The sequence below is a fragment of the Heterocephalus glaber genome, unplaced genomic scaffold (assembly GCF_053883595.1).
Source record: "Heterocephalus glaber isolate CG9 unplaced genomic scaffold, H.glaber_assembly_v1.0 deba00001504, whole genome shotgun sequence".
In the NCBI taxonomy this organism is placed as follows: domain Eukaryota; kingdom Metazoa; phylum Chordata; class Mammalia; order Rodentia; family Bathyergidae; genus Heterocephalus; species Heterocephalus glaber.
The window spans coordinates 4,156,791-4,390,765 of record NW_028258324.1 but is presented as its reverse complement, the minus strand read 5'-3'; the positions used below and the strand labels follow the sequence as shown (position 1 = coordinate 4,390,765).

The 233,975-nt window shown below is 52.6% G+C and overlaps 14 protein-coding genes across 50 annotated transcripts; 11 read left to right on the top strand and 3 right to left on the bottom strand.

The window, feature by feature from the left end:
- Positions 1-17,675: 17,675 nt before the first annotated feature.
- On the top strand, positions 17,676-152,683 carry Cacna2d2 (calcium voltage-gated channel auxiliary subunit alpha2delta 2). 7 transcript variants are annotated; one of them, XM_087186105.1, is made up of 39 exons: positions 17,676-18,149; positions 44,822-44,903; positions 87,164-87,280; positions 120,718-120,777; positions 128,713-128,757; positions 132,171-132,312; positions 135,173-135,304; positions 135,468-135,525; positions 136,161-136,211; positions 136,340-136,439; positions 136,575-136,733; positions 136,971-137,078; positions 137,176-137,254; positions 137,813-137,862; positions 138,057-138,146; positions 138,349-138,420; positions 138,608-138,682; positions 140,138-140,212; positions 140,290-140,361; positions 140,437-140,508; positions 140,611-140,672; positions 141,357-141,433; positions 142,657-142,677; positions 145,269-145,329; positions 147,447-147,544; positions 147,751-147,841; positions 147,949-148,011; positions 148,161-148,264; positions 148,537-148,635; positions 148,727-148,815; positions 149,022-149,069; positions 149,288-149,359; positions 149,457-149,609; positions 149,747-149,799; positions 149,910-149,965; positions 150,069-150,195; positions 150,421-150,531; positions 150,609-150,696; positions 150,782-152,683. In XM_087186105.1, exons 1-39 carry the CDS (start codon positions 17,965-17,967, stop codon positions 150,923-150,925), a joined length of 3,441 nt encoding a protein of 1,146 aa, XP_087042231.1. In that variant the 5' UTR covers positions 17,676-17,964; the 3' UTR covers positions 150,926-152,683. The 7 variants fall into 7 exon arrangements, with proteins under 7 accessions (XP_087042231.1, XP_087042230.1, XP_087042232.1 ...); XM_087186104.1 differs by having other exon boundaries at positions 149,019-149,069; XM_004834134.3 differs by having other exon boundaries at positions 17,950-18,149; positions 150,421-150,530; positions 150,614-150,696.
- A 1,984-nt stretch (positions 152,684-154,667) lies between these two features.
- On the top strand, positions 154,668-160,418 carry Tmem115 (transmembrane protein 115). The gene is made up of 2 exons (XM_004834132.4): positions 154,668-155,997; positions 159,615-160,418. The coding sequence occupies exons 1-2, from the start codon at positions 155,147-155,149 to the stop codon at positions 159,817-159,819; spliced, it is 1,056 nt and encodes a 351-aa protein (XP_004834189.1). The 5' UTR covers positions 154,668-155,146; the 3' UTR covers positions 159,820-160,418.
- A 737-nt stretch (positions 160,419-161,155) lies between these two features.
- Positions 161,156-203,413, bottom strand: Cyb561d2 (cytochrome b561 family member D2). 4 transcript variants are annotated; one of them, XM_021237392.2, is made up of 4 exons: positions 203,175-203,413; positions 163,030-163,181; positions 162,574-162,611; positions 161,156-161,997 (listed from the first exon to the last, which is right to left on the bottom strand). In XM_021237392.2, the coding sequence occupies exons 1-4, from the start codon at positions 203,411-203,413 to the stop codon at positions 161,494-161,496; spliced, it is 933 nt and encodes a 310-aa protein (XP_021093051.2). In that variant the 3' UTR covers positions 161,156-161,493. The 4 variants fall into 4 exon arrangements, with proteins under 4 accessions (XP_021093051.2, XP_004834169.1, XP_004834167.1 ...); XM_004834112.3 differs by lacking the exon at positions 203,175-203,413 and adding an exon at positions 189,521-189,590; XM_004834110.3 differs by lacking the exon at positions 203,175-203,413 and adding an exon at positions 173,825-175,351.
- On the top strand, positions 163,775-167,724 carry Nprl2 (NPR2 like, GATOR1 complex subunit). 3 transcript variants are annotated; one of them, XM_013070325.3, is made up of 11 exons: positions 163,775-164,003; positions 164,511-164,602; positions 164,690-164,858; positions 165,026-165,134; positions 166,149-166,285; positions 166,376-166,473; positions 166,592-166,628; positions 166,767-166,830; positions 166,905-167,022; positions 167,299-167,441; positions 167,525-167,724. In XM_013070325.3, the coding sequence occupies exons 1-11, from the start codon at positions 163,926-163,928 to the stop codon at positions 167,590-167,592; spliced, it is 1,113 nt and encodes a 370-aa protein (XP_012925779.1). In that variant the 5' UTR covers positions 163,775-163,925; the 3' UTR covers positions 167,593-167,724. The 3 variants fall into 3 exon arrangements, with proteins under 3 accessions (XP_012925779.1, XP_004834175.1, XP_012925781.1); XM_004834118.3 differs by having other exon boundaries at positions 166,737-166,830; XM_013070327.3 differs by lacking the exon at positions 165,026-165,134 and having other exon boundaries at positions 163,792-164,003; positions 166,175-166,285; positions 166,737-166,830.
- On the top strand, positions 168,920-173,186 carry Zmynd10 (zinc finger MYND-type containing 10). The gene is made up of 12 exons (XM_004834121.4): positions 168,920-169,122; positions 169,330-169,438; positions 170,451-170,567; positions 170,685-170,738; positions 170,850-170,987; positions 171,081-171,169; positions 171,266-171,366; positions 171,713-171,885; positions 172,144-172,269; positions 172,353-172,474; positions 172,567-172,692; positions 172,783-173,186. Exons 1-12 carry the CDS (start codon positions 169,031-169,033, stop codon positions 172,856-172,858), a joined length of 1,323 nt encoding a protein of 440 aa, XP_004834178.1. The 5' UTR covers positions 168,920-169,030; the 3' UTR covers positions 172,859-173,186.
- On the top strand, positions 173,436-182,373 carry Rassf1 (Ras association domain family member 1). Of its 9 annotated transcripts, none has more exons than XM_021236729.2 (6): positions 173,436-173,711; positions 175,345-175,451; positions 179,954-180,058; positions 180,370-180,571; positions 180,694-180,809; positions 181,399-182,373. In XM_021236729.2, the coding sequence occupies exons 1-6, from the start codon at positions 173,462-173,464 to the stop codon at positions 181,765-181,767; spliced, it is 1,149 nt and encodes a 382-aa protein (XP_021092388.1). In that variant the 5' UTR covers positions 173,436-173,461; the 3' UTR covers positions 181,768-182,373. The 9 variants fall into 9 exon arrangements, with proteins under 9 accessions (XP_021092388.1, XP_087042248.1, XP_004834185.1 ...); XM_087186122.1 differs by having other exon boundaries at positions 180,274-180,571; positions 180,694-180,803; positions 181,562-182,373; XM_004834128.4 differs by having other exon boundaries at positions 180,274-180,571; positions 181,562-182,373.
- Positions 183,517-186,540, top strand: Tusc2 (tumor suppressor 2, mitochondrial calcium regulator). The gene is made up of 3 exons (XM_004834129.4): positions 183,517-183,779; positions 185,060-185,180; positions 185,323-186,540. Exons 1-3 carry the CDS (start codon positions 183,634-183,636, stop codon positions 185,386-185,388), a joined length of 333 nt encoding a protein of 110 aa, XP_004834186.1. The 5' UTR covers positions 183,517-183,633; the 3' UTR covers positions 185,389-186,540.
- Positions 189,896-193,872, top strand: Hyal2 (hyaluronidase 2). The gene is made up of 4 exons (XM_004834130.4): positions 189,896-190,022; positions 190,839-191,802; positions 192,274-192,354; positions 193,139-193,872. The coding sequence occupies exons 2-4, from the start codon at positions 190,876-190,878 to the stop codon at positions 193,544-193,546; spliced, it is 1,416 nt and encodes a 471-aa protein (XP_004834187.1). The 5' UTR covers positions 189,896-190,022; positions 190,839-190,875; the 3' UTR covers positions 193,547-193,872.
- Positions 198,170-202,719, top strand: Hyal1 (hyaluronidase 1). Of its 2 annotated transcripts, XM_004834100.4 has the most exons (4): positions 198,372-198,550; positions 198,945-199,865; positions 201,649-201,738; positions 201,889-202,719. In XM_004834100.4, exons 1-4 carry the CDS (start codon positions 198,530-198,532, stop codon positions 202,201-202,203), a joined length of 1,347 nt encoding a protein of 448 aa, XP_004834157.2. In that variant the 5' UTR covers positions 198,372-198,529; the 3' UTR covers positions 202,204-202,719. The 2 variants fall into 2 exon arrangements, with proteins under 2 accessions (XP_021121992.2, XP_004834157.2); XM_021266333.2 differs by having other exon boundaries at positions 198,170-198,550; positions 201,649-202,719.
- Hyal3 (hyaluronidase 3) lies at positions 203,206-209,061 on the top strand. Of its 7 annotated transcripts, none has more exons than XM_087186115.1 (5): positions 203,225-203,366; positions 203,857-203,989; positions 206,934-207,844; positions 208,226-208,315; positions 208,440-209,061. In XM_087186115.1, the coding sequence occupies exons 3-5, from the start codon at positions 206,951-206,953 to the stop codon at positions 208,713-208,715; spliced, it is 1,260 nt and encodes a 419-aa protein (XP_087042241.1). In that variant the 5' UTR covers positions 203,225-203,366; positions 203,857-203,989; positions 206,934-206,950; the 3' UTR covers positions 208,716-209,061. The 7 variants fall into 7 exon arrangements, with proteins under 7 accessions (XP_087042239.1, XP_087042243.1, XP_087042241.1 ...); XM_004834101.4 differs by lacking the exon at positions 203,857-203,989 and adding an exon at positions 203,567-203,640 and having other exon boundaries at positions 203,258-203,366; XM_087186114.1 differs by lacking the exon at positions 203,225-203,366 and adding an exon at positions 203,490-203,640.
- Naa80 (N-alpha-acetyltransferase 80, NatH catalytic subunit) lies at positions 203,994-206,203 on the top strand. Its single transcript, XM_013070288.3, is given in 1 exon segment — positions 203,994-206,203. A coding segment is annotated over 1 exon segment (942 nt). The 5' UTR covers positions 203,994-205,058; the 3' UTR covers positions 206,001-206,203.
- Positions 209,062-209,224: 163 nt separating the features above from the next.
- Ifrd2 (interferon related developmental regulator 2) lies at positions 209,225-214,936 on the top strand. 4 transcript variants are annotated; one of them, XM_004834094.3, is made up of 12 exons: positions 209,225-209,664; positions 212,017-212,136; positions 212,212-212,296; positions 212,404-212,528; positions 212,612-212,769; positions 212,932-212,982; positions 213,070-213,248; positions 213,335-213,440; positions 213,758-213,895; positions 213,982-214,110; positions 214,189-214,284; positions 214,421-214,936. In XM_004834094.3, the coding sequence occupies exons 1-12, from the start codon at positions 209,607-209,609 to the stop codon at positions 214,499-214,501; spliced, it is 1,326 nt and encodes a 441-aa protein (XP_004834151.1). In that variant the 5' UTR covers positions 209,225-209,606; the 3' UTR covers positions 214,502-214,936. The 4 variants fall into 4 exon arrangements, with proteins under 4 accessions (XP_004834151.1, XP_087042245.1, XP_004834152.1 ...); XM_087186119.1 differs by lacking the exon at positions 212,017-212,136; XM_004834095.3 differs by lacking the exon at positions 212,932-212,982.
- Positions 214,937-215,070: 134 nt separating this feature from the next.
- On the bottom strand, positions 215,071-221,517 carry Lsmem2 (leucine rich single-pass membrane protein 2). Of its 2 annotated transcripts, XM_004835141.4 has the most exons (4): positions 218,890-219,233; positions 216,024-216,134; positions 215,761-215,946; positions 215,071-215,581 (listed from the first exon to the last, which is right to left on the bottom strand). In XM_004835141.4, the coding sequence occupies exons 1-4, from the start codon at positions 218,909-218,911 to the stop codon at positions 215,448-215,450; spliced, it is 453 nt and encodes a 150-aa protein (XP_004835198.3). In that variant the 5' UTR covers positions 218,912-219,233; the 3' UTR covers positions 215,071-215,447. The 2 variants fall into 2 exon arrangements, with proteins under 2 accessions (XP_004835198.3, XP_012925747.2); XM_013070293.3 differs by having other exon boundaries at positions 215,071-215,946; positions 218,890-221,517.
- A 181-nt stretch (positions 221,518-221,698) lies between these two features.
- On the bottom strand, positions 221,699-232,659 carry Sema3b (semaphorin 3B). Of its 7 annotated transcripts, XM_087186109.1 has the most exons (20): positions 232,528-232,651; positions 230,493-230,566; positions 230,068-230,176; positions 228,484-228,670; positions 227,590-227,747; positions 227,362-227,424; positions 226,832-226,951; positions 226,665-226,758; positions 226,357-226,476; positions 225,356-225,501; positions 225,151-225,262; positions 224,967-225,036; positions 224,741-224,885; positions 224,210-224,429; positions 223,877-223,968; positions 223,754-223,795; positions 223,360-223,517; positions 223,204-223,259; positions 222,977-223,116; positions 221,699-222,552 (listed from the first exon to the last, which is right to left on the bottom strand). In XM_087186109.1, the coding sequence occupies exons 4-20, from the start codon at positions 228,590-228,592 to the stop codon at positions 222,142-222,144; spliced, it is 2,256 nt and encodes a 751-aa protein (XP_087042235.1). In that variant the 5' UTR covers positions 228,593-228,670; positions 230,068-230,176; positions 230,493-230,566; positions 232,528-232,651; the 3' UTR covers positions 221,699-222,141. The 7 variants fall into 7 exon arrangements, with proteins under 7 accessions (XP_087042235.1, XP_021121828.1, XP_021121795.1 ...); XM_021266169.2 differs by having other exon boundaries at positions 223,360-223,541; positions 224,741-224,882; positions 228,484-230,625; positions 232,528-232,659; XM_021266136.2 differs by having other exon boundaries at positions 223,360-223,541; positions 228,484-230,625; positions 232,528-232,657.
- Between the last annotated feature and the right edge of the window lie 1,316 nt (positions 232,660-233,975).

Sequence of the window (233,975 nt, the reverse complement as noted above, 5' to 3'; positions counted from 1 at the left end):
ATACAGCAAATTATTTCCTATGAGTGGCTTCATCCTGCCACCTTGCTGTCCCTTTGAGCTCAGACCCTGGAGGGCAAGACAGATGGATTGGCATAGGTGGGGTAGGTGAGGGTACAGGTTCACTGCCTAGGGTCCATTTTAACTTGAAAAGACCCCTCAGATAGAGCTAAGCTCTGGAATGAGACACACCTAGGGCTTCCTCCTGCTTCCAGACACCCCTCACCCCCACACAACCTGACTTAGCAGATTAGTCCAGGCCCCCCTCCCACCTCCGCGGCCTTAATGACTTTTTAATAAATTGAAAAATTGTTTCAATACCAAATACAATCCTGGGACATTGTTCGTGACTGTATTGAGCTTAAGTCAAATGCTTTGCATCCCCAAATCCAACTGATTAATAATTACAAGGAGCAAGACTGTCTTTACTGTAATGTGTTTAGGAAAACTGATGGATTTAATTTTTTTATCGGCCAAAGTAAGAAAATGTAATCTTTCTGAGAGTATCTAATACAACAATGCACCATAATTAGTTTCTCTGGAAACAGGCATAATGGAATAGAATAATAAATCACTTCTCCTTTCGTCCCTTCCCTCTGATGGAGAGAGATTTCCCCTCTGCAGGGCTGGGAATAGGACAGGAAGCAGAACTTGGGGGGATGAGGTGGCCACAGCTGTGCAGCTCTGGTTCCTCTCAGCTGACTCAGCAGAGCCTGCCCTGCCCTCCAAGGGGCACAGGGCACAGCTCCCCCATTGTCAGGCAAGACCTTGGGCATCTTTCAGGAGCTGGGACCAGGGTTCCAAGGTGGTGGTCACTCCTGCCTTCCTTAGCAGCCAGACCCACACCCACTGCCTATGACAACACACCTGCCTGAGCATCGAGATGATGGGACTTTGAGGAGCAGTCCTAACAAAGTATTATTTTGGCTCAGTGTTTAGGGATCCTGAGATAGGGGTGTTTGATGGGGGCCAGAAGAAAGTTCTTAACTTGTGGCTGGGACTGGTCACAGTTATGAGCTTCCCTGAAGTGTCCCCTTCCCCCAGTTTAGGCTGATAGGGAAGAAGGACACACCAAGAGGAGAGGAGAGTGGAAAGGGATTGGGCACAGACCACTAAGAGCCAACTCTCCCCAGCCAGGCGGGGACTGGCCAGCATCCCACTTTTTTTCTTGGTACAGAGGATTGAACTCTGGTCCATGTGCTTGTGGGGCAGGAAGCTCAGGTGGTGGAACCACTGAGCTAAATCCCCAGCCCATCCCCCCACTTTTTTAGGCAGCCCCCTAGGCAATGGCTTACCTGACAGCACTCAGCCTTCAGTCCAGCCTGGCAGCCTCAGTGGTCTTCATCCCCTGCGCTCCCTTCCTGGACCAGCCCCCCAGGTGGGAACTGTTTTCATCAGAGACTCCCTCACACCTGGGTGCTCCCTGTTCAGCAGCCAGCTGGCCACAGGCCTGCAATCAATAATGACAGGATAATTGTTTTATTGATCATCACCAGCCTTTGGTAGCTCAGTGATGGATGATGTCGGATGAGCCACACCCTCCCTGGCACAGGCACCATACAGGAGAATTAGCGATGGGCTCACCTGGGCCATCCCCATCCTGCCACCTCACTACCCCTCTCCCGACCCTGGCCTATGGTGATGGAGCACAAAATTGGGAAATTGGAGCCCTGGGGCTGAACCTTGGTATTCCAGACCTATTCTCCAGGGTTCTAGCCCCCCCTACCCACCCACCAATCTCTAGCCCCAGATCTGCTCCTACAGTCCAGCCCCTAGAAGCCCAGGCAACAGGGGATGCTCATCTAGGTTAGGAGTGTGGAGTAGTGTGTGGCCTGGGTGGCCCAAAGGGTGCCCTATAAATACCTACACAGACCATGAGGCCCACAGCCCAGAACTAGCTGGTCAGCGGTCACTCATTGCTACCAGAGGCCTCTCTGTGCCCACCTCATTCATACTTCTCTGTCTTGGCTCCCTCCCTCAGTTGACCCATTGTCTCCCATCATGGATCCTGAAAGACTCTCCCTGCTGGTCCCTGCCCCAGGGTCTCCTGTTGCAACCCTTATCACACCTGTGGCCAGAGCCTGTCTGAGCTCAGCTTGGACCCCAACTCCCTTCCCACAAGACTCCTCAGGAACACAGGTTTTCAGGTGCTGTTGGCTCACTACCCTCTTCCCAAGAGCATCCTCTGCTAGAATCCCCTGAGCCTCCCTCTCTGCCTCCCTGAGGGAATGCCCTCCAATATCTGGGAACAGGACCTCGAGTAGGAGACTTAGCCTGTAATCCCAGGAAGACCAAGGAAACCCATCTCAACCCTCACTGCTGATCCACTGAAGAACATGGGGATATGGGGCTGGGAGGTGGAGGAGGGCAAGAAGAAGAGGGAATCTGATGGCCTGTGTTTGTAACTGTTAAACTGGGTCCAATGCCTTGCTTCCAGGCTAAAGGAAGAATTGCACCTTCCTGCCCCCTGGTGGTCAGGTGGGGCTGTGTCATGAGTAGTGAGCAAAAGCTATACCTCTAGGCAGGCCAGGGGATTCAGGGGCCTGGAGTGTGGAGTGTGAGACTTTTAGGACCCTCTCTGCCTCTGTCGTAATGATGGTCAGTTGTCCAGGATTTGGCTGTGTGGTCAGCTGAGCCTCAGTGTGAGGATGATATGGAGCAGAGCCTTGGCTGACTCATGAGGAAAAGAAATAAAATAAACCTTTATTATTTTAAGCCAAAGATTCAGGTTGGGGTGGGGATGTAGCTCAGTGGCGCCGTGGCTGCCTGGCAAGTGCAAGTCCTGAGTTCAATCCCTGGTACCCCCCCCCCAAAATCTGGTTGTTGTTGTTGTAGCCTGAGCTCCTCCTAACTGATAGGAGGGAGGATAGGTCCCATAACTAGGTGGTACTGGGCAGGGCAGGAGAGTGTGGATGGTGGTAGTAAATTCTGGGAGGCCTGATTCTCACCCTGGTTTAGCCAACTGGACCTTTCCCTCTCTATGCTTCAGTCTCCCTTCCAGTGAGGTGCCTGTGTGTCTTTTGGGATGGTGAGGAGAATCAAATGAAAGAGACAGTATACAAGTCCTAGAGTCAGGCAGGAGTAAGGACAGAGAAGTGTGAATGGGGATGGGGGACTACTGTTAAAGTGACAGCAGTGGTGGTGGTGATGGTCATGGGGTCTGGAATGGTGTCTATGATGGTGACAGCAACACTGAACTATTGTCAGCTGTGTTGGTGATGGTGTTTGTGCCAGCGATGAGGACAATGACAGCAGCTGAGTCCATTCCCATCAGCCTGGCCCAGGCCCTGCTTTCCACCAGGGCACAGACAAGGCAGTGATCACAGCAGCCCAGACAGAAGGCCTGGAGCATTGATTAATTACCTTTGCTGGGGCTGGCTCAATTGTCTGCTGATCCCTGTTCCTCAAATACCCTGCCTGTCTGACCTGGGCAAGTCTTCAGAGCAGTACTGCTCAGTGTCAAGTCAGAGGTTCCCAGATATTCCAGTCCAAGGCCTCTTCACTTGCCTTAGGTATGCACCACCCATGGACCCAGCACAGGCTCCTTCTGAGGAGCTGGGTGCTGGGTCCTGTACTGGGCACCTGTGCAAGGCATCAGATGGTGTTTTCCCAAAACTTGATGGAAACAATATGGAGTCACCATATGCCAATGATGTGTACCAGATGCAGGCTGGAAGGGGGCTCAGGGACTTGGCCAATGGAGCCCACTCTTGGGCATTGCTTGCAGAAGTCAAGGAAGTAAGTAGCCTTGGTTCCATTAGCAAACATCTCTGCCCCTTCTGTGCAAGACCTTATACTGGCCTCTGGAGAAGTCAATAATGTGAAGTCAATAATGACTGCCCTGGTTTACCCTCAGGGAGTCCCACCTGATGTGCTGGACACATACACAGTATTTGGGTAAGGACTAGGGCAGAGCAGCTCTCTCACTGTAAGAACTCCCACCTCCAGAACATCTCCCTCCTGGTACAAATTGGCAAACTGAGGTCCCAGGCCGGTCCCAGGTCACACAGGGATCAGCTAGGTCAGAGTTACATTCTTACATCCTGGCCAGGGTTCTTCATACCGCACCCCAGCTCCTCGTTCTCAGCTGTTTCTGCTAGAAGGCACAGATGAAAATTTAAAAAAAAACAAAACCTCCCATTTTGTTTTTGCTGAATTGACACTTCTGTCATCCTAATCTGAGGGGCTTGGCTTGTCTGCTCTGAGGGGGAAAATGCCTCCATTTAAAAGCAGAACTAAAAGAAAAACATCCACAGGCCCCATTTCACTGAGCCAGACATGATGAGCAAACCATGGTCGTTAACATGATAAAAGTCACTTTGTCTGGGTGTAAAATTCATTTTTCCCCATTTAGCACATGGTGCATTTGCATCATATTGCAGTTCCTGGGCTGCAATCTCCTCCCAAGGTTGTCCCCAAATTGTTCCCATTCCCCCAGGGAGTGTGCCTAAGACCTGGGACTGGTGAGGCTGGGGCCACAGTTCCAGGAGTGGCTCACCATGGGCTGATTCCTGGGCCCTGAGGGTATTCCTCCCATAGTCCTGAGGGAAACCTTGCATCCCCACATTCTCTGGCCAGGCCTCCAGGCAACTTGGCAGGGTGGATGAGAGGGGGATCTAGGAACCACAGTGGGCCCCCATTTGGCCCAGTCCTTGCCTGATTCTGTCACAGAACATTCACAGGAGTCTGCCCTGTGCACCACTTGCCCCTCAGTCCCATCTGTGCCCTATCAGCCCGGGAGTCCTGTGCTCTGAGACAGAACCTCACCCAGTTCCTGAAAGAGAGGGAGGGAGTTGCCTGTAGTCACCTGAGCAACCAAGACAGGGCTCATTCAGCCCCATCACAGAGGGATGAGAGTTCAGATCCCGTCATCATGTGTGCTGGAACCCGAAAGGGTCAAATGCCTGGATTGAAGCTGACAGCTTGGGCCCTCTCCTATCTTAGAACATAGTCTTGGAGCCTCCTTGCACTTGGACTTAATTTCCTCAACTATACGATGATATGGGCCAGTCTCTGAAGTCCCTTCCAACTCTGTCCACCCCCTGAAAGTTGTTCAAATGTCACTAACTCTTCTGCTTGAGCTTTTAGGGGGATCAAACATCAGGGGACATCACAGGTGTGGGCCAGGGGGCAAGCAGACAATGGGGGCAGGGAGTCAGAGCCCTCTGTCCCTCTGCCTAGCAGGCCAAAGAGAACCCAGGACCTTCTCGAGGGCCCTACCTCCATCTCCTCCCCACAGAGACTATACTAATTTAAGGAAAGAAGTGACATTGGGCTATTGCTCAAAGCGTCCCAGGTGAGACTGGCAGCTGACACTGGTTTCGTAAATAGGATACAGCACCAGGGTTTTGGGAGATGGGAGTTGTTCCCTTTCTCTAGAGCTCTGCCAGCAGGGCAGAAAGGGAAAAAGGATAGACCTCCAGGACCTTGCCCTTCAACTCTGGCAGCTTGAATATAGTGAGTGGTAAAGCTACCTGCTGTGATAGGCAAGGTGTCTGAGACAGTGCCCCTTCTGGAGACAAGGAATAGCAGAGGGCCCTGGGGAGAGTGGAGAACTTTGAGAAGAGGCGATGGCAGTTGTTCCCAAGAAGGAGAAAGGAGAGAGCCCTCAGGTAGCACACTCACCTGGCCCTGAGGAGGCCCAGGCAGAGTGGACTCAGAAGATGGACAGTAGCTGGAACTAGGCTTACCAGGCCTTGCCCTGCCCTCTTGATGAGAGAGCTGGAGAGGCTGGGAAGGCCCAGGCAACCCATGGGAGTCCTGTCAACAATGGGGGACATGTGCAGCCACAGGGTCAACAGAGTTGCTGGAGGCCCTTTAGAGTTAACACTGGGGTCCCCACATGGGCTTTTCGATATAAGACAGGACTCCAGAAAGGCCATGGTCCAATTTCAGAGCAAGGTGTAAGCTGTCCCCATCTGTCTGGGACAAGAGGGCTCTGTGTCCTGTATCTCATGATTTATATCTTGCAACCTAGAAATGTCCCTGACCAGAGCACAGTTCTCAGGGACCGTGGAGCATCCCAGTTCCAGTTCAAGGAAGGAGGAGGCACAGCGTGCATGGCAGGTGGGGCCAGCAACAGCTGTTCACTTACTGAAGCTATTTTATAATATTGCTGGAGCTTTTAAAATAATCCCATTTCTGCAGAATATTCCCAGCTAATTGGAGCTGTCTCTTTCTTATTAAACAGAAAGGTTATAAAAATGTGTGTTGAGGGTTTAAGAGCAATACTTCTTGGCTGCTCTCATTGTTATGACAAGGATAACATACCGGAAGCCCATACTTGACGGGCTAGGTGGAGGAGGAGCTGGTATGTCTGGGCTGGGGTAGAGCAGGGGCAGAGGAAGGGGCAGGGGCTGGGGCAGGGGCTGGCTGGCTCTCTCTGTAGCAGCTTGCATAGCACAGGCTTGAGGAATGGCAGCCTTCCCCAGAACAATTGCTCTCTAAACACTTAGGCTGCTGTGACAGGGCTGTCCATCACTCAGGCCTCTGACTGGGGGAATTCGCATAATTTACTGAGCGGCAGAAGAAGTGTTGGGGGGCAGTGATTCCAATTAGCTGAGCCAGGGAGCAGATGAGCTGGCCAGGAACTCAGCTTTTCAGGAAGATGAATAAATAGCCCCCCTGCATGATGGGGCAGCCTGGGAGGTGGGGTCTCTGATCTACGCCTGTTCTGGCAACTGAGATACAGAATGGGCTGATGAATCAGGAGCTCCTCATTTTGCAAATAGGAGTGTGGAGCCCACAGCTGTAAAAGTTTGTCCCAGGGTCATTCTGGGAGGGTGGAAATGACAATTCAGACTCTGTTAAGAGCTAAGGCCTTCTACCAAGCACCCATCCCTCCCTGTACCCACCTATGGTGCAGGATGTGTACCCTGATTCTGTTCCAGGAGTCTCAGTGCCCCTTCACCACCCTCCATCAGAACAGCCACATTGTTATATATTGGGGATCAGCATCAAATTTACATTAAAAAGAATTACCTGTTACTTAAAAACCAGTATGAAATCCAGGGTCCTGGATGAGACAGACTTGCCTTCCATGGATCCCCTCCCTGCTGGCAGCTGCCCAATCTGCCCAATTTTTCAGGGGTAAATCTGTTCATCTCTGGAACACTCCCAGGCGCCTCACTAACAGAAGAAAAGACTGCAGAATGACCTGGGCCTCCTGTCCCTGTCCGTCACATTTCTCTCTGGGATACTGCTCCTCCCAACAGGCCACCCCACTCTTCCTATGCACCTGGGAAACAGGTAAGGAGGCCTCTCTCCATTGCTCCACTCTTGCCAACTGGTCACTGTGATGTGTGCTCCAATTTGGTCCTGCCCCTAGCTTGGGGCTTGGTTCCACACTGTCTGCCATGTGCCAGGCCTGCCTCCTCACCTTGCATAGGTACTTTATGCAGGGGCCAGGACACTACTCTTGCCCCACCTCCCTCCATAGGACACCATGGGTTCCTATGAGTGAGTGATTTATAACTCACAATGTCTCAGACCCCTATTGGCCTCCCAGCAGCTCTGAGGGGAAGATGAGGGGCCTGTTGAACCCATTTGATCTCCAAGGAGACTGAGATGTGGTTATATTAGACAACAAGTTCAAGGTCACTTGGGCCCAGTGGATGTGTGCTGCCTCTCCAGTCATGAATCAGCTATGGCACTAGGATGACTATCCTTTCCAACCTGTGCTCATGGGACATTTCTCCCATGATTTGTGGCCACGACTTGGATACAGTCCTGCCACCCACCTCCCAGCCTCCTGGCCTGCCTGCTCTAGTGCAGTGGGCTCCTTCATAGTGGAGAGACCTCGCTCCTCATGACAAAGCAGATCATAAACCCTTCACTGGCTTTCCCTGGAGCAGATCCTCCCTTGACATCTTTCACTAGTTCTCTGAAGTTCCCTTCATCGAAATGTCCTTCTAACTCCCACCTCCAAAGAGCCTTCCCATATTACAGCAGCAGAGAGCAATCCTTGTCCTTGTGTATCCCAGAATGCAAATGTTCCAGTCTGTCGTGCTGGGGTCCACAGGGGGGTGGGGGTGGGGAGAGGGCCCTCACCTCATCCATGGGATCCGATCACATGGGAACAAATCTGCAGCTTTCTCCTGCAAAGCCCTGCCTAGAGGTACCTTGGTAGGGCAGGCAAGAGCAGAGAGGCTTAGTAGAAGCAAGAGGGAGAGAGCCAGATTTTTGGATCATTGGTAAAACCCAAAGGCTGCACTGCCACCCTGGGAGCGGACAGGAAATACTAATTTGTATGCCATGTGCATAGTTTTGCATATTGAGATAAGATGGGCTTATTAAAAAAAGAAAAAGATTACAATATGCTCCTCTTGCATCGATCCAGGAGGAGCTGGATCGAGAGTCAGAGCCTGTCATTGCTATTTCCCAGCCACCCTTAAACAGAACACTCAGCTACGGGCTTCTCGGTTTACTCATCTGCCCAATGGGGCTAATGCTGTCTGCTTGGAAGGCTGTTTTGAGAATCAGAAATCCTTCTAGCCCAGTACCTGGTAGGTAATGAGGACAAAGAGTTGGAAGAGGGGGGAATAGTGATGGGAGTTATTATTCTCCTTCACTTTCAGAAGGAAGCGTTAAGAATTCTCACGTGGAAAGTCTTTGTGAATAGGGAGGGATGGAGGGGTTAAAGGGAGGGCAGGGGAAGGGGGAAAAAATAAGAACCAAGAGAGATTATGTAAAGGTGCAAATTTCCAATGATGAATGTCATTATATTGTGTACCTAAAAAGTACCAATAAAATAAAATTTAAAAAAAAGAATTCTCACTTGGAGAGCCGGGGATTTAGCTCAGTGCTACAGCGCCTGCCTCGCAAGCACAGGATCTGAGTTCAATCCCTGGTAGGGGTCGGGGTGGGGGGGGTGCTTAGGCATTTTGCATAAGAATTCTCACTTGAAAATCATAAGCCACAGTGGCTTGGGGCAGCTCCTTTTCTCTGTACAGTGAACACAGTACTGAGGGGAGGTCAGGAGTAGGGGCACTCCAGTGTGGAGTTGAACCCCTCAGTGCCACGCCTGCTCATGGGGAACTGAGGCAAGACTCAGTGAGCTTCCAATGGTCTTGAGAATCTGCCCCTGTCGTCAGGGCCAGGGACAGCAGAGCCTGTGGTAGGAAAACCTCAGTCATTTTGTCCAGCTTTCAGTAATTGGCAGGTAGGCCATGCTGAATGGGCAGCAAGTACCCTGCAGTGCCCAGGAGAAGAGCTGTAGTGCATCTGTGTGTGTGTGTGTGTGTGTTTTGTGTGTGTGTGTGTGTGTGTGCCTGTGTACCCATACCTGTGCATGTGTTGGGGGCACTGCTGCAAGGCTGGGGCTTACAAGGAAGTCTGAGTGCAATCAGAGCTGTGGCTGGGGAAGGACGCACAGGAGTCTGGGAGGCCGTTAGATGGAGTTCTGAAGGCAGAATCCTCACTCCCAGTATTTACTCATTCAGCCGTACTTGACAATGTCTTACCCTCCATATCTACCATCCCCCAGGGTGGCCCACTCTCACCTGTGTCTGACTCATTGTCAGTCCTCCCTGAACAGGGCCTGCTCCCAGCCACCCCATGGCAGCGGGGATGGATTTTCAGGCGAGACCTCAGTGGCTTGTTGCAAACTGCTGAGTCCACATTCTGATCCTCCCTGAGGTCTCTCTGTCTCTTTCAGTGAGTCTCTGCCTCCACCTCTCCCACCCTGAAGCTCCTTCTTGCTCCTGTAGAAATTAAGACCTCAGCAAGATGGTGCTCTGGAGCTGTCAGACAGGGCTCAGGTGGCCTCGGTTGTGATGTGTGTGGGAGGTGCCCTTCAGGGTAGAAGGAATAAGTATTTAGGACCTCTCTCATCTTCCCATCTTCCTACCCAAGTACAGCCTCCCAGCCAAGCCTTCCATCTGCCTGAAGTACAGTGAAGTTCTCTGATGGCCATACTCTGCAGGGACGAGACTGGGCTCTGTTTTAGGGACTCCCAACCTTCAGGGTCTCTCTCTAGGCCAGAGGGGCCCTCTGCATCTGTCCTGGTACCTGCATCGCTCTGCTGACCACAGTACTGACCTCTTATCGGCAAGTGGAAAACAAGATGGAGTCATGTGCCATCTCTGACCACCAGACAAAGCCATGGATGACCTCATGCAAGGAGCCAGGAGCCCTGAGTTCCAGTCTCTTTTTACTAGGTGATTTGAGACATTTCTGAGGCCAGTTTGCCCAACTATGAGATGAAGTGAGGGGTCCACAGAGATCCTGCTGTCTTTTAAAGGGGATTCTTGGGATCAGTCATCCCCAGAATGGCCAAGGTGTTTCCTATCTTTCCATATCCTGGACCAAGTTTTTGGGATGAGATCCAGAAACCTTTCAAGTCACAATTACTCTTGGACTCGTAACCTGAACACTTCCTCATCCTTGCTCCATACGTTCTGGACAGTGATGCCCTTCCTCAGCTAGCCCATCCAGGGGACAATAGTCCCAGGCCAGTTCCTGCCCTCTCTGTGCCCCCAGCTCCCATCCCTGCCCCTGTTTCCTGCCATATCTCACAGCCTGCATCTTCTATTCACATTGGATATTTCCTCGTTTGCCTAACTGGGCACTACTTCATGCTAGCAAAGGAGAGAAAGGAGCAATTTTCCACACAGGCTGGGGAAAGGGACATTTCTGCTGGCGTTGTCCCTTTGTGTGGCCTAAGGAACCAGAGCTCGTGGCCCTACTGCCTACCCTGCCTGGGGTGTGCCCCCCCCCACACAAGCCTCCACTGTGCCCTCAGGGAGAAGAGTCACCTCCACTCCACCACGATCTTCCTCTGTGATCCTCATGGCTTGGGCATTGCCCCAGCCCCCTGGCCCACCATTACTGAAGATTTCATGGGATGAGGGGCTGGAGAATGCTGAGGTGCTGAATCACAAGTGCAGTGGCAGTATATTTGAGGCTGATGGCTTCCTTCTAGAAGGATGAATTCATACTGTCAGGGCCTCCTTCTGTATCTATACCCCCAGCCCACTTCACCCATCTGGGGAGGAGCCTCATGCCTCCCCATCACCACCACCACCACCTTAGCCTAATAAGCCCCGGCCCCAGAGAGAACAGTGACAGCACAGGGACCATGATTCCATGTAGTGATCCATGCTACACTAACAGGATAGCTGGATTGAATATTATCTGGTAGTGTCTCTTCACCTCCCTCACAGTGTTTAAAGAACTCAGGGTGGGGGTTGTTCCTGAGGGCCAGCATCACTCCCCAGGAGGGAGAGGTCTCATGAAATGGAGCAGGAGTCCCTCTTGGGAGCCCTCTAGCTGCTCACAGTATGACGTTCCTACTGGCCCTGATGTTACCCCACACGGCCTTAACCTCTCTTCAGCACTTGGAATAGAATTCCCTGGGCTCATCCATCTTCCGTCCTCAACAAATGAAGTGCTAACTGCCCCTCACAGGAAAAGCAGCCATCAGTTAAATTAAATGATGATGGAGCCAGGTCCTGCCCTCCCCTCCTGCCTAGGGCAGGCTAATCTACTAAAGGATTGATGAGCAAAGCCAAGAGATTCTTCTAGCAGAAGTTTTGAGGACTTTTCTCAGGGCCTCTCCCCTATCTGTCCCTGGAGAGGCCACTTCCTTGAGTCCAGCGTTCATATCTCCTGTCATTTCATGTCCATCAGTACCTAAAGCAGTCACTCAAGTGCCATCTGTGTCACCGAGGGGAAGGTCACTGGTGTAACATGTGCTCCTGCACATAGACAGCCCCTCTCAGAAATGGGCCCCTCATTCCTGACACACTGGGCTCATTCAGGACATGTGTCTCTGGACTGCTGGTTTCATTGATAAAGTCACCAATGCCCTCTCAGCCTTCTTCTTTGCTAGGCAAAATGAGCCAATTAGGGACAAGTTGTCTCCAGAATTACTGAGGGCAAAGGAAAGGGCAGGGAACTGTCTACAAAGCTCTTTCCCACCTTTGGTGGGGGAGGCCAGTCCCTGCACCTTGCCCTCTTCTGACTGGCCTGGAGCGATGGAAGGATGGCTATCAGAGGAGGCAATTTGCCATGGCCATTCCACAGAGATGCTGTTGCGACATTAGGCAGTGATGGAGGGCTGCCTTCATCAGAGCCTGACTTAGCCACCACTGACACCCTTCACTTCCACCTGGAGGCAGAAAAACACGTCTTGTGGAGAGTTACAGCTGCTGTCAGTGCTGGCCGGGGGCTCTGAGGAGACTTTTATTTATTTGAAAGCCATTCAGACATCTAATGCTCTTCTGAGGGGAGAATTTCTCTTTTATTTGTCCTCATTTTCTCTTGCCAGAATGCGATGAAGATCTGAGAGGAGGAGGTAAGCCCAGCATCTAGGCCTTGATGCCACTGCCATGCGACACCCTTGGTGCCAGCCACCAGGCAGACATTTGAGTCAGATTCTGGGCGGGGGGGTTCAGAAGACTCTGAGGGCCCCAGTGTTTGTGAGGGGACACATGGGACAGAATCTAGACCTTAGTTTTGAGTCTAAATCTCTTTGCTCATTGTAACCCTGAAATAAGCCTTGCCCTTCCCTGTGGCCCAGTTTCCACATCTGTAAAATGAGCAGATTAGTTCATCCCTCCAAGAAAACCTCCAGACTACTCAGAACAGGTACAGGGGTAGATGAGGACTGTCACTGAGGCAGGGCTTCCAATGGGGGCAGTCTCTCCCACTGGGCAGCCACACCCATCTCTCCTCCACCTGAGCAGGAAAGACCCAAGTTTTGTGAGAGCAGCCAAGGCAGCAAAGGTGGCACTGCAATTCCCTGCACTCATAACCAATCATCACCTTATTTTTGCTCCTCTTCTCTAAGGATAAGCCTACCCAGGGTCCAAGAGTCCTGGGGGCAGGGACAAACAGGCTGTCTCGACATATGAGACATGTCATCTTCTCCTCTGAGCCCAGCCAAGCCCCATCCATCTCCTGCCTCTCCAGGAGCTCATTTAGTCACACACTCACAACCCTCAAGGAACTGTGCCCCATTCCAGGGAAGAGGGCCACCTACTCCTGTCTTAGGCCTTTTCTCAGATCCTCTGCCAGGGATGCTCCTTTCCCCTGCCTCTAGCCATTCATGCATCTGAGCCTTCCCTGCTCTTTTGTGCCAGTTTAGTGCCTCCAGCAAGCCTTCCTTGACCACTTGAGCTTCACAGTGCAACAGCATGGTTTATTTTACCTATATGCTGTAATTGTGCATGGTTTGAGGTATTCACCATGTTTTTCCTGTGTATCAAATCTCCCACTAAGTGAGGGAGCTCCCAAAGCCAAGGATCAAGCCTCTAACACCTGCCAAATCTCACCTGATTAACCAGCATCCTCACTTGGCCACATAATCTGAATTCAGTGACCCTCATGATAATGAAAGTCTAACCATGGAGCCACTACTGCAATACCAGAAGGCCTGGTTCCCCTATGAGCCCCATACTGGGATTCTTTCAGAGACCAAGATGGGGACATCAAAGCTATGGCCAGCCTCATTCTTCATCAAGTGGAGACAGATCTGGGAAGACAACCCCGGCTCCAGACTCGTAAGACCCACAACCTCACCTGTGCTAACCATTGGATGGTCTTGGGCAAGTCTTTTCCTTTCTCTGGGCCTCAGTTTCTCTTTCGGTTTAACAAGTAGTCCTACAGGGTTTGACAGTTGTAGCTTGGGAGTTGGCTCCAACTTTGATGTGCAGATGATGACAGTTTAGATTGTCTGGAGGGGTTAAACTCAAATCCCCTCCATTTACTAAAATAAACTGTACCAGATTGACAGTGGGTCCATATTGTACCAAGATTCTTTGATGTTTTTCTTTTGTTTTTATTTGTTTATTGTTTTTTGAGATAGGATTGCAGTATGTTGCCTAGGCTGGTCTCAAACTCATGGGCTCAAGTGGTCCTCCCACCTCAGCTTTCTGAGTAGCTGGAACTACAGACGTGCCACCACCTCTGGTCTGAAGTATTCTTAGTGGATTCACAGGTGGGGTCCTCTTCTGCTGGCATCTGGAGGTTACATGCACCCACATTATGCTTAAGCAGGGGCATTTTGGGGAGCACTGCATCCTTGGGTGTTCCCCAAGAACTGATGGGCAAGCCACAGCAACACTGGCAGGTGAAGTGTCGTCAGCAACCCATACATGAGTGTGTCCCAGCTGGGGGTGCTAGAGACAACCGAGTCCAGCCCTGAGGAGGGAGAGAATAAGTATGACTGAATAGGTTGGGTGAGGCAGGGATGCCAAGGCAGGGCTTGCTCTGATCCAGGTGAAGACCCAGGTAGAGACACAGCTGGGTCAATTTGGCTTGGAAGGCAGGTGCTGGCTTAAGACACGCTCAGGCTCTGGAGTTTCCCTTCACCCCGCCCCCACCAATAGGCCCACCCCATCTTGCTCACCTTGCAAGACTGAGCTGGAATCCCCTCCTTCTCTTCTAGGAAGCCTCTGGTCCCTACATGCATATAGGGCCTGCCCTTTCTGGGGATGCTTGAGTTTCTCCACCTCCTCTTCATTTAGCCCTTGCTGAGTGCCAAGTCATCCCCCCAGGATTCTATATGCTTTGGGTCTTCAGGCTACTCCTGCCAGATGGGGACCATGTGTGCTACTATATGGGTGAATAAACAGACTCAGAGAGGTTAAGTGACTTTCTTACACAACCTTTATTATCTGTTGCTAAAACAAACCCACCCTCTGTCCAGGGCAGACCAGCCTTCCTGGACATATTCCCAAGCACCTTCATCTGCTACCCAAATGATTCCTTATGTTAACACTTCCTGTGATCCCACTCCCTACCCCATAGCCAACACCTGTAGGAGCCCTAGAGCATGGTGTGACAGAGACTAGGGAACCTCTAGTCCAAGCTTGTCAAGGGTCCAAGATGCAGATGTCTTTTTGATCCTGAGGCAGAGGCTACTGCATGTGTGCGGCTGGGGAGGGGGCAGGAGAGATGAGATGAGATAGTGACTCAACCCATTGGAGAGAGGAAAGCTGGTCCAGGAAGGCTTCCTGGCATATCTGGTCTGATGAGTTCATGAACACCCTGGGTCCAAGTGGTAGAGATGAGAGATTCCAGGCAGAAGAAACTGCAGAAGTAAAGCCACAGGGCTGGAGTTTTCACTGAATAAGGAGGCTTGAGAGACTAAGGGGTGATAGGGAAAATGGCTGGAGGTGAGAATTCTGCCATCTCACATGTCCTGAACATTCCTGATGTGCTCCCTCTTCCCTGGAGTAGCATAGTAAAGCCTAGGAATTGCCTGGCATATAGTAGGCACTCAATAAAGCTCTCAGTCTCTGCAGAGCTCCCTAAGGCCTGCATGCAGAACTAGCACCTACCAAACCCCAGCCAAGGCTGGGCACTTCTCTTCTGACTGCAGCTTTACCTGCTCCGCTACACCACATCTTCCAGCATAGGCACCTTGGCCCAGTTAGATGACCTCAAACCCTTCCTACTGAACCTGTCAGTGTGGCTGCTCTGGGAGTCCTGTTCCCTGGGGAGGCATATTTTCTCCTCCTAATGCCTTAACCTCTGGCTGGAGCCAGTCACCACGAGGCCAAGGATATTGTGCACCTCCAAAGTTGGAATGTGTAAACTCTTACTACCCATTTACTCTTAATTACCTCCCCTCCTTATTTGTCTTCCTTTAACGGCCTGTCAACCAAAATCTCCCGCCTTTCCCTCTGTGCCAGCGGCCTCAATTAGGTGCACATCTGTGGAGGCTGAAACTGAAATATCCAGCCACCAATGTCCACCATTGTACCTAGATTGGCTCCAGGTGCCTGACAGCCTGGCACTCTCTGGAGATGGCAATGCCATCCTGGTGTCAAAAGGCAGGCAGGCTGCGCTGACATTTCTCAGGCCACTGCAAGTCTGCTTCTGGAAGGTTCCCACCACCCATGGGGCTTCCAGGAGGAGTTATATCTTTTGTGCTGATCCTCTGGAGCTATGAGCACAAGTATTTGTCCAGAAAACAAGTAGGGGAGGCCATCTCTGGACAGTCCCGCCTGGACCCGGCGCGGGAGGGCGTGGGGGGGGGGGAGAAATGCTGGAAACATATCAGGAGGAGGGGAATAGGAGGAGGCTGCTTATCCCAGGCTTGTTAGGTCTTCAGTGCAGGACCCTCTCATTCTGTCCCATCTGGTAGAGGGGGATGGGGAAATCTAGCACAGTCAGCCATCTGGCTCAGTGAGGACCCTGGCTATCTCATATAGCTGGCCTGATTTCGCCTCTCAAAGTCCACTGGGCCCTTCCTGTTCATTGGGCCCCAGGGTTAGAAGCCCAGGGTGTCTGGCCTCTGCCTTGCCTTCCTCTGATAATGTTTTTGGGGACCTCATGTTTTGGGGGCTATAGGTAAACCTCACTCTGGCCCCTGAAGGTCACTCAGGTCAGGGGAGTAGTGACCTCTAGGAAATGAAAAAAGCAGTCCTCTTTTCAAGGCCCAGCTTATAGGGATGGGACAAGGGTGAGGGAACCATAGCAGGATTGGGAAGCAAGTAAAAATTATATTGAGTCCCATTCCAGCCCTCATTACCACCTCTGTGACCCTCAATCCAGAGCCTACTGCTCTTTCTTCCTCTTTCTTCCTGTGACTCCTTGGGCTGATCTGTGAGTGGCTGAGGGGAAACCCACCCGGACATCAGAAGGCAGGGGCTTCTGGGCATTTCTGAGCTAAGTTTGCCCAGCAGCTTTTGTCCCTCACTCTTCATGTTAGGTAGAATCTGTGAGCAACTACTGCCAAGAGGGCTGGCCCTGTGCCAAGCTGGTGGGGAGCATTCTCCCATTCAATCTGCACCAAGGACGGAGCTGGGTTCCAGGGACAACTTCAGAAGGATCCCAGGATGCTCTTCCCTATCTATGTGCTTCTTTTTACCAAGCCATTCACTGCATTCTCACTTCATTCTGAAAATGGAAATGAGCGCCCACATAAACACTCACAGGGGAGGAAACTGAGGCCTCTCAAAGCTAAGTAGTTGGCACTGAAACAAGCTCCAGCCTTCTGGCAGCAGGGAAGAGCCAGGGTCCTCAAGGACAGAAATGACTGGGTTGTGCAGGGATGAATTCCCTGGCCCTAAAGGAGTTTGACTAGTGTGCCTATGCAGGTCGTGGGAGCTAGGGGTTGGGGGAGGGGCAGTTGGGGGGCTGGATTCTTCCCTGCACTAGGTGCCATCTCAGCCCAAGGCAGTGAAGCCAGGGATGGCTGCATTCTGTCATCCTCAGGCCCTGACAACTGAGCAGCTGCACCCAGAGTCCTGCTCAGAGGACCAGTAGATTTGGGCTTTTTCTTTCTGACAGTGGCTAGACATGTAAAAAAGAGAAATGTTGCGGTAGTTGGAGCCTCGGGGTAGGGATGGTGGTGGTGGTGACAGCACTGCTACCCTTTTCTCTGGTCTGCTGAAGCCTGCCATTCCATCATTAAACCTGTGACTCCAGGCCATAAGCCTGTTGAAGGTCGAGCCACCAGAAGGGTCACACACACACACCTGCCTAGGGTTCTCGGGAGGGAGGTTCTTTTCGGCGAGTGAGGCCAAGAGGAACCCCTGGGTCTGAGATGTGGGGGCAGAGCCGCACCCTGGGCTCTCGAGCCGCTGCCCGGGCGCAGGACGCGCGCGCCCAGACTCCACTCGGTTGCGCGGGCCAGTAGGGCAGTCTCGGGGCTGCGCCGGGACGAGGGCGCGCGGGCATAGGCGGGCGCGTGGCCGCGGCGGGGGCGCGCGGGGGCGGGCCGGCCAGGGAGGGAGTGGGGAAGTAAGGAGAAGGGAGGGCGGTGTCGGCAGGTTGGCTGCGGCCGCTATTTGAGCGCAGGTCCCGGACCGGGCGCTCAGAGCGCTAGGAGCGAGCGCGACGGGGACATCGTAACGCGCAGCCCGCAGAGGCGCTGCGGCCGGTGCAGCCCCGGAGGCCCCGCGTGGAGCAGGCGGCGGCGGAGCACAGGCCGGCTCTTCGCCCGCACCCCGCCGCCCGCGCCCCCTTGGCTCGCCGCACCCCCCCTCCCCGCGGCGCCGCGTCTTGAATGGAAACATGGCGGTGCCGGCTAGGACCTGCGGCGCCTCTCGGCCCGGCTCGGCGCGGACCGCGCGCCCCCGGCCCGGCCCCGGCCCCGGCCCCCGGCGCCCGGCGGCTGGGCCCATGCGTCCGCTGTTGCTACTGCTCCCGCTGCTCGCCGCTTCGGGCGCCTCCGCCTACAGCTTCCCCCAGCAGCACACGTAAGTGGTCTCGGCCGGCCCCGGGACCCCGCGGAGTCCCGCGCGCCCCTTAGCCCCTCAGTCTGCTCCTGGGCGGGGGCGCCCTGTCCCGGGCACACTGCGCCCGGGGATGGCGGCCCCAATCCCCAGGCTCTCAGTAGCTGTCCTGGCGCTTCTGGCTGCGTCGCGAAACTTCCCCGCGGTGCCCCCCCCCAGCACCCCAAAGGGGGCAGGGCAAGATCTCCAAGCCCCAGGTTGGGACCAGGGTCCGAGTCTGCCAGCTGGTTACTGTGCTGCTGTCCGGGTGAGCTGGAGGCCAGTACTTGGGTGAAGGGACGGCGAGCGACCCCTGCCCAGCAGAGTTGGAGGCGTGCATCAGCCTCACGTTTTCTCCCTGGTGGAAACCTGACGCTTTAAAGTCAAAGGTGGGGGACACCTCCACACCTATCTTTTGGGGCCTTTTTCTTTTGAGGGGGGCTGGATGCAGAGGATGTGAACACCTTGCTATGATCAGTGTTACCAGTTCTTGGCCACCCCCTCAAGGGTCCCTCAAAAAGCCCAATTGGGAAGTGAAGGAGCTTGGGGTCGTGACAGAGGTGAATGGTGGGGAGGACCCCTGCCAGCTTCTGCTGCTGCTCCCACTGCCACCAGGGTAATAGCATCTCCGGCTCTGCCAGCTTCTGCTGGTGCTTATGGTCCTTCCAAGCCTCCTCACCCTCCTCAGGAGCCTGCAAACTCACCCAGCTGTGTCCGGCCTAGGAGTGGGTATTCAATGCATGTGCCCCTTGGGATAGTATCTGTTTTCTGATACTATGCCCCAACTATATGTCAGTGCCGACACCCCTTGGGGGCATGGTGACCACCCTGCCTCTGCTTTCTGTCTCTGGGTCTGAGGAGCCACCCGTCCCTGTACTCTGTTATTGGTGTCCTGGCCTAGGGTTTGGGGCTTGAGGACTGGGGCTGCTGTGGCCAAGGGGAAGAGGCTGGGTTCAGAGGGGGAGCAGATGGCTGCGTCATTAGAGCAGTTCTACCCAAGGGTAAGAGCCCCTGGTTCTGCCACTGAACCGGTGGACTCCAGCTTGTACACTCTCCCAGATGAGGAAAAAAACAAAACTCGGGAGAGGTACTGCTCTGAGTCTGTCTCCGTCTTGTCATCTCTCTCCTTGCACAGCCTGGTTTTGCTCTGGCGGGTGATCAGTTGGCAAATTACAGGTGCCGCACGGACGTGTCCTCTATCAACCGTCTGGATTTTTTGTGTGTGTATGTGAGGGGTTTTCAGGGAGAAGAGAATCGTATGGAAGTTCAGGGCTAGTGGTCGCATTATTGTCTCTCATTTGCTGTGATGAAAATGGACTTAAACCACAGTGTTTAAACAAGAGCAAAAGCACTATTTTTTTGTTGTTCTTTTTTTCAAAGTCAAGCACAAGCCACAGTTATTTTTTTCCTAGCTGTTTCAGAGCTCCTTGAGTGAAGGTTTAGGTAGACGTCCCTTTCTGATCTCAGTCCCCTTCATTGCAACCTGCAGTTGTTCACATGGCTGCTGGACCTGCATGAGTCTCCCCTAGAAGGCCAATGTCAGATCCTGACCAGGGTGGACACCTGTCCCTCTGTTCTCAGCCTGAAGCTGGTGAGGCGGGTGTGACAGCAGCAGCATATTTACAGCTGGACGCTCTTCTCTTGCTGATATAGTTGGAGCTTATTCGAGGGTTTGGGACATGTCTTGCAAACCATAATTAGGGACTGGGAGTGGGGGATGGGGTGGGGGCTGTGGAGCTCTGAGGGTCCTGGGGAGGTGACCAATGGTATGACATCGCAGAGGATTTGCGGTGAGAGCCAAAACCCTTCAGCTGTCCTGCACTCACAGATGCGGATGCTTATTGATCCTTAGAGAAAGGAAGGGGAGGGAATCTTGAGGTTCCCTCTTCATGACCACAGCTGGTTGAACTGACATAAAAGGCTGAGGCTGACACTGGGGCCAGAGGGCTCTGTGGAACTGCTCAGGGTTGGGGGTGTTCTCCCTGAACTGTCTCCTGGATCAGTATGGCCAGGCCAGGATCACACTGATACAGGTGGCTTTCTAAGGTGAAAAGCAGGACCCTCACCCCCATAGCACTGGGGTAATCACCCCTCAGTGGGGAGGGGCCCTGATGGCCAAGTAATTTCCTTATTAGTGTCTGTCATCATGCATGGGCCTGCTGTGCGAGTGGCTGGATTTTAAGCAAGTGCAGGTTCGGGGTTTGGTGGCTGTTATTTCTGAATCGCTCTGGAAGCATGGCTCTCTGCCCACCAGGTGAAATAGACCAATGAAGTGCCCAGATTGAGAAGGGCAGAGGAGTTCCTGCTGGAGGAAGGACAGGACTTTGGTTTTAGGGAGAGGGTTTCCCTCACCCCTCCTGGGTCAGTGTTTCAAACACAGAGGAGGCCATGTATGTGTGGTGTGTATCTGTGTGTGTGTGCACTCGTGTGTTGGGAAAGGACTAAGTCAGAGCATACTTCATTCTACCTGCTTCCTCCTGTTTGCAGATCTGCCTACCCAGTGCTCAGGCCGGGTGATGCTGTGAAAGAGACCACCCTCTCCTGCTCTCCACCCTGTGTCTTTCCCTCTCCTGCCCCCTCTTCTTTAAGCCTGTCATCTCTTTTGTCCCAGCACCTTGTCTGTTCTTCTCATCAATCTGTGTCCACCCTGCTCTACCTGCCACTTTCTCCTCTCTGTTGGCTCTCCCTGTTCTCTGATGTCCCTGGGCTTCTCTGACCCCTATTCTTTGGAGTCCTGGCTGAATACAGGATGTAGCATGGGCTGAGCTGCCCACCTGGCCATTCCAGTAGTGAAGTAGGCCAGTGCCTCCCTTCCTCTGGGGGTAGTGGGGAGCAGTGAGGGGCAAATTAATGATGGCCAGGATGCATACATGCTCCTTCCCAAGTAGACACACAAGGAGCAGGGCCCATGACGGGGCATACGTCAGTCTAGCTATGGTTAATGGTGGATGATGACATGTGTCCGTCTGGGCTTTCAAGCCCCTTTCTCCACCTCCCCATGGCACTCCCTGTTGGAGGGAGATGATGACATTCTACATCTGGGTCCCCCGTCTTCCCAACAACCTGCCTCAGCTTTTACAGAAGGGAGGGGAGGCTTCTCGGCCTGCTGCTGCCACCACAGGAATGCAGTGCTTCTAGGTGCTCATATCCCTCCTGGCTTTGAGGATTTTTTGAGGAGACCCTTAGTTGCTGCCCCACTTTTAGTGGGCACCTCCTCCTGGCTAGCTATGTTAGGCTCATTTCTGAGAAGGGAGGAAGCCCATTTTAAGATGAGACCCCTAATAGTTTGAGGGTATCTCACTCCAGATTCCTTGTCACATTCATGTCCCCAAGGAGAGACTGACTCCAGAGTGAAGCTGGCTCTACAGTGGAGTGAGTCCTTCTGCAACCAGTGTTCCTTCTGTCCTCTGCCAGGGTGCAGGTAGGCACCACCAGCTCTTTGCACCTCAGATGTGTACAGGTAGACACTGCCAGCTCCTGGGAGGTGGCAGCTTGGGGACATGCAGAGTGTCAGGTGTAAACTTTGTGTGCTCAAATTTTGGCTTCTGGAACTGACCCTCTCCATTGGAATGACCTTGGCTTAGTTTCCCCAAGTGAGATACAAGAGTCATCTTAAAAGGTTGGTGGGAAGAATTAATGGAGGAGGGGTAGCCTCTGGTGTGCAGAGAGGGCTCCCTTGAACACCGGGACAGCCACCATTCACGTTAGTGTCAAGCCCAGATGCCATAGCCACAGGCCCTTGTTGCCAGTCTCCTTTCAACACTCCCACAAGCTAAATGCATTTTTGTCTCCTTGCTGTGTGCCACTGCCCATCACTGGTGCCTGCTTTTCTTTTACACACATCTTTTGAAGGCCTCTCTGCTCCCAGCTCTGGGTGTATCACCTGCTCAGGCTATTTCTAGCCCCACAAAATACCAGCTCCTTGAAGACAGTTGCTGGCCCCCTCTTTGCTCCCTCCCTCACCACAGCCCAGCTTAATGTGGTGAGGGACATTGCTGGGCTAGTGATGGCCTCCTGTCACTGAGCCCAGGCCAGGCCACTTACCCATGTTACTGCCTTGAGCTCAGAACCCCTGAATGTGCTCATCTCACAGATAAGCAGACTGAGACTCAGGAAGATAAAAGGACCTCTCCCAAGCCCACAACTATGGGAAGAAGGACTGGGAGAGGATTCTTCTGTCAGACATGTAGCTGCCCTGCCAGGGGGCTGGGGACATCTGGGCAGTGGGCCCAGGAAGGAATATGTGTGTGTGGCAGCCTAGAAATCTGAGTATTAAGTGTTTGGAGGAAAATGAAGAAGCCTAAGATGTGGGAGGTGGTCACTGGGGCCCAAACAAACCTCCCCACTGTAACCTTTCCCATTCTGTTCCCTATTCCTCCTTTGGCTCTGAGGCAGTACCACGGGCTGTCCTTCAACTGCCCCACCAGCCCTAGGGCTCCTCATGGAGCACCCCCAGCCCAGAGTTGTCTCTCTACCAAGGCATTAACCATGGGTCAGGCCTGCTAGGCAAGGCACTGAACCATGGAAGAGTGGAGGAGGCCTCTATCTCCAGATTCCAGTATGATGCTGGAACAAAAGGTCATGGAATAGGTTTCTGGGTCTGATTTTGAAAATATGGAGCTGGATCCTGTCTGCAGTTTTGCCAGGCCCAGGAACTTCAACCAACTTAGACCTTCTAGGTGCTTGAGGGTTGGTGTGGTTTGGACAGGACAGGTGGGGTTGCTTGGGAAGTGGGGGGTGAGCCAGGGTTCTTGAGGGCTCTTTGCTATTTATAGGGCAGCTGGTTTAAGAGTCCAGCAGGCAGGGCTGGGGATTTAGCTCAGTGGTTTCGCCACCTGCTGCACAAGCGCAAGGACCCGATTTTGATCCCCGGGACCAAAACAAAAAAAAAAGATTCTAGCAGGCAGGCCTAGACCCTGTTGGTGGGGTAGTGTTGCTGGCTAGGTGGGAGTGGTCTTTTCTTTGCCTTTGAGCTTGCTCTGTAGTCACTGCAAGGAGGGGCTTTATCTCACCACTGGCTCCAGCCCCCAGCTGACTGGGGAGATGGTCTTCATGTCAGATTTATTTTTTCTTGGTGCCTGCTATCTAAACAAGAAGCTACAGAATCAATATTCGTATTCCCAGAGGGAAGGGTATATGTAGTTTTTGCTTTTTTTCTTTTCTCTTCCTTTCTTGTCCTGTGTAACCTGAAGAGCCACCTGTGCTGCTATGTCAAGGGAGAGGAGGGGAGGTCAATACAGGTGACTACAGAGACTGAGATTCCCCTAGGGGTTTGTGGAGTCCCCACAGCAGTCTCCTGGGGCTCCCTAAAGGAGTCAAGTGTTCTGTCTTTCAAGTTTACACAATCTGAGCCTAACCTTATATGGGCAAGCCCTGCCCTGTCACTGTGGTAGGCCGTTGGCTTGCTGTCCCCACTCCTGGCCTGGGTCACTTCATCTTGGCCCTATGAGACTTTCTTTTTGGATCTGATCTAGTCTGGCCTCCCTGCCCCAAGTCATTGACTAGATGCTAGTGCTGATGCTGAGCCTGGTGATGATGTGAGGCCTCACAGACTAGGAAACCTTGCCTAGCTGGGATTAAGTGGGAGGGCTCTGCACATAGAGGCCCTGAGGGCTCCCACTTTGGATCAGGGGGCTCTGTCAAGGGCAAGCACAACCCAGCCTTCTCAGCTGGATAGTTGGGTTGGTGACCTTGGGCAGAACTCACCCTCCCCTGGGCCTAGTTTCCTGTTTCTGGGGTCCTCTGACTCTGGCATTGTAGGTCTCTGAGAAGGAAGGTCTTCTGCACTCTGCTCAAGTAGGGTGAGGCCTGACCTTACTCTCCAGGTGTGAGGGTGCCTGGCTTCCTATAAGGGTATACGCTGGCTATACTCTGGGTGCCTTGAAGCTGCTTTTCAGACTGACCCACTTTGAGCTCGGATTAGCCTACTTGTTAAGCAGAGAGGGAGGGGAACAAGAAATCTTTCGCACTGGTCATTAACCATCTCTCCCCACCTTGGAAATGATAGTCATTAAACAAAAGGGAAAGGATAGAGTGAGAACGGTGAGAAGTCACCCCCTCTTCCTGTCTCTTCAGAACCCTTTTAGAGTCTGGGCCCCTTGCTTCCACCTTGATGGCTTTCTTCCCAGCTGGCTGTTTCTCTCTAAGTGAGACCCTCTTGGTGGGCACTGATACTCTGCCACACCTCCCATCAGCTGCATTACTACATGACCTTGGGAACTTTCCCAGCCTCTCTGGGGCTTGGAGCCTTATCTGTAAAATCACGCTTTGGCTACTTCATAGGGTTGGGATGTGACAGGTCATGAGGAGCGACCTGGCCCCAGGGAGTGTGTGAGGAGGGCTTATGGGCACTGACAGGGTCTTAGAGGAAACGCCACACTTGTATACTATAGGAATAGGTGTGCATGTGTGTGTGCTAACACATTGCATGCATATGTGTAGTATGTATTTACACTCATGCTCATGTGTACACACATGTGCACGTGTGCATGTGAATTTGAATGTGGGCATGTGCTGGTTTATTGTGCATGCATATGTAGTGCAAGCATATGATAGTTTATCTCTGCAGCCAGAGCGTGCTTACAGTGCCACCTTCTGCACCTGCCTTTGATGTTAATGCCAGGGCTTGCTGGGCAAATGCTAGCAGTGGTAAATAAAGCCTCCTGGTTGTTAAGACCTGTGTTTTGCAAACTTTTATGTTAGGAACTGCCTGAGTTAAGGCTGAGCTACAAAGTTTGATCATCTACCAACTGGCGCAATGACAGCCTGCAAAGGAAACACAGAGGTTGTGTCCTTATCATTTAAATGTTTGCAAATTGAATGGCATTTAGATTTGCAGGAAGACTTGGAACTCAGAGAAGCTCTGAGTCCTTTGTGAAGTGAAGCATCTTTACAAAGTCTTTTGGGTAGAAAGGCTGAAGCATGAGCCTCAAGGTCAGGGCTCAGGCCGAGTGGAGGAGCCTTGCTGTATGACCTTGGGCTGATGGGTGCCCTTCTCAGAGTGGGTACCTCTCATGTACATGCTGAAGGGCAGGAGAATGACAGCCCTTGGAGCATCTACAGTGGGCTTGGGGTCCTTTCCCCTGCAAGACATCTGTATAGTCAGCAGGCATGATTTAGAGTGTCCAAGATTTCTGCTTAGTGATCCCTGCTTGTTCCTCTATTTATACCATCTCCAAGGAGGCTGCTTCCTTTCAAGAATGCATTTTTGGGGCCAGGGATTTAGCTCAGTGGCACCACACCTGCCTCATAAGTGCAAGGTCCTGAGTTCAATCCCAGGTAGCAAAAAGAAAAGAAAAGAAAGCATTATTGTCCTGAGTTTTCATGAACACAGGTGTCTGGGTGCCCTGTGTTGGGCTGACCCCTCAGGCTGTGCAGGTCCTGGTTGATGGACTCTGATATCTGAGAGAGTGTCACCAATGTGGGAATAGTCCCAAGGTCCTGGGCATTTAGGGTAGGGGCTTCTGTAAAGGGAGGGTAGAAGTGGCAGTGGGCTTAGGGGCCCATAGGCTAAGAGTGGTTCTTGCAGGAGCAGGAAACCTGGGCAGAACCATCTCCTTGGGCAGTAAGGGGTTTGTATAGAGAAAATCGTATCACAGTCACAGAAAATCCTGGGGCCCAAATGCCCTCATCACATAGACAGGGCAACAGAGGCCCCACACTTATGTGGCTGCCCACACTGTGTGAGCAGAGCCCAGACCCTAGCCCTAGAGCTCAGTACACACTGCTTGGAGGGTGATCCCCTATTTGGCCTCCCTCACATATGACATACAATTATTTCTCTTAAATAAAAATATCCAAGCACAAGGGAAGGGGGCAAGTTGAGGTTTCCCTGGGAAAACCTGCAGAGCAGTAGTATCTCAGTGTATGAGCCCCCAACTCCTGGGGTTTCTTAGGGTCATGTCCTTGTCCCTCTGCTTTTTCAGAGTCATCAAAGCTTTCTGAGATCCCTTGGGAAGGATCTTGTCATCCGGCAGGGTGGGCACAGATTGGCTGGTGTGTTTCTGAGACAAGCAGGGACCCCTGTTCTGCCTTGAGTTTCTAGCTTGATGTGGCATTTTAGTCTTGATAACTTCCTTCTGCAGCCCATGTTCTCCTCTCTCTGGCGCCGCCTGAAATGCTGCATTTGAAGCCTTAAAGGTCAGGCATGTGCCACCACCATTTCCAGCAAACAAATAGCAAAACAACCCACTCCAGCCCTGACCCTAGCTTCATTTGTTAGAAATGAGAGGGTGCCAGCAGAAAACTGCCTTGTGTGCTGAGGACCTTCACCAATGGATATTTCTCCTTTTCTCTATGAGCTAAGGCCAGTTAGTCTTTCCCTCTCTCTTTGCCCAACCCATTGTGTAGTGTCTCCCATTAAGAGTCAGCTGTGACCTTGTACCCCAGAAACCTTCTGTGGGCAGTACCTGCCCCACATTCAATCCCCTGCCTGGGACATCCTGGCCTATGGCCACTGGCCCTGGGAATATCCTGCCTCTAGCCAGGCTGAGCCACTTGCAGGTCCTGGTAGGCTCTCTGGCCTCCCCACTTCTGCCCTTCATTCACCAGGTCTCTACTAGACTGAGCTGTTCAGCCTGACTAGTAGGACAGAGAGGCTTCCTGAGCATGGCCACCACTAGTCCTCACCCCTGTGGGCCTCTCCTGCAACCCTGTCCCCGTGCTGCACCCCTGCACCCCACCCCCAGCTCTGTGCCATGTCATAGGAGCCCTCGAAGAGCAGGCATTAAGCTGACTGTCACCCCCTCAAAAATTGAGTACGCAGAATATATTTGGCTGCACGGAAGAGAGGTTCTTCTCTGCACACCTTGACAACCCCATGTGAAGGTTTTTCCCCACAGTTAGACCTTTTATCCCCTGAGAGGGAGCCAGAGATGGGTGAGTGTTGGCCTGTCAGTGAGGACCAAATTCTCCTGTGTTCTGCTTGGCTGGCCTCACTTTAGATGTGGTTCTTGACCTTGGCTGACTTCCCTTATGACAACAAGATGGCTGCCACAGCTCCAGGCATCATGTCAGACCCAGACATTAGGCGTGGGGGAGGTGTTTTCTCTGAGTTTCTCTTTAAGTGGGAAGAAAACCTTGCCCAGAAGCCCCCAGCCTAATTTTGCTCACACTTCATTCGCTAGCACTGGTTCACATGTCCATTCTAAACCAATCACCGGCAGTGGAGAAGGTACACTGTGATTGGCTTAGGCTACCAGGATTTACCCTTGAGTTTAGGATGGGGTCACCTTGGTGCTTGAGGTAGAGATTCTGCAGACTTGGGTTTTGTTAGCAAGAAGGTGAGAGTGATGGAGTATGAGGAGACAGTATCTGCCATAGAGTCAGACAAGAGGCCTGAAGTTGGGCATGGAGGCTGAGAAGAAAGCAGGAAAGGAGTCACAGGGGAGGGAGACGGTGGCCATGCTTGAAGAAACAAGGAAATACTTTTGTTTATCCAAAACATCATTACTTAGGGCTGGGCTCTGGGTGGTGTATTCCACACATGCTATCCAATAAAGTCAGGCCATTTGTGTGCCCATTTCACAGACAAAAAAAAAACACCAAGACTCAGCAAGGCTAAGTGATGCTAAAATTTCACAGATGGCCAGCACTAGAGGCAGGATTCCCACCCTGCACTGGGACCGGAGCACTCATCACTGTCCCACATAACCTTTCTTCTACAACCTAGCTCCTCCAGGCAGTCCCTGGCCACAAGACCCTTCAGTGTCCCCACACTCTCCAGTCATTCCATCATACATGTCCTACTGTAAGGATTACCCCCTCTGATGAAGTCCTTGGAGGGACTGTCACAGGGGCTGCTGGCTTTATCTCTGAGCCTGTGGCACCCCTTGGTCCCTGAGACACACATGAGGTTACTAGGAGGAAGAGGCTGTTGGCTCCCAGTCCCCTTCCCAGTAGATCCTGCCTTCACTTGTGGTATGGTATGGGTCAGTGGGAACTATTGGTCCTATTGGTCCAGTTTAACTCCTGTGTGTTACAGATGGAGAAACTGAGGCCCAAAGGGGAACACTGCCATGAACGAGGCACAGCCTAGACCCAAACCCAGGGGAAGGAGCACCCACTGCTTCAAGTTGCTGTGCTATGCCAATTGAGTTGATTAGTCAGAGGCCTGAAGGAGATCATTTTGGCCACCCCCTTCTCAGCCAGGCCCAAGGGCAGACTGTCCTGGGCAGCAGGAACCACTGGTTCAAATGTCTGAAGACAAGGCAGGACAAGTGGGTTAAGAGGACACTGACAACAGGCCATGTCCTGCTGCTGTGGAGCAGTGCAGCTGACCTGGCATAAGGGGCCACAGCCGAGGACATGACCGTGGGTATGGCTAGGGGGAAGACCCACACTTTTCTGGGTGTTCCTCATGAGACTTCTTGAGGGGAGTGCAGCTGCAGGGTTGGCTGCATAGTGGGGCAGTGTTTGTGTGTGCACATTACAGGGAGGACTGGGGTGTCATTGGTCAGCTCCCCTGATGGATATGATAAGATCCATGCTCTAATGTGGCCATATTACTGTGACCTGATTCCTGACCCTTCCTGTTACTCTCTGGGCTCTGTTCCCTGCACCAATCCTGGGTCTGAGCTGGGCAGTGTCCAGGAGTTGGTCAGCTAAGAGCAGCTATATCTTGGAGTAGATCCTGAGCTCTGTCTTGCTCCTGGGTTCAGATGCTCCTCTGGGTACTGTTCCCTACCTGTCATAAGAGGGGAAGGGACCCTCTGAGCCAATCTAGGGGCCAAGGGAGGAGCTTGTCCACTGGTCCCATCTTTGAGTCCTCCAAGACCAGGACACACGTCTGATTTGGGGCTACTTCCAAAGCTTTCTACAAATCTCCCCCTGGGAGCTGGTGGCACTGCCTGTCATGTGCACATAGAGTAGAGGGGAAGGGCAGCCTAGACTCATTCCCTATTCCCCACCTCTCCATCTTCACCCTCCTTTCTATCCTCACCACTCACTCCATTCCCCTCATGCCCTTGGCCTTGCCTGCCTACTCAGGCAGGGAATCTTGGAGGAAGGCAGTGTGTTGGATTATTTAAGTAGACTTTGGCCAATGTTTGCCCCCAGAAACCCCAGGAGTTTGTGCAGCAGGGCCGTGGGCCTCCCCCTGTCCCAGTCTCTTCCTATCTCACCCTAACCTCATCCCTGTCCAGCTCCCTGTGAGAGTCTAGGCAAGCCTCCTGCACCTTCCTCTGAGCTTCAGTGTCCTCATCATTCCCAACACTCTCCAGAGTGATGTCCTATAGCTAAGGGATGATGCTTCTGCCACCCATCTGTGTAGCTGTCGTCTCTGTTCTGCCTGTAAGCTGTTGCTTATGGTGCCTACAGCCCAAGAGACTGCTTCTGATAGGTGTATGGAGTGGCTGGAGAGTGGGCACATGAGCAGGTCTCTTCCTTCAGGACTGAGTGCCCACTAAGGAGCAACTATCTCCTTCCATGGGGACTTAAAGGCACCTATTATGCACATGGAGGAGGGTGGGCAGAGTTGGTTGGGTTACAGGGGGCCCAGCCACCTGCAAGAAGGACCCACCTGTGGTCTGACTGATCTCTGCTTGTCCCTTGGTGCTTGGCTGGGAGTCACTATCCCCTGAAACTCCCCTAATTCCCTGTGTAGGTAAGGGGCTCCTAGGCTGCTTCAAGGCTCTCTACTTCATTTTTGTCCTGCAGAAGCCCTTACTGCCTGGCCAGATGTTCACAGTGATGCCTCTTTCACACTGTGTGCCTGGGACAGAAGGGGACAGTGGCCATTGTCCTTGGCTGGAGCTCCTGGCTAGGACCTACCAAGTGCTCAGTAAATGTTTGCTGAGCAGGTAGCCCACGATCTGCTGAGTTGTCCACAAGGCTGAGTTGGTCACAGCTGTGTAAGCTGAAGCAGGCTTTTACATGGTTTGGAACAGGGTCCTGAATGGGGCTGGCATAGCTGCTGCCAGAGTGAAAAGGTCAACACCACACATCCTCTGTGGCTCCCTTGCCAGAGGTTGTCTCCAGAGTTGCCTTGGGGAGGGAACCCAGGGATTCATTGAGAGTATTATTTAATCAAGTGGAGGCAGGGCCCAGACATCACCATTTTTCTGAAGTCCTCCAGGTGAACCAAGATAGAGAACTATGGCCTTAGGGGGTAGATGGGAAGGTTAATACAGGAGCCCCACACTCTACCCAACAGTTGGGTGCTGACACCCAGAGAAGGGGGATGGAGAGCCTAAAGTACTGGCTCTGAGGAATACTGACTTGTGATACCTGGCCATGCTGTTTCCAGATGCCTGGCATGTGGCCAGTGGCCAACCCCTTCCAGGGAGATCTCCTGGCCTGCTGAAAAGGTTGCCCCCTCCTTCTGGACAATCCCTTTGCATTGATTGATGTTTGCTGATGCCCTGCCTCCCCTGCTGACCATTCCATGGCCTCCCATCTTTTAGGACCTGCCTCTTGACTGACCCTTCCTTACTCACACCAGTCCTCACACCTTAGCTGTGTGTTAGGCCTTGAGTGGAATTTGGGGAGCTGAGAGTCTGTAGGGGAGATAGGCAGTGACAAAGATGTGGAAATGAAGATGAATAAGTAACCATGTGTGGCCAGTGTTCTAAGCAGTATCTGAGGGATGCTGAGACCTCCTGCTCTAGGCTCCCCATTGCCCTGGCCAGTCTCATGGCCTTCAGCCTTTCCCTGTCAGGTTTGGAGAGGCCCTGGGGAGATCATATGGACCCACTTTCCCCTTTCCCCTGTTTTGGGGAGCAGACAGAGGGCAGAGGTAGGATCTGGAAGAGGCATGCCTTGTACCTCAATCCAGCCCAGGTTTCTGAAGCTCCTAGAAGCACCCTCCCCGCTTCTTACAGATGTGCTTCCCAACACTGTGGCACTTCTAGGCCCTGCCTTCTAGCACCCAAGATGCCTTGGGCACCTTGTGGCCCATAACCTGGAGTTCCTTGGCACAGAGCAGCTGGGGAGGGGGTGGAGGGGAACAATCCCAGAGGCCATTAAGCCAAGTGATTTACATGGTTCCTGAGGCAGTTCTGGAGGAAATATATTTCACAGGTGATTTCCAGATTGGTAGCGTATGGAGGAAGCCATTACTCTAAAATGAAGAAGGTTTGGGACTTCACGCAGCCATCTGGAGGGACCCAGAGCTATGGGCTTTGTTGTCCTCAATGTGTATATCTGCTGTGTGCTAGAAAGCTTGCACGAGGGAGGGGCCTGAGAAGGGAAGGAGCTGGGGATCACAAAGGCCCATATGTTACCTTGTATGAGTCATTTTGTGCCTCAGTTACCTCATCTTTAAAATGGGGTCCTATTTCCCATATTCTGTAGGTATGAAGATGGCATTCAGTAACCCAGCCAGCTTTTCTTGAGCACCTGCTGTGTACCAGGCCCTGTTCTCAGCAGATGTTCTAGTGATAGTAGTCAGGCAAGGTGGCTCCTCTCTGCCTGGCCACACCCCTGGGGATGCAGCCAAAGGTAAGGCCCCTGGGGTGTCTTTTAAAGTCCCTTCTATTGTAACAGTGGATCCCCCATAGCCCACAGTGGGGATTTGCATTGGTAAAAGATTGACTACCAGAAAGTAACAGAAAATACCAGGAAAGCGGCAAGTCCCTTGTGGGTACTCGGACAGGGTAGCAACAGGAGGGCCTGACAAGTGGAGTTCCTATCTATCAGTAGGAAGAGCTGGGGGCCAATAATATCCCCAAGCTCCATATAAGTCAAGCCAAGCCTCAGTGCTCTCTGCTGCCCCACCCCAGGGAATAAGGTGACAAGTTCCAGAGCACAAAGCAAAGTGTTGGGGTGCCCAGGCCAGGAGGCTCTGCAGCAGGGCCCAGGTGTGATGAGCACAGGTTAGTGTCTGCAGCATGAACGAATGACTGAATGCAGTCACTTCTGGCAATACAGAGCCCTTCCTTGCCAGTCTGTTCCCTTTCGTTTCACTGAGAGGGCCCAGCTTTCGAGGTGTGACCCTGCTTGTTCCTGTCTGGAGAGTCTCTGGAGAATACAAGTTATGGGTTAAACCCTACTTTCGACAAGGTAAGCAGTCAGGAACCCTGTGCTAAATAAATGTACAGAGAAGGGGCCAGGGATTTAGCTCAGTGGTTCTGCCGCCTGCCTGGCAAGCACAAGGTCCTGGGTTTGATCCCTGGTACCAAAAAACAAAAAACAAAAAACAACCAGAAAAATCTGCAGAGAAGATGGGGAGCTACTCTGAGCCTGCTTTTCTCATCTGAGAAATGAGGAGGCAGCCTGTCTTATTGCCTTTCTCATGGACTAAGCTTGAGAACATATGAACTGAGCTGATTAACACAGGGTAAAAGCCATGGCAGGGGTGGCTCAAGGGTAAATGGTGCCCCCCAGGGGCACAAGGGCCTGGAATGCGTTGTCCCTGGGCATGGGGGAAGTGGACAGCTCTGTGGGCTTGGTCATATAGTCTGTGCCCAGGGAAGTCCTAGTATCTCTAGAGGCTTCCACCAGCTCATTCCACAGCAGTCCAGGGAAGGAATAGATGCAGAGGACTTGCAGTGTTGGAAGGTGCTATGGAAAAGAGGCTGGGTAAATTGGAGGTAGGTTGCATTTTAACTGGGTGAATAGAGACAGAATGAGGATCACAAAAAAAAAGACATTGAGCAAAGCCTGGAAGGAGAGGAGAGTAGGAGCCACATGGGTATCTGGAAGAAGAGTCTTTTAAGTGAAGGAATAGCCAGCATAAATTATGGCCCTGAGGTGGGGACATAGTTAGAGTAGAAGGGAGAAGGGGGAGTGGCAGGAAAGGAGGTCAGAGAGCCACTCACTGTGTTTCTGGCTATTACTCTGAGTGGGAGTCCGAGGAGGAAAATAATCATGGTGGCCATGGAGCTAGTAAGAAATGCTAGTGGTTTGGTGTGAACTTTATTTGAGAGGAGGGGTGAACATTTGGAAAGACAAAGTTGTGGCCAGCTGAGCTACAGGAGGCTAGGAAACAGCAGGTCTGGGGACCACCAGGTTTTAGATACATTAAATTTGAGTTGACAGCTAGGTGCCAGCCTGGTGGTGTGTCTGAGCTGGCTGTGTGTCTCTGAGAGGTTGTACCTTCTCAGGCTGGGTGCAGGGACCTGAACAGACAGCCCTGCTCTGTGACCCCCAAGTTTACCACCCCTGCTTGTGCCCCGGGGACTCACCACCCTTACCAGCCAGCACACAGCATGCTCACTGTGTCTTGAGAGTTGCACTTCTGAAGGCCTTGCTGAGGGAGCAGCTTGCTTCTAGCCAGGTCAGGCTGCTTGCCCTGCTTGGCCCTCAAGGCTTGCTGGGCTTCTCTTCCCTGCACTTATCAGCCCTGATCAGGATCAGATGTCTGCCTGCTCTGCTTGAATTCCAAGCTGCCAAAGGCAGGCCTGCATCTGCCTTGTTCACCACTGAATCCCTCCCCAGTGCCCACAGTAGGTACTCAGAAACTGTCCAGATGGAGGATGAGTGAGTGAGTGAGCTAGGTGTGAGTTGCAGAAAGCTGAGAACACCTACAAACTATTTTTCCAGTAAGGAGCCTTGTTGGTTCAGCCACCCTAAGGACAGCACAGGCTCATCAAGCAGAGTGGCTCTTCTCTGCCTGGCCTCGCCTTGGGGATGCCAGAAGGAGGTAGGGCCACTAAGATGGCGCTTGAAGCTCCTTCCTTGATTTGGGTGTGCTGCCCTCCCAGCCTGTAGAGAGCATTTGGATTGTTAAGGATTCCCCACTTCACCATAGAGCACCCACATAGCAGGCTCAGTGTTAAGAGGGGTGAGCATTTGCATTCAGAAGTACCCTTGTTGGGCTCAGTCTGAGAAGCAGGCATCACAGAAAAGTAAATTTCAGAGGAAGTGAGCCTTCTTTCCCTTCCTGGCCCAGGCTCCCTGGCAGAGGTTATAAGGGAGTGGAACCAGATTCCCATTGCTTGAGGAGGCCATGGGGTTTCTGTGTAGGGTTAGGTTAGTTCCCTTCCCAAAGTTGAGAAAAGTCATAAATGAGGGGGAACCCTTACCTGCATCTTATTTTCTAAAGTTTGGCCATTGGAGTCCACCTTGAAAGTAGGAGGCCTATGGCCTGTGGGACAGGGCTAGGGGTCAGGAGGCAGATTTCACTAGGTACAAATCTGGTTCAGCACAGGCTGACTGTGTGATCTTGGGCAAGTTACTCCATTTCCCCAAGCTTCAAGGGTCCTTTGTAAAGTGAGCATGATTTGGGTTGCACCTGGCCAAGGGTATTGTGTGATTTCAGTGGAAATCACACAGAGAACACCCAGCACATAGTAGTGCTCTGCATCATTTCCTTTCTCTGGAGCCCAGCTGCCTGCTGAAATTGGAGCTCTTTCCCAGCCCTACCTTCCAGCCTCTCTCCTGCTGCAAGGAGAGGTGGTCAGGGCAGGAGCCACTGGAGGGTAGGATAGCGGGACTTTGGGGTAAATCTATCCCCAGGTATTTTCAGGAGACTCTTCTCTGCCAAGCTCAAAGCTAACCTCTGCAGGAAACCTGGTGATGGAATCACCCTACAGCTCCAACCTAAGGTGAGATTTAGTTAAATTGTAGGGAGGACTGTGCTTTGAGAAGGATGTGGGGCCGGGATTCAGGAAGGCTTCTTGGCAGAAGTGTCTTGGCCAGGTAAAGGAAGGACCATGTCAGAGAAAAAGCTGGCCTTGATGGGTTGGGTTCTGAAGTCTTAGCTTGGCTTCTTCTCAGTACCTGGCCCCTTTGGGCTTCCATAGAGGCCTCTTCTATGAGGGAGAACTAAGGACCCTGAGGGGCCCTCAAGGCAGAAAGCCACGTTGAGGACATGTACAGAGGACAGCTATTTGTGGATCACTGAGGATTTGACTCATGCTGGCGGGCGGGGAGGAGCTGTAGGAAGGGAGATGGGGATGTGTGAATCAGAGTCTGACCAGAGTGGTTAGTGAAATGTAGACAGAGTCTGTCCTGACACCTCTAATCAGGTTTCAGCTACTGTGTAGGCCAGAAACAAGAGGATGCAGCTCCTGGGTTCCCCCTTGACTTACCTGGTGACCTCCACAGGTGTGTCATCCTACTCTGTACCCCCTGAGACTGGCTGGGAAGTGGATTCTTTGACACAGCACCTGGCTGGGCACACAGGGCCTGTGGCCATGTGCCCACCTCCTGAGAGCTAATCTTGCAGAACCTCAGCTTACCCATTTGTGAAATTCCTATCGTGCCTGACTCTGGGGAATGTACTGGAGAGATGAGGTAGCACAGACCTTAAAATGCCCACGGTCTGTGTCAGTGGTGGAGTCAGGTGGCTCCAGGCGAATACCTATCCCAGTGGCCCTGGCCTGGATTCTCTGCTTTGCTCTCTGGCTTCAGGTGGTTCATGAGCTCCTCTTGCTTATTGCTGGGTCCCAACTCAAGACTATTGGGAAATCCACAAATAATGGCACTTTTCTGCTGGCCCTTCAGAGACTCATGAGGCTTGGCCACCAGGGAGATGCTGGCTCTATCTCAGATCTCAGGAAAGGGTTCTCCTACCACCTTTGTGCACTAATAGTCTGTGGCTGCCTGTCTCTGTGTATTAGGACTTTCTCATCAAATCAAAACACAGAGCTAAACTGGACACTGAGGGTGCACATAGAATTTTGGATGATCCTGCTGCCAGTGCAGTTTGAAAACTACCTCTGTGGCCCAACTTCATTACCCCACAGATAGGAAATCGAGACATAGACAGGAGTGGGTTAACTTGCACAGAGGCTATGGAATCTGGCCCCAGGAACCAATGTTTTAAGTGTTCAGGAGAAAGCACCATGGAGAAAAGGGTAGAGGCTCTGGATGGGCTACATTGGGGAGAGAGTGACAGAGATCGAGTCTAGCCCAGGTCTAGACCACTCCTTCTCTGCACTTTCTTCTTGTTTTCTGGAAGAAATGGCTGTGCCAGTATGTGGCCCTTCTGGGAGAGCAATGAATTATGCAGAGAAGCCACAGGCCTAGGCAGGCCCGTCATAAATGAGCCTTAATAATTTATACGGAGACTAGCCAGGGGAGGGGAGGGCTTCCTGGAACAGCACTGGGGAAGCCTTCATACTTCCAGCCTCTCTGAAGGCTCCCACTGCCCACCCCACCTGCTTGTTCCTGGGACTGGCCATACACAGGCTGGGGCAGTGTGACTGGGAGGTCAGTAGAGCCTGGAAAGGTGTATTCACTCAGCAAAAAGCCTGTTCCTCCAAGCTGATGAGGAGGATCCTCCTCCCTCTGGACTCACAGCTCAAGGCAGAGGCAACAGTAAAGGAAAAAGAGAAATGCTAATTAAAACAGTAACCCCAGAAAGGGCATGGAGATTAGTTTCTGCTGGGAGTGCAATTTTAAATGGGGTTCAAGGTGGACTTACTGAGCTGTTGATGTGTACAGAGACCTGAAGGAGGTGAGAGGAGGCTGGGGGACTGCTGAGGAGAGACTGCCCTGAACAGAAGGAGCAGTTCTGCGGGGGTACATCCAAGCCACACTGAGGAGGCCAGTGGGCTACTGGGTGTATGGCCATGGGGTGGACTTTGGCTTTTCCTCCAGTGCTGTGGAGCTACAGCTAGATGTTGCCAGGAGAAGCACCATTCCAAAAGGGCACCCTAGCTGTGTGTGGAGGTGGAGGGGAGAAGTGGGATGCCAGGGCAAAAGCTGGTACCCAGTGAGGTGGCAGTTGCTGGTCCACTACAGACAGTGGCCACCCAGGCCAAGTGGCGGGCCAGGAAGGTGGTAGGCAGTGGGTACATTGTGAAGCTGAAGCCAGTAAGACTCAGACAGGTTAGATGTGGATATGGGAAACAGTGGTTTCCAGGTCCCCCTGAGGCTTTTGACCTGAGCAGAGGGAGTGGCCTTCAGCTGGTGGGAGGTAAGTGATAGGTAGAGGCCAGAGAGTGGGCCCAGGGGGAGGTCAGGATCTGGAGTATGAACACATTCAGAGGCCTGATAGACTAGCCCAAATGGTCTTGCTACCCCAGCAGCTGGGATACAAGATTGGTACTCTTCTGGGCATAATGATCCATTGTGTAATCCCAGCACTCAGGAGGCTGAGGCAGGAGGATCACTGCAAGTGGGAGACCACCCTGGGGTACATAGTGAAACCCTATCTCAAAACAACAACAAAAGACTGGCATCCTGAGGAGTGGTCTGTGCCAGCCCAGTTGGCTTTCAGGGACCATGCAAGTTTAGGCACTTCACTCAATTGCTCTGTTCCTCAGTTTCCCCTTTTGAGGATTGAGGACAATGATGTGGCTACTCTGGAGATTAAATAAGAGAGTACAGTGCAATCCCTGGCAGGCCTCCAACAGGGAGGGTCCCAAGCAGACAGCCTTGAGACATGAATCTCCAGAAACCTGAGATTCGGAGAGGCCACACCACAGAGCAGGGTGTGGGCCACAGAGCAAGGCCTGATACATAGCAGAGGCTTGAGGAGAGCTGGCCCTTGGTTCCTCCCTGCTAGGCCGTTGCTGTAACCCTGCTGTCCCCAGGGTCTGGGGCCCCAGTGCTCTCTGTTCCCACCTCTCCACGGCAGCCCATACTTCCCTGCTCTGTACCTCCTGCCTGCTCCAGTGCTCCACAGGCTTTCTCCAGTCCATCTCTCAGTACTACACAGGCTGCTGGGCAGAATTTGTTCTCGTGGAAGCTGGAGCAGTCCACCGAAGGGGCCTCCTGCTGCTGAGAAACCCCAGGTTAGGCTTGGGGAGGGGGCAGCATAGTCCTGCCCAAGTACTGCTCAGAAGCTCTGTGGCTGTGGCAGTGACCATCCTGTACTGCTTTGTTCACTTTGTAGATGATTAACCTGAGGTCCAGGGTGGCAGAATAGCTGTTACCAAGGTCACATGGTAAAACCTAGCAGAAACAGAAGTCAGGGTCTGCCATCAGCATCCTCCTCACCACTGTTGAGAAATCTCTTTCCCTTTTCTCAGTCTCACATTTTTGGCTGAGGCCTTGCCTCATCCATGCAGTCCATTCTCACTGCTGGTCTCCCCTGAGTCCTAGCTCCTGCACTGATGTTGGTGCCATGGTCCTTTGTGGTGTGACCCTGGATACTTGCTATGCCTCTGAGAGCCAGTTGATGCCTCTCAGCCCCAAGTAATGCTGTTCCTTGGTTTGGGCCTTGCTTCTTCTCTTTCTCCATCCCTCCTCCAGCAAGGTATTAGAGTAAATACTGGGCTGGACCCTGTGCCCTAATTAAAGCCAGATGACTGTCTGAGGGGGGAGGCACAGGCTTGCTGCCTCCCAGCCAAGCACCAATTAGAAGAAAAAGTTCTTTCTCCGCAAAGAAAAGGAAGGGACAGCCCCGTAATTAATAACCTCATTAAGGAGCAGTATTTGGGCAGGGTCCCAAGACACACATAGTTGAGGCTGGTGGATTTGGGCTAATTCAAGCTTCAGCAGCAGTAGCCTCTCCCAACTCATCCAGATCCATATGACAACTGGGCTACCTTCTCCCATGTGCATGGAATGGGAGGATTTTGAGGGGGAATGGGTACTCTAAGCAGCTCTATGTTCCTCCCTCTAAAGATTCCCTGAGCTGGCCCAAGGATTTAGCTCAGTGGTGCTAAGTCCAGAAGAAGGTCCAGAGTTCGATCCCTGGTACCAAAAAAAGATTCCCTTAGCTGAAACATAAATGTATTGAAGATAGCTAGTACCCTTTGAGTCCTGTGCCTCAGTTTACCTACTTGTGAATTGGCAGGTGGCTAGCTGGGAAACCTTACACTCCCATGGGTCAGCTGAGCAAGTGTGCTTCCTTTTCATTCTGACCTGTTCCCCTCCAGGGTTTGGCAGTGCAAGGCTGGTGCTGACCTTATCAGCCTCCGTGGCTTGGCCCATTTTTGCCTCTGGGGAGTGGGTGACTTTGGCTAGGCTGTTATCCTCTGCCAGCCTTGTCATCCTTTGGAAGCTGTGATCAGATTGGGGTAGGAAACCCACCCTGGGCACTCAGCCCTGAGGGATGCCGAGACCTGAGTCTCCTCTGCTGAGTGCTTAAGGAGGAAAGATGCTCTGGAGAGAGAAGGCCCAGAAGTCCCAGGATAAGGTGCCCCATCAGGTATCCCCTGCATTGAGACCTCGAAGGCAGTGCAGAGGGCCACACCTCCCTGGAGGCCCAGTGTGAGGTGGGAGACTGGACGGTGGGGAGAGCAGCCCTGCAGCATGATGGTCCAGTGTGTGTGAGTATATGGGCCAGCCGTCCTTGCTAGCGTCCTTTACATGGGGCAGGGCTTCTTCTTGCCTCCTCTTTGGGTCCTGGCAGGGGGGTAGGGCAGTGAGCTTTATCTCCACTGAAGCCTGAGAGTACATGTCTGGTCCAAGGGCTTAGAAGAGCCAACTCTGCACCTGAGCATTCAGATACAGAGGGACATCTGCCCGAGTGGTCAGGGAAGATTTCTCAGGGGAAGTGGCCCTGGGGATGTCATGACTTCTTCGGGCAGCCTTGAGCTTTCTGCCATTTGCCAGGGCTGGCCATAGCTGCTCTCTGAACTTTGAGTGGCTATCCAGGAACAGCATGCCCTTTCCAGGTGCCGGGGGTAGTTGGCCCCATGCCCACCACCTGCTTGTCTTCCACTGGACTAGGTCAGCCTAGCCCAGGCTCTCAAGACGCTTCAGTCTGTCTCTATCAATCCTGCTCCACTCCTTCCTGCCCTGTCTTTCTTTCCTTTTCAGAAGACTACAAAGGCACCAAAGTAGGAGGTAGCAGGCCAGCTGAAATATAATCAGAATAACTAAATAGCAATAGCACTTTATTTTAAATCATTCCTCACCAAGAGCTGGGACAATAATTGGCTAGCCTCTGAAGAGAGAAGCAAGAGACCCGGGGCCCCCACCATTGCCAAGCTTGATTCACTGTGCCCTTGGCAGCAAGGGCCTTCTGCTGTGGCTGCCCCCTTACTCCCCTTGCCTGTCCCAGCCAGGTCTTGGCCTAGCACCCACCCTCCTGCTTCACCTGCCATCTCACCTTCAGTGTCCACCCCACCCCACACACAGTAGCTGTCCTAGTAAGCTCAGGGGAGAGTTGTAGGCCCCTGGAGGAACAGGGTATATCCAGACAAGCTGCCTGGTAGAGGCTGTAGAGCTTTGATGGCAAAAATGCTTCCATGTGTGGTGAGAACAGCCTGCCAGGCCCACCCTCTCCTGAACCTACCCCTGCCTACTCTAAACAGGCTCCTTTCCCTTTCCTCCTCGCCCCTCTGCTAGGTCCAGCCACCCACACCCATCCATGCCCTCTGAGGGTAAACCTGCAGTGTCACCTGTCTCTGGTTTTTCGATTTGTTTAATTATAGATGGGTTTTCTGCATAATTTATTCCAAAAGCCTGGATTATGCTGTACAATTAAATCACATTCTGATCAACAACTTCACATATAAAATTAACAACTGGCAACAGTTGAATCTATGCTGCCACATCTGCACATGGGCTCTTTCTCCTTCCCCTCCAGTCCTCTCCTTTCCCATCTTCTCCCTGCCCACCCCCTCCCTGGGTGAGCATTTGCAGCTGGCTGCCCCCACCTAAGTGCTCTGCAGTTCCACTCAGGATCTCCCCACCTTGTAGCTGGGGTCTCAGTGGTTCTGCCACTAGAAGGGTCCTCAGCCTCAGCAACTTGCCCCATAAGTGGGGGCGACTTTGCTCCCTTATCTGCAGGTACACCCCTCCCCGTCCCCATTCCCCTTGGTTCTGGAGACCAAGGCCTGGCATCCACAGCACATGATTTCATCTTCTTTCCTGCAGGGCTACCTCAGCCTGCCAGGCCTTCTCCGAAGCACCCCATCCCCCCCCCCCCAGGTATAGGAGTTTATCGACAATTTCCTGAGCACTCAGGGAGCCCTTGGATCTTGGAGGAACAAGGTTGTACTGGATGAGCTTCTAGTCCTCAGGCGACTCAATATCTGTCCATTACAGCTATTTAGCCATTCACCATTAATCCTGTTGACCCATGGGAAGACCAGGTTCCAAGGTCACACAGCTAGCAGAGGTGGCCTCTCCCCTGAGGTTTTCCCAAAGCTACACTCTCCTGGAAGGATGGGCTTGTAGGCCTGATGGAGCCAGGGAGATGGGTCTGGCTTTCCTCTATAGGACCCTGCACCCACCCTTGCCAGCTCAGGGTTCTGGTCTGTGAGATGGGCTGAAATGCCTTTTCCACCCTAGGTTTGGGCACACCGGAGGACTTGTCTCCAGCCTCTCACAGGCATACACCAGTTAGGAAACGCAGCTTGTATCCCCTGGCTGCACTGTCTTCTGCCAGGCACTCTCCCCTCACTGTCTTGCTAATTTGGCACTTAAAAGCACTTAGAGATAAGCAGTGTCATCTCTGCAGGAGAATGGAAAATCACTAGGATGAGGGTATCTAGCAGGTAGACCTCTCTGTTGAGAGCCTGACCCATGGACAGCACTGTCTGGCTGGGAGGCATTGGCAAAGCCAGGAACTTGGGCCCAACTCAGTAGGAGCCTGGGCAAGATTTGGTCAGTTTGGCTTTGACTCAGTGGGGCCACAAATCCTGATGTATCTCTCATTCTTCCAAAGCCACCATGCCTTTCTGTGGAAGTGAGCCTAGTTGTGCCTAGCTAGGTTGGACTTAGCTTGCAAGGTGCCTTCCTCAGTCTCAAGTCAGGAACACTGTGGAGGCATAGTTACTCCCTGGCCTCCTCAGTGCCCATGTGTCACTTTCTAGAGCCAACCCTGGGACACTGGCCAAACCCTAGAACCCACAAAATCATATTTCTGTGGCAGTGAAATCAATTCTCCAATTGTCTATCATATTCTTTTTAATTCTAGGACACACATATTGCCTTCTTAATTGGGTTTGATTTAGGCAGAGAATCAGAGTAACTTGTCTTCCCTGGCATTATGCTGATGGGCAGTGTGCCTATCAGGCCCAGGATGCCAGACTCAGCTAGGGCCACCCCTAGACCCTGGGATGGTATGTGTGTCACATTGAGTCCATTATATCCCACAGCGAGTCCAGAGTGGCTCAGCCTGGTTGAGAGTATAGAGACTTTATGTGTGTGTGTGTGTGTGTGTGTGTGTGTGTGTGTGAGAGAGAGAGAGAGAGAGAGAGAGAGAGAGAGAGAATGTATGTCTAGAGGAAGAACTTGACTTCATCCTGATATCCTAATAATTTTTAAAAATTATTTTAGTGTTGAAACAGCCTTTTTACATGAAATGATGGTGATTATATTAATAATGTGTTATCTGCACAAAATAAAAACTTGGCATCTGTGTCTGTTCTCACAATTAATTTCCTTGTACTTATCTGTGAAATCCCAGAAGTGGAGACCTATAGATATATAGAAGAGAGTTCATGGCCTGAGGTAGAATTAGTGTTCTGGTAAATGTCAGTTTGCTCTCAAGAGAGAAAAACCTGTGATTTTTAGCATTTACCAATTTTTTATTTTTTATTTTTTTATTTTTTGGTACCGGGGATCGAACTCGGGTCCTTGCACTTGTACAGCAGGCGGCGAAACCACTGAGCTAAATCCCCGGCCCCTGCATTTACCAATTTTTGAGATGTAAATGTTCCCACTGTGGTTAGCTTTATGCTCCCAAGATGATGGCACTGAATGCCAAGTTGAGACTAAGTACACTGGACAGCACGTGTATATCAGCCTTGTGACTCCAAGAACACTTCTGAGACAAGTCCTGTCAACCTTTTCCTGGACAGGTGATTCTTGGGCAGGTTAATTAAACTCTCTGTGCCTCAGTTTCCTTGCCTGTAAGTTGGGATGGTAATGTTTGCTATCTTTATGAGAGTTGATGTGAAAGAACATGTGATATACTGCCACTGTATTTTGTATGTAGTGGATGCCCTTGTATATTTTAGTCTAGGAAGGATTATGATTAATGCTTTGTCCTCTGGACTAGTGAATGGCCGAGGTCAGGGCCAGAGCAGAGCTAATGTTCCCTTTGGAGATCAGATCCTTGACCTTGCTTATTTGTCTGCCACCTGCCCAGCTGGACACAGGACTAGGTGGCAGTCCACCCTAATATTAGGCACTAGGGTTCTGCTGTTTCAGAATGACAAAAGATCCACCTGCCACATTGTCTTCCCACAGCCAGGACCAAGACATTGACTCCTGGTGGACAGTGGCCAGCTAAGGCAACTCTCTATTCTCTGGCTATGCCTTGCCCTCCCCAGGTTGGCAGCTGAAGCCTGATTGCCCTTTCTACTCCATCCTGCAGCCTGGCCTCCATCTGGACTCAGGGTTAGTCTCCCCTGTGGTGGGTAGCGGAGGTGGGAATCAGGCTGTGGCTCAGGCAGCAACAAGCCAAAGCTAATACCTCTATCTTTTGATGTTGATTTTTTTTCCCATCATGGTCCTGACATTCAGCTTGGCAAATTGCAATTAGTGATCCGCCTGCCTCCTGCTCTGAGTTCCCATGCCAACCGACCCAGGCACACACAATGGCATGTGCCCAGCCCCCCAGCCAATGGCATGAGGAGGGATGTGGAGCAGGGGGCCAGGGTGAATGCTTGTACACTTCTGACCCAGGTAGCCAGAAGACTGTCCTGGTCTCAAGTGACACTAAGGAAGATGGCAGGCCCAGGAAGGGCTGTTGGGGCCAGATGCAACCTTCTAAACATCATTTTGTCCCTGCTGTGCCCTGTGCCCTGTGCACTCTGCTCGACCTTTCATATATTTCAGTCTCTATGGCAATTCTCCTGCAGGCCCTCCCTAGAAAGGTCTTGGCCTGCAGAATAGTATGTCAGGGGAAGGGGAAGTTGAGGTACCTTTTCAGGCACACGAGGGCAGGGAGACTTGTTCACAACAGAGAGCATCTGACACTGTCTGAAGGAGAAGTTCACAGGTTTGAACCCAGTTAAGGGCTATCCCCAGATACCTTCCCTTTTCCTGGGTGTGGAGTGGAGAGTTCATAGCCATGTGGCCACCTGTCCATCCTGACCACTCACAAATATCCCTGAGCAGTACCCTTGAATTGCCTATTCTCATGTGTTCTTGTGATACCCTCAGAGGTGGCCCCAAATAAGCCTCTCATTCCCACCCACAGAAAAGGAAGCTGAGACACAGATGGATTAAAATGACCTTAGGATGGCACCAGGGAGACCTGCTTAGGTGTATGACTCAGATGAAGCATTTGTGAGGCTTGTTAAGCCCCCAGCAAGAGGCAGGATGGACCTGCACTGGACCTGTGGTTGGGTTTATACTGGGCCTCTAGCAATGGGCCTCAGATGAGCATCTATCTACCAGGATACTGTCAAGCAGAGGGCTTTGTGAGCCAGGAGCTCTCCATATCCACTGCTCAGATGAGGGCCAAAGAGGCAGAGACCTGTCCAGGCTTTTATCATAGCTTGGTGGTGACAGCCGAGTTCCCTTCCCTTCCCTAGGCCCCCCTGGCTCCATCCTGCCTTCTTCTTCCTTGGTGTCCAGAAGTCTCTGTGTTCGGAGCAGCTACATCAAGGGCTGGCTCTTCACAGTGAAAAGTAGCCTCCCTGCAGGCTTCTTGGAGCTGCTGAACTTCCTCAGCACATTCACAATACACTCCCCTCTCCTCTCTGGCTGGCCGACAGTACACAGTACGTGAGGAGAGGCCAGGCCCCCGGGGCTGGACTTCAAAGGAGAACCACAGGCACACTCTGGTTTCTTGCTTCTGTTTCTCCTCTAGTGAAAATTGAGTTGAATGAACGGCTGCCCTGGTCCCCCTTGGGTGGCAGGGGCTGGATTGTCCTAGCTTCAAGTGGACTTGACATCTCTTTCCTGTCTGCACACAGGATGCAGCACTGGGCCCGGCGCCTAGAACAGGAGATTGATGGTGTGATGCGGATCTTTGGAGGCGTTCAGCAGCTCCGTGAGGTAAGCCTGGTGTACCTGCTTTCCCCTGGGGACCCTCTTCCAAGTGGGTCAGGAGTGTGGAAGATTTGGCATTGTTGAGATCTTGGTCTGTGCTTTTTAAGGTAGCTGTTGGAGCAGTGACCCTCAGACACTCTTGTCTTTGGGAGGGTGTTGGGGCTTTCCAGGTTCCCTTGTGGATGGGGTCTGTGTTTGAGGCAGTGCTTGGGGTGGGACCCCAGGTCCTTGAGAGGCCAGTGGCTACAAGGTATGGGGAAGCCCAAGGGACTAAACCCAAAATGATAGGATAGCCAGGTTAGACAAGTCTGGGGAAATAAGCCTGGGATCTCGTAGCCTGTGAGGAGTGGCAAGCCTGCATTCTGCCTTGGGATGAGGGATCAAGGTGCAGGATGGGTGATTGATTAGACACCAGCAAGCACATTCATCCTGGGAGATTATGTTAATGTTTGAAATAGTGATGTGAAGAGCAAGCTATCTGTCACCCCCAGAAGGCTGCAAAATGTGTTGCTGTCAGGCCACAGGGTCCTGAGCTGTTGCTTTTATGTGGAAATGAGGAGGCTCAGAGATCTGAGCTCTTGGAGCACTGGGGGTGGGGCTCCTGGGGATCTCTTAGCTGGTGTGTGGGCTGGGAGGTGTTGGCCAGAACTGAGTAGGGGATTAGTGAGGTCTCCTGCTGATAGTGGCCTGGGAACAACTGAAAAGACAGTTACTATGGGAATTCTGTTGAGAGTCTGGCCCCAGGGTTCAGTGATTAGATGTCCCTCTGTGTTTCCGTCATCCCTCTTGGTCAGGGCTGGGATGGACAGATAATAACTTTTGGGGGACAGGGTCCGAAGGGGTAATTATCAGTCTTTTCTCCATACTTAGCTTCTATAGGTGCCCACAATATGGGGGTGGCAGTGTATTGACATTGCTTGTGGACGTAGGACCCCTGAACAAATAGGGCTTATCAGAGGTGGCTAATGAAGGGGTAACATGGTCCAGGTCTGGAGGTCTGAGCCACTAACCTGCTTGCTGTCCTTCCTGTTATGGTCCAGGGTCTCTGAACCTCCCTTTCCTGGTTGCTGGGCTCAAATTGCAGTAGTTGCATCCCACTCTTCCTGTGAACTCTGAATGACTCAGCTGTGGTTGGAAGCCAGCAGAACTTCCAGAGAAAGCACTGTAGGAAATGCTGTTCCAGAACTGGAGTCAATTTAGGCTCAGGAATAGCACTCAGCACTAACCAAGCTCTTAAGTGGGCACTGCCAAGTACAGCTGTATAGGTTAATAAAGGAATGATAGCTCCCTGAAACAAACATCATCCACTTTTCCAGGTTTTGTACAGATATTGGATGTAGCAGTTAAAACTCTTCCATGCTTTGAATCCTCAGCTCCAGGATGTTGTTTATTTTATGCTTGAGGTAACTCAGGCCCTGAACATTTGCCTGTGAGAAAATAGTGTGGACAATTTATGCCTGAGACTTGGGTCTGTCAGCTTCCTGGATGGTAAAGACCAAGATGGAGAGAGTGTAGGCTTGGGAGGCTGAGGCAGGAGGCTAGCTGGAGGTTCAAGTGAGTTTAACCCCAGCCCAGCCTACCGGCCTACACAGTGAGATCCAGTCTCCAAAAACAAAAGTAAACACGTAAACACCCTATGGGAGACCTGAGGAGAGAACCAGCAGAGGAGAGGTGAGGGCGAGATAAGAGATTGAGGTTGAGGGTGCCCTTTGTCTGAATGGCAGTCTGAAGGAGAAGGAGCTGCCAGCCCTGCAGAGTCAGGGACCAAGGGGGCTGCAGGCTGAGGAGGGAACAGCCGTGCAAAGGCCCTGAGGCAGCACGGGGGGGGGCTGCAGGAGGAGGCACTGCCTCAGGGCTCTGTGGGCAGGAGGCTGTTACTCAAGTGTGCCTCATTCTTGAGGGCGTGCTACTGAGCTTAACCTCCCTCAGGTGGCCCCCAGCACCCACAACCTCGCATCCACCCTCGAGGACAGACTTTCCAACCCTGCACAGCTAGCACTTCCGCAAAGGGGTTTGGGCTGAGGACACTTTTCCAAAGTAGCAGGCACTGGAGCTGGGGCTTCAGCAGATGAGTAAGAGTTAAACACTTCCACCCGGGGGCACCTGCCCAGGGTCACCAGGCATACAGCTCAGTGTGTGGTCAGGGGTATTAAGGATGTGGCCAGCAGGGGAGCCCCCCCCCCCAACAGTTCTGTGCTGGCCTCCAGACACTTAGAGTCCCATTCTTGGGCCCATGGCGTTTCCCACCCCACTTATGACCCTAGCACCTGCCTGAGAGCTTCCTGTCCCCATTGCTGCCACCCCTGCCCTGACAGGACCGACCAATTCAGGGTGGCAGAAGCTGGCTTGGCCTGGCCATCAGGACTCTGGACTTAGAAAACACCCTCTCCCTTTGCTCTTCTTTCTTTTCTTGTTTTGTTTCCTGTTGTTTGTTTGCTTGTTTTTTGAGACAGGATCTCATTATGTAGCCCAGGCTGGCCTCGAACTCATAGCGATCCTCCTGGCTCAGCTTCCCAAGTGCTGGGACTACAGCCGTGCACCACCACACCCAGCCAGTTGGGGATTTTGTTGTTGTTGTCGTTGTTGTTTATTTTTGGTACCAGGGATGGAACTCAGGACCTTGCTTGCTTGGCAGCTGCGATGCCACTGAGCTAAATCCCCGGCCCCCCGATGGGGATTTTAAGGGTAGCTAAAACCAAAATAAATTCCAGACAGACTTTCTTCTCCCAAAACGCCCCCAGGTGTGATGCCCAGGAGCACATAGGAGGCTGAGGCAGGAGGATCACCACGAGTTTGAGGCCAGCCTGGGCTATTTAGTGAGACCTTGTCTCAAAAACTAAACCAAAGCAAACCAAAGCAAAACAAAGATTTGTGGGTGCAGTGGTGCATATCTGTCATCCTAGCTACATGGGAGGCTGAGGCAGGAGGACTGCAGGTTCAAGGCCACCTGGGCAGCTTCTATCTCAAAATAAAAATGAAAAAGGGATGGGGATGGAGCTCAGTGTGAAGACCTTGGGTCCTATCCCCAGTACTGCAAGAAAAAAAGGAAAAAAAAAAAAAAAAAAAACCAAGATGGAATCCTTGCTCAGTGAACCTGTCTTTTTCCTCTAGGCGAGGCCTTGACCCACTGTGATCCTCCTTTTGACCCATAGCATGGCTGGCAAGTCTGATGGTAAAAATGGCAATGGATTTGAATTTCTCTTGTTAATCATTTTCACTCCTAAGTTGTGTTCTCTTCCCTTCAAATGGGACCGAAGTGGTCGGGGATTTAGCTCAGTGGTTCCACCGCCTGCATCACAAGAACAAGGTCCAGAGTTTGATCCCCAGTATCAAAAGGGACCGAAGTGATTTCAGGCCCTTTACCACCTTCACCCCCATGTACCCCGCAGTGACAAAGCTGTCACAGCTGGCTTGTGGCACAGCTGGGGCTTGGGCCTGAGCTCCTGACTCCTGTTCCAGGGTGCTGCTCCTGCTCCTCCTCAGGCTACGCTCCTCCTCCTGAGAGAGTAGACAGGACAAGCCTGGGGCAGTGGGGAGCTGGGCCAGAGCAGGGCTTTGCCCAGTGTGGCAGGCAGGCAGAGAAGTGCTGACCAGGCATCCTTTTGGCAGCCTCACTGCTGCCCAAGGCTGCCAGCTCTCCAGCAGCTCTGTCCTGATCCAGTTTTTCTCACCTGCTTCCTCAGCCTCTTACTTCCTGCTGACACTTCTTGGCACAGGGCATTCTAGAGAGGTGCACAGGTGGGGTGGCAGTGGGGTTAGGTGTAGAGTTCTAGAGAGAGGGCAGACCCTGGAGGAGCAGGAAGGAGCCAGCAGGGGGCTCCCCCTTCCATGGCCCACACCCAGTCCTGACCCTCACACCACTGCTCACCTTCAAATGCGCATGAGAGGACCCATGTTTCCAGTTCCATGCCTGGCTCTCACTGGTCAGGAGAATGCTTGGAGCAGAGCCCTGACCCTGCTGCCAATGCTGCCATGGACCTACCACTGTCAGGCTGACAGCCTTGGTCCCCACCGAAGCTACCCCTCCTCAGGCCTCCCTGAGCTGATTCTGAGCTGCCCCCAACACCTGCAGCTGGGGTGATCCTAGTGTTAAAGCCCTCTTCATAACTGCTCTCCCTGCCTGCTCCAGTCCTAGAGGCTGCCCTATCCCAAGTAGCTTGGAGCCTTGAGGGCTAGAAGCTAGAAGAGAGCAGAAACTGCAGACAGTGGCATTTGGGAACATTTTCCTTGCATTGGCATTATTCTTCTCCTGACCTTATCACAACCTAGGGGGGAACCACTGGGGGCAGACTGGTCCATTTATAAGTTGGAAACCTGGCCTTGGTGGGGTATGGGGCCTATCTGTGAAGACTCCATTATATTTCCTCATCTAACCTCCTGGGCCAGTGCCTAGCCTGAGCTCCTGACACAGGGTGCTCTGGTACTCATATGCTACCACCCTCAAACTTCAATCAGACCCACCTGAGCTACTCCCTCCTGGGTACCTCAGCCCTACCCACCCCTGGTCCACTCTTGCCCTCAGTAGACCACAGAAATGTGGACCCTGAGCAGTCTACACCTCCAATTCCCCTGGGGCTGAGTGAGGTCTCCTGAGCCCCTTCTCTGTCCTCCCCCACCAGCACCATATTGTCCCCATCCTGGGGGGAGAGCAGAGATCATATGCTTAGAGTTTGAGCTCATGTACATAATGAGGCTGATCAGGAACCATAATTCATCAGGTGCCTGAGGGTGTAGGGGGATGATGTAGAGATGGGAAGGTCTCCCCTCTGAAGCCCAGGTCACTTTGATGAGTATGGCCAGGGACCCACCCCTTCTGACTGAGTATCTAGGGTACAAGGGGAACAACTTGAGGACCTGTGGGAAAGCAAAGCAAGGAGGGATCATTGTGGGGCATGAGGAAGAAGTGTTTGGCTCATCAGGTGTACCAGCCCTAGGATGGGTTTCTGACCTGGTAAGACACCTTTCTTGGAGGGGAAAAGACCCTCTCCTGTGGTGGGAGTGAGGGGAGGCTGCCTAGCCAAAGCTGGCCTGGGAAAGGGACCTGGGATGGCCATATCTGAGAGCCACAGGGTACCCTCTGGAAAGGCTCAACCCAAATCTGGTCCCATAGGAGGAGCCTTTCCCTGTTCATATCAACCCCCAGTACTTCACCTGTCAGTCAGGGCAGAATTGGCATGTATTGCCTTACTCACATCCCAAGCTGCCCATGCCCCATGGTCGGCTTTAGCCCAGCAGCATGCTACTGATTATTCCTGTGCCAATGTCATACAGGTGGGAAAACCAGCCTGCTCTCTCCACCCATCCTGGAGCCTGTCAGGCCAGCCCTGAGTGGGGGCAGAGGGGTAGAGGTGTCAAGGCAGAGGAGCAGCTCTTGGATAGCACCTCCCTTGGACTGCTGAGCAGCCTTCACACAGCTGGACCCCAGTACTCAGTGATCCCCAGCCCCAAGTCTTCTGCTGTCCTTCCCCCTGCTGTGCCTCTATGGGCAGTTGTGGTGATTCAAGCCTGTTGTGTCCATGGGCTCTCACCCTGTACAAGGGCACACCAAGAATGACATTTCTGAACCAGTGATAGTGCCATAGTCCTCCTCCAGCTTGTCTTCCCCTGACCATCCCTATACCCTGTCTGCTTGGTGCTCCCAGGAATGTGCAATTAATATTTGCAGAATGCCATATCTGGAGCTGGCCCCCGCCATAGGCTAGAAATTGGCCATGTCCAGGGCCCTTTTACTGTGGGGCTCAAGGTGGCAGGACAAGGCCCCTCTGCAGGTGTCTTTGCGACAGGCCTCTCCATGCCTCCTCCTCTCCTCCCCACCTGGCATCTCTGCACACTCATACAAGGTCTCCAGGGCGCTGGCTGAGACTGTAGGGGAGCATGCTCTCTCTGAGCATTCGAACATCCTGGGTGAGGATTAATAGTGCCCGTGAGTGCCAGGGAACCTCAGAAACATAGAAGAGCTAGAGAAGAAAAGGAGCAAGGAAGCTGGGGCAGGGCAAGGTGCTAGGGGACAGAAGCAGTCCCAGGGGGGTCAGGGAAGGGGAGCACAGAGGTTGTGACCCCAGGCCCCACAGTTGATTTTTCCATTAGACTGCTGTGATTTTATGTGCCCCTGAGAGGCGAGCAGCTTCTTAGCCAGGCAGACCCCACCTATGCAGGACTGACACAGGCTGCCCCAGCTGTTGTACTGAGAGTCAGCTGGGGATTAGGATGAGGCAGACCTCTCCTCTCCCCTCCCCAGGGTCTTCCAGCCTCAGAACTGTAATCCTATGGGCTCTGTACTTGCTCCTTGTACAGCCTGAAACTCCATCCAGCCACCTCCTGGGGAGGCTTACTGGTGTCCTCCTCTCTCCTGGCACAGATGATCAGGATGTGGGGTGCATCAGGGTGTATGTGGGGGGGTCGAGTGTAAAATATGCCACTGGGTAGGGATTGCTGTCGCTTGCCTCCCTAAAAACCTACATATATTATTCTTTAATGGAAAGTTAATTGTCTTATTATTCCCTCCATATGGTCCTCTTGCTCGGCACCCAGCGGGGATGCATGGGGCTGGGGGAGGGCTCCCAGGAGGGCGTCTGAAACGTGATGAGGCCGATGCTCAAGCATAATTAGTTATAGAGAGGCGGGTGCATAGGAGCCTGGCCAAACCCTATCTAGATCCTCTCTTTTCTCCCTAGCCCAGCTGCTTCTCACCTCTTTCCTTCCTGGATCCTGCCCTGTGGGTGGCCTCTCTGGCAGCCTCTCCCACTGAATGCTCTCTCTCCTATGTAAGGAGACACAGAGTTGGGTGAAAATGGTCCTGCTGCCCCACCCCTAACCGATCCAAACTGCATGTTCTCCATTGGGGCTAAGGGGACAATGTCCATCTTTGAGGGATTTTTCTAAAGCCATTTCATCCAGGGAAGAAACTCTTCTCTGAGGCAGATTAGATTTAGGCCTTCCTACCCTTCTACACATCCCCCAACTCCAGAGAGCCATGCATGGAGGGGGGTGGGTGCCCCAGGACACTTGTCCTAGGGCCCCTGGCTCAGGGTGGCCACCTTTTCCTTGGCACCAGCCATCTGAAAGATCCCATACCCCAATGGCTCCTCCAAGGCTGCTGAGGTTGGGCTGAGGACTGGTATTCTTCTCAATCCCCTGCGCCTCCATTCCTGCTGCCTAGGACTATGAGGATATTGTGTCAGAGTATCTGCAGCAGGGCCAGGGATGTAGCTCAGTGGCACCGAACCTAGCAAGCACAACGTCCTGAGTTCGATCCCCAGTACTGAAAGAAAAAGAAAAAAAAAAGAATATTTGCAGCAGGAGCATCATACACAGGAAGACCCCCCAGGTGCCCTGGATATGAGGAAGAAGTTAACCCTTCCTCCTGAAGTCATGGCAGGAAAGGCTGGGGAGGAAGCCTGCTGGGAGGTCTAGGCTTCTAGATAATTTCAGCAAGGAGGCAGTATCCAGGTCTCTGTGGAGTTGGTGGGTATGGAAGGGATGAAGTCTGGTGGTGAACCTCTAAGGTAGGATCAGCTGATGATACTGGTGTGAGGAGAGGGACCTCCAGTTTCCAGCTTGGGCCAAGATGTCACTGTGAAGGTACATCCAAGGTCAGTTCCCAGGGGCTGGGGACAGCTTGGAGAGGGGGAGAAGCATTTGGGGCAAGCTGTGACGCCTGAGGACAGGACGTGCCTGTCGTCCTGCAGGTGAGGCAGAGCTGGAATTGAACTTAGGGGCTGTGCCATGGGCAGCAACTGAATGGCGGGTGGTGGTGGAAATGGGAATAGCAGGTCTGGGCTTTTGCATTCTGTGAGACTTGGAACATGTTGTCCTGCCCCTCTGGACCTCTCTTCTCTCACCTGTGAAATGAGGATCCAATCAGTCCTGTCCTCATGAGAGGTGTGAGTATCTCAGGAGAGCAAGAACAAGAAAAATCTGCAGAGCCCTCAAATGTGGGGGTGCCTTTGTGACTCCCAGTACCAATAGCCTGTCCTTTCAGGGCTTGGTCATGGTTTTAGAAAGTTTAGATGCCCAAGGTGATCTTCCTGCTTGGCTTAGCCTAGGAGTTGGAAATGAGTTCTCCTTTCCCAGGTGATCATGACATCTTTTGCTGACATCTTACTGCAAGAAACCAAAGACTACTAAGCTGGGATGGGGCTTGAAGAAATAGGGCCTGTGAGCCAGGGAAGGGTAGTGGTTTCTTTGGCCAGAAATCCAGGGAACCTGCTGTGAGGCACCTATGAAGAGGAGGCCAGAGAGGTGAAAGAAAGGGCCCCAACACCCCAGAAGGCCCTGAGTTGTTTTCTCCAGTCAGTTCACAAGTCAGCAACTTGTCTCTCACACCCTGTGAGAGGAGGATGGGAGCTTCCTAGTAGTGGACTGGGAGGGGATGAGGTACAAAGCCACTGAGCTCTGGGCTGTCCCCAGATGTTGTCCTAGGAATGGAGAGGTTGATGGGTCAGAAAGTGGCATGACTGAAGCCAGGACTAAGGTTCAGGAGATCTTGAGGGTGGCAGCCCCAGAGATCTCTGAAGGTTCTCTGAGTCTCAGAGGCTGTGACCAGAACCTGCTGTGACCAGAACTGGGAAGACAGCACGACTCCTTGAGGAGGGCTACTTGGAAACCCTGGGCTTTGCTGCAGGATGCATCCCCCTGAATGATTCTGTCTTGGGAATCTGGGAGGTTTGTCTATCCAGCTTTCCTAAAATAAGACCCTGCCCTTCCCTACATACATAGGAAGTATTCTGGTGACCACCTGGCTCTCCTCTGGGATCCCCAGAGAAGCTGGCATTGCTGTGGGACAGCAGGATTCTGCTCCCAGAAGGACCTGGCCATTGTAGCTTGTGGAGCTGGCCCAGGTCTGCTCCCCTTCCCCAGCCTCACACCTGTCTCTGTTTTTTGGTTTTGGGGGGTTTTTTTTGGTACCGGGGATTGAACTTGGGACCTTGCACGCACTTGCGAGGCAGGCAGCAGAACCACTAAGCTAAATCCCTGGCCCTCACATCTGTCTCCGAAGAGTAACAAAGTGGCTGTGTCCGGAGTCAGGAGTTAGTCTGGACAATCCAGGGTGGGAGATGGGGAATGGGGTTGGAGTGCCCAGTGGGTTTCCATACTGGGCCTGGAGGGATGGTTGACCCAATCTGCATTCCTACCCCCTCCTCCACACCCATCCATTGCTGGATCAGTAGCAGCCACAGGGACACTGGCCTCAGATTCATGGAGCCTCAAGCACTTGGCTGAGGCAGAGAAGTAACTGGTTTTGACAAACCACAGCCAGCCCCAGGGGCAGGATGAGCAGCATTTACCATGACAAGGTAGGAAATGGAGGCTCAGCGTGGCCTCCCTCCACCTTCTCTTGAGTACAGCTGCCCTCTCCTGTGAGCAGAGATTTCATGCTCAAAGAAAGTTACAGAGCCACCAACTTTCTGTCCTTTCTATTCCTTTCTCTCAGCCCTGGAGCCTGGCAGCTCACAAAGAGGGCCTGGTCTGCTCTGTGCAGAGGGGGGAGACTGAGGCAGAAGTGGATCCTGAGCAGACCTTTCAGTCCCATCCTTGTTACTTTGGTTTCTCATGAACCAGAGAACCAAATGACTGACTCTCTGGGCCTGAGTGCCTGGCCTCAGTATGCCCTTTGGCACGACAGGGTGTGAAGTCCAGGTGGAGAAGCAGGACCAGTGCACACATATGCATATAGGTGCCTGAAAGGCTGGCACAGGGTAGGCTCAGCTGGTTGGCATCTGAGACTGAGAAGGGAACAACTGGGGCTCTGACTCTGTCCCACAAGGCCTAGGGCACCATCTAGCCCACATGGGGAAACTAAGACCAGTATATCAGGGCTGAGTCTTGGTGCCAGATGGCTTAGAAGAAGCAGGCTTGCATTGGGTTGACAGGACCCAGTCCCACATTGATGACCCTTTGACTGTTTGGGAGAAAACAGCACGGGCTTCGGAGAGGAGCCCTGGAAAAGAGCTGGCTGCAGCTTGATGCCAGGCTGAGGCTGGGGAGACTGAGTTGTTCTCAGAGTGACTTGAAGGTTTGGCCAGGTGTGCAGCTGTGGGCAGGAGTAGTAGGGAGTCTTTCTTAGACCTCTGAGTCTCCCATCTGCCCTTCTGTCCTCCTACCCCCACCATCACTAGATTTCTCCTCTTCCTCCTCCCTCTTTTTATCAGTACTGGGGAGTCAACCCACTGTCTTGGTACTGAGCTACAACTCCAGCCCTTTTTATTTTTCAGTTTGAGACAGGATCTCATTAAGTTGCTAGGTTGCTCAGGCTAGGCTCAAACTTGCAATTCTCCTGTCTCAGCCTCCTGGTTTGCTGGAACTAAATGTGTGCACCACTATACCCAGCTAGACTTATTCTACTTGCTCCTCCCCTCACTCACCCCCACCTTCCCCAGACCTCTCCCCAGCTTTAAACCCAGACCACAGCTGTTCTTCTCCTGGAAACCCCCCAGATTAATACCGAGGCCAGTGGTGTCCTTGGCTCCTCACTCTTTGCAGCTCTTACACCCTTTGGGTACACGTAGGCTGCCAGGAACCCCTAACAGACCCAGACTGGTGATCTCAGCATATGGAGATGGTGGCCAGAGGGTAGGGGCAGGTCCAGGCCTTTCAAGAGTCCACCTGAACATGGGGAGTCAGGCCTGGAAGGCAGCCAGCCCTGGCAATTCTTGGTCTCATGACTCACTGAGAGACATAGTGCCTGACCTGCTGAGGTTTGTGTACAGTGGATGTGGGCTGACCACTCTGTGTGGAAAACCATATGAGAGATGGGGGATGGAAGAATGTAGATGAGAACATGTGAACTCATGCAACAAGGTACACAGAAGGGAGTAGTCATGCTTGCATGTGTGCCACATGTGTTGGTGTGACTGGGTGAGCATGTGCATGTGGATGGATGTGTGGTTTTGAATGGTGCCTATGGAGGTGTACACAGGCACGTGTAGGGTAGGGCGGGACTGGGGAAGGCAGATACTGGGAGCTCTGTGTCACTCAAGCAGGTGAGAACTACTTAACTGATTATTAGTGAAGCTGAGAAGTTTCAGTTGTGGGTGAGAAGCATATATTCATGCACACATGGTTTCCCTATTCCCAAGTCACCACCAAACACTGCTCAGCTGCCCTGCGATAAGGCAGGATGTCAGTTGGTTGTGCGTCCACTTCCTGAGATAGGGGCTGGACCAAGCAGTCCCACTGTGGAGGCTATGATGAAGCCACCCAGGACCTTTCCCCCAAAGTTTCACAGAGGTAGAACTGTGGCTGATAAGGGGGCACTGGGCAGAAGCCTTATTCCCAAGCTCTAGGCCTCCTGGTGCAGGGAGCATCCACGTTCTTCTTGAGTAGGCTCTGGTAGTCCATCCTGCCCTGGCCTGGGATCCACCAGAGTTACCTTCTGAATGTGTGGAACAGTCTGGATGCCTGTGGCAAAGCTGGAGTCTCCTTCAGGAAGGAACTCTCTACTGCCAGGAAAGCCACTCTCACTTACAACACCCAAATGCTTCTCATCAGCCATTTTCCTCTGTGTTCCCTGCAGGCAGGTGGGGAGAGGGTGACTGATCCCCTAGAAGCCTACATAATGCCTACTTTCTGCTGTTCTGTGAAAGTGAGGGTCCCCCACTTCCCACAGCCCTGTGTTCCTCCCTACCAGCATGGATCGCTCTGATTGCAGCTATCCCTGTTCTGACCCTTTGCTCAAGCCTAGCTTCCAAGGCATTGATGGGGTCTGTGGCACCTGTCCCCTGGTCCTAGAGTCTGACCTCCATGCTAACCCTTGGCAGACAGGCTTGCTGCCCACTCATGCTGCCCCTCAAAGCCTTGCTGCTACACTGCAGCTTTTTAAAAAAATTTTATTTTATTGGTACATTTTAAGTATACGATATAATGACATTCATCATTGGAAATTTGCAACTTTACATAATCTCTCTTGGTTCTTATTTTTGCCCTCTTCCCCTGCCCTCCCTTCAACCCCTCCATCCCTCCCTATTTACAAAGACTTTGTTTCCATTTTTTCATTTTCTCTTATTAATTCCATTCCCTTCTTTCCTTTCCCCTACCCCTCCCACTTCCCCTTCCCCTTTGCCCCTTTTCTTCCTATTTCACATGATCTATTATACCTTTTAGTTCTTATTTACACTTTCAGTTTCTCACACTAGAGAAACTATTCAGTATTTACACGTGTGTCCTGTTTATTTCACTTAAGAGTATCACCTCAATGTGCATCCATTTAGCTATATATAGCTCTAATTTCTCGTTTTTTATGACAGGGTAGTACTCCATTTTATTTTAAAAAACCACATTTTCGGGGCCGGAGATTTAGCTCAGTGGTTTCACCACCTGCTGTGCAAGCGCAAGGACCTGAGTTTGATCCCCAGTACGAAAAAACAAAACAAAACCACATTTTCTTTATCCAGTCTCCAGTTGATGGGCATTTGGGCTCCTTCTAAGTTTTAGCTATTACAAACTGTGCTGCTATGAACATGGGTGCACATATATCACTGTGGTATGATTCTTTTAATTCTTTGGGGAAGATACCCAGCAGGGGAATAGCTGGGTCAAATGGGACTTCCAGTCCTAGTTCTTTGAGGTATCTCCATACTGGTTTCCAGAGTGGTTGCACCAGTCTACACTCCCACCAGCAGTGGAGCAGGGTTCCTCTTTTCCCACAGCCCCGCCAGCATTTGTTATTGGTTGATTTCATGATAGCAGCCATTCTTTCTGAGGTGAGGTAGAATCTCAGCATTGTTTTCATTTGCATCTCTTGAATGACCAGTGATGTTCAACATTTTTTCATACGTTTATTTGCTATTTCTACTTCTTTGTCTGAGAAATGTCTGTTCATTTCAGATGCCCATTTTTGGATTGGGTCTTTAAATTTGGGAGGTCTGATTTTTTAAAGTTCTTTATAGATTCTAGATAGTAGACCTTTGTCTGAGGAACAGCAGGTGAAAATTTTTTCCCACATTGTGGGTTGTTTCTTCACTCTGTTGGTGGTTTCTTTTGCTGTGCAGAAGCAGAGATCCCACTTGTTGATTGTTTGTGCTAGTTCATGGGCAACTGAGGTTTTGTTCATAAAATCTTCTCCTACACCAATGTCTTCAAGAGTTCTACCTAACCTCTCTTCCAGCCGGTTCAGCATTTCTGTTTTAATATTTAGATTTTTAATCCATTTTGATTTTAGTCTAGTGCATGGTGAGAGATATAGGTCTAGTTTTAATCTTTGGCAAGTTGAAGCCCAATTTTTCCAGCACCATTTATTTAAGAGGCTGTCTTTCCTCCAGTGAGGGGGTTTGGCTCCTTTGTCAAAGATGAGGTAGCTGAGTGTGTCTGGCGTTGTTTCTGCATCTTCTAATCTGTTCCACTGGTCCTCAGGTCTGTTTCTTTGCCAGTAGCATGCTGTTTTTATCACAGTACCTTTGTTGCACTGCAGCTTCTTGGAGGGAGACCGGAAGCTGGTTGGAGTGGAAGCCACTTGCCTCTTGATCAGGTGTTGATGCAGGAGTCTTCATTATGCTCCATCTATAGACGTAGAATAAATTGGTATGCAGTGAATTTATTCTTTTTAAAGAGGGACTTTCACACTGGGGAGAACTTTTAAAAGAACATTTTATATAAAAAGCAATTACCATGCCAGTAATTTTTATGTATTCTCCCCCTGCCATTCCTGCCTTTGTATTTGAATGTGACCACCTCCCAGGCAGCTGCAGCCTGGCTCCATGGTTCCCAGCCTCTCGGCTGGAACTTCCTGCCTGCTACAGTGACCTCCTCCTTCCAGAAGGATCAGGATGCAGGGCCCAGGCCAGCGGTGTAGACTTCAGGAGCACAGCTAGGTGGATTTGTGATCCATACTTGGGTGTTCTGAAAATTTCCTCCTTCATGCAGATCTGTCCTGTGGCTGCCCTAGTTCTAGTCCTAGGCCTGGCACATCCTTTCTAGGTTCTTCTTGGCAGCAGCTGAGCACTTAAAGGCTCTGCTTCCCAGCAACCTCATAGCCCGGCTCAATACAGGAGGAGACAGTGGTGTGAGAGCAGGTATTTTCCCTTCTGAGGAGCCACAAGAGGAGCCACTAATGGGCACCCTGCTTCCCCAGCCATTATTGCTCTCACACACAATGCATTATGTAAATTGTCTCCATTGCTAAGTGGTGGAGGAGCTGCTCAGGGGAAACAAGGCAGTGCTGTCTGGAGCCTTATGGAGGGAAGACGGGAGAATGGGCCCTGAAAACTCACTGTTCTGCATCAAAGAGGATGTAGCAGCTTCTACCCTCAGACTAGGACCCCTGAGGCTTGCACAGTTTATCCCTCAGACCACAACTTTGTGAAGGTAGCAGCTGGACCCCTACAGCAGCCTAGGCGCTCCCAGGAGGCTGGGTCGGTTCCCTCATCAGATGGGGCCATCAGATTGGGGCTTTGCCTCCCATCTCAGACTGGCTGCAGGGCAGGACATAGCCCCACACTCACCCACAGAGCCTCTTTAGAAACACTTAACAGAGTTAGAAAAGGTCACATCCAGCAATGGAGCTGGATGACCTGCCCTCTTCCAGACCTTGGATGCTTCTGTGACCTTGGACCCCTTCTGAAGTGAATGCCTAGTGAACATATGATGTAGAAGGGTGAATATTGGTAATAGCCCACATCCTGGAATGCCAGCGGGTTTTTGGGTCTCTGAAAGGGCTGTGGTCTTGCAGAAGGATATGAGAGAAGGCAAGTTCATGGGCCTAGTCAAGGCCTGGGTAAGGAAGGAACCTGCCTGGCTTGCCATCTTTCCTTTTGAACACATGATCTGCTGGGGGAGCTGAACCCACTTAGCATGTTTGGATTCAGTACCTCACTGTTAGAGAAGCCAAGCACTCTGGGTTTCTTCCAAACTGCACTGGACTTCTGTCATCCTGGCTTGCACTTGGCATGTGGCCCACCAGTGCAGGCCACACACTGGTCCTCCCCCAGGACTGAGTTGCCCCCTTATCCTCATCTCCTATTCTACCTCTTGGATAGGAGGCTGCTTGGATTGAGAGTCACAAGTTTGTGAATTTCCTGGAAGTTACACAGAATTTAGGATTCCAGGAAGGGATGAGAGTTGGCAAAGAAAACATTTACAGCCTACTCAGCCCCACTTCCTGCATAGCCACCTCCTTCCTGGTCTCTTCTCAGGCAGGGCTCCCTGTAAGGCCAGGTGAGATGGACAACCTGACCCTGGCACAGGTTTAAACAGTAGCTGGTAGCCAGGAGTGGTGTAATCCCACAATTTGGGAGGCTAATGCAGGACAATTGCTGCGAGTTCGAGGCCAGCCTGAACTACACACCAAGACCCTATCTCAGAAACAAAACAAACAAACAAAAAACACAGTGCTTGGTGCCACAGCTGTGAGTTCATGCCACATGGACATTGTGGGTGATTTGAGGCATCTTCCTCCACATGTGGTACTGTCCCCTTAGCCCCTCGATGAGTGGCATTATCTCTCAAACCCCTGTGGCTGCTGTCCCTCAGTTTGCTTTCTGAATATTTCCAGCTTGGGGGAAATGTTGGGAAGGGATCCTGGACCAGGGGGACCAACACCAAATCAGTGTTTGTTCTAAAGAGCCTGATCTATACTCAGCAGGTCAGGGAATTGAAACCAGGCTGGGTCCCCGGCCCCCAACTCCTCTGTCTACAGAATTTTCTTAGTCTCTCTTCTTCCTTCCTTCCTCTCCTTGCCTCTCTCCCTCCACCTCCCTCTCTCCCTTCCTCCCTCTCCCTCTGCCTCTCCCTCCCCTCCCCCCTCTCCCTCTCTCTCCTGACTCCCTCTCCCTCCCCCTCTCCCTCCCTCTTCCTTCCCCCCTCCTCCCCCTCCCCTCTCCCTCCCCCTCTCCCTCCCTCTCCCTCTCCCCCTCTCCCTCTCCCTTTCTCTCCCCCCTCCCTCTCTCTCCTCCCTCCCTCTTCCTTCCTCCCTCCTCCCCCTCCCCTCCCCCTCCCCTCCCCCTCCCCTCCCCCTCCCCCTCTCCCTCTCTCTTCTTTATTTCTAGCTGGATTTTTAAATTTAGGGGTACCTGGTGTAAAGGTTTCACCAAGCAGACTATGTTAGGAGCATGACAGCAGCCCCCTCCTCTACATTTCCAGCTCCTCAGAGGCTGGCACTTCTAATCTCTGAGCTCCATATCTTGAAATGGCATACTTAAATTGCTGTTGTGTGTTTGTTTACTTTCAGGCATTATCCACAGACATCCCACTGTGGGAAAGAACTGTGCTCCTCCTCTTCCCTTGCACAGCCCTTTCCTTGGCCTTGCAGTGTCATTATGTGATGTTGTTAGGTCAGGACTCACTGTTGACATTGTTCTGACATGGCAAATGTTATTGAGAACCATACCTCATAGTACACACAATTTTTTTTTTGTACTGGGGCTCAAACTCGGGACCTTGTGCCTGTGAGCCAGGCAGGCAGTGGCACCACAGAGCTAAACCCCCTGCCCAAAGTACACACAATTTTAAAATTGTTTTCTGCAGGTCATGACTGTCTGGGTTTTGGTTTTTTGTTTATTTGCTCAGTTTTCTGTGAATCTATACTCATTCTGCCCCATACTTGCTGCCATTTTATCAGCCCTCATGTCAGACATCCAGATGCATCTGAATTCTGTCAGATTTACCACCCAAAGGAAGTCTTGACTGCAGCCTCCCAGCTTGCTCCAGTGAAGCCTGGCTGCACTTCCAGCCTACTCGAATGTCTCCCTGGGATTTCCTTCCCCTCTACCTGAGATGAGTCTCCTCCTTTCTGGATCCTGTGGCCTCCTCCTCCTCAGTTTCTGGATTTCTCCCTGCATTTGGCAGAGAATATTTGTAGTTGGCTTCCTGAGAAAGGGCCATGGGAGCCAGACTTCTGAAACTTTCATATCTCAGAAACCCTTCTGCTCCCCCACACTTTATAGAAATTTGAGATGGGTTGGCAGTCCAGGCTGGAAGCCATTCGGCTCAGATTCTGTAAGGCAGCAGCATTCATTCCTTCCAGCCTCCTGAGCTGTGAACAGGACCCGTGGTGTTCAGATTCCCCATCCATTATACATGATTTGCTTTCCTTTCATTTTGTTTTTTTGTTGTGGGGTTTTTTTTTTGGTACCGGGAATCGAACTCGGGACCTTGTGCTTTTGAGGCAGGCGCCAGAACCACTGAGCTAAATTCCTGGCCCTCATTTTGGTGTTTGTTTGTTTGTTTGTTTGTTTTTTGGTACCAGGGATCAAACTCAGGTCCTTGGGCTTGCGCAGCAGGTGGCAAAACCACTGAGCTAAATCCCTGGCCCTCATTTTGGTTTTTTGATATCAGAAATTTGCAGATTTTTCTCCCTCTACCTAGTGTTCACATTTCATGGTGGTGTTTATTTTTATTACTTACCACTCAGGGGACACTTTCAGACTAGACACTACTGTCTTCTAGTTCTGGGAAGTTTTCTTGAATGATTTCTTTACTTCTGTCTTCTCTTTTCTCTATCCTCTTTCAAGAGCCCTTAATTTAGACCTTCCCCCAGCCCCTCTCTGCTCTCCAATTTTCCATCTCTGTGCTTTTTTGTCAGGAGATTTCTCAGTTTTATCTCCCAATCTTTCTACCAAGCTTTACATTTTACAGACATTATTTTCAACTTGCAGTATCTCTTTGCTTACACCTTTAAAAAAATAACATCTTGTTATTGTTTTACTGTTGCCGCAATGACTGTTAGCTCTCTGAGAATAGTATTATAACTTTTTAAGAAAACCTTTTTATTTTGAAATAATTTGACTTATGAAATAGTTACAAAAATAGTTGGGGGCCGGGGATTTAGCTCAGTGGTTTCACCACCTGCTGTGCAAGCGCAAGGACCCGAGTTGATCCCCGGTACCAAAAAAAAAAAAAAATAGTACAGAAATTCCCCCACCCTTTACCCAGTTTCTTATCATCTTGCAGAGCTATAATATAAATATCAAACTAAGAATTTGACTTTGGTACCATACTTCTAACCAAAGAGAGAACATTATTTGGATTTTACCAGTCTTTACACTCATGTTCTTTTTCTTTTCTTTTTTTTTGGTACCAGGGATCGAACTTGGGACTTTGCGCTTGTGGGGCAGGCAGTGGAACCACTGAGCTAAATCCCCAGCCCACTCATGTTCTTTTTCTATTCTGTAATCAAATTCAAGATACTCTTGGTCATATTCTTTAGTCTTCTCTAATCGGTAACAGTTTCTGTCTTTCCTTGTCTCTAATGACCTTGACATTTCTCAAAAAGTACTGGCCAGTTATTTTGTTACATACTCGCTGTTTGGGTTTTTTTGATGTTTTCCTGTGAATGACTGAGGATATGCATTTTTAGGAAGAACACCTTAACCATCATATGTCCTCAATGTATCACATTAAGACTTACATGAGGTCATTGTGTCTGGTTATTGATGTTTACCTTGATCACTTGGTTAAGGTGGTGTCTGCTTCATTCCTCCATTGTAAGGTTGCTATTTTTCTATTTTTAATAAATAAATTTCTTGGGGGAGATACTTTGAGGCTGTGCAAATATCCTATTTCTCCTTAAATTTTTGCTCATCAATTTTAGCATACATTGGTGAAACTTGCCCACAACCGTTATTATTGCAGTATTTGAATGGGGCTTTTCTATTTCCCTTATTCCTTCAGCACTTATTAACTATAATTCTTCTGTGAGGAACAATGGTCTCTTTTCCCCCACTTACTTATTTTTTCAATTATTTATCTCATGAATGCTTACTGTCTGTAGGTATAATTCGGTAGTATCAGTATTAGTTTTCTTACTCATGTTGTTCCATCTCTGGCCATTAGGAACTCTTTCAGGTTGGCTCCTGTACCCTTATGACATACCTGCATCCTTTTTTGGCCCTTCTTTTACTTTCTGTTACCACAAAAGGGTCTAAGGTCATTTCATATTTTCCCTATCTCATCCTTGGAATCAGCCACTTCTCCAGGGAGTTCTGGGTTGTATTTATTACAAAATATATAGAGGTCAAGCTCTAGCTTCCAAGTGTGCTTATTGGTACTGGGCTTTACCACATCTAGACCCTCTCATGATCAGGAGTAGAAGATATATGTTTGCATACGAATTCGTGTATGCATAGTAGCCATAATCACATCCATATCTATCCCTGTGTATATGGTTTTTTTGTTTGTTTGGTTGGTTTTGGTTTTTGAGACAAAGTCTTGCTATGTAGCCCAGGCTAACCTTGAACTCACTGTGTAGCACAGGCTGGCCTCAAATTTGCAGCAGTCCTCCTGCCTCAGCCTCCCAAGTGCTGGCATTACAAACATGCACCACCACGCCCAGCAACTGTGTATATTTTTTTCTTTTTTGGGGGTACCTGGGATCAAACTTGGGTCCTTGCACTTGCAAGGCAGGCAGCGTAACCACTGAGCTAAATCCCCGGCCCAACTGTATATATTTTTAAACCATGAGTCCATAATGATGCCTGATCCTGCACTCCAGGACTTATTCAGGTCTCCCTCCTTTCTTGTTGATGACTTCCTTCTCCAAGATCCCAGTTCTCATTATCTAAAGATGTACTTCTTAGTTCAACCATAGTGTACATGCATTATAGCATATTTTACATGTTCTCCCTGGCAGCCCAGTTTCTGTCAAGTTCTGTTTGTTTGTTGTGACCTCTGGTTCCCAGGAGCCTGTCCCAACAGTGTTTGGAGCTCCATATGCACTGTGGATCTGTAAGCAGACAGAGAAGATCGTGTGATAGGAGCTGAGGTGTGGTATTAACACAACCCCTTGGACTTCCAGTGCAAACATCACCTCGGAGTGGGGCCCGAGTGTGGGATGCAGACTTAATATGGTGGGGGACTTGTAGACCACAGGACTCTATGTATGATGAAAGCCAAGCTGCCTTCCTAGGCTGCAGGTTCCCCAGAGAAAGTTCTTTTAGTCTCCTATTTGGGACTTCAGGCCTTAGCTTTGGGGTTCCCCAGCCTTAACCCTCTGCTGGCAGAACTCAGCTTTCCAGGACCTATTCAGTCAGTCACCAAGGTTCATATGTTTCCAGCTTCCAAAATGTTTTTCCTGGTCTCCTCTTCATTTTCATTATCCCTCTGAATTTTTACCATTTTCTGTAGTCCTTTCCTGCTGGTTCAAGGAGTTTGGGGGAAAGTGAAAGTTCCCTTGGTACCAGTGTGTTCACTGCACTTGTAGCAGCTGAGCCCTTAAAGTCTAGTTAAATGATGTTGGTGCAGGCCATCGGTGCAGGTTAAATGACACTGGCCCTCACCAGTGGATGAATGGAGAGGAAGTTCTCTGGCTGAGGGGTATGGCGAGCCTGGGCTAGCCTCCTGTCCTCCCTCTCACTACCCTGACCCTCCACACAACCTTAGTGGCCCCTGTCTGCTACCTAGGGCTCCAGGAAAACAATTGGAGAGCTGTTGCCCTGTGCCTGGGAGCAAGTTGAGCCCAGGGCTTAGTTTGGAATTAGCAGCAGGGGCTTCTGGGAACAAAGAAGGCAGTTTGGAGAGGAGACAGAGAGGCAGTGGACACAACCAGCCTCACAGGGACACTTGAGCAGCCTAGTTCTCTCCTGCGTTCAGGCACCCCTTATACCAAGTCTCAGGGCCCCGACCTGTGCAGCCGGAAGCCTTGGCAAGCCTGTCTTTTGCAGTCAGCAGTAAGGAAGATCTTTGCTGATAAAGCAAGTTCTGCCTTGGTTGACATCATGCCAGCTATTCCCTGGCTGGCTCCCCTGCCCAACACCTCTGTGCCCATAATACAGCAGGAAGGTTTACAGGGTTCCCATGGTCAGAGCAGAGCATTGCCCTGAACCTGGCAGATGGCTGAGGCCCATCCATTTGGGGCAGTTCCTGAAGCCTCAGCAGGTTCAGAGTGGGGACAGGTCCTCTCCAGGGCAGTCCCAGGTCTCTGAGCCTCCTCCCCAAGGCTGTGCCCTTTCCCTAACTGTGGTGTCCTCCTGAGATGCCTTTCCAAGCCCCACCTCTACCTACTGAAATTGAGCTCCTCCTAAAGCTGAGGGAGTAGGGCCTGAGTAGGGTCTTGAATGCAATTGGCCAAAAAAAAAGCCCCTCAAAAATCACATGATTCAGGGGTCACTTTTCTTATCTTTAAAAGGGGGAGGTATCTTTGCCCTCAGGGCCATGTTGAGATGATGAAGGATGTGAAGTGGTTCCAGGTGAGGGAACCAAGCCCTATGTGTATTGAGGCACACAGAAGGGCAGGAGGTTCCAAGGGCAACTGCTGGACCTGGGGCCCCAGTGAACTGTAGCACCAGGGGCCCAGGGTGGAGAGTTCCAAGAGCTGAGGGGAGACATTCCTCACCCTACAGACAGATCTGGGCAGGACAGATGAGGCCACAGGCTATTTCTGAAAGGCTCAGAGCCAAGGTTATAGAGTGACTTTTTGTAGGCAGCTGCTGGCTAGAAAGAAAAATACTTAGTAGGATAGGAAACAAACGTCGTTGCCTGCTTCCCTGATGACATTTCAAGCGGCTAGGCAAATGGACCACCCGTCACAGCCCAGTGTATTATTTTATGTCCTGGCTTCATTCTGTGAAGGATAAGGGAGGGGTAGAAGGTACTTTAAAACTATAAAGAGACAGTAATGTTCTTGGAGAGGCCATAAAGAGTATCATACAAAGTATGACTGGGATGGAATCCTGGGTCCTGGTCTGCTATGTCTGCTCTGACCTCTCTGGGGTGACTCCAGGGTGACCTTCTCCAGGGTACCTGACCTTTGACTCCCCGTTTTTTAATTTTCCCCTATAAAACCAGGTGATGGCGCAGGACCTGCCACCATGCTTCATGCATCTAGTGGGGGTGGCAGTTGGGCACAGAGGAAGGGCAGATAGAGGCCAGGAGGTGGGACTGAGTGAGGAGGGGCAGAGAGCACAAGGGTAGGCCTAGGATAACAGCAGGGATCCTGGCAAGGAATGCCAGTGGAGAACTGTCCCTCAGATCACTTTGGCCAATCTCTAGGCAGATTGAGGCAAGTGAGAACGGGAACAGACCCCCAGACACACAGCATGCTGGGCCCAGAACACCCAGACTCCTGGGTGATAATAGGGAAGTTAAAATGTCATTTCTACTGCAGTGGGCAGGACACATCTGTGTGACAGGCACACTCAGCTGTGAAGAGAGCTGACCTATCCTTGAAAGTGAGTCTCTCTCCTCCCCCACCCTACCAGCCCTTGCCCTTTCTAGCCCTGGCACCTTTTGTTTTTACCATGGAGACTTCAGTCAGAGGCTAATTAAAAACTATCAGCCTCTTGGGCCAGGGATTTAGCTCAGTGGTTCTGCCGCCTGCATCCCAAGCACAAGGTCCCAAGTTCAACCCCCAGTACCAAAAAAAAAGAAAAAAACCTATCAGCCTCTTGTCTGCAAAGGTTGAGTCTTTCCATTTGCACATAGCCCTTCTTGATCATTTCTCGTCTTGGGCAAATGACTACTTCCTTCTGTCTCGGTTTCTTCATCTATAAAGCAAGGCTAATGCTTCCTATCTTGCTTCCCTCCTAGGGTGAAACAAGGCTTAAAGGAGACATATCTTGCGAGTCCTGGAGGACTCCTAAATGGTGGTTGGAAGACCACCTCCTGGGGGTGTTCGGGGACACTGCTCTAGGGTCTGCCAGAAGTTGACAGCACTCAGAACAAGGGACAGGCCCAACTGAATGGAGCTGAGCATAGAGAGGAGAGGGGGTATGCAAGCCTGAGTGTCTGTTTTGCTGATTGCTCCTTTTGCTTTCAAGGAGATTAAACTATTTTTAGTCTGCGCTACTGCTGGTGAGACGCCGGAGGAAGCCTTTCCATCGCTGAGATTTTCTGGAAGCTGCCAAGTGTGGTCTTCAGCTCAATTCTGGGAGCCTCCCAGAGCAGGTGGGAGGGGATAGGAGGGGACGTCACCATCTGGGGACTGCAGGGACAGGCTGGTGTGTGGTTGCTCCCTGAGGTCCTGCTGTGCTGGCCTTGTGAACCGTGCGGCCCTGGCCTGTGAAAAGCAGTAATCTGATGCACCCGATGTTTGTAACGCTGGGTTTAAAAAAAGTAATTTATTTTCTAATTATTCCTTGTCTTGCATAACTGTGCATCACCAGAGTGTTGCTATTTAAAATATTTATCTCTCCACGCCACAGGAGCAGCTCTGGAGCATGGAGGGGGAAGAAATAAAAGTCTGTGTGCTGGTCGCAGGCATATTACAACTCGTCCTGGCAGCTTTGACGTCTCCCTGTAAATACATTTATTTTTTGTTAGAACGTTTCTGAGCTTGTGGCCCCTGGAGAGTGGAGTGATTACACTGTTCATCTCCAAGAGATGTGGTAGAGAGGTGCTTGCAGAATGAGTACCACCCCCAACCCCCAAGCACATCTGCACTCTCGGGCTAAGGTCCCAGTTTGTAGTTTGGGGGATGTGTGTACAGAGGGTGTGCAGTGCTCAGCTGCATGTGTGCCAGGTGGGCATGTGGCCAGGGACATTGAATGTTTGGTTTGATGGAGAAACTGAGGGCCAGAGAGGGTCTGCTTTGGAATAGAATCAGCATCACTGGCAAAGTGGGCAGCAGGCTAGTGACCTGTCTTATTTATCCCTGGTGCCAAAGCCTTTCTGCACATCTGGGAAGGCTTGGCAGTTGGCATCAGGAAATCCTGGATAGCTTCAGGAGAGAGACACACATCCAGAGCTTGAGCAGAAGACCTATGGGTGCTGCAAGTGGAGGCTGGGCATGCAGGTCAGTGACCCGACTCTTGCCCTTTTCTGCCCCTGGAGGCTGGAGGTTTGGTGCTGGTCAAGGGCTGGGACAGTACCCCTCCTCTAGCCACCGATGGAGCAGAGACTAGATCTGGCTCCTCCCTCACTAACAGTTTCTTTTCCAGTTGAAAAAAAAAATTTTTTTTTAGCTCACTGAGTCTAAGAGAGAGTTTTATGCTGAATTTTAAAATACCTTATTTTTTCCAGTCTCTAAACTGCTAATCTCCCAGGCTGAGGGATTCTGGGACAAAGGCAAGGCCTCGAAGTGGAAATCTGTAAAATTAGCTTCCACGGTATTAGTGTTTGCAGTTGGAGATTGAAAAATTGCTTTCCCAGGGCCTGATTGGAGGCTCTGTTCTCCTCAGGGACGAGGCAAGGACTCCATACAGAGAGCCGAGGAACAAATGCTGGGAGATGGCTGCAGGGTCTGTGAGCCAGGCTGTTTCATGGTCAACTCCAGAGGATGCGCGTGTCCCGTCTGAGTCATACCTAGCAGCCAACTTTTCTAGTTCTCTAGGTACACAGCAGGTGCCAAGTAAATTCTGTGGAGCTCAGATGGGTACTTCCTTTTCTTTTTCTGAGGCCTCCTAGACTTGGTTCCCCTGACCCCCACCCCAGTGCTCAGATACAAGAGAGTGGGGGAAGCTTCCAGAGCCTGACAGAGGGGCCAGCTCTGGTGCCTATGGGAGCGTCTGTGTGGCCCATCAGGCCTCTTGTATACTTGATTGCCTCTGATTGGCTGCAGCTGAATTCAGCAAAAGCTATTATTTGCCCTTGATGAGCCAATCAGATGGCCTCATTGGCCATTCAGAGCAGGCACCGGAACTGGGTGGGGGGGCAGACAGATGCAAGACCCAAGCCTGGTCTCCGTCCACTGTAACCTTCACACAGATCACACCTCCTTTCCCTGACTCATCACCCCAAACCAGAGCTCTTCACTCCCCCATCTCCTCCCTCCTAGCCTTTGCCCTCTTCCAACACCACCTTGCCATGTACCTCTACCTGTCCATACCCCTCAATTGGTCAATTTAGTGACTTAGTGAGAACCTATCCCAAAACACACACACACACACACACACACACACACACACACACACACACACACACACACACACCATCCCTCCTTGAAGAGAATGGAGCCTGAATTTGAGAGTTGAGAAGGTCTGGAGGTTCAGCACCCCCCATGGCAGGCCTCCCTGAGCCTCTTGCAGTGATCCCAGCATATGGGCTTGGGTGGTCCAATGGCTCTCCCTATTCAAAGTACATTCAGATACACAGAGACCATACACAGGAAGCATGTTGTAGACTGTATGATGTGTGTGCACTATAAATAGAGAAGCTATGGAAACCCAGTGGGACAGATCAGAATCCCAGTGGTTTAGGGAATGCTCTGGAGGAAGCTGGGGGCAAAGAGGCAAGCATTTTTGGTGAAGCATGGACAAAGCCCTGGGGGTGGGGAAGAGGAGAGGCTGGCATTGGGACCTCAGTGATGTGAAAGCAGGTCATAGAGAGAAAATTAAGCCTCTATTGTGGGTCGTGTTCCCAGGAAACAAACCCAGATTTGCACCCGGGAAGCCTCTGCATCAAGTTCCAGAAAGGGGTGTCTCAGCTTCCAACAGGGATGAGGACCCTTTCTGCAAGCTTAGAAAGCTTAGTGGGTTTGGGGTTTCAAGGTTGTCAAGTGCAGTGACCCAGATGTCCCTGTCTGTTACTCAGGCCCCACTTCTTCCTTTTTAGGGTCATGGCCTTGTGTCGCTAACCTGCTGGGATGGAGACTATAAGCCCCTCAGGATCTTTGGCTCTTCTAATTAAGTCCTGTACCTGACCCTCAGCTTTTCTCCCTCTGGCTGCAGGAAATGAGACTCTTTTTATGTCCTGCCAAGGGGGCTTCTGACTTTCACATTTCACCTTAAATTCATTATTAATCTCATTCGGTCTTTCATTGTCTCTTCAAAGCATTGATAGCCCCCAGCAACAGCCATCTCATTCCATAGTCTTTATAATTATACTTCCCTGAACACCTCAACCACTTGAAATATGGCACCCAATCATAAGGATTTGATCTCTGTTCATGATGGTAAACATCTGATCAGTTGTACCAGTCACACACCAGGACTGTCAGTACCCCACCTGCCTCCACACTGAGGCCCTCATTGTCGGCAGGATCGTGCCCACTTTAAAGTTGGTTTCCTGGGACCTATCCCACTACCAGCTGTGGTGGACCCATTCCATGGAGTCAGAGTCTGTGCTCCCTTCGGCGGCACATATACCATGGAGTCAGACTCAGAGAGGAAGGTTGTGTCCAGGTGTTTATTGAGGACCACATCTAGGAGGCAAGATTGCGCAGCAGGAGAAGTTTGGCCTTAGCAAATTTCACAGAAAATTGGGCTGGTCCCTCAAAACTGTCCCCAGTTGAGGCCAGGGATCCAGGCCTTTGTACTCCCCCATCTCACCTGTGTCACCCAGAGGATGGTGAGGCAGCTCCCTTCTGCAAAGGGCATGACCTAGGAAGGGACTCAAATGAGAGCAGTCAGCCTCATCACCCTTAGCAGCCTGCAGGATTCAAACCTTGTCCTGAAAAGGGAATCTGCCCCAACTCAGATCCAGGTTCTGGTTGTGCCTTTTATCTACCCTTGGACCTCAGGCAAGTCCAACAGCTCTCTCAGGCCATTGTCCCACCCATAAAACAGCGTATTACCAAGGATCCACCTTCAGGATGGTATGAGATCTGAGTGGCTCTGAGGCACAGTGTGAGCTCTGGGCTGTATACATGGGGGGCAAGACCAAGGTCCAGTCACTATCAAGGATGAGGCTTCCTGTCCTCTCACTGTAGAAGTGAACCAAGGCCTGGGCCATCCCAAGTCTGAAGAAAAAGGTGACATGGAAAACATCAAAATTGTTTAAATGCTTGGTTGAAGGGTCAAGGATGGAAATATAGTTGCCTAGAGGGACCAGCAGTTAAAGGTAAACTGGGTGCAGTGGACTGGACTCCAGGAAGACTGATGGTGTTTATTCAACAAAGTGACCAAAGAGGGTAGGTGCAATTAGGCAGCCAGGGCACAAGCCTTAGAAGCAGCTCCTGGTCAGTGGATAAAAGTGACCATGGAGCAATTATAGGCAGGTGGCTGCCCATGGTAGGGATACTGGGGACCATTGGGGGTAGACAGGAGCTCCTACAGAGGCCATGGGCAGGTCCCTTTTGTTGCAGCCTCTGTGGACAAGGTGGTTTCAGGCACACCATGAATGGCTCCTCATTTGCAAGGGCCCTGCGAAGTGGGGAGATGGCTGATAGGCAGCTCCATGCCCAGGATCGCCACCAGTTCAGAGGCCAGGAATACTCTCGGTATCAGCCTGTATGGCTGATGTGGAGGAGCACAAATGTGGGGGCCAGCACCTTGTGGGTATGACTATGGACAAGAAGACTATCCACAGGAGAGGAAGGAAAGGCTCAGAGCAGGGCATGCGCATGGCAGGCCTGCCTGTTAAAAACCATCATCAGCCTTAGTGTTCCAACAGCCTCTTTTACTTTATAAAAGCCTTTTCTTTCGAAAAATAAAAGAAGATTGGAGGCAAGTACAATATTTGGCTGTCGTGGCTGTTAATTTGGCAGTGAATGTCACCTCCGCCTTTCTCTTCTCCGATGCCAAGTGCGCCTTTCCTGGATCTGGGTGGGCGGGTGGGGTGATGGGGGTTCAGGGTGGGCTCCCCAAGCCTCTTAAGATTCGAGATTCATTTCCTTAAACACACATTGTCTCACTCCAATTTCACGTCCGAGCAGTTCTAGCGAGGAATTAGCAGCCCCTGGGAGTGAGGGGGCGGGTTCTGTTTACACCGGGCAGGGCGGGGCAGGAGGGGATGCAGGCAGCCAGGGGGTTGGGATGGTTCCCACTGAGAGCCGGCAGAATTCCTGGGTCCCAGATCACCTTGTCTGGCCAGAGGCTCTCAAAGGGAACCAGGCTAGCCCCTGTCACGAAAAATGTATAATCCTGCCCTTTTTCAGGTGTTCCACGGCATAAAGGACTCTATAATGATTTAGGGGACAGATAGAGGATATTGAGATCTCAACTCAGAAGTGACCTCCCCACCAACTCCCACCAAAGAGGACTGCTGAGACTAGAGAGGGTCACCTTCTGCTTAATCCCTTTCTGTGACTGGGCTCACTGGCTGCTGGTTCCTTGAGTCAGGTTCCCAGGACCCCTCTGGCACAAGGGGCTGTACTTCCAATTGTGTGTCCCCTCCAGCACCCATGTGCATTTGGGAGGCTACAGTTCTGTTGTGTAGGAGAAGCAGATTCAGTCTGTGGGTGGTTCCATGACCCAGTCTCAGGCCTCTCCCCATCCTCATCCATCCCTGAGGTCCAGTGGTCCTGTGGGGAGTGGGATGGGCATTCCTCAGGGCACAGCCTCCCATGCTCGCTGCCACTCTCTTCAAAGTCTTAAGACCACCATGTGCAATAGAGATAGTCCAAGGGGGTATGGGGAAGTCCATGTTTTAACTTGCTCTTTAAGGGTGACCTTTCAGACACCAGGATGGCAGCCATGAATTAGGCCTTCATAGCTGGACTTGCTCTTGAATGTCTGATCTCTGAGGGCAGGCATGCCCTTTTATGCCTTCTCTGCCCTCCCCCTGCCCATAGTCCACTGTCACCCCTAGATCCCACCCCACCCCCACCCCTAGGCCACTCAGCTGGGCACCCCAGAGAGGCAACGCAGGGCTGAGCCTAAGAAGTACTGTGAGGGAGCTGACCCATCCTCCAGTTCTCTTGGGCAGCTGCTCATTCATCCCCTTTTAGAGGGGAGACCTCCTAATTTGTCAGTCCATTAGCTGACATGAGCAGCATATGGACCTGATTCCTGCTGCCCTCTTCCTGCCCGCCTCAGATAGCATCATCTGGGCTCACTGTGTGGTCCTAGTCTGAGGTCCAGGCTTGGATCACAAGTGGAGTGGGGAAAGGCACGGGGGTGGGGGGTACACCATCTTACCCTGACAATGAGTCCCTTGGTGAGGCAGCCAAGGCTTAAAAAGTACACTCTTGGCTTCAGTGCCTCTATGTTTGGAGTTAAGTGTCTCAGGTTCTCTAAGAAATGGGCTAGGGAGGGCCTTGTTATTGGGAAACTGGGTCTTATTTCTGGTGTTCATAGCAAGGTGGTTTTCTCTTATCCCTGTCAGAGAGGGGAGGTCAGTCATTCCAAAGCTGTTCCTGGTTGCTCTTGACTGGAGGGGCAAGGGTGGGCAGTAGGGATGCTTTGTGTGATATTGTCTCCCCCTAACACACACAGGAGGGAATTTGTGTGCTGGAACTGTCTGTTGCATCCTGGCATCCTTGGTGCCTGTGGCCTGGGTCTGGATGTGTGACCAGTGCAGGGCTATAGCCTCTCTGAGTTGGTGGGAGAGAGACAGGGCACTGGGTCTGCTTGAGGATACTGGGCCTGTGCACACACACCTAGTTGTTCACTAAGACCTACTGTGTAACTAGACTTGAGCAGAGAACACAGAAGACTCAGTTCTGTGCTCTGGGAAGGAGATATCCTACCCTGTTCACTGCAGGAGACTCAGGACTGTGCTCTGGGAAGGAGATATCCTACCCTGTTCACTGCAGGAGACTCAGGACTGTGCTCTGGAAAGGAGATATCCTACCCTGTTCACTGCAGGCTTTCCTCCAACATGTACATGTGGACCTGGACATGTGTACACCAGGGCACATGTGGACACGGACACATATGTTCTTGGATACACATGTGCCCAGGGACACACATTCACTGGGATATGTGTTTGGCATAAATTCTCCATTGGAATGCCATCACCCTTCCCATGTGCATGCTGGTAAATGTTTGTGTATGCACATCCAGCTATGGACTACTTACGTGTACATGCCTGCCAACATACGTGTACACTCAGGCATACACACTGGCACCTGGGTCATTTGGATTTGTGGCCAGAGATAAATCTGTAGTTTAGAAATCCTAAACCAGCTAGCACTATAAACTCAAAGAATCGGATATCCAGACTTCACTGAGCTTTGGCAGCTCCACAAAGCATGCACTGTATAGGCAGCCTTCCTAGCTTGCTTTGTAGTACAGGCCTTCCAAGAAGATATATACACAGGTGGCCTTTGCAGAGACTGCCTAGACTATGCTGGGGAGGGGCCAGGAGTCAGGGCCATAGTCACTACCTTGAAGTCTCAACCTGGGATGTTTCCAGTGCTCCCCAGAGGACCTAGGTTGACGGGAGGTGACCACAGCTCAGGAGAGGAGGCAAGGCAGTCTGGAGACCATCCTGAGGCCATGACTAATCTGTTAGCCTGGTTCTAGTGCCTCAAGGGTAGGGATGCTTCCTGCTTAGACTCCTGCAGAGACTTGGAGAAAAGTGGACTTGGGCATATTCCAGTGGGGGTGTTGCAAGGCAGAGTCCACAGTTGGATATTAGAGTCACTCAGAGTTTTATGATGGCTGGGGCAGGGGAGAGGCTTGGAACATGGAGTTTTAGACAAGCAGACAAGGAGGCTGCTGAGCCCAAGGTACCAGCAGGAAACTAGAGAGACTAGTGTGTGCTCCAAGACACTCAAGGAGCACTGATTAGGCAGAACTAACCCAGGCCTCTTGCTCAGGTCCTGCTGGTTGCCCCCAAGAGAGTAGCCAATTGGGGCCCAGTCCCAGGGACCTTCCCTAGCACCCCTGGGAGACCTGGCCCCACAGATCCTTCTTGGGGAACTTCTGACTGAGCCTCCTTTGAAGGGTCTCCCAGCAGGCCCAGTGGGACGGGGTAAGGAACACAACTGCTCAGTTCTCTCTGTGCTAAGAAGAAAATAGGGCCACCTTACATAATTGGGGCAATTTGTTCTTCTCTTGTCCTCCTGGTGTCATTGCCCTCACCGCCTCCTTGCTCAGGGAGTCCTTGAGAGAGCTAGAAGCTCAGGTCTCCCTCCCTCCCTCCTGCTGGAGGTTGCTGAATAGAGGAAGTGGGAACCTGGGATACCATTACCACTAAGACCCAACAGGCATCTAAACCATGGGAAAGTGATGGCAGGGGATACATGTGTGGTGACCCAGACTCCTAGCCACCAGGTCCTGGCCTTCCAGACAGCGTACAGGTTTTCAAAAGATCCCCCCCCAAAAAAAATTACAGCGAGGAGTGGAGAACTAAGATGTTTTTCCCAACCCTGGACCCCTTCCCAGAGCAGCTTAGGTCTGTCCTTGTCTTTCTCTCCTCCAACAATCTCTCTGGGCAATCAAGTTCAGGGAATCAGTCTCTAGGGTCTGTTAAGCCCCATGGATGGAACCACTGGCACAGTGAGGATTCAGTTGGCACCCAGAGTAGATCTCAGGAACTGCCTCAGGCAAGTGAGTGAGGGGCTTGTAATCTGGAAGGCTGGATCCCAGACAGCTTTCCATGGACACTAAAAACAGTATAGCATTTGGAAACACAGGACTCAGCTGACCCTCCTGACTTTCTAGCCCTCAAGGGATATGGCTGAGGAGCAGCCAGAGTGACCTCCTAAAGGAGGGAGTCTAGAGCACGGTTGGGCCTGAAAAGGATCACAGGAGCTGGAGACCAGTTCCTGGGGAGATGGGGGTAGGTTCCTGAACAGGGTCTGTGTCCATGTGCATGGTTAGTCCACACAGGAATTGAATCATAGCTCTGGCAGTTACTGTCTGTGCCTCAGTTGTCTTCTCTGTGCCTCACTTGCCTTAACTGGGATAGTAACGGGCTTGTAAGGGTTTTGGGCAGGCGTGACTTGGATGGAGGACAGTACTGGCAGCTATTCCTTAGTAATCGTCACCCTATTCAGCAGCTCCCAGAGCTGGGTGGTGAGGAGGTAGCATCCACAAGGAGGGGGGGGGGCCTAGGCATAGCATCTGCCTCCCACAAACATAGCATACTTACTTAGAAGTTCATGGCTGTTCAGGCTCAGAGCCCTGCTGATGTTTGCTGGTATGGCAGCCATCAGTCCTGTTTGCACAGTTTGTTTGCATGGCAAACACTGCACATATTCAGGGAAGGTAAGTGCTGTCCTGTAGCCACTCAGGTTCTTGTGTTCATGGAGAAAAGAACCATGAGCCTCAGATGCTAGGGACTGTCCCTCTACCAGCAGGGAAAGAAGGGAAGTTGGGAATACAGAGAGGAGTGGCCTAGCTTCGAAGGAGCACCCATCAGGAGCTGGGGGCAAGCTTGCCTGCCCAGCTCTGGGAAGCCTTGGGTGTGGCCACCTTTCCTTTTCCAGGTCCAAAGTCGGGGGTTTCCTAGGAGGGCCCAGAAAAGGTTGTAAATAATTCAAGAGTGAGCAGGTGCCCTTTGAGTGTGTGTTTCAAGTGTGTGTGTGTGTGTGTCCTCAATGTGTGCACATCCCTAGTATATTCGTATCCTCAGTATATCCTTGGTATGTGCAAAGCCCCAGAGTCTTGGTCCTACTTATTTATTTATGCTTCCAACTTGTTCTATGGAAGATTTAAAGGCACTTACAAGAATACATAAAATTCAAGAAGTGCTATAAATTGGAAGTAGGAAAAAAGAAAACCTAGGAGAGGGAGTAAGATGGATCTGGGAGGTGCTGACAGAGGAGGTAAGCAAGAGGACCAGGCGTGGGTGTCCTCAATTGTATCTCACCCCCTCACTGTGGGCAGCTCCAGCCTGCCTCCAAAGCCCACTGCCTTATTGCTACCTGACACTCAGGCCTTGTGATCACACTATATCAAGCACTCAGAGCAGGGAGCCTGATCTCTCCTGGAGCCCTGGTTCAGAGGCCACTACTGGTCAGGTCATGTCCTTGCCCCACCAGGGCCACTGCATTGTTAGAAACGTTTCTAGTGGTGTGTTCAGCATGAAGAGTTAAGACTGTGACCTTCAGGTAGCCCCAGCCATCTGGAGCCAGCAAAGTCCCAGTGCTTAAAACATTTCACATGGCTTCAAACCACCTTGTAAGGAATGGAGGAGGCTCACAGAGCCTCACCCAGGCCTGAGGCTGCCAAGCATCCAGTGCCTGGACAGTGGTGCTTTTTCTGTGAGCCTAAATGTGAGATATGAGCAGGATCTGCAAGTGGTTACCTAGGTGCTGGTGTGGATATGGTGAGATGGATGTGTGTGACCTGCTAGGCCAGGTCAAGCATGTGTGCATGGTGCTGCATGCATGGAGGGGTATGGGGCAGGAAGGACCCTGAAATGACTTTGCTTCAACAGGGGCCCTTAATACCATAGGAGGCTGCAGTCAACTCCAGGCTTACATCCATCTCAGATTTTCTGCTCCGTGCCTTTCATGTCAAGAATCTCATGTTTTCACAAGAGCAGGAAGCCCCTCTTGTGATCAAGGTTGTCATTAGTGCTATTGTTATTTGATGACATCTTCAGCAGCAAAGGGTAAACTCCCAGCCTGTAAGGCTGGAAAGGTGGTCCCTGCAAGACAGAGTGGGACTGGAAAGATGTTTAGGGCCTTGGGAGCAGCTCTAAAAGTTGACCCCATAAGAAGCCAGTAGCACTCCACATTTGACCTTCACTTTTGAGGAATATCCCAGGCAACCTAGCCAAGGTAGCTCAAGAATGTATGGACTGAGGGAGAACGCTCATGCCAAGCCATCCAGCTGGTAGAAGGCAAGGCCAGAATTCAAACGCGTGGCCTTTCAGAAAGTCTTGAGGATGTGTGCAGGAGAACAGGGGGTTTCCCTTTTGGACAGATTCTGACCCTTGTGCTGCCCCAATTTCCTCATCTGTAAGATGCTGCATACCGTCTGGGTACTATTGTGTCACTGGCCATGGAGAAAACTGAATAAGGAACAGTTAGGTATATTCCCACCCCAGGAGACCTCACTGGGGACTCTTGGGGCAAGGTAAGTTTCTGGGGGACTTGTCCCAGGCTCTGAAGAGGGTTGCTACCCTGAGCCATCAATGCTGTGCTGTGCAGGGTGGATAGAAGTCATGTACACAGAGGAAGGAAACATATCTTGTCCTTTGTTCCAGAACCATGCCTCAGGTCATGTTATGAGGGAATTTATAGAGGCAAATTTCTGCCAGGTCTACGCTACAAGAGATAGTTATCTTGGATGAGCTTTCCATAGCCAGGTCTCTTGAGGTAATGAACTGGGGATACAGGACAGACCAGATTTGTGTGAGTAGCAGGCAAATAAAGATGGCCTGGCACTGGTGACAGGTCTGAGAAGTCCAGCACTCCAGGCACCTCCACTCCCGGCCTGTACAGTCTCTAGCCAGTTTCTCTATCTCCCAGCACCTGAGGACTCAGTTGTGAGGACTCAGGGGATTCTGTGCTGAGCCCTGTCTGGCGACACAGAGGGTCCTGTCAACACTGTATGAGTCCTGGGGGAAGTAATGCAGGCCAACTGGGTGGAAAGGCAGCAGGAGAGAGCAGAGCCAGGGTTGGTGGCAAGGGGGCTCAGATGCTGACACAAACAATCTGTTTCCCATAAACATGGGCACCCACACCAGCCAGCCGCCACCCGGCAACTTCTGTGAGTTGGGAAAGTGTGAGTATGTTTACTCACACTCCCCCATGCCAGCTGGTATGCTGGGCACAGCTTCCCTCCCAGCTGCCTCAACAGCCGGTAGCTCCTAGCTCAGGGAGGGGGTCCAGCAGGGACCCCTAGATCTCGCCTGCAGTTTGGTTCATGTCGGGCTCAAATCACCTACCCTTGATGCTGGCACAGGCCAGATCCAGAGGACAGAAGGTGCTGAGAGTCTCCATGGCTGTGCCCATATGTCTGGGCTATGCTAGAGCTGTCTTTCTTGCCTCCAAATTGCAACTGTTCAGGGTCTTTGTCTTGAGTTTAGACAACAGGTGCTCCTCTAGTGGGCCTACACTCCCTCCCTCCACACTCCAGTTGCCACCTTGGCCTCTCAGCACACCCAAAACTGATTGGTAGTGCCATTATAGATGGGTGCAGTTGAGGTATCCTACTGCCTTCCCTGTGGCCCTGGGATGCTAGGGTTCCATACCCAGCTTTTCTGTTCTGTAAACACCTTGTCTGAGCTGGGTAATGGAAGCAGCAGGTCACATACGTTAGCCAGGAGGTCAGGGAAGATTCTTGACTGTGAAGATGCCTCCATGGCACCTTATCACACATCTCTAGGCCAGGATAGATCATTTGAGATCAGAATGGTAAAAGTAGGATGCAACAGCTTAGGGAAGCTACTTAGGGCTTCTTAGGCATGAAGTGGCCTATGCTGGAGCTTTGCTTTGTGACTTTGGAGATGGGTCATGGGTAGCTTTGGCCCTGTAGCATTTGGTTTTGAGGTACACAGAAAGGTGCCCTATGCTGACCTAAGTGGATAGGGACACTGGAATGTGCCCCCTCCTAGCTCCCGTGGGCTGGGCCATTTGGGGTTGTCATCTGTAAAAGGGAGACACATTCCTCATTAGATTCCATTGTCATCCTCTGCTTATCCCCAGAGCATCTTTTTGACTCCCCAGAGAGCCAGAACTTAGGGATGATGAGCTTCACGTAGGCATAAGGCCCTGGAATACTGTTATCTAACAATGGCAGCCTGGAGTCCAGCCACCATGCTGGGTGACTATGGATGATCCCTTGTCGGTACCCTTGACAGCTAGGCTTGCACACTCCCTGCTACAGGGTACTCACTACTCATCTAGACAATGCTTCTAGAGTTTGGAACCCCAGAGTGTGAAAACGTTCCTCATTTCCCTGCACTAGAATATGCCTTTTTGTTCACCGTAGCCATCAGAAACCTCAGAGGAAGGATCTCTCATTTCCAAGTTAGATGGAGGTTATACCTCTCCAGGACTGTTGTCCTGTGAGATATGTGGGGCTCCACACTGAAGCTGTCACTCTAAGCCAGGCCTGGAATAGATGGATAATCAGGATTGCCAAAGTTTTTTTTTTGGATTGAACTCCAGTCCTTGCTCTTGAGCAGCAGGTGGTGAAACCACTGAGGTAAATCCCCAGCCCTGGATTGCCAAAGTTTGAAAATCCTCATCAGTTTCTGAAGAGCAAAGACAGTTCCCCCAAAAGTGGTCCTGTTGCTCTTGCTCTCCTTTCCTCAGGTCACCCTGAGAGGTTCCTTGGGTTGCAGGCCTCAGGGGGAGAGAGGTCTTCCTGGGGCCACCATGGGGAGGTTGGCACATCCTGGCCCCAGCTTGGCTGGGAGGATTTGGTTTATTGTTTTGTGTTAGGTTTTGTGTCTTTTGAAAAACAAGAGATTGAGCCTTTTTATGACATGGATTTTACAGCATAATGAGGCAGCGTAATTTCCCATTCTCAGCAGCAAGTGCACTTTTTACACTAATTGCATAATTAGACATAATGTACTAATTGCGGTAATGGATGACAGTCAACTAAACTTTAACTTTAAAAACAGGGAGGCGTTGCTGGGGGTGATGACAGGGGCTTCATGTCCCTATGAGTTTTGTGAAGGGGAAACTTGGCAGCAAAAGCGCCCAGAAGTTGTCTCTTGTGGGCAAGAGATCAGGGAGTCACTGAGCCCTTCTCTGCTGGCCCAGGCTCAAGAGGACCCCAACAGGAGCCTGTGGCATGAATGTGGAGTACTCCCCTGGGAATGTAAGGATATGGGATGACATGGGCTGGGGAAAATAGAGTTATTAATGGGCCATGTCCTCACCAGTTCCAGGAAGCCAGACCAGGAGCCTGCTCCCACTCTCACACTACCTGTGTGCCCTTCCCTGTGACCTGTGCAGGGCCAAATTGTAAAGACTAGGTTACAAGACTAGGTTACCTGTCTGTATGTGATCCCCTCTAGACAAAGCATGCATCCCAGGCAATCCCTACTTGATGTGAAGGTAATTATTTACATTGTGACAACCAATGTCACAGTGTACAAACGTGATTGTGACAGGACACCATATATAGCTGACCATAGAGCCAACCCACCACAAGATGGTGGCAGTGTGGCCACGTGGGAGCCTCATGTGGCAGCTGGTGAATGTCAGCAGCTGATGAAGTCCATAGCTAGCTGTGCTCTGCAGGATCCATGGGCCCCTTGCCCTTGTACTCCTGTAAGACACGTCCCCAGGAAGTGAGGCTGCCTGGGAGGCTCTCAGTCACACACTATCCAGAGCCTGGTATTGCCCCAGAGCAGCTGGGTTAGGGTTTTAGTGCACCCAGTGTAGGACACCCTCTCAGGGCCGTCAGTGTATAGCCTATTGTGGATCTGTCCAGAGTACTTTCAGTGGGAAAGGAACACCAGGTGCCTGGCTATCCCATCGATCCTCCCATCTTCAAATGTGATTAGTGGTTATGTCAATAGCCTTGATGAAGACAGGAGGCTAGGTAAGCAGCCCAGTCGGGGTGAGGCCAGGGGCCTAGCGCTGGCTCTGTGCTGCCTGGCTACAGTCCTGAATTGGTCACTGCCCATCCTCCTAACTCCTTCCTGCCCCAGCTCAGGGTCCCTGAACTGGCGTGAACCCCCCCCAACCCAAAACTGCCCTGATCCCTGACATAGCCCAGTTTGGCAGGTACCCCTGCTCAGACCTCTTCAGGATGTTGTCTCCCCAGTGTGTGCCCACATGCACAGGACCAGGGAGGCCTAGCCTACCATCTGTAGTCCACTGACTGTACCCCTTTTTAGGGGCCTGTTGGGCTGAGGAGCTGGGCAGTTTGGATGCCCACTTGGCTGCTCCTCATGGGAACAAGAAGCAGACACCAGGAGATGTGGTAAGAGGAAATATGGAGAACAGTGCATCAGCCAGGGGTCAGAATGGGGGCTGAGCCCCAGACTGAACCTGAGCCTGAGCCTTTGAGGAGACAAGGTTGAGCCTGTGTCAAATTTTTCTCATTCTGTTTTCTGATTTAATTTTCCAGAGATTAGGGCCCATTCACCTTCACTGCAGAGAGAGCCTCTCATGTGTGCCTGCTTTCACAACCAGGGCTGGGTGGGGTTAGTGGATCAGGCTGCTTCTGCCAGGCCTCTACCTCCTCACCTGCAAAATACCTCATCTGCCACCTGTCCTTTAGCATCAGCCCTTTCAGGCCAGCTAAACCCTAGTTCATAAATGCAGGGGACAGAACTCCTGAGTGTGCCCTAAGGCAAGGGCTTGGATCAGATAGGCCCCGTTTGGATTCCAACCCTGCCCTGGGACTTCACCTCTCTAGCCTTCAATGTCCTGCCTGCTAAACGGTGATGACCAGAATGGACCCTCTTCAAGAGTTGTCAGGGATCAGTGAGATGAAGTGTGTAAAGACAGGGTGGCCAGAGCCAACATTCCACTCCACAATAAATGGGTCATTTGGTCCTTTGGCCTCTGTGGTCTGTATTACTCTCTCCCCACCACTCCCCCTCTTCCCTGTCAGTGGGCAGCTGAGTGCAAGTTCAGGTACAGACCCCACTGCTGCTGGCTTTCTAGGTCTTTGGAAACTGCCCTCTGATTGGGGTCTGTCATGTCACTTGTTTTGAGGTCTTTTGTCTTTTAGGGTGTCTGTCTCTGTGATCCTGGCATCTGCAGGCTGAAAGATGCTTTATTTCCCCACCCCCACCCCATTAGAACTTTTGGGAGCTGTGGTAACAAGGCAGGATCCTTCTGCCCTACAGGTCTCCAGACTTCCTGTCCAAGATCACAGTTCCTCCAAGCATCCTCCAGGCTCACCTCTCATTTATATGGAGCCACCAGGAAAGAAAGAGGCTAGGAAGAGAGTTTGGGCCCCCTGAGGAGCCTTCAGCCACCACAGGGTCTACAGACCCCTAGGCCAGGATTCTGGCTGCACATGCCGCTTAACAGGAGTTGTCAGAGCTGAAAGAGGGATCAGGTGGGAGCTAGCAGTGGGAAAAGGGGAGAGATGGAGGGCCTTTTCTCCATAACTTGCAGGGTGGGGTGCCTTCAAGGGTGAGTAAAGACCGTAAGTACATGGTACAAGGTGGAGGACCTGGGACTCCTGGGAACAAAGGGCTCCAGACAGCTTCCCAAGTGTCCCTCTGCTACCCCTGTACTCCCTGTTCCTTAGCCCCTCTGCCCCCATCTCCTGGACACTCCCACATGCCCCCCTGGCTCTATCCACTGCCCTGTCCCACCACCATCCTTCCACCCCATATTCTCTCCCCAATAGCAACTGGCTTGGAGCAACAGACTGTCAGCCCCATTGCTCTCTCTGGCCAGCTGTCTGGGTAGAGGTGGGGCCTTCTCAAGCTGCGCTGCTGTGGGAACTGTTAGATTTTTTCCAATTAACTCCCTGGGCCAAGACATGTGGTCCCACATGGTTGCAGAGGGCCTGCACTGCTATTCCCTGGCCTTTCTGCCACTTTCCAGCTGCCCCCTGGGGCCAGAGCTGGGCCCTGAGCTCCAGGAGAACTAGCCCTAGGTAGAGTCCAAGCTCTGGAGTTACCCTGAGCCCTCCTGGGCTCCCTGAAGGAAGCACTTCCCTGGACCACATCAATGTGGAGATGACCTGTCTCCTGGGGTGGGGCCATCTGCTGGGGTCTGTTGATTGGATCTCCCTGGGGCTCAGGGCTCAGCTCAGGGCCTACATTGAGGAATAGAAGAGAATGCCTTTAGAGGGCCAAGGTTGTGGCTCAGTGGCACTGCACCTGCCTGGCAAGTGCAAGGTCCTCAGTTAGATCCCCGGTACCAGGGTGGGGGAGTGCCTTTAGATAGCTGAGACAGCTGGACAGGTCCAGGGGAAAGTAGAGGAAAGGGTGAGGCACTAGGGCCCTGCTATTCAAGGACTTTTGCACCTCAGACTTGGCTGACAGTTTGATGAGCCAGTGCCATTCTGAAATTCTGCCCTTGTCTCCACAGAAACCCCTTTCAGCATATTTCCCTGCCCTCACTCTAGAGAGGATTTACATGGGCAAGGAAAGGTGGAAAGGAAACAGGAATGGCATGAGCAAAGGTGTGGCAGTGGGAATAGCATGGGCTGGGGACCCAAGGCTTGCAGGAATATGATAGTTCAGTGGCCAGAGAGGTACCAGGTGCCAACAGAAGGGCACCATGGTGAGTCCTAGGGTAGAAGTGGAACAGGAAGAAAGTATGGCTGAGGCATCCCTGGGCTCCAAGGGCTCACAGATGCAGGCAGAAGAGAGGAATCAGATCTGGGCTCCAGAGCTCTGCTCTTAAATGTGAAATTAGGCAGATGCCTCTACTGAGTGTCCATTGCATACTGACATGGTGCTTGAGGAGAGATGGGAAGGAGCTGGCCACAGCTGTGCCTAAGCAGTGGCGTCCTGATGTCTGGGCTTCCCTGTTATCACCCCTGAGGCTGAGGTGTTGGGGACAAGGACCACATGGCTAGGGGAGGGATCAGAGAGGAGAGTCTGGGGCTGGATGCAAGCAGACCCCAGGAGAGTGAGGCTGCCAACTTAGAAATGGAAGCAGATTCCTTTAGACAGCTCTAAGCGTGCAGATCTAGCAGGGAGAGAGGGTGGGCAGGGAGGGGACTGTGATTCCTTCCAAAGAATTATAGTCATCCTGAACAGTAGCAGTAGCAACAATAGTACAGGGTTCTCAAGGCATGAATCAAATTGTCCTTGGCTGAAGAAGTGAGGATTGCCATCCTCTTCTAATGTATTTGACACTGAGGGTTCAGAGATGGGTGACTTTTGGCAAAATCTCAACTTCCAAAACTTTGTGTCACCTGTCTGGGGGCCCTGAGATGTGGCTCTTAGACCTGGAGATCTACTCTTTCTCCAGGCCCCAAGCCCCAGCCCAGTCATCAAGCCAGGCTGCAAGGGGCATCTTAGCCCTGGGAGAAATATCAGGAGACCCACATGGTCCACCTTGGATTCTGGGAATAACCTTGACAGGGCAGCCTAAAGTATAAGAACTTCTTCCCCCTCCCTGAGGAAGCCAGGCAGCCGCACCCCCTGCTGGCACAAGAAGGGTAGGGTGCTCCTCTGCAGGATGGCCAGAGCTCATTCAAGGGGCTATGGTTGAAGGCAGAGGAAGGGGATTATTTCTAATGTCCCCAAATCCAAGAAAGATCGTTCAGGGTACATGGGGCTTTGCCACTCGTTCAGTGACCTTGACCTGTCCTCTCCCTAAGCCTCAGTTTCCTCAATATAAGGCACAGATTCCCTGCATTTTTCTACCATCCCCAGCTTCCAACCTCTTCTCTCCCTCTCTCCATCACTGACCTCATTCTGAGGGCCTCTGGATTGAGTCAGGGCCTGGGCCCTGGGGAATAGCCTGCCCGAGTGTCCACTCAGGGTTCCATCCTTGGCCGTGGAGCCAGGCCTGCAACTTGCCCCGATTGCCACTCCTCTGCAGGAAGGAACAACTTCACCACAAATTATTTTGTTCTAAGAGAAGGACAAAAAAGAAAAGAAAAACTGGGAGGGGTGGGGGTGGTGGAAAGAGAAGATTGCCAGAGCCGGCTTTGTGCAGTGCTTTAACCCTTGGACTGCCAGGTGCTGGGTGGAGGCAGAGCAGGGGCTTTGGCAGCATCAGCCCCAGCCCATCCCCCTGTCAAATGAGAGAAGCTTTATCTCCACCATCTTCTGTCACTCTGCTGACCTTATCTCTCCCTGCCTGTCTCTCATCAGCTGCCTCTGTCACCTCCTTGTCTCTGCTCATAATCTCTTCTCTGTCTCCATATCCCTCCAGTTCAACAGCAGCCTGGCTCAGCCTGGTAGCATGGCTCTGTAGTGGCAGCCCAGACTGTGACCTCTGGTGGTGCCCCACCTTGGGGCACAGACTCCTGAGGTCACTTGAATGGATACACAGACTTGGTCCAGCCTGGAGACATACATAGGGGTGTACAATGCATATACACACACGTGCACATGTGCATGCGCACGTGCGCGCGCACACACACACACAGGCCTCAGCTATAAACAAAGACAACTGAAGAATCTGCTCTCAACTCCCCGGCTGTGTCTAAAGGACCTAACCCCACCCCATCCCCTAGGCACTCACATGTGCACACAGATGGCTGTGTTGAGTGGTATAACAAACACACACCCCATCAGATTTATACTGCCACATGTGCATGCACACAGACCCACCCACTTAGGAGGGGGGATTGGCAGATTCATTCCCCACCACTCACTCCCTCTTCCCCCTTCCCTACCCCCATATTTTATGCCATGAATGACAGAGGAGCCCCCAGGACACTCAGAACTCAGATACAGTTTGTGCAGTGCCCTGGAGCAGCACCAGCAAATGGGGTATAGATGCCTGAGGCTATGTAGAGAGGTGGCTATGTGAGCATGCCTGTGTGGGTGTGTAAGCATGTGTACTTGCACGGGTGTCAGAGCATCCTCATGTTGGGATGTGGCTGTGTGGTGTGTGCTTATTGGCTCTACCTCCCCCCAGTGCCCTGCCTCTTGCCTCCCATCCAGCTCACCCTTATTCCCTACTATTCTCAGCCACTTTAAATGACTCAGTAGGTGCTGCTTATGGTCCCTGAAAGGAGGACCCTGACACCCAAAGAAGTTGGTGACAGTGTAGATCATCAACAACAACTGCTGACAACCAACAGATCAATACTGAACCCTCATGCCGTGCCCCAGCGTTGCCTTTCCCATAGCCAACTACAAGGCCACTGGACCCTGTGCTCTCTGAGCCAGGGGAAGGGGATGAAGGCTGAGCCAAGTTGAGCTGTGCAGAGAGAGTAAGTTGAACCCTAGCATGGGAATGTGGGAACCCTCTGGCTTCACCTCCAACCTCTGCTTCCTTCTAGATCTACAAGGACAACCGGAACCTGTTTGAGGTGCAGGAGAATGAGCCTCAGAAGCTGGTGGAGAAGGTGGCAGGGGACATTGAGAGCCTATTGGACAGAAAGGTGCAGGCCCTGAAGGTAGGCTGGTGTATTGGCAGGAGGGCCATTAAGGGAGGGCAAATGGAGTATCCTTGACTATGAGTAGGGCAGTGTCTCAATCCTTTCATTGCACAGTCCTTAGCCCTCTGAATTTAGGTGGGGCAGTCATCAGCAGGGATGCACTCATGGATACTATGGGCAGCTGTGACAGGAGCAGGACAGTTTTTATCAGGAGTCTGCTGCATGAAGGAAGACCTAGAGTCTCAGACCTAGGCAGCTGTGCCCCTCTGTCCTGTCAGGCCTGGGGTCCTTCCACTCCTCTGGGTATCCTGATCTATTTGTGGGTTGTGCTCTGGCCAGGACAGTGCCCTGTTGATGGTGGAATCTCTGCCAATAGGGCAGGCTGCAGGCTGTGATGGGGAGGGACCTTGGGTGCCCCACAGAGAAGGCCATGGCTGTATAAGGCTGGAGTCTGCAACCCCTGCTCCACCAACTCTGGGCCTCAGTCTCTCCATCTATACTCAGAGAGGTTGTATCTGTTGTAATTGTTAGCCCCAAGGCCCAGGAGTTCTGTGGGGTGCAGGACCTGCTGGGCTATCCTGACAAAGCAGGCACACCTTTGCTACTCAGCCCACCCCTCCTCCCCAGAGAGCTGGAGGGGTGGGGCCGCTGGAGCTGGGTCAAGCATAAATAAGCAAGAAGTCTTAAAGCTGCTCCGGATCAGAGGCACACCTGCAACTGCCCCAGCCTGTGTCAAAGCTGTGCCCCTTTACCCAAGCTAAGTCTAAGTAAAAAAACAAAGACTTGATAATTCTATAACATAAATGACTCAGAAGCATTGTACCAAGTGAAAGAAGCCAGTGGTAAAAGGCCACGTACCATGTGATCCCATTTCTGTAAAATGTCCAGAACAAGCAAATCCACAAAATGGAAAGTAGATTTGTGGTTGCCCAGGGCTGGAGGGGAGGGGATGAGGGGATTTTTACATATGGGTACAGGATTTCTTTGGGGGTGATGAAAATATTATAAAATTAGATTGTGATGGTGGTTGTACAAGTCTGAATACACTAGCAGTCACTGAATTGTATGCTTTATGTGAGTGAATTTGCTGGTATATGAATTATATCTTAATAAATCCATTTTTTAATAAATGAGCAAGTCCATGCATGCCAGAGCCAGGCCCAGGTCAGAGTTTAGGCCGGGTCAAGTCATGCTGCCATCCCATTCCAGGCCATATCCAGGCTCCAAGAGACAACTAGAGTCCCCTTCTCCAGGAAGCTGGGCCCTGCTGTCCCTCATGGGCCCTCATGTCCCTCATGTCCCTGCCTGTCCCTGTGTGAGCTGGGATCATGGAAGGGGAGAGGCTGGCCTCCTAGGGCCAGGAATCCAGAGAAGGTGGACTCTGAGGGCCTCCTACCAATATGGACCCAGAGGTTCCAGCCCTGCCTGGCCCTCAGGATCTCCTGGGAATAGGTGTGGGGAGATAGTTGGGGAAACAAACTGCCCTGGGAGGAAACAAAGGCAAGTCTGACAGCCCCACCTAGGCAGCACATTACCCCATATTGCCACATACCTCCTTTCTCTTATTCTCTATCTCCCTGTCTCCCCCTGATTTGTATGCTGCTTCCTAGCTTTGCTGCCCTATGCCATTTGGAGAGTACAGTATCCCCAGAGCAAATGGGTTGAAAGCCAAGGGATATGCAGGAAGGAGCATCCTTTAGGCCATGGGTCTGCTGCTTCTGAGCTTTAGGACTGGTTGTTCTGGCAGAGGGCTGCTGAGTGATTGCAGTGACAAATTACCATCCCTGCATACAGGGAGCCCAGGGCCCAGCCTCCTGCAATCCTCTTTAGGAACCATGTGCTGGAGTCTTTCCCTAGCCCCTTAACCCAACCCTGGAGGAATAATCAACCCTGGTAATTTGGTATGGAGGGCCAGGTGCAGCCAGAGGCCTGAAGCCCAGTCTTAACCCTCTCCCATACCCTGCAAGGCAGGACAGATGTCTGTCTCCTTTCCATGCATCTGTACCCCACCCATGGCCTGGTACATGGTCAGCACTTAATGGTGTTTGATGGGAAAATGATGGATAAAGGCACACTGCTATGAGGGGGAGGACCTGCTCACTCATTTCACAGAGGGGGAAACAGACTTAGAGATGCCATGTGTTAAGACAGGATAAGGCAGAGCTAGGATTTGAATCCAGGTCTGTCTGACCCTGACCCAGGCCCTGACTGCCCACCTTACTCCAGAGATGTGCACTGAGCCACAGCTGTAGCCCTCCCAGCACCCTCCTTTCCATTGACTCCTCATGCTGCAGCATCCCCTGGCTCCTGGCCCATAAAACTGTCCTCCCCATTTCCTCAGAGGAAGGGAGAACCCCCCTCCCCCTTCGTGGGCCTAATTGTTCACAGTGAGCTTTGATCTTCATTATGTTTTAAATTTGCTTTTTATCAAGTTCTGGTCCCTTTCTTCTTTTCCATGTGTGTTTGCAGCCTAAGTGCACAAAGAGGGAGGGGTGTTAGGGGGCTGAAGCCCCATCCCCCACTCCATTGTTCCTTTCTCCCTGGACCCCATCCAGTAATCCAATTTAAATCCCTTATTCTGGTCTGGAATTTTAATTTGGGGCTTGCAAAGAGGGAGCTAAGCAACACAGGGCAAAAGTTCATTGTCTCCTCTAATCGAGGACAATCAGATGTTTCTCCAGGCTGCTCAGGGCAGTTTCCAGAGCCAAGAGTCAGGTAGAAGCAGGCCAGATCAGCACCTTGCAACACAGACAAGCACCATCCCTAGGCCCAGCAAGCCTGCTTAGCCCTCAGCTTTGGCCATACGGAGGGGAACTGTCTTGGCACTTCCCCTACCCAAGGAGGTAGGCCTCTGAGCCAGGGCCTGCTCTCATAGGGTCTTGAGTCCCAGGAGAATAAGAAGATGCTGAAATTCTGTGGCACACTGTGGGCAGAGATGGACCCAAATCAGCACGTTCCAGTCCACCCAGCTAGAGTCTTGGCACATGGCCCCTTTCTCAGAAAGGTCATCTCTTCATTGTTGTGTTCCTCCCTCCATCTATTCCCCAACATTCACTATTGGCCTACTGTGGGACAGGCACTGTGCTAGCGTGCAGTGGGGAAGAGCACCCTTGTTCCTGCCTCCATGGAGCTCCCATACCAGTCCCTTCCCAGGCCCCAGTTTTACCTATGTAAAAGAGAGACACAAAAGCCAGATACAGTGGCATATGCACGTCATTCTAGCTACTCAACAGGCTGTGAGACAGGAGGACCACTTGAGCCCAAAGAGAGTTAACCCAGCAAAACCTCATCTCAAAAAGTAAAATAAAATACACACACACACACACACACACACACACACACACACACACACAGAGCACCCTCTCTGCCAGGGTCCATCATTCATGAAGGCCATAGTGTGTACAGTGTCCTTGAAGGTCGTACCACCTGCAGCATTATCTCTAGCACCTTTGCTGTGTGGCTCAGATCCATGTGCCATGGGAGTGGGCATGGCCTTGAAGCAGGTAAAGGCAGCCCCTGGGAGGAGTTCTCAGCCTTCTCTTTGGGTCAAGACCAAGGGTGTTGTGGCTCAACAAGCTTATTTCCCAGAGAATGGGAAACTCAGGACAAGGGTGGCCAGGCTAGAGCAGGTCCCTGAGAACATCAGTGAGGGGGCTGGAATCCTGCTCCCAGGAAGTCTTTTTCTCTTCCAACCCCCCACAAATAGAGACAGTGGAGAGGCCTGGCTGGGACTCCAGGACCTCCAGCCATGTTTGCATCAGGTCCCACCCATAGTCCGAGGGGCCAAGACCTCTCCAGATACTTTGTCTTTGCCCCTTTGCCATGTTTTTTAGCCCTGGTTGTAGTTGGAACCAGCTGGGGAGCTTTTAAAAGCTCCACCTCAGACCCAGTACTTCAGATTCTCCAGAGGTGCCGCAGGGCATCAGTATTTTTCAGTGCTCCACAGATGATTCTTTGTAGACTCAGTTTTCCCTTAAAATGGCAGAAATAATGAGTGCCCACCAAGTGCCAGGCCTAAGATGAACCTGAACACTTGGGATTGCCCACAAATCACTGGGTTACTTCTTTTACTTCTATTTTCCATGTAAGGAACTGAGCCTTAGGAGAGGTCTTGCAGTAAAACCAGACTGTAGATTCAGGCTGCTCCCAGCCATACAAACTTTTCCCTGATACTTCCCCTTCCTCTTTGCTAAGATCAGTGGCCACATGGTGTTTGCTGTCCACAGGAGATAGGGCTGAGGAAAGAGGATATGGGCACTGGTCTCCTTAGACATGGGGCTGGTGTTGGATGACCCTAGTGACCTTGGTCAAGTCCCTGTTCCCTCAGTTTCTTTCTTGGACAGCAAGCAGCCCTTCCACAGTGCCAATAGGCTCACATGGATGGGGCAAGGGAAGGTGCTGCCCTGGCCTTGGTGCTTGGGGCTCCAATGGGCAGCATTCCCACCACCCATGGCTTCTCTGGGGAATGAGCATCATTTAAAAAGTAAAATTAAAAACCTTCTTCTGTACACAGCCGCCCTGCTTTTGCTGCTAATGGCCACCTAACCCAATTAAACTGATGCATTGTTGGCAGTGTGGCTGGGTCTGTTCAGGAATCGGCTCCAGGCTGGGTGATCAGAGGAATAGGAGGCTCGTGCCACGGGCTGTGGGATGGGCTGCTCCCTGGGTCAGGAGGGAGAACTGTTCACAGTTCTGGCCCACTCACTGCTCCCTCTAAAGCTTTGTCAGCACAGGGTTTCTTGGCCTTAGCATCATAGACGCTTTGAGCTGGATAAATCCTAGTTGTGGGGACCTGCTCTGTGCACTGCAGGGCGTTGGCAGCATCCTTGCTTCTACCCACTAGATGCCAGTAGCACACCAAAAATGTCTCCAGGTGTTGCCAGATGTTCCTTGGGAGGCAGAGTTGCCCCAGTTGAGAACCACTGCTCTAATGACACAGAGAGATGCAACCATGGTGAATAGACATCCCAAAAGCAGGGACTGCGGTGAGGTGCAAATGGGATAGGACAGCCTTAGCAGGAGGAAGATCCCTTCAGTCCAAAGACACAATCTGGAAGTCTGCCAGAGAGTGGCAAGGGGCATAAGTTAGGCGCTGAGGCAGCTGGAGGCCAGGTCAGCTGGGTCTAGTGGTGCATTCATTGATTGGCCCCAGGAGTACCAGGCCACATGTGTCACCTACTGCTAATGCTTGAGCTGGAGTAGAAGCCTTGTCAACATTTATCAAACAGATGCCAGCACCATGGCCCCTGGTTCTGGTGGAGCCCTGCCTCTAGGTCTGACTGTAGCCTTGGAAAGCTCTGAAAGGTACAGTAATGATGGGCTGACAGACAGGGGATCCTGTAGCACACGATGCCTCCACCCACCCTTCTCTGAGCAATTAAAAGGTGTTTATGTGGGGCTAGCAATGGCTTCTGCCTCCCTTCCATTATGAACATTAAGAGATTTTGACCCTTCCACTTTCCCTCTCTTGAAAGGAGCTGCAGACACGTGGAGTCAATTAGGCGCACGCATGGGCGCCAAGGGCCCAAGCAGCCTTTTCTCCCTGATTGCAGCGTTTATGGCTGATTATTCTCCCCTCACCCAAACAGTGTGGCTGCTTCCTGGCAAGGTGCCACCCAGAGGAGCTGGCTGGGGGGTGGGGAAGCAGAGTCGAAGAAGCATTGGATTAGTAAATGGGCACCCATTGAACACCTACTGTGTGGGAGTCCTCCACAGGGAGAGCTTCTCAGAGGGAAGTAAGGACTGGGACATCAGTGGTGAGTGCCCAGGAGAGGCAGGGAGTGTGAGGTGGCAGAGAACCACCATCTATGAATGGATGTCAAAGAGGGCTCTGCAGAGGAGCTGGCCTGAATATCTCTGAATGGAAGGTAAACTGCTTGGCACTCTCCACACACCCAGCAGTCCTTGGCACCAGTGGACATGAGTCTTGGACAAAGACATACTGCCCCAGCAACTGGTGGGCATACGTGTAGGGACAGCCTCCCCTGCCTGCATCTCTGTCAGGTGGCTAGGGATCCCTTGAAGGCCTCCAGGCTGGGCTGGCAGAATTAGAGCCAGCCCCCTGGGGACTGGGAAGGAGACAGTGCAGGTAAGATACGGCTAAGGCAGAGCCAAAGGTCCACAGAGGAAATACTAGCCCCTCATCTTCACCCACCTCCCGAACTAGTGGTCATCAGACCAGGGCCTGGCTCAAGCCTGCCAGGCCCAGGAAGGGTGAGGTTCTGGATTGGGCCGGGACCCTCACTTGGGACCTCTTCCAAGATGCAGGACCCCTGGGAGGGCTCAGAAGAGCTGTGGTATTCCTCAGTGTCTGTTAGCCAAAGGAAGGGTCTGGGGGAAATTTCTCTGAGGCCCACAGATACACACACTTGCTGATGAGTTCTCCCCAGTAGCTGAACAGCAGAGGAAAAGGACTGAATGCAGATAAGTGCCAGGGTCAGACTGATAGAAGAGACCATCCCCGGATCCCCTCCGAAGAGAAGACCTGCACCAAAGGGAGCCCCCGTGCTTTGCCCACCTCTCTGAGAGTCCTAGCTGGCACAAAGGAGACAGATACTAGGAGGAGAAGGCAAAGGGCCTGCAGGTGCCACAGGGACAAACCAGATTAATTTAGGATCAGAGAATTAAGAAAGCTAATTGAGTTTTAATAGTGTCTGGCCCTTTGTTCTGAACTTCTCCTGTGTGAGGGGTGGGGGAGGGTGGGTGTGCTGGCCAGGCTGAGCCCTCCTTCCAGGGTCCCAGACTTCAAGGAGATGGACAGCAGGCTATGGGGTGCTGGTATGCAGAGAGCAGCTAACATGGAGCAGGCAAGGCTAAGAAGCCAGCCTACAGGAGATGGCATGTGAGCTAAGCCTTAGGAGGCAGGTAGAATTTTCAAAGGTAGAGAAAAGGAGAAAGAAGGCATCTTTCTCAGCAGTTCCCAACTGAGCTCTGGTCAGCATGAGAGTGAGTCTGCTGAGATGATCAGTGGGAATTGGGAGGGAGGCCCGGAAGGTGCAGCCTGTGCTTCAGTTTCTACTGCAGGGGAGAGGGGAGGTGGAGGTGAAGAAGGCAGGGGGCAGGGTTCACTGCCCGAGTTCTGGAGTCCTTAAGGATTGTGGGTCTTTAAGCATGGACCCCTCGAAGCATGGCTCTGGGAGCAGTCAGTTGCCTCTCTTGCCCAATTTTCTGTGCTTTAAAATACTAACGTAGCAAACAGAGCCACCCCTGCCTGTGGCAGTGGGCACTCATGGGAGAAGGGAGCCAAGCTCAAGTATGCTGTTGCAGAAGTGATTATCACAGACCTAGCAGGCACAGCAGTGGTGAGAGAGCCCTCAGGCCCCACAGGGATCCCCCCATTGTCTTCCCCAAGTTTGGACTGGCTCAACTGCCCAGCAGAGGTTTCCTGGAATCAGTTGACTGGCTCATCTGGTCATGAGATACCTGGTGCCTCAGGGACCCTTGCTTCCACCTCTGTTTAGTCAGCATTGAACACTTACTGTATGCAGGCAGCAAACTAGGTTACCAGAGACCGTAGGAATAGACCTGCAGGTCCTTTCCCTTGAGGAATGCAGCCTGCTCAGGGTGACAGTGATGTGATCCATGCCACAAAGCATGGATCCAGGGGGTAAGCCTAGGAAACCTGGGGGAGGATTTAGCCTGGCAGTGGGGAGGGAGCAGCAAAGCGCAGAGGCCAGAGGCAGAGATGTGGGGCAGCAAAGGTGGGCAGTTGCATGTCTGAAGTGGTAGGTCTTGCCTGCTGGCCTGACTCTGCAGAATGCAGGCATAGGTGCACTGTGAGGAGATTCTTGAGGTAGAGCCATATATGGGACTCCTTGGTTCTGAGACCTTGCCCAGTGACCACATCCTATACAGTCTCCAAAAAGAACCTGTGGCCATGAGTCCTGCTCAGATAAGGGCATCATGGCAAACAGTTCTTGTGACTGGGCCCTTGATCTCACCTATCTCATGCTGCAGCCCCTGCTCAAACTTGAGCAGCCTCATGCTTTCTGAGCCTGTTTCCCTACCTGTATAGTGGGAACAAGTGTAGCCTTACAGATCTGTCATCAGAGTTGGTACCTGGGCTTGGTGCCTCTGATTGAGGAAGGATTGCTCCTGGGAAATCCCCTGACATAGGCTGACCCATGCCTTGCCAGCCCTGGCCCTCTGTGGGCCACACCATCCTGGCTGTTCTGTGTTCTTGCTCCTGGCAGTCTTGGGGTTCTTGTTTGAGAGCCTGGTCATGGTTTCCTGCATTCTGTTGCAGCCTGCTTGTGTTTGCCCACTCTATTCCTACCCGAATGGGAGTCACATCATGTTTGCTATGTCAACACCAGCTGTAGCCCAGTTAGAACGATAGCTAAAGGCATGATTCCCCATGCTCCAGCAGCCCCTCCCCCAGCAAGATCAGAGTCAATGGGCAAATGGGCACCTCCTCACCTCTGACCTATTCACCCCCAGGACTGCCAAGTGTGGGCTTCACAGTGTCCAGAACCTGCAAGGGTAGTCCCAGGCTGGGAGCAGGATAGAAAGGATCAGCAAGAAAGGTAGTCTCCCCTAGGCACAGCCCAAGGACTTCTGGCAGAGGCATCCTTCAAGCCTTTGAAGGCAAAGTGTAGGGCTTCCTCAGCCCTCTGTCAGGATCCCTTTGACCCCTCCCTTGCATCCCTAGCCTGTGTCCGGCAGGGTCTCAGGAGAGGAAGACTAAGCAGTCAGATGGGTGGCCAGATGAATAGACAAGTAGGGACCAAGGTAGGGGCAGGGTGGAGGATGGGAACTCCAGAAGAGAACTTGATGAGGCCATGAACCAGGTGAGCTGACACCCACACAGGTACAGGCCACAGAGAGCCCTAGGGAGGTTGCTGAGTATGGTGGCAGAGACAGGTGAGGAAACAGAGGACCAGAGAGGAGGTCCACCTGCTTTAAGAGTAGGTTTCCAGAAGTGAGCCTTTGAGGATACTTGCCCAGGACAGGGGCAACCAGAACAAGAGACAACAGTCACAACTACAGCACCAGCACATCAGAGGCATGGCCTTCACTGGTGACTTCCTTTCTCACCTCAGTTTTCTCACCTGCAAGATGGGTGATAGGAGTCCACCTAGTGGGATTACTGAGGGTCCCCCCTGAGCTGACACTGCAGCTTGCAGGTGTGTATGTGCCCTGAGGAGAGACTGGAGCTTTCCTGAGTTTGCATCTTGGACTGCTGTCTCCAGGAGGGGACTTACCAGAGAAGATCCCCTCGCTTACCCCACTTGGGTATTCCATGGAAAGGTGTCCCAGTTGTTTGGAAACACAGCAAAGTGGCACTGAGGCCAAGGCTAGAGGAAGAGGTAGTTTGCCCCTCAGAAAGTGGAAAAAAGCATTCTGAAAGAGGGAACAGCATAGGAGGAGTGGGAGATCCAGTAGAGTCCAGAGTGGCTACAACCTCATTGGCACAGGGGGGCAGGGCTAAATTCCCAGAACTTTTAATTGGGGGGCACAGAAACTGGGGTGTTCAAAGTGAAAGCCATCATGGTTGTCAGAAAAAGCAGTGAAGTAAGGAGTATCAGGATAAGGGAGTCACTGCAGAGGATAAGGGAGGGGAGTCCATGGCAGCTGGTGCTGAAGAGTGTGGATGAAGGTGGCACATGGGGCAGGGGATCTTGGGCAGGCACAGGCTAAGAAGGCCAAGGAATGTGGTCGATAAGTGGGTAGCACTTCCCACCTGCCTTCCTCAGAGGTTTGCTGGCCCTCCCTAGGAGGCAAGGCAGTAAAATAAGCTTACAGGGTGGGGCAGGGGAAAGTACACAGTCTCAGGGATGGGAGCACATGGTCTTTCATGTGGACTCACATCCCAATGTCCCGTGCAAGCTTAGCATCACCTACATGTTCCTGCCCAGAGTTCTGGGCAGCCTGTGCTTTTCTGAGCTTCCATAAACTCTTGGCTGCCAGCCCTGGGGGCCTCAGGGTCCGTCTTGGGTCTGGTTTTTAGATGGGCTTTGGGGTCCCAGATCATCATCTTGTGCACCTATAGTGCTAAGTCCCAAGGGGTTGGGGAGGAAGGTGCTGTGAAGTGAGAGGAACATCCTGAGCTGATATGTTTCCAAACCCAGCCATGTTGGGGTGGGGATAGCCCTGTCCCCAGGACCAGCAAGTGAGTAACAAGCACTTGAAGAGAATAAAAGTGCATCTCTTGCTCAGCCTATGGACAAAATGACAGCCCATCTTTGTGACTTTGACCTAAGTAGGGGCACTGCTTCCCCCTCTCCCCAAGGCCCAGTCAGGAGTGCCAGGGGATCCACAATCTCCCAGTGATGATTCTGACCTTTCTCTACTACCCATGTGCATACCTGGGCCTCCTTTTATCAAATATTCTTCTATTAATCTCCTCTTCCTGTGTGACTATTATGTAATCAGGTCATCTTACAAAATATTATATCTGTCATATTTTCTCCTCACTTTTTTCCTATTCCCAAGAAAGGGTAGGAGAAGGTGAGGGAGAGGATTTCTGGATATGGGACCATCCCATAGGTCTGCTCTGGCACACAGAACCCAGAGGCACTGACACGCCTCCTCAAAACAGGTCCCACCCCCAGCTTGGTGTATAGATGAAGGCAGTGGGTTAGCCCTGATGGTGTCAGAGCCCTCCCAATACCAATAAGCCCTAGCCCAGGTGCCTATGCTCCAAGCTCACACATAGGGACTGTTCAGACCAAAGCTGGGTGCAGACTAATGCAGTACTTAGTGATGTTGCTAACTTACAGCCTGACACATGGTGGGCATATGTGTAGTGGACAGTCTGGGCACAAGTAGGCAGAGGTGAGAGACAGGATGCCAGGATTGCCTCTGTAGTTCAGCTGTCGGGCAGGGGCAGTGGACTGTGGATAGGGTACATGTAGAGCCCTCCAGCAAGTTAACATGTGGCCCAGGCCTTGGGCAAGCATGGCATCCAGTCAGGGGGCACCAGGCCTCACCTTCCTTATTTGGAGCCAGAACATCTGCCCTTTCCACTCCCAGACATGGAGCCAGGCAAAAGGAAGAGTGCCCCTGTTTAAGCTTCGGTGCTGCCCTGACCCTGCCCATCTGACCACCATTCTCCAAATGGAGATCCAGAGGCTGCACCCAGGCCTCACCTGCACAGGGACCCTGCAACGTGCAGAGCCTATTGTGATGATACACCTGGCTAGGCGTCTGGAAGATGGTGCAGAGCCCTCCACTGGTGTAACCTACTTTCCTGCTCTCCCTACAACTGTCTCCCCGCCTTTTCTTGCTGAGACTCCCTTGGGATGTGAATTCGCTTAAACTTTTAATTAAAAACATTCTCCTTTCTCCCCCTAAGGTTTGCTTCCCTGTGATTTGCCCCTTAGATGGAAAGATGGGGGAAGGGGTGGCAGGTGAGGAGTGGAGCTCAGGCCTCCTTGGGTCTCAGTGGTGGACCTGGAGTATCAGGGCCTGGCCCTAGGGGAGGCCACCAGCCACCTTCTGCCCCAGGCCACCCTCTGTGGCTTCCCAGCTTGCCAGCAGAGGCCTTTCCGAGAATTTCCATTCTGCATATCTTACTAGAGGTTGGGAATGGCACCAGCTCCTGAGGGCCCTTGTGCATCATCATCACATCCCAAGTAGTCACTCAAGAACACAGCACATGCCTAATAAATAAGCCAGGGCTACCCTGAGTGGAAGGGGTCCCCTGCTATTAACTCTAGTGGCCTCGGGGTCACACCTGAGCCCAGTGATTCCAGGTGGGGGAAATACCCACAGGGTTATGCTTCAGATGGGGTGCAACCTATAGCTGGTGTCTTGGGCCTCAAGGTCAAGACACCAAACTGGGTCACTAAAGTTTCATATTGTAGAATTCCCAACTCACAGCTCACGGGCATAATGTCAGGTTCTGGCTCACAAGATCAGGGCCCCAGGGATGCTGGGGACTTAGGTCTTTGACATCAGGAGACAAGAACAGCATCTCTAATCATAGGGCTGGAGGAGGCTGCCTATCCCTGTCTCCTAAGAAGTGGCCATTAGCCTATCCCTGACTCTAAAGGGAGATGCCACAATGTCCTGATGTCCCATTTTTGGAGTTGGAGCCTACTGTGGTAAATATCTGGAAGTTCTTCCTTGTGTCAGATCACGAGCCCTCCTGTGGAGGCCTAAGCTTGGCCCTACCTCTAGACAACTTCAGTGTAGGCTCCCTCTTCCATAGTGACCCCTGGCCTAGGAGATGGGATTGGATCACCACTGGCCATATTCTTGTCACCTCCTCCATACCTCCACAGGATGAAAACCTCACTTGAAAGCTTCCAGGCCCAGCCCCCAAAGCTCTCCCCCAAACTCAAACTCATCTAACAGGTTGCTCCTCCCCCACCCTCAGAGCAAAGGTCAGGCCCCCCTCCCTGCCTCCAAATGCTCAAGGACTCAGGACTCCAGCAAGACCCAGCTAAGAGAGAGGAAGAGGGCACCACCCCTCCCCCTCATTCTCCCTCACCAGCCTACAACAGCAGCTATGGACACACCCAGGAGGCCCCAGAAAAGGCTCTAGGATGGAAGCGTCAACCCTGGAAGCCTGTACCTAGAGGCCCCACACTTGCTCTCCAGGCTGCCCTTGATGCCTCTCCTGAGATTCCTCGCATGTGCCCTGTTTCACAGACCCTGCAGCCACTCCAAGCTGGCCTTGAGAGTTCTCAGAGACACGTCTCTACTGAGGTGGATGGGGCTGTGGTAGGATTTGGGAGTGGGTGAAATTAGAATTGCCTGGGAGGAATGGCAGTCAGGCCACACAAGGGACTTAGTGGAGTGGGGACAGTATAGGACCGAGAAGGTAGAAAAAGAAGTGGGGACCTTGAATGCCAGACATAGGGTTTGGCACTAAAAGCCCTAGCAACCTCTCAAGTAAGGCAAAGGTGTTACTGGTTCATTTTTCAGACACTTTGGGTACCTCTGCTGGTACATGTGTCCTGGGCTGCCCACTGCCAGGTAGTACCTACCTCCTCTATAGGTACTCTGTGGCTCTGAGAATGACAGGGTGGGTTGATTGTAGGAGAAAAGCCTGTGTATCCCCCACTGGATGGGGGATGAAGGCCCCTCTGGCCAATAGGACCAAGTATGGTCCTGCCTCTCCCAGCACTACCATCCCTCCTGGCTGCTCTTCTGTGGGCCAATGAATTCCCAAACCTGCTAAAGGCAGGGATGGGGGGGCTCTTCCTCCCTCTGCAGCACATCTTGGCCCTTCCTGCACCTCATCATGCCAGCCTCTACTCACCCATTCATTCCCTAAGTACACACTAAATATCTACTGTGTGGTGGACCCTGTGCTTATTGCTGTGGACTCCACAATGACAGAGACAGACCTGGTCCTGTTGGGAAGCAGAGTACATCAGTAATGTAAGACTGTGTCATGGTGTGTCAGAAGGGTTTCAGAGGACAAAGACAGCAGATGAAAAGAGGGTGTCAGCACTCCTGTCCCATATCCCCGAGTGCAAACCTAGCAGGGGTGAAGGCAGTGAGGAGGAGGAGCTTCCTGAGGATCTATGAGGTCTCCTCCCTCCCTACTGCCCAACCCTGCTCCTGCCAGAAGCCCAAGTGACCAGCAGCCAACAAGCTCTGCAGGAATCTGTCCCATGCCCAGCAGGACATACCAAGGGATGCCTGTGAGCAAGTGGTAAGAAGTGCAGGGTGGGCACAGAAGGCTGCCTGGATCTCCCTGGGTTCCCCAGCTGTAGGCTACCCTGAGCAACTACTAGTGTCAGCAAAAGAAATTCTAAGTGGCCTTCAGAGTTCATGGGAGGCTGTCGTGTGGCTGGGACATGTAGAAGTAGAGTCAGACATGGTGCTGGCTAGATATGCACGGGCTCTTACCAGGCTTCTATGGCCAGCCCCAATGTTTCTCCTGCCTTCCTGTGAATCTCTGTTCACATTCCGCATTCCTCTGGCCCTGCCTCCTGTCTCTTCTTTCCTCTTTCCAATTCCTTTTGTCCTCCAAGACTGTTTCAATAGCATTTCCAACTGGCAAGCTCCGAAAGGTAAGCCATGCCCTAAGCCCCCCATAGGCCCAGCCTTCACCCAAGGAAGGACAGAGAGGACTCAGGCCCCAAATGAGCTCAAGAAAACCTGGAGCAGAGTGGGAAGCCTTGTAAACCAGCCTGGCCTCTCCCCCTTGTAACCATGGCTGTGATGGCTAGGCAGAACAGGGAGACTAACCTGGAAGAGGCCCAGACAGAAGGGCTGGAGCTGGACATTGGGCAGTGAGAAGCAGGGAACAATTGCCTGGGGAGAGGGAGAACACCATTCTGAGTAGAAGGAATGGTATATGCAAAAGCATGGAACTGTGAGAGTGTATCATAATAATTCAACATTTACTGAGCCCATTTTATGCATGAGACTGTCTGTATAGCCATGGTCCTTAACATTCACTCATTCTGTCACCAAATAACTACCAAGTGTTGGGCACAGGGGCTGCCAGGATGGAATAAACAACATTGTCCCTGCCTCTGAGAGTGTGCAGCCCATTGGGAAATTGCAGGACAAAGTAGTGAAGTTTTTGAAAAGGAAATAGGCACTATAAGACTCTAAAAGAGGGACATGATGGATTCATATAGGCCCTGCAGGATCCCTAAGGGGGGTTATGATGGAAGAAATAAGAGCGCTGTGAAAACCTCAAGGAGGAGTCTGGCCAGAACTGGGGCTTGTTTTTCACAGTTTTTCTTTCATTTATCAGTATTTGATACCTGATCTTCAGTGGTCCTCATAACTAGAGGGCCCTTGGCAACCCAAGTCTGTGTCCTTCCGTATTCAGACAGTGAGTCTGCAGCCCTGGAGCTTGAGTCTCCAGAATTCCTGTTTCAGGAGTATAATGTATTTGTAAGGCTCATCCATAGCCAAACTATACCCTGGACTCACACAGAACTCAGGCCTTTCTGCACACTGCCTCCTACAAACCAGAGGTAGAATCTCAGGCCCAGAAGGCTCCTTTCTGGGCAGAGCCAGCCTGGCTGGACTCCCTCAGAGCTAAGCCTGTGTCCTTCTCAGGGCAGCAGGAACAACTGGGGCCCTTGTGCATTTGGTTGGTCCTCTGTCCCACCAGAATGGCAACATAATTCCTAGCTTGTCCACCACCCCGCTGGTTGTGAAAATGAAGAGTGTCAGCTCCCTGATCTATGTTCTTCAGGAGGCCTTTCTGTGGGGGGGATTGTGCACAGCAGCAGGGCCAATGGCTGCCTTTCCCCCCTCTTTGGTGACCCTGAAGCCATCCGTCGCTTAAAATCTCTTCATTTCTAAATAAAATGATTTGTTAATTTGAGTGAGTGATGGCCACTCGTCCGAGCCTCTTTGCAGGCCCAGGAACAGCTTGTGGGCTCCCGGAGCCCCGTGCCGCAGGCCTGGCGCAGACTTGGAGGGGTTGTTTTCGATTTAAATGTGAATTGAATGAGGAGAAAAATGTTTCTCTTGGCAATTCCATAGGAACTCACTCTTCTGACAGATGTTGGAGTTTATTATCCCATTGGGCCGGCGTTTTGTCGAGCAGAATTGCTAATTATTTCAGAGGCCCAGCCATAGCTGAGGAAGGAAGGGAGGTGGCAGGCACAGCTTACGGTGGCATTTGTGGATGAGTGAGTGCTGGGACAAGAGGCCCAGGCTGCCGCCCCTTCAGGACTCCCAAAATCTGCATGCTTTTTGGAGCTGGGGCCGTCCCGCCCCTTGGTTTCTGTGTGGTGCAATACTCAGAGGCAGCAAGGTCTGTTCTTGTCAGCACTGTTTTGACCTCATGGGAGGACTCCGGGAAGTCATGTTTGGGGTGTTGAATTGCTTGTGTGTTTGATGGACCCATGCGTGGAGGATGGGGAGACTCCAGAGAGAACCCAGTGTGTTTTTCCATGTGCAAGGCCAATGTCAACTGTTAAGGACCTCACCTGGGCATGCTTTTGTGGCTGGGTGTCTTTGTAACCATAGACTCTGTGCAGGTCTACAGGTGTTCTGGATGAACATCTGCAGTGTTCACAAGTCACAGGGCACCCAGTGTGGCTCTGATGAGATGTCCATAGCTGCACTGCATGGGCCTTCAAGGTATGCTTCTATCTCATTTACGTCACCCACTGGAAGGTGAAGGAGGCATTGGCAGAGAGATAGAGGGGGAACTGGACTTCAGTGGGATGCACCCAGGCACAGGGGGTGGGGGGCTGGGGCTCAGGTTCCCAGGGCTCCAAGATGAATCAGCTGAGGAGTTGGCTTCATGGTGGAGATGTGGACCTGGCAGGGGAGCCTCTCCACCGACCCAGGCATCTTCTTGACTCCATATAGCACATATCTGACTCCAGGTAATTGTCTTTAACCAAAGGAGAGCAAGAGTGTGGCAGTTCCTCACCCCCAGCAGTATCCTCTGAGAGCCAACCATCCCCTCCTCTGCCCCTGTCTTCTCCCCCACCTCACCAACCTGAGCCTTCAGACAAGGAACTGGATGCCCTGACTGCCCCATCCTGCCAGCTCCCATTTCAGCCCTGTCCCCTCCCTCTCTCATCCCTCATAACCCCTCATCCCCAGCTTCAGGCCAACTGAAACTTAGCTTTCTAGGTTTAACACAAAAGCTACAGCAGCAGCTGGGCAGGATTTTATAACCCTAATTAACACCAGATTCCCTGGGGTCCCAGCTCTAGAATTCTGATGCAGGCTGAGACCAGCTGAGCACAAAGCGAGGAGGGTCCATCCTGGTGCTAGGTGAAAGATGTTTAGTCTCTCCCTGCCCCATGACCAGGGCCCTGGCAGCCACCCTAATATGGGGCACTGGGAAATGGGGAGCCACCTCCAAACTGAGATTGTGCCCAGGATCTCTATTGACCACGTGTCCCTGAGAACCAGGCCCTCTCTCCTCTGGATAAAACTCCACCTTGACATGCTTCCATTAAATAGGGCATGTTCAGAAGAGAAAATTGCTACTATTTTCCCCTTTTACTTCACTGTCATCAAAATTTGATCCCATATCGCATCCTTATTTCAAAGAATGAGCTAAAAGAACTAAAATAAAAATCCCCACTCCTCAAGGCAGCAGCTGCATCAAGCTTCCCAATCCCCCCACCCCTACATTTGTCCCACCCCCCAAAAAAGAAAGAGAGACAAAGAAAAGAAAACTTGACCATTGAGGGAGGGCCTCTGCTGGCCTGGCTGAAGCTGTTTAGCAGCCATGGCTTAGGGATGCACGTGAGGAAGGCTGGGTGCTTTACTGAAGCAGGAGTTTTGATATGGTCAGGGCCGGAGATTTAGCTCAGTGGTTCCACCACCTGCCTCAAAAGCACAAGGACCCGAGTTTGATCCCCAGTACCAAAAAAAAAAAAAAAAAAAAAAAAGTCCCTTGATCTGGTGAAATATGGTAAAGAATGGTGTGATTGGAGCCAGGGATTTAGCTCAGTGTCAGTGGTTCCACCACCTGCCTCACAAGTGCAAGGTCCCGAGTTTGATCCCCGGTACCAAAAAAATAAATAAATAAAAAGAATGGGGTAATTGGGCAGGTTAATTTGGGTCTAAATGGAGTAATTCGTTATCTCAATAAGAAGCTCTTGTTTTCTAGGGAGACAGCTGCACCTGCCGTATCCTGGCCTGCCTGTCACTGGGTGGTGGCTTGGAGGCAGGTCCCACAGTCAGTCTAGCTCACCTGAGTAATCCTCCCTGGCAAACTGGTGGGGGAAGAGTACGATTTACTTGGGTTTACTCCCTAATTTATTTGGCAATATATTGAATAGCTTTTTACATCAAAAATGAGTAATAGGGTTAGGGCAGAGGGCCAGGCTCTTGGTCTGGAGACTACATCAGAGCCTCTTTGAAGCCAAAAAAAAAAGGGAGAACCAAGGTTTTGTGTTACCACCAGAGGAAACAAGTCATAATTTAGATCAGCTGCCCATAGAAACATAGCCCAGCTTCCTATAGAATGGTACCTTGGGGCACTTTCAGAGTAGTGCACCTCCACCCCACCTCCCTTTGCTAAGAGAAGGGTCTGGGAGCTGGCATCAGGGCTCTAGTGTGACCCTGGGAACAGGTCCCTCCACTCCAGAACTCGAAGACCCATCTGTTTCTCCCTGGGGCTGCAGGCAGAGGCTGCAGGCAGTGCCAGGATCTCTGGTCACACAGGTGCAGCTTCCACGTTTGGAAGTGCTGCAGGCCAGGCATAGCAGTAGAACAGACAGGTTTGGGTCCTGGCTCCTTTTGCCACCTTTGTGGACTCAGAATACTCACTACATTGTCCTGAGCTTCCTTCTGGAACTGACCAGTTGTACCCACCCTATCCTTGTTGTGATCACACGTGGACAGATGGGTTCCCAGAGTCACCTGGCTAGGGCTAGTACACAAGATTTCCTTGGTCCAAGTGGTGTCCAGCCTGGGCTGAGGTGAGGGAGGGAAGCATGGAGACAAGTGGAAGCCCCTCTCCTGCACTGTGAACTCGGAGAGGCTAGAGCCAGAGCTGACTCATCGTGTGTCTCCAGCACCCAGCATAGGCCGCAGATATATTAGTTCAAAAAAGAAAGAGGGCCCATGGGGTCACCTTTTCATTTTTTTCCACATTGTAGCATTAGTTGCAGTAACACAAAACAGTGATTGCAGGCTGGAATGAAGGGTGGAAAGGAGATGAAGAAAAGGACAAACTGAGGGCATACTGGAAGAGGGGACCCTTGGGCAGGAACCAGGCAGATCATAGCCAGGAAGATCCATTTGGCCAAGTCTGAGGGTGCAAGTGGTGGGGCCTATGGATCCAGGAGCTGCCTCACTCACCAGCCCCAGCAAAAAGCAGCACTGCCCCACCTGCGCCCTAGGAGTACACTTTGGGACATGAAGATAGTGGTTTGGCCAAAGATGTGGATCCAGTCATCATGTGCCCAAGTACATATTGACGTGCATGCTTGTGCACATGCATGCGTGTGCCCCCATTCTCACATTTACATGTTCACATGCATGCACATGTCCCTGTGGGTCTGTACACATGAACATGTATACACATGTACACACATACTTCCTCCTTCTCTGTCCCCCAGATTGCAAAATCAGGTGGAGGGGACTTCCAGACTTTTGACTCCCCCTGCTTACACACCTCCCTTAGTAGATGGCTGAGGGGCACCAGTCATAGGAGTTCCACTTACCCCTTTTCTAGTGGAAGTGACCTTGGGAACAGAGGAGCAACATAGCTTTTCAGATGCCAGGGAGGTTCTAACTCTAGAGTAGAGATGGGCCAGCAAGCCTGGCCTAGGCAGAGCATTAGGGTAGGAATCAGGTGGCCTAAAGGCCTAGAATACTTTTTGTGGACTAAGGCTGTGCTGACACAGACCACCCAGCTCTGTGGGAAAGGGAGCCAGACCCGAGGGGCAAGTTCTGTACTCAGCCTTAATGCTCACCCCTCACTCTAGAGGAGTCCTACATTTTGCTGAGCCTTGGTTTTTCCACCTGTGAAACAGGATGAGGATGGCTCTTGGAAGAACTTTAGTAAGTCCTTGTTGGGTATCCTGGGCCTACCCAGCCAGCTTAGAACTCAGCCTGGTCCATTCGGGGGTAGACTTGGCTTTCTCCTTTGGGAAGCCCCTAGGTCCACACTCTCCTGTGCCAGGAAACTAACTCAGTTCTTCTTCATAAGATCTACCACTGCCTCTATATTTCTTGCACTTCAGTGTTACCCTGTGTTTTCTCATTAAAGTTGCCAGGCTCCCTGGGTGGATGGTGCTGTTTACCCATTTTTTACAGGGAGGAAGACTGAGGCCAAGAAAATGAAGTCTCTCAATTAGGACAGATCTCAGTCCAGTGTGGTCCCTTCACTGGAAGGATCTTTCCCACACAAAGTTCAATCCAAAAGGTTGGGAAGATGATGTCCCTTTGCTGGGAGATGGCATGGTACAGAACTGACTCCCAGTCCCTCATCCCAGAGGAGAGAAACTGCAACCTGGAGGTAGAGATGGCACAGGTCCCCTAAAAAGACAGGCATGTGCCACACAGCTGCCACTCCTCCCTCTTCAGCTTGTGCCGTAGCTCTGTGGCCGTTGCTAGGCATCCGTAAGGCCCAGATGGGCCCTGCCTGTCGTGAAGCAGCCACGCAGTGTGGGGTAGGCACGAGGCCCAGGCAGGAGCAAGGCCACCTCCGCCTGCCCTCCCTCCTCTCACTTGGCAGCAGCGTGCAGAAGCCATTAGTGCCTGGCAGTCCGTGTCCCACGGCTCTGACAAACACCTTAAATGTTGTCGCCATGGCTCCAGCTGTCCCGCCGGCCGCCTTTACTCCTCATAATAACCAAGTGTCGAGGCTGATTGCAGCAGCGGGATGCAGCCTGTATTCAGAGCAGCTTTTACACTGGGCGTTTCCACCTGGCAGCCAGGCTGTACCCACCCTGCCCTCCACCTCCAGCTTTTGTCTGCCTGTCACCACTGCCTGGGCCCTAGCATCACCCCCAGGTCAGTTAGTCCCCCTTTGTGTCCAGGATAGTCCCTGCTGTCACCAGACCTGGTGGACAGCAATGGGGTTGGTCTCAGGCATCCACACCCAGCACAGAGACAGCTCTGCTAAAGAGATTGGGCTCCACTTCCCATTTGTCTGGGCAACCTCTGCAGAGTCCCAACTCCTTCCAGCCTTATCTCATGGCTTTGTGGTTTAGAGAAGTCAAAGTCTTTTTTTTTTTTGGTACCTGGGCTTGAACTCACGACCTTGCACTTGAGAAGCAGGTGGCGGAACCACTGAGCTAAATCCCCGGCCCATCAAACTCAAATTCTGGTGTGGTTGAAGCTGGATTCTAGTCTGACATTCGATCACTGTGTAGTCTTAGGCAAGTGACTCGCCCTCTCTGAGCCAGTGTCAGTGGAATGAGAATAATGATTGGAGGGCCAGGGATTTAGCTCAGTGGTGCTGCCACTGGCTTCTCAAGCGCAAGGTCCTGAGTTCGATCCCTGGTACTGAAAAAAGCAGAAAACAAAAATAATGATTGGACTTCATGAGGCTTAGAAGAAACATTGTGTGAAGCAAGGGATGAATAATGAAATGATGATGTCTGAAACAGTCTTGGCCATGCTGGTTGGCACAAATACCTTTACATAATCTTAGGAGGTTGGACTCTTAGAAGCCCCATTTTAAAGATGAAGTCATCAAGATTCAGAGAGTAGCATCAGCCATCCATGTCACACACATGGCTCCTGGCTCTGCCCCATGTCACATTCTAGTTGCTGATCTCTCATCCCAGCCCCAGATTTTGCCGAAACAAAGGAAGTGAACTAAGCCCACCCTCTCCAAGGCCTCTTCCAGAGTAGATAGGCGCTGCACCCCACCCTGGCCTTGAAGCCTTCCTTTCTGAGGGGCCTAGGTACAAGCAAAGTATCTGGGACCAATTTGGGTTGATTATGAGATCTCTGGTCACTGAACTATTTGTTTACAAGTTTCCTAACTCTCTGACAGTGTTGGAGTGTGATGGACATAGAAGGACGAAGAGTGAGTGGTCACTGGTTGTTCTTCAGACTTTTCTCAGGTGAGGGTTAGGGCAGGGACAGTAATGGTGGTAATCACCAGGAGACATGAGGCACTAGCAGAGATGGCTAAGGGGGGTGTAGTGGTGGCAACAATGAAGATAATGGTTCCAGTAAAGGTGGTGATGAAGGTAATGTTGGTTGTGGAGTCTGTGGTAAGGGAGATGGTGACACTGATGATGGAGATGATGACCATGATAATAAGGATGAAGTCATTGATGGTGATGGTGATGAGAGTAACACTGACAATGATGACAAAAGTGATGTTGGCAGTGTTGACAGAGGTAATATCAACAGTGAACGTGGAAATGATGTTGACATTAGATAAGGGGGAAGGACAGTGATGACAGGCTGATGGAGAGAGTAACATTCTAGTGGTAGCAGGGGGTAATGTTGGTGGCAGTGGGAGTGATCAGGCTCCCTATGAGTGTACTTCTTGGGGCAGTCCACTAAGTAGTCCTGACCCACATGTGGGTTGTGGCCTCGCTTAAGGCAGGATGCAATGGGGCTTACTTGGTTCTCTTTTTCTTTTAACCTCTAGTGAGCACAGCCTTCTGGGTAATGAGATGCAAATTGACAGAAAAGACAGTGAGCCAGCCTGAGGCCGGTGGGGCAGCTTTTAGAGTCAGACTGATTGCCTCCATGCCAATTTGCATGACATTAGCTGTGCATGTCTTCTCCATTGGGCTTGTGCATTTCATCAGAGGTCACCCAAATGGTTGCATCCTATAAGAGGCAACAACCTGTGATCCCAGACCAGAGTCAGGATCACCCCAACCCTGACCTGAACTGGGCTCCAAGATGTGTTCCAAGAAGTCTGGGCATGTGGAGAAGTGCAGTGAATTGAGGGGGTTCATGATCAGCTAAGGTCAGGAACGGGCCATTGGTCAGGCTCCATGAGGGAAAGCCAAGGAGGTCTTGATCCTCACCATATTTCCACCTGAGTGTGATAGAAAGGCCTCAGGCAGGACAAAAACCTGGCCCTGGCCTAGGATGCCTTACGATAGGTCCAGGCTCTGTCTCTAACTGGCACTGTGACCTGGGAAATCCCTCTAGGCCTTGGTTCCCCCATTTGCAGTGAAGCCCGCAGGCCCCTGACCTCATGGTCTCCACATTGAAGGTGATGATTACAGGTCCTGCCTGTGGCATGCCCAACAAGACTGGCCCAGGTCCAGTTCTCCATGCCCAAGGTCATACACTGCAGCCCTCTGAGCAGCCCAGTCTGTTACTGCCACCATCACTCAAGGCTATGCCCAGAGTCATTCCTGGAATGTGACCCAGGAAGGCCTAGTCAGTGTAGGACCCAGGTCATTTTCCAAACCCAAGCCCTCTTGGCCACCCTGCCAGTCCCTCCCATCTCTGTGCATGGTGCTGAAAGTTTTGACCCACCCTGCCCTGGATCTCTGCTGCCAAGGTGGGTTGTGGCCCCTCTCCTGCTGCACTTGCTCTCCGACCCAATGAAACCCATGAATCCACATCCCTTCCTAAGAACAGACAACAATATGGCTGAGGTTCCTCTCTGCCTTCCACCCGCTCCCTGGCCAGCGCCCCTCAGGCACATCCCAGTGCCCACCCCACCCCGCCTCCCTCTTCACTGTCCCACTCCTTCTCCTGAGGTTGGGCCTAATCAGAGCTAATCAGAAAATTATGAGCTACCTGATTACTGATTAGATTCCTAATGTTAATAGAGTCAAGAAGGGCCTGCTCAGGCTGTGTTTTAGGGAAAAGTATAAAAATAACATCATGGGAAGGGAGCATGGCAGCCGGGCAGGGGCTCAGACTGTGGTTGGGATGGGGTCTCAGATTCAGCTTTCTAATGGGAATTTATTTCATAGCAAAGGGGCTTCCTGGCACTCCAAGCAGCTCTTGCTGCAAGTTAGCAAGCAGTTAAGAACAGTGGACTGAATTCTAATGGGAAGAAATTAGGTGGGATATAGAGAACTTACTGATGGTCTACCACATAGCAGCAAGGCCACATGTGTTCTGCTTAGTGACCTGCTTGTGCCCAACACAGGCCAGGCACACAAGTCCTTGTTAAGCATTTGTTGACATGAAGGAACCCCTCCCACAGGAACTGCCACCCTCCTCTGTCCTGTCGCTAAGCCATGGTAAAGCACAGGGATATCTGAGAAGGTATCTTAGAGGAGGATGTTGGGGCATGTCTGGAGAATGCGTTGCTCTTGGGCCAGGGCAGTAGATACCTGGTTCCTGGGGACTCAACTGGCTTCCCTGGCCAGATGAGGTACACATGTTCACCACCCCCACCTTTTCATTCCAGCAGAGCCCATTTCATCACCAACTTGGCAGCAGTTGGACAGGGTTGGTTGGTGACATTGTCACAAGGCCAGAGTGGGGTTGGGGTCTTGAAGAGTAGATGTCAGCAGTTCAGACTTTAAAGGCAGTCCCATGGGCTGGGGATTTAGCTCAGTGGTTCCAGCGCCTGCCTCGAAACTCAAGGACCTGAGTTCGATCCCCGATACCAAAAAAAAAAAAAGGCAGTCCCATGGGCCCCACTGCCTTGGTACCAGTGACACCTATGTGTAGACTCTGCCTTACCCTATCCACTCCTTTCCTTAACCATCTTATATCCCTGTTCTCTGTCATCACCACTGCTTCTGGCCTGATCTCAGTCCCAGGGAGCCCACAGCCTCCAAGCCAGCAGACTCCTGATGACACCTCCTGATCCACCCCTGCCCCATTCCCATGATGGGAACCTGGGGCCACTTAGCACTTCTGTGCTGAGCTGACCTGTGTCCAGCTCTGGGGCTACATAGATCCATGAATCAAGTCCCTGCCATGAGGTACAACATCTGGGATTGAGTCAGATGCACCTGCAGTGGAGGAACCCCACAGGGGATTCTGGAACCCAGCCTGGCAGGCACCAGGCTTCCTAAAGGGGGTTGCTGAGCACAAATTGCAAAGGATGATGAGGAGCAGGAGAAGTGAAGGAAGAGGAAGAGCAGTCCAGGCTCAGGGCCCAGCACAGACAAGGGTACAGAGCCTGAGCATGGCAGGCAGACCAGAGTTACAGGTTAGCCTGGAAGGATAGTGATGAGGTTGACAGGGCCCTATAAGGATGTCAACCAGAAGAAGGTGTAGTCAGGACACCCAGCAATCATCAGCAAAGCACAGGAACCAGGGTGGGGGCACAGGGTCCTGTGGAGGCCTGGGGAGATGAACTCATACCAGACAGGTTGGGTGTGTGGATCTAAGGTTAGACTGGGGTGCACTGGAGAGGTCTGTTGAGGAAAGGGAGAAAGTGTCATGGGAACAGCGGGCTTCAGAGGGGAGATGTCTGAGAAGTGATGGTCCAGCATGAGTAGGGTTGGATGAGTACACTCCAGTAGGCCCTGATCCTTACTGGGCAGAACTAGGCTGGGTGCTGGGGGCCACTGGACACCAGCTTCTCCCAGAAAAAGTGGTGCTGAGGAGAGGGACAGCCTATTAGCACAAGCTTCAGAAGAAATCAGGTCAAGCCAAGGTCAGCAGGCCCAAGTAGATTGGGGTGGAGTAGAGGAAGCAGTCAAGGGACTGCTTGGGGTGCAGCAAGAGAAGGGGAAACCCAAGTCCTGGTGTTATATCTGCAAAGAGAATCTACATCCTGCCCTCTATACATGCCTGCTCTCTGCCTGTTTGTCCACAGCCCTGTGGATGAGGGGGAGGCAGGGTTCTGGTTCCCATTATACAAGCAAGAAATCAAAGCCCAGAGAACCAAAGGCAGTGTCCACCAAATTACTCATGGGGTCAGTAGTGGAGCCTCAGGAACCCAAGCCTCTCAGCTCTGTGGCAGGGAAGGGAATATTGTCACACATTAGCACATACACCATGCCCACACATGTGGCTTGATGAGTAGACAGGAGGCAGTTATGTGCTCTGAGGTGTACTCAGATAATCCTTGTCACCCTGATACCTTCAACCAGTGCTATCTGTGTGTCTTTTCAAAGAAGGAGAGAAACTGATGGATTATCCTGGGTCCTAATTCAAAGGGAAGGAAATTGCTAAAACTAGCAAAGTTGTGAGAAATTCCACCTGATTCACCTGCAGAGATGCATGGATTTCATGCTGGGGTTTGAGCAGGAGTACTGAGCTAGGTTGGTACCCCCGGATTGAGCTGGAGAACTTTAGGTCAACCCCTACAGTCTTGTGCACACATGGCGCAGCTTCTGCTTGGGGCTCCTTAGGGCGAGGTGTCTCTACACAGCTGGGCGCAGTCACAAGCCCAAGCTTGGCACAGGGACACACACCTGTAATCCAAGTGTGTTAGGAGGGTAAAGTGGGAAGATTAAAAGTGTAAGTCAAGTGCAACCTGGGCAACTTAACAATTTAGCAAGATCCTGTCTCAAAAATTTTTAAAAGGGCTACAGATGTAGCTCAGTGTGAAGGCCCTGGATTCAATCCCCAGTACCACATACACGCATACACACACATGAACACGCGGCACACATACATTCAAAAAGCCACAGCTCAAATGCAGACCTGAGGATGATTGTTAGATGTATTTATTTCTCAGCAGTGCACCTAGGAGCAGCAATATGACCAGGCAGGCAGGGACATGCAACCCCCAGAATGTGGCTGCCCAGCTCCACACACCTTCCTGATGTGACCGGCTGCCAGAGTTGAACCCTCCCCAGGACAGACTTCCCTGAAGTCCTTGAAAAATGGTCTGTAAATGTAGGATGGCCCTGTGAATGCTGTGCCCAGTCACAGAGGCCCCTTTCCTCACCCCTCAGCCTGTTGGCTCCTGTCCTGTGACACACCCAACCCACTCTTTCTATATGGACCGAGGTCCCAGTACGAAGTTAAGCAATGAAGCAGTATAATCGATCCCCTCCTCTGTGTGTTCCCTTTGGCTTCTTTGCTTCCCTGAAAAGGAGTATCTGAGATCATGGCCTTCTCCTCAAAGTGCCCACCCATGGTGACATCCCAGTTCAGAGAATATGGGTTTTTGTAAGTGTTCTTCTTTGGCAAAATACAACATAGCATCTGTTCTTAGGGACCCAGGATCTTCTGGGAAACTTTCTGTTCTGAAATTGGCCCACACTGATTGTCAAGGTCTTGCCCTCCCCATCTCCATCACAGGCCACCCTTCACTTCTAATATTTTTCTTGGGAAATTAAAACACAGGCTGTCCCTTCTAGGCAGCACTGAGGGATGCAGGAATCGATAACAAAGCCCATGTTGCCCACAGGGAGGGAGCAAGCACAGGCCCAGGAGTGGAGAGGCAGTTGCCCCCCTGCAGAGGGAGATCACAATGCCAATGAGTTTTTCCTGTTACATGTATTCTGACCTTTTTTTTTTCTTTTTTTAAAGGAAAGAAATCTATTTTACTAATTTTTTTTTTCAACTCATGGAAGGCATACATGGCCGATGAGGGAAAAGGTCAAGGAGGGACCTAGCAAAGGACTTGTGTGAGGGCTTTACCTGTAGCACCCTCTGTGCCAGGGCTGTTTGGTATTTCCTTCATAGGACTTGGTGGCTGGAATTTTGGTCTAGATTTCAGTGTTTGTTTTACATTGCTCTGATGGTGGTTTCATCTTTGAGCTAGAAGCAAGATTAATACAGAAAGGATGCTGGTTAGGATGAGTCTCAAAAAGGAGACAAGTGTGTACCATACAGAGGCAGCAAGGGATGAAGGAAGAGACCTCAGGATGGGCAAAGCCAAGTGCCACCCTGCCCCTCAGGAAAGCAAAGCCTCCAATGTGTCCCCTTCACCTTCCATGCCTAAGTCTAGACCCTGGCCAGCCCATTTGCCCATCCTAGGTGGTTCTGTTTATGAGAACTCAGCAAAATGAGGGACTGGGACAGGACCTCCCCTCAGAAGGTCATAGTGAGTGAGGTTGTGCACATAAAGCTATGAGACATTGTGTGCTGCAGATGGTGGCTAAGAGAACCACTATAGGAACCATCAGCCACATAGCAGGCACATCCGTCCACACATGCACCATTTCCAGACCACAAGTTGTGCAGGAATGGACCAAGCTGGGATTCTGGGGCTCCTTGACTATGGAGCACCTATTGGTGCTATTGATGAACAGACACACCAGTGTCCACTCAAGGCTGAGGTGGCAGGAAGGAGAGACCCAGAGGGCCAGGACCCTGACCCTACCTGCACTTCTGCTCTATTGTCAGCCTGGGGCTCCTGCTCCCTCCTTGCTGAGCTACATCTTGCTTCGTTATTATGCAGATATTTTAATTATGCAGATATGTTTTTAGACAGTTTTAAATATGTATATTATTTACTCATTAGACCATAACAGCTCTGGAAATTGGAAATCTGTATTTAGTATCTATCAGTGCACAATATGGAGCTAATACAGGGCCCACAAGGAAGGGAGGGAGATAGCAGTGTGAGAGTACTGGGCACCCCCTCCTAGGGTGTGGACCCAGTGACCCCAAGATTGGGAGTAGGCTCAGGACAGCACCTGGGGTGCCAGTTACTGGTCCCCACTCGGGAAGGCAGAGGAACCACCATAGAGAGTGGGAGGGCAGCTGAGTCCAGTTGCCCAGGCCCCACCTGGCAGACCAGCCCCTTGCCTGGGATGGTCATCCAACACTGCTGGACTGCTGCACCAGGTAGGCCTCAGGAATGCTCCTTCCACCACTTTGTTGCCAGGGCCTGGGGCAGTGACACTAATGCTCCAAGCCTCCGCCTCAGGCATTTGCAGCCCTTCATCTGGCACTGGTTTATCTATACCAGGTGGTGAAGCCTCGGCCTAGGGTAGGTGTTGGGCTGTGTCTGGTGTTGCAGCCATCCTTGCAGCCCTCTGGCAGTGTTTTCAGGGCATCACATGGTACTAGCATTCTACTCTGGACTTGCTGCCCCAGCCTCCACATCAGAGCTCCCCCTCCATCACAGCTTCTGCCTGACTCAGCCCCCAGGACCCCAGATCTCCACATCCTGGGCCACAATTCCAAGACCTTTTATCCTAAGCCTCTGGTATCCTCTTGAAAGCAAGAGTAGCAATCACCAATAAGACCAAAAAGCTCTTACAGTCTTTCCCTCTGGGCTACACCACTGAACAAGTCCTGTTTGATAGGTAGTTGCTCGCTAGGCCTTCAGCCTCCAGCCCTAGGAGAGGGGGTTCTTCTTCTAGTAAGGTGCCTTTCCCCTCCCAGCATGCAGGGCCCTCACCCTTCAGGTTCTGGCCTCTGAGGTTCCTTATCTCACATCATTGTCTGCCTCAGCTTAATTTAGTGAGATTTAAAGATACCAGTGGAGGGGCCACTCTCCAGGAGAGTATTGTCCCCAGCCTAGTGCACTGCTAGTCCTCTTCTTTCTTGCCTTTTCTTGTAAGAGTGGTTCCCAGAGCTGAGGGAAATTGATTGTTAAGTGAAACTCTCTGATAATTTCCTGTGAAAGGCCTGCTGTTATCATTATGGACTTGGCTGTGAGCAGCCCTACTGAGCAATCCTACCGGGATTCCCTCCAATGCCATAATCATATTGGGATCAGCACAGGCCAGGTGAGGCACCCTTGGTGACTTTGTAGCAGCATCCTCCTCCTGACATCCCTCACTCCCCAGGATGTGGTGAGGAAAAGAGGCTCAAAGACATTAACCACATGCTTAGGGTTACATACCTGGCCAGAGAGAACCAGACTCAAGCCCAAGGCTCTACACAGGTCCAGAGAGGCCCTGACCTTGATAGAATAGACATCTGTTGAGCACCTGCTGTATAACAGGGGCCAGATGATTGTAAGCTTGACAGCCACCAGACAATGCCACCACCAAGCTCAAAGTTCAAGGGGAAGGCAGACTTGGCAGAGGTTTCCCTGAGTGGGGGCCTGGCAGGGTGGGGGTGAGCCAAGCTAGAAGATTCTGGGCAGGAGTGAACAGGGAGAGAGAAGCATGTGCAGGGTCCTGGGAACAGGAGGACCAGGGACTGCAGGTGGCTCTGCTCTCAGAGCCCAGGTCCTAAGCAGGTTCCTATAAGAGTATAAGAGTCCCAGAAGGGTCAGGGATTTAGCTCAGTGGCACCGCGCCTGCCTCGCAAGTGCAAGGTCCTGAGTTTGATTCCCAGTACCAAAAACAGAGTCCCAGAAGAACTGGCACTCAGGGTCAGGGCTAGGAACAGTAGGTACCCTGGAGACAGGACCGAGCCAGGACCCCAGCTTAGTCCCTACCTTGCTGGGTACCCTAGTAGGTCTTTTCTTGCCTCTGAGCCTCCTTCCTTCTCATTCTACCATCAGGAGGGCACAGGGGAAGTAGGAGGGAAGTGCTAGGAAGATGAACTAGGGCAGTGTAAGCATGGCCTCCTGGCCATCCCTGAACAGACCTGACCACTGTGGACTCTATGAGGGGAGGACCCCAAGACTCTGAGTGTCTCACTTGGGCCAGGCAGGTGCATCAAACCTTGAAGGTCATTGGCTGAGAAGAGGGGATGCCCAGGGACTGAACAAGGGCAAAAGGAAGCTTCCAGAGAAGGTGATACAGTTCAATAGGGCTGACCAGCAGAAAAAAATGGATATAAAAGAAAGGCCCAGAGTTCGGTAAGAGCCCATAAGAGAAATCCTAGTTGTCAGGACCCTAAGAACAGCTGCTGGGTTTGGCAAGAGGGATTGGCAAGAACCTGTCCACCCTCTGAGTGGGTGCAGTTGCTCTCTCCAGTTCACAGCAGGATCCTGAGGGCCACAGAGGTGAAGGTACTGCTTGAGGAAGAGGCTTTAAACCCAGGCCAGGCCCCAGGCTGTGGTCCCCTCTCTGAGCTCCTAGTGGGCAGTCCTAGGCCTCTCACCTTCAGGCCTAGTGGGACTTCATGCCACCTTGGCCTACTCACTCTACCCCATGCAGCTGCCTGGCCCTTCCTCATGCAGCACTAGACCTGCCTGTTAGCAGTCTGCACACGTCCAGTGCCCAGGGATGGACTGATTGATCTGTAACACCAAAAAAATAATAATGACTTGATCGTTACTGAGGATTAAAAGTAATCCTTTCGCTGTGGCTATTGCAACTCCGTTATTCACGAGTCAGCGGGCTGACCCAGGCCTTTGAGCCCATGGGACTCCAAAAGCTCAAAGAAGCTGGGGGTTGGGCCTTTCTTCTCTGGGGCTCCCTCACCTTGTCTGCTAAGTCACGGCACCAGAGGGGCCTGTAGCCCCATATTCTTGGGCCTGTGAGTCCCAGGTTCAGAGCTAAGTCCTGAAAAAGGCACTCCCCTGGCCAGGAGTGGATGGAGAGGTAGAGGGAATAATCCCTCAGGGCCACAGCCCAGTCTAGAGACTTCACATTAGTTTGACTCTGCAGACTCATCTACCCTGTGGCTTTTCTGTGGCAAGAGGCCTGATCTGGTTCCCATGCTCTGTCCCAGCTTCACATAATCACCTTTCAGAGCCAATTATGGGCCTCAGGCTCACTCTGAGGTAGCTGTAGGATCCCTGGGAAAGTAGTAGGCCTCTCAGTAAGGAAAGGAGGAACATAGTGATTGCCCAAAGGTCACACCTCGAGATGTACCCTTGGGGCTGCCTCCCTGGGCTTTAAATATCTTCCAGGCAAGTGCTGTCTTGACATCTGGTGCATACTAGCTGTTCAATTGGCATCAGTAACAAGTATTGGTAAATGTGTCTCACAGGCTGGTCTCCATGTCCTGGCTTCCACTCTCCCCTAGTGGGCAGCCATCGTGCGTTATTACACCCTCCACAGAAGGACACTGCAGCTCATGACTTGAGGACTACACCCAACCCTAGAGGTTAGGGCCCAGGGAAATATTTATAGTTTAGGCAAAGAGGAAGCCTCGGGATGTGGAAAAAGAAGGTCAGGAGTCAGGCACAGGTGGGCCCTTTAGGGCCTCAAGAAAATGTTGCCTTTTATGTGTAAAGCAGTAGAAGCTGCTGAAGGGCTTAGGGGCAGAGGACAGCTAGATGATCAGATCTCTTCTCTGAGATGAGGCTCAAGTGTTGCATGGAGAATAAGTGCAGGAGGACAAGAGAGAATGTGGGTTCCTGAGACAGAACAGAGCCTAGGGGTGAAGAGTAAGTGGTTTAGTGATGTCAGGGGTGGGAAGTGAAGCGGAGGTGCCAGGGTGGTTGGGCCCATTGCAAGAGGGGGTGGTGCAACTCAGTTGCACTGAGCCCCATCCTAGGGACCTCAGCAGGGGCCAGGACTAGGGACAAGACTTCACGGGGACCACATGGAGCAGAGGGTCCCTGAAGCCCCTGGAGTACAAGAGTGGGTTAAGGGGCAGTGTGAGTCCCACCCAAGCAGGCCCTGCATAAAGGGTGGGCAGCAAGCAGAGCCTCTACAGGAGAAGGCAGCAAAGGCCAGGGGAGGCCAGCATTGTGAAGTGAGGAGCTTTGACTCCAAGAGTCACTTTCTCACTCTCTCCCCGAGTCCCCAGCCACAGCTTTCCCAGCATTAGAGCTCTTGACCTGAAGAAGAGCGGGAACCAGGCCCAGCAGAAGCAGGGATGGCTCTGACAGCCCCTCTAACTCCCAGGGCTGACCTCTTACCCAGGAGAGTGATGGCCACAGCTCCACACAGGGTCCCTCCATGCCCTCACCAGGAGGAAAGGCTGGTCTCCCATGTCCCAGCTCCCACGTTCCCCTGGTGGGTAGCCATCATGCTTTAAAACACCCTCTATGGGCCGAGGATTTAGCTCAGTGATTTTGCTGCCTGCTGCGCAAGCACAAGGACCCGAGTTCGATCCCCAGTACCAAAAAAAAACACCCTCTACTCAGGTCCACAGGGCACATCAGGCCTGGACTGATGGATGGGGACATGGTGGCCTGAATACCAAGGGAACAGAGCCTTCTGAGTAGGGCTGGAGGCCTGTAGGCAGGACCATATTGCATCCATGGAATGGATGGGGCAGGCCTGAGGGACCAGAGCTGCCTCCCTCCCTGAACCTCATGGATCTTGGTCATGGCTGATCAAGGCAAAGGCAGTGGTGAGGGCCAGGCCCATGGGCCCAGCCTGGCCAGACTGTGTATGACAGAGTCCTGGGAAGGCCACTGGATGTTCTGTGACTGGGTAGGCTAATCTGAGGAAGGGCCATAATGACACCATGTCAGGCACGTGTGAACAATAAGTGGTGCCCATGTGTCTGGCTGGAGGAAGCTTGGCATGCAGTGGCAGAAGATGGCCAGCGGTACTGGTTGTCATTAGGATTGACAGGATATCACTGCACTGAGCTCTGCAGAGGCACAGACTCAGTTCCCTCTTCTGGAGCCCCAAGACATCCTGAGATACAGGATCCATGGGTGTGCCAGATTTATGTCTAGAGGGTGGCTGGGCCTGGGCACCTCCTCCACAAGCCTTCATGATGTGTCCTGTTCCCACAGCACAGAGCCTTTCACACATTGGTCACTGCTACTCCAATTATGTGTCACTTTCCCCCTCCTGATCGTATGTGAGAGGCAGGGCCAAGTCGGCCATATCTTCACACATCAGCATAGTCTAACAGCAAGCATACTCAGTGACAGGTGTCGCAGGGTCAGGCATATAGCTGTGTTCTCAGAGGCACTCTGCTCACAGGCATGGGCTTCATTGCCAGAGGGCACTGAAATGAGCACCAAAGGATAGGCCAGGCTTGGGTGGACAGAGAGCTTGGGAGCCCTCTGGGAGTAACTCAGGAACCCTAGAAAGGGATACTGGGCCTGGGTGGGCAGAGGTGGGCTCTGGGTACCCCCTGCTGGAAAGGAACATCAGCAAGTTACTATATAACCTGTGAGATCTCACATTGACTGGGGAAGGGACACTAGATTGTAGGGGATAGAGAGTGGCAGTGGGATTTGCCCAGGCCTGACTGCCGTCCTCTGGGCAGGAGACACTCCTGAGCTGAAGCCCAGGAGGAAGCCCCTCAGGCTGTCCTGTGCAGCCCACCCATCCTATGAGAAGCCAGCTGTGGTCAGGGTGTGCTCTCACAGTAAGCTGGATACTGTCAGGGCTGAGGAGTTTCTGGGGTCTGGTGGGGCAAGGAGAAGGGAGGCCTTGAGCCAGCCTGACCCCAGGGGGTGGTAAGAATGGAGAAGGCTTTGGGGGTGGCCACAGGACAAACAGCCCCCACCTTGGCCTCTGACCTCCATGTGCTCTGTCCCTCAGAGATTGGCTGATGCTGCAGAGACCTTCCAGAAAGCCCACCACTGGCAGGACAACATCAAGGTAAGGACCACAGCACCCTCCCTAGCACCTAGGACATGCCACCCTGGCAGGGGCAGAATGAGGAGGGGAGGCACTGCCCAGGCCCACTGGAAGGGGCCGTTGAGTAGATCCATAAGCCTTTGTCCTATGCTCAGCACATTCCCAGACTCCCCTTACTGCTGAGACAGTCAGTACATGCATTAGCACCAGTGTACTCCAGAGGAGTTGTGGGGTGACCTGTAGGTGGATAGCCTGCCCTAAAATGGCATTTCCAAACAAGATGCCCAGATTCTTGACAAGCCCCTGGGTCAAAGAAGCCTATTGACTTCAAGATGACTCATCCAAGATTTTAATGCAGTAGCCTGGAAGAGAGACTGGGAAACGGTGCTGTGTGTCTCCCCTGCCCTGTCCTGAACAGCAGCCTGTCCTACTAAGAGGCCTTCAGGCTGGGCCAGAGACTGGGCTGCTACAGTCACAAAAGCTTCTCCTTCTTCCATGAAGGCTCTGAAGGGGCTCAGACTCCTTAGAGCAGGGTACAAGGTGCTGGAAGCAGAGGGGGAGGCAAGGGTACCTCCTCAGCCAGTTCCTGGCTGAGGCTGGACACTCCTGACCCTTCCTGTTGGGCAGTGTCAGACTGAGGCAAGGCTGTTCCTGGACTTGGGGAAGCCTAGTGCCAAGGATGATAGAACCCTCAGGGACCATACTCCTTGGCAGAGCTCCTTGTGTCCAGGCCATGGCTCCTGGTGGTCTCCTTGCTAAACACAGGGAAGGAGAAGGCTGAATGGCCCCTGGAACCAGTAAGGAGTATGAGGGTGGACAACCCCTTGCCTCCCCCTGGTTCTGGACCAGGCACCTCAGCCCTAGGAGGCAGGTGGAGTTGGACTCCTATTTATCTGATGAGACATGCACAGAGTGCTTAGACCTACCTGAGGTTTCCTCTTGGTGGAAGATTCATAGCTGGATGTCTGGTGCCAGGAGGCTCCTGCCTATGATCCTCATCCCCTGTCCTCTCTCTCCATCCTTCCAGGTCACCCTGAGGCTGCCCTGCTTTGCCCACACCTGGTTTTCTTCCTTAACTGTGTGTTGGGTGCTGGGTTCACATGGGGTTGGGGACAATAGATGCTTTTTAAGATGAGCAAATGAATGAGTTAGTGACTCCCTAACCCAACCCCCCCCCCCCAGGAGCCAGAGGACTGACCCGTCTTTCCCTCTGCACTCCAGCACTACCACACATCACTGGGCCCTGTGACCTCTGGTTCTCACTTACTGTTCAGACCATATTGCCACCTCCAGATAACCCCTCCCTGGCAGCTCCACATGCAAGGCCCAGGCCTGAGCTATGCTCAAAAATCAGGACCTTGCCGTTCCTGCCTCCCTGTCTAGCCTCACTTCCTGGCCCCCTTCTCTTGTGTTCCTCTACACTGAACATCACTCCAAGCCTCTTCCTGCCCTTGAGCCTTTGCTCATGCTGATATCTCTCTCCCTCTCTCTCTCTCCCTCTCTCTCTCTCTCTCCCTCTCTCTCTTTTTCCATCCCTGCCTCTCCCCCTCTCCCTCTGCCTCTGCCACCCCTCTCCCTCTTCCCCTCTCTCCCCTCTGCCTCTCCTTGTCTCCCTCTCTGAAGCACCCTCCATTTCTCCTGGAGGCCCAGATCATCCCTTCTCTGTGAAGCTACTCTCTCTCCCCAGCCTATCAGCTCCTCTGTCCTCTGGCCATCCAAGACCTTCAGCTCCTGCTCAGTCCCCTTATTTCTTCTTGACCATTCTCCCACCACCACTGTTCCCTAGACGGGCACATGGAGCAGACACAAGCATCAGGGAGTAAGGGAATGAAAAAACCTGCTCACTACTTGACTTTCTCTCTCTACCAGTCCAGGCCCCAAACAGGGAGATGAAGATACTACATGTAGAAAACCCATGATTTCCTAGGGCTCTTCTGAAGCCCCTAGCCCCTGAATTATAGCCATTTCCTGAGGCAGGAACAGCTTATTCCAGTCCAGGATGGGCAGGAAGGAGGGCTGGGGCTCAGGGACTCCCAGGTGGTGCCAAGAGGTGCTACTCAAGAGCCTCACTCCTGCACACTGAGTCACAGTCCCCAAGGCTTCATTGTCTCCATGTGGCACAGGACTGGGTGGCATTTGTGCTGCCTGTCAGCTTAGATATGGTGTGTGAAAGGGGTCACACGCCAGGCATATGATGCCTAGTTGGTGATGTCTTGGTGCATCTCTGGCTATACCTGCCCTTGAGCCCTGATGCTTCTATCTTGAGATGAGACAGGAGTAGACTCTAGCTGCCCCATTGTCCCCAGCTGGACCAGAGGTACTGCAGCTATGGAGTGACCACAGACAGCACCAACACTGCAAACCGCGCGCGCGCGCGCGCACACACACACACACACACACACACACACAGCTGGTTGGCCTGACACTCCCCGCTCTCCCCACTCCAATCTATCAGTTTACCTGACTTTTTGTTCATCCTATTGCCTAAGATACTCAGAGCAGGGAGCAGTAGTCAATGCTCCCTACCAACTGCAGGGTCACTGTTGCTTCCAGGAAGCTCTGCTATGGCCATGTCAGCCAGGCTGCAAGGCATTAGTGCTGATGGGGTCCATTAGCTGCCAGCAGCCAGCGCTGCCTGGCTGCCAGGGAGGGAGAGCAGGCAGCAGAGCTGCCAGTGGGGGCCATCCCTGCCAGGGGGTGCAGGGATAGAGGCTGGGGAAAGGATGCTGTTTTGTCCCTTGCAGGCACACCACTCACCTCTGAGATCATGTCCTTCCTAGTGACCTTGAGATGACAGACAAGGAACCATGTTTCTCCCCACTCCCCAGACATGTGACATCTAGCCTGTACCACAATTCTAGCCTTAAACACAGGCCCTTCCCCAGACAGGCCTTCTCCAGAATGCTCTTACCCTTCTGTAAAAGGCAAAGCCCAGGACCCCATTTATAGTCCCATCCCTAGCATCAGCCCCCACTGCCTCCATTGTCCCCTTTGGTGCCTCTGTCACAGATAGTGCCCAGTGCAGTAACCCAGGCAGTGTCTCATCTGTTTGCCCCACTTGAGCTCCTCAAGATCAGGAGTAATCAGGCCTGATCCAGTACTGTCCACCACCTATCCATGTGCCCAGTCTGGTACCCTGTTAACAGAGTGAGCAGGAATGGTCTTCTTACCTGTTGGGGGGGGGTGGCACCCAGCAGTTCTGGGCACAGAAAGGGCCCTTGGCTCATGGGGCCAGACTAGAATTCATGGCACAATGAGTAGGGTGCACAACATACAGCAAGTATGCATTCATACCTCTGAGGTGTGAATTCACACTCCTCATGCATATTCAAATATGCATTCACACACACACACAGCCCCACTGACACCAGCCAGGACTTTAGAGATCCTGGCATCTGCAGGTCAGAGCTGGGATAAGATCGAGGGGACAACATCTGAGTGTAAAAGCTCCTCCCCCCATCCCTGATCCCAGGCATATCCTCACACCCTTGCCATGGTAGAGGCACATAACCTGTAGCCACAGTCTTAGACTATTGTGTGCTACAGAAACCATGACTCTGATTAGCAGGGAGCACCCTCACAGCCCTGCAGACAGACAGACCTATAACACTTAGGGTAGATGAAGATGGGCCACCTACTGGACAGTACTCAGTGCCAATTTTATACCACGCCAGCATTGTGTGCCACCTAAACTGCCCCCAGGGAGGAGCTGGGCTAGGTGTGGGTGGGGGAGAGAGGAGAAGCTATTGGTCCCAAGGCCTCAGTGCCAACACCAAGACCTACAATAGGAGACAAAACCATTCTCTAGGAGTCTTAATAGAGGAAATAGCCCTGCCCTGTGGAGTTTGAAGGGGGAATCTGAAGCTCTGCCTAGGGGATCTAGAAAGAGGGCTGTAAAGGCATGGGCAAGTGGAAGAGCCGGCTGGCCAGGACAGGTGGCCTCCCTGGCCTGAGGGTTTGACCCACCCATAGGGCCCACTGCCTGCTTCTCTGCCAAGCCAGCGACAGACGGCTCTCTCAGAAAACAGTCCTCTTGGCTGAGCTGAGCTGGCAGTGGGCCAAGCCAGGCAGGCTAAGTGTCCGCACTCGTGCAGGCAAGTGGCCAGCCTGGGCCTTACACAGGGGCTGGTAGGGAGTGGTTGTCGTGTCTGGCCAGCCTTGGCAGTCACTGTGCAAGTGCCAAATCTGGACAACAACTGTTACTCCCCCGCTCACCCTGAGCTCCCTTCCTCACCCTTTCCCTTGTGTCTCTTGGGCTTGGCTCCTGCTAAGGAGTACTTGGGTCATGTACTCAGGTGTGCACCCAGCCTGTCATGTATGTGAACAGGTCCATGTCGCAGGTCATGTGTATAGCTGGGGTGGGGTAATTCCTCCACTCTTGCCTAGTTTGAGAAAAGTAGCCCCTAAAATATCAGGGTGAGAGTTCAGTAGTGTAGACCTCAGGCTTTAAGGACACCCATTTTGCTCCATCCTGGGGTCTTTTCCACATTCAGCTCCTCCTGCAGGCTGTGGAGTTACATGAAAGTCCATCGTGGGTGGGCTGGATCCTGCCCCTTCATGAGGCTTCTCTGCAGTTCCCTGTCCTCTTCATGCCCTCACAGGAGACATCATCATCTTGATTTGTAAGTGGGAAATTGAGACTGGAGTAAGGTCACTGAGTCTGCACAATTAATCAGTTATCCTTGCCTTATTGGTGAGATGGGGTTGGTTCCCAGGAGTCTTCATGTGACCAGGCCTGGAGGCTGGGAGGCAGAGCCTCAGTTTTTACTCCCTGCTCAGAGCTCACAGGTATCTGGGTCAGAATTTCAACCCAGGACCCTTTGTCAAGCCCACTGTGCTGATTCACTACATAGTACTACCTTCTTGGTGTGTAACCAGGAAGCAAGACACTGATGTGGACATTTGGGCACTATGCAAGCCAAAGCAGGCACAGAGGCTCCCCAGAGACCCTCTACCCTAGCCTGCTGCCCTGTCCCGCCACACTCCCAACTCATACCACATTGCGCACAGCAATCACAGCTGTGTTTACAAAGTATTTTCTTTCATGACCTTGTCCACCACTGGCTACCGCTCCTCCCTGCCAAGGAAAAGGGATGGCCTGACCCTCCTCAAAGCAAGATGGGTGAAATGAGTCCTGCCCACATACACCAAGCCCAAGGTGGACGGGTGACATACAGATCCCTGAGCTTTGCCCGAAGTCTGCAGGAGGCTGAGAATCCTTTATAACATTTCTCCCCTGTGTCTCCAATGCCGCCAACACCTGATCTTTCACTCAAACTGTGAAACAGTAGGACAGACAGAAAAATGAAGCCACTGGAGCAGCTGGACAGGGGACCCAAGTGAGTTCCAAAGCATTCCAGGGATGACCCAGGCATGGGCAGGTCTCACCCAAGCCCAAGAGGGGAACCCAGGGATCCTGAGGGCCTGAGAGTGAGCAGCCTCCACCCATGCCCTTTCGTGTCCTTGCAAAAGCTTTGCCTAAAAAGTTGGTGCATAAAGCACCAGGCTGCAATCTGCAGTCCTCCCACCATGCCTGTCTGTTTTCATTACGAAGGGAAAGAGCATCAGAGCCATGTTTATAACCCCCTTTTAGATAACAAATCAAATTTTCTTTTCCCCTGTGAGTGTGTTGAATTGATATTTTTTCCTTCAGTTTAATGGGTTTGTGTGTTCAGGAATGATCTTCATCAACCGAAACTCCTTATTGTGTTTGATGTAGTGTCAGCTTTCATTATGTGCTTCATTCGGAACCTGCACAGGGAAAAGCTGAGCACCCCAGAACCTGAGCCCCTACTCCAGCCCCCTGTAGGTCTACCTGGTCCCAGTCTCCCTAGACAGATGGCTGGGTGGCATGAACAGGTGAGGTTGGAGAGGAGTTAGGAGGACAGGTCAGAGCCAGGGGACAAAGCCTTCCTCACTCTTCCCTGATGTCATCTCTGTGTTGGTGTCACAGGGCTGTTGTGAGGAAGTGACAGACATAGCAAGTGCTGCAGACTCTGGAAGCTCTTCTTTGGGAGGTTGTGGTTGTGCCCAAGCATGGTGCCAGGTATACACTGTTCTAGAATGCTTGGACCAAGGCTACATGTCTGCTCAGTAGCATGCACCTCCAAAGACTGGTGGGAGACAGACTAGGCTGTTCACCAGAACATTCCCCAGTACTGGCTCCCTCAGGCTATAGCACAGACCCAGGACTTGGACAGTCACCAAGGCCAAAACCTCCCCTGGAGGTATGAAGAGCCCAGGGAGTAGAAAGGGAATGGTCCTGCCCTAGGATCACACAGCTGGTGAGCCCCAGCCAGGCATTGGGCAGGGGTTGGCCAAGGTGACTTCCGCCCCTGTGGAGTAAGTGCTGGCTCCATGCCTGCTGCCTTATAGCAGGATGCTACCTTGTTTGCCACTCCCATCTGCAGCCCACAAAGAAACAGCCCCAGTTGGCCTTGGTGGCACATGGCTATAATTCTAGCACTCTGGGAGGCTGAAGCAAGAGAATCTAAATTTTGACCCCAGCCTGGACAACTTAGCCACTTAGCAAGACCCTGTCTCAAAATTGTAAAAATTTTTTTAAAAAATGATATATTCTAAATTTATTCTTCCATTGGAAAACTTAGTTTCCTGAGCAGAATTAAGTCAACTCTATTAAATTTATTATATTGTTAATAAACTTATTCCATGTAATTAGTTTTCTTTTATTTATTTTTTTTTTTGATACCAGGGATCAAACTCAGGACCTTGTGCTTTCGAGGCAGGCGCTGGAACCACTGAGCTAAATCCCCTGCCCATATAATTAGTTTTCCATGTCAAAAAAATTATAAATTTTTTTTTAATTTAAAAGGCAAGGACCCAAGTTTGATCCCTGGTACCAAAAAAAAAAAAATTAAAAGGCTGAGGATGTAGCTCAGTGTAAAATTCTAGGGTCCAAGCCTAAATACAGCCAGGTGTGGTGGCACATGCCTGTAATCCCAGCACTCAGGAAGCTGAGCCAGGAGGATTGCTGCAAGTTCGAGGCCAGCCTGGGCTACATAATGAGTTCAAGACCAGCCTTAACTACATGGCGAGACTCTGTCTCAAAAACAAAACAAAATAAAACAAAGAAAACCTAAGTAAAGTACTAGAAAGGAATGGAGGGGCTGCCCTGAGTGAGGGCTCATGATGCAGGATTTCGCTGTATAAAACAGGGCTGAAGTGCACCTAGGGAGGGTGATTTGGACAGGAGCCCTGGCCCTTGAGCCCATTAGGGCAGGGTTGGGTGGCCCCTCCTGAGCAGGTGGCACTTGCTGACACCAGGTTCACCTTCTGGCGGCCTCTGTCAGCCACGCTCAGTTCTGATTAAAGATCATTAAACATGAAATTAGCCCATTTGTGTTATGGGTCCCCAGGGCAGCCAGTGATTATGACGCGCAGATGGCCAGGAACCCAGGCAGCAGGCACAGGCCATGAGGACTGGTGGGCACAAGCAGGCAGGGCCAGGAGGCAGGCGTGTGGGCCAGGCTTTGTTTTCTCCTGCTCCTGTTGTGTAAACCCTTTGCATTTCACAACAAATCACAGATAATTAATAAGTACATGCCTGTAATGAGCAGCCTTTTTAATAGAAGAAATTGGAAGATGCGGCGTCAAGTCATTATTTCACTCTTGCCCAAGCTCAGCTCTGTTTTTCCATCTCCCTCACTCCCCATCCTGCCTCAGCAGCATCTCTGCAGTCAGGCTGGGCTCTGACCCTTCCTCTCAGCAGGGCTGCCACATAGGGCCCCTCATCCCAAGACTGGTCTGGCCAGGATTGGGGTGGGGAACCACCAGCACCTACTCATCCAGCTTTTCCAGGAGAACAGCTCTAGATGGGAAAAGGGGGCAATCTCTGTCCCAGAGGACTCTGAGGGGCCTGTCCCAGGCCTTGGGGGTCCTGGCTGTGTCTCAGGAGCCCTTGAACTATGGGTGCTAAGGCCTTTCTCCCTTCACCAGGAGGAAGACATCATGTACTATGATGCCAAGGCTGATGCTGAACTGGTAAGTGCCCCTACCTAAGCTACCAGAGCCACATACCCTCTTCTGGGCCTCAGTATTCTCAGCTATAAAATGGATGTCAAGACTCGGCGCTCAGCATTCTGAGATCAACCCTACAAAGTTGTGTGACACAGGCCCTGTTCCCCACCTCTACAACTCCCTAGAAGTCCCAAAGCCTCCAGTACTTTGTCTCTGTGGCCTCAAATAACCTGGGCTTCACAGAACTGTGTGGCAGGTGAGGTTCCTTCCCTAGGCAGGATGACAAGGCACTTGAGCCTCCCCATGCAGGGCACTTCAAGCCCCAGTATGGAGAGGAGCTGGGTTCCATGAGAGTAGGGAGAGCAGAGGCAGTGGAGAGATGAGCGGGTTGGGTAGCAGGTACACATTTAGGTGCCTCTCCAAGCCAGAGAAGACTCCCTTCCCTGTGATGAGACAAGCACAGTATTGGTATGCTAAGCACCCCACCACCTAGTCCTGTGGTCAGTGCTTGGCTCTGAGCTCAGTTGTATTGCCCCAGCTAAAGAGGCAGCCCAGTTCCTCACTCATTCTTCAGATGAGGCTCAGCTCAGCTGGGATCATCTCCCTCGGAAGTGGTGGCACTGGGACTGAGCCACACTGCTTTCCTGCTTTGGTGTCTCTCACTGTGTGACTTAGTAGCTCAGGTCTACTTGGGCTTCCAGGGAGGTACTGAGGTCCCCATCACCAAAGGACTCAGTGAAAGATATATGACCATGAGGAGGAGGTGGCTACAGAAAAGACAAGAGGGTCTAAGGGTGCTGGCACTTGGAGTAGACAAGATTTGCTGGACTTGTAAAGGCCCAAGTCCATCTGCCTGACTTCAAGGCAAAGTAGTTGGACCCAGCTGTCCCCTATGTAAACAGAGGCATCATAGTGGTACAGTCTCTGGGGACCCACCGATTCTGGCTTTTGCAAAAGACCTAAGATCCAGTCTTCCTCTCCTAGGCCTATAGGCTTGGGGGCTTTCCTGTGGTGAGCTGAAGGTATCTTACGACACAAACAAGGGGAAAGCCAGAAAGGATCCCTGACCAGGGTCAGAGATTGCAAGTCACCAGAAGAGCCATAGGGAGGGCAGGGGCCGAGAAGGCGGGTGGGCTCAAGCAGGTGTGCTTCCCCTTGGCTGAGCTCTGTGGCTCCCGGAGAAGTTGCTAAAATTAAAGCTGGAATCTGAAATTCAAATGAAGAGCAAACCTTTAATTAGACCCTGAATCTAATTCCTTACCCCCCTCGGCAGCAAGCTGTAATTTTAGCAATCAGTACATTAAATATACACCAGAAGACAGCAGTGGCCCATCGAACAAAGCCCCTGGCCTCGGGGGTGACCCTGAGGGGCTCCATGGCCAGCCTGGTAGCCCACCCCCAACCAGGACACTTTTTACTCCCTGCTCCCAGCAGCCCCCAATCCAGTACTCTGTTCCATGACTCTAAACTACTGACTCTCTGCCCCAACCGCTTGGCCATCTGCTAGGGCCCACCCAATCCAGGAGATACACTGGGGCAGGGCTGGCTGTGACAGCTAGAGCCTGGCATAAATAACAGCATGTACACGTTTGCTGACTCCCCTGCTTTGTTGTGTTGTTTTGTTTTTTTAATCTTTGCCAGAGGTACAGTTAGAGATCTTTCTAGACCATTTACTTTTAAATTACCAGCCAGAAGGTGGGGGTGGGGGAAAGAGAAGAAAGGAAAAAGTTTGCCAGCCGATAGCTTATCAGAACAGAATCCAAATGTCACATTAGTTGGGAAAGTTGGGAGATTAAATTTTCCAGCGCCCTTCATCTGCCACTGACATTTCGGGGGCTTTCTTTTCCTGAGTTTCCCCCTCCCCTGAGTGGAATGTGAGTGCTGCATGCCTCACAGACCACTGGCCCCTCACTCTGGGTGCTCAGCAGCTGCCTGCCCTCACTTTACCTCCACCAGGGGCTTCTGAGGGTCCCCTCTGAGTAGGCAGAGTGTAACATACTGGATGGGGAGGAATGAGAGGACTGTAGAACAGCCAGAATTTTGCTGTACAAAATCTATCTGAAGGGGCTGAAGATGTAGCTCAGTGGTAGAGTGCCTGCCTACCATGTGCAAGGAGGGCCTAAGTTCAATCCCTGCCACTCTAAAAATAAAATAAAACCCACCCTGAAGAGATGAAAAGGGTGCTTCAGCATAGTGTCTCCACACCTGGTTGTGTGGAGAGGCACAGTCATCCTCTCTCCAGATCAGACACAGCCTGGGCAGACACAGAGGGAGAACTCACAAGACAGCCATGCCCAGGACACCATGAGCATGGAGCAGGGGAGGGTGAAGACATGAGCTGAGCCTGAGGAGAGGCTGACCACAGGGATAGGGGTGGGGGAGAGGTTTGACTGCTCTTTCCTCCCAGGGCACAAAGCCCCCAGTTCTTCTCCCTTCCCTGCCTCAGTCTCCATCTCTCCCTTGCCTCCCTGTTTGGCTTTTCCCTCTCTTTGCTTTCACTCTCTATCTCCACCGTCCCCTTTACACACCTGCAGCCAAGCCTCCCCACCCTGAGCTTCAGCATCAACACTAGTTACAGACCCACTCCTGCCAGCCTGTGGTGGTGGGTGGGGGCACACGGCACATGCCTAGCCTGCCTAGCCACAAGATGCCATAATTGGCATCTGTCAGGCGACTGCGGCTCATTTTAGAAAATCAACAGGGGTCCTTATAGTCCTGCTGGTAGCAGGCATGGCAGACCCTCCTTCTAGAGACACCAGGTCTCAATGCTATGCCCTACCCAGCTCAGCTCTCCCTGGAGTTGGCCTCCCCAGCTCAGCACCTAGAGCTACTGTGATGCAGGGAGTGTTGTCCCTATCCCAAGTGGGACTAGGGCCCTCTTCCTAGTGCCAAAGGGACTCCATGCAGGAGGTGGGCAGAACCCAGTGGGGAGTGTGGGGGTGCAGAGCTTCTAGGAGGGGCTATGGAGGCCTCCCTGTGATTGCACAAGTCACATCCTTGTAAGCAAAAGTCTACAGCCTGTTCCTCTGACTTGCTTCATTATTTGCCTCCTTCACTGATAATTGGTTTTTCAAGGATGTCGGGAAGGGGTCAGTTTGGTTTTGGCTTTAGAATTTGGGTTTGACCAGTGAAGGAAGGTCGGGTGAGGAGTCCATCCCCTATGTCCATCTGCCCCTGTATCTCACCATCTATCTCTCCTTGTCTTTGCAATAGTCTCTGTCCTTGGGCCAGGGATTTAGCTCAGTGGTGCCACCCCTGCCTTGCAAGCACAAGGCCCCTTGATCCCTAGTACCAAAAAAAAAGTCTCTGTCCTTGGGATGCTCCTGTTTCCTGGACTCTGGCCCTCCCTGCCTCTGCCTGCAGGCCTGTCCAACCTACTAACCATTTTCCACCCCTGACACTGCTGGGGCGGGGCGGGGGGGGGGTGTTTTCTGCAGGATGACCCTGAGGGTGAGGATGTGGAGAGAGGGTCCAAAAGCAGCACCCTAAGGCTGGACTTCATCGAGGACCTAAACTTCAAGAACAAGGTCAACTATTCATACACGGCTGTGCAGATCCCCACAGACATCTACAAAGGCTGTGAGTGTGTCATGAAATTCGGCCGGTCCTTCTCACCTGTCCTGGGGACAAGGGCCTCTGTCCAGACATTCTCAATCCCATCTACCTGCAGTCCCTACACCTGAGGTCACACATGCTCACCTCTCAGACTCACCCACATGCAGGCATCCAGCCACTCACAGGCAGAGCTTTCTGCAAACTCTCTGCAGACTGCAAAACACTAAGCCTCCTACCTGTGCATACATGATCTCCAGCCCGTGTGGGCACATAGGCCCACACAAGTGCATATATGCACATGCACACACACACACACACACACACACACAATTTCCCCACATGCAGGGCTGTGTCTCCCAAAGCAGCTCCTCACCACACTCCCCTATTCCCTGGCCCCATTAGGAGTAGCTGAAAAGCTACCTGAGTTAGATAAAAGAACTAGAGGAAAGGAAACCACTCCTCATTCACAAAGATATGGTGTGATGGTTTCTAGCTCCAAGCAGCCAGGGGGAGGGAACACAGGGAAAAGGATTGAGAAGAAGGTGGTTGAGATTCCAAGCCCCATCACAGGCAGCTTTGCACAATGGAGAAATCATGTTGGTACAGCTGGAAGAATTTGAATCAGATATGAAGAGGAACATCCTGAGTATCTTGGGAGGTATAGTGAGAAGAGGCCAAGAGTCAAACATGATGAGGAGCTTGAACAGCAGGATTTAAGGCACTTGGGCCTATTGGTTCTTATACAGTCCTCTGGGCACCTACAGGGTAGCCTCAGAATTCGAGGGGCCCACTGGTCTGGGAAGCTTAGGGCAAATGTATTGCTTTGGCTTGAGAGTACAGGGAATCCTCCAGGGTCCCCCTCCACTCTCAGGGTCAAATAGGCCTTCTGGGCAGCATCAGGGGACATAGGGAAGGATGCTCTTCCCTGCCCCCAACAGGCTGCCCTCAGGCCACCTGCCCAGAGCCAGCCGAGGGACACTATCATAGGCAGGCACGCTAATTAAAACAGGAGCCACACCGCCCTCCCCAGTCACCCCTCACTACCCACACAAATTACATTTTATATGTTTTTTATTTACTGTGTCACTTTTAATTAAATCTGTAATCGCCTGCCTGAGGGGGCATAGTCCCCGCTTCCCAGCTCAGCATGATCAGAGGTTGTGTGTACATGGGTGTGGGTATGTGCATGGGGTGGGGTGGCAGGCCCTTTTGGTGGAGCAGATGTTTACACGTACGTGTGTGTGTGTGTGTGTGTGTGTGTGTGTGTGTGTGTGTGTGTTTGTGGTAACAGATACCTCCAGGGACATCCCACCCAGAGCAGGAGTCTTCCTGTGGTTCTTGACCTGAGCCAGGGACACCCCAGCCAGAGTGTCCCATAGGGGAAGACCAAGGCCAGTGACGGGTGGGCATGTCAGCAGGCTCAGGGCAGACAGCACTGCATGAAACACTGAGGGGCTGACTTTATTTTTCTTAAAGAGAAAAATAGATATTGTTCAATTCACTAAGTTTCTACATCAAGAACAGGACTATAACGTAGTGTTCAATAGGCAGAGCCAATGCTAGAAATGTGTTCTGTTTTCACATTATGGCCAATTGCAGGGAGCCACTGGTACAGAGATGGGGGGCGAGAGCAGAGGGGGAGAAGTTAGGGCACAGGACACAGTGGATCTCTCACTTCAGGGAGAGCAAAGGGGAGGGTGGGTTCAGACCCCTGGGCCTCAGTGGAACTCTGAGCAATTTAAATCACAACCCCATCTGTTCTGAAAAGAACAAAGCCATTGCCAGTCCCCCTCTGGTTCTCACTTGATGGGCAGGATTCCAGTGGGGGGAAGAAACTGGGAGGGAGGAAATAGGGGCCCCTGGGGAGGGATGAGCCTGACAGAAGCAGGTGTCCCACTCCTGTTTTTTTCTGATGAGACACTGCACAATGTAATATGTGGCACATACACACAGGGCACACTTAGGGCTGCCCGTTTGAAGGACCAGCAGGGTGGAGTCCAGTTATCTGAGTGGAACCTTACCCTGAGAGGGGAGGAGGAGTAGCCCTGGCCAAGGGATCATGCATGTATCACCACAGGGGTTGGGGGATGGAAGGTGAGGTAACAGATAATGGGGACTGTGAGAGCAGGCCCCACTGGTGATTTCTGTAGATGCAGAAGGGCATGTAGGTGTGAGCCCCTGTGCCCATGCAGCAGTCGGGTTGCCAGGAGTGAGGGTGTCACACATCTGGCTGGAAACAGAGGTCAGATGCAAGTATACCTCCTGGGAGTAGAGGCTGCTCATGTGCGTGTGTGTGCAAGTGCACGTGCCTGTGTTGTAGCAGCATCCCAGCTCCACCTCTGCCCCTCCAGCAGCCCCCACTTCTGCCCCTGCCTGCTCCTGGCCCCAGTTGATTAATCATGGAGCTGAGTGGCTTCCAGCTTATCAGGTACCTTAATAGCTGAATAATTCCAGCCCCATCAGCGGGCCCTTAATTGCTTTCTTGTGGCTGCAGCCTGGAGTGCATGCTGAGTGGGTGAGTTCCCCTGGGATCAGCCTCAAGCTCCAAGCATTTTGTTGGATGGGGGGCCCAGCTCACACTTCCTGCCTCCTGGGCAGCCCCTCTCCAGAAGCCACTGGCCACAGCTGCCCTTGCCTGCTCATGTGGAGCCCAGCCAAGGGGTAGGCTGAGCTGTTCTTTCAATAGCTTGAAAGGGTGAGGACCAGGAATCTTCCTGGTGGAGCTGGTACAAGCCTAGCTGGGCCCTCAGAAATGAGGGAAAGTCTGGACAGAGCAGGTAGGCCTTCTGAGTGGGGGGGCTTGGACATGAATATCATGGTGATAGGTAAGGCAGGAGACAGGCCAGGCCGTCCCAGCCTAGCTTTCTTCCTCCCCCAACCCCAGCCACTGTTATTCTCAATGAGCTCAACTGGACAGAAGCCCTGGAGAACGTATTCATTGAGAACCGCAGGCAGGACCCCACACTGCTGTGGCAGGTCTTCGGCAGTGCCACTGGAGTCACCCGCTACTATCCAGGCAGGTGCCAGCCCATCTTCCCTGTCCATCCACCATCCCACGTTGCTTCATCCCCTAGCCACCCATCATGGGGTGCCCTGGGTGGAGTGGCTGTTCCTGAAAGGCCTGTCTGGCTGAATCAGGCCTTTTTCTGCCAGTCCTGTCACCCTTTCTCCTCCCACAGCCACCCCCTGGCGAGCCCCTAAGAAGATTGACCTGTATGATGTCCGACGGAGACCTTGGTGAGCGAGCAGAGAGGGGCTAGGCAGGGACACCTCCTCAGCTCCCTGCTTGTGCCTCTCCCCTCCTTCCCAATATCCAGGCCTCCAAGCAGGGCGCAGCCAGCTCTATCCAATTTTCATTTCACACATCGTTGCCACTGGAAAATGGATCCCATCACCCAGGCAGCCCTCCCAGCTGCTGCTGCCCCTTTCCATCACCCAGTACCCCCACCTCTTGGAACTGAGAAAGCAGACCAGTGGGAGTGTTCCCAAAGTGGATGTACCTCCACCCACTGGACCACTAGAGATTCCCACTCTCTGCTCTGCCTGTCCTGCAGTACTACAGGACTTTCTTTCCCTGCTCCATCCCATACTATACTCTGCCCTTTATCCTCCACCTGGGGCAGAGGATACAGAAAGCCCTTCAGTCAGAGGACCACCTGCTCACCCACCCCTTGGGGTTGTTTACTTGCTGAGGGAGCAGATCACTTATGTGGTGGGCTGGGACTGCCTGTTTTATTAAACGTGGTCTCCCCAGTGCCTGAACCCTGTGTGGTCCATGCAGTGGATGCTCAATAGAAATATGTGAATCACTCTGGGACTGGCCCACCAGGGAGGTCCTAGTGGGCTGGGACCCATGAGCTTCTCCTGGGCAGGTATATCCAGGGGGCCTCGTCGCCTAAGGACATGGTCATCATCGTTGATGTGTAAGTGAGCAATGCTGGCAGGCGGGGCTGGGACAGGGCTGGGGCCATACTCTGCTGCCTTAGAACCTCTTTGGGGAAGGGCAAGAGAATACCTAAGGCCCCCAATGGCCCGTGCCTGACCTCTCCAGGAGTGGCAGTGTGAGTGGCCTGACACTGAAACTAATGAAGACATCTGTCTGCGAGATGCTGGACACACTCTCTGATGACGACTATGTGAACGTGGCCTCGGTGAGTGCCAGGATGAAGGCAGGTGGGGAACTAGACACCCCCACTTGCCCTGCTCCTATGACCACCACTAGACCTGTGCACCAGCTGTCTACTCTGGCCAGCCTGAGGCCACTCACCACTTCACTGTCCCTGCAGTTCAATGAGAAGGCACAGCCTGTATCTTGCTTCACACACCTGGTGCAGGCCAATGTGCGTAACAAGAAGGTGTTCAAGGAAGCCGTGCAGGGCATGGTGGCCAAGGGCACCACAGGCTACAAGGCTGGCTTTGAGTATGCCTTTGACCAGCTGCAGAACGTAAGCCCCATGGGTGGACGAATGGGTGGACAGGGGCGGGCGAGGGCCAGGCTTGGTGACACAGGGAAATCAAGACTGATGGCCTTGTTAGCACCAAAAAGGCAGCATGGACACATAGCACCATCTGCTGGGGGAGGGGGATGGGCACAAGAGGGCCAGACCTGCCAGGGGAAGGAAGCACTGCCCCCAGGTGGCAGAGACTGAGAGCCATCTGACTCCACACTTGCCCATGCACAGTCCAACATCACTCGGGCCAACTGCAATAAAATGATCATGATGTTCACGGATGGTGGCGAGGACCGTGTGCAGGATGTCTTCGAGAAGTACAACTGGCCCAATCGGACGGTGAGGCCGAGCTCTGGTGGGGGTTGCCCTGATCTAGGTCCAGGACCGGGGAGAGCTGTCCTCAAGTGGCTACAGCAGTAACCTCAACCCCCCACAGGTACGTGTCTTCACCTTCTCTGTGGGGCAGCATAACTATGATGTCACTCCCCTGCAGTGGATGGCCTGCACCAACAAAGGTACCTCTTCTGATGTAGTGCTAGGGTTGCCAGGATCTGCTGCCTGCTGTCCATCCAAATGGCCAGTTGTCTGTTTACAGTCTATCTTTCCATATGTGTGGGTGTCCGTGGGCTATCTGCTGGGCTGTCTGACTTGTCCATCTGACTGAGCATCTTTTGAGCATCTTTTGCCCATCTGACTGTCTGTCCATTGTCCATCTGTCTACCAGATTGTCTACTTCTGCATGTTTGCCAATCAATCCCTCTCTGTACACTTGGGCCTGGGTGCTGGGTGGACTCTGAATGTTGATGCTATCCTAGAATGAGATGGTATCATCTTCCTCAGCCTTCCTTCACATCTTTGCCCCCAACTCTTGGTCCTCTTCTGTAGCATTGGCTCTAGGAACAAGACAATGGTAGGAAGCACAGAGGTATATGAGTTTGGGGGAAGGGACACCAAAGAGAGAGGGAGTCTAAGAAGCAAATTGGGACTGCATAACTACCCCGTGGAGCGGGACCCCGTGCTATGAGTCCCCACAGTGCCAGCAAAGCCCACCTCTGCCTCCCCTCCCTTCCCAGGTTACTATTTTGAGATTCCTTCCATTGGAGCCATCCGCATCAACACGCAGGTGAGGTTGTGGGCGGCCTGTGTCTCCCAGCCCTTCACTCCCCTTCACTCCCTGCTGTCCATTGGGTCCGGTCCCTCTGGGCTGCTGTGGGCTTAGTGCCCTCTGGTGGTGGCTATGGCACAATCCCAAAGCACAGAGAAGCAGAAGAGAGTTAGGAGAGCATTAATGACCCCTGCTGCCCCCTCCCTCTCCAGGAGTATCTAGACGTGTTGGGCAGGCCCATGGTGCTGGCAGGAAAGGAAGCCAAGCAGGTGCAATGGACCAACGTCTATGAGGATGCACTGGTAAGGCCTCTGTGAGAGGAAAGGGGCTGGTCACCTTCCCCCACAGACATGCCCCCAGGGTCAAGACCCTTGAATACCTACTTCTGGGGTTAACCAAGCAGAGGAGAAAGAAACATGACCTGCACCTGGACTCCTGCTCTAAGCACTCAGGGTGAGGCTAGAACTGGCCATAGGAGACCCCATCCTCCTCCTTTTCCTTCAGGGGCTGGGGTTGGTGGTAACAGGGACCCTCCCTGTTTTCAACCTGACGCAAGATGGCCCTGGGGAAAAGAAGGTGAGGTCCCCACTGGTAGAGGGTTGGGCATGCCTGGGAAGGGTTGGATACTCCCATCACAGGTCTGGGGATGGAGGAGGGATGGGGCCTATGAGAGCAACTTGAGGCCTTGAGTATGGGGCCTGGGCAGGGGACCTCCCTCATGGAATTGAGCCCATTACAGACCCCTCCATGTGTCTTCTCCCAGAACCAGCTGATCCTGGGTGTGATGGGCATCGATGTGGCTCTGAACGACATCAAGAAGCTAACTCCCAACTACACGGTGCGTGTCCACCTATCTGCCCTGCTCTGCCTCCCATGTGGATACAAACCAGGCTCAGCCAAAGGGACTGATGGGGTTCATAGCACCTCCATGCCGACCTCTTAGTTTAAGGAGTCAGGGAGGGCTTCCTAAGGAGGTAGCCTTGGCCCTAGAGCTGGTGTGGCAGACTTTCTCTAAAGGGCCAAGCTGTGAATATTTTAGGCCTTGCCAGCCTAATGTACATTTTATACTTTGCTTTTGTGTTGTAAAAGCAGCCACAGACAAAACATAAACACACAGGTATAATTATGTTCCTATATAGTTTTATTTCTGAATACTGTTATTTGAATTTCATATCATTTTCACATGTCATGAAATAGAATTCTTCCTGTATCTTTTCTTTTTTAACTACTTAAAAACAAAGCCATTCTTAGAGCTGGATGTGGTGGTGCGCACTTGTAATCCCAGCTATTCAGGAGGCTGAGGCAGTATAATGGCAAGTTTAAAGCCAGTCTGGATAACTTAGTGAAATCCTGTCTCAAAATAAAAAAGGACAGGGCCGGGGATTTAGCTGAGTGGCACCACACCTGCCTCACAAGCACAAGGTCCTGAGTTCGATCCTTGGTACCAAAAAATAAATAAAAATGGCAGAACACTTGACTAGCATGTGTCATAGCCCTGGCTTCCATCCTCAATACCACAAGGAGAAAAAAAGGTCTTTGCTCACAGCTATATAATAGCAAGCAGCAGGCCAGACTTGGCCCATCTGCCTAGGCAGGAGTGTCCTGGACACAAAGAAGAGAAAGTGTACCCTGGAGTTAGAAAGAACTTGTTGGGCAAAGACCTGAAGGTGCAAAATAGAATCATGAGCCAAGTAAAGGCTAGGGTAGCTGTATGGTGGCCCAGAGCCTATGGTTAGGGAGCTTGGGTCTCGGCTGTGGGAAAATAGGGCATGTGTGACAGCACCCTTAGGCCTGAGCTATATGAAGCCCCTGGTTGGCCCTGGGAGGGCAGTGCCTATGGCTGGGACCCAAATACAGTAAGAAAACTGCCTCAGAGGTAAGGACCAGGTCCAAGGTCCTACTTCTACTTCCCTTCCACCTGAAGAAGTCTCCTCCTCTCACTGTCCTCTCTCCTGAGTTAGGGACAAGGAGGAGGCATGAATCAGAGCAGCAGTACGGGGGGTGCAGCAGCGGTACCAGCAGTACTTAGCCTTGTGGGGCTCAGGGAGGTGGAGAGGTGAGGCTGGCTGAAGTTCCATGGGAACTTCAGGACAGCAGAACGCCTTGGCAAGGGCTGTTCCTTGAGGGGCACCCAGCCTGCCAGCCTGAGCTGGGTGACAGGTGGGGGCCCTTGGCCCAAGGCAGGTAAACAGCCCCCTCAGTAGGATGAAAGACAGAATGGGGAAGAGGTCCCAGAGCCCAGGGAATCCTTGCTCAGCCCTCCAAACCCTGAGCTCCCAATGTGTACCCCCAGCTTGGAGCCAACGGCTATGTATTTGCCATTGATCTGAATGGCTACGTGTTGCTGCACCCCAATCTCAAGCCCCAGGTGAGCCAGATGGGTGACCTGGAGGGTGGGTAAACCACCTAAGATGGGAACCTAACTTCCTGCACTGCCTCCCCCAGACCACCAATTTCCGGGAGCCTGTAACTCTGGACTTCCTGGATGCAGAGCTGGAGGATGAGAACAAGGAGGAGGTAAGGGGAATGCTAGAAAGAGGGCTGGGGAAGCAGGCACAGAGAGTAGAGGAGGTCACAACTCTGCCCTTCCAGATCCGGCGGAGCATGATTGATGGCAACAAGGGTCACAAGCAGATCAGAACGTTGGTCAAATCTTTGGACGAGGTAAGAAGGCAGGGGAGGGAGACATGGAGTCAGAGGTGGCAACCTCCTACCCCACCCACCTGGGTCTGCTAGCCCAACACCTGATGCAGCCTCCTCTTGCAGAGGTACATAGATGAGGTGATTCGGAACTACACCTGGGTGCCTATAAGGAGCACCAACTACAGGTGAGTGGCCCAGGGCTGGGCAAGCAGAGAGTGGGGTGGCCCCAGAATCTGAGTCCAGCTGCCCCTCCTCCCACCTCAGCCTGCTATGACTATCACCCCATGGGGCACCAGCAGCCAAGCCCCTCACTGCTCAACCTGGGACACTGGATCCTCCAAACAGCAGGTCATGGGAGGACAGGAAAGTGCAGCGGATGTCTCCTCACCCCTCTGCCTCTCGTCAACCCCAAGATATCTTCACAGCACTTTCACTGTCTGCTTTCCACCAGCATCACAGCTTTAGAGAGGGTTCCCTGTAGGTCAGGCACAGCCAACATAGGTTGTCTCTGATGCTCCACATGACTGATCCATTCTGAGATGCCAGGGACATGAGGAGCTCACTCACTGACAATGTGCTTCCCTTGGGAGCTTGCAGTGGGACAGGTGGGGAGCTGGGAGAGGTGGATGGGGTGGGTGGTGGGGAGGAGACTTGCTTTGAGGCCTTCAGGAGAGTTGGGAGAGTGGACAGTTTGGCTGCTGCTGTCTCCCAGGTGCTGACATCCAGGCCATGAACTTCTCACAGCCAGGCAGGGGAGGAAGGCTGTCACAGCCTGGGCCTTGATGTCCAGCTCTGTGGCCATGGGGAGGGGGTGCCAGTGCAGGCCACTGCTCCCAAGCAGTGACCAGTACTCCCTTTCTCCTCCACAGCCTGGGGCTGGTGCTCCCACCCTATAGCACCTTCTACCTCCAAGCTAACCTCAGTGACCAGATTCTGCAGGTCAAGTGTAAGTGGCCTGGCCCCTGCCTGCACCCTGCACCCTGCCTCTGCCCCTGCACCCTGGCCGGCCCCAGGCAGCAGAGCCTGCTGCGCAGTCCCCGCCCCATCTGCCCAGCCCCAGGCGCCCGCAGGCTGGAGCTCCAGCCTTTGAAAGTCTGTGGAAATCTGCATGCTCGCCTTTTCTCAGATTTGGTTCCAGACCATTCTGTCATGGTTTCTGTTGAGGTTTCTGTTTTTGGTTTCTCCTACTCCGTGTCTTCCCTCCTTAGCCTGCCTGCCCTGAACACCTCTGGGGGCTGCACTCTTGAAAGACACCCCCTCCTCTGACCTGTCTCCCCCTGCTCCCTGCTCAGCTCTTCCTCCACTGTGGTGCCACCTCCGGGGCGGCTCTCCCTCTCCTCTCCTCCCCTCCCTCACATAGGAGGTCTTTGCTTCCTCTTTCTGCCCTTCCTGCCCCTCTCCCTTTCTGACCTCCCTGTACTTCAACACACTCCTCCCTTTTTCATCCTCCACCTTTCCTTCTTCCTCCATCTTCTCTCCCCTCCTCCTGCACCTCCACCTCCTGTCTTCCTCTCTCTTTCCCTCTCCTACCTCTCCCTTCCCTTCTCTTTCTCCATCTCTCTCTCCCACTTTCCTCTTTCCCTGTCCCAGCACCCTAACTTCCTACACTCCCTTCAGTCTCAATCCTCCTCTTTTCTTTCCCCTTCACTCCTGATCTGCTCCCTTCTCTCTCCCCCCCTCGCTTCTGTTCCTCTCTCCATCACGCATCATGTCCTCTCCCTGTCTCTCCCCCTCTCACCCTTCTCCCCATCTTGCCCTCCCTCCTTCCTCCCTGTCTCCCATTCCTTTGCCTGTGCCTCACCCTGCATGCCCTGCTCACCCTGGGCCTCTTGGAGAGGACTGGGTCTAGGGCCTGGCCCAGCCTGCCCACCCACCGCCCACCCGAGGTCACTGGGAGGGAGGCTGGGGCTCCGGCCCCACCGGGCGCCCCCCACCTGCCTGGCCGACTGGGGCTCATCTCCTTTGAGTTTTCTTGCTCTCTCTTTCTCTCTCATGTCGTTTTTTTGCAAGAAGTTTCCTTTCGGTATGATGATGAGACACAATATTTTCATTCAAACAGCCATTGAATAAAATATTGTTTGTGCCCCTCCCCTTCCCCTCCCCCTTTTCGTTTGTTTTTGTGTTTGTGTTTTTGTTTTCCTCGCTTTCTCTCTTGGTGGACTGTCCCAGTGCCAATCAGCAAACTGAAGGGCAAGTATATTCAGAACCAGTGCACCCTCCTCTCCCCACCCCACCTGCCCTCACACCCCTGCTTGCCCCCCTCCCTGCCCAGGACCAGCCACACCCCTGCCCACCAGGGCTCCCCTCCTGGCATCCCTTGGCTCCTCAGTTCTTGCCTTTCCTCTCGTGCCTAATCCACTTTAAAGCCAGTGGCCCTTTCCCTGGGCTTGCCTGCAGGGTGTTCTCTGAAGAGTCTGAGGGCTCAGCCCCCTTCCTTGTACTCCTTGCTCCCTGCAGGAAGGCCTCTGCCTCCCCCTCCCCCTCCCCAGCTTTACCTTCTCTATCCCTCCAAGACAACTAAACAGTGGGGGCAGGGCTGGGTGCCTTCCTGCCCCCTTCTACCCAGCAAGGCAAGGGCTCAAGATCCAGGGTTAGAAGGTAGATCAGCCCCCAGAGGGGCCTCTTCAAGGCTCCCTCTGGCATAGCTCACCCTCTGATTCCTGGCAGTGGCTCCAGAAGCTGGCAGCCCTCCAATAAGGGAAACAGAAAGGACCAGAAGTCCTCTAAGAAGGTAGACAGAAAGGATCAGAAGATCAGAGGCATATGAGGTAGGCAGGAGGCTGCCCCCTCATCCTAAGCACTGGGATGAGCAAGGCTGACCTCTCATCCTAGGCACTGGCCTAGGTGCTAAAGCTCCTATGTTCTGCTGCTCCCACTGCCCCAACAGGCTTTGCTGGGGTCTCTTGGCCCTGCCCTATGAGTGGTAGTCACTGTCCTTGAGGAGGATTGGCAAGTATGGAAAAGGTGTTCTCCTGGAGAGGTAAAGGCAGACTCAAGGACTGTGGACCTAGCCAGGCACAGAATGGGATCTAGCTGGACCCCAAAGCAAAGGAGCTTGGAGGAAACCAAGCTAGGTGTGAAGAAAAGGATTCTGGCTCTCGGTCTCTGAGGTGCCCAAGCCAGAGAACTTCCAAAAAGGTAAGCAGTAAGCCCCAGCCACAGAACGATGAGGGCAAGAGGGGACAGCACACAAAGGTCTCTGCCACTAGTGCAGAAAGGGCCACCCTCTCACAGAAAGCTTGGGCAGATCAGCCATGCAGAGTCAGAAAGAGATGTCCTCCTGACCTAGAGGTAGAGCTCATCAAGATATACCAGGGGCCTTGTCAAGCCTAGTCCAGCAAGAGGAATATAGCCACTCTCACTGGCCTGGGTGGAGGTAGAGAATGTGCCCTACTCCCACTGGCTTGAGTTGTCTTTTTCTTCGGGTCTCCTACATTCCTCCTAGTGACCCCAGAACTACAGGTCCCTGGTAACCATAGCAACCATAGCTTAGTCTCCCTCCCTGCTCCTCCCCCCTTCTTCTTTCTCCTCCTCCTTCTCTCCTTAATCCCCACCCCTTCCCCTTTGGCTTGTGTACAAACCCTCCCTCACAGTCCTATCAGAAAGGAACAGTCCAACCAGTGACTGCCCAGCCTCTCAAAGCATCCCAAGTCTCCCCTGCTCAGACCCTTGCAGTGCATCATGGGAGTATCTGAGAACAGGGAAAAAAACCCTCCCCTGCACAAAAGAGAGTTTGGGATTGGGTAAAGATAGATTAGGATAATGGACTGCCTAGAGTGAGAAAGGCCAAGGGCAGAGGGACCCCTCCCAGAGGCAGACCAGCCCAGTGGCCTGTCCACAGTGAAGCCCTTTGGCCACATCCTTAGATTTACTCACAGATCTAGCCAAAGACACACACATGTGCACACACACACACACTCATGCACCTGTGCTCATATATGTGCATAAACCCAGGGCACATGCCTAATTGGTGAACCCCTCCACAGGCACCCCTAGCATTCCTCCCTGCTGCTCTGAGCCCAGACCTGTCTAGGAAGGGAGGAGATGCAGCACTTCTTCCTCGTTTACTCCTCATGCTCCCTCCCAGGAAAGCAGGTGTACAGGTGCCACCAGCACCCAGTCCCAGGGAGGGCCCCCAGACCCCCACGATGCACTGCCGTCCACCTCCAGCTCCCCACGCATGTCTCTGGTTGGACTGTCTGTGCCCATGAGAAACCCCCTCGGTTTGGCCATGTTGATGCCTGACAGAACAAAAGCAAGAGCTACCAAAATGCAAACAGCTGTGGCAAAGAGAGAGAAAAATCCACAGCCAAAAGCCAATTCCCTTCCTCAAAGTCTCTTTGGAGGCGAAGGAAGCTCAGCATGTGGTTTTTTTCCATTATGGATATAATAAGAGCAAGACTGGCGCCTACTCCAGACCATGCATATATATAGCAGTGTGTGTATATATATGTGTGTGTGTGTGTCCGTGTATATGTGCTATACAGCCGTATGGAAGCATATACAGCCACGCCAAGGGATCACTGCCAACAGAGGACCAGGCCCGGGCAACATATTGGCTATAACTGCCCTCCTCCTGTGATGCCGTAGTCTCCACAGGCCCTCCTCCCTTGACCTGTCCCTTCTCTCTGGCTCCAACCCAAAAGTGGAAGTGGCGGGTTCCCTCTTTGCTGGTGTCTCCCCATCCCTCAAGCTGCCCTCTCCCTTGCCCTCCAGCCCCATCAGCTCTGAGCTTCCCACCTCCCCAACCCCCGCCAGATAACCCCCCATTTCTGTTGCAGATTTTGAGTTCCTGCTCCCCAGCAGCTTTGAGTCTGAAGGACATGTTTTCATTGCTCCCAGGTAGCTTGCGTGTGGCCTTGCTGAGGTGTCCTTCCCTACCCCGACCGCCCTGGCCCACCTCCTGCACTGCTGCCTGGAGCTCTGTGTGTCTGTGTCCTGTGCAGTGTTGCCCCCCAACCCTCATACATAGCCTGGTATGTGCAGCTGTGTGCATACCCAGACCATGTACCCGCACCAGGCAGCAGTGGCCAGTGGCCCATAGCCCATCTCCCACCAGGCCTGGGGCAGGAGGGCTCTGGATTCTGCTCACCTTCCCTTCCCTCCCAGGCCACTAGGAAGGAATCCCTTGCTGGGCAGCTGCTGCTCTGGTTTGTGGTGTCCTGCTCATCCCCCCACCTGCACCCCGTCATTGTCCTGCGTCTGTCAGTGTTTTGTGGGTCTGGGGGCTGAGCCAACCAGAGCCCCTGTCAGCAGTGCCAGCAGTGCCAATCCTAGGTGTGGTGGCTCACTGAGCGGGAGGAGGGAAGGCAGGGGCTCTGTGGAGGTGCACTACAAATGAGGGGTCAGGGCCTAGGGCCAGCCCAGCCTGGACCATGCCTTGAGTGCACGTTCAGCATCCACACACATCTTGGAGCACACACCCGCTGCCTTTGGTCCACATCCGAGGAGGCCAGGGCCCCCAGTTGTTGAACCCCTCTCTGTGACCAAGGTTTTGGATGAGGGCAGGTAGGTGCACTGGACAGACATACTCTAGGCACCACATGGGGGCTCTGGACACTCCAAACCTCCGTGTGTATGCACATGGCGTGCATGCATCCACAGACTTCTCTGTGATTCTCTCTATAGTTGTGTGTATGTATTTGTGAGTATTGTGTACATATGTAAGAGCCAGAGTGTAGAGCCAGGTGTGGTGATGCACGCCTAAAATCCCAGCACTTGGGAGGCTGAGGCAGGATCACGAGTTCAAGGCCAGCCTGGGCTACATAGTGAGTTCAAGGCCAGCCTGGACTACATAGCAGGACCCTGTCTCAAAAAAAAAAAAAAAGTGTGTAAATTTGGTTGGGCCTGGGTATTAGTGACTGGGAATATGTGTGACCCACATGACCCTGAGAAAGCTCTCTGGGGGACAAGACTGTGTTTCTGTCACCTCTGCATCTTTGACTCAGGAAAGCTCAATAAATACATATAGGGTGAGTGAATGAAGTACCTCACAGTTGCAGATGTACCTATCATATGTATGGTATATCTGGAACACAGCTGTGAGGATGTCACTTTGGGAATGTCAGGTATAGGCTCCAAGCTCAGAGGCACAGGGTGTGTACTGCATAAAGGCCCTGGGGACCAAGGAGTGAATAGGGCCTGAGACCCAGTCTCAGTTCTTCTCTCTAAGCTCTGAGTCCTGGCAGAGCCTGGGGAAATGGAACATTTTAAAAATTCCCACAGAGTAGCTGCCACACAGGCCACTGGAGAGGTCCCTGGTAGCAGGAGGATTGGGCAAGAGAGATAGCTCCATCTATCGGGGTAGAGAGACTGCTCACCTAGACTTCCTGGACAGCAGAGCTTCAAGCAGGCCCTACCATACTCTCCATGTTTTCTGGACCCAGAGTCTGATCCCAGTGAGGGCCGGGAAAAGGTGAGGGATTGGCCTGCCCACTGCTGGGGGAAGAGTATTTTAGGGAAAGCCAACCTGAGGACCCACAGGTTTCTACTGACTCCTGATACCCTCTGGTGTGATGAAAAAAGAGAATCTCAAGGATCTTGAGTGAATTGCCCAAAGGTTCACAGCCAGAAAGAAGCAGGATCAGAGGCCAGTGCTAGTATTCAGTCCTTTCTTGTGGCTACTGCTGTAGGGGATGCAAGTAGCATTTTTTAAGGCCTCCCAGGCACACCATCTAGGTCCAGCTACACAGGAAAGATGGTAGGCTCTGCAGGCCCAAGCCCAGGAGAGAGAACCACCAAGGTGGGAGAAGCAGACCGTTCTCATGTCAGCTCTACCTGCCCTAGCTCAGACCTGGCAACCTGCAGCCACATAGCAGCTGCAGCCTCTAAGAACACAAGCTCCTTTCTGCAGCCTGGGCTTCTCAACAAGTGGCCATGCAGGCCTGTTGGGAGGCCTCAACCCCACTGTGTTGTCCAGCTCCCCAAGCCCACTCTTCTTGCCCCCCACCCCACCCCAGAGAGTATTGCAAGGATCTGAATGCCTCAGACAACAACACTGAGTTCCTGAAAAACTTCATTGAACTCATGGAGAAAGTGACTCCAGACTCCAAGCAGTGTGAGTATTTGGCAGAGCAGCTGGATTTGGGTGGTGCCCAGGTAACATGGAGGCAGAGCTTAGGAAGCTGGAGACTGGGAAGATATAGTGGGTGCAAGTCCAGGCCAGGGCCCAAGGAAGGCTCCTATTGGAGCCTGGGGGGTGAGAGGAAGGGTGGGCTAGTTGCTGCAAGAAGATTCCCCTCCACTCCTGCCTCTCTGTTCCAGGTAATAATTTTCTTCTGCACAACCTGATCTTGGACACAGGCATCACACAGCAGTTGGTGGAGCGTGTGTGGCGGGACCAGGATCTCAACACGTATGTACCACCTAGGCTGAGAGGGCAGGAGGCTGGGATAGGCCCAGAGGCCCTGGCCCTGTCCAGCAGAAGGCAGGCCTGTGACCACACCTCCCTGCTGCCTCCAGGTACAGCCTGCTGGCCGTGTTTGCTGCCACTGACGGTGGCATCACACGCATCTTCCCCAACAAGTAAGTAACCTACCTTACTATCCCACACCTGCCCTGTCTGGAACCATGCCCCTATTCTGCTACCCTGAGGCCTCCTTGCACTGCTGAGACCACTGTCCCCCACAAACCACCCCTTACCTACCAAGCTCTGCCTCCCTTGGGTGCTCCAGGGCAGCTGAGGACTGGACAGAGAACCCTGAACCCTTCAATGCCAGCTTCTACCGCCGCAGCCTGGATAACCACGGTTATATCTTCAAGCCCCCACATCAGGACAGTGAGTGTCTGCTCAGGTTGCCCAGCAACAGGTGGGAAGCCTCAGTGTCCCTGGCTTCTCATCCAAGGCTAGGCTCTGCTCTCTGAGGCCCCTCTCAAACGTGACACTGCTGAAACCAGGGCAGATGTGAAGCAAGAGCTGGGCTGTGCCAAACACTGCACCAGGTGCTGGGTTCTTAGAACTAGGGTCAGCCCTGTGTTGATAGGGCCCAGCTTGGAGTAGTCAGTGTGGCTGCCAGCTCCCATCTCTGACTGCTATCCACCCCACCCCAGCCTTGTTAAGGCCGCTGGAACTGGAGAATGACACAGTGGGAGTCCTTGTCAGCACAGCTGTGGAGCTCAGCCTAGGTGGGCACACACTGAGGCCAGCAGGTGAGTGCCTGGGATGGAGGAAGAGAAAGAGGCAGTGAACAGGGAGCTGCCCAGGCAGGTAGCACTAATGGCCCCTTGCTCTCCCACATAGTGGTGGGTGTCAAGCTGGACCCGGAGGCTTGGGCTGAGAAGTTTAAGGTGCTTGCCAGTAATCGTACCCACCAGGACCAGCCTCAGAAGGTATGAGAACAGAAGAAGGGGGAGTAAGCCTGGCAGTGCACTTTCTGAAGTCCCCAGGGACCCATATCAAGCCTTCCACTCAAGAGTAGCTCCAGCACCTACTAGAGGCAGGGGCTACTGCAGATGACCTGGGAAACTGATATGTAAAGGGTGACACCAGAGGAAAACTTGTGAGTGCCTTACAGTCCTTATTCTCTGCCCAGCAGTGTGGCCCCAACAACCCTTGTGAGATGGATTGTGAGGTTAACAATGAGGTGTGTATGCCCTGGGCCCCAGATCCCCCCACTCCTAGACTTAGTCTAAAGTGTGACTTCAAGCCCATCCTCTAGCCTTTGAGTCTCAGCAGCCCCACCCTGACTTTACAGGCTAACCAGGATTGGGGGGTGCCTCCACACACACTCTGACCTGGGCCTGAAGTGGAGGATCTGGGGCCAACCTCCTGTCCACTTTCCTCCCCCTCCCCACCTCTCAGGACCTTCTCTGTGTCCTCATTGATGATGGAGGGTTCCTGGTGCTGTCAAACCAGAACCATCAGTGGGACCAGGTGAGGGTCAGGAGGAGGGTGGAAGGAGGGCATATAGGAGTTTGAACCTTCTAGGGGTATGCTTCTGTCAACTTTGTGACCATGGCTTCCTCCCCAGGTTGGCAGGTTCTTCAGTGAGGTGGATGCCAACCTGATGCTGGCACTCTACAACAATTCCTTCTATACCCACAAGGAGTCCTACGACTATCAGGCAGCCTGTGCTCCCCAGCCTCCTGGCAACCTGGGTGCTGCACCCCGGGGTGTCTTTGTGGTGAGTCCTCAGAAATGCCTGGAGATGGGGGGCTGGCAGACCTGACCACAGATGACCCCCACTTCCGACATCAGGGAGCTGGGCGCGACCTAAGGTGAGGGGCAGCAGTGCAGCCCATGTTCCCCTCTCCACTACAGCCCACCATTGCAGACTTCCTTAACCTGGCCTGGTGGACCTCTGCTGCCACCTGGTGAGTCCTGAGGAAAGAAGGCAGAAAAGGCACTGCCTGGCACAGTGGGCTCAAAAAAGTGGGGGCAAGGCCCTGGCTTCCACTGTGACTCGGTGCCCCTTGCCCTGCAGGTCTTTGTTCCAGCAGCTGCTCTACGGCCTTCTCTACCACAGCTGGTTCCAGGCCGGTAGGTAGGGTTTGGGAGACTGGTCCTCATATCCCTGCCCCCAGTCCAAACGAAGGCGGGCTCAGGGTCTGTGGGCGGGGCTGAGGCGCTCTGGGCCCAGCAGACCCCGCGGAGGCCGAAGGGAGCCCCGAGACGCGCGAGAGCAGCTGCGTCATGAAACAGACCCAGTACTACTTCGGCTCAGTGAACGCCTCCTACAATGCCATCATCGACTGCGGAAACTGCTCCAGGTGCTGGCACCTGGGCGGGTGCGGAGGGATACAGGCGGTGGGGCGGGGTGGGGGGAGGAGTGGGGGGAGGTGGAGTGGGGGGAGGTGGAGTGGAGTGGGGGGAAGTGGAGTGGGGGGAGGTGGAGTGGAGTTGGGAGAGGTGGAGTTCGGGGAGGTGGAGTTCGGAAGGGCCAAGGACAGGCGGGCGGAGCGAACCTCCAGGCCCCGCCTCTCGGTGCCCTGCAGGCTGTTCCACGCACAGAGGCTGACCAACACTAACCTGCTCTTCGTGGTGGCCGAGAAGCCGCTGTGCAGCCAGTGCGAGGCTGGCCGACTGCTGCAGAAGGAAACACACTGTATCCTGCCCCCGCCCCCCCCCCCCGCCCTCCTCCCGCGCCCCTCTGTGCCACCTCCTCCTTGACTCCCCACTCATGCCCAGCGGACGGCCCAGAGCAGTGTGAGCTAGTGCAGAGACCACGCTACCGGAGAGGTCCACACATCTGCTTTGATTACAACGCGACAGTAAGTGGGTAGGGGGGCCGCGGACCTGCCATTCCTCCACCCCTCCGTCTGCTCGTGCCAACTCGCTTCTTTCCTCTCCCTACAGGAAGATACCTCAGACTGTGGCCGCGGAGCCTCCTTCCCTCCGTCGCTGGGCGTCCTGGTCTCCCTGCAGCTGCTGCTTCTCTTGGGCCTGCCTCCCCGGCCGCAGCCTCAAGTCCATGCCCGCGCTGCCTCGCGCCCCCTCTGAGCTCCCGGCACCGGGCCCCTAGCCTCGCCCCCACCCAGCCCCCACAATCCCCGCCTAAGAGCCACGTCCCTCCCTAAGTGAAGGACCTGAGCTCGCGGGGGTGGGGGGCAGGGGGGAGCGGGGTGTGCCTAGAACGTGTCTCACTGCTAAATTGTCCAAGTGTCCCCAGACCCTGGACTCACCCCAGCGGGTTCAGACAGGGAGGCCACATGTACCGGTGCCAAACCAAGCCTCCTCTGCCTAGGCAATCGTGCCTCAGCTGGACTCCAATCTGGCCCCCTACCCCACCCTAAACCTAATTTCCCTGGGAATAATGGAGGAAGGTGAGATGGCAGCTTAAGGCCTGTGCATCCAAGCTGATGTCCTGGTGGGAGAGAGATTCTGGGGCAGCCCCCCATGTGCTCCTACCCCTTTCAGGCCTACAGCCCTTGTCCCCAACCTGCAGGTGTCAGGACAGTCTCACAATGACATCAGTTTAGACACAACCCCACACACACCTGGAACCCAGAGAGCAGAAGCTAGATATAGCCTAGAGGGTACACACAAACACAGACACGTAGACACCATGGGGAGGGGGGCTCAAAAAGCCTTACACAGGGTGAGGAGTTGGTGGGAGGGTTGGCATCTGCACACTCTTATCTCCTCACCACCTGCCTCAAATCAGCTGCAGCCAGCCAGTCCTCCCATCGCAAAAGCTGAATGTCAAACAGTGCCAAATGCTAGGGCAGGGGGGAACTCTCCTCTGTCCTACCCCAAGCCACCAGTGTCCTCCAAGTGCCCCTCACCTTGCCAGGTGCTCATTGTAACCATTTCTCACTAGTGTCAGGCCCCCAGTGGGACCACATGCCACTGCCTGCACCCCATGGGCAGAGGAACCTCCACTAGACATTGCCCTTTGCCTTAGCAGGGGTGACTTGATCTCTCCTGGCTGGGCCATCCTGCCCCGAATCTGGCCCTTACATGCTCCAGCCTGTGCCCATTCCTTATGTCCTTCCCACTTTCTCTCACACACACATACACACTCCCTGCTCCCAGGAGGCCAAATTGCTCCTACCCTGCTGAACACACACTTGCACATACAATGTACACACAAAGGCTAGGCCTGGCCACATCTGTTCACACCATTCATTCTGGTCATTTTCCCAGCCTGGGGGCCATTCGGGGACTGAGGGCAGGGGGATGTAGCCATGGGGCTCAGATGGACTGGGAGGAGGGGGGAGGGTGATGCATTAATTAATGGCTGCGTTAATTAATGTCATGTTGCTTGTTGCTTTCTCAGTGTGTGTGTATGGTCCATGCCCGCTGCCGGTGCCAGGGTGGGTATCCATGACATGTGCCCAGCCTGGATGTCAGTTGTGTTCTGTGGGGGCGTGTGTGTAACTGTAGTGTAGTTAGGTGCTCAATGGAGATATAAAAATAAACATATACAGAAAAATAAATATATATTTTAAGTTTTTAAAAAATCCAACCAAACAATTCCCATCAGGTAGTTGTCCAACCCCCAGCTGGGTCTGATCCTTCTCATCACCCACCTGACCTGGCTGCCCCCGCACTTGGCTGGGGGATTGGGGGGTCATTTCTTTTTCTCTGCCCTTTTTTTTGTTGTTGTTCTATTTTGTACAGACAAGTTGGAAAAACAGCAACAAAAAAGTCAAGAAACTTTGTAAAATATCATGTGTGTGATTCCTTGTAAAATATTTTCAAATGGTTTATTACAGAAGATCAGTTATTAAATAATGTTCATATTTTCACTTCAAACAGTTTCTATCCACTGTGTCGGACTTGGGGTGAGGACTGGGTAGGTATAAAGACAAGTGGCCAGGACCTTAGAGTCCCACTCTGCTCTGTTAGGAGCAGTCCAGGTCTCCACTAGTGACAGGGCATGATGCTCCAACTCCTCCTAAAATGCAGGCCTTTGACCTACTTTGTCTCATTTCATCTCACAAACCACCAAGAAAAAAGCCTCCCAGAGCCTCAGGGCAAAGCCCGGACCCTGAAAGAAACAAGACAGTAATGACAAGCAGTTTCAAGCTGACCATCTGGTCAGACTTTGGGGGCCACACAAGCCAGTGCCTGCTGGTGCTCGAGGGCCCATTTGCTCTCCCTAGGAGGCTAGGGTTAGGCTTACCCACAAGCAAGTGGGGGCTCCACCCTAGCCAAGGGGAGTTTTTGCAAAGGCCAAGCCAATTTTTGCAAATCCTCTGGCAAGTCAGTTCTTTCACCCTTGTTCATTTTTATCTTCAACCCAAGCTCATATGACCTCTGCTCTTTTCATGGGAAGAAAATTGTAATCATTATTGAAGAGGTTTCTCATTGGACACTGTCAGCACTCTTTTTCCAACACACATAGGGCCAAGGACTCTGCTCAATCTGCACTCAACTGATGGCCATCCAGCTAATCCTAATCATAATCTTAGGGGTTGGTACAAGTGTATCTCCATAGCACAGATGAGCAAACAGAGAGAAGATACCTGCCCCCTGCCGTGTAACAACAGTAAATAATCAGCAAAGCTTTCATGAAATGGCCCCTGGAAGGGGCCTTGAATGCTAAACAGATGAAAGAGGACATTCCAGGCCCAGGCATGGTGGTGCTCTCCTATAATCCCAGCACTGAAGGAGGCTGAGAAAAGAGGATCAAAATTTCAAGTCCCACCTGGGCAACACAACAAGAACGTGTCTCAAAATATAGAGGATGGGCATGGTGGCTCACACCTGTAATCCCAACACTTGGAAGGCTGAGGCAGAAGGATTGTCACGAGTTCAAGGCCAGCCTGAATTACAGACTGAGACCCTGTCTCAAAAAGCCAAAAATAAAATAATAAAATGTAGAAAGACCTGAGGATGTGGCTTAGTGGTAGAGCACACCTGAGTTTGGTCCCCAGTATAAAAAAAAAAGCAGGCCGGAGATTGAGCTCAATGGTTCTGCCACCTGCCTGCCTCGCAAGCGCAAGGTCCTGAGTTTGATCCCCAGTACCAAAAAACAAAACAAAAGAATACAAAAAACAAAAAAAAAGGCATTCCAGGCCTCAGCCAAGATAGGGCTTTCCTCATTCCTCCACAGGGGTTGACTCTAGAGTGACATCTAACTCTTAATCATAAATTGGAGCAATGCCTAACCATCAATGCTTATAAAATACAATTTTGAGTTTCAGATAAATGACACTGGTTTTTTTAGTAAAGAAGTGTGTTTCTATTATATGGGTCATACGTATACCAAAAAATGTGGGGCATGTTTATACTAAAAAGCTATTCATTACCAGGCATGGTGGCACATACCTATATAATCCCAGCTATTTGGGTGGCTAAGGCAGGAGAATCATAACTTTGAGACGAGCCTGGGCAATTTATTACTGAGACCCTGTTTCAAAATTTAAAAACTTGTAGTAGTGTTGGTGATGCGGTTCAGTGGTAGAGTGCTTACCTAGCATGTGTGAGACCCTGGATTCTATCCTCAGTACCCCAAAAAAGTTAAACCGCCCAAACCCCATCCTCACCCTTTGGATTTTGGTACCTGTTCACGCTCCCCTACATCCCAAGAACTGGCGAAAATGGCCCTGAGAACTACAACTCCCAGCACACCCTCCTCCACCAGGACGGGAGCGGCCTGGGCACACAGCCTCCTGGGACTTGTAGTTCTACCCAGAACCCTGTTCGACTGGTGCCCGGCAGAGGGCCGAGGACTCTGTATCCCAGCATGCCGAGGAGCAGGAAGACAAGCACTTGGAGGGCATCCGCTCCCCTACCGCCACCAGTGGGGCGCGCATGCGCAACACCCCTGTTTGTCGGCCCCTGAAAAGCGAAGGGAGGTGTAGTGGAAGCCAAGGCCGAGGCCGAGCTGTAGCTGACCCGGCTTGACTGGGACCTGGAACAAGGGGCCAGTCCCGTGCGGACCGAAGGGCCCAAGTGTGGATGGAGGAGGTTCAGCCGTGAAATCAACGCTAGCTCGACCAGCCTGGCGCAGGGCCTACAGGGCGAGCCGAAGTCGCCCAGGACCTTCCCTCAGGGGCCGGGCAAGGAGCCTAGGCTCAGGCGCGGAAACCAGGCCCAGCTCAGCCCTTCGGAACCACACCCCGACCAGCCCGGAGGCCAAACCTTCACCAGGGCCATAGGCCGGTGACGAGGCCGCGCCCGGGCCTCCCGTCGGGGCTGGACTGGGACGAGGCCCCGGGGAGGCCCCTGGCCCCCTGCTTAGCACCCCTCAGGCCACCACCCGCCGGGAAGATGCAGCGTGCCCTTCCAGGTGCCCGCCAGCACTTGGGGGCTATCCTGGCCAGCGCCAGCGTGGTGGTAAAGGCGCTGTGCGCGGCGGTACTGTTCCTCTACCTTCTCTCCTTCGCCGTGGACACGGGCTGCCTAGCTGTCACCCCAGGCTACCTTTTTCCCCCCAACTTCTGGATCTGGACCCTGGCCACCCATGGACTGATGGAGCAGCACGTATGGGATGTGGCCATCAGCCTGGCCACAGTGGTAGTGGCAGGGCGTTTGCTGGAACCCCTCTGGGGAGCCTTGGAGCTACTGATTTTCTTCTCGGTGGTGAATGTGTCTGTGGGGCTCCTGGGGGCCTTTGCCTACCTCCTCACGTACATGGCGTCTTTCAACTTGGTCTACCTGTTCACTGTTCGTATCCATGGCGCCCTGGGCTTCCTAGCTGGTGTTATGGTGGCACTCAAACAAACTATGGGAGAGTGTGTGGTCCTGCGAGTGCCCCAGGTGCGCGTCAGCGTAGTGCCCATGCTGCTACTGGCACTGCTGCTACTGCTGCGGCTGGCCACTTTGCTCCAGAGCCCAGCACTGGCTTCTTACGGTTTTGGGCTGCTCTCCAGTTGGGTTTATCTTCGCTTCTACCAGCGCCACAGCCGGGGCCGAGGGGACATGGCTGACCACTTTGCTTTTGCCACCTTCTTCCCTGAGATCCTGCAGCCAGTGGTGGGGCTGCTGGCGAACTTAGTGCATGGCATCCTGGTGAAGGTAAAGATATGCCAGAAGACAGTAAAGCGCTATGATGTAGGAGCCCCGTCCTCCATCACCATCAGCCTTCCAGGCACAGACCCTCAAGATGCTGAGCGTCGAAGGTACTGTGAAATCTTCCAAAATCTTAGCAAGCTAGGAGAGTTTTGGTCGAATCATATGCCACCTGTCAAGGTGGTTGTTGCACATAGGCTGGTAACCTATAGTTGTTGGGCAGGTCCAGGAAGAGAGAAGATCCAGTCTTTGGTCTTGAGAAACCCAGCATATAGGTGTCAGGGTTCTGCTACATGATTTTCTCAGCACTCCAGCCACTTAACAAGTCTCAAGAAATGCTAAGTTTCCTTTGGTGCTGTGTAAGGGGCTAATGGAGGTCTGTCACTCCTGGCCTTGCTTCTGAATCTCCAAATCCTACACACTAATCCCTGGGATCCAGAAACAACTTGTTGGTCCTTTCTGCCCTGTGAAAAGGCTACAGAGAAAGATGACTGGGGTCCTTAAAAGGTAGTCTGAACCGGGCACCATAGCACACACCTGTAATCTCAATTACTTGGGAGCCTGGGCTGAAAGATCCTAAGTTTGAGGGCAGCCTGGGCAACTTGGTGAGACCCTGTCTCAAAAGTGGGGGAGGGCCGGGGATTTAGCTCAGTGGTTCCAGCGCCTACCTGGAAAGCTCAAGGTCCTGAGTTCGATCCCCGGTACCAAAAACAAAACAAAGCAAAAAAAAAAAAAAAAAAGTGGGGGAAGGGAAGTGTAGCTTTTTTTTTCGAGTGTAGCTTAGTGCCAGAGTGCATGTGTGACATGTGCAAGGCTTGGTTCAACTCCCAACACTACAAGAAATTTTTTTTTTTTTTTTTTGGTACTGGGGATCGAACTCAGGTCCTTGCACTTGTGCAGCAGGCGGTGAAACCACTGAGCTAAATCCCTGGCCCAGAAATTAATTTTTTTAATGTACAGCCAGGTGTGGTGATACATGCCTGTAATCCCAGCACTCAGAAGGCTGAGGTAGGATAGCTGCAAGTTTGATGCCAGCCTGGGCTACACAGTGAGTTCAAGACCAGCCTGAGCTACATACATAGACCCTGTCTCAAAAAACCAAAATGAATAAGTAAAATAATAAAAAATAAATAAAAATGTAAAAGGGCTGAGGATGTAGTTCATTGATAGAGCACTTGCCCTGGGTTCAATCCCTGGTACTGCAAAGAAAAAAGGTGATGGGGCCAGGGATTTAGCTCAGTGGTGCCGCCGCCTGCCTCGAAAGGGGAAGGTCCTGAGTTCGTTCCTTGATACCAAAAAAAAAAAAAACAGAAGAAGAAGAAGAAAGGTGATGTGGGCCACCCTACTTTCCAAGTGTGGACTATGCCCCCTTCCTGAGCCTTAATTCAGAGGCTGTGCTTCTCTGCCACTTATTTAGGGAAGCTTGGGAGATTACCATATTTACCCACCCCCTTTCAGCAGGCTTATGTCATCAAACCCAGGGCACAGGATGACTATAGGACCCCACCTCAGGAGCTTGCTGATCACACCAGAAAATGGAGATATTTGCATTATCTGTAAACCAAGCTATCTGCAGCATCAGGAGTCTGAACTAAATTATTCACTGGATGGACTTTGGCCAAGCAGGAGAGATCTTTTTTAATTCACCTCTTTCCCAGGTCTGTTGCTTCCTCAGAGCAGTCACAGTTTCCACAAAGTCCACAGCTCCATCATTCTCAACATTATTATTGAGGGGTTTTATTTTGGGTGTGTTTTTCTGTTTTGAGACAGGGTCTCACTTTGTAGCCCAGGCTGTCCTCAAACTCAGTCCTTTTGCCTCAGCCTCCCAAGTGCTGGGATTACAGGCATGCGCCATCATGTCCAGCTTATATTGAGTTTTTTGAGGCAATCTGGTGCAGGCTTTTTTCCTTTGCATTTGTCAAAGACTCATGCTTTTTCTCGCTTGTAAAATGGGTTCTCTGAACAAGAAGCTCTGTGAATTTAGCAGAAAAGTTATCCCTGAGGACTTTCTTCCCCTGGGGCTGTGCAGTTTAAGTGCAGAATACATCCCTTCCTTTAAAGTTTAAAGGCTGGGTGGGCCCAGGTGATATGTATGGAAAAGCATTCACAGCTTACTGCACAGTCTACTTTTGAGCCCTACAGCTTGGATCTCTGGGTGATAAGTCCTAAAGACAGGGGTCTGTCTTGATCTTATCCAGTAGAGGAAATGGGGCCAGGAGGGCGGCACTTGGGAGGAACTGAGCTGCTTTTGGAGCTGTTCTGGTGGGATAAGGCCAGTGGTGGTAGCCTCTCCTCCTATGAGAGGTCTTAGATTGTTAGGGTTGTCTGGACATTCAGAAAATATCTACCCAGGTCCAAGAAAATGGACAGAGGCAGCAGGGAGAGGTGGTGGAGCAAGAAGTAAGTTATTGGCGTAGCATCATGATGTTAGCATACACGGTGGTGATATCTGGCTGCATGTCACTCTCAGACCTAAAGGGCTACTAGTAGGAAGGCAGTGTTTCCCATCTGTCCCTTTGACCCTTGTGAGAAAGTGATTGGCATGACACTATTTCTCTGTCTTGACCAGCTTTAGACAGAACTGGCAAGGGCATCCCTGGGATGGTAGACTTGGCAACAAGAGGAAAGGACTGTCCTGTCAATGCCAACTTGCCATATGCCAGGTTGGGGGGTAGGGGAAAGGATGCTGAGCTTTCTGTGTTCATGACTTTGTTGCCTCTTCTTTTTTTTTTTTTTTTTTTGGTTTCGGGGATCAAACTCAGGACCTTGTGCTTTCGAGGCAGGCAGTGAAACCACTGAGCTAAATCCCCAGCCCTGCCTCTTCTGTCTTATTCTGTGGCATGGTGGAGATTTTGGTTCTCTTCTAGAACCTGGAAGGCTATACAGGCTGTCCCCATTTTGGTGGCACAGAGAGGATGAGGCATCAGGAGTCCACAGTGACCACAGTTAGAAGTGTTATCTGGCAGCATGGTCACTCTATTTTCTGGTAGGCTAGGGTACCAAACACATGGAAATACCTGCTAGTGGACTTTCCCACCTGCCTGAAAAGTAGCACCTTCAAGTGTCTGCCCCAAGGAAACACCAGGCTCTGGCCTGGGCCCTACCCATATGAGCTGCTTCTCTTCCTTTAAGGGATCTAAGTGCCTGTGCTAACACAGGTCTTGGTGGATTTGGGGATTTTTCTAAGAAAGAAGGTATCAGAGATAGGTGTAAACTGACCCAAGTTGGCCTGCTTCCTGGGCTGAGTGCAGAGGGAGGTGCTAAGTGCCAGCTTTTCTCAAAGATGCTTGCCAAAATGTTTGAGATACCAGAAGAAAGGAAGAATTACTAGCCTTCTCCTTGGATGTGACACCAGCACCCGGGCAGGAGCCATTTTACCCATCTACCCTGGAGCACTAGATCCATTCACCCTTAGGCAACAAACTCAGAACCATTCCTGGTGCCTGCCCTAGTGGGCACCCTGTCAGATATCCAGCTGCCCTTTTCAGCCTGGAAGGGCCCCAGCTATGAAGAGAAAACTCTGCAGCCTTTGAGTCCTCATCCTGATGGCAGAGTGGACCCTAACCCAATCTCTGAGGAGTACTAGGACCTCATGGGATAGGGAAACATGGGATTCTGGGAGAGAAGTCTTTTGTGGTAGGGGGAGGTAGCAACAGGTGAAGGGTGCAGGGTATGCGGCAAGCACAAACTCACAGTAACCTTTCCTTCCTGTCTCCTCTGACTCTAGGCAACTGGCCCTGAAGGCCCTGAATGAGCGGCTGAAGAGAGTGGAGGACCAGTCCCTCTGGCCCAGCATGGATGATGATGAAGAGGAGGCTGGGGCCAAGGTGGACAGCCCCTTACCCTCAGAAAAAGCTCCTACACCTCCAGGGAAGGGGGCTACCCCAGAATCCAGTCTCATCACCTTTGAAGCAGCTCCCCCAAAGCTGTAACTCTAGACCACCTTGAGCATTTCCTCTCCCAAGCCCCCTTGATGCCTGTCAGGTACTCCAGGGCATGACCACTCTGAGGAGAGGGAAGAAGGCCTTCTGGGGGCTTTCAGGGGCTTCCAGGGGCTTCTTCTGTTTCTTGCCAACACTACCAAGGACCCTTGCCACCTGGTTCCAACTCCAGACAACCATTAGGTCAGGCCTGGGGCCTCTGAAGCATCAGCCAGTCCAGGCCCCCATCTGAGGTAAGATTGTACCTCAGCAGGCAGCCCGAGGCAAGTGGCCACAGAGACACTGGTGCCACAGCTCCTGGGCCAGCCCTCACATCTGAAACTGGTTGCCAAGAACTCTGAGCCAAGGCAAAGATTTGCATTTGCCAAAAATGTTATGGGGGCCCAGCCAGTGCAGGAATCAGTGCAAAGCTGCACTTCCTCCCTGCCCACCCCGAGAAAGACTAAGTTTGTCAGGATTTCTTGTTTCCCTCTGCTGCAGCTGTGACTGCTTTTGGGCCAGAACAGCCACAGTTCCCAGATATTTTCTACAGGACCACTTGAGTGGGCAGCCAAGCCCAGCCTTGGAGTATCAATAAAGCATTTCTTTGAGGTATGGCTCCTGGGCTCTGTCAGGCCACCCTGTACAGCCCTTCATCATGCTCAACTGCAGTTAGATGGTCTTTACTTTGGGTCCAAGGATTTTGTCTCCATGATATCTCCACCTAGATAGGAAGCCCACTCCTCCAGTCCCCTTCTCTCCCCCATGTCCCTGCTACCAGGCAGCGTTCTTAGAACCATAACTTCAGACCCTCACTCCTTTTTCTCTCCCTCTAGTCCCCAGTTGCTGCCCCTTTCCAGAGGATCTGATAGTTGAGGCCCCTCCATCATAACCAATTGCTCTTGCCCATGTTTTATCTCTAAGAGTGCTCTGTGCCTGCCATCTATGGAGACAGCCCATCCTGTCTTTGTCTATATCCAACCACCATAGTCTGGAGACTGGCACAATCCATAGCTGGGAGATGGGAGAGAACATAGAGCTTTACCACTTGAAGCTATAGCTCTATGACCTGCTAGAGCCCTGGACAGCATAGGAGACTCAGCAGTCAGATCCTGGGGACCTGTCAGCTGGGAGAGCTTTCAACACTCAGAAGGGGTCCCCACCTTGCCCAGCTGCCTGTTACCTTATGCTGAAGGCATTAGAAGCAGCCCAGTGTTGGGGATGTGCTTACACAGAGGTGATATCTGGCTGCATGTCACTCTCAGACCTAAAGGGCTACTAGTAGGAAGGCAGTGTTTCCCATCTGTCCCTTTGACCCTTGACCAGCAACTCTGGGCTGCTTCTCCCATCAATGTTTTCATATAATTTTTATTTTCTTTTTTTCCCCTCCATAATTTCTGGATATACCAGCACAAGTATGAACTGCATTGCTGGGGAGGCAGTCTTGCAACCCCAATTTCATCCAGACACATGATCCATATGCTCCTCTGGGATGATGCAGAGAGGAGAAGGAAAAGGGAGCCACTCTAACATGAGGAGCAAAAATGTCACACGTGTGTTTCCTACTCATGACAGCCCCAATGCCTGAAGTGTCCCCTGACCCAATCGGGGAAGACAGTCCAGGAGGTTCCCAGCTCCAGCATCTATCCTGAGAGACAAATCTAGCTTCCCTTGGCCAGGAAGAGCTCATGGCTGGATCCTCTTTCGGTATAAATAGGCATTGCTCACCTGATTCATGATGACCAAGCTGGTAAGAACTGGGCATAATACAGCCAGGTACCAGGCCCCACCAGTGACAGAGGCAGTGAACCACAGTGAGCACATACCCAACAAGAGGCTGGCACTACCCAGCAGGTAGCCCACCAGCCCAGAAGTGGCATGGTATAATTTGAGCTTCGCCAGGGGCCATCGGGGCAGCAGCTTGGGGTAGAGCAGCCCAACACCACCTGCACATTGCAGCCCTGCCCACAGTACAGCTAGCAGCCCTGCCTGCCCATGCCGTGTAGCCAAGTGGGCTTTGCCAAGCTGCTCTTTGTGCAGGACAACGAGGCCCAGGCCCAGCAGTGCACAGAGCAGGGCCAGCAGCTGCAGGACCCAGTGGCAAGAGGCTCGACCTTTCCTCGAGAGGGAGCGCAGCAGTGAGCTCTCGGGAGAGAACACCAGTAGTGCTTCGGTCATCAGGAAGGAGAACTGAGGAGACAGGGGTAGAAGAAGTGAGTGAGGGTGCTATGCCAGTAGAGGGAAGGCCTTAGATAACTCTTCAAGCTGTCAGTGCACCTGAGCTGATGCCCCTTTACATGTTTGTAAATTGACAGTACTCCATTTGGTGGAGCAAGAATGGAGAGCCCCATCTGGGACAGGATATCTGCTCTGACTGGGTAGGTTCGCCACACTTCTTCCTAGGTGCTATTATGAAATGTCAGCTCTGCTGGGTTACCTAGCAAAAAAGGTTGAGATGTGTCAGTTATAAATGATTCAAAAACTGTCTCCTTCTGTTTCAGAGGAAATTAGATACGTTATCATAAATTAAGGTAAAACCGGGATGGGAAAATACAAATGTAATTTTTTAGCTCCCTGCCTGGAAGTAGGAGAAGTCTCGTTTTGTGCTTAGACATCTGTTCTGATTCAAGCCTAAAATTTATATCAGAAGTAGGAGTTGGAGCATTCATCTCCTCCAAACAGACACTTAAGTATCCATACAGATTCAGGGGCCACCACCCATACCCATGCTCCCACCCCTAAAAGTTACATAGACCCACTACTTACAGCCAGACACATAAGCACAGGGTGCCAGGAGAACCAGCCTGGAATGAGAACAGAAGGATTCATGGAGCTGAGGCAACAAGAAACTAGCCATACCAATCCCTAAGGCTGAGGAATTGGGCAGCCCATCACCTATGGAGGTGCTGCCAAAATGTGAGCCCCTTCTTGCTGCAACAAGCTGGCTTCACACCCATCCTCTCTTCCTGGACCAGAGGCCATGCTTTGCCACTCATCTAGCACCTCCCAAATGAAACACCATGACAAGGAAAGAGAAATGAAGTATTCTGTGGGGACTGACCAAGCTGGCAGAGCCCCCACACCTATCTGCTCCACCCAGAACATTGTCCTTCCAGGACAGAATATTCCTAAGCAAATCAGGCCTGTGCCCAGGAGTCAGGCCCTACTAGTAGGGCCTCCTACTGCCCGTTTCCCAAGAAATCCACTATGAATTCTACTTACTGGAGCCAGGCCTGGCAAGTACAGCCACAAAGATGGTAAAGCCCAGGGCCACAAGGTGAGCTGCAGCCCCACAGGCAGTGCGCAGAGCTCGGTAGATGTGCGACTCGGTCTCCATAGAAAGGGCCATGGTCAGGCGGACCGGCAGCTGTAGCCTGAAAGCATAGTAGCATTGGCAAGAGTCACTCCCAAAGCCTCTCACTGGAGGAAGAGTTGTAGGGCAGGAATGTCACCCTCTTGCAAGAAGTTATGGTAGGAAGGATCAGGCCAAGGCTGGCACTAGGAATCGTCGCAAATTACCAGTAGAGGGCCGACAACCTATCAGCGTCTACCTGTATCTGAACTGGTATTGATCGCTAGACCACCTTTAAAGTAGGATGCGCAAGGTCATGAAAGACTACAAATCCCAGAGTGCATCACGCCGTCGTTCGCAGGAGCGACAGCTGGGAGGGCGTGGAGCACTCCGGGAGTTGTAGTTCCTAGTTGCGTGATCAGTTACAGCATGAATCCCTTTGCGCACTGCAGCCCCACGTGCCGCTAGCATGCTACACCTCCACGCTAGGGATTGTCCGCCTCACCTGTGGTGTCGACCCGATGCAGTGCTTTTCTCCAAAAAAAATCTGGGTGCTCCGCGCCCTGCCGCACGCGCCACCGCTCCGTCACGGAGCGGCTTCACTTCCGGGTGCGAAGTCTACCCATTCGGGATTTCCTGGGACAAGCCCCCCCCCCCACGCCTCTGAGTCGCGCTGCGCAGGCGCTATTGAGCAGACATCTTCCCTGGTGTGTGCCCTCAAGCCTGCTGCAGTTAGCGACCGGGGCTGTCTCTGACAGATGTTCTTGGGGTGGTGACGCCTGCACGCCAAGGACCAGGAACTACCGACCCTAGAGTGGCTAGCGCCATGGGCAGCAACTGCCGCATCGAATGCATATTTTTCAGCGAGTTCCACCCCACGCTGGGACCCAAGATCACCTATCAGGTGCCGCTAGGATTCACGGGACTGGGATGGGGAGAGGGACCCTTTCGGAAATTTATCTGGCTGGCTGGAGGCGGTGGATTCTCGTGCTGCGCGGAGGCATTCGCGGATAATCGTGAAGGATTCTCAGATCTAAGACTCCTGTTGTGGCAAGGGAGACATACTAGGTCACATAATGAGTGTTTTTGGAAAATCAGGCTATAGGGTTCTGGGGAGGGCTCGTGGAAGTTGAGGTGGGTGGCCCAAGAGACTCCCTGGATTGAGCCCTAAATGATGCATTGGAAATTAGGTGACCAAAAAGTGTTTCGGGTAGAGAGAACAGAGAATGTAAAAGCCAGGAAGCCAGTGAGAGCAAAGCATGTGTTTAGAAATACAAAGGAGTAGTAGGCCTGTGTAGATGGGAGATAAGGAAACACTGGAGAAGAGGACTTGGGACTGGGGGAGGTCATCCTGTGAACTCCACCCACTGCCACTGTCCACTGAGCAGGCTCTTGCCACTCCTGTCCCCAGGTCCCTGAGGACTTCATCTCCCGGGAGCTATTTGACACCGTGCAAGTGTACATCATCACCAAGCCAGAGCTTCAGAACAAGCTTATCACTGTGTGAGGCCCTGGCTGAGTGGAGGTTGGGGAGTCCTGGGAGGAAGGGACAAGATGAGGGGCAATCCTGACTGTGTTCCGCCCATGCAGCACAGCCATGGAAAAGAAGCTGATCGGCTGTCCAGTGTGCATTGAACACAAGAAGTACAGCCGTAATGCCCTCCTCTTCAACCTGGGCTTTGTATGTGATGCCCAGGCCAAGACCTGTGCCCTGGAGCCCATTGTTAAAAAACTGGCTGGCTACCTGACCACACTGGAGGTGTGCAACAAGATGGGCTTGGGTGTATGGAAGGGTAGAGTTGAGCAAAGTGTTCCTATGTCTCCAAAGCTCCATCCTTACCCTGATACCTAGCTCAGAACCTAGACAGGGCACCCAGCCAGCCAGGGGCCCTGGAATATCCACCATGCTATCCATGCTCTATCCAGCTAGAGAGCAGCTTCGTGTCCACAGAGGAGAGCAAGCAGAAGTTGGTGCCCATCATGACCATCTTACTGGAGGAACTAAATGCCTCTGGCCGGTGTACTCTACCCATAGGTATGGCCTAGCCTCTGAAAGGATAGCAGATGAATAAAAGAGGGACAGGAAAGTGGCAGGAGAAAGTGAGCATACCTTCTGGGAGAGAAGGACAAGACTCTTGAACATATTGGTGGCCAGAAAACAGCCATAGGCAGAGGTGATGATGTCCAGGGTCCAGTGAATGATGGACAATGGGGGCAGCCAGCAGAACTCTCTCACTCTCTGCCTTGGGCACATTTCTTCCCCTCTCTGAACCTCTTTCTCACAGAGGGGAAGAATGGGTGGTGCATGCCTGTACTCCTAGCTACTTAGAAGCCTGAGGCAGGAGGATGGCAAATTTGAGGCCAGCCTGGGGAACTTAGTGAGATCCCATTTCAAAATAAAAACTAGACATGCTGGTACATGCCGGTACATGCCAATAATCTCAGGAGGGTCACTGCAGTTTAAGACTGGCCTGGGAGGGCCGGGGATTTAGCTCAGTGGTTCCACCGCCTGCCTCACAAGCGCAAGGTCCCGAGTTCGATCCCCAGTACCAAAAAAAAAAAAACAAAACAAAGACTGGCCTGGGATACATAATGAGTTCAAGGCCAGCCTGAACTACATAGCAAGACCCTGTCTCAAAAAAGAAAACAGGGCTGGGGATTTAGCTCAGTGGTTCTGTTGCCTGCCTCACAAGCGCAAGGACCCAAGTTCAATCCCTGGTACCCCCCCCCAAAAAAAAAACCCTATAGGGCCGGGGATTTAGCTCAGTGGTTCCGCCGCCTGCCCCAAAAGCACAGGGTCCCAAGTTTGATCCCTGGTACCAAAAAATAAAATAAATGGTCTGGGGATGTAGCTCAGTGGTAGAGTGCTTCTGAGTAGGTGCAAGGCTCTGGGTTCAATATGTGCTACCACAAAAAAGAAAGGGAGAGAGAGAGAAAATGACCATCCCCAGAGCCACCTGCCTGCCTCAAGGGATCCTGGTAGGTGTGGAAGTAATTGAGGGCCTCTTGGGAAAGATAGCCCTGAGGATATGGATGGGGTCCCCTGCAGATGAGTCCAACACCATCCACTTGAAGGTGATTGACCAGCGACCAGACCCTCCTGTGGCCCAGGAGTATGATGTTCCTGTCTTTACGAAGGACAAGGAGGATTTCTTCAACTCACAGTGGGACCTCACCACACAACAGGTATGCCAGCCCTCCCTGAGTAACATCACCTGGGGCTGGCCACAGCCTTGGCCTTGTCTGCCCCCACTGATCCTGCCCTGCTCTGACCAGATCCTGCCCTATATTGATGGTTTCCGCCATGTCCAGAAGATCTCAGCTGAGGCAGATGTGGAGCTAAATTTGGTGCGCATTGCCATCCAGAACCTTCTGTGAGTGGTGCTACAGTCATGCCCAGTATATGGTCACCAGCCAAGGAAGAGCCCAAGGGTTGTGAGGATGGGCTGAGAAAGCGTGTCCTCAGAAACTGAACACATCTCTTTCCCCCAGGTACTATGGTGTTGTGACACTGGTGTCCATCCTCCAGGTAGGTGAGTCTAGGGTATGGATAAGTGAAGTGTGGACCAGGTGGGTAGGCCAGACTGGTCCACCCGCCCAACCCCATGCTTGTCAGTGAGGTTCCTGTGTCTTCTAGTACTCCAATGTGTACTGCCCAACACCCAAGGTCCAGGACCTGGTAGATGACAAGTCCCTGCAAGAGGCGTGTCTGTCCTTCGTAACCAAGCAAGGTAGTAGTGGGCTCTGCGGGAGGCCACCTTGGAGAGGGCAGGGCCACCTGGTGAGCTGACCCCTGTGCGTACAGGGCACAAAAGAGCCAGCCTCCGGGACGTGTTCCAGCTGTACTGCAGCCTGAGCCCTGGCACTACTGTTCGAGACCTCATTGGCCGACACCCCCAACAGCTACAGCACGTTGATGAAAGGTCAGAGTGGCATTCCCTGAGGGATGAGGGTGTCACCTAAGGGCAAGTGAACCTCTGCTTCTCTGGAGAAGTCCTAGGTGAGAGAGGAAACGGGACTTTCTAGTGAGCAAAATCCTAGGCACAGCTAGCTCAGGCAGGCTTCCCAGAGATGATGGGCTTGGAGGTCAGTCTGGCCACTAAGACAGAATTGAAAGGGTGACTGTAGGAAATGGTTGACCTAGATAGAAGAAGGCCTGGTCAGGGCATCACCACTCTTTTCCCCGGTCCCCACCCCAGGAAATTGATCCAGTTTGGGCTTATGAAGAACCTTATCCGACGACTACAGAAGTATCCTGTTCGAGTATCTCACGAGGAGCACAGCCACCCTGCCCGGCTTTATACAGGCTGCCACAGCTATGATGAGATCTGCTGCAAGACAGGTGGAGGCAGGCGGGGCAGGCAGGGTGGGTTCGGCAAGATGGCGGCCAAGGCGTCTGACCTCACCCCACCCCCATCCCACCAGGGATGAGCTATCATGAGCTGGACGAGCGGCTGGAAAATGACCCCAACATCATCATCTGCTGGAAGTGAGGCTGGCTGGCGGAGGCGTATTGTTGTATCTGCTAAGTCCTCCCTGGTACATGGGGGCTAGACAAGTAGACTAGTACATATTTCCGGGGGGGTGACCCCAGTTCTGTAAATAAAGTCATCCATTTCAGCCTACCTTTATTGAGTACTGCCTCTGAGTCAGCCACCAAAGAACTAGTAGCAAAGGAAATAGCTACCGGTCCCCGTATGGCTGGAGCGCCATCTGGTGGACAGACCCGACATAGGCTAAGTAAATGTGCCCCTTAATTATAAACTAAAAGAGCCAGAAACATATACTGATGATGAACGAGTTGGGGTGGGAACAGGGACTGCTCTAGATTAAATGGTCAAGAAAGACCGCATGGAAATTTTTAAACTGAGCCCTGAAACAGGAAGAGTATTCCAAGAGAGGAAACAAGTGCAAACACTTGAGTCAAAAACCACTTTGGAAAAAAAAAACACTATAGGACTTATGAGGATCCTAGGAGAAGCCCATGGGGCTGAAACATGAAAGTAAGAGATTCAAAAATCGAAGTCCCTGCCGGGTGTGGTGGCGTATGCCTGTAATCCCAGTCCTCTGGAGGCTGAGGCAGGAGGGTCACTGCAAGTTCAAGGCCAGCCTGGGCTACATAGTGAGTTCAAGGCTAGCCTGAATTACATTCAAAGGCCCTGTGTTCAGTCCCCAATACCAAAAAAAAAAAAGTTTTTTTAAAAATCAAAGTCCTGAGGTAGAAGAAAGGCCCAGGAGTAATCTTGCAAAGCTGCTGGTGAACTGCATCTGAGCTAGTTATTCTGAGGGCCAGATAGCTACAGAGCCAACCTCCTGTGAAGGGGTAATATCTGATATACACCTTTCGGACTCCTAGCGGCTGGGAGGGTCCAGAGCGGAAGTTGGTCTATTAAAAAGACTGCCGCACTTATCCCATGAACAGTCTGGATGAGGATGGAGAGAAGCTGTGGGCTCTGGGCAGTACTCAGGCAGTAGAGTCAACCGGTGGTGCAGGATGTGAGAAACAGGGTCGGAGGAAGCCATGAGTGGCATCCCAGAGGGTCAAGAGGCACAGCTGTAAGAGTATAACTGGTGGGGATCGGGTTACCCCAATCCTGTGCAAGCCAACTTGAAGTCCCGGGAGAGAGTCTAGACCGCAACAATCCGGGTGAGAAACTCGTGGGCCGCGGAGGGTTATGAGGAAGAAATCTTGGGAGTCCCTACCGCTTGCTAGCTAGAGCGGGTGGGCGTGGCGGGGGGGGTGAGCGCGGTTGACTGGGCCACAGTGCGCAGGCGCCAAACTCGTTTCCATGGCGGCAAGGACCCACGCGCTCCAACTGCCCAGCAACCGTCCTGTTTCAGACTTTATCCCTGCCAGAGTCCATTGTCCCAAAGTGTCTTAGCGCCCCAGCCCAAACCGCTGCCCAAGGTCCGCTGGATCCTATCCTCGACATGAGCGACCTGGAGCTGCTGCAGCCTGGGGAGGCTGACGCGCTTGTGGAGCATTTGCGCAGCTTCCCACCTCTGGAGATGGGTTCTGAAGGGTGAGACGGTTGGGACAGGAGAAGTTTCCAGGACCTTGAGTGAGAGAACTTGGGCCTGACATTGGGAAAGGGACTAGGAGTATATAGTTCATAAGCCCTTTTTGGCCCCTCAGGATCAAGTTACTCTTCATTATGTTAGTCTTCAGCCCCCATCCTCACTCCTAGTACACACATGGACACCCAAATGCACACACTCCTCTGGTGCAGGTGGAGCCAGCAGCACGAGAACCTGGAGAAACTGAACATGCAAGCCATCCTTGATGCCACTGTCAGCCAGGGAGAACCCATCCAGGAGCTGCTGGTCACCTATGGAAAGGTACACCAAGGATTCCTGCCTTCCTTTCCTACACCTCAACCACTCTATCCCTCAGGGGTACATAAGTGTCTATTCTCTCTGGTACAACACCTCCCCTCCCTAAAGGGTAAAGAGTAACATCTTACATTTCTTTTTATACCCCTTTTGGACAGAAACCAAGCACGCCAGGCCTGTGCCAGGGGATGGGTTGATTACAGAGACAGTCAAGGATCTGAGAACAGCCTAGGATATAGGGAAAGGCCCCAAGTGTTAAAGTGATACTAGGGCTGGGGATTTAGCTCAGTGGTTTCACTGCCTGCTGCGCAAGCGCAAGGACCCAAGTTCGATCCGTGGTACCAAAAATAAAAATAAATAAAAATAAATAAAAATAAAGTCATACTAAATTGACTGTAAGGCCAGAGGAGGTTCCCAATGAAGTAGATATGGGACTTTGGCTTGGAAGGAAGAGGCCTTTCTGACATGGGAGAGGCAGAATTAAAAACTAGGGAAATGACTGACTGGAAAATGGGCCAGGAGGTGGCACAAGTAGAAGACCCAAGATATCACTTGATAAAAGGGTTCCTCTGCAAGAAAAATGGCAGAGTCCACTACTAAATGATAGGGTAGGAATAGAACACTATAAAGGGCCCAGAATAAGAGTGAAACTAAGAACACAAGAAAGAGCCTTGGAGGTCTAGAAGGCAGGACAGAGGGAGGGCATGAGCAAGAGGGCTAGCCTAAAAGGAATGCCTGAATGAGGGAAGAGGGGATAAGAGTGTAGGCACAGGGAGAGCAAGGCAACTTGATGACAGATAGTGGTCTGTCTGTCATAGGAAGCAGGTGGATCGCCCCACAGAGAAGTTTGGGCAGCTGGAAATGAAGGTCTAAGAGAGAGGTGAAGAGTACTTATGGGGCCTGGGAGACAAGGAGTCCAGAGGAGTTTCAGAACTGAGTTTAGCTGAGCCAGAGATGGGAGGATTGTCAGATTAAAGTAGGTCTATGTCATCCCTATTCTTTCTCTCACCTTTGAAAGATCCCAACACTGGTGGAGGAGCTGATTGCAGTGGAGCTGTGGAAGCGGAAGGTGTTCCCTGTGCTGTGCAAGCTGGAGGACTTCAAGCCTCTGAACACCTTCCCCATATACATGGTGGTGAGCTGGGCCCCTCCTAGCTCAGAACTCCTCTCACTCCATCAGAGAGCCCTGGACTAGAAACTAGTAGCCCCTATCTCCTCCCTGCAGCCCAGGCCCTGTCTTCCTCTTTGACAGGTACACCACGAGGCCTCCATAATCAACCTCCTGGAGACAGTGTTCTTCCACAAGGTGAGGCACTATCCCTGCCTGAGGACCACTGCTTCAGGCCAGGGCCTGGCAGGTTGTGTACATGTGGGGAGGGCATAAGAGAGAGACAGTTTCCCCCCTATATCCCCCTAGGAGGTGTGTGAATCAGCAGATGACACTCTCTTAGACCTGGTAGACTACTGCCACCGCAAACTGACACTGCTGGTAGCCCAGACCGGCCATGGTGGCCCCCCTAAAGAAGAGGGGCTCCAGAACTGTACCCCTATGCAGGTAGGTTGAGGTTAGTAAAGTCCATATTTGGGTTTCCCAAGACCTGTGTGGGCAGGAGGTGCCCCAGCTTGAACATTTGTGTGGCCCTCCCAGGAGCTGCAGAAGCAGGCAGAGCTAATGGAATTTGAGATCTCACTAAAGGCTCTCTCAGTACTGCGCTACATCACAGACTGTGTGGACAGGTAGGCAGTCCTCCAGGGCCTGGTGCCTACAGTGGAGGGTTGGAAGACTGGGCCTATAGCCTCTGCTCAACTCCTTCCCTGTCACCCCTCCCCTAGCCTTTCCCTGAGCACCCTGAGCCGCATGCTGAGCACCCACAACCTACCCTGCCTCCTAGTAGAATTGCTGGAGCACAGTCCTTGGAAACGGCAGGAAGGAGGTAGGGTCTTCCATTGCCTACCTAAGCCCCACCCCAGTGCTTCAGGATTGATGTTATGTGGGCAGCTTGTGCACAGGCAAGCAGACCCCTTCCCCCAGATCCCAGAGACTACCACAATGCCTCAACCAAGGTGGGCCTGGACCTCGGCTCTGCAGCAGACAAAGCCTATGAGTCCAATGCTGAGGACTCACCCTGCTCTGGGGCCAGCACCACCACTCCCTGGGCAAGTCCTATGGCCTAGGCTCTCCCACCTTGCCCAGGCAATGGGAAGTCCCTCATCCCACACATCAGGCTCACTCAAAGAGAAAGCAAGGCCTGTGACCAGTGTACTGGTTTTTCTACCCAGGCAAACTGCAGCGATTTGAGGGTGGCCGCTGGCAGACATTGACTCCCTCAGAGCAACAAAAGCTGAGCAAATTAGAAGGACAAGTATGGATCGCTCTGTATAACCTGCTACTGAGCCCTGAGGCCCGGGCTCGCTACTGCCTCACAAACTTTGCTAAGGGACAACTACTCAAGGTGGGAAGTTCCTCACACCTGTCCCTGTGGCCCCAGCACTGTTCCACCCCATTACACACCCCTACTGCTTCTTTGTTGGTTATCTATGCCCACCTGTCTCTTCCCCTGTCCTCTTTCTGGATCTTGGGCTTCAGGTGACATAGTAGCTAGTGGGACATAAACCCCATAGGAACCCTGAGCCCCACTCAGGCCCTCCCTGTTCCTTGGCCCTCTGGCCAGTACCTACTTCATACTGACCTTCCCTGGACACCCTTGCAGCTTCGGGTCTTCCTCACAGATACACTACTTGACCAGTTGCCCAACCTGGCAGATCTGAAGGGCTTCCTGGCCCACCTGGCCCTAGTTGAAACCCAGCCTCCTAAGAAAGACCTGGTGTTGGAACAGGTAGGCACCTGGTAAGTTAGTCACTGAGGACTACTGTTCACTTTGCTAGCTCCTTCCTGCCCATCACTATTTCTTTAACCTAGATCCCAGAAATCTGGCAGAGGTTGGAGCACGAGAATAAAGGCAAGTGGCAGGCTATTGCCAAGCACCAGCTTCAGCACATGTTCAGCCCCTCTGACCAGGACCTTCGCCTGCAGGCACAAAGGTAAATGCTGCTGAGCTGGCAAAAGAGGTGGATGGGGTACTTCTGTGACCCTACTTGCCAGGCCCACTCACACTCTTTGACCTCTTCTCCAGATGGGCTGAGACTTATAGGCTGGATGTGCTAGAGGCAGTAGCCCCAGAAAGGCCTCGCTGTGCATACTGCAGTGCAGAGGCCTCCAAGCGCTGCTCTAGATGCCAGAAGGAATGGTATTGCTGCAGGTGAGGGTACCCTAACACCTTGGACCCCAAAGCCCCACTCCTCAATCTCCCACAAGCACTGCCATCCTCACCTGGCCCACTTCCCTGCAGGGAGTGTCAAGTCAAGCACTGGGAGAAGCACAGAAAAGCTTGCGTCCTGGCAGCCCAGGGTGACAGAGCCAAGTAAAGGCCAAAGCTGCTGAGGGCTGAACAAAACAACCTACACAGAATATTCCCCTCAACTTCAGGACCTGGGTCTGTTTTCTGCCAAGCCTCAGTCTCACTAGTGGTGAGCAGAGCTGTACCAAGTAGTTGTTGACCCATCCCCACCAATCACACCAAATGAAGGCTCCCCACTTCCTGCTCCACCCGGCAGATAGAGGGAAGGGAGGCCCCGGCTTCAACAAACCAAGGCAGGAGGCGTGGGTGGGAGGAGTGGGTAAGGGCCGGATGTGGGGACCCTCTTCCTTTAACACAGTAAAGCTGAACCCCAGAAATGCTAGTCTATGTATGGTGCTTTGTTGTCGTCGTTGGTGTGTGGGAGATTTTGAAAAAGAGAAGGAAAGCAAGGTTAGGGGCTCTTCAAGAGTGCCTCCATCCTGTCCCACCCAGGGGCCAACACTATTGGCTCGAATGGGTTTCCATTGCCCAGCTCACCGGTCTCCCAGCGCTTTCCCACCGCCCTGCCGGGATCCTGGGGGCGGCGCCCAAGTCGCGGCCCGCCCTGAGGCCCCACCCGCCCCGCACTCGCTAGTGCCCAGAGCGGGTGGAAACACTCCCTGAGAGTGCCATGTCGACGGAGCCGGAGCTCATTGAGCTGCGGGAGCTGGTACCCACTGGGCGCCCCGGCCCGGGTGGCAGCCGGCTGGAGCGTGCCAACGCGCTGCGCATCACGCCTGCCACCGCGCACAAGCCCGCACGGCAGCAGGCCCCAGGCCGTGGCCACCACTTCCAGTCCGCAGGGCCCACCACGCACACGTGGTGCGACCTCTGCGGTGACTTCATCTGGGGCGTTGTGCGCAAGGGCCTGCAGTGCGCGCGTGAGTAGTCGCCCCGCAGTCCAGGGAGAGCGGAATGGGCGGGTAAGGGGCAGGGACATCGCTGCAGGACAGCTCCCGGAGGAAGGGGTGGATGGGGACTGTCTAGCCCTTACCTTGCTTCACCGAGGAATAGAGTTCAAAAAGATAGCTTCTCTCTTCTGGTACTCCATCCAGGGCTGAGGTGCAGTCGGGCAGAGATGGTTGCCTGTGAATAACGGTGCTGATTCCAAGTTTGTCTTTAAAGTGACTTGGTATTTTTTTTTTTTTTTTTGGTACCAGGGATCGAACTCTGGTCCTTACGCGTGCGGGGCAGGCGGTGGAATCACTGAGCTAAATTCTCGGCCCGACTTGGTCTTTCTTGAAAAAAACCTTTGTACCCACTGTCCTCTGAGCCCACATTCCAGGCCTGCCTCTTCCAATGATTTACTCAGTGGCCCCTCCAGAATTCCTGGGGTGAGGCGAAATTAACCACCTGTGGGATGAGGCCTGGGAAAAGTTAAGAGTTTGGGTGGGCTCCCTTCAGGCAGGAATTTTGTTGAGTCTTTATTTAGCAAACATTTATTTTTGAGCCCACTGAACCAGGTGCTAAAACAAAGAAGACAGTCGTACACTCAGTGGTCTTCCTGATCTCGGGGGAATCACCAGCAAGTGTTTTGGACCATACAGGCACTTAGGGATGGTCCTTAGGCCAGTGGAGGCATGGAGATCTCATCCAGTGCAGGAGTATGTCTCACATTCACTGGAGAATCACAGAATTTCATGACAGAACACAAAACAGGCTGGGACATTGCAGTGTCCTCAAGGAGAAATAAAGCGGCCAGAGTGATGAGAAACAGACAAGAAGTAGAAACAAAGAAGAAATCAAAAAGATGATAGTGGCAATTTTTCACAGAGATGAGGAATGTGGCAAGGCTAGGGGTGAGGTGGAAGAAGAGTTAAATTTTGGCCATTCACTTGAAATGTCAGCTATCCAAGGAAAGGTACTGATCTGAGGAGTCAGGTTGGTGCTGGAGCCTTGGTTCTGGGACAAGTGAGTTTAGACGAGCAGGGCAGGGATCAGGACTGAGCCCTGGACATCACCTTTAGAGCTGGACACTCTAGGCAGAACCAGCCGAGGAGCTGGCCATAAGTTGTAGAGAAATCAGAGAAAAACCTGGAGAGTGTGGTGCCTGGGAGTCAGCATCAAATGATGCAGAGAACGGGAGTGGAGAATGGACCACCAAGTACCCTGACCTGGGCAGTTTTCTAGAGGGAAGGGCAGCCCTGACTGGAGTGAATAGAGGAGTTAAAAGGAAAAATTAAGTGTACGTAGACCAGTGTTTTGGTCTGAGGGGACACTTAACAGAGGAGATCGTAGGTTAAAAGTTTTTTCCTTCAAGTTAAAGGCAGAAGGGGTAAGCTCTGTACTACCGGTAGCAGGCCTTGTTTCCTAGCCTTCCAGCCAGTTTCTAGACACGCCTGGGAACCAGTCTTAGAGTCAGGGTAGCAGTGGGTGGTGACCAGGCCTGAGACAGGGGCCGGTCACACAGAGCTAGACAAGACGCAGCCTTCTCTCTGGGGCTTCCCTTCGGTTCCCGGGACCCTGTTCCCAGCTGGAGCTGGGGCTCCACCTCACGGCCAGCCATCTCCGCAGACTGCAAGTTCACCTGCCACTACCGTTGTCGTGCGCTGGTCTGCCTGGACTGCTGCGGGCCCCGGGACCTGGGCTGGGACCCCGTCCTGGAACGGGACACAAACGTGGTGAGCGCTGGGCTGGGGATATCCCAGCGGGGCGGGAATGCGCGGACAGGCAGGGGACAGAGCCGGCGTTCGGGGGTAGCCGCGTTCGGGGGTAGCCGCGTTCGGGGGTAGCCGGGGCACTGCGCGCAGTGAGCGTCTAAAAAAGTAGCCGGTTTCCGCGCAGCAGAGGCGCTAATCCTACTCGGAGGCTTGGCTGCATGCCCAAGGGTGCTGAAGCCACGCGGCTCGGCGCACGCGCACTTCCCGCGCCTGCTCCCGCCCTCTTCCAGCCTAGCGGCGGCGTTGACACACATGCGCAAACTCTCTAGAATGCTCCCTAGGTGGGGCGGAGCCTGCCAGTCAGAGCTGGAGTACAGCTGCTTGGGCAATGAGGTCATTTTTGGAGGAGCTGCGTGTGTGTCCCCACCCCTCGGCATTCCTACCCCAATAAGACAAGAGAACTATCTCGGCTGTCTACGTTTCAGTCTTAACGGTTGCGGTGAGCGCTAGCCTGGCGCAAGCGCACACTGACCCACGCGCACACTCACGGCGCGCCCGGGGCGGTGGTTGGAGGCTCGAGAAGCGCGGGACTAGGGTACCGGGACGCGGTGATGGGCGAGGCGGAGACGCCTTCTTTTGACATGACCTGGAGCAGCACGACCAGCAGTGGCTACTGCAGCCAAGAGGACTCAGATTCAGAGCTCGAGCAGTACTTCACGGCGCGCACCTCGCTGGCACGCAGGCCGCGCCGAGACCAGGTGGGATCCGCGGGTGCCCACGGCGGGCGCGGGGCGGGCGCCGGAACCCGCCCTCCCCAGTGAGTTGCCGCGGCGAGAGCCGGTCCGGGCGGGACGGGGCCTCGGAACCGTGTATCGGGTGCTCCTCGGGTAAAGTCCTGGTTCCTGCGCGTCGGTCCTGGTGCCTGCCAGGGCCCCCTTGTGCTCCTTGTCACAGACCGGTTGAACCAGAACTAGCAACTCAGTAACCTGGGGTGGACCGGAGACGGGCGTTAGCCATCGATGACTAAAGCCAGCTTCGTAGCCTGAGCTAACATCTTAATTTCGCTTCTGGGAGCTTCCACGCCCTCCCTGCGGGAACGGAGGAAGTGGAGGGGGAGGAATCCTCTCCAGGAAACGAGAAGCATGTTTCGCAGGGGAGAGACAGGGCCGGCTCTCCATACGCACTCCGCACCCCGGGATGGAGCCTGCTGAGTCCCCAAGCCTTGCTGGTCCTGCTCTGTCGCCAGTTGTATGTAGAATTGATGTAGAGGATTCCAATTTCTGCTGGAGATTTGGGAATGGATAGGAAGAAAACCTTGTTTTGAACTGTAAGCATTCTCGAGCGGTTTACCTACAAGAGGATGGGAATGTCCTACAAGAAGTGAAGAGGTTACTAATCCAAATTCGTAAAGTGAGGTGCCAGAGCAGCTGGGCCTCTCAGAGCCCCCTAGGTGCTTCCATTACCAGAGACCTCTGTGGAGGTGTCATGTCCTGAGCTGAAATACTTCAGGGGAGCGTACAGGCCATACAAGAAAGAGAGACGGAGTCTGTGAAATTTAGTATACCTGGCAGAAGAGAAGTCAAAGTTCTCATTTGATCCAAGAAAATGGAGTTGTGGATGATGCTTTAGATGAAAGTTGACAAAATTCCTTATAGAAAGGGTGGTGCTCAGCACCCCAAAATATCAGCCCAGAGCTGAGTGCAAAGTTCCAGTGTGCATCCCTAGGGTTCTCTTCATGTCACTCACCGTTAGCCATCTCCATTATGCAAAGGTAGAAAACCACAAGACACTAGCCAGCTTGCAAAGGAGGCTGAGAAGTCCCAAGTCTTTTGTGAAATAAGACCATCAGTCACTACTGACGGTAGTAGAGGGAGAGGTTGCTATAGTGCAAAGAAGGAAAATTCCATGGTCCTGCTGTATATCCTTCTGGGTCATTGTTGAAATCTATGCCAGGCTTGGTGGCACACACTTGTAATCCCATCACTCAGGCTGAAGCTGGAGGATCTCCATAAGTTTGAGGTCACCCGGGGGTACATAGTGATTTCAGGGCCAGACTGAACTACACAGCAAGAGCCTGTCTCAAAAAAACAACAAAAAATCTTCTAGGCAGCTCTGGAAACAGAAAACTAAACTTCCTTTTCTAGAATCCTGACCAGATAGTACAGTGACTCTAGTCCAAGTCCTTTGTTTTACAAATGGAGGTATTGCACTGAGGTCACTGAATCCCAGTCCAGGACCCCAGGATAACCAGGAGGGGAAGAGGAAGGAGTTAATCTTCTTAATCCCAGGTTGATGCTTAGGCATTACAAAAAAGTGGAATAAATGGGGCCAGGGATTTAGCTCAGTGGTGCCACACATGCCTCACAAGCATAAGGTCCTGAGTTTAATCCCCAATACAAGGATTCGGGGAGTGTGGAATAAGTTAGCACTGTCTCTGTGCCTTCCCTGTTCTGTAAATGGAGCTCTTCCTTGTCATGGCAGTAGAGTCTACTCAGCATTCCTCCTGCCCCAAACCCCTCCTGAGTACTCCTCCCTGTTGGGACCCTTCTATCCCAGCCTCTCTTCTTGGACCTGAACAAACATCCACCCCTTATTGCCAGTCTCTAGCCCTCATTTTCCAGGGCCCACATCATTTGTTCTGTTTGTTTGTTTTAGTTTTTGGTTTGTGATGTTTGTTTGTTTGGTTGGTTGTTTGAACAGTGTCTCACTCTGTAATTCAGGATGGCCTTGTGCTCACTGTGTTGCCCAGGCTGGCCTCAAACTCAATGCAAATCCTCCTGCCTCGGCCTCCCAAGTGCTGGGATTACAAGTGTAACAACACCCAGGCAATACCATTTGTTCTTACAAGCCTGACAGGATTGCTCACTGTCTCTAACACCTGTTTCTCCTGGAGTTTACTCCTTAATGCTGTCCTCCATCCAGGAGACCTTTGGAAACTTGCAGAGGGAGGGGCTTCAGTTCCCAACCCTTCTTCAAAACCTTTTTCCTGTAAAACATTAGCAGCAGGTTCTAAGTACAGAGTATATTGCTGCTGAGTGTGGTGGCACATACCTATAATCCCAGCACATAGGAGGCTGAGGCAGGAGGATCACCGTGAGTTTGAGGCCAGCCTGGGCTACACAGTGAATTCAAGGCCAGCCCAAACTAAACTACATACCGAGACCCTGTCTCAAAAAAAAAAAAAAAAAAAAAGAATGCTGAAAAGTCTTGGGTTTTGTCCTGCTGTATCATTTTCTCCCCATCTGTCCTCATCAGTAGTATAAACAGGTTAGGGAGCTCCCTGACTGCCTTTGGCACAGAGCTTGAGGCACAGTGTCATTCTCCAGGAGACTTTCTGGTGAGAATCCCCCCTCAACAAGACATTGGTCAGTGGTGATCTCAGCTGTGCTTGTGACACTCCTATTTCCAACTAGGGCCTGTCTGATGTCAACAGGAAGTAAGACTGATGGACATGGAGCCAAGTCGGTTTGGTAGAAATTCAGAATCCTGGCTGCCCTAGCCCACACTCTACCCTTTCGGCAAGAATCCAGTCCCTGGAAGAGGGTGGAGGGAATTAAGTGGTAGAGCTAAAATCTTTGGGCTAAAGGGAGAAGTACAGAAGCCCACTTGCTTGGCACATGTGGGACAGGCTATACCAGGAAGTTACCTGTGTATCTGGTAGGTTGAAGCCTGGCCTAAAGCCACCTTTTGTGCAGGTTGGGTCAGGGTTAAATGGCATGTCACAGTGCTTTCCTCACTATGTCTGAGATGTAGAGGATTGGCCCTAGGAATCCCACCAAGGAGTACTGACATTGTAAAGATTACCGCCCCCCCCCCCCCGCCCAGTGGTGACTAGACTACTGATGTGCATCAGTCCCCACACCTGCTACCCTGCAGTGGGTCATGACCCTTTGCCAGGATAGAGTAGACAAATGGGCTGCCTTCTCCAGGACAAACCTTGACTCTAAACCAAATTGGGTACTGGGATCTACTGCATTGGGATATGGTTTTACTCTTATTTTTCTCATTTGTATTGTGATGCTGGGGACCAAACACAAGGCCTCACTCAGGCTAGGCACTACTCTACCACTGAGCTATACTGCAAGTCCGGAGCTAGGATTTTACTTTACATGAGAATCTGTATTCAGATTCCTTATTTTCCTAGCTCCTAGCCATATGTCTGAAGTTGCTCCTGATTCTTTGCTATCCTTAAGGCCACAACCTGTTCTGAGGTAGTCCTATACAAGCAGTGAAGAAGGGCTGGGGATTAGCTCAGTGGCACTGAACCTGCCTAGCCAAGGACAAGGTCCTGAGTTCAATCCCCGGTACTGAAAAAAAAAGAAAAAGAAGCAGTGAAGAGAAGCCTAATGATCCTAGCTTTGCTGTCTCTACCCATAGCATGCAGATCCAGAGTGATGATGAGTTCAGGATAGATGGACTTAGTGCCAAAGGCAGTTGATTTCCAAGGGCTGCCCCAGAGGCCCATTTTTAGAGAAGCCCTGGGTTCCTCAAGGGCCCTGTGTCTGTCTATACTGGCCTTTTAGGATGAGCCTGTGGAGTGGGAGACACCTGATCTTTCTCAAGCCAAACTTGAACAGAAGATCAAGGAGTATAATGGCCAGATCAACAGCAACCTGTTCATGAGCCTGGTGAGTTGATTGCTCAAGAAGAGGGCATGGTGAGAGCAGGAACCCAGCCATGTGCCTAATGCCCCAAAGAGTCATAGCCAAGATATTATTCTTGGGTGGGCCCAAGCAATAATTTATATATACCCAGCCTAGCCCTAAGTAGACAAAAAAGAACCCTGGACTGTTCTGTCTCAACAGGAATCTCCTGTCACAGTTTGGTTTCTCTTTCTCTTTAGAACAAAGATGGCTCCTACACAGGCTTCATCAAGGTTCAGTTGAAGCTGGTACGCCCTGTCTCAGTACCCTCCATCAAGAAACCACCTTCCTTGCAGGATGCCCGGAGGGGCCTGGGGCGGGGCACAGCTGTGAGACGCCGCACCTCCTTTTACCTGCCCAAGGATGCTGTCAAGCATCTCCATGTGCTGTCACGCACACGGGCCAGTGAAGTCATTGAGGCCCTCCTACGCAAATTCTTGGTGGTAGATGATCCCCGAAAGTTTGCACTCTTTGAACGGGCTGAACGTCATGGCCAGGGTAAGCTTCCTACCCACCCCAGCCTCTGTGAGAGTATATAGACATGTACCTGTGCATGCAGGGGCTGAGGTGGCTTGGCCTGCCTCTGACCATACATCCCTTTCCGTGTTCCTGGCCTTCAGTGTACTTCCGGAAACTGTCAGATGATGAGCAGCCTCTGCGGTTACGGCTCCTTGCAGGGCCTAGTGAGAAGGCCCTGAGTTTCATTCTAAAGGAGAATGACTCTGGGGAGGTAAATGTGAGTACATAGTCGTATTTATATCCTGGGGGTTGTCAGTAGATAAGGCTGTTGGGCTATAAATACAGTAAGACTTGGGGAAGGAATTGAGCTAGAGGATAAGCCCTGCAAAGCCTCTATGGGAGCATATGGGCCCTGTAGCTAAAGCAGAGTCTTCTGAGCCACTCATGCCAAGGCCCAAGGCCTGTCCCAAGGACTAGGTAGACTTGTCTTAGTTCCTTGCTTTTTCCTGGTGTGGAAAATTCTCTGGAGATTCAGGAGTCTATCTAATGGCATGGTGAGCCCAGGACAGCATGAAGACTCCCCTTTAAGCATTTGACTTTTTACCTAGGGGCTGGGGATATAGCTCAGTGGCAAAGTGTGTGCCTAGCACAAGGCCTAGGGTTCAATCCCTAACACTAAAAAGGTGGTGGTGGCAGGTCTAGTTCAGTGGTAGAATGCTTGCTTAGCATTCATGAAGCCCTGGGTTTGATCACTAGTCCTGTTTAAAGAAAGAAAAACTCTCTTTTGACTTAGGGACTATGTATCTGAGGATAGGTACAACCTGACTCAGTGGGGTAACTTTTTATATGATCCTTCTTCTATTTAGACTACTGTCAAGAATTCTAGCAAAGACTATTCAAGCAAGAGCTTAACATCAAAAAGCCCAGATCTAGCTCTTGTGATCATTATATCATGGCTTTCTCTGGGGAGGGTCTGCCTGCTTGGCCATGCCTGCTGCATCCTGTGTACTTCCCCTCACCCTCTTCCAGTGGGATGCCTTCAGCATGCCAGAATTACACAATTTTCTGCGCATCCTGCAGCGAGAGGAAGAAGAACACCTCCAACAGATCCTGCAGAAGTACTCCCGTTGCCGCCAAAAGATCCAAGAGGCCCTGCATGCTTGCCCCCTGGGGTGACCTGTTATATACCTGGGTGGCAGGAGGAAAGTAGGCAGTGCCAAGAGCGTGCTGTGTGAGTGTGACAGGGCCCATGGGGGCCTGAGGAATGAGTGTGCATGAAGGCTCTCCACTAATGGGGAGAACAAGCCCAGGGAACAGCAAAGGAGCTGACCCCCTGTGTCCACCAATGGGTGTAGCAGGGCATGTCTTTGCACCCCTCTGCCTCTCATATACTGGGTTATAGCAGTTTAAGGCTGCCCTGGGCAGCTGCTCCAGGCTTGCAGCAGAGGTGGAGCAAATAGAAGTCTCCTTAATTTGTGTCTCAGATATGAGAATCTTGAAGATCCCACAAACAAGGGTAATGTTTACAGGGATTGAGGGCCCTCAACTATGAAAAGAAGTTGTGTTCTGGGTCTTGAGTGAAATCTCAGGATAGCCTTATCAGAGCCAAGAGTGAGTGTTCAGAATAAGGTAGGCATTGAGGTGGAGTCTAGGTTGCTCTTTATACTGCCTTCCTGAGGTCAAGGAGTGTTGGTTTACAGTGCAGATAGCGCCTCAGTGCCTCCCAAGAAGGATGTCCCTGGGCCAGACCAGGGTCTTCATGATGAGGACAGGGGGCCAGGCCCATTCCTCATTTATCATCAAAGCCAGGGTCTCTCCCTGAGATGTATGTTTGTTTGTCTGTTTGTTTGTTTGAGACAGGGTCTCTCTTTGTAGTGCAAGCTGGTCTTGAACTCACTGTGTAGCCCAGGCTGGCCTCAAATTTGTGGTGATCCTCCTGCCTCAGCATCCCAAGTGCTGGAATGACAGGCATGTGCCACCACACCTGGCTCCCTCAGATGTTTTTGTTGAAGTGTATGAATGTACTGTATGTGATGTTTTGTAGCCTCAACTGAATGCCTCCTGTGGGGAAAAAGGGTGGGGGGGGGGTGACATCATCAGGACCTGAGGCCTGAGAAAATTGGCTGAATAAAGATTTAAGACAACTCCTGCTTTTGGACTCTATTGTGGGCCCATAGCTGTGGTTACCTCTCATGCCAGTGGCTGCCAAGGGTGATGGACAGGTATCCTGTCCTTATCCTTTGGAAGGTTGACATGGAAGCAATATGTGAAGGAGATGTGTATATGTCGTCACTCAGCACCCTGGGGCTTAGGTCATGGTGGAAGCAAGAATAAGCTGCAGCTTATTATTACTAGGAAAACCATTCTCACCACACACCAAGAAGCTGTAGTATAGCTCCTTCGTTTGCTGCTGTGGACCAGGCTCTGCACATGGCACTTAAGAGTAGAGCTGTTAAGGATTCTTGTTTCCATGAAGCCTGTATTCTGGTGAGTTTGGAAGAAACAAAATTTGAACTTCTTCAGACCTCAGTGTAACTACAAAACATTTGGCCAAAAAGGCATTAGGCAGCTCGTTTTCCTTGGGCTAGGTTTCTTTACACGTGACAGTAATGATCACAAAAACATGATTAGAAGCTAGATGAGCTTCCTGTGGCCTGGTTGGGGGTTCAGGTCCTAAAATGCTGGTTGGAGATAACCAGGTTGAGTAGGTCAGCTGAGCCCGAGCTCGGCGATCAGGGACTTTTAGAACTCCCTTACGGGCCAACTAGTCTCCAGAAGAAGAGGAAAACATTGCCACCGTTTGGGCGAGAACTGTCCGCTTGGCCTTCTGGGACCTGGGGAGTTGCGGCGCATGCTGGGACGCCTAAACTCTGAGGGTAGCCATTGCCCCGCCTCAAGGACGGACAAGAGCAGTAACCAATCAGAGAGGGCAGCGTGCAAGGCGTACGGAAGCGGAAGTGAGGTTTCCGTGGAGACAACCCAGCCTGCGGAAGGCGGCGGCGTTACCACCTAAGGACAGAGGCTGGGGCTCGGCATGGTGGCGCGTTCTGCACTGTGAGAGCGCAGCGGCCGCTGGATCGCCATGCGACGGCGACCCTGACATGGGCGCCAGCAGCTCCAAAGCTCGGGGCCTTTGGCCCTTCACCTCGGCGGCGGGAGGCGGCGTCCCGGAGACTACGGGCGCTGAGCAAGCCTTGGTGAGGCCTCGAGGCCGAGGGGTGCCCCCCTTCGTATTCACGCGTCGCGGGTAAGGGCGTGGATTCTGCTTCGGGGAGGACCGCAGGCGGCCGGGCACACCGCACCACAGCAAGCTCCCACCGCTGGACCCCTGTGTTTGAGCCATGACGAGTCTTGCATTTCGGGGCCCCATCGGAGCAAGAGATGGGGAAAGCCGGGCAGTCAGCTTCTGGAGGCCTAGCTGCTTTAAAAGTCTCCCTAGGAAAGAGTGGGCTTGAGGCTTGACCCTGAGCAGGCACACTCCGCGGTAAAACTAAGATAGGGCCTCCATGAGAGCTCAGGATCTCTTTCATCCCTTACAGCTCAGCCTGAAAATTGAGGATTATTACTTTCTCCCCCTCTCCCCCAGTTCTTCCAAGGGGAGAATGACCTTTTGTTTAGAGTTCTCCCCTTCCCCACCCCACAGTAGTGGAGATCGGACCTCTGAGAACAGTGACTGGGAAAGCAGGGATGGGCCCTGGGGTTGAGGGTGAGGCCAAGGAAAAAAGACCCTCACCTGGTTATGTTTTTCAGGTCTGCAGCACTGACCTAATCTCCTCTTGCTACAAGTGCCCACACAGGAGCATCAGAATTGCCTGACCCTAGTAGGCTCCTAGGGATGTCCACTCCCTATGGTGGAGATTTAGAGACCCAGCAGATGTGGCTGCACCAGTCACTGGGCGTGTGATGTAACTTTCCTCCCTTTAGGCTCCTTCTTAGCTTGGACATCTGCTACCTCAGTCATTGGCACTGGCCTAGAGACTGAAGTGAGACCAATGCCCAGGGCACTACCTCACCCACTCTTAAGTCCTAGTTGAAGGGGTTAATACTGGAATGGCTGCTCTTGCAGGAAAGCCACTAATAAGAAATGGCAAGGGGGGATTTAGCTCAGTGGTTCCACTGCCTGCCTCGAAAGCACAGGTCCAGAGTTCAATCCCCAGTACCAGAAAAAAAAAACAACATACAGAAATGGCAAGGGCCAGGGATTAAGCTCAGTGGTTCCACTTCCTGCCTTGAAAGCACAAGGTCCCGAGTTTGATCCTTGGTACCAAAAAAAAAAAAAAAAAAAAAAGAAATGGCTTTGGTATGGCCTCTTTTCTTGAGAATATGACGGAGTAACACTAGCATTGCCCCATTCCTCATTTCCTTCTAGTAGACCCTAAACCCCAACTGAAGAATTTTCCAGGCATGTTATCTTCTTTTTCCACCAATTGTTCCTCTCAACTTGGGACTGGGCACACTTCTTGTGGTCTTTAGTATTTGTTATGATTGGGACTCCAGCCCAGTCTGTTCCCTTTTTCATCTACACAGTTCCATGTTCTATGACGAGGATGGGGATCTGGCTCATGAGTTCTATGAGGAGACAATCGTCACCAAGAATGGCCAGAAGCGGGCCAAGCTGAGGCGGGTGTATAAGAATTTGATTCCTCAGGTGAGCAGCTGGGCAGTGGTTATAGAGCATACATCAAGTATGTGCAGGTAGACCCAGATGGGATCTATTGAGGGTGGGCCAGATGGCTTCCTAGAGCAGAAACTCTAATCTGACTCTCATTAGCCTCTGTTTTCCATGGCAGGGCATCGTGAAGCTGGATCCCCCCCGCATCCACGTGGATTTCCCTGTGATCCTCTACGAGTTGTGAGCCTGGTGGGTGACGGACACAAGGACCCCCTCTGACCCAGCAAGAAACTTCCAGTCTCAAGGTGTGGCTTCCATTGAGAAGCCCAGGCTGGGGCCACAGCCCTGCATAAACTCTGTTGGCCCAGCTGTGAGCAGGGCAGTCCTCGGTATAAGTTGAGTATTGGGTTGTGTGTGGACAAGAGAGTGTTGGTGTCTGGCAAAGGCTAATGGGAGAGTTACCAGCAGAGCTTTCCCAGCCACAGGGCATATGCCAGTCAGGAATGTGTGGTTCTTGGTTCCAAGCTTGCCTAGGGCCCAGCCTTACTAGAAGCTACAGCACTTTACATGCAAAGTCTGCCTTCTTCCAGCCCCTGGGCTTTGGGAGGTCTACACAAGTGGGAACTTCCTTTCCCTCACTTCCTTTACCCCCTAGTCAGAGCATTTCAGCCGTTTGCTACCTCGATTCTTCCTATATTGGACAGAGGCTGGGGACAGCACCAGCCTGATTCTTCCCACCTACCTGCCATTTGTTCCCACTTTCAGATGGACAGTTTGCTGGCTGTTAACTGGAATGAGGACTGGTATGGGTAGCTTCTTCCTTTCCCAGGGCTTGGCTGATCACTCCCCAGTGCAACTAGTTATTGCCCTCTCCTCAGTTAAGAGGTACAGGCCAGAGTCAGAACAGGTTGTGTGGATGTCTGTGCCTATGGGTAGTTCCCCCGAGACTATTCTAACCTTCCCCCATGCCTTTGCACCAGCCATTCCCCCTACCACCCAGTTGGGAGGGTAGTGGACCCTGTGATTAAGAACAACATACTAGGGCTGGTGCCAGTAGTGCTATGAGGAGACCACCACTCTTCCCCCACAGTATCTTCACCCCTTCTGCATCAGTCAAGGGAAAGTACTAGGGCCCCTTGATAGGGACAGAAAGGAGGGCAAAAACATAAAAGGAATACTGTACTTAAAATGTGAAGATTTGTAAATAGTCTAGTCCATGATGTTGGGGCAGAGTCTGATTTCTACATAGAAATGACTTTTTTTTTTTCTTTTAATTCCTTATTGTGCAAGCTCTGTGCTTCTAGCGTGGGACATCGCTTGGGGATGGTGCTCCCCAGCATAGGAAGATTGTTGTGTTATTTGTTCGATTTCAATAAAATTATTTGTAGATCCTGTATCTGAGAGTGGCATCTTCTGGAACTGTGGTACCCAGTGTTTAGGCTACCACCTGGGCTAAATACACCTGCTCCCAGGACTCTGGTGAGTCCCTCAACTCCAGCACCAACAAAGGGTTAATAGCATGCCTGTGGCAATCCCAGCCCTGGCCAGCAGGTGGCTGTATAGTCACAAACCTCATCACAGGCCCCCTGTAGATGAGTGGGGCACTCACCTCTTTGTGTTCTGTGTGGTGGGGGCTCCTGGAATCAGCCCTTGGGATGCTTTGCTAGGGATTGGCCCCACTGGCCTGGAGTGTGACCCCAGACAGTTCTTTGGTTTTGTTTGTTTGTAGTTTTTTGGAGACAGAGTCTTGTTCAGGTCAGCCTTGAACTCACTATGTAGCCCAGGCTGGCCTTGAACTCCTAGCAATTCTCCTGCCTCAGCCTCCTGAGTGCTGGGATTATAAGCATGCACTACCATGCCTGGCTCTGCCTACACTTCTTAGGGCCAACTGTGAGGCAGGCTCTCTAGTAGCCTTAGCTTTTGACCATCAGCTCAACTCCCAGTTAGGGAGGAATTCAAGGACCCAGTTTTGGGTCTGTGCACTTGGCCTTCCAGTCTTTAAGAAGTTTGAACTTCTTACACTGGGAGCAGGATTGCCCTATGCAGCCTGCACTTGGAGTTCTGTGGCCCAACTTTCCAATCCCCATAAGAGGCCAGCCTATGGATCTGTCATCTTCCTCTTTTACCCCTAATAGGGCTGGGTATATAGCTCAGCAGGGCAGCACCTGCCTGGCAGGTGCAAGGCCCTGAGTTCAATTCCCAGTACCAAAAAAAAAAGCCACTTTTACCCCTACTGTTCAAGGACCAGGGCTCTCCTGTGACATCCTATCTAACACGCACGCACGCACGCACGCACGCACTATCCCAGCCTGGGGGCAACTCCCTGTACTGGGCCTCCCCAGCTGACCCCAAAGCTGGAAACAATGGGAGTCAGGGCAGTGCTTCCTCACTCTCTCCAGCTGGGCTGGGCTCACTTCCTTCCTGCTGGCTGCCTGAGGAAATGTCCCTGCCCTGGGATAGTCTGGTGTGGACTTTGTTTTCCCAGGGGTCCTACTCTTGGAGGCCTCTGTCCTTTGTGAAGTCAGCACAGTGTACTGGGAGAGTGCATCATTCCTTGCCATGTTCTGGACTCAAGTCCTCAGGGCCTGACTCCAGGATATGTACCCACCTCCCTCAGCCCCCTATGTGCCCTTCTGTTAGAAGAAGGACCCCTGGGGACTGGAGAGGTAGGCTCAGGGTGATCTGAGAGAAGGCAGTCTTCTGTGGGACCAGCCACCCTCCCACTGGAACACACCACCTTCCTCACCCCTGTAAGAGCCCTGATGCTATACAATAGACTAAAATCCCACAGGAAAGTACCCTGCAGACCCAGCCCCTGCTCACCCCCCAGTGACTCCTACAGTCACACCCATTAGCACATTGTACTGCCACACTTGGGATGCTTCCACACTCAGCTCTTGGAAGCCCCCCAAATTATATACCCCCCCAAGCTGGTTCCCTTCTTCTGCACCTGCTCTAGGGGACCATCAGCTGAACACCCTCAAGTAATTTTTTTTTTTTTTGGTACCGGGGATCGAACTCCGTTCCTTGCACTTGCGAAGCAGGCAGCGAAACCACTGAGCTAAATCCTTGGCCCTTCCCCCCCAACTAATTTGACTCCTTAAAAGATCACTAGGTGGGCCAGGGATTTAGCTCAGTGGTTCCAGTGCCTGCCTCAAAATCGAAAGGTCCTGAGTTCGATCCCTGATACAAAAAAAAAAAAAAAAAAAAAAGATTACCACCTGGACCACCCTGTCATCCTACTGGACTTGAGAATGGGCCCCAATCCCAAGGGAAGGCTGGGTAAAGAGGTTCCCCAGTGTTAAGGGAATTGTGGGCATGGGGGAAGCTGATACCTGGGCCCAGGCCCATAGCCTTCTTGTCACCTGGCACCGCTGGTGGGGACAGTTCTTACACAGGCGAAAGATGGGGAAAACAGCTAGCCAACAGGGCATACCGGAGGGAAACAGGTCAAGGCGATCTCTCCTCCCCCACCAGTTCCAGGCCCTTTCCTCTCAGAGGGGCAGCAGGAAGTGAGGAGAAAGGGCTGGGAAGGGAGGCAGGAGCCAGTGGGAGGGAATGGGATTTATCAAGTCCCCGGCGGAATGCCCAGCGGGCAGCAACTGGCGCGAGTAGCCAGGCTGGAGAGGTTCACCCCAGGAAGGCGGGAGGCCGCCAACCTACTGGGCCGACGGACTCCCATGCAGGTGAGCAAAGCGCAGGGCGTAGCAGGCTGCTATGAGGGCCGCAGACGCGCTCCCCACAGCACTCTATCTCCTCTCCCGCGCCGGGGCGGGGAATGGGCAGGCGGGCAGAAGAGGCCCTTGGGGGAGCTGAGTCCCAAAGGAGCAAGCAGATCTAAGGAACAAGGTCTCTCACAGGGCTTGTCACGGTGAAATTCCACGCCTGTTTTCTACCAGAGGAACTTGAGAGCCGAAAGGGCTCAGGACATGGGAGGCAAGCCCCCCACACACACACCGGATCCTTCAGTGGACTTTCTCCGAGGTGCGGCCAGAAACTTCTGCTAGAGTGGCACCTTCTCTGGAGTTGAGAGGGACCCCCCAGGAGTTCCAGAAGCCGAGCAGGAGAGGATTCCAGGGATTGGCCCGGCCCTGTGCGAGGGGGAAGGGGGCACCCGACTGAATTTCCCTGTCCCCAGTCTTTCAGCCAGGCTGCGACTCACAGTCGGAGTTGCTAGGACAGCTAAGCCCTGCGGCCCTTGGCCCGTTCTTATAGACTGGCTGGGGTGGCTCTTAAAGACCGCAGACGCGAGAAGGGGATCCAGGATTCTTAGGGGGCGGGGCACTGCTGTTCCAGGAGGCCCCGGATCCCCTTAGGTCTAAGTCCCGTAATCCACACAAACGGCCCCCAAGACTTGAGTCTACAGCGATGCATACCTAGATCCGCAGCAATTCCCAGCCAAGGCTTTGGTGTACCACAGCGCCTCCTTATGGCCGAGCCCGGAAACGCCACTCCTTGGGTCCCTGCTCTCCGTTCCTTATCCTGTCTCTTTAAGGGGCTGGCTGCACCACGGGGCCGGGAGGACTATACCACCAGCAGTGGGCTGTGGGGGGTAAGTCTCAAGCCGACTGGCTCTCGAAGGCTGAGACTCCAGCAAAAACTACCATCCGAAGTGACCCCGGGCTTCAGCTAGGTGGTAACTTTCCTTAGCAGAGGACCTGGGGGCCCTCGAGCCTGAAAGGCAGCACTGTAGACGAGAAAAGCGGGGACATCTTCCCGGTCGAGGCGCCGGTCCTGCCCCCGCCCACCTCCCGGCTGGATTCTTAAAGGGCCGGAGGTCTGGGGGCGGAGCCAGCAGAGGCGCCGAGCCGGGGTCCTGCCTGGGCGAAAGGCTGGAGCGAGCTCAGCTGTGCCCAGGATGGCGGCGCCTCGCGCGAGGTGAGGGCAGGAGATGCAAACTTGGCAGCTCTCTCCCCGTGGGCTGGGCTCAGAATCCCCAGGGTCGCCCCCAGAGATGCAGCTTGGGGCCCCAACCCCCACCAGCAGGGCTCTGGCCCCACGTGCGGGGCGGGGGCGGGGTCCCGCACAAAGGCCAGGCAAGTGCTCTCCACCCGGGACTCCCCGGCGCTGGGCGGGCGAGCGCATTCCGATGGCTGTGGAGGAAAAGGCAGGCAGGTCGCTGGCTCCAGTGTGGGAGGTCGGCTGCCCCTTTGTCATCGCTGGGCCTCCTCCAAGTCTTGGAGAGTGTTTGCGCCCGAGACTAAGCCCGGGAAGCTTCTCTAATATGCCAGGCCGGCGTTGCACAGATTACCAGCTCCACGGCCACGTTCCTTCCTTCCAGCTTCCTAAGCTTTTGTATGACCTGTGCCTGCTTTACCAAAATGCTATTGCTACTTTGGATCCAGGGTACAGAGTGGGGCTCGGGGCTACAGAGCTCTCAGAAACCATGTACTGAATGTATGGCTCTGGCAGCAAGTCAGTAGCCTAATTCATCCAGTTCTCAGAAGGGTCACAGACCTAACAAATTCTTGCCCAGCCATAGGCTGCCTGTTCCAGGAAGGAGCCCTATGCTCCTGGTAGTGAGTCCCCAGGGTGTTTTGCCCACTTTTCAGTGGCCTGTCTGTAGCCATGTGTGGTCTGAACAGGCATGGGTACAGTGTCCCACATACATGGGCTTTTAGAGTATAGCAGGGCTTAAGGTGAGCACCTCCAAGATTGTCTAGACTGATTTGTTTTCTCCCACCCCTCCTTTAGTTCCTGACCTGGTGCTACATTTCCTGCAGTTCCCAGCATGCGTGCAGGCCTAGCCCCTACCGTCACACTGGCCCTGGTGCTGGCAGTGGCATGGGCCATGGAGCTGAAGCCCACAGTGCCACCCATCTTCACAGGCCGGCCCTTTGTGGTAGCCTGGGATGTACCCACACAGGACTGTGGTCCACGCCACAAGGTGCCACTGGACCTGAAGGCTTTCGATGTGGAGGCCTCACCCAATGAGGGTTTTGTGAACCAGAGTATCACAATTTTTTATTATGACCGGCTAGGCCTGTACCCACACTTCAGTGCAGCCGGGACATCTGTACATGGTGGTGTGCCACAGAATGGCAGCCTCCAAGAACACTTGGGAATGCTGAAGAAACCCGTGGAGCACTACATTCGCACTCGGGAGCCCGCAGGGCTAGCTGTCATCGACTGGGAGCACTGGCGGCCAGTGTGGGTGCGCAACTGGCAGGACAAAGATGTGTATCGCCAGTGGTCTCGTCAGCTGGTCGCCAGTCGCCACCCTGACTGGCCGAAAGACCGCATAGTCAAACAGGCACAATACGAATTCGAGTTCGCTGCACGGCAGTTCATGCTGAAGACACTACACTACGTCAAGTCAGTCAGACCTCAGCACCTCTGGGGCTTCTACCTCTTTCCTGACTGCTACAATCATGACTATGTACAGAACTGGGAGAGCTACACAGGCCGCTGTCCTGACGTCGAGGTGGCTCGAAATGATCAGCTGGCCTGGCTGTGGGCCGAGAGCACGGCCCTCTTTCCCTCTGTTTACCTAGATGAGACACTGGCCTCCTCTGTTCACGGCCGCAACTTTGTCAGCTTCCGTGTTCAGGAGGCCCTTCGTGTGGCTCAAAGCCATCATGGCAGTCATGCACTCCCAGTCTATGTCTTCACACGACCCACCTACACCCATACCAGCAGGCTCACCGGGCTTAGTGAGGTATGTCCCTCTCAGGGTCCTGCCTTCCTCCCTGGGGAACACTGCATATTTGGGTTATCAGCATCCATGGGGTTCACTGGCTACTCCATCTCCAAATTATCTTCTTACTAATCTTGTGAAAGGGTAACATCGTTATCCTCATTTTGTAGATATGATTGAGGCATAGAGATGAGAAGTTTGCCCAAAACTTCAGTATATCCAGAACAGCACAGAGACTTGGACCCTGGCATTATGACTTTGGAATCCCTCCTGGTAAAGCCATATGCCATAGGCTTCTGTATGCCCTTAGCTTTGGAGATTGAGGTGTAAAGTGGATTAGAAATGGGCTCATTTAAGGAGAAAGCAAGACAGGCAGAGAGTGCTGGAGGCAAATAGTGCTACAGGAAGTCAGGTTAGAAAAGGCCTGTCCACTCTTTCCTCTTTCACCCTGTGGTCCCAGTCTTCTCCAGTGACTGTCCCCTTCCCACGCAGATGGACCTTGTTTCTACCATCGGTGAGAGTGCAGCCCTGGGTGCAGCTGGTGTCATCCTCTGGGGTGACACCTCAAGTATGGTAAGTGAGACCCACCCAGCCTGCTGGAACTGAGTCTACAAGGACAGGCAGAGCATTTGGACTTGTGCTCCCTAACTCATTAGGTGTGTAAACCTAGTCTGGCTTCTTTTTCAGGCTCCCAACCAAGGTGTTGTCCCCGATCTTAATAGAGGAGGGCACGCCTGCCCTCTCCCAGGAAAGAGGAAATGCTGTCCTTAACAGCTGTCAAGTTCCACCCTTCCCAGCTGGGCTTCAGTCTGTCCCCATCCACTTCTCAGCAGGAACAGAGACTGAGTGCTCAGGAACACCTCTGTGTGTGTATACACAATATGTGTGCTGTTAAAAAAAAAAAAAGTACAGTAGTAGGTGTGGTGGTGCATGCTTATAATCCCAGCACTTGGGAAGCTGAGGTAGGGGGACTGCCACTAGTTTGAGGACAGCCTGGGCTATATAGTGAGTTCAAGACCACACTGAACTACAGAGTGAGACCCTGTCTCAAAAAAAGTAAAAACAAATAAAAATGGTAGAGTTGGAGGGCCAGAGATTTAGCTCAGTGGTTCTGCCGCCTGCCTCGCAAGCAAAAGGTCACGAGTTCGATCCCCAGTACCACAAAACAAAACAAAAAAAATGGTACAGTTGGGCAAGGGGTATAGCTCAGTGGTAGAGTGCTTACCAAGCATGCATAAGGCAGGTACCAAGCATGCATAAGGCAGGTACCAAGCATGCACAGTGTGAATAGTTTCTGTCTGGACCTGTGGGCTGAAGCAGCTGACCCTGACCTGTTATCTCTGGCCTCTGTTCCCAGGAGACCTGCCAGTACCTCCAGAATTACCTGACTGATCTGCTGGTTCCCTACGTAGTCAATGTGTCCTGGGCCACTCAGTATTGCAGTAGGGCCCAGTGTCATGGTCATGGGCGCTGTGTGCGCCGTAACCCCACCTCCAGTACCTTCCTGCATCTCAACACCAGCAGCTTCCGCCTAGTGCCCGGCAGTGCACCTGATGAACACCAGCTGCGACCTGAGGGGGAGCTCAGCCGGGCTGACCTCAACTACCTGAGGACACACTTTCGCTGCCAGTGCTACTTGGGCTGGGGTGGCGAGCAATGCCAGGACCATGGGCATACAGCTGGAGGTGCCAGTGGGGGCTGGGCTGGGTCCCACCTCAGCATCCTGCTGGCTCTGGGAGCCATAGCCCTTACCTGGACCTTGTAGTGGTCTCTCACCTGGCTACCAAGCCAGCTAGCTTCTGCCACAAGGGCTCTCCTGGACATGAAGGAGCCTGTAGGGGGTAGACAAAGTGGAATCTAGAGGGGACAGAGCCCCCAGGATGCCTAGCAGGACATCCATACCAGCTGTCACACCCCTGTTCTAAGGGGGAGGGGAAATCCCCTGAGAGGCCCTTTCTCTCCCTGCCAAAGGGAAGGAGGATGCAGCTGGGCTGGGGAGGGCCTGACCCTACTCCCTCCCTTGCCCCTGGATAGTTTGTTATTATTATTATTTTGGGGTCTCTTTTCTAAATTAAATATAAAACAATTGTTTCTCTGCTTGGTCTTCTGCTTCTGAGCCGGGGCATGTGAGAGAGATCCGAGGGTCACCGGTAATGAGCTCAGATCTCTGTAAAACCCTTTCTGCTGGGAACTTCTCACCTGAAAAATGTGTTCACCAAAGCTGCCCGCTTTGCAGCTGTCCTGTTAGGGCAGAGGCCACTCCTCCCAAACACCAAAGACCTCACTTCCTGTATTGATAGGAATGGGGTTAGGCCCAACCTTGTCAGAGGCAGAGCTCATTGTGCTTCTCACCCCTTCCCCTAAGCTGGGCCGCCTCACCAGGGAGATTGGGAAAAAGTAGCAGTTTCATTTTCCCTGCTTCTCCCACTGGCAAAGACATCGCCTCTGCTCCCTACCCCCAAGAGTGGTGGATTCCTGCCACACACACCTTTCCTTATCTGGGTCACTGCCCTTTTTGTGTAGCAGGGAGGGAGACTGGCAAGGAATTGGGATATCCTGAGGTTCAGCCCTTGTCACACTATGGAAATGAATAATGGGGCTGAGGGAAGGCATCCTGAGCCTGAGAGCAGGAACATCCTCAGGTCAGCTTTGGGGCTGGGGATGTAGCTCCAGGGTACAATGCTTGCCTAGCATAGGGGGTGCCCCTGTCCCAGTAACAACTCACATAGACAGCCCAACCCTCAGCAAACTTACTAGCTGGGGTGACAGATTCAAGATGCCACAGAAGGGCTGAGTGTCTCAGTGGTAGGGCATGTGCCTAGCATGCGGAAGGTCCTAGTTTTAATCCCCAGCATCAAAAAAGGCCAGGTGTGGTGGCATAGGTCTATAATCCAAGCACTCTGGGAGGCTGAAGCAAGAGGAATACAAGTTTCAGTCTGGGCAATTTAATGAGACTGCCTCAAAAACTTTTTTCGTTTTTTGCCTAGCATGGTGGAGCAGGGCTACAATCCCAGCACTCAGGAGGCTGAGGCAGGAAGATTGCCATTAGTTCAAGGGCAGTCTAGACAATATAGTAAGCTCAAGGCCAGCCTGAACTATATAGCAAGACCCTATCTCAAAAAAATTTTTTCTTTTTCTTTTAAATTTTAAAGGGCAGGGGATATATGTAAGTGTGAAGGCACCCTGGGTTCAATCCCCAGCACTGCCAAAAGAAAGACAGGAAGGAAGAAAGGGAGGGAGGGAGTGCTGAGGGCAGCGAACAACGGGTTAGGGGAAGCGTCCTCCACTACTGTTTTAAAAGGGGAGGAGGTAGCTTGATGCCAGAGAACAAAGTATGATCAAAGGCTGGAGGAAGTCAGAACACAGCTGCAACAGGGAGTTCTGGTTGCTAGGGTGTGGCTTGGGATCAGCTGTGGGCAGAGGCCAGGGGCAGCCCTGTGGCTGACTGCCTGATGGCAACTGTCTCAACTATTCAGTAAATACAGAGCACACACTTGGGCCAGGGCTGGGCTGGGTGCTGGGGATGAGTCCCGGAACCACACCAACAAGACCCCTGTGCTCTCAGGGATGACAGAGGAAGATGCACACTAGATGATGCCACCTTGTCTGATGCCAGAATCGAGAGTGCTTCTGAGAAGCACATGGATAAGGAGGTGATGTGATTAAGTAAGCAGCACAGTGCTGGACTTAATGGTGCAGGCCTGTAATCCCAGCACTCTGGAGGTTGAGGCAGGAGAATCAATGAGAGTTTGAGGCCAGCCTGAGCTGCATAGTGAGTTTTCCCTCCTGAACTACCTAACAAGATCCTGTCTCACCCCCAGCCCCCAAGAAAAGGAAGCAGCACAGGAGGAACAGCCTGGTCAAATCTAGGCCAACACAGGCTGTAAAGACATCCCTTCCTGTGGGTGGTGCCGGCAGAGAATGGAGAGAAGGGGGCTGGGTGGCAGCACCAGGAGTCATAGAAATTCACATGGTGAAGGGGGATGCGTACATGAAAGGGAAGCGGAGTGGTTTCAGCTGCTCGTGGCAGTGATGGAAAGAGGCCAGGCTGGAGAAAAGATTCACAGGTCAGTCGATAAAACCATGAGAAACCAGGTGTGGTGGCACACACCTGTAATCCCAACACTTGGGAGGCTGAGCCAGAAGGATTGATGAGAGTTACAAGGCCAGCCTGGGCTACATAATGAGTTCACGGTCAGCCTGAACTTCAGAGCAAGACACTGTCTCAAAAAAAACCAAAACAAAACAACAAAAATAAAGCTATGAGATGGAGCTCAGCAGTGGGAGTGCAAGGAAGGATATGTAACCTGTCTTTCCCCACACCTGTGACTTCCCACACTTTTTTTTTTTGGTACCGAGGATTGAAGTCAGGACATTCCGCAAGGCAGGCACTGTGCCACTGAGCTAAATCCCCCGCCCCAACACGTTTTTTATGGTGAAAAAATGTGCATTTAGAATTAGCCAGCTGGACTCAGTTTAGATGATCCCAATTTTGTTGGCAACATCCAAAGCATCATAATGAGGAGCCAGTCCAACATACTCCTTCTTCTCTCCATCAGGCCTGATCAGGGTATTGACCTTGGCCACGTCAATGTCATAGAACTTCTTCACAGCTTATTTGATCTGGTGCTTCTTGGCCTTGACATCCACAATGAACACAACTGTGTTGTTGTCCTCTATCTTCTTTATGGCTGACTCTGTGGTAAGGGGAACATGATGATGGCATAGTGGTCAAGCTTTTTTCTCCTGGGGACGCTCTTCTGAGGGTTATTTGGGCTGCCTCCGGAGCCACAGTGTCTTGAGACTATGGAAAGTAGGTGAAGTGTGGATCTTCTTTTTGTGACTGGATGCCTTTCAACACTGCCTTCTTGGCCTTCAAAGATTTTACTTTGGCTTCAGCTTTGGGAGGGGCAGGAGCTTCCTTCCTTGCCTTTGGCGTCATCTTGGTAAAAAGGTTTGTTTGTTGTGTTTTTTTAAAGACAAGATCTCACTATGTAACCCAGGCTGGCCAAGAAGATGTGGCAATCCTCCTGCCTCAGCCTCCTGAGTGTTGGGGTTACAGGCATGCACCACCATGCCCAGCTCAACATCCCACACTTACAATCTCCCCCACTCAGATGTGATGTGTGCTACCTCTCCCACTCCTGTAACTTCCCAACACACAGGTGACCCAGATCCACATATCTGTGACCCATATATAACTTTGCCCAATGGGCAAAGCTCTGATCTCCATGTGTTTGACCCACCACAAGCTGTTACCTTCCCCAAATGTCTGTCTTCTCCACACCTATGACCTCTCCTACACAGTGTCATTGCTCCAGCAGCCAGTGGACCTAGGGTTCAGTAGTTTAGGCTCAGATACACAGCTGCAGGCCCAGGCAGCACTTTCACCCTAGGCAAGAACATGGAGCTTTCTTCCCCTACTCTGGCAGGCAAGCCTGGGCTTAAGCACTTAGCAGGTCCCTACAACCAGCTTCTGAGTCAGCAAACAAGTGAAACCACAAATCAATGAATAAGTACATGCTCACTGATAGACTCTTGCTCATACTGTGATCACACAAACACGGTGTCTGTCACATGACAAGACAGCAAGGGCTCGTGCATACACAAACCTAGGCACTGAGTCACACTCGCATGTACAAGCCCGTGAGATTTTTTTTTTTTTGAGACAGGGTCAGGTATGAAGCCCAGGCTAGACTAGAACTCACTGTGTAACCCAGGCTGGCCTAGAACTCTTGGTGATCCTCCTGGCTCAGCCTCCCAAGTATATGTACCACTACACTTGGCTTATTTAAAATTTTTTTTTGGTACCAGTCATCAAACTTGGGACCTTGCGCTTGTGAGGCAAGTGGAACCACTGAGCTAAGTCCCTGGCCCCTTAAATTTTTTGAGACAGGTTCTCACTAAGTAATTAAATTACCCAGGCTGAATTTGAATTTGTGCTGGGATTACAGGCATGTGCCCAACACAATTGTAAAAATGTCTTTTTAAATACTGAGGATTGAACCCAGGGCCTTCACACTGGTCTATATGTCTCCAGCCCTTTTTATTTTTTAATTTGAGACAAGATCTCACTAAGTTGCTAAATTGCCCAGGTTGGGCAGCACCACACCTGGCTATAAAATATATTTTAAAATACTCTTTATCAAGTACAGTGGCACACATCTATAGTACCAAATACTCAGGAGGTTGAGGCAGGAGGATCACAAGTTCAAGCCTAGCCTGGACAATTTAGTAACTTAGTGAGACTCTATCTCAAAATAAAAAATAAAAAGGGCTAGGGATGTAGTTCAACACTCACTGGTTGAATCCCCATACTAGAAGTAAATATTTAAGAAGGAAAGGGTTCACAAAGGCAAGAGTTCCTAGGGCAGGCCAATGTCATCCTGTATTAGCATGGAGAAAGTGCATTTTCTGAGAATATAATCCTCAGGCAACCAGACTTCAGGACCACAGACCTGCCTTCCCAACTGCCTCTGTCACCACCACCAGGCCAAATGCCATCCCCAGTCAAACCACAAAGCCCTGCCCTCGTGCTGCCCCCCAGTGGGAGGGGCCCCCTCTGGTCCAGCCCCATCCCCACAGAGGCCCGCCCCTGGACTGAGTCCTGTGACCACCTACAAAAGCTCAAAGTTTCCAGCAGCAGCTCTTCCTCTGGGAGCTTCTGGAGCAGCTGGGGGACTGTGTGGAACAGAATCTGGCTAAAATCTGCCTGGGCTCCCATTGCCTGGGGCAGGAAATTTGGAAGATGAAGCCCTTCAGTCCAGAGGTCAGAAGGGGATAAGGGGGCAGACTGTTGGGTATACAGGAGGGCTGGGCTGACCTCTTCTTGGTTCCTGAACATCCTTTCTTCCAGTAGTTGGCAGAATTTCTTGGGAAGAGACAGGAAAGGCCCCTCTCATCCATCAGCTCTTCCCAGATATAATGGCCCTGACGCTTGGAAAAGTGGGGTGAACAACCTTAGGGAGGAGAAGGCTTGTGGGAGGCAGGCGACAGAGTCCTGGCCCCAGAGGCAATTCAGATATTCCCTCCAGTGGCAGTGCTCCCTGCTCCATGCTTCTACTCTCCTTGAGCCCTGCAGGTCAATGTTTAACTAAAGCAGAGATTTATGACCCCTTGAGCAGGGGTCAGAGCCTGCTCTCAATTGTACCTCCCCTGGCTAGGTTTCCCCACACCCGCCCCATGTCATCACAGCCCACCTGCTTCAAATCTGTACCCTCTTCCTGATCTTGCTCGACATGACAAGCTCCAGGGGTCCTGTGGTACCCAACCAACCCTTCACCACGATCTGGAATGCAGACACCCAGCGATGCCTGAAGAACTACAGTGTGGACGTGGACGTCAGTATCTTTGATGTGGTAGCCAACCCTGGGCAAACCTTTCATGGCCCTAACATGACCATTTTCTACAGCTCAGAGCTGGGCACCTACCCCTACTACACAGCCACTGGGGAGCCTGTGTTTGGTGGCCTGCCACAGAATGCCAGCCTAAGTGAACACCTGGCCTACACATTCCATGACATCCAGGCAGCTATGCCTGCACCTGACTTCTCAGGGCTGGTGGTCATTGACTGGGAGGCATGGCGCCCACGCTGGGCCTTCAACTGGGACACGAAGGATATTTACCGAGAGCGCTCACAGGCACTGATTCAGGCACAGCACCCTGATTGGCCTGAAAGTCGGGTGAAGACAGTAGCCAAGGACCAGTTCCAGGAGGCTGCGAGGGCCTGGATGGCAGGTACCCTCCAGCTAGGACAGACACTGCGTCCTCATGGCCTCTGGGGCTTCTATGGCCTCCCTGACTGCTACAACTATGACTTTAAAAGTCCCAACTATACAGGCCAGTGCCCATTAGGCATCCTTCCTGAGAATGACCAGCTAGGGTGGCTGTGGAACCAGAGCCGTGCCCTCTACCCCAGTATCTACATACCTGCAGCACTGATAGGCACAGGGATGACACAGAAGTATGTGCGACACCGTGTGGGTGAGGCATTTCGTGTGGCCAGAACTGCCAGCAACCCCAGTCTACCAGTGCTGCCCTACATCCAGATCTTCTATGATACAACAAACCATCTTCTGCCCCTGGTAAGTCTTCTGTGACCCCACCCATCTCATCAGCCAGCCTTGTTAGGTGTTAAGTCCAAAACTGAGGCCACATAGTCTTGGGGAAATTTCATCCATTTATTCTCATATTCACTGAGTATGTACCTCGTGCTAAGTTCTGCACTAAGCACAGATCTTTTCTTTTTTTTTTTTTGGTACCAGGGATAGAACTCAGGACCTTGTGCTTGTGAGGCAGGCGCAGTGCCACTGAGCTACATCCTGGCCTGATTATTTATTTTTATTTATTTTTTGGTACTAGGGATCGAACTTGGGACCTTGTGCTTTCGAGGCAGGCGGCAGCACCACTGAGTTAAATCCCCAGCCTGATCATTTATTTTTTTAAATAAATTTTATTTTATCCTATTCCCCCCAAACCACCTCCCTTCCCTAGGTACAAAAGCTTTTTTTCCATTTCTTCTATTTTTCACTTTTTTTCTTGTCCCTTCCTTCCTTTCTCCCTCCCTCCTCCCTTGTTCCTTCCCATTTAAACACTTTCTTCCCATTTCCCAGCATCCATTGTACATTTCAGTCCTTATTTCCACTTTCAGTTTCTCACACCAGAGAAACAACGTGGTATTTAAACATGTGTGTCTGATTTATTTCACTTAAGAGTATGGTCCATCCATTTAGCTATAAATGTCTGAAGCTCATCCTTCTTTATGGCAGAGTAGTACTCCATTTCATAAAAAACCACATCTTCTTTATCACTCCTCTGTTGATGGGCATTTGGACAGTTTCCAAGATGTAGCTATTACAAGAGCTGGGGATTTAGCTCAATGACACTACTCCTGCCTTTCAAGTACAAGGTCCTAATTTCGATTCCCAGTACCAAAAAAAAAAATTTAGCTATTACAAACTCTGCTGCTATAAACATGGATGTGCATATATTGCTGTGGTGTGATGCTTTTAATCCTTTCGAGAAGATACCAAGAAGAGGTATAGCTGGGTCAAATGGAACCTCTAGTTTTAGTTTCTTGAGAAATCTCCACACTAATTTCCACAAAGATTGTACCAGTCTGCACACCCACCAACAGTGGAGAAGCGTTCCTTTTTCCCCACAGCCCCTCCAGCATTTTGTTATTGATTTATTTTTATTTTATTTTATTTTATTTTTTGGTACTGGGGATTGAACTCAGGACCTTGTGCTTGCAAGGCAGGTGCAGTGCCACTGAGCTAAATCCCCGGCTATTGCTTTATTTCTTTTTTGGTACCGGGGATCAAACTTAGGATCTTGCACTTGCGAGGCTGGCAGTGGAACCACTGAGCTAAATCCCCGGCCCTTGGTTTATTTCTTGAAAGCAGCCATTCTTTCTGTAGTAAGATGGAATCTCAGCATTGTTTTAATTTGCATTTCACGAATGACCAATGATGTTGAACATTTTTTCATACATTTATTTGCTATTTCTAATTCTTCATTTGAGAAGTGTCTTTTTATTTCAGATGCCCATTTTTGCATTGGGTCTTTAAATTTGGGGGGTCGGATTTTTTTGAGTTCTTTATATATTCTAGATAATAGTCCTTTATCTGAATAGCTGGTAAAAATGTTTTCCCACTCTGTGGGTTGTCTTTTCACTCTGTTGCTGGTTTCTCTTTAAGCACAGATCATTTAGCACTTGTTAGAAAGATTTACTCCTGTTTTGTGTGGCACTTACAGCTATAGGGAGACAGGCTTGCCTTTGACCACCAGGGCAAGCTCAGATGGGGGTTTCACCCCATCCCATGGTGTCATAGCAGTTTGCCACAGAGCTGCACTCTCCTTTTCCAGGAGGAGCTGGAGCACACCCTAGGGGAGAGTGCAGCTCAAGGAGCAGCAGGAGTGGTGTTCTGGGTGAGCTCAGAGGACACAAATTCGAAGGTAAACTGCGGGGGAGCATCAAGCTCACTGGGGCAACCTGGGCCCACCCTTCCACCTCTAAAGTTCTGGCTGGCAGCATGGCAGTGTCTCAATGCCCTAAGTGGGCCCAAGCATGGCCATGGTGTCCCTGACGCTCCCCTTCCCACCCAGGAATCATGCCAGGCCATCAAAGAGTATATGGATACCACACTAGGGCCCTTCATCCTGAATGTGACCAGTGGGGCTCTTCTCTGCAGTCAAGCCCTGTGCTCTGGCCATGGCCGCTGTGCCCGCCACCCCAACCATCCTGAGGCCCTCCTCATCCTCAACCCTGCCAGCTTCTCCATCCAGTTCACACCTGGTGGCAAGCCCCTGACCCTGAAAGGTGGCCCCTCACTAGAAGATCAGGCACAGATGGCTATGAAGTTCAGATGTCGCTGCTACCGTGGCTGGCGTGGGGCATTTTGCGGGCAGCCAGATGTGTGATGATTGGCCACACCAGTCTGCACACACTGAGAACCTAATGTACTCTGGGCTGGCCATGGCTTCCTCAAATACAGACACTGTCACTCAAATCATAGTCACAGGAGTACACTGAGTCACCATCATGGGCATATGCCTTGCACACAAACGCACACTCACAAACCAGGACAACTACATAAGGAGTTAGCAACAGGGGCAGACACCACCGACCCCATGTTCAAAGATGTCTATGTGACAAGATCATAGACAGTTCCTCTAGAGAACTTTGCAAGTCTTGTGCTAATCATGCCAAATGGGCTAACTCTTCACAGTAAGTGTAATGCACCCACTGGGAAGATGTGTACTTTTTGCCCAAGGTTACACAGAAGAAAACAGAGAAGCTAGGATTCAAACCAAAGCTATCTGGCTCCAGAGATAAAACCCTTGAACACCTACTGTGTGGTGGTGGTAGCCAGTCCCCTGAATCCGCAGATAGGCACCAGCCCCGCACAATCCAGCCAATAAAGTAGTCATGATTTACTTAGAGATCTGTTCACTGAGCGCTTAGAATGTGCCGGCTCTGGGATCCAGAGGGCAAAAGAAACGATTGTCTCTTTCACCCAAGTCTGACGTCAGCCTGAAAAATAAGCAACTACTTGGGGTAGGGGAGGTCCAAGCCCCCCACCCCCCACCCCGATCCGGCCGTTTCCAGGAGGGATTGGCGTCAGAGACAAGCAGGAGCCCAGACCCTGTGGCACCAGAGGGGACTGAAGTGGGGCAGGGCGAGGCGGAGCCAGCCAGGCTGGAGGCACTGCCAGCGCCCAGAGGACACGTGACTCGCGCTGAGCTGGGTCTGGGCCTCGGCGGCGCCGAATCGTGGCAGGGCTGAGCGGTGACTCAGGGATCCCAAAGCGGAGCTGCAAAGGGCAGGTTGCGAGGAACGCAGCTCGGCTCAAGGGCAAGAAGATAGAGGCGGCCGCGAGAGAGACACTCACTGCGTCTGCGCTGGCTCAGTGTTGTGACGCGCACAACTACAGGCTGGGTTGACGCTAGCGCGGGCCCCTGCTGCAGTGAGTCCGCCGATCCGCTGGGGGCCAGCGCGGGCGGGCCGAGGTGTGCGAGGCAAAAACAGCGAGATCCTGAGCCGAGCGGAGCCAGGACGCGAGCATCCCAGTCTGCGTCGAAATGTCAGTACTGCTCCTGCCCCACGCGCTACGGGCCGGTAACCCCCCATCCTGCGTCAGCTGTCCCCAAGAGGCCCTGCCCCTCCCCACGTCCTCTATGTCGGTCGTTCCCTCCCAGAGCATGCTGAGCCACACCTACCTACAGAGTCAGGCTTTTGAAGGCTCCAGCCCCCAAACCTCCACTGAACTGGCCCTCCTAATAGGAGGGATGGGGAAGCCAAGGCGTCGGAAACAGGGAGACCCCTTTATGAGGACCTCCAGCCTCGCACCTCCCACAGTGAGTGGGGTCGGCATTGAAGGGGTTAAGCTCCCTGGGGGAGCCTGGGGTTCAAGGGTTAGGGGCGGATCCTGGAGCTTCCTCCTTCCAGACCGTGGGGTCCTGCTGCAGGGGAGGCAGCTGAGGCAGGTGAGAGGCTTGGAGCCCTGAAAGAGGGATGTGGCACGAGAGGAAGGAGGTGCCTGTTACTGAATACTGTTGCTGAATTGTCCTCAGGCTTAGGGAAGTGGGGAAGGGAAGCCAGGAGCCACTCTCTGGAGCAGGTGAGCAGAGGGATGGGGTCCAGCTGCCAATCCAATGCAAGAAATTTTCCAGTGTGGAGCCTCCTGTCAGCAGGACCTGGAATAAGGTGGGCAGGCAATGGGATTTGGGCACAAAAGTTCTGGGTTTTCAACCTGATGGCCGTTGGTAGATACCACTGTGGATATAGGAAGGAAGCTGTGGTCCTCATCTAGGGTGGCTATGAAACTCAGCCCAAAAGGAACTAGGCCTGCAGAAATAAGTCTGTGCAGCTGTAGGCCAAGCCCTGTGCTGCAGCCGCTAGGGTTCCATCTGTGTGGACAGTTGAGTCCGTGCCCAAAACCAGGCAGATGGAGAGGGGTCCATGGGCTTTGTACCCCAAGCAGGGAATGCAGTAGAGGGAGGTAAAACTGAGCCTGGTGGGTGGGTTAGTGGGGCCCCAGGATCAGCTAGGCGGTTGGTGTGGCCCATGTTGTTGAAAACACTGGGAACTGAAAGAGAGCTGGCATATTGGGAGAAGGAAGGGACAGAAGAACTCCTGAGGGCAGTATTTACTCTGGCGAGAACCTTAGAGGGTATAAGCAGGAAATACAGTGTATGGTTTGCACCTTCTGTTGAAGGACTGCTAGAAATAAGGCTATCAATAAGTGGGCTGTCCTAGCACAGTGAGGTCCTTAGGGATCAGATAGGGGCAGGCTAGGTGCTTGAGTTCTGCCCCAGCTGTCAACACTCACCATCACCCTCAGCCTCCCTCCAGTGTGGGGCAGGACACCTGGATCCATCTGCCCTGTTTGCTACGTGAGTCCTCAGGTGTAGGGGATGAGTCTTTTCCAGGCCACCTGTACCATGAGGTTAGTGTGCACCCCAACACTGTCCAGTTCCAGGATGCATGGCCCCCTTTGCATCTGATGGTACTTCCCTGTTCCAACCCTGTCCTCATGGCACTACCAAGCATGGCTGTTATCCAAGGGGGACAGCCAGTATAGTCTGAAAAGATGCCACTGCCAGGAGACTGTGGCCTTAGGTTCCAGCCTGGCCCTGAGCCATCTGCAACCTAATAGGAGGTGACCTTGGTTCCCAGCCTGACTCAGCTGAGCCTGGATCCTATATGTAGGCAAGAGGTCACTCTGAGCCCTGACTCAACGAAATTGACCCCTACCCTAGACCCTGCACACTGGATGGAGCTGATCCTAAGTACCAGTCTGGCTAAGCTGACTCTGGATCTTGTATACCAGTGAGAGGTGGCCCTGAGATTCAACTTGATCACGCTAACCCTGGATCCCACACACCAGCCAGAGCTGATCCTGAGCCCCAGGCTAGCTGAACTGACCCTGGATTCCATATGCCATCCAGAGATGACCTTCAGTTCTGGCCCAGCTGAGCTTACCCTGGATCCCAAACACCAGCCAGAGGAGACCCCAGCTCCCAGCCTAACTGAGTTGACCTTGGAGCCTGTGCACTGCCGACCTGAGCTTATGGATGCTTGTGCTGACCTCATCAATGACCAGTGGCCCCGCAGCCGTGCCTCTCGCCTGCACTCCCTGGGCCAGTCCTCAGATGCCTTCCCCCTATGCCTATTGCTGCTGAGCCCCCACCCCACAGCGGAAGCATCCCCCATTGTGGTGGGCCATGCTCGCCTGTCACGGGTGCTAGACCGTCCCCAGAGCCTCTTAGTAGAGACAGTGGTGGTAGCCCGGGCCCTTAGGGGCCGTGGTTTTGGCCGCCGCCTCATGGAGGGCCTGGAGGACTTTGCTCGGGTCCGGGGCTTTCGCCGGCTACACCTCACCACTCATGATCAGCTGTACTTCTATGCCCACCTGGGCTACCATCTGGGGGAGCCTGTGCAGGGCCTGGTCTTCAGCAGCCAACAGCTACCCACCAGCCTGCTCCGTGCTTTTCCTAGGGCTCCCACCCCCCACCCACCCTGCATGGTTCCTAGCTTGACTGCCCAAGCTGCTGGCCCAAGTAGCCCCAAGGGGCCCCCATTGCCACCACCCCTGCCCCAGCCCCTGACCACCTTACCCCCACGTTCAGCAGGGCCATTTCCACAAAACCTGCTGGAGACACAATACCAAGACCTGCGGGGATGCCCCATATTCTGGATGGAAAAAGACATCTGAGGGCCACCTCAGACAAGGCACTGTCCTGTATCATTGAACTGCCCAGGACAGTGCCAGTCTCAGCCCACTGACTATACCTCAGTCCCTGGCCCCTGGTGCACCTTTAGTCTGGGCATGTTTTCTGGCTACCAGTGGAGCCAGGAGATGATCCTGTAGTTAATGCTCAGAGCCATCAGTATGGCTGAATAAAACCTTCTGTTGGGTGTGGCTGTGACGATTTATTTGTTGACCCCCACCCTCACTTCTCAGATTCCCATCCCTGCGGAAACCCCCAGGTCCAATTTGGCCTTGGGCCCTTTGCTGGGGTGACACTTGTCCTCTACCTCTCCCACCCTGCTAAGCTCAGGGAACAGAGTGGTGGTTCCCTGTTTACTCATTACCATTCACTGAGCACCTTCTGTATGTCAGGCGCTGGACTGGGCATAGGCAGTGGGGAATTACAGACATACTGGGTACCCATCCAAGAGAATAGACAAGTATTCAATGGCAGGGTCTGTGTTGTGATAAGGAAGTACAAAAGCCTCAGGAGCCCAAGTGCCCTCACTCCCCACTGGGGATGTAGGAAACCTCTTATGGGAGGTGATGCCACAGCAGAGACCCTAGTGCTGAGTAGGAATTAAGCCAGGCAAACAAGGAGGTAAGAATTTAGTGTTCTTGGAGCAGGGAACAAGATGGCAGAAGAAAGAGACTTGTAAGAGTCATGGATGGAGATAGTTTCAGAAAACATCATGGTACCTTGACAGAGATAGACAACCCTGGAGAGGAGCTGCCCAGACCAGTTTGGTGTATAATTGCTCTGAGAGACCTATGGGACTGCTTGGGAACTATGCTTTCTCCAGCCCCCCATCCTTGTGGGGAGGAACTTGGGGCGCTTTCCCTGCTCTGTAGATGGTATGGCCATGGACTCTTAAATTTATTCCCTCTCTCCTACAGGTTTCCATCTCAGTGGCATGACCATGCAGCTAGGCCCAGCCATAGTGCTGGGGGTGGCCCTGTGCCTGGGGTGTGGCCAGTCCTTGCTGCAGGCTCCTGAACGCCCCTTCTCTGTGCTGTGGAATGTACCCTCAGCACACTGTGAGGCTCACTTTGATGTGCACCTACCACTCAGTGCCTTGGGCATCATAGCCAACCACGGCCAGCATTTCCATGGCCAAAATATTACCATCTTTTACAAGAACCAGTTTGGCCTCTATCCCTACCTTGGGCCCAGGGGCACAGTTCACAATGGGGGCATCCCCCAGGCTGTGCCTCTAGATCGCCACCTGGCACAGGCTGCCCACCAGATCCGCCACAGCTTGGAACTCAGCTTTGCTGGCCTGGCAGTGCTGGACTGGGAGGAGTGGTGTCCACTCTGGGCTGGAAATTGGGGCCGCCGTAAAGCCTACAAGGCAGCCTCCTGGGCTTGGGCACAGCATGTGTTCCCTGACCTGGACCCTCAGGAGCAGCTCCACAAAGCCCATATTGGCTTTGAGCAGGCAGCCCGTGCACTGATGGAGAACACCCTGCAGCTGGGCCAGGCACTGAGGCCCCATGGGCTCTGGGGTTTCTATCGATACCCAGCCTGTGGCAATGGCTGGCACCGTATGGCTTCCAATTACACAGGCCGCTGCCATGCAGCCACCCTGGCCCGCAACACCAAACTGCATTGGCTCTGGGCTGCCTCCAGTGCTCTCTTTCCCAGCATCTACTTCCCACCCAGGCTGCCACCTGCCTACCACCAGGCCTTTGTGCAACACCGCCTGGAGGAGGCCTTCCGTGTGGCCCTCACTGGGTACCCACATCCTCTGCCTGTCCTGGCCTATGTCCGCCTCACACACCAGCGCTCTAGGAGGTTCCTGTCCCAGGTAAGTAGAAGCTGAGATCTAGGGGACTGAGTTGGATATGGCCCTGTCCTAGGAAAGTCTAAGGAGAAATCCTTGCCCAAGGGAAATTGAGGGGAAGGTCCTAATCTAAGGGTGCTTAGGGGAAGGCCCTGTCCTAGAGCATCAGACAAGGGAGGTATGGCTTTGCACTGGAAGATCTCAAGGGATAATTAATGGTTTGAAGGGACCCCCGGTATAAGGGGAGTCAGACTGAAAGGCCTGAGAAGCTACTCAGAAACTCAGTGCAAAGGGCCTAACTCTAGAGAATCAGATCAGGGCAGTGAACTGGAGAGTCTCTTGACAATGGAGGTGGACCCAGATGGATCTGGCAAGGCCAGGTCTGACTTAGCTCTTCACCTTCAGGATGACCTGGTACAGACCATTGGTGTGAGTGCAGCACTGGGGGCAGCCGGCGTGGTGCTCTGGGGGGACCTGAGTTTCTCCAGCTCTGAGGTGATTATTTCCACCATCAGCCTCCCATACATCACATTGCTGGGGCCCTAAGGTGGGGTCGGGGAGAGGGCATATCAAGGCCATGGAGCAGGAGCATTTGACACATCCTTTCCTTCCTTCTCAGGAGAAGTGCTGGCATCTCCATGACTACCTGGTGGGCACTCTAGGACCCTATGTGATCAATGTGACAAGAGCAACCATGGCCTGCAGTCACCAGCAGTGCCATGGTCATGGGCGTTGTGCTCGGCAAGACCCAGGACAAAGGGAAGCCTTTCTGCATGTGCAGCCAGATGGCAGCCTTGGATCTTGGGAGTCCTTTAGCTGCCGCTGTTACCAGGGCTGGGCTGGTCCCACCTGCCAGGAGCCCAGACCTGGGGGTAGACCTAAGGAAGCAGCATAAAGCCAGAAGTCTCTGTCCATCTCTTTGCCTCTTGCCACTTTCCTGGTTCTGTAGGAACTCCCACCTGCTCTATTCAGCTTGCAGTCAACCTTCCCAAATACACGCTCCACTTCTGTTCAGATCCTTTAAGGGTGAAAAGGGTGGTGGGGTTGGGAGGCTTGTAAAAAGGCTCTCTGAGGTCATCTGACTCTTCAAAAACTGCCAATCTAAGGCTTTGTTCCTACACCTCACATAGGTCACAGGAGACCCATCCAAGGGCAGAGAGGCCCCCAAAAGATCTGAGTTAAGATCTGGTTTAAGATGTTGTCTGTATTGTGTTTTCATCATAAAGTCACTTTTTCTTTAATTGTCTGAGGGTTGGCTATTACCCTATTCTATTAAGCACCAGACTTTCCACTGTGCAAGTGCGCTGCCGCAAGAACCCTGGACCCTGGTCTTGCAAGGTAGTTCTTCAACCTGGCAGGGAAACTTGCGAGTTAACAACTGTTCACTTGTGCACCGCTGGGGGGCGGGGGGGTTAGTACACTCAGAGCATTGTGGGTGAATAGTTCCAGCCAGAGCGGTAACGCTTTGTGAGTTCCAAAAGTGGACTGCTCTTCCCGTGGTGCTCTGCGCTCAGCCCCGACCCTAATCTGTGCGCGCAGCCCCCTGGGAATAATAGTTTTCGCCGAGTGGACGCAGATCTGAACCCAGTGTTTGGGAACTCGCCTTCCCAGCAACCTGCTTGGTAGGGCGGGGCGCCTCATGAAGATGGTGGCGCGCACGGCGTGTAGCTCCCTGCGTCTTGCCAAGTCTCAACGCAGAGCACTGACCAGCGCTTCGCTGGCCTGGAGCCCTTGTCCTCCGGGTCCCTGACCCTGCGCCCCTGTGACCCCACGCTAGGGTCCCAGCATGCCCCGCACTCGTAAGGGCAACGCGCCGCCCAAAAGCGGCCAGCGGCGTGGAGGAGGTGAGTAGGGGGCGCCAGGCTGCTGTTCTGCGGTGCGCAGGGGTCCAGTGTGGATTCACTCCTGTGTCCTCGAGTGTCCTGGGGTGGGGAAATCCCGCCTTGACCAGCCCGGCGCAGTCTCGCGAAACTCTGCCGTAGTCAGCACGTGCCCTAGCAGGCATTGGCCACGTGTGCACCCGACTTGAGCAAGTTGCCCTCCGCTTATCAAGCTTCTTAAACTTAAGGAAGCAGCAAAGAGCCAGAAGCGTAACCCAAAAGCACCTCCGGGCTTCGGTTTCCCCATTCCCCTCTGCCCTAGTTGCTATTACAGTGGAAAAACCCACTGGGCAGAATAGGAAGTCAGTCCCCTTGCCAAAACCTGTGATAGACTAGACAGGGAAGTTGTCAAAGGCCTGTCTGCTGGGAAGAACTGAAGGCGGTGCGATTGGGAAACTACAGAACTGGGGCCATGGCTGTTGTGGGCTTGGGAACTGGATAAATACCCTAGAGCCTGAGGCAGTCTTGGGACTCTGTTATCAGTCTCAACCAGGAGCCTTTTTTTTTTTTTTTTTTTTTTTGGCAGTAAACACACATGTTTACTCTGTGGGGATAGCATGAGGGCCAGGCACAGGTTTGACCTGGCCACTGTCCTAATGAGGTCTTTGGGCAGGGTGGCTTTTTTTTTTTTTTTTTTTTTTTTTTTTTTTTTGGTACTGGAGATCAAACTCGGGACCTTGCACTTGTGTGGCAGGCGCCGGAACCACTGAGCTAAATCCCCGGCCCAGGGTGGCTTTTAATAGTGTAGTGACAACACGACATACTGGTGCTGAAACTGTTTAGAGTGGTGTCAGCCCCACGCTTAGGAACCTAGGAGACCCCATGGGAGGGGCGTCCAGGTGAGTCCTGAGAAGGTGAAGAGAACCCCGTGCAAAGAACATGTTGTATAAAAGCCTGGTAGGTGCACTGGAAGGGACACTGTGGACCAAACAAGGGGAAGCTGGGCAGCTTTAGCCGGTAGGGTTGTAAAAAAAATGAGCAGTGGCCATTGTGATGGCTAGACATTTTCCTGCAGGCAAGGAGTTTAAAGACTTTGTGTGTGTATGGTACGGGGGATTGAACTCGGGACCTTGTGTTTGCCAGGCAGGTGCACCGCCACTGAGCTACATTCCCAGCAGGCAAGGAGTTTAAGTAGTTCCAGACAAGTAGGGCCAGCCTGGTGATCAGAAACTCAAGGCTCCACCACAGTAGCCACACTTGCCAAAGTCCACCCATGGCCCTGGACAGCACCCACACACCAGAGTGCTCTAGCTTTGCTGCCTTGAAACTTCCCTGTGTTCACCTGTTTTCAGGGGCTCACACAGTCAGAGCCTCTTTCAGGGTCAGAAGGAGCCAGTGTGTCTATCCACCCAGTGCTGAAGACCTTGGATGGATCAGAGGACGCTCAGAAGACAATATACTTAAAATATGGGGCACCCAGCATACCCAGTGGGAACTGGGCTTCTGTGTCCAGTTCTGATAGGTGGCTTGATGAGTTTGTTGGCCTGAAGTAAAGCCATACATAACAAATCATTTGTCTTCACCTGCTCCCCCTGAAAGAGGTGCTTTTGCTCTCTGCATATAGAGAAACTGAGGCTTCAGCCTGGCGTGATGGTGCACATCTATAATCCTAGCACTTGGGAGGCTGAGGCAGGAGGATTGCCACAAGTTCAAGGACAGCCCGGGCTACATTTAAACCAGACAATAATAATAATAAGGAAATTGAGGTCTTAAAACCTGCACAACTGACCCAGTTCTACATCTGTTAAAATGTGGAGTGGTGGGCCGGGATTTGGCTCAGTGGTTCTGCCACCTGCCTCGAAAGTGCAAGGTGCTGAGTTCGAGTACTTCCCTAGCATGCATGAGGCCCTGGGTTTGCTTTCCAGTGCTAGGGGAAAAAAAGTTAGAGTTGGGATTTGAATCCCAATCTGCTGAACTCTATATCTAATCCCTAATTATGCCCACTTTGGGGCATAATGCAGGCCAGGCCGCAAACCTAGGTGGAACAACTGCAGCCTTTCCCTTCTACTTTTACTAACTCCCAGCTTCTACCTAAAATACTTTCTGGCCTTAGAAAGGCACTGTCTGCCAAGCCTGCCAGGTTATCCCTAAGCTGGGCCTAGTACCTAACACTCTTGCAGATGAATCTTCTTTTTTTCCTGCTTACTGCTGCAAGTCCCCTGCATCAGCCACTGTACTGCCTACTTCAGCTTTGATTTTCTCATCTCTGAGAAGGGGCAGCATTCTGTTTTGTGGGGTTGTGTGGTTGAGGGAAGTACCCCCAAGCCAGCCCTCATCAGTGGAAGCAGGCTGAGTGACTTAACATACACTCCCCAGGTGCCCGGTGTAGTACCCAAGCTCACTCAGGTTCCAGTGAGGATGAGGCAGCCAGTGAGGCCCGCAGTACCACTAGCGAATGTCCCAGCCTTCTCAGCACCACAGCAGAGGACAGCCTGGGTAAGAGCAGGTAGCCATTTGGCAGGGCTCCATTGGGCTAGGGCAAGAAGCAGTGCTGATCTGCTGGCCTTGCAGGGGGGGATGCTGTGGATGAACAGGGCCAGCAGGAAGATCTTGAAGAAAAGCTGAAAGAATATGTGGACTGCCTTACAAATAAGAGGTACCCCTGCCTGCCAGCCTACTCCTATATCCAGGGCCTTACTCAACCCATGCCAAGTGTGACCAAAGGAGGGCTGGCCCACATGACCCTCCTTTCTCTACCCTTAGTGCCAAGACCCGGCAAGGAGCTCTGGAGAGCCTGCGCTTGGCCCTGGCTTCCCGCCTGCTCCCTGACTTCCTGCTAGAACGCCGCCTCACACTGGCTGATGCCTTGGAAAAGTGCCTCAAGAAAGGTCAGGGCCTGGAGTGTGTGGAGGACCTTAACTGGGCAGATGCTGACCCTTACTGCAAGGGCTGACTAGAAAGCATTCTGTAGGGAAAGGTGAAGAACAAGCCCTGGCTGCTGCTGTGCTAGGCCTGCTCTGTGTGCAGCTGGGCCCTGGACCCAAGGGCGAGGAGCTGTTCCGCACTCTGCAGCCCCTGCTAGTCTCTGTGCTCAGTGACAGCACAGCAAGCCCCACTGCCCGGCTTCACGTAAGTGTTCCCATGCCCTGTGAAACCCTTCCTCTACCTTATCCCTAAGCAGAGTGGTGGGTTCCACCTGTCTTCAGGCTCCCTACGCTGAGGGGGAGTGAGCCCCATGTCTGGGAACCCAGACTGACCCCTGAGCATGGCCTAGCTTTGGTCTTCCAACAGTGTGCTTCTACTCTTGGCTTGGGGTGCTACGTGGCTGCTGCCGACATCCAGGTGAGTGGCCCTTTGGACACAGGTAGTAGAACACCTGGGGCCCTAGCTCTGTCCCTGAGCCATTTTCCTGTTCCCCTGTGTTCTTAGGACCTGGTCTCTTGCCTTGCCTGCTTAGAAGGTGTTTTCAGCCAGTCCTGCAGCACAGATGGCTCCACAGCTCCTGTGGTCTCTGCCAGCTTGCATGGCCTGCTCTGTGCTGCCCTGCAGGCCTGGGGGTTGTTGCTTACTCTCTGCCCCAGCACCCACATCAGCCACATCCTTGACAGGTGAGGGTAGCTGCCTACTGGGAGTGGGAGGTGATCATGAAGGGGCCCCCAACCTACACATGTAGCTTAGCCTGCTCCTTCTCCAGGCAACTGCCCCAGCTGCCTCAGCTCTTATCCAGTGAAAATGTGAACCTGCGGATTGCTGCTGGTGAAACCATCGCACTGCTCTTTGAGCTCGCCCGGGACCTTGAGGTGCAAGGATGGGCGGGGTGAGGGGGGGTGCCTCCTGGTGCTACTGCCCATCCCAGGCTGGATGCAGGCAGAGTGTGCCACAGAATACAGAGCAGTCTTATATAGGTCATTATATAGGAGAAGTGGCCCCAACACTGACTTATACTAAGTGTTATGGGGACCCTGAGCAGAAGTGTCCTGTGCAGGTGGAGGCCAAAGAGGGGTTGAGAGGAGCCAGGCAGAAGAGAAGAGAACTATTAGAAAGGAAGGCTTTGGGCAATCCCATGTTGATAGCAGAGTTTAAGCTTCTGCCTTGTACCTCCATTGCTCCCACACAGGAGGAGTTTGTTTATGAGGACATGGAGGCCCTCTGTGGTACACTGCGGACTCTAGCCACAGATAGCAACAAGTACCGTGCCAAAGCTGACCGCCGGCGCCAGCGTTCTACTTTCCGTGCCGTGCTGCATTTTGTTGAGGTGTGTGTGAGAACATGTGTGTCCTAGCAAGAGTGCAGCCCCAGGCATAACAGCCAAGCCCAGCTGTGGGCCCCTCTACCCTGCAGGGTGGTGAATGTGAGGAAGAGATGATCCGGTTTGGACTGGAAATGCTTTACGTGGACAGCTGGGCTCGGCACCGGATCTATGCTGCCTTCAAGGATGTGCTGGGTTCGGGCATGCACCACCACCTGCAGGTGGGGGAATGGGCAGGGAGGGCTCCCCAGCTTGGCTGCTTTGGAATGGACTAGGTTCATTGCCTTTTCTGTCCCCAGAATAATGAGCTTCTCCGTGACATCTTTGGCTTGGGCCCTGTGCTGGTACTGGATGCCACTACTCTGAAGGCCTATAAAGTTTCACGTTTTGAAAAGGTTTGCATCCTTGGACATCTTTATTTCTCTTGCATCCCCAATTCCTGGAGGCCTCCTGCTCTATAGGGGCTGCAGAAGGAGGCTTGGGCTTTCTTCTCCCCAATTCACCATATCTCACCCCTTTTCTCCCCTGTAGCACCTGTACAATGCTGCTGCCTTCAAAGCCCGGACCAAGGCTCGAAGCCGTGTGCGGGACAAACGGGCAGATATCCTGTGAAATGAACTAGCTGAAGACAGATTATCCACACCCTTGCCTGTATTTTGAACAGAAGACAATGCAAGAACTGGTGTTTGCCAGTGATTGTCACTTTATTATTTTTTTTAAAGACAAAACCAAAAACAGGGTGGGTGAGTGGGGGTAAGGGACTGTGCCCTTTGTCCCTGCACTCAGCCCTGTGGCTTGTTCCTGCCCTATCTCAGGCAGGACCAAATGAGTGCCTGTCCCAGGGCTGTGGGGCAGGCAGTAGGGGACTGTTCCTTTCCTTTCTTATGCCTTGCTCCTCTGGAGTGCCCCACTTCTTTGGAGTATTGGCATCTGGGCAGATGCCGTCATGTCAAGTGGGGAGGCAAAGCTACTTGGAATGGATTTTTTGTGCTGATTTTTAAAGATTATAAGAGATAATTAAATAGAATATAATGTTCTGCCTCTGTGGACCTGACTCCTGGGAATTTTTGCCCACCCTCCCTTCCATCCAGGATACCATTCTTGGGCCCAGTAGGACCTCATCTCTGCCCTTCAAGGCAGTGTATCCTGGGGTGGGGTCGGGGGGTACCCAACTCAAAGCCCAGCCTGTCTTTGAGACCTGAGGCTGGACTCCTGCAGAGAGGCCTGGCAGGGTAGGTGGCTGCAGTGAGGCAGCTATTTCTAGACTTCTTACCCTGCTATCTAGAAGTGGCCAGAGGATTTGCACAGGCCACAGGAGAAGCCAGGAGGCTGGTGCCCCATCCTTTGACCTTGGCTCAGCCCACACGGCCTGGTACCAGAAGGCTTGGCTAGATCTGGCCTGAAGATAATCAGGAGAGGTCGGTGACTGTGAAGTCACATCAGTCTCTTGTACAAAAATCTCATCAAGGAAGTGGTGTAGACCAATAGTGGGAGGAGAGATCTGCCAACAGCTGCTTTATTCCCCCCAGACCCCCTATGCCCCAGTCCAAGTGGAGTTTCAGCTGGGTGCTCGGGCTTCGCTGGAGTTGAGCCTCCGGAGCTGGCTGAGGCTGGCCAGTCGAAGCTTGAGCAATATCTCCTCCTGTGTGCGCAGTGTGTGTGCCAGGACCCGAAGGGATTCACTCTGTAGCACTGGGGATGGGCAGGTGTTTGTGGGACCTTGTCAGATCAGTGCTGCCTCAGACCTGCTCCACCACCCGGCAGCAGGCTGCCCACTGAATCCCGCCCTTCACTGCTACAACATCTGCAGTTGCTCCTTCCAAAGGGCCTCCCAGTACCTGCTGGTCCCCACCTGCCCTTCCTGTCCCTACCGCTCAAGTAGACAGCCAGGATGGCGAGTGCCAGGCAAGTGAGCACTAGCAGTGCCAGCAGCAGCAGGAACCCCCCACGGCCACACACTGTACTGCAGCCACCTTGGGCACACAGCGACGGCGGCAAGACACCCAGCAATTCATCCCATGGCCGTGCCTCTTCAGGCAGATACGGGTGTGGCAAGCCTGTGGAGTAGGGGGATATCAGGAGGGTGGCAGATTTTCTTCCCCCTGCACAGTACATCCTTCCCTTAGCCCCTCACCTCCACTGTGTAGGTCGCTGATAGATTCCACTCGGTGTAGCCGCACCTCGGACACATGGTTAGAAGCCGATGGCCCCCTGCTTTTCTGACTCGATGTTGGCGCCACAGTGTCTGCAGGGGTGATGGGGCTCATTCAGCAAGCAGATCACCCCTTCCTTGGTCCCAGGTAGCCTTGGGCAGTAGGGACTTGAAGAGGGTGGACATAGTGGGGCTTTTGTAGAGGGTTCCCCTAAAACCCTCTGAGACTGCCTGGACATTTAGGTTATTTCCAGTTCCCTTTGGAAATCAGCCATAAGGACATCTTATCATTGAATATGAAGTTTTTCACAATTTTACAACAGTCATTAGTTCTAAGAAGTGGAATTACTCAATCCAAGAGCAGGGGTAAAACTCATAAAATTGTCCTTGAGAAGTGTGTATATAGGGCCGGAGATTTAGCTCAGTGGTTCTGGCACCTGCCTTGCAAGCACAAGGTCCCAAGTTTGATCCCCGGTACCAAAAAAAAAAAAGTATGTATATAGCCCTCAACAGGGTACAACACCACCATCAGGTAGGTATCCACTGAGAATTTGGTGGGGGAAGCAGGGTCTCGCTATATGTGGCTCAGGCTTACCTTGAACTCACTATATAGCCCAGACTGGCCTTGAACTCCCAGTAATTCTGTCTCAGTTTCCCAAGTGCTGGGATGAGAAACAGTTTATAATATTCATACATGTGTGTATGTATTTGCTAATTTGAGAAGTAAAAAAAAATTTTTTTTTTAGTGGTACTGGGATTGTTTCGTTTGAGACAGCATCTCACTTTGTAGTGCAGGCTGGCCTTGCATTCACTATATACCCCAGGCTGGCCTTGAACTCACAGCAGTCTTCCTGCCTCAGCCTTCTGAGTGCTGGGATTACAGGCATGCACCACCATGCCTGGCTGACACTGGGGACTGAACCCATAGTGCTTAGCCACATTCCTAGCCCTTTTTTCATTTTTTTTTTTGTACCAGAGATTGAACTCGGGTCCTTCTGCTTGTGAGGCAGGTGGTGGAACCACTGAGCTAAATCCGCGGCCCCCTTTTTTCATTGTTGACACATGGTCTCAAGTTTCTCAGGCTGGCCTTGAACTTCAAAATCCTCCTGCCCTAGCCTCCAGAGTACCTGATTTACAGATGTCTGCCACTATGCTGTCAAAATAACCTTGATTGAAAAAAAAATAACCTTGATTGATTTGATTTGGTTATATTGCCTAAGAAGCTTGAACAATATGTGTATGGCTTTAATTATCCATTTCAGTTTCTGCCTATTTAGTCACTGGAGTCTGTGTACTTTCCTTGTGGCTGTATTTATTCATTACAAAGTTATTTGTGTTTTTTGAAATCTCGCTAAATTTCCCAGTCTGGCCCCAAACTTGTGTGTTGAAGTAACCTTCCCACCACAGCCTCAGGAGTACCATCAGTGTTTTATGATTCCTTTTGGGTTTTTTGAGACAGGGTCTCATTATGTAGTTTAGGCTGGTCTTGAACTCACTATGTAGCTCAGGCTGGCTTCAAACTCAGCCTCCTGAGTCCTGGGATCACAGGCATACACCACCATACCTATCTGGTTTCTAAATAATTACATTTTCTGCCAGGCGTGGTGGCACATGCCTGTAATCCCAGCACTCGGGAGGGTGAGGCAGGAGGATCACTGTGAGTTTGAGGCCAGCCTGGGCTACATAGTTTAGGCCAGCCTGAACTACAAAGGGAGACCCTGCCTCAAAAAATAAATAATTATATTTTCATCTGGTGTTCTTTGACTTGATTTTTAAAAATCTTGGCCCAGTAAGAGCTCCAGATGCCCAAGTGCTAGATTACAGTGGGGAAGAAACCAGGGGGATATTTCCTGATAAAGGCAGCAGCTGTAACACTCTCAGGACAGTAACTCAACCTTCATAAACGGCTTGAAGCTGCTGCCAAGGCATCCTCAAAAGTAAGTAAAAAACATGCTGGCAGTCTAGGCTGTTGGTAGAATGAAGGTCATATTATATTAAATACTCTCCTTGCACTCTGTTGTGCTTTACTCACTTTGTGTGTGTGTGTGTACACATGCTGGGGATTGAATCAGGGTCTTTACACTGAGCTACATCCTCAGCCTTTTAAAATTTGAGACAGGCCTGTGCTATGTTTCCCAAAATGGGCTCCCAGAGTGCTGGGATTACAGATATGTGCCACCATACCCAACTTGGTGCTTCCTATATACAGTGGAATAGTTATGTGCTTAGCCACCAAGCTCTTGACCAACTGGAGCTATTTAGACCCAAACTGGGGAAGGACAAAACCCTGCCTACTTCTTGGTTCCCAGGCCAGGTGTCCAAATGCCCAGTCCCATTCCTAGTTTCCTCCTTGAAAAAAGAGTAAAGGCTAGGCATGGTGGCACATGCCTGTAATCTCAGCTACTTGGGAGGTTTAAGTAGGAGGATCACAAGTCTGAGGTCAGCCTTAGCAACTTACTGAGACCCTCTCTCAAAAATAAAAAGGACTGGGGATATAGGTCAGCACTCCTTCAGTTCATTCCCTAGTACTGACAAAAAAAAATGAACTGGCCAAGCAGATGCCCACACCCACTTGGTCACAGCCTGTAGTTGACCCATTCCTAAAGTGGGGAGCTTCCTGGTGTCCTGGTATCCACAGCAGAACAAACAAGTGTGGCCTGAGGTAGAGAGGGGTTCCAGATATGCCAGGCTCTTTCTCCATGCACAGGGGTAGTTCCCTTTCTAGAGGTGGGACATGAAAACTGATGACTAGAAAAGACAGTGAAGTCAGTGGCCCAGAGGTTGGGTCTTTGTGGCCCACAAGGTCACAAGACGGGCCTTGCCCACCCTCATGGTCACCCTCTCCTACCTTCTTGGGTCTCCTCAGGCATGGCAATTAAGTTGGTGGAGAGTCAGAGCCGATGAGGGTGCCCAGTAGCAGGCGTGGACGAAGGCATCAGTGGCTCCTCTGGGAGCTCGGGAAGGCCTGGCCACCTCCCAACCTGGGCTTAAAATAAGCCTGAGCTCAGCCCACTGGGCTATATTTAGAAGGGACAGCTCTCAGCCCTGAGAAGGGGCAGAGTGACACATGTGTCAGCCTAGACCAGTGCTGCCAAACCTTTTAGATCTTTCAGTGGTAACAGCATGCTGTAGCACATGTGTCATAGGTTTGCCGCCACCAGCCTAGACTATCTACCTGGTGACTTAGCTCAGCCAAGAGCTCCACCAATACAGTGACCTCTTCAGGGAACCATTCCACCCCTATTTATACACAGGGCTGGGGCTTTTATCCAGAACAGCCACCATGGGCTGAGGATTTAGCTCAGTGGTTCCGGTGCCTGCCTCGCAAGTGCAAGGTCCCAAGTTCGATCCCCAGTACCAAAAAAAATTTTAAAAAACAACAAAGATTACAGAACAGCCACCTCAAGCTCAGCCTGTAGCAGCAATACCTGTGGCAGCCATGACATAAAAGGAGACCCAGCCAGACATGAGGGCACACAACTGTAATCCCAGGTACTGAGAAGGCTGAGATAAAAGGATGGCAAGTTTAAGGCCAGCCTGGACCACCTGAGGTCTTGTCTCTTATTTATTTATTTATTTATTTATTTATGGATTTTTAAGATAGGGTCTCACTATGTAGTTCACGCTAGTCTTTTTTTTTTTTTCTCAGTACTGGAGATTGAACTCAGGACTCTGTGCTTGCTGGGCAGGCATGGTGCCACTGAGCTAAATCCCTGGCCCTCATGCTAGTCTTTAACTCACTATGTAGTCTAGGCTAGCCTTGAACTCGAAGTGATCCTCCCACCTCAGCCTCCTGAATGCTGGGATTATAGTCATGTACCACCATGCCCAGTTTTTCTCAAATTTTTTTTTGGTACCAGGGCTCGAACTCGGGTCCTCACACTTGTGCAGCAGACGGCAAAAACCACTGAGCCAAATCCCCGGCCCATTTAAAATGTATCTTGATATACATCTTTTTTTTTTTTTTGTACTGGGGAGCTTTTCTCAATATTTAAAACAAACATATATAAAAAATAAAAGGGGGAGCTAGAGAAGCAGCTCATGGTGGAGCATGCACAAGGCCCTAGGTTTGCTCCCTGGTACCAAAAAAGAAGAGGAAAGGGCCAGGGATTCAGTTTAGTGGTTCTGCTGCCTGCCCTACAAGCACAAGGTCCTGACTTCAATCCCCTGTATCAAAAAAATAAAGAAAAAAGCCCTTGTACATTGCTACTCAATCACACCTCACCCCTGTAGACCCTTACCCATAGTCCAGTTATCTCCCAACAAAAGCTGCACAAGCACCCACTACTGTGTTACTGCAAGCACCAGGGACTTGGGGGTAGGGGCACAACTGAAGCCCAGTGCCATCGGGGATCCAGTAGCCCCACAAGTAGGTATCCATACGTATGCACACATGATGCTCACATGCTAGCCACACACATGCTGGCCATGTCTTGCTGACACTCAAGGTGGGTTGGAGGCTGGTGTTTCTACTATAATACAGTAGTTTTTATTTTGTTGTCCTGGAGATTGAACCCAGGGCCTTGGTAATGAGCTACACCCCGGCCCTTTTTATTTTTTATCTTGAGATAAGAATATCACTAAGTCGTAAGTTGCCCAAGGGTGGGTCAAATTTTCAATCATCCTGCCTCAGCCTCCCAAAGCACTGAGATTATAGGCGTGTGCCATTGTGTCCAATTTGGTACTTCTACTAAGTTTACAAACTTAGGTAAAGGATCAGTCCTCTCTGTTTCCATCTTCTCCTCTGTAGGAAAAGAGTTCTCTGCAGAAGAACAGTGAGTGGTTCCTCCCTGGCACAGCACACTGAGAACAGATACAGCCAAGTGTCTGAAGCTCTTGGGATCAGGCACTGTTCCTCCACCTCTCCTCCGAACAGGACATACAGGTCCCACAGGTTGTTCAAGGCTGCACAGCACTGCTCACCCTTAGGAGAAGGTGGTCCGGCTTCCAGCCCTCCCTGAGTGGCCTGCTGGGGCCTTGCTTCCTAATGGTGGCAAAGCAAGCCTGTGGGTTCTGCTTCTCAGAGGTGCCAGATCCATCTCTGCACTGTATCACATCAGCCCCTTGGTGCTCCTCAAACCTGGTAACTGTGTTCCCCTGTCCAGGGCTGTTTTCTTCTGGGGTGCTCTGCCCCCTACCCTCAGGCAGTCTTATGGCTGGCTCCTTGTCTTTCAGCTCACATGTCACCTTTTCACATTATTTTCCACATCACCCAATTTTGTTTTTTTCAGAATGCAGTACTTAGCCTTTTTTCTTCTTTTTTAAAAGGCAAGATCTCCCCTGGGATTTAGCTTAGTGGTTCTGCTGCCTGCCTCGAAATCGGAAGGACCCAAGTTGGATCCCCAGTACCAAAAAAAAAAAAAAAAAAAAAAAGACAAGATCTCACCATGCTGCCCAGGCTGGACTGGAATTGGAGATCCTCCTGCCTCAGCCTCCCGAGTGCTGGTATTACAGGCATGTATCACCACTTCTGGTTCACTTAGCCCTTAAATTACATTACACAGACTGTACTGTGCATGAAGTACATAACGTGGTTTTGTATATGCCACTTTAAATCCTCACCATAGCAATCCTGGACAGGAGAAACTTCGGTCTCTGAGACTGCTAGCTAGATGCCCAAGACCACATAGCAAATTCTAAGAATAGCGTTCCTCTGCTGTGGCCATTCCAGCTTCAGCTGATAAAGTGTTTATTGCATTACTTTAGTACAGTCAGCCTGCCCCATCCCGCCCTCTATGGCCCAGCTTGTTCACAGCCTTATGCTCAATGCCAGGAGGGGAATCCCTCCACCAGGGTGGGCACTCAGGGCACCTCCCTGGCCCTGGTCGTTGCTCTGGAGCCCTGCTTCTCTGTTCCCTCTCTCTGGGCCAGATTCTGCACCCGGCCTGGGCCGCCCTTCTGGGGCTACATTCAAGGGTTATCCTGTTAATAATAAATAAGCCGGCGCGGCTGCCCTTCCGCCAGGGGCTTGTTGTTCGGTGTCTCCATTGGTCCGGGGACCATGGTGTGCCCAGCTCCAGCCCATTTGTCTTCCTGGGGCTTGTCTGCCCCCTCTCTGGCCTGTCTTCTCCTGCCTGGTCCCCGCGTGGGGACAACCCAGTCACCAGTGTTTTGCGCTGCGGGGCCCCCTCTCGGCACGAGGCTCGGAAGCGTGCATCCGCCGGTTGCGGCCCTTCCGGCGCGACTTGGACCCCGGGACTCGAAGCAAGGGCTGCGGTCGGCACATGCGCAGGGAGCTCGCGCCACCGCCGCCACCACCGCCGGGCTCCACCAGCTGCAGAAAGTCTCGGTACCACAGTTTAGGGCCCGGGGGCGCTGGGGGCGCAGCCTCTTCGGCACGCGCCAGCTGCTCAGCCTGCGTAGCGGTCAGAACGTGCAGCTCGAGGCGACGGAGTGGCTGCGAAAAGCCTTGCTCTACGGCGGTGCACAGGTACACGCCTGAGTCCTGGCGCTGAAGTCCACGCAGCAGTAGCCCCTGCCCCATGCTCTCAGCGCGCTCCTCCGCCGGCACCTATGGGATGAGGGGTGGCATGAGGGTGGGAACCGAGCACAAGGCTCCTGGGAGCCAAAGGGTAATGGGGAACATACACCCACAGGTGCACTTGAAGGTGGGTTGCACATTGGCTGTAGTGAATGAAGATCCGAATGGGGGCAGGTTCACTAGGATGTGGGGCCAGGGCAGGAACCTCAGTGGCAGCTCAAAGGCAGGCCTACACCCAACGATGGGAGGACAGGTCACAAGCCTAGCTGGACACAGTGAGACCTCACGTGGACAGAGTCCAGGTCAAGGGCCCATGGGTGCCGTGCAGGTGAGGAGGTCTGGTTGGGCTGACTTCACCTAGACTTGGGTGGGGTGCCAGCCATGGACCTCATTAGGCAGGGCAAGACATCTCCTGGATGTAGGAGCCTGGCCAGGAGGCCAGAGTGAGGCTGACCTGGGCGTGAGCAGCCTCCCCTGTGCGTTGGAAAGTCCACTCCATGTGTGCTTGCAGCGAGCGGGGCTCACACTCCAAGAAGGCGCTGCCGCCCTCCACCCCGAAGACCTTTCGCTCCAGCAGCACAGGACGGGACGAGTCTTTGGATGAGGAGAATGCAAATTCAGCAGGGCAAGGAGGCGTGGGGCATCTTTAGGGGCTGAGGATGCGGCAGATGGGACACTCACCCCCAGAGCAAAGCGTGCTGGGGTCGCCATTCCGTATGTCTTGCCGCCGGAACCGCCTGGGGGGACATTGGAACCTCATGAGCCCTGCTTCCAGCCTCCTGGGTGGCAAAAGCCCTCCTTTCCCATGCATCCCAGCGGAATCCTGATTCCACCCACCTCTTGGCACTAGGCTGGAAGCGTGTACACCTGGCCCCATCCCAGGCACAGTAGGGGTCGCGTGCCAAACAGCATTCTGCGCAGGCGCGGCCATGGGCTGCACAACGATGCAAGGAGATCTGGGCCACTGAGCTCCGCGAGGCTATGTACAGCTGGTGCTGGAGGGCAGGAAGGGCTCCTGGCTGACCAAGGGTGGCTCCTTGTGTGCCTCCCATTGGGCAGGGATCCCTTCCCCCATTTGACAGATGGGAACTCTGAGGTCTTGCTCAAGTCACACAGTGCTTCTACTCAAACCAAGGACTGTGAACTACCAGGGGCAAGATGGGGTGAGGAGGATGGGGCATCTTGATCACAAGCTCAGTCCCTTCCAGCCCCCACCCTTCTGGTCACTTACCCTCTTGGAGGAGATTTGCATGCTGGTGACAGCAGCTGAGTCCTGAAAGAGAGGAAAAGCACTGGGATCAGGACTTAGTGTGTTGGGGAGGAAGGGCTAGGCAACTGGAAGGTGAAGCCTCACCTCAAACACGTGCAGCTCCTCCAGAAGCAGCCCCTCAGAACTTGGCTGGTTGCCCTTGGGGACTGAGATCACCTTTAGCACTGTTCCCACATCTGCAGGGAAGAGAAAGGGGTGTGGCCACTGGTTTAACCTGATAGCAAGAGCCAGAGTCCCTTGCCTCTGAGACCTGTACTCTCAGCATGGTTGGTTATGAAGAGGTGAAGAATATGGTTTGGAACAATCAGGGAAGCATCTAGAATGTGGGGGCACAGCCCAAGAAAAGATGTGGAGATAAGACTGACAGGCAACAAAAAGAGCCTAAATGGGGTTCTGGGTGTCACTGTGGGCCCTAACCTGTACCAATGAAGAGGACGTCATAGTGTCCATCAGCAGCTGCTACACGGTCGACAGCGATTTGAGTGAAGGTATAACCGGCACTCACTTGCATGAAGACAGGCCGCCCACCAATGGGCAGGATGGGGTTGTACATGAGAGGGTGGTTCCGAGCAAACTGGATGACGTCGTCAGGGAAGTCCTTGGTGGAACTAAAGGTGCCAAATGTCTTGCTGGGGCACTAGGGAGGGCATGGAGGAAAGCAAGTAGGGATATAGGCAAGGGCAACATGGAATGCCTTCTGGGGATATGGAATGCGGAAGGCAACAGAGTGCTGCTCAGGAGATTTGAGCTGTGTCCTGGGGAGGCTCAGACTGAACCTCAGGCTAAAGATGGGAACAAAACACAGCTTTCCCACAATATCCCTGTCTGAAGGTGGTAACCTTTCCCATCCATAACAAAGAAACCACATTCACCAAGAAGACCCCAGGCCAGGTTCTGTACACTTGCGGCTTTGAAATGTGTTGCAGCAGGAGTCCTCTAGCTACGCACCATGCCAGGCCGGGGGTAGGGGACACGGCCCTGGTAGGACACCCACTGGTATGTGGGCCCCTCCTTGTGTGCAAAGGGTCCCAGGAAGGCCCGGCGCACATCGTTCATGCTGTACATGCACACAGCAGAGCCCTGGAAGATGCTGCTGCAAGTAACGACAAGAGCAGAGTGAGGCCCACAGAGAGCTCAGATGACCCTGACCCAGGGACTCCCTCTTGCCCCTCACCTGGACGTGGAAAACACAGTGTAGAGCAGCGGGTTCCGGGGGTCCCGAGAGGACAGCAGAAACACATCCTCTGCAGGGAAAGGCCCAGGCTGAGGAGGAGCACAGCTTCTCTGGCCCAGTTGGGCTCCTGGAGTCTGCACCCCCGATCCCTGCCTTCATCCCACCTTCCACCCCAGGCACTCACGGAGCTGGTCGAAGTGACTGTCCCCTTCCACACCAGGCATGGAGCATACCAGCCGTGCTTTCAGGAATGTCGTCCACTTATTAACCAAGCTTCGCTGGCCACCCATGTCATTCTACCAAAATGATCCAAGGGTATGAGAGCAGGACCCCAGCAGGCAAAGGGTGGGACAAGGTTGCCAGGGAGTGAGTGACCCAGTGATCCTCACCCGACAGATCTGGCCTACTCGAGACACTGTCAGGCGCCCCAGAACTGGTGCTGCCTCCACTGCCAACTCATGGAAGAAGAAGTAGATTTTGTCGTCGTCTGGGTTCTCACTCTCCGGGATCCAAAAGACCTTGACAAACTTGGGTTCTAGCCACAACAGGAGGTGGGATCAGTGGTTTTGTGCCTCTACCCTGACATCAGTCCCACTGGCAGCATCCCCTCCCCTTAAGGTCTGCAGCTGTACTGGGCATCATCTGACAAGTCGCTCGGGACCTATTCCAAGATCAAACCCTGTGAGGCACGAAGTGGCCACGAGGGGGCAGCAGAGACTGGACTACCTGAGAAAGCAGGCGGGGCAACCCGGCAGCCTCTAATCTTGCCCTTTACAGTTCCCCAGGCTTAGGCCTGGGAAGAAAAGACAAAGTATCCAGTTTCACCTTCACTCATAAATCTTTCTCCCTGTCACATCAGATGATCCCCATTCCTGCTTCCAATTCTCCTTCTGGGTCCCATGCATTAGAATAAACTATTCCAGCTCCTGACAGTGTTGTCCCCTTGTCATTGCTAACTCCATAAATCTGTTTCTTTGTTTTGTTCCTACCTCAGGGCCTTTGGACTAGTTGTTACCTCTACCTCGAATGCTCTTCTTTCAGTTCTATTAGCTGGCTGGTTTGTGCTTTGGGAATTAACTCATACCTCAATAAGGTGGCTTCCTTCCTCCAACCCATTTTCTTCTTCCCTTCCTTTCTATTCTCTCATGAGCCTCATGGTCATTGAAATTGGTCTTCTCATGTATTTGTTATGAAATCTGTGAACTCAACAACAGCATGATCCATACTTACTGTGCCTGTCCCTGTGACCCCAGTACCTGGCATGGGGCCTGATTATGGTAGCTACTTGGGAAGACCTCACTGTGACCAATGCTCACTTATTTTATCCTTGCTTGGCCCCTGCCCTGTGGAAGGGTGGCAGCCCCCTCCCACTGGCTCACCAGCCTCTCACCGTTGAGCCAGCGGGAATCGTGTGGCTCTGTTCGGAGACTTGGTCGTTGGCCCAGGCTGCGGAAGATGGTAAAGTCCCGGCCCATAAGGTCTGCTGCTACCCCTGAGTACAGCTCCTCCCCTGGAGATAGTGCAAGGGCTGCTCAGTCAAGCTGGGGCTCCTGGGTATGAGGGCCTGGGGAGCTCTGGGGGCTCTCTGGGAGTCAGTGAGCTATGGGGATCCCTGGTGCCTTGGGGTGTTGGGATTTTCGAGGTTCTAGAATTTCCAAGGGACACTAGTTTTGTCAAGATACCAGCCTTTGGACTCACCTACCAGCACGGAGGCTGCCCGATGCCTGGGGTCATAGGGGCTCTTCCCCTTGCCATCCTCAAACCTTCTTGGTTCCAACCAGAGTACGGGTTCCTGGGAGACAGGAGTTATTGTGACCATCCCTTCTTTCACCCTCCCACCCTCCCCTGACTAGATCAGGCCTTACCTCCAGCCAGTGGCCCACTTCCACAAATGCACAGATGGGGTGGAAGGCCCCTGTGCCGCAGGCTAGCACATGTGTGTGGTTGTAGGGATGGAGCAACTTCACAAAGTTCATGCACTCAGTCTAGTGAACAGTAGTGTTGGGGCAATGAGGCTTCCTCTGGAAGGTGGCCCAAGGGTTCCTGCCCACCGCACCATCATCACCTCTGTCTCTTTTCTGAAGTCGCCCAGGCAAGTACTGACATGGTCTGCTGGGACCTGAGTGCCCTTGGTGACCAGCCCAACCCACCCCTCACCCTTTACCCCTCCCAGGGTGGGTACATGGAGAAGCACAGAGCTGCACAACCCCCCTGACTCACAGGCCACCAAGCATCACATGAGCGTGTACCCTGACTCACCACCTCCAGACCTCAGCCACCTCGACCTCCCTGCCCTCCTCCCAGCCACAACAGGCAGGCTTCTGTCTGAGTCTTGCCCTATCTCTGGGGCATGGGGCCCAGCCTCCGCACCCTCACCCTGGTAGCTGGCACTCACACCAATGTCCTTCCCTGCCCAGTTGCACTCTTCCCGCCATTCCACAGGGGCTGGCCAGGACAGCTACGGGTGGGTGGGATAGAGGAAAACACAGGTCATGGACTTGAGATATACCCCACAGGTCTTTCCACTGGGGAAACCCATCCCCTTTGGGCCTTTCAAGGCAGTTTGGATTGGGGTGCTAGGGTTCTTTTGTTGGGCAGCACTGAGGTTAGGGGTCCCTGGTACCTTTTTGGCCTGCTTGCTGATGTTGTCCAGGCTGAGTGAGGCCACATGGTTCTCAGCACCCACAAACAGGCGCCCACGCTCCTCGTCTACCAGCAAGGCTTCATAGCAACAGGTCCGCTCCAGCCTGAAGTTCTGGAGCCCATGCCAGGCCTGGAGCTCTGCAAGTGGGGAACACCACTGAGGACTCGCTTGCCATGGCCAAAGCCTCCCCTAGGCCCTGCCTGGTCATCTTTCTACAGACTGTTTCCACATGTGAACTGGCCCCTACACATGTGGGTGATATGTGAGCTTACACATATGAAGACAGGCCCACCCAGGTGCATGTGTGGAGCTCCAGAGTGGGTGGTGCAGCCCCCACGAAGAGGAAAGTAGGCTGAGGAACGTGTGTTCTGACAAGCGGTGTCTCTAGGCGGGTGCATTGGGAGGCCAGGGTTGTGGACACCAAGGCTCTGGGGGAGGCTCAGCAGGGAGGGACAACCCCCTAAAGGGTGAAGGTTCCTTTCCAGTCACCCTGCCACCAACTAGGGCTCAGCAGAATTGCCTACCCTAAGCTGCTGTCTAGTAACCACCTCTCTGTGCAGAGGGTGTGAGAAGGGGTCTCTCAAGGGCCCCAAACTTTGACTTTCGTCTTGCCCTATGGCCCACTTGGGGGTAAGGGAATGGGACAGAGTCAAGGTCTGTTACTATGGGAACAGGAGGGGGCTTCCTGGGAATGTGGCAGAGAGTTTGGGGCTGAAGCCCGGACAGGGTTAACCGGAGATGGCCTGAGAATGGCCCCCCTGTCAGTGACAGGCACACACATAGGACAATGACCAACGCCAGAGCCCCCTATCACCCTGGGCCCCTTTCCTGCTCACCCTGAGCCAGGCCCTCCTGCCTGCCAGGTGCACCTACCTTGAAAGGAGAGCCGAAGGCGTGGAGGGCTGGAGGTAGCTAGCCCCAGCCCCGCTGCCCAGAGCAGGGCCAGGCCTGGGATCATGGCGGCGGCCTCGGCACGCCCCATGCCGGCAGCTCAGGGCGCTCAGGATTCAGCGGTTGTGTGTGGAGGAGCCTTGAGCCTCCCTGGACTCTGCCCCAGGATCTGGAAGAGAAGGAGTCGGCAGCAATGAGGGCAGCGAGGGCGGGAGGCTGGGGGGGGGGGGAGTCCCCAGGGATCAGATTACAGCCCCTGGGGAAAGAGGCTGGGGGGTCACATTCCCGCTTCTGAGCCCTCCCCTCCTCGGAGGGTGCCCCCCATGCCATAATCACAGACACACCCACGCTGGGCACACCCTTAGGGTCACCATGCACTAGCAGGCGCCCGCCCCACCACGTCACCCTCCCCAGTAACCTCCCCTCCTGTATACACACTCACAGACATTAATCACAAGCATTGTGTGCCCACTTGATGCCAGCCTGTGATTGGGGCTGGGATTCTGGGAGACATAGACAAGGGCCCCATGAGGGAGCAGGCAGGATGCCAACAGGGATCAGGACCTGGAGTCATCTCAGAGGGCAGCAAGTGCAAGAGTAAAGCAAGCCAATGGCGAGTGGGTGCCACAGGAGGGGTCAGGCCTTTGGAGGTGGCTGTGGACCCCAGACCCACAGAGAAACACAGAGGCCCTTTGAGGTTGGAGTCAAGGCTGCGGGTGCCTGTCAGTGTGAATGTTTCTGAGTCCCTTTGCAAGTGTGTGCATGTATATAGTGTGTGTGTGCATGGGTGTGCATGTATACATGTCTATTCCCAAACATGGTTGTATCGGGCCTGTGTAGATATGGGCTAAGTTTGCCAATGTGTGTGTATGCATGTGTGGTACTGTGTGCACATCTATGCACTGTGTGCATGTTTGTACATGTGTCACATATTTGTGCATATGCAAGCATGTGTGTATACACATAATTTGTGTGTCTCAATGAGTGTGTAAGTGAGCAAATGCATCACTAAGATCCCAAGACTCCAATGGGACCCATGCCTCAGAGGGAGAGGCGCTGCCTGGAGACCCAGGGCCGGCCCAGGCTGGGCAACTGCCTCAGCCCTTACCTGACACTGCTCTCCACAAACCCAGCTGTGCACTTGGGCTGCTCCCTCTTTGCTCCTGGTCACAGGGATTCTGTGAGCTCAGGCGTCAGACCCAAAGACATGAGGGGCAGGGTGAAGCGGCCGCTCTCTCTCCACAGGCTCCTGGTGGGGATGCTGTCCCTGCTCAGAGCATCCATGCTCCCTAAGCCTCCCCCTCCACCTCAGTGGACTTCCTTGGGTCCCTTAGGTGGGGTGAGGATCCAGCTGCCCTGCCCACTGTCCTTCCCAGAAGCAGGCCGGGCAGGTGCCTGCACAGGAGCCCTGGGGTGGGGCAAGGTCCCAGGGTGAAATCAAGCAAGGGAAGCAGCTGCTGGGGCAGGTGTCAGACCCCTCCACCACCATCCCTGCCCAGCTCCTCAGCTCCCGGACCCCTCCCAGGCCAGGACCCCACCTCCCTCCTTCCATCCGCTGACACTTGCCACTGTCGCTTCTTGGGCTGCAGAGATCTTCGAAACTGCCACCTGGCAGCCTTCTCACATGCCATTGAGAACTCAGCAGAGGTGCCTCCGCTCCCCAGCCCCTTCTGCCCTGGGGAAGGAGAGAAGCCTGGGGGCTGCAGGGCACCTTCTGATGGCTCCTTTAAGGAGCAGCCCCAGCCCCCACCAGGCCAGCCACCGCCCCATGACGCTGTAGTAAAGTTTGCAGGGCTGCAGGGTGGATCGGGTGACTGGGCAGGCAGCCTGGATGGCTGGAGAAGGCATCCAGAGTGGAATGGGCACAAGGGAAGGGAGAGTAGGGATGACCCCTGCCCAGCTGGGTCTGAAAGTGAGGGGTGTTCCAGGCCCAGGCACTCAGCGTGGCCCGATACCAGTCAGAGGAGGAAGCAACAGAGACTACCCCCTACCTCAGCTCCAGCAGCTCCCTGCAACAGGCAGAAGGGATTGAAGGGACTCTAGTTCCTCACCTGTCCCTCCACAGCTGGGGTGTCAAGGGAGAATAATGGGAGTTTAGCTGCTGCCTCAGTTCCTAGGAGTAAGCTGGGTGGGAGGTCAGACAGAACCCCAGGACTGACCCCAGTCCTTCCTCCCCAGTTGGACCATTTAGTACTTCAGCTGCCTGGCCCAGCTGTGATGACAGCCCAGGGGGCAAGTCGGGGGAGAGGCAGGCACAATCTTCCAGCAAGTCTCACTTTGGCACTGTGGGGTGTGGCCCCATCCTTATACCCACACCTGGACCAGTGCTCCTGCATCCCTGCTGGGAGGGGAGTGCGGACTGCCTGACCTCCCTGACTCAGCCTCTCTTCCTAGGTCAAAACCAGAGCCAGGTACCTGAGGGAGGGTTGGTGGCAAGGGCCGGGGGTCTTGTCCTGAAGACAAGCCCTGGTGGACACATCCTATTTGCACTGCAAGGGCTTCCACCTTGGAGGGGCTCATATTGCCAATGGCCTGGGTGAAGGTGTCAGGGCTTGAGGGTGGGCTGTGACCCCTCAGTCCCCCCAGAGGCACCCTCCTGCCACCTGAGGCTGGGCAGCAGTTACTCAGGAAGGACTGTCGGTGAGGTTGTGCAGACACTTCCAGTGCGCACAGTTTTGTCGCCTATCTCCTGGGTGCTTTCAGTGAGACAAGGCCAGAGGTGGGGGAGACCCATCTCCAAGTCCCTAGTGTCCACTTCAGGGCCATGCCTCTTCTTCCTGAGCTCTAAGAGCTGTGTCCCTGGACTGACCTGACCAGCTGGCAGGTGAAAAACAGGAGCCAGCAAGAGGATCAGGGATGACAAGGAGGGGTTTCCAGGATGCATCTTTGCCTACTCCTGGGCAAAGGTGTCTTTCCTCTGGACCTGGGCAGCTTCTCCTGACCCCATGCAAGCAAACAAAATTCTTGGGCTGTTTTTCTGCTCCAGCAGCCAAAATCAGCAAGTGTCTTTGAGGGCTCTCCCCACCCGTCCTGTGTGCCCTTCTGGCCCCACTTCTTTCAGCTCTCCAGACCCAGGCTCCCAGCCTCTGTTTTATTCCTTTCTCTCCCCAACCCTGCATTCACATCGGGGAACCGGACCAGGACCCCCATTATCTTTCCAACAGCTCAGGACTCAGTCCCCAGGCCTGGGTGCTACCTTCCCTCCTCCAGATATCTCCTCCCTTGAATAGGAAAGAAGTTCCCAGAGGAATGGGAGCTCAAGTTGTCTTTGTCCCCACAGGGTCTCCTTTCTGCTCATTAGCCCCAGGTCCCAGTGTGCCAAGCCACAGAGCAGCACTCAGTGAGTTTCCTGAAAAAGCTCCTAAGGACTCTGGAATCAGGCTGCCTGGGCTTGGGTCTCAACAGAATCAGAAAACCAGGCAGCTGCCTGTACCCCTGCACTTGGGGTCACCCTAGCCTCTCCGGCCCCTACTTCTCACTGCCTGGGTTCTGGCTCTGTTTGCAGACTTTGGCTTTTCCCTCTGGAAATAACTGGACTGTTGTGCCAAGGCCCGGCACCTGCCTCCCCACCCCTCATTACCAGCTGGGCCTGCCCCCCTGCACCCTGCCTGGACTCTGAGTGATGTGGCTAGCGTAGGACACACATCTGAAGGAGGCTACGGCAATCCTGCCAGTTGGATGGGGTTGGCACTGTGGGGTGTGGCTCCATCCTTACATCCACACCTGGGTTGGATGGGGTCTAGGACTCACTGTTCACACCAGCTTTAGTAATCAAGGCTTGTGGCTCCTCCTCGCAACCTTTGGCTGTTGGTCACATGGGCACTGGGTCGTACAGCCCTGAGGACTTAGGCAGGGTTGGGGAGGCGGCTCTGGAGAGCCCCAACATCACCTGAGGCCTACCTTCCCTGACATTAATTCAAACCTGCCCTACTGAGACTCCTGGGAAAGGGTCAGCCAGAGCACTACCCCCCCCACCCCCGCGCAACCCCAGCCTGGTTCTCACATTCACAGGGGTAACCGGCCCACCTGTTTTGAAAGGTCAGCTCCTCCCCTCCTTGCCTGTATCCCTTCCTTTCTGAGGGCCATGTCACAGCAGAGATGGAGGGGCTGAAGGAGGGGCTACCAAGAATCCTGGGCCTTGGGCTGTGGCCCAGCCCCCACCCGCTCCGCCCCTGCCCTCCCTCCGCCTCCTGCACATTCCTCCCAGACTGAGGTCAGCCCCTCTGGGATAGGGGAGCCCCCCCAACCAGCCACATCACAGCTCTTCACTCACTCCTGTTTTCTTCATTGCCCAGCAGGGTGGGGTGAGGAAAAGGGGCAGGGGGTGGGGCCTCCCTCTTCATTCCAGAGCCTTGGTAGGCGGGTAGAGAGGGGCTGTGCAAAGAATGCTGCAGAAGTGGCCTCAACTGGCACTCTGTACTAATTAGAGATATTAACATAAATACTACATTCCCTAAGTGGGTTAGAGAGCCTCCCAGGTTGGCTGGCTGGTGGGGGCCTCTGTTGCTCCAGTGAGGCAGTGCTGGGGGTTGCACTGGAGCTGCCTAGGGACTGGCACCCTCGGTGCAGCAGGTGAGGTAGGGTTGAGTCTAACACATGCAACTAACCCACCAGTGTGGCCCTCACTGCAGACTGAACCAAACCTCTCAGAGCACTCATCTCCCTGAATCTGTGACCACCAGGCCAAGGAGGTCTGATATACGGTAGAGGCACTGTAGGTGTGCTTTGTCGCCACCTCAGCTCTGGCTCCCTGGGCCATCTAGGTCAATGAGAGCCTCGAAGAAAACAGATCCCAGCTGCCCTGCCATCTGGCCTCTCCCTTTCTCTCTCTGGTCAACTCTTCTCCTGCCCTCCATCTCTCCCTCACCCAAGCACAAGCACTTCTTCCACCTGACCTGACCTTCTGACCCCTGTCCCCAGGGTTCCACCTGAGCTTCTCCCACCCCTGGATACTCCGCAGACTGTCACTCCACAAGTCTTCAACCCACTGGCAGTTCCCAAGCCCAGTCCTTTTCGGGAGTCCTGAGAGGTCCTTTTGTCCTGCAAAAGATAGGACAAGTTCCCACCTCCTCCTCCCTCCCGTGGTGTCTTGAGACCTGACCTCTTCACTCTACTCCAGGCTGTGTCCCTGGCTGGGGTCATTCTACCACTCTTCTCCCTTTGTGTCCTCTCTGTAGTACCCTCCCTGCTCCCCTGCTCCCCTGACTCAGAGCTTGTAGGAGCTGGTAGGGGCTGCAGGTCTGTCATTCATGGCACGGACACACTCAAGGCACGGAATCACTGGAATGGGGGTCGGGTGGGTGCTGGTCAGGATCTGACAGTTTTAAATATTTCTCTAAAAAGTTTTCTAAGTTTGCAGGGGTTTTTTTCCTTTACTTTCATTTTTTTAAAAAAGCTATGAGAATGAGCAGGTGGACTTGTGGTCTCCGGGAATGGTGGCATCTCATGCTTCTTGTGCTTTTTCCTTTGGGGCC

What these genes read in the sequence shown, in the direction of transcription:
- Hyal3 (XM_004834101.4), top strand. An exon ending in CCAGCCTCGCACCTCCCACA is followed by an intron (nt 203,641 to 206,933) that starts GTGAGTGGGGTC and finishes TCTCTCCTACAG; the next exon opens with GTTTCCATCTCAGTGGCATG. An exon ending in TGAGTTTCTCCAGCTCTGAG is followed by an intron (nt 208,316 to 208,439) that starts GTGATTATTTCC and finishes CTTCCTTCTCAG; the next exon opens with GAGAAGTGCTGGCATCTCCA.
- Hyal2 (XM_004834130.4), top strand. Translation starts at nt 190,876, where the DNA reads ATGCGTGCAGGCCTAGCCCCTACCGTCACACTGGCCCTGGTGCTGGCA. An exon ending in GGCTCACCGGGCTTAGTGAG is followed by an intron (nt 191,803 to 192,273) that starts GTATGTCCCTCT and finishes CTTCCCACGCAG; the next exon opens with ATGGACCTTGTTTCTACCAT. An exon ending in GGGGTGACACCTCAAGTATG is followed by an intron (nt 192,355 to 193,138) that starts GTAAGTGAGACC and finishes CTCTGTTCCCAG; the next exon opens with GAGACCTGCCAGTACCTCCA.
- Nprl2 (XM_004834118.3), top strand. Translation starts at nt 163,926, where the DNA reads ATGGGCAGCAACTGCCGCATCGAATGCATATTTTTCAGCGAGTTCCAC. An exon ending in GACCCAAGATCACCTATCAG is followed by an intron (nt 164,004 to 164,510) that starts GTGCCGCTAGGA and finishes TCCTGTCCCCAG; the next exon opens with GTCCCTGAGGACTTCATCTC. An exon ending in CACTGGTGTCCATCCTCCAG is followed by an intron (nt 166,629 to 166,736) that starts GTAGGTGAGTCT and finishes TGTGTCTTCTAG; the next exon opens with TACTCCAATGTGTACTGCCC.
- Lsmem2 (XM_013070293.3), bottom strand. Translation starts at nt 218,911, where the DNA reads ATGCCTGAGGAGACCCAAGAAG. An exon ending in GCCTGAGGAGACCCAAGAAG is followed by an intron (nt 216,135 to 218,889) that starts GTAGGAGAGGGT and finishes TCACCCCTGCAG; the next exon opens with ACACTGTGGCGCCAACATCG. An exon ending in CAGCGACCTACACAGTGGAG is followed by an intron (nt 215,947 to 216,023) that starts GTGAGGGGCTAA and finishes CCTACTCCACAG; the next exon opens with GCTTGCCACACCCGTATCTG.
- Zmynd10 (XM_004834121.4), top strand. Translation starts at nt 169,031, where the DNA reads ATGAGCGACCTGGAGCTGCTGCAGCCTGGGGAGGCTGACGCGCTTGTG. An exon ending in TGCTGGTCACCTATGGAAAG is followed by an intron (nt 169,439 to 170,450) that starts GTACACCAAGGA and finishes CACCTTTGAAAG; the next exon opens with ATCCCAACACTGGTGGAGGA. An exon ending in ATCACAGACTGTGTGGACAG is followed by an intron (nt 171,170 to 171,265) that starts GTAGGCAGTCCT and finishes CCCCTCCCCTAG; the next exon opens with CCTTTCCCTGAGCACCCTGA.
- Cacna2d2 (XM_087186104.1), top strand. Translation starts at nt 17,965, where the DNA reads ATGGCGGTGCCGGCTAGGACCTGCGGCGCCTCTCGGCCCGGCTCGGCG. An exon ending in AGCTTCCCCCAGCAGCACAC is followed by an intron (nt 18,150 to 44,821) that starts GTAAGTGGTCTC and finishes GTCTGCACACAG; the next exon opens with GATGCAGCACTGGGCCCGGC. An exon ending in CCACAGCTGGTTCCAGGCCG is followed by an intron (nt 149,966 to 150,068) that starts GTAGGTAGGGTT and finishes TGGGCCCAGCAG; the next exon opens with ACCCCGCGGAGGCCGAAGGG.
- Tmem115 (XM_004834132.4), top strand. Translation starts at nt 155,147, where the DNA reads ATGCAGCGTGCCCTTCCAGGTGCCCGCCAGCACTTGGGGGCTATCCTG. An exon ending in CAAGATGCTGAGCGTCGAAG is followed by an intron (nt 155,998 to 159,614) that starts GTACTGTGAAAT and finishes CTCTGACTCTAG; the next exon opens with GCAACTGGCCCTGAAGGCCC.
- Hyal1 (XM_021266333.2), top strand. Translation starts at nt 198,530, where the DNA reads ATGAAGCCCTTCAGTCCAGAG. An exon ending in TGAAGCCCTTCAGTCCAGAG is followed by an intron (nt 198,551 to 198,944) that starts GTCAGAAGGGGA and finishes TCCCCTGGCTAG; the next exon opens with GTTTCCCCACACCCGCCCCA. An exon ending in CAAACCATCTTCTGCCCCTG is followed by an intron (nt 199,866 to 201,648) that starts GTAAGTCTTCTG and finishes CTCCTTTTCCAG; the next exon opens with GAGGAGCTGGAGCACACCCT.
- Sema3b (XM_021266136.2), bottom strand. Translation starts at nt 228,592, where the DNA reads ATGGGGCGTGCCGAGGCCGCCGCCATGATCCCAGGCCTGGCCCTGCTC. An exon ending in AAGTGGGCCACTGGCTGGAG is followed by an intron (nt 226,759 to 226,831) that starts GTAAGGCCTGAT and finishes CCTGTCTCCCAG; the next exon opens with GAACCCGTACTCTGGTTGGA. An exon ending in CGTCCTCTTCATTGGTACAG is followed by an intron (nt 223,969 to 224,209) that starts GTTAGGGCCCAC and finishes TCTTCCCTGCAG; the next exon opens with ATGTGGGAACAGTGCTAAAG.
- Cyb561d2 (XM_021237392.2), bottom strand. Translation starts at nt 203,413, where the DNA reads ATGGGGGGTTACCGGCCCGTAGCGCGTGGGGCAGGAGCAGTACTGACA. An exon ending in ACTGAGCCAGCGCAGACGCA is followed by an intron (nt 163,182 to 203,174) that starts GTGAGTGTCTCT and finishes CTATGCTTTCAG; the next exon opens with GCTACAGCTGCCGGTCCGCC. An exon ending in ACTTGCCAGGCCTGGCTCCA is followed by an intron (nt 162,612 to 163,029) that starts GTAAGTAGAATT and finishes TTCTCATTCCAG; the next exon opens with GCTGGTTCTCCTGGCACCCT.
- Ifrd2 (XM_004834094.3), top strand. Translation starts at nt 209,607, where the DNA reads ATGCCCCGCACTCGTAAGGGCAACGCGCCGCCCAAAAGCGGCCAGCGG. An exon ending in GACTGCCTTACAAATAAGAG is followed by an intron (nt 212,297 to 212,403) that starts GTACCCCTGCCT and finishes CTCTACCCTTAG; the next exon opens with TGCCAAGACCCGGCAAGGAG. An exon ending in GCCCCACTGCCCGGCTTCAC is followed by an intron (nt 212,770 to 212,931) that starts GTAAGTGTTCCC and finishes GTCTTCCAACAG; the next exon opens with TGTGCTTCTACTCTTGGCTT.
- Tusc2 (XM_004834129.4), top strand. Translation starts at nt 183,634, where the DNA reads ATGGGCGCCAGCAGCTCCAAAGCTCGGGGCCTTTGGCCCTTCACCTCG. An exon ending in TTCGTATTCACGCGTCGCGG is followed by an intron (nt 183,780 to 185,059) that starts GTAAGGGCGTGG and finishes TCATCTACACAG; the next exon opens with TTCCATGTTCTATGACGAGG. An exon ending in ATAAGAATTTGATTCCTCAG is followed by an intron (nt 185,181 to 185,322) that starts GTGAGCAGCTGG and finishes TTTCCATGGCAG; the next exon opens with GGCATCGTGAAGCTGGATCC.
- Rassf1 (XM_004834122.3), top strand. Translation starts at nt 173,462, where the DNA reads ATGTCGACGGAGCCGGAGCTCATTGAGCTGCGGGAGCTGGTACCCACT. An exon ending in CAAGGGCCTGCAGTGCGCGC is followed by an intron (nt 173,712 to 175,344) that starts GTGAGTAGTCGC and finishes CCATCTCCGCAG; the next exon opens with ACTGCAAGTTCACCTGCCAC. An exon ending in GCAACCTGTTCATGAGCCTG is followed by an intron (nt 180,059 to 180,273) that starts GTGAGTTGATTG and finishes CTTTCTCTTTAG; the next exon opens with AACAAAGATGGCTCCTACAC.